This window comes from Macrotis lagotis, chromosome 2 (assembly GCF_037893015.1).
Source record: "Macrotis lagotis isolate mMagLag1 chromosome 2, bilby.v1.9.chrom.fasta, whole genome shotgun sequence".
NCBI classification, from domain to species: domain Eukaryota; kingdom Metazoa; phylum Chordata; class Mammalia; order Peramelemorphia; family Peramelidae; genus Macrotis; species Macrotis lagotis.
This window is the reverse complement of record NC_133659.1, coordinates 336,856,555-337,141,053: the sequence shown is the minus strand read 5'-3', so window position 1 is coordinate 337,141,053 and position 284,499 is coordinate 336,856,555. Positions and strand designations below refer to the sequence as shown.

Sequence of the window (284,499 nt, the reverse complement as noted above, 5' to 3'; positions counted from 1 at the left end):
CCTCACTGGAGGCACAGGAAGACCAGGGAATGCAGAACAAATGGGAATAACCACCATGTCCACAATGTTAGTAATAACAATACTCAGATCATTCCTGGGGGCAAGCCAATCACACATCTCTGGGCTATTTCTCTCTGCCTCCATCCAATAAGATGAAAATGAAGAGGCATCACTGGAAGAGGGTGGCCTTGGGGTCACCGTTTGGGAGGTGAGCCCCCGAGCTCTTCCGGTTCAGCCGGGGAGAAACATTCATTTGAATGTAGGGAAAGACTCCCTGGGAACAACTTAAGGAGTCTTGAAGCTCCTCTTGCATCATTTCTGTGAGTACCTCACTCCTCTTTAAGGTCCCTTCCAGCTCCAGAGCCCAGATGGGAGTTCATCTTTTGGTCCTGACCACCCCCAACCTTGAATCAAAGTTCAGAGTTCAGGGAAGCCTACCTGCAACTGCCTAGTTTATACCATTCTGATCAGCTCACTTCCCATGTCAATGGATGTGGCTCATAATGGCAGCAGAAGAGTCTTGGGGTATACTCACAGAAGCCCCCTCCTTCTCAGGCCTGCTCCCCTAGGTAGGAGAGGTGACTCCGGCCCCTGCTGGGAAGTCTGAGGCCCCCCCTGCTTTGCCGCTATGGCTGGCCATCTCACTGCCAGGGCCAGCCAGGCTTTCCTGGAATGGGCTTCAAGCGTTTCCTGTTTTGCAAGCCTCCCCGGGGAGCCCCTTCATGCTCATGGTTTGGGGCTTCCTTCGAAGTCCGTCCTTCCTGGCAAGGGGCAGGAGGTGAGTTTCCGTGAAGGCAGCTCTGACTGTCTGCCCAGACTCCTTCCCGCTGTAACTCCGGAAAAATTCATTCCAGACTCAGCATTGCTTCTGAGGCTCCTCCTTCCCCCAGTTGCTTCTCAAACAGATCCCCCTCACCTCTTCTAGGAAAGCCAACCAGACTTTTCAATCTCAGTCTATCTTCTCTGCCTTGCCTCCAGATGGGAAATTTCAATTTAGAAAGGGAAGGCAGAGTCAAAATGGCAGAGAAAGGCTGGGAACTCACCTGAGCTCTCCCCCAAATCTCTCCAAACATTTTTAAATGAGGCCATAAAACAATTCCTGGAGCAGTCGAACCCACAAAAGGACACGGTGATATAATTTTCCAGTCAATGACTACATAGAAGGTCAATAGGAAAGGTCTGTCACATCTGGGTGAGAGTAGAGCAGAGTCTAGCACAGGGTGGGACAGCCCATCCCCAGCCCTAGCCTCAACAATCCAGGAGCAGGTCTAGGGAACCACTGAAGCAGTAGTAGCAGCAGTAGCAGTAGCTGCTGCTGTTTCCAGAGTTCTCAATCCACAGAAGGTAAGGGGGGTGGGGTGTCAAACAACTGGTCAGAAGATTACAGGAGTCTCTTTGCCAACAGCAAGGCAGGACTCTGTTGCTCTGCCCACATTTGGATCTGTGTTGCCAATCCTGGATGGCAGTCCCAGGGTAAGGAGCACTAGCACACGAGAACTTGTGGCCTCAGGAGAGTGAGAATCCTCCCCATAGTTGGAAGGAAGAAAAGAATGTTTGTGGTGACACACAAGTAAGAAGAACAGGCTTATATCATACACCCTTGGAAGAACTAAAAACTTGCAGGTCCCTAGAAGTATCTCTGAAAACAGCAGGACAAAAGCCTTGAAGGTTGGATCAGGGCACCCTCTACCCTGGAAGTAGTTGCATTTTAATGAAGAGTTAAAAGGTCAAATAGTAGGCCGGGAAATGAGCAAACCACATGAAAACATTTTGACCATAGAAAGTGATCATGGTGACCGAGAAGATCAAACACATAACTCAAAAGGATAGCACAAAGGATAGCGCACATCCAAAACCTACAAGGAAATTAGGAATTGGTCTCAGGCCGTGGAAGAGCTCAAAAAGGATTCTGAAAATCAAGCACAGGAGGTAGAGGAACAGATGGGAAGAGAAATGAGAGTGATGGAAGAAAATCATGAAAAACAAGGCAACAGTTTGGTAAAGGAGACACAAAAAATAACTTAAATACATTTATTATTTTTCTATATCTAATATTAATATATTATCAAATTATTATTCTATAGCGAATATTATAAGACTATCTTAAAGACAAAGTAGACCAAATGCTTTAAAAGAGGTAACAAAAAAAACCCAATGAAGAGAACACCTTAAAAAGCAGAATTGACCAAATGGAGGTAATGAAGAACATAATCCCTTACAAATTAGAATTGAGCAAATGGAATTGAATGACTGTAAGAAATTAAGAAACAAGGGGCAGCTAGGTGGCATAGTGGATAAAGCACCAGCCCTGGAGTCAGGAGGACCTGGGTTCAAATCTGGTCTCAGACACTTAATAATTACCTAGCTCTGTGGCCTTGGGCAAGCCACTTAACCCCATTTGCCTTGCAAAAACCTAAAAAAAAAAAAAGAAATCAAGAAACAATAAAACAAAACCAAAAGAATGAAAAAATAGAAGTCAATGTGAAATATCTCAATGGAAAAATAACTGGCCTGGAAAATCAATCCAGGAGGGAAAATTTTAAAATTACTGGACTGCCTAAAATTCATGATCAGAAAAAGAGCATAGACATCACCTTTCAAGAATTATCAAGGGGGCAGCTAGGTGGTGCAGTGGATAGAGCACCAGCCCCAGAGTCAGGAGTACCTGAGTTCAAATGAGCTCAGACAATAATTACCTAGCTGTGTGGCCTTGGGCAAGCCATTTAACCCCATTTGCCTTGGAAAAAAAAAAGAATTATCAAGGAAACCTATTCTGATGCTCCAAAGCCACAGGGTAAAATAGAAACTGAAAGAATCCACCAATAGGGTAGCTAGGTGGTGCAGTGGATAGAGCACCAGCCCTGGAATCAGGAGTACCTGAGTTCAAATCCAGTCTCAAACACTTAATAATTTACTAGCCATGTGGCCTTGGGCAATCCATTTAACCCCATTTGCCTTGTGAAAACCTTAAAAAAAAGAATCCACCAATCACCTCCTGAAAGAGATTCCCAAATGAAAAGTCCCAGGAAAATTATAATCAAATTCCAGTGTTCCCAGATCAAGGAGAAAATAATGCAACAGAAAATATAATTCAAGTATCATGGAACTATAGTCAGAATAACACAAAATTTAAGTTTCTACAGAGGTTTTGGAATATAATATTCTGGAGGGCAAAGAAGTAGGATTACAACCAAGAGCCACCTATATAATGAGTACAATCCTTCAGGGGGAAAAGAATGGACATTCAATGAAATAGAAGACTTTTAAGCAGAGTTGAATAGAAAATTTGAATTTCAAATACAAGATTCAAAGAAGCATAAAAAGATGAGCAGGAAAGAGAAATCAGAAGAGACTCAATAAGATTAAACTATTTACATTCCTACTCGGGAAGATGATACTTGTAACTCATAAGAACTTTCTCATTATTAGGATAGTTGGAAGGAACACACATATACAAACACACACATCCATATAACATATGCACTCATATATGTATGAGTGGAATATGAGGGGATAACAAAAGAAATAAAATTAAGAGGTGAGATTCACTGGGAAAAAAGAAAAGAGAAAGATAGAATGGGGCAAATTATCTTATATAAAAGAGGCAAGAAAAAGTTTTTACAGTGGAGAAGAAGAGAGAGGAAGTGAGGAGGAGTGAGTGAATCTTACTCTCATCAGAATTGGCTTAAAGCTGTGAACTCATCCAACCTTTCTGGAGAGAAATTTGGAACTACACCCACAGGGCAACAAAAATATGCATCCCCTTTGATCCAGCAATACCACTACTGGGTCTATACCCTGAAGACAATATGAAAAAGGGTAAAAACATCACTTGTACAACAATATTCATAGCAGCCCTGTTTGTGGTGGCAAAGAATTGGAAATCAAGTAAATGTCCTTCAATTGGGGAACAGCTTAGCAAACTGTGGTATATGTATGTCATGGAACACTGTTGTTCTATTAGAAACCAGGAGGACAGAAATTCAGGGAAGCCTGGAGGGATTTGCATGAACTGATGCTGAATGAGATGAGAAGAACCAGAAAAACACTGTCCACCCTAACAGCAACATGGGGGCGATGATCAACCTTGATGGACTCGCTCATTCCATCAGTGCAACAATCAGGGACAATTTGGGGCTCTCTCCAATGGACAATACCATCTGTATCCAGATAAAGAACCATGGAGTTTGAACAAAGTTCAAGGACTATCCCCTTTAATTTAGGAAAAAACCCAGATATCTTATTATCTGATCTTGTTATTTCTTATACTTTTGGTTTCTTTCTTAAGGATCTGATTTCTCTCTCATCACACTCAAGCTGGATCAATGTACAACATGGAAACACAGTAAAGACTGACAAATTGCTTTCTCTGAGGAGGTGGGGGGAGGGAAGTAAGATTGAGGGAAAATTGCAAAACTCAAAGTAAATAAATAATAAAAAAATAAAAGAAATCTTACAAGTAAAAAAAGAATTGGCTCAAAGACGAAATAATAATAGACACTCAAGTAGGTATAAAATCTATCTTACCCTACAGAAAAGTAGGGGGGAAGGGGGAATCAGAGAAATGGGGGGAAGGGTAATAGAAGAGAGAACAAATTGTGGAAGTGTAGTCAGAAGTAAACCATTTTTGAGGAGGGACAGGGTGAGAAGAGAGAAAAAAAGGGGGAAACAATGGAGGGAAATACAGTTAGCAATTATAACTGAAAATTTTGAGGCATGTTTCTCTGATAAAGGTCTCATTTCTCAAGCACATAGAGAACAGAGTCAAATTTTTAAAAATAAGAACCATTTCTAAACAAATTATGGCATATGTATGTGATGGAACACTACTGTTCTATAAGAAATCATGAGGCAGGATTTTCAGAAAAACCTGAAAAGACTTGCATGGACTCATGCTGAGTGAGATGAACAGAACCATAAGAACATTATATACATTAACAACAACATGGGGTTATCATCAACCATGAAGGACCTGTTCACTTCAGCAGTACAATAATCAAAGACAATTTTAAAAGATTGTGATGGAAAATACTATCCATATCTAGAGAAGGAACTGTGGAATTTAAATGAAGACCAAAGTTTATTGTCTTCAACTTTTAAAGGTTGTCTTATGTATTATGCCATTTTTTTTCTCTCTAACGTTTTCTTCCATTTGGCTTTGATTCTTCTCCCACATCATGTTCAATATCGATCTATGTTTAGCATGATTAAATATAGAGCTTATATCGATTCCTTTCTGTCAGGGGAGAGGGGGTGGGGAGAGAGGCAGAAAAATTATAAATTTCAAAATCTTACAAAAAAATGACTGGTAAAAACTAGCATTGTATGAAGTTGGAAAAACAAATAAGATAAAAAAATATTTAAAAACTAAGCCATTCAATTGATAAATGATCAAAAGATATGAATAATTTTCAGATGTAGTAATCAAATTCATCTATGGCCACATTAAAAATGCTCTAAGTCACTATTGATTGTAGAAATACTAATTAAAACAATTCTGAAGCACAATCTTATAACTCTTAAATTGGATAATAGGACAGAAAAGGAGAATGATAAATGTTGGAAATGTGGGGAAAATGAGACATTAATGCACTGTTGGTGGAGTTGTGAACTGATGCAGCCATTCTGCAGAGCAATTTGGAATTCTGCCCACAGGGCTATAAAATCGTGTATGCCCTTTGAACCAGCAATACCACTGCTAGGTCTGTATCCAAAAAGAGATAAAAAAAAACAAAACGGAAAAGAATCTATATGTTCAAAAAGTTTTATAGCAGTTCTTTTCTAGAGGCAAGGAATTAGAAATCGAAAAAATGCCCATTAATTGAGGAATGGTTGAACAAATTGTGATAGGGGATTGTGATGGAATATCCTTGTGCTAAAAGAAATGGTGAGCAGGATGTTTTCAGAAAAGCCTAGAAAGAGTTATATGCGCTGATACAAAGTGACTTGTACTATGTACAAAGTAGCAATAATATTGCGAGATGATCAGCTGGGAATGACTCTCAGCAATACAGTCAGTCAAAACAGTACTGAAGGACTTATGATCATCCATCCGTAGAGAAGGACCTGATGGTTTCTGAATATAGACTGAAGCATATTTTTTTACTTTATTTTTCTTAATTTTTTTTATGTTTTCTTTCACAACATGACTAACATGGAAATATATTTTTAAAAAAAATTTAGGGGGCAGCTGGGTGGCACGGAGGTTAGAGCACCGGCCCTGGAGTCAGGAGTACCTGGGTTCAAATCTGACCTCACACACTTTATAATTACCTAGCTGTGTGGCCTTGGGCAAGCCACTTAACCCCATTTGCCTTGCAAAAAAAAAAAATAGCACAGCCAGGGACCAGAGGCAGAACAGCTGGGGACACAGAGCAGCGCTTGGGAGGCCCCAGGAACCCAGGTCAGACCAGAACTGGCAGCTTGTACAGTCCACACCAACCCAGGAATCTTCATCGTGATAATCCTATTAGGTGAGACACACACCCATCACATGAAACTTGAAGATGTTAGCACGGGAGAGCAATAGCGCCAATATTAAAATCCCCATTTTAGCTGAGGAAACTGAGATTAAGAGGGGAGAAATGATTGACTTAGAATATGACCCCACTTTACAGAGGAAGAAACTGAGGCCAGCGTAGTAGCAGAGTCAGGGTTTGAACTCAGACTACTTGGCTGACCCTGGCCCTTTCTATAAGGAGAGGGGGATAAATGTATTTTGATCCCTAAGGTTGGTGGTCTGACCCCCCCTACACCTCTGCAGTCATCTCTGAGCCCACTTGAGCTTCACCTTCTAGTGGTCTACCTGGATGCAGGCAGAGCCCCCAGAAGATATTCTCTCTCTCTCTCTCTCTCTCTCTCTCTCTCTCTCGTCACCACCCACCCAACTCTACCAACTAGTTTTTCTGGCAAGTTGGTGAACCACTGGGACTTTCCATCTCCTCTGCTGCTGTGCCCTCTGGGCCCCTAAGCATCAACAAGGTACTTGAACTTTACCATAGGCCTTCCAGGTTTGCTCTGAGGATGCTAGGGCCTTTCCACTTACCCTGCAGCTGACCCTCCTCTATGGACTGCTTCCCCTCATTAGCTCTTTTAGAGCAGAGACCCCTTTGATTTTTTTCCTTTGGATCTTCAAACATTCAGCATTGTACTGGACACATTTGTTGTTCAGTCATTTCAGTTGTGTCCAACTCTTTGTGACCCCATTTTGGATTTTCTTGGCAAAGATATTGGAATGGTTTGCCATTTCCTTCTCTAGCTCATTTTATAGATTAGGAAAGTGAGGCAGAGGGAAGTGACTTGCCCAGGGTCACACAGTCAGTAAGCATTGGAGGCCAGATTTGAACTCAGCAAGATGAGTCTTCTTGATTCTAGGCCTGGTGCTCTGAACACTATGGCACTCCCAGCTGTCCTGTACTCTAGGAAGCACTTTTCAATAAATATCATTTCCTTCCAAATCCATTCCTGCCTAAGCCAAAATGAACTTCCCCCATTCCCCTTACTAAGCCTCCCAAGTTGGCCATGCTCTGCAGGAGGAACATAGGACCCTAAATTTAGGATGAATGATTTGGAGATATTTTCTGATGTTTACTACACCTGCATGACCTTGAGTAAGTCAGGAATTGAGGTTCAGTCTTCCCCAGGCCTCAGTTTACTCATGTGTAATATGAGAGGGCTAGAATATCAGCTGGCATCTGAGGTTCCTTCCAGCTCTCAAATTCCTGATCCTAAAAACCATCTTGAACCAAACACTCCTTTTATAGTTGAGGAAACTGAGTCCAAGAGAGAGAGAGAGAGAGAGAGAGAGAGAGAGAAGTTGTTCAATGTCACACTGAAAGCATTAGAGCTCGGGTTCCAACCAGAGTCCTTGGAGCTGTCCCCCCAATATTCTGGCACTTTCCTCCCCTGCCCAAAGATAATGTCTAGGGCTCCCAGACTAAGAGGCCCTTGTCCTGTCATCAGGCCCACAACTCTCCCCCCCTTAGTCAAAACATCTCACTTACAGCCTGTCCCACATGACACCGTCCTGAGCCGCTGTCTTGGGCTGGGTCTGACTCCTGCTGAGCTTGGCAATTATCTATAAGACCAAAGGGAGAGAGAGAGAGAGAGAGAGAATCAATAGTGGCAGGTTCCAGATGCTGTTCTAACATGGCAGCTGGGGGCCATTAACCAATTTCTTGACTGCTGAGGTTCGGGCCCATCCACCCTCAGTGAAAGGCACCCTGGACTTCCCAGAATGACCCAGATCTGGTCTGATAGCTTCCTAAATAATTGAAAACTGTGTCACTGGTGGCCAGAAGCGAAATGGTCAGGATGAAGCTGGGTGGGTGGGGGTCTTGCCATCTATGAATACTTAAAAACTCAGCACTCCAAGTGATTCCACTGCTTATTTTCCAAACCTCAGTCCAAACCAGAGGTATGTTGGATCCTAGATTTAATACCTAGAGCTCCTAGAAAGTCGTACTCCCATTCTCAGAGCGCAAGGAAACCTGTATGTATAGTGGGAGAATGTGCAATGGCTAATAGAGCTGGGCTGCGGCTACCCAAATCATCAACAGGTGTCACCATCAGCCTGTGGCGATGGACTGACATATTGGGACTGTCCTTAATGGAAACACAGAATGGCAGAGTTGGGAACCCTCACCCTACCCCCTCATTTTACAAGTGCCATTCAGATAATAAGAGCCATGATTTGAACCTAAGCTTCCTGATTTAGTCTCTTAAAGTATGTGGTTCATTCCCCCTTGATAGTCTCACACATACTCTCACTCTAAGAAGAATCATGGCATTTCACAGAGACCAATGAGTCCATTCAAACCACACCTGATCAGATCTCTTCAGTAAGATCATCATCATCAGATTATCAACCAACTTGTGAGTGAAGACCTCCCTGAATGGAAAGATCACTACCTCCCTAGATAGAGAGCTCACTACTTCCTTGAACAGAGAGCTCACCACCACCCAAGACAGTGCATTCTCATTGGAGAGGTCAAGTTCCTCATAACCTTGAGCCTGAAGCAGTTTCTCTGTGACTTCCCTCCTTTTTGTTAGTTTTGTACTCCCAGGCCAAGCAGAATGGGCTGAACCCTTTTTCCCTGGGACAGTCCTTCACATAACTTCACTGAGTCTCCTGTTCTTTAGCTAGCTATCTTCCATGCCTTCAAATCCTCATGGATTAAGTTCTAAAGAAGGCAGGCAAGGTCTCTAGAACTATGGGAAACTGTCTCTAGAAGGCTTATTGAAGGATACCCATAGTAACCCTGTAGGAATCTTTTGGGTTAAGGAGAGGTAGAGGGAGGGCAGGTCAGAGGACCAGGGGATAGTTTGGAGGCAAAAGTCCAGACCAGAGGGGAGAAGGTCTCCTCCCATATAGGCAGGAAGCCAGCTCCCTCCTCCTTGCCTGGCTCATTCCTTCCCTTTGCCCAAAAAGGTGCCAGCTCTCATCTTTGCTATGGCTGTTGCTGGAAGCTGCCCAGGGGGCTGGCATGAGTGGGGGCAGCAGCTGTTCCCAAGCAACACCCCCTCCCAAAAATGTCTGAGAGACTTTTGGGGGTGGAGAAGCAGTAGCAGCTGTAGCTGGAGCCTGGTTACTAAGGGTGGGCTGGGATAGGGTGTCACCCAGTCGGAGTTGGCCTCCAAAGGGAGATCAGTTCCTATCTCTCCAGCAGCTTCCTCATCGACATTTTCAATGCCCACTCCCCTTGCCCCTACTTCCATCACCCAGTTTGCCTAGTACCTCTGAGTTTCACATTCATTCCTAACTTTCCTGGGTCCTAGAAGGTCCTGGAAAGTCCCAGAGAGTTCTTGGATGCTGAGTTTATCTTCAGTTCCTGCTCTGGCCTCATCATGATCAACCCAGCTCAGCTAATATGCTGCTTGCCCTGGCAAACCCAAGCTCACCCATAGATGGGCACATCATCAAAGGGGCCAGTCTATGGGGATCATGAGAGGACAGCATTCTGCCAGGCCTCCCAAACACAGGAATGGACTTTAGTCCCATCCCCTGCCCCCTCTTTTCAGGCCAATGGAGTTGTCCAAACCACAGACATGATTATGCCTCATTTCCCAGCAAATGCGGTCTGACAAAGATATAGGGTCTGACAAAGATGTGGGCTCAGCTCTCGGCCCCTCCCAGGCCACAGGCAGCCTGGTCTGTCTGTCCATTTATCCATCTGTCCAAAACTCACACCTCCACCCACCTTCTGGAGCAAATGGGGAGATCACCAGACTAAGTGACCAAGGAGAACTTCCCTTCACCATATGGGATCCTGAGGTCCTGGGAAAGCAGCTCTCATCCCAGAGATTGAGGGGATGGTCCCAGTCATCGGCTCAGGGCTTGGAGGGTCCCCAAAGAAGAAACCTGAGATCAGGGCAAAAATAGGAAATCCAGACCCATGAGAGGTAAGATCCGAAATCTACTCTGGAAAGTCTAAGAAGGGGACATGGGCCTCAAGGCAGATGACCAAAAAAAATAGCGACCCTTCCCTTCAATTTGGAGGTGGAATGGGAGCGAATTCCAAAGAAAGTAGAAAAAAAAAGTCCTCAGGCTCCCACGGCCTCAGAACCTCCCACTGGGGAGCTGGGAGGAGAAGCTCAGCGATGAAATTCTGACCATACAAACAAGTCCAGAGAGTCAAATCCAGGAGGTGGAAGAGGGGGAGAGCTGTCCATAGCGGGTCATGAAGGGCCTGAGCAGCTCCTCAACCAGCTGGGGGTGTCAAGCCTTGGGAAGCAGCCGGAAGGGAGAAAGCCAGAGAGAAGTCAGGCTCAGCCCAGAGGAATCATGGCAGCCACCAGGTTGCCGTGGGAGAGCGGGTTGTTGACAACAGCCAAGGACAACAGAGCGGGTTTTGCTGTTTTTAGCTATATTGGGGAAAGGGGGAGGATCAAAGAAGGGTTAGGATGATGGCTGGGGGCGGCTGGGATGATAACAGGCCATGGAGAGGAGGCAGAAATACTTGGCTCTGATTTCACTGCTAAAAAAAGCTTGTATTCGACCCTGCCGTTCGCCCTGCCTTTCGTCTTTTCTGTGTCTCTTCATGGCTAAACTTGTGGAAAAGTCGCTTCTGCTTCCTCGCCTCCCCCTCAGTGTCAGGCCCCAGCCTCTGGCTCCTCTCAGATTTCTGTGCCCGCCTCTCCCTATGCTGAAGACATTCTGGTGACCTCCCAAGGGCCAAACCCCGGCAGCTCGGCTCGACTGGCGGCTCGGCTGCCCCATTTCCTTTCTTCTCCCTTTCCTTTATCTCCAAAGACTGCTGGGACCCCATGGGCCTCTGGCCACCCCCTTCCCTTGGTTCTGGGCCACAGCCCTGTTTGACTCCTGCCCATCCTGGGCCCCATCTTTCTGGGGCTCATCTTCCTCCTAGCCCCTCTTCCTTCTCCCCATTCTCCCTTTGGCTTCATTGAGCACATTTGTGCAGAAGGCTCTCAAATCAAGATGGTGCCTGCCAAACATCTCCCACCTCAGTAGGTTCTTGGCTGCTCAGGGTTGTTGGGGTTCACACAATGGTCAGTTTCTGAGCTTTGAAGTTGCAGGGGACCCTGGAGGTCATCTGACCCAACCCCATCCTTTTATGGAACAGGGAACTGAGACTCGAGTAGTTACATGACTTAGATGGGGCAGTGGATACAGAGCTGGACCCAGAGTTTGAATTCCACCCATGTTGGAGGCGTACTAGCAGGAAAGGTCACTTAAGCTGTGAGCCTCATCTTTGCCATCTGTAAAATGGGGATAACAATATCCCCCCTTCAGTTTCTTTCTTCCCAAGAACCTTTCTCCCTAGCATAGACACACACCAGGTCCCTGCCTGGGCTGAGCATTGCCCAAATGAGGTCATACCAAGTCCTCTGTTTCCTAGAGGTCTGGGCCCTGAGGCCCAGGGATTTGCCCATTCTGCCCCTGTCCCAGAGCAAACAAAAATGGTGCAACATGCAGGAAGAACCAGGCCCCAAGAAAACCTAAGCTTCCCCAAACTGAGGCCTGTCTCCCTCCAACAGAAGATCCGGACCCCCCCCCTTTCCCCCAACTCACACCGCAGATGGTCCCCATCAGGGCGCGAAACAAACAAACGGAATATTTCATTCAGCTCGAGTTCTCAGCAGCCAGTCAACCCCGCTGCCAAGCGGCCCCGCCTTCACAGAGCCGTCAGCCTCGGGTGCGAGATGGGGGGAAGACACAGCCCCATTCCAGCTGCTCCTCCAGAAAAGGGGGTGGGGTGGGACCCTGCCAGGGGATAGTGGGCACCACTTCTATCTCTCCCCAGCCCAGTCTGGCACTACTGAGGAAGGCAGCCCTGGTACCACAACAAGAGGGTTCCCAAATCTGGCTCCCGGCAAGCCGAGGAAGAACTCAGATGACGATAAAATCCAATACCTCTGAGGGCTCGGAAAGCCTACTCAGCAGCTCTTAGGAAGTGACTCACCAGGACTTGCCCAGACCAAGAGCCAGCAGGACTCAGTTTCCCCCCTTGTCTCCTGCCTCATCACACCAAGTTCCAAACCCCTTCCTGCCAGGACCACCTCTCATCCAAGGGGCCTAGCAGGAAAATCACTAATTTCAGAGTCAATAGGGTCCTTGGAGACATCAAGTCCACTCCCCTGCCAAACCAAAAATCCCCAGCCTCTGTTTGCAGAGCTCCAGTGGCAGGAGACTCACTACCTTCAGAGGAAGTCCTTCCTGTTCATAGTATATGGTCCGCAAGACTCTCCTGCCCTAGGGCCTCAATCTGCCTTTCTGCCATATAGACCCCCTCCCCCTGCTCCTAGCCAAACAGAGATGGCTAAGCTCTCTTCCCTCAATAACCCTTTAGAAGACAGTAGCTGTGTCCTTCATTCCCTCTCCAGGAAGATGGCGCACTCACATAACATCTCTAAGGTGCAGTCAATGTCTTTCCTCAAAAATGGTGCCCAGGAGGCTCTGGTCTATCTGTCCTAATACCACCCCAGGTAACAGTAACAGCCAAGTCAGGGTCCCTGGTTTCCAGAGTAGAAAGGCCAGAAGTACAAAGTTTCACCCAAGTCACCATGAACTTCACCTTGACCATTGGCCTAGGCAAACTGGCGTCCATCCTTCCAATCAGTTGCGCAACCTGACTCATCCCCCCTCCCAACCCTCCCCTACAAGCATCCCCACTTAGCAGCCGAGAATGGAGGATGAGGATGGCGGGAAGAAAGAAAGAGGCCAATGAGACTCTGCTCTGCCCTCAGGGAGTTTTCAGTATGGATAGAACATCTGCTAGGAAAGGCTCCTTGAAGGAGGGAAGACTTCAGCAAAGATGAGAAAAGATGGCATTCCAGGTTAGGGTGCAGTCTAGACAAAGGCACAGAGATGGGAGATAGAACCCTACATCTAGGAGAGCTTTCAGTCACCAGAGTGGAAGTTGAGTCTGGGCCTTATATCTTCCCCATAGTAAATACAGTACCCTCAGTCAGGGATCAGAGAAAAGAAGCAGCCGGGGGCGGGGGGGGGCAATGATCTGGGTGGGTTGAGAGTTGGGGGGGACCAGTAGAATCCCAATGGGCTAGGAAGGGGTCATCCTGCCCCAGCCAGCCCCACCAGGGCTGATCTGGTCCCTAACAGGCCCAAAGCTCAGAGGATGGTCAGACGGAGGTTGAGAAATGCATCTCTTGAGGCTCTCTGGCTGATGTTCAGCAGTAAAGAGCCTTGAAGTAGTCTCTCCCGCAGGGGAGGGCCCCCTTCCCATCCCACCAGGGCATCTTGGGCTTGTGGTGCCCTCCGGCCTCACCTAACATCCCCTCATCTATTGAGTAGCTAGGTCCCTTCCCTGGCTGATTCAGGAACCACTTGGTGATGATAGAACGGTAAGATTTTTCCCAGAAAGGGGGGATGGGGCTCCGATTCTGCCAAGACGTTCCCCCCCTCTCCTCCTCAGTCCCTGCAGCTGCCAGGGGAGGGAGGGCAGGCTGGTCCATGAATATGCAAAAGCAGTAATTAGCTGAGAGTATTAAACAAATCAGCCCAGAAACAAAACAAGCAGAGGGAGGGAGACTCAGAGGGCTCCCAGGAGGCAGGAGATCCGATGTTTTCCCAACACAGGCCCAGGGGACTTCATAGCCTCCACAGGCCCCAAGAGCTGTCCCTGCAAGCCTGTGGAGGGCCCCAACAGCTTCTAGAGCCAGCCTCACCAGTCTCTTAGGCCCCCCCATGACCCCCAAATTTTATGATCCATGAGCTAGAGGAGACTGTGAGATCCATAGTGCACAACATCCTCATTTTATGGAATGGGCAACTGAGGTTCATGCTGTAAAAAATAGAAAGGACTTCCTCAGGAGACAATTCAATAATATCTCCCAGGTAGCAACCACCTAGACAAAGTATGAGATATTGGGAAGGCAGATAATTCCTGCCCTTGAGGGGGCTGGGGTGAGGAGGGACTGAACTTGTAGGAAAGAAACTTGGAACTTGAGGCAAAACACTGACAAAAGATGAGATACAGTACAAGACACTGCTAGGAAAGGCTCCTTGAAAGAGAGAAGACTTCAGTTCATCCTGGAAGGGAGTAATAGGCAAAGATGAGAAGGAATGGCATTCCAGGTTAGGGTACAGCCTGGACAAAGGCATGGAGATGGGAGATAGAATGTTACATCCAGGAGGGCTTTCAATCATCAGAGGCTTAGTCTGACCCTTATATCTTCCCCAACCAATGGCTCTGCACACAACAGACTCTGCTCCATCCAGTCTACCCTTCACTCAGAACTTCCTAAAGTGAGGTCAGACCCATAGTCAACTCCCCCTATTCAATAAACCCCATTGGCTCCCTATTACCTCCAGAATCAAATGCAAAAGACCCTCTGTTGGGCAGTCACAGTGGAGCTCTTTTCAGTCCAATTTCCAATTTTCTTATACCATAATCTCCCCATGTTTTCTTTTCTCTCTCTCCATTCTAGGGTATTTATTTTCTCTGACTTTCCCCCATGCCTCCTGGCTTCCTTCAAGACCCAGCTAAAATTCCACTTTTTGCAGGAAGATTTCCCTTCATTGATGATTAACATAGTTACCTGCAGGGAGTCTCCTCCATTAGAATGGAAACTCTGTAGAGCAGGGGCTCTCTATCTTCCTATCCTTGGCACTGAATTCAATGCCTAACATACAAGAGGCACTTAATAAATGCTTACAGCCTACCAGATTGCCTGATGTTAGGCCAAACCCCACCCATTTCTGAGCCTCAGTTTCCTCATCTGTAAAAAGGTACCTTGTTAGGATACCCAAGAAGAAAGTTTAAGAATTGATGCAAATAAGACAAGACACAAACCTATGTAAATGTTAACTATTATTATAATTAATACCATCTGAGCATGGACATAAGGGTGGCTTTTGGTGAAATCCTAAACCATCAATATGACTCTAGAGAAGTCATTTAGTTCATCTGTTGGATGGGACTGTGAGCAGGGGCCCAGTGAAGATCTGCAGATATAAAGGTAGAGACTCCATGGAAAGGGTGACCCCAAAGCTGGCTGATCTTATTGTCACATTGAAATCTGAGTGACCCTCAAATAGCCAATTTTCCAAGAGAAAGCACAAAAAATTAATGGTCCCTTGAAAGAATGTTCAATCTTGCTAATAATCAGAGATATGAATAAAATCCATCAGATTGGCAAAAAGAATTAAAACCAAGGAAGCATGATGCTGGTGGGGTTAGGCAAAAGCAGGTACATTCATTCCCTGCTTCGAAGATGGCAATCTTCTCTTTTGGCATCGTCTGTTAGGACACATCAAACGCTCTACGAAGCATCCTAATCTCTGACCCCATAATGACACTGTTGGGCAGAAGCCCTGAAAGTGTTCATCCAACCAAAGAGAGAGAGAGAACTCTCTGTTCCAAGGTTTTCACAACAGCATCATTATATGTAATTGCAGAAAACTAGAAGCGGCCTCATTGTCCAACACTGAGAGAACGATTGAATCAATTGTGGCACATTCATGTCATGGAATACCATAATGCAATTAAGACATGAGAAAGACAATGACCTGAGGAAAGACCTTATGAAGTGATGCCAAGCCCCCCCCCCCCCAAAAAAAGTGAAGAATGGAGTATACACTGCTGACAGATAAGAAGAAAAGTCAGTGAGAAACCATGCTTCTCCCTTTTTATGGAGGGTTGAGAAAAGTGACTCCGCCAGGGGCATGTAGCTAACAGATATCACCTGCAAGTCCCTTCCTGTTGGATCACCTGATCTTTTCCCTCCTAAACCCTCCCCCTCTTCCTGTTGAGAGTCCCCACATACACATCCGTCTGAGTATCCCAGCTTTCCATTCCCAGGGTCATCCTCGCCCCTTCTCCCTCCCTTACTCCTCACATTCAATTAGTTTTCAAGTATTATTGACTAATTCAGCCTCCAGTCTAATTCAGGTTCTTAACACCTCTTGCCTCAACTGCCAGCCTGGTCATGAAACTCCCTCACTCAAGAAATACCATGGCTCCCTCTTACCCTAGGCTGGAATCTAAAAGCCTTGGTTGGTTTGACTTTGAAAGTTCTTGCCTCCTTCCAAGTCCATTCTGCCCCTTCCAGGACTAACCTTTGGACCAGTCAAACCCACCTGCTTGGTCTTCACCTCGGAATCACTGTCTTCTTCCTCACCTCAGTTCCAGTTTCCCAAAGTAAAGCCTATCCTGATCCTGCCTCTGAGACAGCTGTGCAAAGTTTGGTCTTTTCATTTTCTAGGTTTATGTTGTGTCCCCACAATAGAATGGAAGTTCCCTGAGAGCTGGGGCTCTCTCCATGTTCTCAAGGTCTAGCTTGGTCTCAATCCTTAAGAAATTCTTGTTGATGCATTTGACTGGCCATGGACTAGATTATCCCCATGCCGAGGAAGAAAACAAACACACACACACACACACACACACACACACACACACACACACACACACTTCTGAAGCTGATGAACACTTCGTAAAAACGATCTCCTCTATTTCTTTCCCTTGATCCTAATTCCTTAGACCAAAAATGACTAATTTGTAAACATGTTTATCAAAATATGTAAGCACGATGCTAACCTGATTTTTCACTGCTGAGGGGAAGGGGAAGGGAGGGTGGAAGGAAATCTTGTAATTTAAAAATGTGCATGTGTCTATGGATGAAAAGAAAGAAATTAGTTTTAAAAAGAAGAAATTCTTGTTGGATGAATGATCATAAACATGACAGCTAATATTTAGAAAGGACCTACTGTGTTAGATACTGGCTAAGTTCCCCACACATTATCTCATGTGATCCTTACAACAACCCTAGAAGGTCAGTGCTGACATTATACCTATTTTACAGAAGAGGAAACTGAGGCAAACAGGGCCTCAGTGATTTGTCTGGGGTCACACAGCTAGTAAGTGTGTGAGGTACATTTTAAACTTAAGTCTTCCTGACTTCAGGCCTGGAGCTCTACCCTCTGACCCACCTAGCCACCCAATCTGCCCAGCATCCCTCACTGGGGTCTCCCATCCTCCAAAGTAGCCAGGGCTGCCTAAAAAATGTGACCCTGAGTGCTCCCTCTGGCAAGCAAGGCTGTGAAGTTTCAGGAAGACCTTTGAAAGGAGGAGAGCTTGCGAAGAAGGAGACATTTAGCAAATCTATCAAATCCAAGAGCTGACAAGGACTCCAGATCATGCCAGAAAAGCCTCTGCTGCTTCTCCCTCAAGGTGAGGCCCATGGTCTCTCACAGGAAGGCCAACCTTCCTAATGATGAAGACTTCCATTGGATTAAATGGGCTACCTCTCAGGGAGTGAGCTCCCCATCACTGAAAATCACATTAACTGGATGAAGGGGGAAAAAGAGAAGACATCAATAAAGGTACTAAACAATTAAAAATAAGGAAACTGAGGCAAACGGGTAAAGGGACTTGCCTAGGGTTACCCAGCTAGGAAGTGCCTGAGGTTGGACTGGAACTCAGGAATAGGAGTCTTCCTGACTTCACCTAGACCCATTCCTTCTGTAACAATTTAACAAATTCAATTCAATTCTATAAGCATTAATTTTGCACCTGTTTTTTGCCAGGCATTGGGCTGAGTACTACTACTGAGCCAGGGGAAGTCAGGACTGAAGGGACCTTGAAGACCAGATAGGACAAACCCCAGCCTGCCCCACCCTGTCCGACTGGCAGGGCAGGAGAAGACATCAACGAGGGGAAGGAAACACAAAGACTATATTGTCATTGTTGTTTTTAAGAAATAAAAGGTAGTAACATCAGTGGTAACTCCTAGCCCCACCCCAGGCTCTTGGGGCTTCTAGTTCGGCCCTGATCCCCCCCTCAGCCTAGAGCAGATGGGTCCTGGGGGGCGCCCCCAGTGGGGGTACCATGATGGGGAAGAGGAAGGGGACTCGTTACAGACTCTGGGCCTGGAAGGCTGGTTTCGTAATTAAACTCTGGGAGCTTCCCCTACCAGCCCCTGATTTGTCTCAACTCCCAGGAGCTGCAGGATCTGAAGGAGGGGAGATGAGGGAAAAGGAGAAAGAAGGAAAATAGAGAGAGAGAGAGAGACAGAGAGAGACAGAGAGAGACAGAGAGACAGAAAGAGACAGAGACGGAGAGAAGGGAAAGGGAAGGAGATAAGGTTAGAAGGAAGAGAAAGAAAAAAAGGGAGAGAAGAGGATCAGGGGAGGAAGAAAGGAGGGGGAGGAACTGAGGAAAGGCAGGTCCTCCCTAGAGGACATGGGGAGAACCCAGGTCAGAGCCAGGGGTGGCCCCAGCGGGCAGAGCTGGGTCAGAGAAAGGGGAAGCCAGAGAGGAGCCTGAATGCTGAGTCTGCAGGAAAAGCAGAGAGACCAGGTCATGACTCAACCAGGCCCCTCTACATTAGGTTTCCAAAAGAAGCTGAGCAGGAGAGGTTCTGGGACTCTAGAACAGATATAAGGCAGGAGTCCAGAGGTCTGAATTCTAGTCCTGCCTTTGACATTGGCCAGGCAGTCACACCCTTCTTCAGGCTTCCTCACATGCACAGAATGAAGTGATTGGAGGGGGTGACCCAGGAGAGCCCACAAGGGTCACATTTCCTCAATAAATCCACCGTTAGTAAGTGGTTACTCTTTGGCAGCCAGGGGCAGCTAGGCAGCACAATGGCTAGAGAGCTGAGCCTGGAGTCAGAAAGACTCACCTTCTGATTTCAAATCTGGCCTCATATATCTATGTGATCCTGGGTTAAGTCACTTAGCCCTGTTTGCCTCAGTTTCCTCATCTGTCAAATGAGCTAGAGAAGGCAGTGGCAAATCATGCCAGTGTCTCTGCCAAGAAAACCCCAAAAGGGATCATGAAATGTTGAACGCGACTGAACAACAGCTAACTAGCAGGAACTGTGCTAAGGGTTGAGAATATAAATACAAAAAAAGAAAGACAGTCCCTAGTCCGACTCCAGGGAGGGCCAGGTGGCAGACATCTTCCTTCTCAAGGGATAGTCTGTCTGGAAACTCACCTCCTCAGGGAAGCCTTCCTGGATTGGTGTTCCCAGTCTGGGAACACCAGCTCCCATCCAGAGGGCCCCCCCTTCCCTAAACCTTTCCCTTTCAGGGCAGCCCTGCCCCTTGAGCTGCCCAGCCCTCCCACACCCACAGCCCTGACTGCACATGCCTCAAGGCTGAGCTCACACACACACACACACACACACATACGCCTGGCAGAGTCTGGGCCCGGTGTACAGCCACACCCGGCCCGCTCCCCTGTCCTTCCAACAATGAGTCAAGGTCCTGGAGTGAGGCAGGCCTCGGCCTTGGGGTGATTATCTTCCCTTCCCTTTTAGCCCCAGATGGGGTATGAGATGGTCATGGAGACTGTGTGAGACAGGACCCTTTTCTTGACCCAGGAAGCTTTCTTAGATGAACCTCCAAAACTTCCCTCCACTCCCCATGGGTTCCAGGTCCCTTTCTCTACTGTCTCAACATCGGCGGAGTCTGGGCTCCCACAGATAGCTGTGAGCGGCTTCCCTCTCAGCCCCACTTCTCTCCTGGCACACCCTGGGGCAGACATCAGGGAGGGAGCCCCTCAGAAACATACCATATTTAAAACTCCATTGAAGAGTAAACACAAGATGGGAGAACAACTGGTTCCTTGGGAAGCACAGCAAGGGGGGTGAGATAAAGGGGGACAGCAAGGGGGTGGGGTGGGATGAAGGGGGAGCCAGACTTTCTGAACAGGCTAGGGATGTCCATAGCCATGCATCCTCCCGCCCCTTCTTCAGAGCCTGGGGTTGGCAAATGGTGCTTAAGCTTAATAAGGCTTGGAGAAGATGGCTGCCCATCTCCTTGGCCTCCTTTTAGGGACCTACAACCCCAAATTTTCATCTTGGGATCATGGGCGAGGGCCTGGTGGTTCCTCTGGTCTCCTTTCCTGGCCTAGAAGACTCCTTAAAGACTGAGAAGTCCCTCACCCCTTTAAAAAAACCACCTTCCAAAAAATGAAAAATAAAAAAATAATTAAAAAAAAAACCCATCTTCCAAACGTTGGACCCAACCCCTGAACTCCAAACACCTGGTCCTGGGGTTAGGCCAGCACCCTGAATCCCTGAGTCCAAAGTGAGAGCTGAGGTTAGACTTGGGCACCTTGGGGGAAGGGGTGGCAAAGCATCCATTACCATTCTTTCAGGGCCAGGAGGTCAGGGAGCTCCACAGATTTCTCCCTCTAACCAGACTTACCCAGGCCACATGAGAAGAAAGTCCTCTGGGAAATCCTCCATTAAACAGCTGCTGTGTACGGTGACCAAGGCTCAGGGCTCCTCTCCTTCTTATGGCTGATACTTGCCAGCTTGGAGTAAGGCTGAGGCTGGGACAGGGCCCCAGAGGTTTTCGGGGTGTGAGCACAAAGAGAGATGCCCCCCCCCCAATGCCGGTAGCAAGCGGTAGAGAGGGACTTCTTCTAGAGGCGTCTTACCTGGGCCGAATGCCAAAGGGAGGCAAGGCCAGGTGAGTCAATGCCTGGCCGCCTGAGGGTGGGGCTGCAGCTGAGCTGCTTTGGCTTTTCAGGAGGTGGGGCAGAGCCCAGTCCAAGCCCTGTCACCTGCCACCTCCCCCAAGTTACCTCTTGTGACTTAAAGACCTGAACCTTGATTGTTAATGTTTCTACTTCGACCCCTTATTGCCCATTTCCAACCAACAAAACCCCAGGGAGGTATACGTCCCTACAGGATTCCCCCCTCCCCCACCCAGGGGATCCCTAAGAACAAAGATAGCTCTATTCTTCAATTAGGTAGAGTGGGAAGCTTGGGTCTGAAGCCCTGGACTCACATCCTAATGTCCGTTCCTTTCCTTGGGACCTCAGGTTCCTCAGCTGTTCAATGAAGAGGCTAGACTAGTCACTGGGGTCTTCCCCAGCACTGAAGAGGGGGTGCCTTGTTCTTCCTCCCCCTGGAAGACTTGAGTCCCTGGGACTGGGCATGTGCATGTGGAGGGGGTGGTGGTTGCTCCCAGGCCCCAAACTGTGGGCAGGAGGAGATAGCAGAACATGGTCCAAGCACACAGACAGGTTTCTGGGGAGGGGGCCTTCCCTGTTCTCAGTTGGAACAGTCAGTCGAAGAGTCCTTGGCCCAGCTCGGACAACAATCAGGTCACAGCAGTGATGAGGAAAGCTACTCTTCACACTTGAGGAGGGGGGTGAACACTTTGGGGGGAAATTATGGACCCAGGAGGGGAAGGGACTTTGCCCAGTCGCTTGGGTCATCCTGGTCCTTCCTTTTCCCTCTTAGCTGATGGAGCTGCTTGGTTGGACATAGGTAGACACCTTGGGAGAGAGCAGGACCACAGAAGACAAAGAGATGACAAGCAAGTAAATGAGGTTGGGCACCAGGACAATGGCTTTGAAGAAGCCTGCTGTTCTGCCTGTGCCCTGAAGGCCAAGTTGCCAGTTTGTGCTTTTCCTGCAGACCCTGGTGCCCCACCTACCCAGCATTCATGTGACAGAAGGCACAAGGGGGCCAGATTGCCAGTGCCCTCTGTGATGCTGACACTGAAATCTGGGGCAACCTGATGGGCATGCACACAGGGCTGAGCCCCTGGGAGAGGCCTTCCCACCAGTCTGGCTGCCCGCCATCTGCCCATGAAGAGGCCTCAGAAAGGCTGAGGAGCAGGAGAGGCAGCAGTACTGATGATGGGGAATGCCTGCACTCGGAGTGGGCAGGATGTCCTCTGGGGTCTTGCCCACTCTAGTCCTATAATTTCAACTGCCCCAAGGATGGGTGGGAATCCTTCCATCTCAGGCTTGGGCCCATATCTCCTAGTTCTGTTTCCAGAACATCACATTTTCTCTTTCCCATCCAGTTCCAGAGGAGAGAAGCAATGCTACACCAGCTCAGGCTGGCCAAGCCTAGCTTCTACCTCAGACCCAGGAACCAAGCTAAAACAGCTTCTGGCCAAGAGCAACATGAGCAAGAAGGGACCTTAGAGAACAGCTGGGGGGACTCAAAGAGGGCAAGGTACTTATCCAAGGTCACCCAGCTAGTTAATAGCAGAGTCAAAATTTCTAGTACCAAAGCCTCCACATCTCTTCTCTTCTCAAGCCTTCAACCTACCTCCTTCAAGCTTGTCTCAGGAAAAAAGAAAGGAGAGAGAGAGAGACAGAAACAGAGACAGAGAGACAGACAGAGAGAGAGAGAGAGAGAGAGAAAAGAATAAATAGAAAATAGATTGGAGGGAAATACACAGCTAAAAAAAAACAAACTAGGGGCGGCTAGGTGGTGCAGTGGATAAAGCACCGGCCCTGGAGTCAGGAGTACCTGGGTTCAAATCTGATCTCAGACACTTAATAATTACCTAGCTGTGTGGCCTTGGGCAAGCCACTTAACCCCATTTGCCTTGCAAAAATCTACAAAAAAAACCCCAACCAAAACTGTGATTGTAAAAGGGAAATCACCACCCATAAAATGAAAGAGGAGAGCAAATGGATTAGAAAGCAGAATTCAAAAATATGTTCTTAACAAGAAACACACTTGAAACAGACACACACAGAGTTAAAATAAGGTCCTGGAGCAGAATTCATTTAAAAAGGCAGGGGTAGCAATCATGATATCAGGAAAGAATAGACCTAAATAAAAGAGATTATCAGAGAATCTATGTTTTGGTAATAGATATCACAGATAAAGAAGTAAAAGCAATCCCCTAGACACATATGTATCAAATGACATAGCATCCAAATTCTTAAAGGAAATCAAATGAATCACAGAAGGAAATATCAAAAGTATACTAGTTTAAACACACACACACACACACACACACACACACACACACACAAACAATAAATGAGAAAAAAAGTTAATGAGAAGAATAGAATTTAGAAAGGCTAGACATGATGGACTTCTGGAATGGAAATAAATCTTTTTCTCAGTTGTTTATAACACCTTCACTTAAACTGACTACATACTGGAGCTTAAAAACCTCACAAACAAATTTTAAAAAGCAGAAATATTTAATATACCATTTTTGGCCCATAATGCAATGAAAATTATATTCAATAAGGGGCTGTAGAAACATAGATGGAAATTAATTTAATCTTAAAGAATGGGTAGATCAAAGAACAAATTAATGAGACAAGACAACAAAATTTGTTTTTCTGTTAGGGGAACATGTGTATCTCTAAATACTTATAAAAATAGAGAAAGAGCAGATCAATGAATTGGATATGTCATTTAAAACCTAGAGGATGAACAAATGAAAAATTCCTACACACAAAAAGAAATCTTGAAAAGTCATAAGGAGAGATTAATAAAATGGAAATTAAAAATTCATTGAACTAAACCAAAGAGCTAGTTTTGTGAGAAAGTGAATAAAGTAGATAAACCATTGATCAGTTTGATTAAAAAAAGAAGAAAACCAAATTATCAGTATCAGAAATGAAAATAGCAAATGCACCACCAAATGAAGATGAAATTAAAGCAATTATTAGGAGTTTCTTGCCCAACTATATGTCAATAAAACTGAAAATCTTAGTAAAATGGAAGAAAAGAGGAAGTAAATTAGGTTAATATAAAAAAAATAAGACCAGAAAGATTAAGAGGTGAATTCTACCAAATATTTAAAGATTAATTCCAATGTTTATAAACTAGGAAAACTAAATAAAGGAGCTCTACCAAATTCCTTTTACGACAAAAAATGATTTTGATACCTAAACCAAGGAAAGCAAAAATAAAGAAAACTATGACCCAATTTCCCTAATGTTGATACCAAAATTTTAAATAAAATACTAGCAAATGTTACAAAGATCATAAGCAATGACCAGGTAGGATGTATACAGGAATGTAGGGATGTTTCAATATTAAGAAAATCAATAGCATAATTAACCTTAGAGTAACAAAAACAACAGTAACCATATGACTATCTTAACAGATGTTGAAACATTCATTCCTATTAAAGAAGGCATTAAGAATAAATGGTGGTTTTCTCAAAATAAGTAGTGTCTATCTAAAACCAAGAACATTATTTGAAATGGGGATAAATTAGAGGACTTCCCAATAAGATCAAAGGTTAAGGAAGGATATCTATTATCACCACTATTATTCAACATTGTACTTAAAATGCTAGTTATAACAATGACACAAAAATAAATTGAAGGAATAAGAACAGGAGGCAAAGCTATCACTCTTTACAGATGATTTGATGCTATATTTAGAGAATCCTAAAAAAGCAATTTACAAACTGGTTGAAACAGTTTACAATTTAAAAAACGTTGCAGAATATAAAATAAACTCACATAAATCATTTGCATTTCTATATATCACCAACAGAATAGGAAAGAGACTATCCATTTAAAATAACTGCAGATAACAAAATACTTGGGAGTCTACCTGCCAAGTCAAACCCAGGAACTAAATGATTACAATTACAAAATACTTTTTGCACAAATAAAAATGAATCTAAATAATTGCAGAAGAATTAATTGTTCATGGGTAGGTCAAGCCAATATAATAAAAATGATGATTGTAAATTAATTTACTTGTTCAGTGCTATACCAATCAAATTATCAAAGAATTATTTTGTAGCTTTAGAAAAAATAACAAAAGTCATTTGGAAGAACAAAACATCAAAAATATCAAGGGAATTGATGAAAAAAATGTGGAGGACGGTGGCCTGGTTGTACCAGATCTCAAACTATAATACAAAATGTAAATCATCAAAACAGTCTGGTACTGGCTAAGAAATAAGAGTGAAGGATCCCTGGAATAGATTAGGTATACAACACACAGTAGAAAATAACCGTAGTAATCTAAGGGTTGATAAACAAAAAGATTTCAAGTTTTGGCGACAAAGAACTCACTATTTGACAAAAATTACTGGGAAAATTGGAGAGCTTGGTAGAAACTAGTCAAAGACCAATGTGTCAAGCTGTTTACTAAGATAAGGTCAGGATGGTCACATGATTTAGACATAAAGGGTGATACTATAAACAAATTAGGGGAGCAAAGAATAGTTTACTTGTCAGATCTATAGATAAGGGAAGAATTTATGACACAACAAGAGATAGAGAAACTCACAGGAAGTAGAATAGATCATTTTGATCATAATATTTTAAAATTTTTACACAAATAAAACCAATGCATCCAAAATTAGAAAGAAAGCGAGAAACTAGGAAAGAATTTTTTGCAGAAAGTTTTTCTAATAAAAATATCATTTTTCAAATATCTTGAGGAAACTCAGTCAACTTTACAAAAAGAGCCAGTCCCCAATTGATAAATGATTAAAGAATTTAGGCAAGTAGCTTTCAAAGGAAACCAAAGGTATCTAAAGTTATATGAAAAACATGACATATTATATATGCCATAAAATATAGTCCTATTAGAGACATGCAAATGAAAACAACTGTAAGGTACTACCTCACTCTTATCAGATTGGCTAATATGTCAGAAAAGAAAGATGACAAGTATAGAAGGGGATGTACAAAAGTAGGAACATTAATGAATTGTTGGTGGGTCCAACCACTCTAGAGAGTAATTTGGAACTATGTCCAAAGGGTTATAGAACTTTGTTCCTATAGTATAGGTTATATACTATAGAGATTATGGTACCCTTTGATTCAACTCTACCGCTATTAGGAGGACACAGATGTACAAAAATACTTTTTTTGTTGTGGCAAAGAATTGGAAAACGAGGGGATGCCTAACAGCTAGAGAACGACTGACCAGATTGTGCTGTATGATTATAATGGAATAGTGTTACGCTCTAAGAAATGATGAACAAGCAGATTTCAGGAAAAAAAACCTGGGAACACATATGAATTAACACAAAGTGAATTGAGCAGAAGGAGAACAAGGTAAACAGTAATAGCAGTACTGTATGGTGATCAGCTATGAAAGACTTAGCTACTCTGACCAAGAAAATGATTCATCGAATTCATGATGGAAAATGCTAGCACCTCTGGAGAGAGAACTGATGGACTCAGGTCATGTAGATTGAAACAATTTTTCCTTTATTTTTCTTGTCTTTGTTGTTTAGTTATTTTCAGCCGTAATGGATTTTACAGATGAAGAAACTGAGGCAAACAGGGGTATTTTCCTACAGTCATACAACTGGTAAGTGTCTGAGGCCAGATTAGATGTCATAAGGATGAATATTCCTGATTCTAGGCTTGACACTCTTATTGATTTTACCATTTAGTGGCCCCCACCTTTTTTGGCAACATGGATAAAATAGACATATGTTTTGCAGGATTTCATATGTATAATTGATATCATGTTGCTTTTCTTCTCAATGGGTGAAGAAGTGGTGGGAAGGAGAAAATTCAAAACTCTTTCTTAAAAAGAAAGCCCCTACCCCAACTCCTGCCTTCTAACATCCTGGGATTGTGGACATCCATCCTTTTCACTCATTCAAGATTCCTCTTCCCATTCCTATGTCCATCCCTAGGGCCAATACCTAGTTCCTGACCACCTGGAGAATGGTGCTGAATGAGGCCGAGGTGAGGATACAGAGACTTCCAGGACCTAAATGCAGGGCAGAGACGGCCCTCATCATCCTGGTGCCAATGAGAGAACACTATCCTCCTGAGATGTCTTGGCTAGGAGCCAAGGGGAGACCAGTCCAGTTGAGTCACTGCCTATCTCTTGGCTCTAAAACAAACCCAGACTATCCTCATTTTATTTACTACCAACAATGACAGATGGGAGAATCCCTTGAAATTCAGGAGATTCTTAGCCATCTCTCAAACCCTTTTCCATAGCCTATGGATGTCCAAGTGAAAGAGTCATTGCGAATGTTCTTCCCGACACCAATGGTCCAGATGGTGTCTCCCCAACCCCCACCTCACTCCACCTTGCCAACAGTGACAGATGTGCTGAGTAGGGACTAAGGAAGATAGGAGTGAGCGAGGAATGCTATCTTCAGGTATTTGAAGAGCCTCCATGGGCAAAAGGGATAGACTGTTCTGAAAGATCCCAGACAGGGTGGGGAGTAAAGAGGGAGATTTAAATTTGAGTCATTCCAAAGTACAATGGCAGGCCTGAAGAACAAGGGGATCTCCTCCCTTCAAGCAGAGGTTGGATGGCATCTTGTCAGGATTCTTACATGGGGCGGGGGGAATGGATGGATGAATAGATGGCCTCTGGGGTCCCTTCCTGCTCTGATGACTGAGATTTTGTGATTCTTTTATTTTTGCCTAGTCCCCTGAGCCCAGGCCAAACCATCTCTATTTAGATATGTTGGAGACAGAAGGCAACTAAGTAGGCCCAGAAATGAGGGCCTCACATCTTCCACTTCTGGGAAACCCCCCCAACCCAGCAGAATCTATAGGGAGTGCAGGGTAAGAGGGTAGCCCACCATCAAATTTCAAATTCCTCCCATTCCCTGACCAGCACCCTACCCCCCACCACTCCACAAGCCCTTCCCCCTGGCTCTCAGAGGAAATGAAGCCCACCAGGGAGCAGGATAATTGGATGGGCTCCATGGGGAAAGGGGGCACCTCAGGTGCACCCTGGAGGACAGTGGGATTTGGATCAGGTGGCATCCTGGATGTGGGAGCATGGCAGGGGGCAGCAGAGGGAGTTGCCTCCAATGCTTTGGACAACTGGGTGAAAGAGAGATTAAAAGGGATCCATCTGGTATGTTTTACAAGAGAACAGATAAGTAGAAATGTGATCATTTCTGTTGGTTTGGGACACACACACGCACACGCACACACACACACACAAACGTCTCCCCCATCAGAATGGAAACTCCTTGAAGGCAGAGACTATTTCACAGAATCTAGATTTAGAGTCAGGAAGACCTGAGTTCAAATTCTGCCTCAAACTAGGAAATCACTTTGCCTGTCTGTCTCAGTTTCCTGAACTGTGAAATGAGGCTAATAAGAACATTTCACTTCCAGAGTTATAGTGATCTAAAGAGATAATGTCTGACAAAGTGCTTTGCAAACCTTAGGATGTGCTATCAAGACTAGATGTTTTAGGGGCAGCTAGGTGGCGCAGTGGATAAAGCACCGGCCCTGGAATCAGGAGTAGCTGGGTTCAAATCTGGTCTCAGACACTTAATAATGACCTAGCCGTGTGGCCTTGGGCAAGCCACTTAACCCCATTTGCCTTACAAAAAAAAAACTAAAAAAAAAAAAGACCAAGACTAGATATTTTGAATGTCTTAGTGTCATCTAGCATGATGTTGGGCCCACAGAAGGTGCTTAATATGGATTGGACTGATGAGAATCTCAAGAAAGGTGGGGGAGGGGCAGTGAGCTGCCTGGGGAAGTGGGGCATGAGAGGAGGCCAGGTGAGATTCAGCTAAATCCTTAAGGATGGGCTGGAGGAGGGACCGAGAGAGAGAGGCAAGGAGACTCATTAGCAGCCCAGTAGGTGAATCCAGGTGAGTGGGGACAGGATCTGGCCTAAGATGGAAGGGGGAGACAAGTTCCCCCCTCGGTCCTCATTAGCATCTCCCCCAAGCCCAGAACGACGTGCTGACGGGAAGTCTCGCCTCAGTCTCCCTGGGGTCTTGTTAGTCCCTTCTGCTGACGCCAGGGTGGGGGCATGGGCAGAGAGATGCAGCTGCAGAGGTCACCTCGAGGGCAGCCCCCAGGCCAGAGGGGGCTCCTCATCCCAGGCCCGTCCACCCCCAGACCCAGCCCAAATCTGCTCAGCCTGGCACAAGCCCAGAGATACTGGCCACCAACTTGGCTCAGGGCCCGGCTGGGCTGCTCCTCAGCCCCTGGCTTTCAGGATTATCAAGAACCCCACTGGGACCCACACTTTCTCCAGATGTGACACTTCTACCTGACCTGCTCCAGTATCCCTCAGGCTCATGACATGTTTCATCAGCAAGAAGACTCATCCTGAGTGAAGCGCTCAGGGCTGGGCCCGGTGACTTCCCTGTGACTCCTTTCTGCCCAGCCCCCCTCAGGCCCTGGATCCCTGTACCCCTCAGGCTGTGCATGGGCCCACCTGGCTTCCCCCAGGGAGCCAGTGAGTGGATTGGTTGGGGCCTAGGACATATGGCTTCCAAGATCCAGTCCTGCAGCAAATGAAATATTTGTCCAGAACTTATCCAGTGAACAGTACGTATTTAATAAATCAAAGCTTGATCCTTCTTTCCTTCCTGCTCCTCAGGAAATTCCTCTACAGGGTGCACTGCCTGCAGACCCCAGCCATGAGAGGCGACTGGTGCAACATTGACCACTGGTTTTACAGGAGACACGGGCCCTAGAGCAGGCAGGCTCTTTACTGGTGGCCTCACAGCAAGGAAGTGGCACGGAACCATGATCATGGAATTTCCTAGTGGATGCCCCTGATCCCAGATTTAGAGCTGGGAAGGACCTTAGAGAAGGGCACATGTCCAAGCTCTCATTGTGACCAACTGTGGGTGAGGTGTTGTGTGAAGAAAGGAAGACACCAACAGGAAAAGACAGACAGTCCCTGCCCTCAGATGTTTACAATCGAACTGGGGAAGACAAAACCGAAGGAAAAGATGAAAAGGAAGGCAGAGAGGGAAAGGCCCCAGGAGGCACCCAGGGTGGGGGCAGAGAGGAGAAACTAGAGAGCTCCCAAATGAGGGCAGCCAGTGGGAGATGGGCAGCGGCCCATCCTGGGCCCTCTCCTTCCCCGGAGGAGTTTAAGGCTCTGCCCTCCAGTCAGAGGGGCAGCAGGGCCCTGATGAAGCATGACAAGGGACAAGATAGAGTTGGATCTTGCCAAGATGAAGAGACTTCCCAATGAAGGGTTTACAGAGGAGGAAACTGAGGTCCAGAGAGGAGAAGCAGTTTGGTCTTGGGAAGACTGCCTAGTTGGTAGGGACTGACTCCAAAGTCTCTGAACCCCAATCTGAAGGGGCCTCATGGGACGGGATGGGGTGTCTCCCAGAGGCCCTAAAGAGGAAATCATTCTTTCCACTGTGACTCATTTGTCGTCTCTTAGAGACCATCCGGACACAAGTACTCACTTCCCTTAGGTCTCTGGGGCATGACCACCAGCTTTGAGGCACCCCTTGTCAGCACCCGCTCACCACAGGGACGAGTAGGGCCAGTGAGCCCGGAGTTACAAATCAGAGAAGTTGATTCAGGACACAGAAGGGCTGGGAGGGGAGAAAAAAGGACTGGCCCATAGGTCTTTGAAACATCACAAAAACCTCTCCAGATCCTCTGCAGACCCACACTGTGCTGCCCAGCCATCCCTCAAGGCCCAGCCTTCTCTATCTGAGAAGCAATAAAATCAAGTAGAGCCTCAGACCTGTCCTGGGTGTGAAGCTGGACTGTCCTTCAGGCTGCAGGCCTGGGCCCTGGGAAATAGGAGAAGAAAAGATGCCCCTTCTAGAGACCCATCCTTAACTAGGTGCCTGAGGGAAGATGCACATCAGATAGAGCATTCACCAACCCCAACTGGGATCTTGACCTTGACCTCTGGAAAAAGACAGAAGCCCCTAGCCAGAGCTTGGGGGGAGGGGTGGTGTGGAGATTGGGGACTCAGGATAGTGATTCCTGCCAGGGCAAGGGCTTGGGCAGGATCTGAGGGAAGGAACTTGCTACCCCCGCCCACCCCCTGGCCCCAGGGAGGGGAGTGGAAGGGAGGGGAGAGAGAGCCATGTGTACCAGGAGCCTCTTCCCAGAGAGGAAGAGAGCCCTATAATCTGCTCATCAGCCTGTCAGAGAGTCAATGGTCACCCCCAAACTGGTCCTTAAGCTATCACGGGCGTCAGGGTAGCCTCCCCGCCTCCTCCCCGCTAATCACAGGCTTCTACACTACAATTAACACCCGCTGCCTTCGCTAGCTCTCCACCAACTGTCTGTCACACGTGTGTGTGTGTGTGTGTGTGTGTGTGCATGTGTAAGATGAGGAAATTGTGTAAGAAGGACATGCATGCACACTAATCCACAAAGGATCATATGGACTCTCTGTCTCTATCTGTCTCTTTATCTCTAGGTCTTTGGATGACACAACCAAAGAAATCCCCTGAATGAAGGGAGGTGGTCCCCCACACTGCCTTCCCAATGATCCACTAATCTCATCCCCATACTGGGGGGGGGGTCCCTCCCACTGGATTCCCCCCCACAAAGAGAAAGACAGAGACCCCCAATGGAGAATGAAGGGGGGTCTCCTGAGCCCTCTGAGAAAGGGACCTTGTGAGATCATCCTGTCCATTCCTGTGCCTCCAGGAAGGTGTAGTCAGAAGAGGCCCTGCCCTGATTCTGATCTGTATCCCATACCCCTTTCTCATGGCCACAAGAAGGTTGCTCCTATTCTTTCATTAATAGAACTCCCAGGAAGGAAAGGACTCTCCTCAATCCATGTTCCCAAATTCTCCCAATTAGGAAATAATGTTTGCCCTTCCACCAAACTGGCAGGCAAGAAACAATCTCCCCACTATGAGAACTACTCAGAAAGAGACCAAGCAGATGGAGAAGCCACCTCCTTGGGAACCAAGCTCCCATCAGGACAAGGACCAACAGAAAGAAAAGTTTTACAATGAGAAACAGGCCGTTTTAGAAATAGATGCCTCACATCCAGTTCCATCCTCAACCCCCAATCAAGACAAAGGAAATTCAAGATTTGGGGCTCCTGAGATAATAAGATCTGAATCCTAGAACTCAACTCCATCCTCTGATCCTTCTCTCCACTCCCATAGTCATCACCCTAGCTCCATTCCTTGTCGCCTCCTGCCCAGACACTTGGAATCACCTCCTAACCTGCATCCAGACCCTCCTCTCTGCAATCCATTCTCCACTAAACTGCCAAATAGCTCTTCCTAAAGCTCAGCTTGGATCATGGAATGTTCACGTGGTTGGATTGGGGTGAGACACCAAGAAGAAATTCCCAGCTCTGATCTAGTTGGAAGGGACAGATGAGCAGAAGATGGGGAGCAGAAGGTTGAGGACCAATCTGCCCATCACCCCAGGGCCTGAGGTCGCTGGTCCCTTCTCCAAAGCTCTCCTTCCTTTCCCACCAGCTACACCTTCTGGCCCACCTTTAGATTGGAAGTTTCCAGAGGGCAGGGACGCTTCATCTGTATTTGTCCTTAGCTCAGGACCTGAGACAGGGAGGTGCTTTATCACCAATGTGTGCTGATCAGTGACTAGTGGACCCTAGGGACCCTGAGCCAACACCCATCATTCCCTCAAGAGTTTTTCCCAAGGCCAAAAACAACAACAGAGAAAATGGTTTCAAGAAAAAATCAGTTTCTGGACAACTGAGCTCACATTCACTCTTTTGTTCCCAGACTAATGGTTTGGGAGGATGTGATTTGCTGGGAAAAAACCAGAGCCACACGACTAGAGGTCTTTTTTCTAGGTTTCAAAGAACTCTTGAGAAGGGCAACAACCATCAATTAGACAAACAACAGTGGAGGCCAGGTGTGCCTGTAATTCTTCCCCAGCCTCCCACAGAGGAAGGCAGCTGAGGACCTTCAGGGTCCTCCCAAGACAGGACTGACTTACCCAGGAGAAGTCCTCAGTGGGCTTTCCAGGAACATGGACTGTGTGATCAAGGGCAGAGGCAGGGCTGGGGGCAGGTCTCAGAGCCCCAGAGTGATGGATTCTGTCCAGGAAGGGGTCTCCAGCTCCAGGCTGTGCTGGTCAGCTCTGACCGTCTGTGTAAGGGAAAGAGAAAAAACGATCAGCTGCTGAGAACCACCAGCACCCTTTAGCCCTATTGGGCTCCTCTTGATCCCCAGAGCCCCCAGCCATGAGGGCCAGTTTGGACCCATCTCTGCTATCTTCCCCATGGCTCTGACTCCCACAGAATACCCAGATCTGGGGGTTTGGCATGGAGAGAAAATATTTGATAGACCTTTCTATTCTCACCCCTTCCTTTTCTAACATTAGGCTTTTGTTGGAAGGGTTAGGGTTAGAAGGGGGTATGGGTTCCTGGAGTCAGGAAGACCTCAATTCGAATCTAGCCTGAGATACTAGTGGTGTGACCCTGAGCAAGTCACTTCACCCTGTTTGCCTTAGTTTCCTTATCTGTAAAATGGCAAACCATCGTTGCCAAGAAAACCCCACAAAGCAACTTCACTGGAGGAAATGGAGGCGACGCAGAGTGAGTGAGATGTCAGTGGAGGATTCGAGGCAAGCAGCCAGTAGGACTCAGCCCAGCAAATAAAGGGGAGATGGACTGAGCCCCACCCTCACCCATCATGCACCCCCAGGAGATGCCCAGAAATCAAAGGCTGCCAGCCTAGAGTTTTTTCTCTCCATGTTGGTCTCTCTCACCACCCCCACTTCTACCCCCATGGTCTTTGAGAGAGAATACTGGTGGAGGGGACAAGGCCAGGCTGGGTGGGGTGGAGGCTGTGGGAGGGTGATGAAAGCAGGCCATCTCCTCTCCCCACCCTCTACCCTTCTGGCCAACTAATGGGGAATTCTGAGCTCAGTCTTCAAATTAAAAATAGCTTCTCTCTTTTGTTGAGGCCAAAGAGGGCTGGGTGCACTGTCTGAACCCAGGGCCCAAGGCCCAAATCTGCCCTTCCCAGCTTCAGAGCAGAGCCCAACCCTTCCTTCCCTTCCAGGACCTGTCTCCAGCCTCCAAAGGAGCCCCCCAGAAGCTCTGCCTCAGTGTCTTCTCCCATCTTTCCCCTCACTCCCTGTCCAAACACAAGGAGAGTCCAGGAAGACTTGAGGTCAGAGGATAAGGCTGTTGCTTCTGGGTCAGGCGCCTGGGCCCAGGGCCCAATTGAGCAAACCTCTCCACCCCCAGAATTATAGGCTGAGAGATTTACAACTGGAAGGAGTTTGACAAGCCTAATTCAATCCCTTCATTTTACACAGGAGGAAACTGAGACCCAACTTGAACATGCCAGGGACACAGACATAGAGCTGAAGGAATCTGAGGACATCTCAAACCCCAAATTTTACAGATAGGGGAAATGAGGCAGAAAGGTTCAGTAATTTGTCCACGATCACACTGTACGTCTAAATTCAGATGTCTTTCCAATGCACCAAACTCTGGGCACCCCAAATTTCTAGAAAAGAGACCACCAAAAGGTCAACCTCTCCCTGCCTCCCATCCCCAAAGAAGTCCCAGAGGTATCCATTCTATTCTCCCAGAAGCTCTAAGTAGAGAAAGACGGATGGAGGAGAGGGTCCCAGCTTGCCCTGCTGACTATTTGCTGAATGCATCCCTTGGTCTCTCTTCCTCCTCAGTTTAGGCAGGAGCCCAGACAGGGGAGGCCACCTGGCTGAAGCCAGCCAACCAGTCAGAAACCCCATTTCCGGGGCAGGGTTCTGGGATAGGATCAGAGAAAAGAATCTGCCCCCCAGCACTCTGAGAACCACCAGGGAGGTGGGAAGGGAGCTGAGCTAAGCGCTGGGACCGAAACTCACCCCATTCCCAGAAAACAGGCCCCTATCCACCCGCCCCTGGCCATGTTGACATAGGCAGTGAGCTGCAGCTAGGGCAATATTGACTTTTCAGTGTTGTGTTCCATGACCCGGGACACCAGCCGAGATCACCTCCCTTTGGAAGCCCCTCCAGGCCCACCCACAGTCCCACACAGGCCCTCTGCCCTACCAAGCTCTCCCTTCTCTAGGGCCAAGAGCAGCCAAGTCATGATTTCCCTGACCAACCTGGAGGTAAGAGGAGGATCAGCACCAGCTAACCAATTCACAGGGAGAGAACTGGGGGGTCAGCCGTTAACAGTTGTCCAGGACCCCACAAATGTCAGAGAGACAGGACTTGAGTAAGCCCATCTCGGAGGTCCCAGGGGAGGGTGGTGTCTCCTCTAAGCTGCCTCCTAGAGAGCAGGTAGGAATGCTACAAGGGGGTGTGACAAAACCTCCTCCAACCCACATTCCTCATGACCTCAGGGAGGGGAAAGTCACCTGAGACAGATGCCCAATTCTCTCATGGAGCGGAAACGGAGGTTGCTGAGGGAAGACAAGGAAGCAGGAGGCTTTGGGATAGATGCAATGCCTCAGTCAAGTCACAGCCCATGGCGGGTCCAGCCAGTGACTTCTCATTTTACAGAGGAGGAAGTTGAGGCTTGAAAGGGAAGAATGGCTGGCCCGTGACCAAGTCAAAAAATAAACCAGAAGGTGAAAACAGGGCTGGGTCTACCCTCCTTCTAGCAGGTGAATAATTCCTCTGCCCATCCCCCTGCTCCAAGTAATGGGGAACAAGAGAGCCGGAGTTCCACATTTGTTCACTGGATGGCTCGGACCCATCCTGACCCCTTTGCCCTTACACCCCATTCTCACTATAAATTGACAGAACAAATTCAATGAAATATTCATTAAGCATTTATTGTCTCTAGGCCCCTGGGTTCAGGCCTGGCCTGTTTCCTCAACTCACCACTCATATTCCCATGGTAGGCCTTTGGAGGTACAATACCCAGTCTCCTTCTTTGGACTCTTATTAATCCTATTTAATTGTTCTTCTGTCATTAACTCACTTAAACCAAGACAGTTTTCTCCCTTCTCCAATAGTTGTATTTTTCTTGTTTTTATAATTTTATTTAAGGCATTGGGGGTTGAGTGACTTGCCCAAGGTCACACAGCCAGGCGATTATTAAGTATACATTTGAACTCAGGTCCTCCTGGTTCCAGGGCCAGGGCTCTCTCCACTGCGCCACCTAGCCACCCCACATCTATTTCATTGGGAGGGCAGGGCCAGCCATGATGGTTGTTACTCATTTGTTGGATGGTGTCTGATTCCAGGTGACGCCATGGATAGAGTCCATGGGGTTTTCCTGACCAAGATACTGGAGAGGTTTGCCACTGATTTCCTTCTCCAGTGTGTCCCTGCTTTTCAGATGAGGAACAGTTTAATCCAAATTCTGCAAACTGGAATAAACCATACACCCCACGCACTCCCCATACCTGCACCCACACACAGCTTTGGGAAGGGTTGACACAGGGTTGTTCTCTGCGAGACCCCCATTGGCTAGAATCCGAACCAGCTCCCCTAACTTCCAATTGTAGTAAATCAGATAAGTTGAGGAAAGAGGAAGTGGGGGGAGGGGGAAGGATCCTAGGGCTCGATTCTCAGACTCACCAGAGGGAGGATGGAGAAAAGCTCCTGAGCCCCTCCCCCAGCTCTCCAGGACAGGTGGGGCAAAGTCTGCAAAATCTACCTGCCAGGGAGTCTACTGACTTTCAGTCACCCAGATCAGCAAGCAAAAACTCCCCACAGTCAGCCCAGACACCTAGCTCTGGGCCCCCCAGGGCCTTAGAGGGAGAGATTCTCCACCGAAGACCTTGCCAGCTAGTAAGTGAAAATTCAGATTTGAACTCAGGGTCTCTTGAGCAATAGTCCTAACCATTCATAGGATCTTTTACAGAAGTGGCCCTCTCCACACCCAGGTTCCTGCTTGGCCTGCAGAAATGGTCCCCCCAGGAAGGGAGGTCTATGGGGCCCTGGAGGGCCAAGTTCAGAAATAGGGTATGGACAGAGGCTTCTCGCTGGAGAGCAGGGCAGAGGCCCCAAGCTTTAGAAGATCTAGGAGCTGGACCTGCTCTATGGGAGCTTGGGACCCCTGACCCTGCTGAAGCAGAGCCCCCACCCACCTGCCCTTGCCAGACCAGGGAGGGCAGGGAGTGAAGCTATTCCTGACCTTCAAAGTATCCAGTCCCTGACTTGCCATGAGATTGGAGTGAGTTTGAAGAAGAAAGGGGCCCCCCAGTCTAAGATGGAGGGTGTGGTGTGGTGGGGAAGGGGATTCTGCTGGAATCTCAGGGTCCACAGGTCCGCAAGGTCCCGCTCAGGAAGAGGGGCTAAGGGATCACTTTTGTTGGAATGGGGGCAGGGGAGAGGCCCTGTCTGGCTCACGCAAATCCAACTTCTTTCTTATGAACCAAAATAAATACTCAGATCCCAGGCCTGTAAACAGGAAATTGTGGTCACTGAGGCTGTGGCATCCAGAGCTCCCCCAATCCATCCCTGTTTGTAAGAGAGAAAAACCCAGGGCCAAAATTCCATCCATTCTGGAAGCCAATGTCCTTCGGGCTGGCCACAGGAATTCTGGGGCAGCCCAGCACTGGTTCGACAACCCCAGGAACGAATGCTGGCCCCGACTCATCCCAAAAGGAGCCTGGAACCAGGCCAGGACTGAGGGAGGGCCAAGCACAAGAGGGAAGTGCCAGGCCAGTACCCCCCATGGACACAGATGTCCTCAGGATCCTGGTTGGGGTTGACCCCTGAGCCTGGAGGCAGTGGTCAGAACCCGATGTCAACCCCGTCCAGGGGCAAAGGTGGGAACATAAAGATTCATAATTGCTGACCATCCATCCATTAGTTCCCTGGGTCCTCAGTGCCGGCTGGGGTCACCATGTTTAGAGGTGAGAAGTTGGGGCAGCTCCAATGGGACAGACCTGTCTGTGTGAGGGGGCTTTTGAGGCTGAGAGGGGCAGGAAAGGGCCCAGACCAGTTGGCAGGCCAGGCAATCTTTCTCTTCTCTGGCCTAGCTGTGGGACTTGGGACAGCCTGGGCCTAAGCTCCACCTTCATCTGTAGGCATTGCCTGAAACCCCCCTCTGTCCCCACAAGTAGTCTTCCAGATTCAAAGGTCTGGAGTCATTAAGGGCTTTCATAAATGGACTATGGCAATGGAAGGCAAAGTAGGGGGACCCAGTGAGGCCAAGCAGCCAGGGGGTGGGGACCCCCAGTTTGGCCACTGGCCAATGCTCTTCCTGCAGGGACCTGTGGGCCACCAGATGATATTTTCCCAACCGGATTAAATATTTACCAGTAGGAAGGGTTGGGCTGGGGGTACCCTGGGTCCCTTCTTGGACAGTGTCCTGACACTGCCAGGGAATAAAGCCAATACAGACTCAAGTCAAAGCCATCTCAAGTTACCATCACAAAAGGCCAGAGATTGGAGAGTGGGCACATGGGGGATGATGGGGGGAATGTGGGAGTCAGGACACTTCTGCAAGATGAGCTCAGTCACCCATACTCTAACCTCTTTGGGAGCTATTCTTAACTTGGGGTTCAAGGATCCCTAAGAGGTTGGCGTTGGAAAATGGAGGATTCTACCAATAACCTTAATGTGCAAAATCTACTCCCAGGATTTTTCTTATCGCAGTCCCCAAAGGTGGGGATAATGGAGCAGGCTTCGATAGAGGGGGTCATTGTCACAGTCATTAGTCAGGAATCCCCCACCCCATCAAGAGATCCCTTCTCCCTAACCCTGTCTCCAGTTTCCAATAAGCTAGAAGCCTTAGTTCCATTTCTCAGATGGAAGAACTAAGGTGGGAGCAGACAAGTGGCCCAGTGGTTAGAACACCAGCCCTGGAGTCAGGAGGATCTGAGTTCAAATTCGGCCTGAGACACTTAATGATTGCTTGGTTGTGTGGCCTTGGGCAAGTCACTTAACCCTGTTGCCTTAGATTAAAAAAAAAAAAGAAAAAAGTGACAGCAAAAAACTGCTCCCTCTATATAGGAAGAACTAAGGTGGACAGAAAAGGTAATCAGTCACAGGTGCCACAAAAATGGTTCTAACAGGCCCAAGCCTTGCCACACATTCCACTGGAACACAGACAGGACTACCCCCTCCTCCCCCATCCCCATATTGACATGGCCCATTTGTCTTCCTCCACTTGCTTTCCAGCAGGAAACTTGCTGGGATTTCAAACACAGAAAAGAGAGGCAGCCTCTGAGCCCCAAGAACTGAACCAGGCAGAGGGGTGCTCTTGATGGGAGGCCCAAAGCCCAGAGGCTGTGGCGGAACAGAGGCTTGGTGCAAAGGCCAGAGGATGGGATGCCCACATCCCTGGCCGGACTCTCCCAGAGAGGAATCAAAGGCTCTGCTCACCACAGCAAAGCCCAGACGTGGCCTCCAAGTCTGGCCGGGTCCCAGGGGCTGCCGCCCCAACCCAAGCCTGTGCCCTTTGCTCCACGCAGAGCCACACCTTCCCAGCAGACTAGAAGAGCCATGAGGGCAAAGCCTGCTTCCCTTGGGTGTGTTTCTACAGCCCAGAATCCCGTGTCCATCAGTCCAACCCACCCTGATGCTAGATCTCTACCTCAGGCTGCTGAGCAGGAGGCCCTGAATCATCCCTGTGGCCCAGCTTCTGACTAATCCTCGGGTAGAAATCTTATCTGCATTTCAGACGGGGGCTCTGGGAGGCCCTGGTCAGGGTATGCTCCTCCTTTGTCTCTTGGCGTGGACATCACCCACGTCCCCACGCTCCCAGAAGAGCCCCCGAGCCCTTCCCACGGTGACAATCCAGGCATGGCCCAGGGGCCCAGGGCCTCTTCCCATCCAGGAGCCGGCTTGCAGCTGAGCCGCCAGCAGACCTGTCCCCAGGGGCTTGGCAGACAGAGGACGAGCTCCCAGGCTGTTTATCAAGTCACGTCATCACCTCTCCTCTGGAAGATGTATGCCACCAGGCTGCCATCCCCAGGGCTACCAGCCAGTGTGCCCTATTGGAGTATTGGCGTCTATCAGAAGGGGTTGGGGAATACCAGCCCCTGGGCTAGCCAGGATGGACTTGCCGTTCTCAGCCACCATGAGCCAGCTTTACGGTCAGGGGAGGGCAGGCTACCTAAGCTATTATAAACAAGCACTAAGCACTGTGGGAGTTGGGGGGCAGGGGTTCTAGGCCTCAGTGGTCTCCAATGTTCCTTCCAGCTTTGAGTCCTTAAGTCTGGAGTCACCTGCATGGGGGGGTCTTGGGCTGGAGGGGAGCTGAAAAACAACTGGCCAAAGCGGCTTTACCCCACCCCCATTCCCATCCCCAAGGTGCCTGAAAGTCCGCCATCAAAGGTCCTTTCTTTCCTGTTCAGCCTGGCTGTTGCATCGCTCTTCATTTGAGACACATTTGGACCTCCCCTCACCCAAAAGCACTTTTTTATACCCTAAACCTGTGGTTACAGATGGCGATCGGTGGGCCCAGGCACAGAAGGAAAATCTCCCACTCTTACCCGGAGAGTGAGGTGTAGACCACTTTCCCTTCCCAGTCTCCAAGAAAGTAACCAAGTCCCTGCCCCCTCCCCGTGCCTCAGTTTCCCCATCTATAAAATAGGGGGCAGGTGGAATTGAAACCTAGTCTAGAATTTCCTTATTCTTGCCTGGGGGGGATCCACCCCTACATTTCCCCACCCACCCCCTTTCTCCCCCCAGGATTCTCTTAGTCAGCACTTTTGCTAGTACTGGGTGTGTGCTTCAAGAATGCAGGCTCTTGGGGACAGGAATGAGGTGAAAATGTGAACCCTGGAAGGGAAAGGAACTCACAGGGCTGCCAAGTTGCACTCTAGCTCCTGGGACCAGAGGGAGGGGGAGCCAGGACACCTCCAGTGCCCCAAGGACCCAGACACCACCACCCCTGGACCCACTCACACTTAGGCATGGGTGAGAGTGTTCCCTCTCCTCCCTCGCCCCCCAATTTCCTTGACATCCATCCTTAGGGGCCAAGATCTCTCTAGGCAGCCTGTGAGGGCCCAGGACCTGGGGTTATGGCCAGCCCAGCTCCTAAGCCCCCAACGAACCAGGCCTGTTCAGGAGGCTTTGTTCCCACGCCCCCCTTAGCCCGGCTGCCAGAAGAACCTCCATCATGATTGGGCAGTTTGCCAGCTCGAGCCCTCAGCAAGGCCCTGACTGCCTGACTGTCCTTCCCCCCCCAAAGGCCTGCCAGGCCCAGGGCCCAGTTCCTTACTGCTTGCAGGGTAAAGGGTGAGAGTACACAGCATCTGAAACTCAACTGGGAGGATCCAGACTGGATGCCTCCCTTAGTGACCCCAGGCCCTCTTCCCTCTTCCTTCTCCTTGGTGGAGAAGGCAGTACAGCAGGTGGCTTCCAACCCCATGACTGGCCAAAGTGTCTTTGTGAGACCAGTTCCCTCTGGGGCAGTGATGGGAGAAGCACGGGCAGGTTGGAAAGCGACGGTGCTCTTGCTATGACCCTCCTCAGGACTGTACCCCATGCTGTGCTGGATAGAGTCTCTGCTCAAGACCCCCTGCCCCCCAGAGCACAGGATAGACCTACACTCAGATCAAAGGCCCCTAGTTAAATAGACCCTCCTGATGGGATTTCAGAGAATCTTGGAAAAACTTGCATGAACTGATGCTGAGATGAGCAGAACCAGAAAAACATCGTCCACCCTAACAGCAACACGGGGTCGAGGATCAACCTTGATGGACTCACTCACTCCATCAGGGCAACAATCAGGGACAATTTTAGGGGATCTGTGATGGAGAATCCCATCTGTAGCCAGAAAAGGAACTGTGGAGTTTAAATGAAGACCAAAGACTATTACTGTCAATTTTTTAAAAAGTTGTCTTATTTCATACTACACAAATTCGCTATCCCTAATATTTTATTTCTTCCTCAAGGAGATTTTTTTTCTTTCAACACATTCAATTTTGATCAATGTATGGCATGGAAACACTGTAAAGACTATCAGACTTGCCTTCTGTGGGGGGGGGGGGGAGGGTGGAGGAAAAGTTGTAAAATTCAAAACCTTACCCAAAAATGACTGGTAGAAACTACTGTTCTATATAATTGGGAAACATACATACATGTATATATTATTACAGACCGTGGCCACCTACAGGGTCAGGTGTAGGCCCTCCTCTAGGCCAGATGCCGTCTTCCCTTCTACTGGTTGGCCTCCATTTGTTGCCTCACTAACTGAGGCTGTGAGAGGCTCCCCATGCCCCTCCTGAGGAGAGGGGTGGCTGTTTGAGTAAGCGCAGGATCCCCAGGTAGAAGAGATAGAGGAGATACCATGAAAATTAGATCCTGGCAAAAACCTTGACCAAACTTTAGGATTTAACCATCCAATTCGGAGCCCTACCCATCAGCTTACAAATGAGGGACCTCAGGTCCCTCCGGAGCCCCCCAAATCCCCCCTTACCACATGGAAGGGATGAGGTTGGAACTCAATTTTCGCCAAGTAGAGGGTCCCCCTCCCATCTTCCTCTGATCTAGGGGCCTCTGTTCAACGTTGGCTGAAGGAGGGGATGCGTGGATGGGAGGAGGGAGAGACACAGCGGTGACTGAGGCCCGGCCCTCCCCGGAAGAGAGGAAGCTTGGACATGTGGCGGGGATGGCTTGCCAGACTCTTCCCAGGCTGGTCTCCCAAGTCCAGATGCTTTCCTGGGGTGGGGGCGGGGGATCCTGTCCTGTGATCTGGCTGAGGTCAGAAGGGACAGTCGCTAACTGGGCAGGGAAGAGGGAGGGTGGGGGAGGTCTGTCCCCGCAGGCAGAGAGCCAGAAGTTTGAACATCCCCAAGTCTCTGCCGGAAGTTGCTGACTCAAATGGGGTTTTTCCCCCTGAAACTCAAATACTGTGACCATCGCTCCCACGGCATCTAGAGGAAACCTTTGGTGGCCTCCTCTCTCCCATGCCCACACTGCCCAGTCCTTCCTGTAGTCAGAACCCAGAGCAGGGAAGGCTCTTAGGGATCCCCTTGCCTGACCAGCTTCATTTTAGAGGGGTAAACTGAGGCCCCCAGCCTACCACAGAGACATGATTGATAAAAGTCTCTCAGTACCTTTACCCTGTCCCACACCACCCACCTTGGTCGCTACCATTGTCACCACTATCCACAGTGGCAAAGTGCTCTACAGGCATCGTCTCAGGGGAACAAATGCCAACAAAGATCTCAGGATGGGAAGGTGGGCTAATTGGAGACCTAAAAACCATCAGTCAGCCGCCTGCCCCCTCCACCCCTGCCCCCAGCCAAGCCACCCTACCCAGAAGATAAACAGTCATTAACTAGAGAGGGAAAGATGCCAGCCTAAACTGGGGGGGAGGAGGCCCAGTTACCCCAGTTCAGAGCTGGCTTGTCCAACCAGACCTAACTCCAATGCGGCTCGGGGGAGACAGGCACATATCTGGGTAGGGGGAGGGGAAGGAAGAGGCCTCGCCCATGTGGGTCTGGAAGGGACCAGTTATTGCAAAATCAGGATCCCCGAGTCCAAATCCACGTTCTGTTGCTGACTCACTGTGTGACCTCAGGCCAGTCCCTGCCCCTCTCTGGGCCTCAGTTTCCCCCTTTGTATAATAAGGGGCTTGGTTAAGCTTGTCTCGAAGATCCCACTGACTAAGGGAAGCTGCCTCCTTCCCCCTGAAAGTCCCTCCTGGGCCCCTCTTTTTCTGGTTCTTTCCCTTCTCAGGGTGAGATCTCTTTCCCAAGGCCCAAAAAAGGGGAACCCTGGGTTGGGCATCCTCCAGAGCTGATCTCCTGCCCTTCCTCCTACAACAAACGCAGCGTGGATGATGACAAGATTTAGGTGGAGGCAGAGGTTGGCTGCCAGCCTATACCTAAAACTTCCCCAATACTCAAGGAACAGAAACCCAAAGGTCCCCACCCTTGATCTGGGGGATCCTGGCCAAAGTCCCACTCCTCTCATTTGGTTGGAGAGACTGGCCTTCAGGTGCTTCTGGCTCGGCCTACCAACTTGAGAACAGGAGCTATTTTGGGGCCTACCTTCACCTGCCCAGCCCCCAATATCTGTGAGTGAGGGAGGAGGCAGCTGGGTCTTTGTGACTTTTAATGAATTCCCAAATGCTGATAATAGGCTGGGGGGGGGGATTGGGGAACAGCAGAAGGGAAGACTTGGGGAGCCCAGGAGGCTGCCATGATCATGGTTTTCAAGCTCTGGAAGGGTTCCCAAGCCCTTCCTTCAATCCAATCCAAGTGATCATTCGAGGAAGACAGCAAGGAGGACATCTGCCTGGTGAGAACCCTGGGCCAAAAGCTTTTTAAATGGAAGGGAAGACTTGGGCTGGAGAGGCCAGAGGGAGCCCAGAGGGTCTGGAGGAGGCTGGCCAGGCTGGCAGAGGGCCATGGGACCCGGCCTGGGGAAGACAACTAGAGACTGGGGCCATGGTTGGTTAAACCACAGGAGAAATAAATGACATCTGGCCTATCAAAAGGAGGGGGATCATCCCTGTCCAATTTGGCTCCAAAGGCAGCCCAAGGACAGGACAAATTTCAGTCAGACGTAAAGAGACCCTAACAATGAGACCTGCTCCCACAGGGCCTGGGCTGCCTCACAAGGTAGTGAGTTCCCTGTCCCAGCAGGTCTTCACTTGTCTGAGAACTTGTATTAGAAGATCCAATGGAGGGTTCCCATGTGGATTGGCCAGGAAGTCCCTGAGGGGTTCTGTGGCCAGGGGTTTCTAGGCCTAAGGAAAGCCTAGGGAAGGGAAGACAACACCCCGCTTGTGGCCAGGATGAGGGCAGCCACCGGCATTGGCTCTGGTCCACCCCCAGATCAGGTCAGTTTGTCTAGCCCGTCTTCAGGTCTCCATGTGGGATCCTTTCTCCCTTAGCTGGACGGTGTTGGCCTCCATCCCATCTAAGCCCTTTCGCAATATCCGAGAACAAGCCCAGAAAAGCTGCTCCTGCCCCCATCTTGGTGCCCTGTACTGGGGTGCTAGTTCCCCGGAACTACTGACTGGCCAAAACCCTGTCCCGCTCTGTGACTCAGTTTCCCCCATTTGTAAACGAGGTTAGATGGACTTCGATTTAAATGAATGAGTATTTATCAGCACCTACTGCGTTCATGCCCCTTTCTGTGTGAGGCAGCAAACATGTCCTCAGTCACTTACAGTCAATATGGATACCCAGCCCCAGGGTGCTGAGGGGGGCTACGAGCTGGGGAGCGGACACCAGGAAAGACTCTGAGCTGCTCTGAGGTGACTAGGGAAGGCTTTCTAGGCTTCTGGGAAAGGCCAAGCCAGAGGCTGCTCTGTGAAGCTATTAAAGGACCCCCTCATTTTATAGGCCAGATGCCCCCCGACTCCCCAGGACAGAGCCCTGTCTACTATCTCTCTCTCTCTCATACAACCTTCCAAGGAAGAGGGACTGAGCTGGATCCTGGGGAAGGATGCAGAGGAGTCTGTGCACACACGGGACATCTGTCCTAACCACCAGCAACAGCTGGAGCCAAGGAGAACGGGGAAAAGGGCCTAAGGGAAAGTGGGCAGTAGATGGGGGGGGGACTTCGAAGCAATTCTCAACTCATCAGCCAGGTCAGAGTAGAATCAGGTGTTCCCAACCCTGCCCTAGGAGGTTGGGAGTGGGGCGAAGGGACAGGGACCCCTGCCCTTCTGAGCTCTGAATCAACTCCCAGCCTAGCACAAGGCCTTTCGTACACAGTAGGTGCTTAATAGAGGCTGAGCTGAACCAAATGGATTTTATGGGGTTAGGTGACAAGGCAGAAGGAAACAAAGATGCAGGACATCTCCACGTTGTGTTCCATGGAAATATTAACCCTGCACCGCAGGCTGGCTCCCTCTTGCGGGGTGTGTGTGTGTGTGTGTGTGTGTGTGTGTGTGTGAGAGAGAGAGAGACAGACAGACAGACAGACAGACAGACAGAATGACAGAGACAGAGAGACAGAGACAGGCAGAGATGGAGAAGTGGCTCACAGGAGCTTGAGGGAAAAATCCAGTTGAGCCACATTCCCAAGCAGCACCTCAGTTCTGTCACCATGATGATGCTGTGTGACCTGGCCAAATCCCTTCCTTCCTTTGCCTCAGTTTTCTCCACTGTCAAGTGAAGGGGGTGACCTAACAGACCACTGACTTCCTTTGTGACTCCAATCCCTATGGCAAATCCTCATCAAATGACCCCACACCTCAATTCCCCAACACAAAGCACACGCAGGGCTCTGGGGGCTAGCAGGAAGGTCCTCCCAGGGTCTCACTCACAGCCCACTACTGGGGCAGAAGTCTCTTCTTCAGCAGGGTCAAGTCTAATGGCAAGCGCTCAGTCTCACCTCTTTCAGGGAAAGCATTACTGCCATTTTACTGAGGGGTAAACTGAGGACCCAGAGAAGGAAAGAATTTCTTCCAAAGAGAACCATCTGCAGCCTCAAATCCTATCCTGCTTCACTAGCTCTGAGACACCCTGGCCAAAGTGCTTCCTCCACCAGACCTCAGTTTTCCAATCTGTAAAATGAATGGCTTTGTGTAGAGAGTACACTATTCTTATTTGAAGATCAATACTGAAGGGTACCCTACAGTCACCAAAGCTCAGCACCCTGAGAGATGGTCTGGGACTCTCTCTGAACCCAGCCCAGCACCACCCTACCCACAGTCACCAGATCTCCGGTTTCCCAACTGAAAGGTGTGCCATGGAGGCAGGGGACAGGCCAGAATGGCTTCTTCCCTTTGAGTGCTCTTTCAGAGCCTATGGGGAAACAGGTGATTCTCCCCTAGGATGGCCCCGGAGCCCCACAAGGGGTTCTAGGATTGAGGATTCACCATGTGTTCCTCCACCTGGCCCCCATCCCCACTGACTTGTCAGGAAAACAAGTAAGTAGGGAGTCCAGATGGACAGAGCAGCCCCCTGCCCGCTCATGCCCAAACTATCCTTATGGAGCCCTGCCCCCTGTGGGCAGCATCAGGAGGGTGGCAGCATGATGCAGGCTCATCCACATGGCCCCTGCCTGCCTCCTTTCTGATTCAATATCTTCTGCCCCAGTCCATCCTCGGGGTGAAGAGCCAGGCTCACCAGGGGAGAGAGGTGGGTCTTACTGCCTCTCTACAGGCCTGGCCAGTGTCTCCAAAGAAGGTCCCAGCTCTCCATCTGCCTGCCCCTTGGATCACCAGAAAAAGCCACTCCAGGCCTCCAGTGCCAATCTGCCCCTGCCCTCCTGCTCTGAGCCCTGCTCGGGCACCGGCCTCTGATAGTCGAGGATAGAAGGACCCAGGAAGACATCTAGGCTGGCCTCGTGGGCCCCAAACTCCCTCAGCATTCTCATACTAGTTCAATCTACCCTCCTCTTCTTAAGGTCATCAGTGACAGGATATTAAGAGCAACTTGTCCAATCAGTTTTACAGATGAAGCAGTTCCAGAGAGGTCAAGGGACCTTCCCAAGGTCACAAAGATAGTGTTGACCTCCCTTCTCCCTTCTCCTTCACACTCGGGTCCCAATCACTGTAGCCTTGGCTTAAACGAGGATCTCTGGGAACCTCTGGGTGACAAACCCACTGGGAAAGGAGGAAGGGGGAGAGACCAGGGATCCAGAGGAGACAGGCTCCCTCTCCCCTGCCCCAAAGGTAATGCCAATCAGTGCTCACCTCCCTAAGGACAGTGCTCCAGGAAGGAAGCCACGTGGTTGCTCCTGGGGAGGGGAGAATTAAGGGCAAGGGAGAAGAGAGGAGGGCAGAGTGTTGGGATGGGAGGGGGGCAGTCCTACCCCTGGAGGGTGGCCCTGACAGACCCACTAGGGCTCCATTGTCTGTTGGAATTGTCTTAGCTGGAAATACTTCAGAAAAATAGCAAAGCCCACATCCTCAGGCCTGCCCCAGACGGAGAAAGACACGGCTGGGCATATGTGAGTTCGTTCATACATACATGCCCAGGGTCCCAGAGTCTGGCATACACATGCCCAAATACCAGGGTCACACTGGCAGATGGGCACACCAACACAACCCCCACCCACACACACAGTCATGTAATTCTGACCGGGTCCACAATCTAGTCCTGCCTGTTCCTCAGGGTCACCCACACAGTTTAGTCTGTCACTAGGAACCCCAACTCCTCCTCTTGCCCCCCCACCCCTACAGACTGAAGAGACAAAGGAGAAATCGTCCTGGGTATCAGTGTGTCAGGTGGCTCTGGCCCTCCCCAGGTGTGAATCTAGGGGAGAGAGGACAAGGGGTCCCCGGCTGGCCCCTCAGGGTTCAAGCAGTCCTGCAGAAAAACCTCCACCATTGTCCCCTCAGTTGCTTCTGATCCACTCTGGGGTCTGCCTGTGGACCCCAGAACAGCCCTAGGTCAGATAACCAGAATTTCAGAGTAGGACCTCAAGTCCGAGCAGACCTCTGAGGAACTCTTACTCTGACAGAAACAAGGGTCAACACCTTCACTGAAGGGGAACTCACTACCTGCACCCAAGGTCTCCTGGCTAGACCAGCTAGAAGCTCCCTGAGGGCAGGGTCTGGACCTGCTTGGCCACTCCTCCTCCTCCTCCCCTTTCCTAAGTCTTTCAGCCCTTGCACCCATTCCCTTCTGGGGCAGTGCCTTAGGCTGCTTTGGGGCCCATCCTTATGTTTCTCCCAATCCCATCACTTGTTCCCCTACCCAAAGGGTCGCTTCTAGTCCATCTTCCCAGTGGCATAGGACAGGAAGGATCCCAAAGCTTTAGGTAACTGTTAGCCCTTGGGGGACATCCCCTGGGGTGTAGGTGAGGGAATGTGAGAGAAGGATTCCATGTGCCCACCCCCCACCCAGCAGGGCCCGGGTCAGGAGCCTCTTTAGAGTTCCCAAGGGGGGAACTTTAGGACTAACCCACTAAAGGAGAAGGGGAGGGCTGGAGATATTTGCATATGCTTTGCATACAACCTCCAATGCTTTCCTGGCCTATTTCTCAGAAAATTCAGGTCAGGGCACTTCTGCCCCAGTCCACGCTCGGGGTGAGCTCAACACAGCACACCCCAAGAAAGTCTCTCAGCCTGGCCAGGGAAGTTGAGGCTTCACTTCTATACTCTCAAGAGCTCTCCTAACTCATCCCCAGATTAAGCTGGGACTTACTGATCCAGAACTGGGAGGGGGGTGTCTAGAGACCTTTCATTTTACAGATGGGGAAACTGAGGCAGGGAGCAAGCTGAGGTCACAGATCCATAGATCACTCTCAGCTCCTAAGTTCTGAGGAAGAAGTAGAACTCAGACTTTCCTGACTCCCAGATATAGCTTCTTCAGTCCATTTGCCATGTTCACACAAACTTAACCTCCCTCTGAACCTGCTCCCCAAGGGTAGAAAGGAGGGTGCTGATTGGGGAGTCCCAGGTCTTTTAGGGCCCCTTTTCACCCAGAGCCAAAGCCAGCAGCAGACCCCAGGCTCGGTGGCTCCTCAGCGGGGAGGAGGACCCAGAGGCAGCCCTCCCCCACCCAAGGAGGATTTGCATCATACAGGGTGGGGCAGATGGGCTGAGGGGAGGGGAGTCTAGGCTGTAGAACAACAGGTCTGAAGTCAGACTGATGGAAGAGATATTTTGGTGGGGGCTTTCCTCCCCTCCCCCTTCCACTTCTGAATATTTTGTCTTCCTCATTCCAGAAGCCCCTAAACAGATGTGCACGGCTGGGGGTTGGGGTGAATCAGATACCACAGCAGGGTCTCCCTTCCCCCCAAGCTGAGAAGCTTGTCCTTGCCATACTGGGGAGCACATCTGGAAAACACCTGCTTGAAAAGCCTGAGCCCCCACCCCCACAAGCGACAAGACAGTGGTACTCTGGCCTCTGGCCAGCAACAAGCTATTAAAAGACCAACTCTCCGGGTCTCAGTTTCCCCATTTGTAATATGAAGAGGTCAGACTTAAGGTCTTCTAATAAATAACCTCTTTCTTTGATCCTGCAGGGGAAGTTTCCTCTGATCTTGGGGAGCATCAAAGAACTCTCTCAAAATCTAAGGAGGTAATGAGGTCTCTGTCAGCAGAGGGTTTCAAGGGAAGGCCAGTTGCTTAGTGGAAGGATGCTGTCTGGGCTAGACTGGGAAGTGGGGAGTCTTCCTGGTGTGAGATAGAGAACTGGATCCTCTCCAATAGAAACCCCAAAGGGGGTCTTGGGGGAGCATCCCCCATAGTCTCTTGTCTCTCATATCTAGAATCACACATTCCTGGGCCAGGAATTCCTCAGCCCACCCACCTGCCTCCCCCCATCTTTCTGCAGGCTTCAATGGGAGGATGGGAAGTGGCTGCTTGGGCCAGGGGTGGGGGGAGAAAGAGGAGGGGGGCAGCAGCAGAGATGGACCCAGATGCAATGGGGGGGAGGGGGCAAGAGGAGATCTGGTGGGGGCCAGTCTTCCTTCTGGGAGCTGGGGTGGGGGGGTGGGGGGGAGACACAACCTAGGAGATTCATTTCTCCGTGATCTCAAAGCTCCAAATCTGGGACAGGTTAAAATTCAGACTTTGTTTTTGCTCAGGAGCCTTCTAGACCAGAGGGAAGCCAACACGAGAGGGAGAAAATAGATTTTCCTGCTCTAAGTTTCCAAACATAGGGAGGAGGAGAGAAAATGTACCTACCCCCCCATCAGAATTTGAAGGGAGGGGGAGGAAGACTATGGGGAGCCTAGGGTCAACCCATTGGAAGTGCAGCCCGCAGGTATGAAAGGTGGCAACGCCTGGGTTTCCCTATGGGTGGAAGGCCCAGAGCAGATTCCCGTGCCCCCTAGAGCTAGAAAAGTTCCACCTCTCCGAATTCTGCCCAGAAGTTAGCTCCCCTCCTTGGCTGGGCACCCCCTGGGCTAGCTCCCGGCTTAGCTAGCTTCCCTACTCCCAGGCCAGCCAGGAATAAGGCATTGGAAAGTTATCTCCAATAGAGGAAAGTGAGTTTCAGCCCCTGGGGCAGAGACGCCCCATCTTTGCATTTCTTTGTATTCCTAGGGTTTAGCAAAGCCAAGTCAGATAAATCCTGGGTGGGGCTGGGCTTGGAGTCCAGAAGAAGACAATTCAAATCCAGTCACAGTCACTGAATGACCCTGGATAAGTCACCTCAACTGTCACTCTATTTCCTCACCTGCTGAATGAGAAGGCTAACCCTTATCTCCCCGGAGATCAAATGAGTTAACTCTCCTCTCAAGTGACATCAGTATCATCTCCCTCATGGGCTTGTGGGTGCCAGAGATGAACATGAAATGGCTTGTGGTTTCTGAGCAAAGTCTGAATCTCCATCTTTTCTCTCTCTCTCTCTCTCTCTCTCTCTCTCTCTCTCTCTCTCTCTCTCTCTCTCTCGTGTCCTGACCCTGCCTTCTGGGGTCACAAACCAGGCCAGAGCCCCCTCCCCCACCTGAAGCGTTTCACCCAGCTTTCTCAGCATGCCCCTAGTCCCCCCCCCCCCAATTTTTAATAAGCCTCCCCCTGAACTGGTCCATTCAAGGGGCAAAGGAAGAGGTGGGGAGAGAAGGCAAACAGGGAGGACTTCCTGGAGAGAAGACCAGGGTTGGTAAATGGGGAGAAAAAGGGGGAAGAGTCCATGGGACTGGGTATCCTTTCCTGGGAAGGTGAGGAAATAAGGTGAGGAATCATTTAAGAATTAGGTGACTGGGGAGGCGGCTAGGTGGTGTAGTGGATAAAGCACAGGCCCTGGAGTCAGGACCTGAGTTCAAATGTGGCCTCAGAGAATTACCTAGCTTCGTGAGCTTGGGCAAGTCATTAACCCCATGGCCTTAAATAAAATTTTAAAAAAATTAAGTGCCTACTACAGGGATCCAAGAGCAAAAGTCAACCCCTGCCCCCAAGGAGCTAAAGCTCTGCTGGAAGGGGCTGAGGAAGGGTGAAGGCCTCCAAGGGGCAAGATGGGGACTGGAAGAGGCCTGGCAGCCCCAGCACCTTCATGGGGGGCTGCACCGCTCCAACCTTCATCTGCCAGTTTCTAATCCAAAGGCTGGGAAGGCGGCCCTGTCTCCAGTGAAGTCCCCCTGAACAGCCTGCCATCCCTCCCCTCTTTGCCAGAGGATTAATAATCAAGTCCTCAGAATGCAGCCCAAGATCTCTTTTTATAAGTGGGGAAACTGAGGTTAGACAAGGAAGAGAACAGACCAAGTTTATTCAGTGATGCAGCTGAGGCAGAGACAGGATGAGCAGTCTGTTTCCCCTGGACTTCCTGTTCAAGGCTACAGTGAGTTATCTGGAGGCCATGGGATAGAACAGCCTCCTGGGAGGGTGAAGCAAAGCAGGTTGGAGGTGGCGACCCTAAGGGCAAGAGGGCCTGAGAGAGGAGCCTCTCTCACATCCCACTTCTGGCTCCTGTGCCCTCTCCACTTTGGAAATCTCTGCCTCCCCCCAAAGCCTCCAAAGACCAGATGTGGAGAGGTCACCTTGGCCATGTTCCTGCCTAAGCTCCAGACCACTCTGATCAGACTCCCGGGCATCAAGCATCCCCCACTTCAGGGCCAGAGGTCTGAGTGCAAGGGCTCTCCAGGGGAGTAGCCCTGAAGGCCGACATCAGAACTCGTTTGTCCACTGCCGACACTGGCAAAGCCCCCAAGGCTGAGGAGCAGCCCTCCAGAGGAAGGCTCGGCCCGCCCAGGGGGAGGAGCTGGGGGCGGGGAGGGGGGTCCGTGGCGGAGGCCAGGACAGGCCAGGAGCCCAGGAGTGGCCAGAAGCCAAGGGGAACCGAAATGCGCGGGGCCCTGGAACTGAACTTGGCCAGTTGCTCGGCGCCTTCTGCCTCCCCAGCTGAACTTCCACTCTCCTTGCTCTTGCACAATCCACTCAAATCAGCGACCTTTGGAGTCAGGGCGGGGAGGGAGGTGAGGAGGGGAGGGGCCGTCCGCCCTGTCAAGCCCCTCTCCCCCATACCCCCAAGTGGCTGCCATTCTGGGGAAGCTGGGGGAAAGGGAAGGGCGGGGGGGCTGAGCTCAGCCGCCAAGTTGGAGGTAGAAAGCCCGAGGAGGCTGGCCAGTTGGGGGGCAGAGGCTGCCAGATGGACACCCCGGCAAAGGGCCAGTGGCCGCGGAGGGGCCGGGGCGGCTCCAAGGGCCTTAGCTCGGGTCCCTCTCTTCCCGGGGGAGCCCCTGGCCAGTCCCCTTTGTCTGCCCCCCTGCCCACTCAGCTTCCCTGTTCCCCAGGTCCCAGCCGGCAGCCCCCCCTCCCATAGCCCCAAGGCCAGAGCAGAGAGCGGATTGTTTACAAAGGGCAACCACGACCCCCTTGCCCCCCTCCAGCCCCCCACGGTCCCAGCCCACCCCCCGCAGCCCTGGGGCTGGGGCAAGTGGCCTTGGCTCCTGGACACCGGGGGAGGGCTCAGTACCTGCACTGCTCCCCACTGCTGGCTCCTCCGGCCAAGGGGCAGCCCGCCCCCCGCCTGCCAGCCCAGCGGCCCCGGCTCCCCCTGCGGGCCGTGCGCGGGCTAGGCTTGGCGGAGGAGTCCTGGGCGCTACCATGGAGATGGGTCTTTGTGTGGCCAGGGAAGGGGAGGGGCATCAGGGCCCCACGCCCACAGCCGGGGGAGGGGCTGCCCGGCCCCCCCCCCCCCGCCTCCCCCAGCCCAGCCACAGACCAGCTCCCAAAGCCTTTCCCTCCTCTTCCTCTGGGCGCTGGGCAGTGGCACTAGCCAGGGAGGGCGAGAGAGCCAGGGAAGGATGGGCAGGAGGACCTGGGGGGGGGAGGATGGGCTCCCCGAGAAGAGACCCCGTCGGTGGGAAGGAAGAGGTCCGGGGGGGGGCTCCCCAGGTGGTCCTGAGCCCCCCGGGGTTGAGGATCAGGAGGGCGGAGGGGGCAGCGGCTACCCCCGAGGTCCCCCCACTCTAGGAAGGGTGAAGGCTGGGGAGCCGTCCAGGAGCCTTTGTGTCCCCCATTCCTCCCTCCCTCCCTTTCCACCACCCTCAAGTCCCCCCCCCCATCTGCCCCAGGCCTGGGCGCCCAGCCGCTCGCTGCAGCGGGATCCCCCCGACACGCAGCCGCCCCGCATCCCCACACAGCCGTGTCACTGCCCGGATCCCAAACCCAGACGTGCCTCAGCAGGCCCCGAAAAGGAGGGAAGAGCAAGCCCCGAGCCTGCCCCGGGGCCCGCCCTTTCCCACGGGGAGGGGGCGCCCCGGGCCCCCGGGCAGCTCCCCGTTCCCAGCCCGGGGGGAGCCCGACTGCTCCAGCTGGCGGGGCCCTGGCGAGCCGCCCCCCCCCCCCCGGAGAGCGGGGCTCGGAGCCCGGGGAGCGCCCGCCCCCGCCCCCACCCCCAGCAGAGAGCGGGGACTCTGGACTTAGGCCTCGGGAGGCGGCCAGGCCCCGCCGGCCCCGACCCGCCCCCGACCCAGAAACTTTGCCAGCCGGGCCCGGCCCAAGTGCGGGGGCTCCGGGAGAAACTTCGGAGCCGCGTCCTGCCCCCTCCCCTCAGGCTGGGGCCCCTGCCAAGCCCCCCCCCAGCGAAACCACGTCGGCTCAGAAGCCCCGAAGCTCCATTCCCGGGGCCCCACACCAAGGGCCCCCCAAGAGCTCCCCCAAAGAGCACCGCGACTCCGCCGCGACCGGGGGCTCAGCACGGGCCGGCCGCTCCCACTGCTCCGACCCCCGGGAGCCCCCGACAGCGCCCCGGGGGCGCCAGCCAAAGGGAGCGCACCCCCTCACGGCGGCCGGAGCCCCCCGAAACCCAGCCCTCCTAGGATTGCGACCCCCCGATCTCCCCCCGCAGGCGCTCCCCGTCCTCTCGCGGGGCCTGCGGCCGCAGGCGCCGCCCCGGTCCCGAGGGCAGCTTCAGGGCCCGGCTCGGGGGGCCCCGGGACGCGCCCCCCCGGCGATCGGAGTGGGGGACCGGCTCCCCTCAACAGGTGGCGGCCCGGCCCCTTGCCTTACCCGAGCTGGAGGGGGCGGGGGCGGGGGCCGCGCGGCGCCCCGGCATGGCGGCCGGCCCGCGGGCCGGGGGCGCGGGGGGCTCCCCGAGGGCGGCCCCGCCGCCGCCGCCGCCGCGCTCCCGCCGCCGCTCGGGCTCCCGCCGCGGCCCCGCGCTGCTCCCGGGCCCGCCGCCGCCGCCGCCGCCGCCGCCGCCGCTCCGGCTCCCGCCGCTCCCGCTGCGCCCGCTCCTCCCGCTCCTCCGGCCTGCGCGGCTCCGGCTCCTCTCTCCTCCTCCTCCTCCTCCTCCTCCTCCTCCTGTGCCCACCTCCTCCTGCTCCGGCTCCTGGGCCCACCTCCCCCCACCTCCCCGGGGCCCCGCCCCGCCGGAGCCCCGCCCCGCCGGAGCCCCGCCCCTCGGCCGCCTGGCCCCCGGGGCTCCGCTACAACCTGGCCAGCGCCAGCCAAAACTGGGGGGGGGGGGGACCGGAAGCGGAAAGGTCGGCGCGAGGCGTGGGGGCGGAGACCAGCCGAGCTCGACCCCAGCCCCTCCACCCCTCCATCCCCCATCCCTCCTCCCCTCTCTCCTCTCCCTCTCTCCATCCCTCCACCCCGTCTCCCCTCTCTCCACCCCTCCTCTCCTCTCTCCATCCCTCCACCCCTCTATCCCTCCTCCCCTCCATCCCTCCTCCCCTCCATCTCTCCACCCCGGCATCCCTCCATCTCTCTATCCCTCCACCCCTTCCATCCCTTCACCCCTCCTCCCCTCCATCCCTCCTCCCCTCCACCCCTTCTCCCCTCTCCCCATCTCTCCATCCCTCCATCCCTCCTCCCCTCCATCCCCCATCCTCCATCCCTTCACCTCCCCCCACTCTGCTCCTGACCCCAGACTCTGACCCTGGGCTTCCCATGACCCCTTCCTGGGCACCTCGGAACCCCGACGCTGGGGCTTCTCCTTCCTGCCCTACCTTGTCAGCATTTCCCCTCGCTGTAACCCTTTGCCTGGCCCTTTCCCTTGCTGAGCCTCAGTTGCATCTTCTGTCTCTGGGGTCTTGATAATCCTTTGGCTCTCTCGCCTGAAGTGTGGGAAACAGCATGGGTCAGAGAAGGGAGACTAGGGGGCACCTGGAAGGTGAGAGGCTTAGAAAGATCAATTCTCCCCCCCCCATTCAAAGGCAGATTTATTCTTACAGGCTGGGCAAACTTGCCACCAATCAGAGTGATCCCCAAGCAAAAGGGATTGATTGCCTGTGGAACCTGAGAGGTGGTGAGTCACCCCCCCCCCCCCGGGGAATCCAAGCTGAGACTGGAGTCTTGTAAGGGATGGGGTGCTGGGGGGTCTAATTGCGGCCCCCATGACTTCTCAGGGCCCTTTCCATTCCAAATAGAGGGAGAGGGTGCCAAATAGAGAGGCAGGCACCATCACTGAACCTAGGTAGAAGGCTGTAAGTAATGAACTCCCCATCAAGGGAGGTATTCAAAATCACCAATGTTCTTGTACCCATAAGGGATGGACCAGATTTGAGTCGGATGGCTTCATTTAGGGGGACTGGAGATGACAAGGGAGGGGGGCTGCAGGTGGCATCAGGGAAAGGGAGGCTGGAGGAGGCATTAGGGGAGGGGGCTGATGGTGAAATCGGGGGAGGAGAACTGGCGGTGACATCCCGGGAGGGAGCCAGAGGTGACATCAGGGGAGCAGTCCCTGAGCTGGGGCCCAGAGAAGGGCAGGTTTTGGCCACTGCAGAAAGAGAAAGCCTTTGGATTCTCCCAGCCTCTCCCTGTCTCCTTCTATCTGCTGTTTGCACCCCTGGCTCACTCCCTGCTCTTCCACACATCCAGCCTTCCCAGGCCTTGCACAAGCACCAGGGGCATGGGGTGCTCCCTTCTCCCACCCCTCTGGCTGCCATCAGGGTCCTCCAAAGCCCAATGGCCTGGGGCTCCTGGGCCTCCCTCACTGCCAGCCTCTCCTCTTCATCTTCCCCTCCTCCAGGTGGGTGCCAGGAGAAGATGCCCCTCTGGTCTCCCTGACTCAGCCCTTCCTGCCTTTGCTGGGTGAGCTTGGAGCCTGCCTCCCCCAGCTCTGGGTCCCGCCTCTTCCCTGGCCCCATCCCAGTCTTCTGACCTTTGCCCAGAAGGGCTCGTCTCTGCCTCCAGCACCCTCCCTCCTCCAGCAGGTAGCTCTGGCAGACACTGGGTAACCTTGGGCCCACTCTGCCTCACTTCCTCATCTGTACAATGGGAAGACTAGCAGCTCCTTCCACCCGCCAGAGCCTTCTTGGACAGCGTTTAGCCAGGGTCTCCTCTCCACGTTAATAAAGGCTTCCTTCCTTGCTTCCCTCCCCTGCTGCCCTCCAGGAGTGCGGGGTTGCAGAAAGGGCTCTCCAGGCCTCTCCCTGTGTGAAGAACCCTGACTAGAGCCTTCCCCACTCCTGGAGCTGGGCCCACCCCACAGTGCCCTAGTCCATGGCCTCAAAGGTCCCTGCCGGTTTGAAGTGATGTTTCCTGGACCCTTTGCCTTGGGCTCAAGCCCCTCCCATTTCATCTCCCTGCTTCAAGTGGGAGCCATGAACTTGGATTCTTCTCTTCTCAGGCCTGGGGGGGGGGGGCAGCAAGGAAGTCTCTGCCAGTTGGGAAGCTGTGGCCAGTGGGAAGTGTCCTCAGTTTCATTATTTCTGCCCCTGGATCTTCTCTTGCCTGTTCCTTCTCCAAGTCTGGGCCCTCTACTCCCCTCTGGGGGACCCCAGTCCTCCCCTCTGGCTCTACCCCTACCTCTAGCTCAATGCAGTTGAGGTTCAAGATGCCTTGGGCCCCAAGCTCCCTGGCTCCCCGCTTCTCCTCTCCCTGGCTTCCCCACACACCTGATGCCAGCCTCCCAGAGCTCTCAGCTCACCCCACCCCAGACCCCAGGAGGGCCTTTATTTTTCAAGGACAAAGAGAAGCTTCAGATTCTGAAATGATGCAGGAGGGGAAGGGCCATGGGCATGGGCATCAAAGGCAACTCCAGGGCCCCAGCCAGCAGGCTCACGACCAATCAGGAGGCCCCCTGAGGAGCACCGGCTTTGGGGTGAGTCTGCTGGGGCCTTGAACTACTCAGTTACCTGTGGTAGAAGAGGGGAGAGAGAGGGGCACAACACGTCACGCCTAGAGTCCAGAGAATGATCAGGGCCTTTCTCTGGCCCTTCCATCCATGGCTCAGCCTTTCTACTCCTCCCTCAGTCCTCCTCTGAGCATGGCCTGCCAAGGCTTTCCTGGGCTCTTTCCTGGGCTCCTCCCTGGCCTGGCCTTCCTCAATGATCCCACAGAGCCAGGCACAGGAACATGTGTTAGATCCAACACATAGATGTGTGTGGTCACACACATAGACAGACTCCCTCATCCTCAAACTGCATTGGGGCCCAGGCTGAGGAAGTCTTGTCTACACAGCAGGGCTCACTGACGTGGGCAGGGAAGCCAATGGGTCGGGGCCTGCGGCCCTGGCTTATCCTTTGTAATCACAGGACATGCAGTTGGGAAGGCTTGGGCACATGTGTCCCTATATCTGTACAGATGTGCACACCAACCACACATGGCATACCCTCTCCAGCCCCCCCCCACCTCACACGTGTCATCTCTGAGGCTCTAGGCTGCCTGACAGGGAAGGGGGCCCAGGCTCTGAGGGGAAGGGCAGATGGGGCCAGATGCCTCAGCGGCCTCAAGTACCCCCCCAACCTGTAGGCACATGGGGTGCTAGCTGCCTGGCCCCTGGAACTGGACAGGAGAGGGTCTTGATTTATGGGGGGGACCAGAGACATGAGGGGTTGGGAAATCTCCAACCTCCAGGGACCTCCTGGCTGGGTTCAGGCCCCATCCTCCTTGGCCCCCCTCCAGTGGAGGTGACTCAGCCTCCCCCAGGGCCCAGTTTATGTCTATTAAGTGGCCAATCGATGGATGGAGCCTTTTCAGGAAAACGGAGCTAGAATCAATTCCAGCAGAGCAGCAGCTTTGGGTGCTTCCTGTGGTGACTCAGCCCCTAAGCCTGGCTTCTCTGGATGGGCCGAGAGCCATAAATGGGGCCGAGGGGGCAGAGTGCTTGGGAAATGGCCCCTGGTGGTCCTCGGAGGAGCCTGCCCTGGCCCCACCCCCAAGCCACTTGGAAGAAAATGGAGCCCTTCCCTCCCTCCCTCCCTCCCTCCCCTACTCACAACCCCCCCCCCCGGGGCTCCCCAGGCCCTCCTGGCCACCCAAGTGGGACTCCTCCCCAGCCACTCTCCAAGCTACCCCAGCATATGGGAAGGGACTGGGCCCGACACTAATGGGTTTGTCAGCCTAGAAGGAGAAACAGTCACCAGCCACAAACTTGGAGAGGGAAAGGCTTCTTGAAGAAAATGAGAGCAGAAAAAAGCAAGGAAAGTCAGGAGGCAGATGAGATGAGGAAGGGAAATGCCTGGAGGTGGGAGATGGGGGTGTGTGTGTCTGTGTTTGTGGGGAAGCCAAGGTGACTGTCGCCAGGAATACTTGAGCTAATGAGTTAATAAGATGGGAAAGGTGGGAGGCCACCAGGTTATGGAGGGTTTCAAAAACCTAGCTGGTTATTTTTCAAGGACAAAGAGAAGTTTCAGATTCTGAAATGATGCAAGAGGAGAAGGGCCATGGGCATGGGCATGGGCATCAAAGGCAACTCCAGGGCCTCCTTCCTGGAGGAGTCATTGGAGTTGCATGGGGATCTCTCATCTTGTGAACTGGTCAAACTTGAGGAAAATGAATTCAGCAATGGAGGAGGGGGGCCTGGAGTGGGGAGAGCCAGAAGGGGCCCCCAATGTCCCCTTGAATTCTGTGCTCTTGTTCTGAGGTGCCCAGGGTCTGGGAGCTCACTACCGAACAAGGCCCCTCACCCATTTTGAATCTGCTCTTCATTCAGCTCAAGGCAACAAAGATGGGGTGAGGGCTTCCCTGGAGGGGATGGGGGCTCAGTGATGGATTGGGCTGTTCAAACAGGGGGCCTTGGTCCCTAATCCAGATCCATCTAGTTGTTCCTAAACTGGACTTTCATTTATTTAGCCCTGCTCCCTACTGAATTTCCTGTTAGGGGGTCGACTCCTGGCAAGTGGGCTATTCAGGTATGTTGGGCTTTTTCTGTTTTGTTTTATTATTTTAATTAAAGCTTGTGGATTGCCCAGGAAATATCCATAGCAAGGATTGTAATGCAAAGTGTTCTATGAGAAGACCATCCAAGGCCCGAGTAGGGTAGGATCAAGGAGGAAGACTAAGAGTCCAGGCAGGGATTGAGGCAGGTGGGCAGTGGATAGGTCACCAGCTGTGGAGTCCAGAGGCCCTGAGGTCAAATTCAACTAAATAGGCTTACTGGTGGTATGACCCTGGGCAAGTCACTTAATCCTGATTGCCTCCCCCAAAAAAGTCAAGGCAGACTTCTTTCCTGGGGGGGGGGGGTGGAGTTAAAATCTCTGGGCCTCAGCTTCCTTCTCTGAAAAAGTGACCCTGAGGACTCTCCCAGGGCTAGTTCCGGAGGCCTATGTAGAATGAGAGGGAGGCTGCGCAGAGGATTGAGTAGACATGGCTGGCTTATTAAGAGAATGGTCTGGAAACACAGAGAAAGGGAAGCAGTGGTGGCAGGAGCTGGTTTGGATCAGCATAGACAGAAGAAGCCTCCTTTCCCTTCCTGGTTAGCATCCGGGTGGCTCAGGGGAATCCCATTGCTCCTACTTGGGCAGGAGCTTTTATGGACAGGATGAATCAGAGACGATCCACTTGGACCTCAGAATCATGTGGTCCTGTAACTGAGAGAAAATAGCGCAGACGGCTGCGCACCGATCACAGGTGGTTACGGGTTGGCAAGCGCCATGTTGGCCAAATATTGGCTGGAAGAAAGCCGCATGTTGAACCTGAACAACTGTGCTCACGTGTTTCAAGGGTTGTCGGGGGTGGGGAGAGAGTTGGGGGAAGTTATAGAGACACATACTGGCTTGATTTTGCAGCCAAAGATGTTCCAAATTCGTGTGAACTGCCTTAAGTGACTTGCCCAGGGTCACACAGCTCAGGAATCCTGACTTCAGACCCAGAATCTATCCACTGCAGCATCCCCAGAGAGAAACAGCCTGGAACACGGACATGCTGGGGGAGAGCGAAGGCTAGAGGGCTAAGGGACATCGGTGAGTGGGTCCAAGGCCCTGGAGTTGAAGGCAGAGGCTGGTGAGCCAAGAAAGACCCAACATCAGGGGCTGAACTCTGAGAGAGACTTGGAGATATTGTAGAGGCTGCTGGCCCAAGATCCAGACACGTGGTGTCAGGTTTTTTTTTTTTTTTTTTTTAAGGGAAAAGTGTTAAGTGACTTGCCCAAGATCACAGAGCTAGGTAATTAAATGTCTGTCACATTTGAACTCAGGTCTCCTGACTCCAGGGCCGGTGCTCTATCCACGGTGCCACCTAGCTGCCCCTCAGATACATGATGAGTGTCTCAGAGGAGAAGGGGAGCAGGGATCAGAAGTGGCGGGGGGGGGGCGGATGCAGCTTGCCTGCTCCCCTCCCAGTTTCATGTGTTGGAGCGTGAGAGTTCTATCCAGAGAAGGTGGGCAGAGGTGCAGTGTCTCCCAGGAGCCAGAAAAATAGGTTCGGGGACCAGGAGGGCTAGGAAGAAGATGCCAGGTTCCAGAGAGCCCAGTCAGAGGGCCAGGCAGAGATGGCTAAAGAGGGACGAGGGAAAGAGAGGAGGCAGCAAGAGGAGAGACTCCGGGCACTGAGATGAGTCAGGGAGAGAGTTCTCTGTCAGCCACTAGGAAAAGGGACACCAGGACAGGCCTAGATAGATACCTACTCCCTGTGTCCCTGGGGTCTACCATCGGTGCCTCGTCCCTTGTCTCGTGCCGAGACCCCATTTGCACACAAGGCCTCAGTTAGGCCCGGTCAAGCTGTGTCGGAGACTTCAGCCCTGTAAGGTACTGGCCCTGGGAGCCCCGGTGTCATCGCACAAAGCTGCTGGTGCCCAGTGGCCCAAAGGCCAACCAGTGTCATGGTGGCCAATGGCTTTAGAGAGCTGAGGCCTGGTTATCGTCCCATGGTGTGATAAAGGAGTGTGGGTGGGTATTTCTGGGCTCCCACTGCAGCACTGACTTGGGACACCAAGTGCTCAGTGTAAGGAAGCACCCCCCCCCCCATGCCCTTGTTCCTTATAGGATACTAGAAGTAGAACTGGAAGGGACCTGACAGACCAACTCTCCCACTTTGCAGGTGAAGAAACTGAGGCAGAGAGGGCTTAAGTAACTTGCCCAGTCAGCCAGCTGGCAAGTATCAAGGCAGGATTTGAATGTGGGTCCTCTTGTCTCCGAGTACTGTACTCTATCCACTCTGCTATGCTGCCTCTCACTTGGGGAAGCTCTGTCTTGGACTTGGTGTTTTTTTAATTAATTTTTATTAGATATTTTTACAATTCTCCCCCCCAATCTTACTTCCCCCCCCCCCCCAGAAAGCACTCTATCAGTCTTTACTTTGTTTCCATGTTGTACCTTGGTCCCATTGGGTGTGATGAGAGAGAAATCAGATCCTTAAAGAAGAGACAAGAGGTCTAAGAGGTCAAGATCAGACAATAAGATGTGTTTTTCATGGACTTGGTGTTTTTCTGGGACCATTCCCATCTATTCTTCCTCCCAGACTTCAAGGGGAATCAGGGGCCAGGAGAATGCTGTGCATGAGATGGGAAAAGTCTTGGGCTGCCTTTCCTGGCCTCATCCCCCCACCTGCAGGCCAGTGTGGAAAATGCAGCCTACTTGGGGCCTACTCAGGCTTTGGTCTCAGGGTTGGGGGGACCCTTCCTTCTAGGGCTCTCTGCAAACAAGCCTGTTCCCTAGGGTGACCCACCTGGGCCTTACAGGAGCAGAGGGGTGGGAGGTGGAGGCCAGGCCACCTGTGCCTTGCCTCCCTTGGGTGGAGCCTCTAGCAACAAGTGCCTTTCTCTTTGCTCTCCCATTTGGTGAGGGACCCTGAACCACCTGAGAAATGTCACTCAGCCATTTCTTTGATCCGGAAGTCCTGCTCCTGGACCCCTAGCCCAAGGAGATGGATGAACAAGGAGGACACAAGCACACAATATGAATAGCTGCTCTTTCTGTCTTAGCAAAGAACTAGACACGAGGGGGGGGGTTTGCCCTGCCCTTGGCCATGACTTGGCCATGACTGGCCCGATGAGGGCAAGTGAATGGAATGGGATGGAAGATTATCGCACCATTAGGAAGAGAAATCGGCAGAATCAGAGTAATGGAGGACTTCTATCAACAGATGCACTGAAGGGGAGAAAGAGCTAGGAACAATTTATACGAGGACATTAGGACAACCAACATTGAAAAACGCTCCCGTCTGTGCAATATATATATATATAGTTTTGTCCTTTAGTCTTTAAGATCAAGAGGTTGGATTTAAACTCGGGTCCTCCGGACTCTGGGGCCAATGCTCTGTCCACTGGACAACCCAGCCACCCCTAAACCCGAGTCTTAAGAAGCCTTCAAGTTATTTGTTGAGGCGCTTGGCTAGGAGCTTCTAACGCGGGAAGTGTGATGCATGACAAGCACATAAATTAAGGGGAGGCTGTGCCTAAGTCACCAGCCTCCAGAGCCATCTAGGTCCAGGGGCCAAACATGGATCAGGAGAACTGGAGACTCAATAGGCCCAGGGAGAGAGCACATGACCATCTCCTACCAGAGGCAGGGTGGCCCCAAAAGGCGGACAGAGACTCTCATTTCCAAATGTGACCTAGGTGGGAACTGGTCTGCAGACAAATTTATGAGGGGTTTTTCTCATAAAATTTACTGGGAGAGGTGAAAGGGACAGAAAAAAAATGCTTTTTACTTAGGGAAAATGGAGAAGAGCCAGGCAGACGAACCGCTCAGTGTGCGTCCATGCGTGACGACGCTGGCTCCCATGGGCCCTGAGCAGGAAGTCTCCCTTTGTATCCTCAGTTCTTGGCATAGTCGGCATTTAATAAATATTGATCACCTGACATTCCTCATCTCCACAATGACCTATTTGCTGTTCTCACACAACCTGTGCGCTTGGGCTGTCTCCCCAGACTGGAATGCTCCCTCTCCCCGCATCGCTTTGCCTGGCTGCCTTCAAAACCTTCTGCAGGAAGCCTTCCCCACTGAGGCAGCCTTCTGTTATTCAGGTTTCCTCTTTCAGTTGTCTGCCCCTTCATGACCCCATTTGGGATTTTCTTGGCAGAGATACTGGAGTAGTTCGCTGTTTCTTCAACTCATTTTACAGCTGAGGAAACTGAGGCAAACTGGGTTCCGTGACTTGCCCAGGGTCACATAGCCAGGTCGGATTTGAACTCAGGAAGGTGTCTTCCCGACTCCAGGAAGTCTGCATCCACTAGCTGCCCCATACAAACATACATATTTATACACCTCCCCCATTAGAAGCTCCTAGCCAAGTGCCTCAACAAAGAGCTTAATAAATGCTTCTTAAGACTCCATTAGGGGCAGCTGGGTGGCCCAGTGGATAGAGCACCGGCCCCCAAATCCAGCCTCTTGATATTGAGCTGTGACCCATTGCCTTGCAAAAACGAACACTTGGGGTCCGCAAATAGGATTCGTCTTCAAGCATCAGGCTGCCATCATGAGAGTGGGTTCATCAGCTCGGTGTCGAGGGGCAGAACAGAAGGTACCCACGGATGGAAGGCAGATTGGTGATCGCTAAACAAGCGAGCCGCCACACGCCCCCACCCGGGAGCCTCAGAAGAACTCTCGTGCAGACACAGGTCAGCCTGGAGACCCGAGGCGAGTCCCCTCTTCCACATACAGCCCCTCCAGGCAGACCCTGGTGTGCTCGTCCTCTCCTGGAAACGTGTGGCCGCAGCTTCCCACCCGAGTCCGACACCACGCAGGCCGCTCTGCCCCCTCATCCCTGGTCTTTCTCCCAAGGATTGGCTGACCGCCCCTTTCCGCCTCCCCACAGGCATTGTGTGCTATTGCTCCTTCTCCGGACCTTTCCTTCCCGTTTCAGTGTTCCTCCCAGACGACCTCCCAGGCCTCTATCCTGGTCAGCTCAGCTGCCCCTTAGCCCCCATTTCTATTATATACCTTGGGGTTCTTTGGGGGCTCCATTGCTGAATGAAGTGTTCATTCCTCCAGTCCTCAGCCCTGATGGCCAAGTCACTGGGGGGCTTGGCTAGCCCTTAAAAGGGAGCCTTTAGGGAGTGGCCCCTCTGGGGAATGCAGAGCACCCAGGGCAGCTCCTGGAGTGGAGAAGGTGGGAGAGCGAATGAAGCCAGGTCATCAGAAGTACAGCAAAGGCCAGCAGGAGCTCCTGGGGGGCACCCCACAGAACCAGAGAGCAGAACCTGGCAGAGGCAGGCTTCCCTGGCACCAGCTAGGAAGGGGAGAAGTTAACCTCTTAAGGGTTGTGGATCAAGCCCATCCATATTATTTTGGCCCCTCCTTCAGGTGACAGCCTCGAGAAGCACATCCCCAGATCTTGAGCTTCATTTTGGGGTAGGATGGGGTGAGGCTAAATGACAAATTCATCCTCCGTGGGCTGGCATGGCCAGAATACTTTGCAAGATCCCAGGGGCTTTTGCGGGTGCCATCAGTCAAATGCTGATGGTCCCTGTAGATCTGGCCTGGAGGCAGAATGAGCCAGAGAGGAGGCCTCAAAATCCCCCATGTTCATGTCTCATCTTGGCACAGCATACCTGCCAGACACCTAAGAGCCGACAGCCCTCTATTTGCATGCAGGCCCACCCATACTGCCAACCCTCCCTCGGGCACACCTCCCCCCACCCCATCTCTTCTCCAGACGCCCTTTGGGTCCTTCTCCAGGCCTGAAGGGTTTGGGAGGCAGGTGTTCTAGCTCGTTAACCAGGTAATCTGCCTTTCGTGTGGCCAGCCTCCCCCATCGTTGCCCAGCCAGAGAGGGCACAGTTCACCGTTTAAAACAATCTCCTTTACTAGTAGACAGATTGATGCTTCAGTTACCAAGGCCCACAGGAAGACTCCAGGAGCCAGCTGGAGGCTGGGCCCGGGCTCTCTGGTGAGATGGAAAAGCAGAGCCAGCTGCTTTTGCTGTGCCCCTGCTGGGCCTGGCCCTTGGCAAGAGGGGGTTAGTGGCAGGGCTGCGGTCAAAGGGGAATGGGCAATGGGGTCGGTTTGTGCTTGGCTGAAGCTCCCTGCTCTCAAACAGGATGAGGAAAGTCAAAGGCTTGGCCAGCACCAGGCCCCTGCCCTTCCCTGTGGCTCCAGCAGGAGTCTCCTCTGGGAGCCGAAGCAGAGCCCCAGGGAAAGGGCAGGGAGCGGTGCAGATGAAGGCGCCACGCTGGCAACAGTTAGGTGCCCTGCCCTAAACGAGGTAGGGTCAGCACAGCCTCTCCTGGAGGCTCCTGGAAGACATACATGTACATGGGCCACCTCCTTCTCCAGGGGCCTGAGACAGTTGTGATGAGGGAAAGGGAAAGAAGGGGCTGGAGGCCCAGGTTCCTACTCCCCAGCCCAGCTGCATGGGAGAACTGTCAGCACTCATTTCCCTCCTGCCCAGCCCAGCCTCCTGGGCCTCTCTCTCTCCTCTCCCAGCCCAGAGCTCAGAGAGGCCAGGGCCTTCCTACTGGCTGGGGCCAAGAAGGCTCGGCAGGCCTGGACAACCTCTTGCCCTCCTTTTCTCCCCAACGGGGGTCTCTGGAAGCCAGAAGAGCAGGATGATATCAGGGGTGTCGAAGGACAGACTGCAGGTCCTCTGGTAGGGAACCAATGACAGTGTCGATATACAGAGTCACCTGCTGCAGCGTCTCCTCCTTCACCGGGAGCCGGTGAGCCTGAGCCTGAATCTGGGGGAAGGGAAGGGATTTCGGAGGGGGTAGAAAAAATCCAGCTTTGTCTCCCCACTGAGCCCTAGGCCCCAGGCCTCCCAAAATAGGGAGGGAGCTGAGCAAAGGGCTGGCTGCTGAGGACACAGGGGACACCACAGACCTCAGCACAGTGGAGGACTACCTGAGGTGGCCAGAGGAGGGAGGGAGGGCCTGCTCTGGTATTGCCCCCTCCCCCTCAGGGCTACACACCTGATAGGTGGAAGGGAAGAGGGGGAAAGAGAAGGGATGGAGAAAACTGAGAGAGGAGGAAAGGAAGAAGAGGAAGAAAGCAAGGGAAAGGGGAAGAAAAAAGGAAAGAGGAGAGAAGGAAGGAGTAAAGAAAGGTAGGAAATGAAGGGAGGAGGGAAAGAGGAGGGAAGAAAAAGATGGAGGGAGAAGGAGGGAAGGAAGGATGGAGGAGGAAGAAAGGGAGAAAGAAAGGAAGGGGGAGGGAGGAAGGAAAGGAGGAGGGAAGGAAAGAGGAAGAAAGGGAGGGGGAAAGGAGGATGACAGGGGAGAAAGGAAGGAAGGGGGAAGGAGGGAAGAAAGAGGGAAGGAGGAAGGGTAAAAAAAGGGAGAGAGGAAGGAAGGAGAAAGAAAAGGAGAAAGGAAGAAAGGAACGGGGAAGGAAGAAGGAAAGAAGGAGCTCCCTCACAAGCTTTTCTCGAAGCTTCAGGATCATATCAACGATCTCCACTTCAGACTTGTCTTTCATCCAAGTCAAGATGTTCTGCAGAGAGAAGAGGGGAGGGTTGTGCCAGTCTCTGGCCCAGGCCTGGGTCTCACCCCTCCATTTGTTGCCCACAGCCCCTGGCCTGAACCTTGCCCCATCCAGTGGCCCATTCATTTTCTGACATCCCATCTAAACCCACTGCTTCTTCCTCATTTGTCCCCTGGACCAAGGAGAACAAGATCAATCCCTCTGAAGAGAGGCTTCTGCCCCCCCCCCCCCCCACCGCACTCCAGGAGAAACACCTGGTAGCCTTCACATGGTCCCTTCTTGGGTTAGGCCTCATTCTCACCATGCCAGTCCCTTCCCCTGAAGCTGGGGTTCCCCCCCCGGCTAAGGATTCTTTCCAGGGAGACTCTTCAGGTCTGGTCCCTAAGCCAGATCTGTGGGCCCACATGGAGAGCATGAGAGACCCCTGAGTACATGTTTCATGGCGCTCTGGCCTCAGCAGCACCTGTACTCCTCCCATGCCCTGGCCCCCTGTACCCCATCAACCCCAATGCTGGGCATTGCTACTGCCACGATGGTCTCTCTCATCTGCTCATCTATACCCACAGCCTCCTACTTGTTTCCTCTGACTAAAGGACACTTCCACTCGCTCCCTCCTCCACCGTCCTAGCTCCCTATTGCTTCTAGGGTCAGGCCTGGTTTGCATTTCTTAGCCCTCCACATCTGGTCCCAACAATCCTTGCAGCAGACATTCTCTGTGATTCTCTGCATTCTCTGTGACTCGTCCCATTGGCCAGCCTTCCTCCTCTCACCTCCCATGCTTGAGATGCCGTCTCCTTCCCTCCATTTCCCATTTCAGAGTCCCCCTCTTCAAGCCCCACTTTCTCCAAAGGCCCTGAGGCCTTCCCAGCAGGGGACCTGACTTGGAGCACATCACAATCCGGATCCACAGCATTCCCTCTCTGGGGTCTGGGTCCCCTCCATCCCATTCCATTTCCACTCACCGCCTCGCAGATCACCTCCAGATGCAGAGCCTCCAGTTTCTGGGTCATTTCCCTGTGCCGCTGACGGTACCAGCCATCAAAGTTGGGAGACTTGAAAAACCGTCTGCCCAAAGGAAGATGGCCACTTGGGGTCAGGCCCTGGAGACCCCATGGGCAGCCTAAGAACACCTCCAAGAACCAGAAGGAATCACCTTCCCATTATTCACATAGGCCAGAAGGCCTTAGCTCCCAGCACCAGGGTCCAGGGTAGTCATAAAGTCAGAGTGAGAAGGGCTTGCTTCATGGACTCTTCATGAAGAGTACAAGAAGCGGCCTTGCTCAAAGCCTGCTAGGAGGCACTCCCTCAGTGGAGAGGATGCCACATGCAGGGGCAGGGAGGCCCAGACTCAGACCCTGACACTGTCATTTACCAGTGGAGCAGGACAATCTATCCCCTGCCTACCTCTGTTTCCTCATCGGCAAAATGGAAATAGTGACCTCCACAGAGCTCCCCACCCACAGGCCTTTTGGGAGCCTTGAAGGAAGGGGCCCGACACAGTCATGGAGAGGGCCACTTTTAGAACCTTCTTCCAGGACCTGCAACCGGTCCCCTTCTAAGTGTCACCCCACTACCACCTCTGATTCTGTCCATGGGCCATGCAGGGGATGGTGCTGCCCTCCCCTCTGCCCCTTCCCTGAGCCTCCCCTGCCCCATAGTCTTGCTGCTTCACTACCTGTACAGGCCGAGCCAGTCACCCTTGAGGACACAGGTAAGCTGGGGGCCAGCATGTTCCAGGGTCTTCAGGAAATCATCTTGGCGGAAGGGGCGGATCTGGGGGGGTGTCTGCAGCAGAGAAGAGCTGTGAAGGCCAGGCCCAGGGGCCTCCTTGCAGGGTTTGGGCAGCCAAGAAGGCTGAGCTGGAGAGGACAAGACTGGGGCAGCCCAAGGCCTGGGTTCTCTGGCTGGCTCTGACTCACCTTCCAGGGTGTGATGGCACGCTGCAGGGGCATCAGGCTGGCCATGTAGTGCTCCTGAGGAGAAGAAAAGCCCTGGTCACAGGCAGGCCAAGGACCAGGGGCCCACCTCTCTCACTCCCTCCATTTACTCTGATGGGTGGTCTTTTCCATGACAAGGGGAGCTCCCTGAGCACAGGGGTGGCTTTGTAGCCCCCAAGCTTTGTCCAATTCCTGGCAAACACTGAGTGCTTAAACAGTGCTTGCTGCCTGGGCTCTCCAAGTCTCACCCTTCCCAGCCCCATCCTAGGCAGAACACCAGGGGCTGAACCACACCCAGCCCAGGTAGCCCAGCTCCTGAGCCCCAAAGGGCACTGTGGCTAGGGGTCCTCACCAGGGGGATGATAAAACTCTGGGTAAGTTCCAGGAGATGCCGCTGGACCAGGGCACTCTGCACCTCAGAAGGACGTTTCTTCTGGATGCCCTAGAGGAGAGTGGCAGGACACTGCTGTCAGCTCTCAGTCAAGAGTTAAGGCTGCTTGGGGTACAGGGGGACACTCACCTTCAACAGCTTCTTAATGAGTGTTTTATCCTTGTGCAGGTAGGTTTTGTAGGAGGTGTAGAGCCCTGGGGAAAGGAAAAGCCTGGTCAATGCTTCCTGGGCCTCACCTGGGCTGGTCTTGTCCCCTAGTGGCCTCCACCAGGAGTTCCTCCTCACCTGGTTTGGTGTCCAGGGTCTTCAACTTGGTGAGTTTCTTCATCTTGACTTGCTTGGGAAGGTCCCCTGAAAAACACAGGTCTGTTGTGCCAGGGCTGCCAGGGAGGGTCCAACCTGGCAGCTGGTCAGGGAGGGGGGATGTGCTCCAGTCCCATGGCTCCTCAGTTTAAGAGGCCTCTCTCCCTGGTCATGGGGGCAGATGTGATGGGAGAATCCTGGCCTCATTAGCCTTCAGATTCTCTTGGTTGCCTCAAGCCCCATGGAGAGGAAGACCAGGGGAAGCCTCCATCCCCTGGCCCCAGAGTTAGGCCAGTCCTCCAGCCCTCACCTCCTTCCTGAGTAATCTGCCTGAACTCTTGCTTTCTCATTCCCTCTCTTCACAGAGCTGGAGGCCTGGGGCCTGGCAGGGGCTGCCTTACCAGACATTTTGAGCTCCCCAATCCGGAGGATGTGTGGCCAATGCTGAAGTGTTTTGATAAAGAAAGGATTTGTGACTCCCAGGATAACATTTGGTCTAGAGAAAGAGAAGAGGGAGGACAGCTTCAGTCTGCGACTGCCTCACCCCATTCCCCAGTGACTCCCTGGGGCCAAGGGGCGGCAGGGCAGGAGTTGGGGTACTCACGGGGCCTGGGTCCGGGTAGTGTACTCCTTGAACTCGCTGTCATGGATGGTGAAGTACGGTCGGTAGTCACAGCAGAACTTGAGAGGTGCCAAACAGCTGTAGTGAGAAGGCCCTGTCAGTCATCAGTCAGGGTGATGGGCCCTGGAGGCCCCAGGACTTGGGGAAGCCAATGTCTGCCGTCCTCAGGGTTTCTGTGGCCACGTTTGGAGCTGATAGGAACCTCCCAATCCAGGCAGCCACTGTAGAGGTCAGGAGAGCAGGGCCCCACGTGGCGGAGTGGGTAGGCCTGGCCGCTGAGAAGGCGGCTCTGCAGCTCCTCTCGGCTACCAGCATATCTCTGTATGGTCGCTCTCCCAACCACAAGGATGGTGACAGTGACAGTACACAGGCCATTTCCAAAGGGCTTTCCCCATTTCGTTTCATTTGACCCTCTCTATGATACTGGGTAGGTACTGGAATTACACTCCATTTAGAGATAAGGACACTGACGCTCACGAGGGAAAAGAGGGAGCTCCCTGCACAGCCCCTGTGCCCCCCAGAACAGAGAGAAGAATGGATGGAGGCTCTCACATTTGAGGAGTGGGGGAGAAGACTGGCCAGGCCCACAAAGCCTGATCTCAGGGCATCACCTACCTGGTCAGGGCCAGTACCATCTCTGATGAGATGGTTGGGGATGGTGCCATGACAACAAGGGGCTCCCCCAGGAGCATCAGCTCCCACAGCAGTTGGATGTGAATCAGCACAGGTTGGAAACACCTGTCAGCAACAGAAGCAGAGAGGGATCAACAGCCAGGAAGCAGCAGCTTGACCCCGCAGCCTCCAGCTATACTCCACCAAGTGGGTCTGCCTCCAACATGCTTCCCCGAGCTTCAGCTTAAGCGTGTGTGCTCTTCTTTTTCTCTAACTTGGGACAATGGACTCACAAGGTCTGGGGAATCCAAAATCCCATCATCCTCCTGTCATAGTACCACAAAGCTGCTCCCTGGGCCAGGAGACAGCACAAGTGATGGGCACTGCCATCTAACCTCGCTCACCTACAGGATGACACTCTTGATTTCAGGAGTTCTTAACATGACAACTATTTTCATTGTAATTATTTCCTCCCAAACCTAAATGTGGGTAGAGTTTAGAGAGTAGCATCAGGAAGAAACTCAGGGACCAGCAGCCAAGCCTCCTTGACCTCTACAGCCTGGACTGTGGTAGGGAAAGCCCTGGCATGTCTAATCGTGAAATGGAGAGAGAGAACTATCTCCTCTGTAAAGAGAACCAGAACTGCAGGCACTGAGGCCTTTACCAGGAGCAGGAGAGGAGACAGCATCACCATCTGAACCGGTGGAGCCTAGATTCTCGTTAGCTAACCCCCAAAGCCAGGAGACAGGTCCACGGATGACCTCTGCACCCCCACCCCCCACCCCACACAGTGATCTTCTTTCCTCAGTTGTACTGTCCAGGGCAGGCCACCTGGGATTTAGGAATTTCCCAGGAAACTTTTCTTGGAACAAGGAGATAATAAGCACAACTAATAGGCACTCCCAGGAAAGATTACTGCCCCTCCTCTCTTTCTCTGCAATTCATAGCATTCTTCGTGGCCCAGCCCCAATCCAAGGTGGAGCTGTTCCTGAGCCCCCCGGGTGGCCTTCCCCCCCAAACCTCTTGTGCAGCTCTTTCCAAGGTCACTCATGACCTCCTCATTGCTAAGTCCAAGGAAGTCTTGCTGTCTTCAGCCTCTCTGATACCATTCATCAACGTCACCTTCAGGAAACTCTACTCTCCAATGGCATCTGTTGTTTTTACATCACAGCTAGTTTCAAATAGAAGACTCTGCTTTCATATGCTCCAATTAAAGCCTTCCTTTGTACCAAAGATCTTTTTAAAAAGTTCAAAGTCATTGACACTGTGATTGCTTTGAAGAGCACAGAAAACACACTCTACCCAGAGCACCTGGCCCTCCTCTTCTCCATCCAAAGGAGAAAGGCATATTTTCTTACGTCTTCTCATTGGATCCTCCTTTGGCCTCCTCATCTTACATCTGATCACTAAATGAATAGCTTCCCTAAGGGCGCCATCTCCTCCCATGGTAGAGGCCACAGCAGCGCCCATTCTACAGTATTTTTCAGACATACTTGTTTCTATTTATTTAAGGCAATGGAGTTAAGTGACTTGCCCAAGATCACACAGCTAGGTAATTCTTTTTTTTTTGGCAAGGCAGCAGGGTTAAGTGGCTTGCCCAAGGCCACACAGCTAGGTAATTATTAAGTGTCTGAGGCTGGATTTGAATTCAGGTACTCCTGACTCCAGGGCCAGTGGTCTATCCACTATGCGACCTAGTTGCCTCCATTCTACAATTTCAAAGTGCTTTACTCAGTTCTTTTTCTGGTGGCAAAGAATTGGAAAAGGAGATCTGCCCATTAATTGGGAAATGGCTGAACAAATGGTAGCATATGAATGTAATGGAGAATTGTTCTGTGAGAAATCATGAGCAGGTGGATTGCAGAAAAGCCTGGAAAGATTTGCAAGAACTGATGCTGAGGGAAGCGAAGAGAACCAGGAAAACACAGTGACAGTAACATTGTGCGATGATCAGCTATGAGAGACTTAGCTCCTTTTTTGCAGTTCAGTGAGCCCAGAGAATTCCAAAAGACTTGGGATGGAAAATGCCATCCTTATTCAGAGAAAGAAATGTGGAGTTTGAATGCAGACCAAAGCACTCCATTTTCACTTTTTCAAAATTTTTTTCTTTTCTCATTGTGGGAAGCTTTCTTTCCCTGACATCTAGATTAAATCTACCTTGCTTTCATCTCCCTCCACTCCTCCTCCTCCAATCCTATTCTGGCCCTGGGGACAAACCATAAAGTGGCGTCCTCTTCTCCAAAACTTGCAGGTAGCTACCATCCCCTTGGAGTCCTCTCTTGTTCACAGAGAGTCTCCGAGTTGGAGAGACCAGTGAGCCTACCAGACTAGGAGTCCCTCCCTGAAGTAGCCATTGAACTTCTGAATCACTAATGGTGGGAATGTTTCTTCTAAGCTCCAGTGGACATCTGCACCTCTTCCAATCAATCCCTTCAAAGTATCCTTGTGCAGACAACAAACCACGGGAAGAGGGGGTACTGCAAATCTCAGTGAATTTCTCAGACTCCTCCAAGTTGCCTCCAACAGTCTCTGGTCCTGGATGCCGCTCCTCCCTCTTTAACTTCATATTCGAAGGATGAATGGTTCACTACTTTGATAGGAATCTCAAAAGGGGAAACAGGTAGGGGGCAGCTAGGTGGTGCAGTGGATAGAGCACTGGCCCTGGAGTCAGGAGTACCTGAGTTCAAATCCGGCCTCAGACACTTACTAATTGCCTGTGTGACCTTGGGCAAGTCACTTAACCCTATTACCATAATTTTTTTTTAAAAAGAGGGAAACAAGAAACAGAAAAGCTGATGGATGGAGACACCCAGGAGAGAAAGGGGCTGCATAGAGACCTTCAAGAGGATGTCCTCACAACATCTCTGTGGCTTTGATGGTGGAATGGCAAGGTCTTGGTCCAGAAGGGAGTCCCAGGAAGCACATGCTGGAAGCAGATGCAGTGACCCAACCCTTTGAGCAGGTGTGGAGAGCCAGCCCTGGCCTGGGTCTTCCCTGGTGCTATGCATACCAACAAAAAGTATCTGGAAATATTGCTTCCCCCTTGTGTAAGTGGGGGTGAAACCAGGATTAGCCTCTAAGTGCAGATTCCAATGGAGTGGTCTCAGGCAGAGGAGGGCCCTGCTGAGAGCAGAGAGTGGTTGGATTGGTCATGTGCCCAGGAACAAGGTGATGCACTTTTTGTCAGTCTAAATAAAGCCCACCTCCATTTGGCAGATCACAAGTCTGGATGCTTGAGGGGGACCAAGGTCTCTTTTCAGTTTGTGGTGACATCAAATTCTGATGTTGGCAGGAGTGCATGTTGGGAGAATCTCTTCAAAGTAGCCTCTTCTGCACCACTGAGGCAAGTCAAGCTTCTGGTCTCTGGGTATGTAATCCCCAAATAGCATCTTCTCCAGTTCTCTCACTATCTTGGACACACTGCCGCCTGTCCAAGTCTTTCCTGAATGGAGTGGTTGGAACACACCAGAGTTCCACCTCAGTCCCTTTGAAGGCAAGCCCCTTCTCTGGAGTACTGGCTCCCCTGGGGCTATCTCAGGACCAGTGGTTTATCAGTATAAGCTTTAAGGTCACTCTGATCCCCTGATCTTTCCCCCAGATTTTACCTGTGCAGGTGCAGTTCTGAGCCCAAGGAGCCTCATCTCACTGGATCTGGCTCATGGTGTTGGTCCTAGGCTCTGCTATCCACCAAGCTTGACATCTCTTCTGGCTCAAGACTCATTTGGGTCTTCACCTCCACTCAAGGAAAAGGGCTGGATGGTTCAAGGTAGGTTCCTCTGGGCCACCCAAGAACCCCCTCCTGGGTGACATGAACCCCTTTATCACTGCTTTGGGAGGGGTCTGGCTATTCTCTTGATGAATTCTGGTCTTTCCATCTCCAACACAAGTCAAGTTGGGAAAAAAAAGCTCTTGAGTAGCCACTACATCTCTCCTCTAAGTTGCCTTGGCCTCTTATCAAAGGCCAATAGAGCCTATCTTGATGGAGCCAGATGGTCTCCCCCTTTAAAGATAAAATAGATGCTAGCATTTATTTTGGAAAGGGAGGTCAAGTTCATGAATTGAGATAGGGTTGGCAGGTTTGTCCTTGGCCAGTACCATCCAGATCTTTCAGAGGTCACCAACAGCCACTCAGCAAGGACCCCAATGACCCCAGATGTATGTCACAGATCTGGGGATATGAACTCAGGGCACGTCATGGCCAGACCATCTTCTTACTTAGAATGTCTGTGCCCTACAAATTATGTTCACCCTTCTCACTGCAGAGACCCTCCTCTTTGGAAGACAGTTGAGGGGTGGAAAAGCAGTTCAGCTTTCTCATCATTCCCTGCTGGAGAGGGAGAGGGAATGCTCCAGCTTGTCTGAGCATCCCACCTCCCACTTTTCCTCTACTCATAGGTCTACAATGGAACTTGTTACCTTCCCTCTCAAACCAGGTCCCTCCTGAGTCACCAAGCTAAACCCTCCAGTCTTTGGGGACATTTCCTAGTCCTCACACCCCTCCATCTGACCAGTCTGCTGCCTAGGCTGCATCCTTTCCTCCCCAGTCCTATGGGTGTCACACTTTGGCCACTCTTTCCTTCTTCCCTGGATAACTGATCCTTTCCCTAACTCACCTAATTCATTTCTCTAAGACTAATCTGTCCAGAGTCTGGCTTGCATCGATGACTGCTTTGCTTAAACGTTTCCCATGGCTTCATTCTAACCATAGGAATACAGATTACACGGCTTAGCTCAGCCCTCCTAGTCCCTTGTGATTTAGCCCATCCTCCCAACTGTTGTGGTGCCAAACTCACCATGATGACTTGCCTCGCCACCCTGGCATACCTTGGGCTTTCCCACTGCCATGTCTTGTTCATGGCTTTTTCATCATCCAGAAAGTGATCTCTTCACACTCCTGCCTACTGGGTTACACCTGCCTGTCCAGGACCACATCCAAAGCTACCTTCCCCCTAAAGTGTTCTGTGTTTCCCTAACTCCATATTCTGAGCCTCTGCAAAGCTCTGGCGGTTTGCTAGGTCCCTCCATCATTAGGCTGTGAGCTACTTTAGGAAAAGGGCTGAAATCCTAGTCCTCTCTACTCCCCACCCCATCCCATACACAGCAGGCACCATGCAAATGAGCACAAGTTTAATCAATGCTTACACGGATGATTGTTTTTCAGAACTCTTACCTGAAAAGATCCAGTTCATTAACACTGGAGAGAACTAATGGGGCAGGGAGCAGGTTCTGGATGGAAGAAAAAAAGCTGTGAGAGTTGGTTTTAGTCCCCAGGACTGTCATCAGCTCCAGTGAGAACCAGACAGTCTAGGCTAGGATATCAGCCCCTCTCCCCCTCCTTATCCTATTCTCCAGAGTCCAGGCAGCAAATGCTCCAGGCAGAAAGAGGGGGCAATCCTTGGCCAAGGGGCACAGAGTAGGGAAGGCCACTCTGGGTAGCATGCAGATGGGGCCTGAAGAATTGAGATCAAGGTTCACCATACAACTGGAAGAAACTGGGGGTACTCTTTGTGTAAGTGCGCGCGCGCGCGCACGCGCACACACACACACATGAGAGACATGGCTCTGGAGATGGGACCAAGGGGAGAGGACATTTGCCCATTAGGGGCTTCTTACCTCCTGGTTCCCCTGCTTTACAGGGCTCGACTCTAGCTTGTCTACACGGGATGGAATCCGTACCTGGAAGGGTCAGTGTCAGGGTTACAGCAGTTTTGTGTGCTGGCCCTCACTGGGCTCTCTGCCACTGGGACCACCTCAGTGAGGTGGCAGAATGCTCACTGCTTCAAGCCTGGTCCTGCCTCATGGAGGGAAAGGATGGCTCATGCAGCCAGTTCAGATGTGAACACAAGTCTTGTGTGGGAGGGGTCACTAGAGGTCATCCTTCAAGGGGTCACTCAGTCTTGGTTCAGACCCCTGGAAGGGGGTAACTAACTCAGTGAACAACTGTTAGCCTTTTGTCCACTAGATCTCTATGAACCTCCTTAGCTCTCCTACTCTCCTCTGCCTAGTCTGGACAGGATCTTTCCTTGCACTGACAAAAAAAACTCTTTCCCAATGAGGAAACACCCTTGGTCAATGCAGATGTGCGCCAACAGGCCAGCACTTTTGCCAGGCCCTATGCTTGTTCCTGGCGAGTCTGAGTTTCCTGGCTCAATCTGAGGATGATATGTCTAGGTCACAGACACTGCTGTCGGATGCAGGACCTGATCCGAGGCCAGTCTTTTGTGTCATCCCATTGACCCACAATGACCTTGTATTCCCTAAACCTCCCACGATTGTTCACAGGAACTTTTAGGACCAGAGTCCACTGGCCCCGGACTTGTGGAGTTTATTTTTTGCATCTAAATGTAGTTACCTCAAGACTCCCATTAACTTTGCCATTCCAATCTGATAAAGACCTTTTTGGAACCTAATCTGTAGGGTCTTAGAGTCCCTTCCCAACTATGGATCATTACTGTGGTCTTAAATACTGACATCATTCAAATTTTGCCTCAGTTTCCCCTTCTGTAAAATGGCAAGAGCAACAGCACCCATCTCCCTGGGATGTTGTGGGGGGAAAAATGCTTGTAAAGGGTTTTGTAAACTTTGAAGTATCATATCAATGCTAGTTATTATTATCAGTGGGCTTGGAATAAAGAGAAGTCCAGGTTTCGATCTTGTCTCTGACACTTACTAGACCATGGGCAAAGCCCAACTTTTCTGGGCCCCAATTTCCTAAGTGGTGACAGGGGGCTAGACTGTTGTGAAGATCAAATGTGAAAGTACTTTGAAAATCTTTGGTCATATTAACACTGTTTAGTATCATTTACCAATCTGATAAATACCCAAATAGACAATGATGTGGAGTCCCTGGGGTCCTCCCCTACAGACCTCACGCTGCGCCAGAGGCATTACCCAAATCAGATTAAAATGCAATTGAGAAAGGGTTCAGGGGCGGCTAAGTGGCACAGTGGATAGAGCACTGACCCTGGAGTCAGGAGTACTGAGTTCAAATCCAGCCTCAGATACATTACCTAGCTGTGTGGCCTTGGGCAAGTCACTTAAAAAAAAGTTCACAAACTAAAGAATCCCTAGAACCTTGGAATGTGAACATGTGAACATTCTAAGCCAGCACTGGGCTTGCAGAGATTCCCTTGTGTTTTGGTTTGATACCCCTGCTCCTTCCCTAAACTCTACTTGAGGATTTCCTCAACCAACTAGGCCTTTGACTACTTAAACAGGCCAATGGTCCTTCCCTCTGTTCCACAAGGGGAGCATGAGGGTCAGTCTCCTTCCTTCCTGAGGTTAGGCATGCTATGATGGCCTTATCCTGATCATCCACAGTGCTGGCTCATGCACAGCTTCTCATTACCTGCATAACGACTCCCATCACAGGCAGATTCAGAGTCTGTCCTGGCACAGGGCGAGGCCACTGGTCAATCTCGTTGCATACTGCCAACATATGTTAAGGAGGAGTTAGAAGTAGGTCTAAGCAACCAGGTTCGCTCTCCCTTGCCCTCCAATCAAAGAATAATCTCTGAGACATGAGCACCACCCATGCCAGTGGTGGGCATCTGGAGCCTGGGACATAAGAATGTAGGACTCTGTGGGTGGCAGTTTTAATTGTCTCCTGACTAGCAGGTACTACCTGGTTTCTTCACCTTCTTCACCTCCTGCCTGGGCACAGGAGGAAAGTTCACTCACTAAGAGAAGGCCCGGACCTTGTTTAATGCTTACACTGTGCCAGGCAGGACACCACCAAGGAAGAGCCTAGGGATCTAGCATCCAGGGCATCTCTTCCTTATACATATATCATCTTGACCCCTGACTGGGGGCAAGACCTGCTCAGGCCACTATTTGGGGGCTCACCTGCTTCCAAGCATGGGACCAGTTTCTCAAAGTACTCTGGCGCAATGAGATTCAGCAGTGACTGGAACAAATTCACATAAGGCAGGCGGGACACCAGCACCAGTGACTGAAAGGGATCCATGGGGAGGAAGGTGAGCAGGCATAGGGACTCCTTCAGGGATGTTTTCTGTTTGACATCACTGGTGTTCTTTCCCTCTCTTAGTAATTGAGCCCCAAACTACAGGCTACCATACTGCCCTACATTTGATAGCACTTGCATCATCCTGTCCTAGAGGAGCAGCGCAGACCAATGGACAGAGTGCCAGATTGAAAGTCAAAGACCTTGGCTCAAGGCCACTTCAGATACTTAGAAGCTGGGTGACTGTGGGCATATTATTTCATATATGTAGGCCAAGCTTCAGTTTCCCTCCTCTGTAACATGAAGGTCTAGAGTAGTGACTTCTCAGGTCTTCAAGTTTATGATTCAGTGACTGCTGTGTATGGATGGGGCCATTCTGCAGGCCGACATTCTGGGTCAGGCCTATTTGAAGCCTCATCCTGGTGGGAGGGCCATGTCTGAAACTGTAGAAGCTGCTAACGCCACAGTCCTCATGTGGGACAATCATGGAAAGAAAAAGGAGATGGAAATGACTGGAAGAATATGACCTGGGGGTGGCTAGGTGGTGCAGTGAATAGAGCACCAGCCTTGGAGTCAGGAGGACCTGGGTTCAAATCCGATCTCAGACACTTAATAATTACCTAGCCATGTGGCCTTGGGCAAGCCACTTAACCCCATTTCCTTAAAAAAAAATAACTCAAATTTATAATAGGATTCTGAGACTTTATAAAGTTTTTCTGACACCAATAAATTCTATGTATTTTTTCATGAAAAAAAAAAAGAATATGACCTGGGGCTGGTGGTCTGCCCTGCTGCCTGCACCCTAACGGCCCCACTACCATAACCCACTGTAACTTCCCAAGCATGATTTCAGAGGACCCCAAAGCAAGATTTGGCAGGCTCCTCAAATGCCCCTGACTGGATCTGTCCTCACACTTGAAGGGCAAGGAGTTGAAAGGGAGCTTTCGCCAACATCTGGGGCACTGGGAAGAGGAGCCTCTCCCAGCATCTCAGGGTTCACTCATCTCAGTTCACTCACTAAGAGAAGGCCCGGACCTTGTTTAATGCTTACACTGTGCCAGGCAGGACACCACCAAGGAAGAGCCTAGGGATCTAGCATACAGGGCATCTCTTCCTTATACATATATCATCTTGACCCCTGACTGGGGCTGGTGGTCTGCCCTGCTGCCTGCACCCTAACGGCCCCACTACCATAACCCACTGTAACTTCCCAAGCATGATTTCAGAGGACCCCAAAGCAAGATTTGGCAGGCTCCTCAAATGCCCCTGACTGGATCTGTCCTCACACTTGAAGGGCAAGGAGTTGAAAGGGAGCTCCACCTGGCTCTGTTTCTGTTCTAAGGTGCCCCTGAGACAAAGAGGGAGCTAGAGTTGACACTCAAGGACTCCCCCTGGACACGTGTTCTTACCTTCTGAAAGTAGCCTCTCTTCACAGCACTGTCCTTCACCTGCCTGAAGTACACGTAACCAAACAAGTGGGCAGCCTCTCTCTGGCAAAGACAGGCAGTCATTAGACAGAAATGCTAGGCCAGAGTCATTCTCTTGCCACCCACCGCCCCAAGGCTGTTACACCCTCTCCCAACAAGGAAAGGACTGGAGATGAGGAATGTGGTTAAAGTGTCTCCCCATTTCTTCCCCACAGCAATGTGTGGACAGGCTTGAGAAGAACACCAAAGAAAGAGGTGCAGGAGTACCTCCCAAGAGTCCTAACATATAGCTCTGGCTCTAGTGGAGCAGCATGCCAGGCTTAGGTAGGATGCCTAATCTGGCCCTACTGAGTGGGAAGCTGCAGAAAGGCAGGTACCACCTGGTTTCTTCACCTTCTTCACCTCCTGCCTTCCATAGGCCTCATACCCCCAAAGATGAAGTTCTTGCTGAATGATTGGAACAAAGGAGACTGGGAATTTGCCCTCTTGTTAACAGATCAAGCAAGGGTGACTGTGGGGGGAGGAGAGGAAGGGAACAGGAACTGTATCTTCACTGAGGTGAACCCCTTGGTCAGGGCCAGGGGAGACACATCCCCAGAGCCTGGAAGCAGTTGCTCTGGGGTCCCAGAGTTAAAGAGTCAGTCCACATAGCTCTCCCCAGCTGTGAGGCAGGCAGGGCAGAAGAAAGAGTAGAATGGGGACAACCTCTGGCCTACTGAGAGAAGGCTCAGTGCTACAGTCTGACCACAAAATGTCCCTTCCTGCTTCAAGGACTTGGCCTAGCGTAGAGCAGAAGCTGATGTGTGGCCAGGAAGGCAACTAATAGGTTGTGGGTGAGGCTCCGAAACCAGTTTAGCTGAGGGCCGCCAGCTCTAGCCACTCAGAAAGGACCCCTGCCCACTGGTCCATGTGAGAGTGGGATCAGCAGAGATCCCATCTCCAGGGGACCTTTTTGCCCTCTAACATATCCTCTCTGTGGTCCTTGGAGGGGCCCCAGTTGAACATGGCTCACTCACCTGCAGAGTGACAGGAGCCCCTTTGTTATAGCCATCATCGTCATCCATAGAGTCGGGGTTCCTCTGTCCTCCAGACTGACGCATACGGAAGCTAAACTGGGTGTCCCCAAGGCAGCCTAAAAGAAGTAAGGCCTGTCCCAGTTACCCACAGTATGTGGGTGGCCTCATGCCAAAGCCCTAGTGCTGAATCTAGCCCTCAGTCTCCAGGGCATAACATCACTATGATCTGGCAATAATGCCCACTGGTTTGAGGACAGCTCTAGCCAACTACTAAGCCCTAGAAGTCTGATGCTCATGGATTGCTCTAATTCCCAGGTGTCCTGGGGAGGAATCCTTGGCAAACTTGGTTTCAAGTTTAGGAAATGAGTGATATCCTCCAGACCTTGACCTCCCAAGCCCTTGCCCTCCTGGGCCTTCAGAACTGGCTTGTATTTTTGTGAAGAATCTGGATAAGGAATTTAAGAAAGGGGCCCAAGGGATCACATGATCACTTAGGACTGAGAGGTTCCAGGAAAAGCCTGGAGGTTTAAGCCACAAGGACACAGATCAGAGGATTTTCTTCGGGGTCCTTGAAGCTTCCAAGGTAGCCACAATCAGCAGGGTGGGGACCCCAGAGACCAGTCCAGAAGATGGCTCTTCCCTGAAAAAAGAACTGTGAGCCACAGTTCTTAGTGTGGGACCAGGCCAGAGGCCAGGGCTGGCTGACTTTGCTTGGGACAGAAGTTCAAAGCTATCCAGGGGTGGCTCACTCTCTGCCCACCAAGGAGCAGGTCAAGGAAGCAGCACTGAGTCCTGCCCTTCACAATCCTGGTCATGCCAGAACATGTATATGCTATGGAGGAATACCTAATCTGCCTCCCAGAGCTGTTGGATGGAAAACATATAAAACAAAAACTAGTTTTATGTTTCTCATTCATGGGAACCAAGACCCTCCTTGGGATCACGACTAACACTGGAATGAGGTAAGCCCCCTTAGGATGAGTCCTCTGTGCTGTCATCTTAGAAAACACACACACAGTGATTGCCCAGGCCCTATGGAGGGCAGACCCTTCCTCTGGGACATCCACACACTGTGACACAGGCACCTTGGTCCCTCTCTCCTCCCTTTTACATGCTCTGGGCCCTCCCTCATTATCCTGTCATCCCAGGAAAAGTAAAGTCACTTACCTGAGTAGGAGTCAGGAAAAGACAAGTAGCAGATGCTGGTTTTCTATAACAGACAGGAAAATACAATGAAATTTCAAGATGTCACTGTCTGAAGGGTGCTGTCAAGAGGGCAGGAGACCTACCTCCTTCTCTGTCAATCTGGAGTCATAAGGGTACACCAGCTGCAGAAGAAAACAAACAGAAATGCAATCAGGATGTTAACGGAAACTACAGTGCTTCCCTGGGACCTCTGCAAGGAGGGGATGTGTTCACAGGAGAAAGGGAGATTGTACATAGCACTCTCAACAATCTTCTAGGCTTCTCTATTCTATCCCTTCTCTGTCCCCCAGATTACAGCCGAATTAACCCGAGATCCTCATGGGAAACAAAGCTGCCACACTGACATTTGTCTGAGATCAGGATTGCTACTTCTTGTTTTATTTCAGTTGGCTCTACTTCAAATTGTTTCTAGCAAACAACTTATTGTAGGATTCTAGTTTTTAATCCATTCTGCTATCTGCTTCTGTTTTATGGGAGCATTTGGCCCATTCACATTCATGGTTATAATTACTCAGTCTTATTTCCTCCATCCTGTCCCCACCTTTGCTATTTGTACTTTTCTCTCTTTTTTCCACCCTATTTCTCCTCACCAGTGTTTTGCTTTTGATCACCACTTCCCTCAACGTGCCCTCCCTTCAATCAGCCCCTCTCCCTTTTCTTTCCCCCTTTCTCCTCTTTGTAGGGTAGAATAAATTTCTAAATTCAACTGAATGTATATATTATTCCTTCTTTGAGCCAAATCTGATGAGAGTAAAATTCAAACAATTCTCATTCCTCCCTACTTTCCCTCAACAGTAATAGATCTTCATGTGATGTAATTTACCTTATTCTGTTCCCCCCTTTCTTCTTTTCCCAGTACAATCCTTTATTTCATATCTTAATTCATTTTTTACATCATCACATCAAACCTCTAAGTATACTTTTTTTATTTTTTAGGTTTTTTTTGTAAGGGAAATGGGGTTAAGTGATTTGCCCAAGGTCACACAGCTGGGTAATTATTAAGTGTCTGAGTCCGAATTTGAACTCAGGTCCTCCTGACTCCACTGCACCACCTAGCCACCCCTCTAAGTATACTCCTAAAAGAGACAGTTCAAGAGTTACAAGTATCATCTTCCTATGGAGAGTTGTAAACAGTTTAATGTTATTGTATAACATTTTTTTCCTGTTTACTTTTTATGCATCTCTTAAGATTTATTTGAAGATCAAATTTTCTCTTCAGCTCTGGTCATTTCATCAGCAAAGTTTGAAAGTTTGCCCGTTTCAATGAACGTCCATCTTTTCCCCAGTTTGCTCAGTTTAAAAGAGTAGTTGACTCTTGGTTGTAATCCAAGCTCCTTTGCCTTCTGGAATATCATATTCCAGGGCCCACAATCCTTTAATATTGAAGCTGCTAAATTCTTTGAAATTCGGCCTGCAACTTCTTGGTAGTTGAATTGTTTCTTTCTGGCTGCCTGCAGTAGTTTCTCCTTGACCTCATACTGGAATTTGTCTACAACATTCCTTGGAGTTTTTATTTTGGGATCCCTTAACTATTATATCTTCTGGATCGTAAGATATCAGAACAGTTTTCCTTAATAATTTCTTGAAAGATGCAATCCAGGGGGGTGGCTAGGTGGCGCAGTAGATAGAGCACCGGTCCTGGAGTCAGGAGTACCTGGGTTCAAATCTGATCTCAGACACTTAATAATGACCTAGCTGTGTGGCCTTGGGCAAGCCACTTAATCCCATTTGCCTTGCAAAAAAAAAAAAATGCAATCCAGGCTTTTTTTTTTTTATGATGTCTTTCAGGTAATCCAGGATAGGCAAATGAGTCATTAGATTCCATTTGTCCAATTCTAAATTTTCAAGGAATTATTTTTTTCAGTTAGCTTTTGGACCTCCTTTTCCATTTGGTCAATTCAATTTTTTGAAAAAATTTATTTATTTTTGAATTTTATAATTTTTCCCCTAAACTCACTTCCCCCCCCCACAAAAGGCAGTCTGTTAGTCTACATTGTTTCCATGGTATACATTGATCTAAGTTGAATGTGATGAGAGAGAAATCATATCCTTAAGGAAGAAAAATGAAGTATAAGAGATAGCAAAATCACATAAGAAGATAACACTTTTTTTAAAAATTAAGGGTAATAGTCTTTAGTCTTTATTCAAACTCTACAATTCTTTCTCTGGATCCAGATGGTATTCTCCATTGCAGATACCCCATAATTGTGCGTGATTGTTACACTGATGGAATGAGCAAGTCCATCAAGGTTGATCATCACCCCCATGCTGCTGTTAGGGTGTACAATGTTCTTCTGGTTCTGCTCATTTCACTCAGCATCAGTTCATGCAGATCCTTCCAGGCTTCCCTGAATTCCCATCCCTCCTGATTTCTAATAGAACAGTAGTGTTCCATCACACACACATACCACAGTTTACTAAGCCATTCACCAATTGAAGGGTATTCACTCAATTTCCAATTATTTGCCACCACAAACAGGACTGCTATGAATATTTTTGTACAAGTGATGTTTTTACCCTTTTTCATAATGTCTTCAGGGTATAGACCCAGTAGTGGTATTGCTGGATCAAAGGTGATGCATATTTTTGTTGTCCTTTGGCTGTAATTCCAAATTGCTCTCCAGAAAGGTTGAATGAGTTCACAGCTCCACCAACAATGTATTAGTGTAAGGGTGGCTAGGTGGTGTAGTGGATAAAGCACTGGCCTTGGAGTCAGGAGTACCTGGGTTCAAATCCAGTCTCAGACACTTAATAATTACCTAGCTGTGTGGCCTTAGGCAAGCCACTTAACCCCATTTGCCTTGCAAAAAATCTAAAAAAAAAAAAAACCCCAAAATAATGTATCAGTGTGCCAGATTTCCCATATCCCTTCCAACATCGATCATTGTCCTTTCTGGTCATATTTGGCCAATTCAATTTGTAAAGGCGTCGTTCTCTTTTTACATTTATCCAATTTTATTTTTAGAGAATTGTTTTCTTTTTCAATTACCCAAGTGTAAAGGAGTTGTTTTCTTCTGTCAATTTTTGTGTTTTCTTTTCCAATTATGTTGACCCTCTTTTGCATATCTCTCATTTCTTTTCCCAATTTTTCTCCTTGATTTTAAACATTCTTTTTGATTTCTTCCAAGAGGACTTTTTAGGCTTGAAACCTCTGGGGCTTTTCATAGAAGCTGTTTTCCAATGTTGTCTTCTGAGATGATGTTTTGATCTTCCTTATCTCCATAGTAGCTTTCTATGGTTAGGGCTTTTTTCTGTTTCTTACTCATGTTTAGCTTCATTTGTAGTTTTTAAGGTTGAGCTGTGCACCTGGACCTCAGGGGGGCATTGTCCCAAACTTCTTGGGTGGGAGGTCAGAGGTCTGCTCACTATATGTCTGCATGCTGGCATTTCAGGTGCACTGGGGTACTAAAGCTGGTAATTTGCGTTCTATACTGGGTCTGGAGGTCTCTCAGTTGGTCTGGTGAACTAAAAACCTAGGGACCTTGGTTTGTGATCTTCACTATGACTAAGAGACTCCTGACACCTCTCCTCCCCATTCCACTACATCCCCCCCCCCCCCCCCCCCCGCCAATGTTGGGTCAATCTCCTCCTACACCTGAGGGAGACCCAGCTTTCCAGGATAGTGTAATCTGGAAAATGCTCCACTCAGTAATTTTGGGGTTCTGTCACTCCAGAATCCATTTAGAGGTTTGATAAACATTATTTCTGTATTAAGTTAGGCAGAACTCAGGGAAGTTCCTGGCTTCTCTCTGCCATATTGGCTCCATTCTCCCACACTGACATTTAAGGCTGCCCTGGTGCTGTTATTCTGACTCAGTTATGAGCCATTGTGCTCTCTGGTGAGGAGAATCATCCCCATATCTGAGAGGAAGAAACTGAGGCACAGGAAGGGGGAATACTAAATAATACCCAGAGTCCACAAGGCAGTTCATAGTGGCTAAAGAAAAAAGCCCTAATTCTGGAGATAAACAAAGTAAAAAAGATAAAATGAAGATTTTCCAGTAATGGATGGTCACAGGTACTTTGAGTGAAGAGGGGTATCCTGAAGCCCCAGGCTGTGACAAAGCAAAAATGTCAATCCTACTTCTAAAACAGAGAAGATTTCTGATCCAAGTCCCTCATGCCTCTGGTTTCTTATCTGTAGCATGTCATGCAGTCATCTGCAGCATGACTAGAGGAGGAAGGGCAGCTCTTACACAGCCACATGCCTCTTGGTGGCTGGGAAAGGCAGTAGTCAGCACATGAGGACTGGGCAGAGAAATGAGAATTAAAGACCAAAGAGAATGAGAAAGGCCTCTGTCACATATGAGGAGTGCTCCCCAAGAGAGCAGCTGGGATGGGGTGGGGGGGTGGGGGGAGACAACATGGACAACTGGAACTCTTGCTTTCACCAGCAAGAAAATCAGGAAGCTCCAAGAGGGAATGAAGGAGTTGATCAAGAGAGACTTGGGGGGTTATGGGATAAAGAAGCTCCCACACCTGGTATGGGCCCCTACCAATGTCCACTGTGAAGTTAATTTAGTTATGAGGCTAGGGGTTGAAGGAAGTACTATATTAAATTAAAATGTAACCCACCCCAACTCTCTTTTTGGTTTGGTTACCCTTTATTTGTGGTAAAATGATGATGCATGCAAAGCATTTTTCAAACCTTAAATTGTCATATAAATGTGATATTGTTTTTAGGATTCCAAACAAGGCCTCTTTTATAGCAGCATTTGATTCAAGGGTGGTGAATACAATCTTAAAATGTCCAATTTAGAATTATATCTCAGTGTAAGAATCTAGACACATCTGGAAATATTCAGTATGTTAAATATACATTAAAGAAGTATCAAATTATAGTCTACATCAGTGGTGTCTAACACAAACAGAAACAGATCCCTGCACTGTTTCAGAAAACCACAAATTCACATTTATATAAATTGTCTTATATTTTCATTTATTTTGTTGAACATTTTCCAATTACATTTTAATGTGGTTCCACAATACTGACAGGATCTCTAATTTGTTTTTAAATAGTTATTGATGTTTTCTGTTTCTTACAGGATCAATTCTCAGTATCTCTTTTCCCTCCCAAAGAGGCATCCAATATAATAAACGGTACTTTTAAGATCAATAAAAAAAAAAGAAAAAGAAAACAAAGGAGGGAAAAAAATCAGGGCAACTGATGAAAATTTTGAAAATGTCTAAAAACATGAGCCATGGACAACCCCTGGGAGCCTCCCCTCCACCAAGGGGTGGGTTAGGGGTGTGTTTTCTCATCTCTCATCATTCTGGGTCTAGTCCTGCTATTGCATAGTGACAGCAATATTGTATGAAGATACATTGTGAATGACTTAGCTATTTTCAGCAACAATGATTCGAGACATTTCTGAAGGATTTAGGATGAAAAATGCTATTTACTTTCAAAGAAAGAACCGATGGAAATGCTGAAGCAGACCTTTTTTTCCTATTATTCTTAGTTTTTTTAGCCTACAAATTCTTTAGCAACATGGATAATATGAAAGAAGTGTATAACTGAATATGTATAACCTTTATCAAAGAGCCTGCCTTCCCAAGGAGGGAAGGAGAGAATGTGAAACTAAAAGTTAAAAAATAACAATGTTAAAAATTTTTGCTTACATAAAATTGAGAAAAAATAAAAAATTTTTGGTTATATGTACTTTTGCTTTTTGCTATGTCGTTCTTTTTACTTATATTGTTCTAGTCATTAAAGAGAATTTTTTTGGCTCTACCTACTTCACTTTGTATTAGTTCATACAGATCTTTCCATGTTTCTCTATATTCATCACTCACATTTCTTACAGCATTCTGAGATTCTAATTTGTTGAGCCACTTCCCAAACAATGGACATCTACTTTGTTTCCAATTCTTTGCTCTCATAACCTTGGAAAATGGATACACTAACTGTTTCTTGGGGTAGCTAGATGGCTAAATGGATAGAGTTCTGGGCCTGGAATCAGGAAAACCTAAGTTCAATTCTGATCCCTGACACTTGCTAGTTGTGTAACCCTGGGCAAGTGACTTAACTCATTTGCCTTAATCCACTGGAGAAGGGAAGTGGCAAACTACTCCAGTATCTTTGCCAAGGAAACCCATGGATAGTATGGTCAAGAAGAGTCAGACACGCCTGAACAACACATTCTTGGTGGAGCTGTGAACTCCATGCATGAGTTCATTCAAAAAAAGCAATTTGGAATTATGTTCATCACCTGGAGAATGGCTAAACAGACTGTGAAATATTGTTGTGATGGAATATTATTGTATTGTAAGAAAAGACAAAGGGGATGGTTTTGGAGAAACATGGGAAGATTTATATGTACTGATTAAGAGGGAGGTGAAAAGTACAATAACAACATTATAAAGATAAAAAAAAACTTGCAAAGACCAACTATGATTCCATAGGACCAGTGACAAAATCTGCTGCCCACCTCTTATCAAAGCTGAATGACTAATCTGTAGGATAAGACTTATATTTCTGGTCATGCAAACTTGTGACTGTTTTGCTTTATGAAGTCTATTTCTTTTTTTAAGATAACTTTTTTTTAGGGTTTTTTTTTCCTAGCAAGGTAAATGGGGTTAAGTGGCTTGCCCAAGGCCACACAACTAGGTAATTACTTATTAAGTGTCTGAGGCCGGATTTGAACTCAGGGACTCCTGACTCCAGGGCCGGTCCTCTATCTACTGCGCCACCTAACCACCCCATGAAGTCTATTTCTTATAAGGTTTGTTGTTAATAATTCCAGTTGGGAAAGTACTTGAGAAGGAGAGAAAACAAACGCTTGGTAATCGAAAACACTGAGATAAGGTAGAAGTAGTATAAGAAAAGAAAGAAAAACCAGGGGTGATTCTCTGCCAGAAGCAGTCTAGGGAGAGGAAAGTGAACTGGGCAGCCCCTTCCACTTGTGGGGTATAGTTCTTCGAGGTCTAGAGACAGAGAACACGTCAGCCCTCTGAGTTACATAGGAAATCCATTCATCTTTGATTAATCTGGGTAAAAGAGGGTGAGGAGCAATGAAGGAACAGGGTGGGTCCTGCTGTCACCCAGGGCTCCAACCCTAACCTAAGAGGCTTAGGGCAGTCAAGAGTTCAGGGCTTGGGCTTTTCAGACTTGTCTGTCACCAAGCAGAAAACTGACCCTAAGATCATAAATTGTGACCCAGAAGGGACCTCGATCCCCTTCACTTTACACTAGGGGAGACAGAAGCTCAGAAAAGGGGAGACATCTGTTCAAGGACACCCAGACAAAGCAGCAGTTGGGATGCACATACTCCAATTCTGTCCAGTCCTCATCTCTGAATGAGTAAAACCAAGTACTGAGCACTGGTTAAGTGCTGGGGACCAAAGAGAAAAGCCAGACAGTTCCTGCTGTCAAGGCACTCTCCTTTTAATGGGGGAAGACTCACCAGAGAGGAGAATGAGGCTGCTTTGCATACAAGAAGGCCTGCAGATGTGCTCATTCTGAATGTACTTTCCAACTGACCCCAGGGGGCTGGTGACACTCAGTCAAGTTCAGGGTCAGGCACTCCACTTCTCTCCTCAGGGTTTTCTATCAGCTTCCGGGTTGGGGTCAAATAGCATCCCTGATAGTGAGAGGACTGACTGAACAGTAACCATACTCTGGGATGCAGGAGGTAGCACCTCACAGAGAGTGGAGGGTGAATGTAAATGTGTTTGCGAGTGCATGCTCCTCTTGCTCCTGTGCTGCTGCTGGGTCCCCAAGTCCTCTGCAGTCTAGGCTTGGCCCAGGTAGGGGGCCCCAAGTCTCTTCTGCCCCTTTCTTCTAGTCTTCTAGTCTTCTAGTCTTGACTCCTTGGGACTTTTCCTGGTTGATTTTCTTTTAAACTAGAAACATTCTGAGTCAATATATGGAGAATTGGAATGGATTTGTTGGCCATATGTGACTGGCATCACAGGATGTCATACTAAAGATAAAGCAGCCCAGAAGAGGGCAGCAGACTGGAGGGAGACTCAGAGGGCTGAGGACATATAACAGATTGGACATTTCTTGGGGTTAGGGAAAGGAAGTTACAGAAAGACATTATGAGGGGGAAATATTTGGGTGGTTATAGGGCTTAATGAAATTGTGGGAAGTAGCAAGACCTCAAGAGTTTTATGACCTTGATTTTTAATAGTCACATAAGGGACCAACCTTCAATACCCTGCTGCCTGAGGATGTAAAGGGCTCATCTCTACTTATCTAGGCCAGACTGATAGTACTGGATATTGAGTCCACAAAAAACCTGGGGTGGGTGGGTGGAAACAAAGGGAAGGTATAGGCAAAAAATGAAATGATTAAAAAAAAGCCAATGTGACAAACAGATACATGTTTATTATTAAGTGCTTCAGCATTCACTGGTTATACAAAAATGAAAAATGGCCCTATCTGGCCAATCCAATAGAGGGGGATAATGTGAGTATAACAATAAATGGGATAAAAAGTAGAACAGGACCCAGAAGGGGACCTGGGACAAACCAAGTCAGAACAAGTGCTCTGGGGGTAGGAGAAGGGAATTGATTTTCACCAGGCAAAAGGGGAGGGCTTCTGGGAGGTAGTAGCAAAGGAAAACAAGAGGGCAGGAGGGCAGTCTGATTTTGCTGGAACATAGAAGATGTGAGGGAAAATTATAGGTGATTGGACTGAAGGTTGAAGGGGAATCTTTTTTCCCCCTTAAAAGGTCTTAGTCATTTCATTTGAAATTTGTCTCTATCCTCTCTGCCCCTTTGGGTTTTGCCTCCAGAGATACACAAGTTCCAGCACTTAGAACAATGCTAGCTCCAGTAGGAACGCTATAGATGCTTGTTGGATGAAGTGTACTTGCCATTCCTCACGGTAACCCTTCCCATATGGAAGTTGAGTGTTCAGGTCCCCAAGTCTTCTCTTTTCCAGGCTTAACACCTGTACTCCAAAAACATGATTTCGGACTTCTCTCTGTCTTCCTTTGCTCGCTCAAACTGTCAAAGTACAATTTCTCAAAAACTATAATTCTGGTAAAAGATGAATTTCTTTAGAGAATAAGCAGTGTTCACATATCAGAAAGTAAGAAATTAAGAATCTAAGCTGTCTTTACAGACTCAGGAAGATGTGATGAGAATGCTTGGAGGCTTGGTCTGCTGGGAGTAGACAAGAGATCTGATAGGAGGAGGAGGACAGTCCTTTAAGCCCGAGTTTCGGGCAGAGATAGTGTGCAACTTTCACGGTTAGACCACAAATGAGATAGATGACTTTCCCTAGTCTCTGTTTCCTGGTCCAAAGGTTGGGGGTCGTTTCCTTAATGGTGGTAAGATCTTAAAGAATAAAATTTTAAATGTCTAGCCCATGTTTTCTGTCATTTTGTTTATATATATTTAGGATTTTTGCAGGACGATGGGGTCAAGTGGCTTGCCCAAGACCCCACAGCTAGGCCATTATTAAGTGTCTGAGGCCGCATTTGAACTCAGGTCCTCCTGACTCCAGGGCCGGGGCTTTAGGGTGCCAAAACCCAGGTTGGGAGTTTTTGTGGCAGTTTCCATGAGGCACTCTCAGCCACACAGTGTCTCAACCAATGAAAGACCATTCAGGAGTTTGTGGTCTCTGAGACAAACGCAGGTTCAAGAAGCTCCGGAGCCCTCGGGCCAGGGCCACGCAGAGCCTGCGGGTTCCAGCAGCTGAGGGCCAGCAGCCCGGGCTCCAGGGAGAGCCGAGGTCAACGCCGGCCACGGTCTGCCACAAGCCCCCGCCCACCCCGGGCCGCCCCTCCAGGGCCGCCCCCCCGGGCCTCCCCCCGGGCCTCCCCCCAGGCCGCCCCCGGGCCTCCCCCCGGCCGCCCCCCGGGCCTCACCCCCAGGGCCGCCTCCAGGGCCGCCCCCCGGGCCTCCCCCACGGCCGCCCCCCGGGCCTCACCCCCCAGGGCCGCCCCCCGGGCCTCCCCACGGCCGCCCCCCGGGCCTCACCCCCACGGCCGCCCCCCGGGCCTCCCCACGGCCGCTCCCCGGGCCTCACCTCCAGGGCCGCCCCCGGGCCTCACCCCCAGGGCCCCCCGCCCCCCGGGCCTCCCCACGGCCGCCCCCCGGGCCTCACCTCCAGGGCCGCCCCCCGGGCCTCCCCACGGCCGCCCCCCCCGGGCCTCCCCCCCCGGGCCTCACCTCCACGGCCGCCCCCCCCGGGCCTCCCCACCGGCCGGCCCCCCCCGGGCCTCACCCCCACGGCCGCCCCCCGGGCCTCCCCACGGCCGCTCCCCGGGCCTCACCTCCAGGGCCGCCCCCGGGCCTCCCCACGGCCGCCCCCGGGCCTCCCCACGGCCGCCCCCCGGGCCTCACCTCCAGGGCCGCCCCCCGGGCCTCCCCTCCAGGGCCGCCCCCCGGGCCTCCCCACGGCCGCCCCCCGGGCCTCCCCACGGCCGCCCCCCGGGCCTCACCTCCAGGGCCTGGCCCAGCTCCAGGTCGAAGGCCACCACGCACACGCACTCGAGCCAGGCGGAGAAGCGCGCCCAGGGCAGCGGCGGCCGGCGCAGCCGTCGGGGAGCGCTCGGGGCGGAGCCCGGGCTCTCGGAGGGGCCCAGGCCGGGCGGCGGGGGGCGCGGGGCGGCGCCCCACAGCGCATCCATGCCCGGGCCCGGGCCGCCTCCGGCTCCTCCTCCTCCTCCTCCTCCTCCGGGCGCCGCCGTGCGCCGTTGTCATGGAGACCGGGTGGCGGGGCCCGCCCCTCCCCAGGGCCCGCCGCGCCTGCGCAGCCCGAGCAGCAGCCCCGCCTCAGCCCGGGAGCGGCGCCCGTGCACAGCGCCCCCCGCGGTCGGAGGAGCGAGCTGCGCCTCGGGGACAGAGTCGCTTCCCGCCGGCTAGAGCGTCCCGGGCTCCGGGGAAGCACACTTCCGGTGACGTCACGGCCCGGGAGGCCCCGCCCCGGGCGGGCTTAGAGCCAATGGGGAGCGGGCGCTGGGGGAGGGGAAGAGCCTGGATGGGCGTGGCCCGGCCTCGGGGCGGGCCAGGAGCTGGGTTTCTTGGGGAGCTGGGGGGGGGGGCAGTCCATTCAGACTTGCCTTCCAGAAGCGCCCTCGGGGTGCCCCCGCCCAGGGTTTACTCAGGCTAATTCCGGGGTTGGGCTGAACCCCCAGGATGCTTGGGGGGGCAGATTGATGTGGGAGCAGTGCGTGGGGGAGGGGTGACCCCAGAGTCGGTGCACCCCTCGGTGGCAGCCGGGGTCCCGGGGGGCTGCGAGGGGGATTGGGGCGCCCACTGGGGAGTGTGGCCAGGGCCTTGTCCAGGCAGGCGGGGGAGGGAGCCCCCAGAGCCCAGGTGTGCAGGCCACTGCCCTGGCCGGGAGCTGGGGGTCCTCTGGCATCCGAGATGGGGGGGGGCAGAGGTCACAATTCTGTGTTTGGGAAGGGGGTGCCATAAAATCTTTTATACCAACTTCTCACCGAAGGGCACTACGATGCTTAGGTTGAGTCAAGCCAAGACTTCACCAAACCCTAACCCCCGAGACAGGAGGGACTGAAAATTAGGTTTATTTTTTTCAAAGAGTAAGCAGAGTTCCCCTACTGAAACTCCCTCCCCCCAGGAGGAAATAGGGAGTAAATTATAAAAGCAGGAATTTTCATAGGAGCTCATGATGACCAAGTGCCTTAAATGGGAAATAGGGCACAAAGATGATTAACTCATCAGCGTAACTTGGCTATTTTTTAAAAAGAAAGATTTTATTTCTTTTGAATTTTACAATTTTCCCCCATTCTTGCTTCCCTCCTCCCACCCCACCCCCCACAGCAGGCAGTCTATTAGTGTTTACATTGGTTCCATGTTATACATTGATCTCAGTTGAATGTGATGAGAGAGAACTCATAACCTTAAGGAAGAAAAATAAAGTATGAGATTAACTCTTTGTTAACATAAGACTTTTCTTGCATCATTCCTTCCTGAAATAGTTGACCCACATTCATTTGGGGTTCAAAAGATCTCATCTTCTGAAAATGCATCCTGCTGGAAGGGAAAGGTAGGTTTGTCCTTGCCTTATTGGTCTTATTTGAGAAGGAGTTGAGATGTAGGTGACCTCTTGACTCCAGGGCTGGTGCTGCTTCTCTGGTTTCTAATTAGGGGCATACTGCTTGTAACCTGGAGGAGACAAATCTTATGAAGAGATTAAACAGACTGGAACCAAAAATGAGGTACAGAAAATTTCAGATGGGGAAGAAGAATAAAAAAATCACTAGGCTCTGGGTATCTTTACCACTTTCAACACAGGTAGTATCAGCTTTATTTGTAACAGCTCACTGATAGCATGTGGACCAGTCATGGAAGGGATAGGGGAAATATATTTTTATTTCATATATTAAGGGAGTTCCAGTGTATAATTACTGGACTAGAACTCAACTGCCAAATAGAATGGTGGTGGTTCTGCCATTTTTTTTTCCTCACACAGAGAATGGATCAAAAACTCACTGGTTAGAAACAAGTTCCCTCATTATCAGGAAAAAATTACTTCAAAGGGAAGAGAAAATAACTCTTTTTTTTTTTTTTTTAACAAGGCAATGGGGTTAAGTGGCTTGCCCGAGGCCACACAGCTAGGTAATGATTAAGTGTCTGAGGTCAGATTTGAGCTCAGGGACTCCTGACTCCAGGGCTGGTGCTCTATCCACTGCGCCACCTAGCCACCCTAACATTATTTTTGAGTTAATGAGTTAATATGAATAGATTTTAGCAATTCATAATCAAAGCTTCATTTTTGCAAACACGTTTTCTAAATTCAAAGTATGAGGAAAAGATTTTAGGGGAAAATGGAGTAAGGATGGTTTTAGGATAAGTAGTTGCTGTGGTTTTTCAATAAATGAATATAAACTTCCCTTGCTGATTTTTCTTTTCTTTCTCCTGATCATTCTTTGTGCCAACTCTGAGCCGTGTGTTGGGCAGCAGGTAAAAGACATATCAGGGGCACCTAGGTGACGCAGCGGATAAAGCACCAGCCCTGGAGTCAGGAGTACCTGGGTTCAAATCTGGTCTCAGACACTTAATCATTACCTAGCTGTGTGGCTTCGGGCAAGCCACTTAACCCCATTTGCCTTGCAAAAACCTAAAAAAATAAAAAAAAATAAAAGGAATATCAGCCCCCCAAAGAAAGCAAGAACTCAAGAAGTAAATCAGAGGCATGGAATATATTGGAGATATTAGAATTCTTAACAGTGAAGAATTTTTCAAAGAGTTTTATGAATAATGGTGTCATCATCTTCCTCATTATACAATACCTAACCTTGAACTAACAGGGAAGGAAGTGCCCTGCCAGTCCACATTGGCTAAGATCACCAGCCCCACAAAGGCTCAAAGAAAAGGATGGTGAGATCAGACAGGGACCACCATGGAGAATTCTGCATAATTGACCTAAAGTTGTAGTCCTTGCCAGGCTACTTTCCAGTTTTTCCAAATTTTTGTTGCTTGATGAGTTCTTGCTCTAAAAGCTGGCATCTCTCATTTTCTGGATCAAATACAGAATTAACTCTTCATAACTTAGGTCCCCCTTCATGTATTCTTCCTATGTCTTCTTCTCACCCCTATCCATCCATCCAGTAACCTTGACCTCTTTGGCTGTTCCTCCAATAAGACCCTCCATCTCTTGGCTCTGGGCTTTTTCTCTGGCTAATCCCCCCTTCCCCCAATTCCTGGAGTTCTGTCCTTCATCTGCTAGTGATGGCTTCCCAGTCTTCCTCCACATCCTAACAAAAAGTCCATCTTTTCCAGGAAGTTTCTCCAACCCCTCTTCATTCTAAGCACTTTTCCTCTTTGAATGATTTCCTAATTTTTATGCAAGTACACTGATTGTCATCTCCCTGATTAGATTTTGAAGTCAGGGACTGACTTTTCCGTTTTTATATATATATTTTAATTTTTGCAAGGCAATGGGGTTAAGTGGCTTGCTTAAGACCACACAGCTAGGTAATGATTAAGTTTCTGAGGTCAGATTTGAACTCAGGTACTCCTGACTCCAGGGCCGGTACTCTATCCACTGTACCACCTAGCTGCCCCACACTGCACCACCTAGTTGCCCCCCCCTTTTTATATTCTTAACCCCTATCAGAGTGCCTGGTCTTTAATAGGTACTTAATAAATGGTTATTGATTAGTCATATGATTTTTGTTCTCGTTATTAATTTGGTCCATTATGTTGATAGTTTCCTGAATATTAAACCAATCTGCATTCCTGAAAAATCTAACCTGGTCATGTTTGTATCATCTTTGTGATTTATTGGTGGGTCTTCTTGCCAACATTTTATTTAATACTTTTATTTCAAAATTCATTAGGGATCTTGGTTCATGGTTTTTGGTCTTTGTTTTTACCTTCCTGACTTAGGTATCATGACCACATTCATATCATAGGAGGAATTTCTTAAGATCCTATTCCTACTGTGAGGAATGTAGGGTATTGTTGGTCTTCACAGGGTGGAGGTTGCCTAAGAAATATATTACAAAGGGGAATAACCCCAGCCAATCACAGAACTAAGAGAGCTCTTTTAACCCCAGCCATTCACAAAACTAGGAGAGATCTTCTAATCTCATCCAAAGATGAAGGGCTCAGGGGCAGCTAGGTGTTGTAGTGGATAAAGCACCAGCCCTGGAGTCAGGAGTACCTGGGTTCAAATCCAATCTCAGACACTTAATAATTAACTAGCTGTGTGGCCTTGGGCAAGCCACTTAACCCCATTTGCCTTGCAAAAACCTTAAAAAAAAAGATTAGGAAGAACTGTTCCCCAGCCAATCAAGGGTGACCAAGAGATTCTGACCTATCCCAACTGAGTTTGTACAATTAGGTTCATGAATATTACCCCCACATACCCCCTGTAATGTTTGGGGTTCATCAACATAACATGCATCATATGATGGGGGGGTCATATTAAAGACATATCATGGGATGGATGGACCTCTTAGACTGTTACTCAAATGATGAGAGCCTATGAAAATTCAGGTGAGAGGGGAGTTTCCAAAACTGTATAAATGTCCCTTGGTGTGCCTTACCTGCAAGAACCATGAATATAAAGTTCAGTTCTCTCAATACAGCAGATTTATTTTTCATATAGATAACACTACTTTTCAGATTGCTTCAGTAATGTTTGAATTATTTCAAATGTTTGATGGAATTAACTTTTAAGTTCAGTTTATCATGGTTTTGGTGCCTTTGGAAACTTATGTCCAGTCTCATTTTCTGAGGTCACATGCTCTTTCTCCTCCTGTTAATCTGAGTATTTCATAGTAAAAATATTTATTTGGATTGTAGGTTTTATTGACATATTACTGAGCAAAATAGTTTCTACTATTTTCTTTTATTCTTCATTTGTTGTGAATACACCTTTTAAAACTTTTCAAACTGGTAATTGGTTTTCTTCTGTTTCTCAAATTATCTATTGGTTTGTCTAGGGGTGTTTTGTTTTACTTTTTAAAATTAGATCTGGTCTCAGACACTTAATAATTACCTAGCTGTGTGGCCTTGGGCAAGCCACTTAACCCCATTTGCCTTGCAAAAACCTAAAAAAAAAATCAGCTCCTAGGTTTCTTTTTTTTTTGGGGGGGGGGGGAGAGCCTTTCCTAATCCCTTCAGTGCTAGTAACTTCTGAGATTCCTGATCTTGGGTTGTGTGCATGGGTATCTAGTATATACCTCTGGTTGTTTGCCTGTGATCTCTTCCATTCGAATGTGACAAGCAGATCTGCCTTTTTATCCCCAGTGTTTAGCACAGCACAGCATATAATAGAGAGGGCAGCTGGTTAGTATAGTGGATAGAGCACTGATCTTGGAGTCAGGAGGACCGGAATTCTAATCTAACCTCAGACACTTGACTCTTGTGACTTTGGGCAAGTTACTTAACCCTGATTGCCTCAAATCCAGGGCTATCTCCAGGTGTCATGATTCATATCAGGAGAAAATGAGGCTGGTGGCTTAGCACAGCTCTCCCACCCCCAACTCAAGTCCAATTTACATGCTTACATGCTTGAAAAATGAAGGACAAACATATAATAGGTATTTAAAATGTTTCTTGATTTTTGACTTAACTCAGTGGTTTGTTCACTTTTTCTTTGTTTTTAATTTTATAAAATGTGTCTTTGATTTTTGGGATTTTTCCATTTTGAATTTTAAATGAAGTTTTTTTTTTAGGTTGGATTTTTTTTTTTTTTGCAAGGCAATGGGGTTAAGTGGCTTGCCCAAGGCCACACAGCTAGGTCATTATTAAGTGTCTGAGGCCGGTTTTGAACCCAGGTACTCCTGACTCTAGGGCTGGTGCTTTATCCACTGCACCACCTAGCCCCCCAAATGAAGTTTTAAATTGCATTAATTCCTAGTTGCTGAAGTTGTATACCCCATCTGTTCATCTATTCTTTCTCTCTTTTGTTGAGGAAAGTATTTAAAGATATTGGTTTTCCCCTTAGAACTGTTTTTGTGGCTCCCCTCACATGGTGACTAATAGTTTGCTTCTTGGCCCAATCACCATAAGAGAGCTGGTCTTGATTGTCTGAACTTGCTGTGCTGGTGATTCTGCTGTGGTTTTCACACTTGACTGGAGATTGGATCTGAGTCCCTTCCCTGTGGCCAGAGTCAGAGCCACAAAGATCCTGTTCACTTCTGGTCCTGGTACCTAGAACTTCTTCTTGCCCTAGGTTGCCATCTGTAGGGGCAGGGCCTCTTCTCAGTCTACGTGAATCTATAACTGACTTTGGGGTGAGAGTAGTATCAGTTCTTACTTCCTGCCCAGCATTAGGGCTCTCCTTGCTGGTCCTTCTCTTGCTCTAGGGCCCAATTCAGTGTTCCAACCTGGAAGATTCTGCAGCGCCCTTGGGGCTATACTGTGTCCCTAGTGTCCTGTCTTCTGTGCTGAAAAAATGATTCCCTGTGTTGTCAGGACACAATCTGGTTCATTCTTCTAGATCTTTGGGGGATTGTTGTTTAAGGAACTGACTGGATTGCTTTGTTTATTTGCCCATCATGGCTGGTCTCCAGGGGAACTTCATTCTTGGAGAACTTCTCTCTGAAAAGCGCTGGGATGGCTTGTATTTCCTCCTCCCTTCCTCACCCCACCTTGAATTCTGTTTGGAAATGTCTGAATTGGATTTATTTTTCCATTTTCTTGGTAGATGTTTCATGGTTTTTGGTCTTCCTCTGCTATACAACAGGCAGGCTGACAGCCTGGCTGAAGCAGCATGTCCCCTTGAGAGACAGATGGGAGGCAGCATGTGCCTGCTAGGATAAACCACCCCCACCACCTTGACCACCCTCTGCCCTTCCAGTTCAGTGCCCCCTGCCCCTATCTTGAGAAGCCTCGCCTTGTGTAGAAGCACCTGGGAGCTACTGCTCAGGAGTTGCAGCCATAGGTAACAAGTGATGTCAGAAAATAACATATTATCACTGATGTCCTCAGTTCTGTCCTGTGGCTCAGCAGCAGAAACAGAGTGAAAATGATCTTATAGACAAGGCCTCTACCTCCTAAGGATCATGGAACCTTTTTCAACTTATTGGCAGCTGAAACCTTCCCTCCTTGGAATATGAGCTCCTTGGGTATAGGGGTCACCTTTTCCATTTGGAGTGCTTTACACATTGTAAGGGCTTAATAAATGCTTTATTCATTCATTCAACTCAAAGGAGCAAGGTCCTAATGAACATTTGAACTTAAGGCATATTTATACAAAGCATATAAAGAACAGAACTGGAATTCACCTCCCAGTGGAGGTAGAAAGGGCCTTCCTAGAGGGTCAGAGAGAGAGACTCCCAGTACTTCCAGTAGAAGTACTAGAGGTACAGGTAGACTTAGGGGTATTCATGAAGGCAGTGGTCCATGCCCCACCTTGGGGCCTGCTTTTTTTTTTTTGCAAGGCAATGGGGTTAAGTGACTTGCCCAAGGCCACACAGCTAGGTCATTATTAAGTGTCTGAGGCCAGATTTGAACCCAGGTACTCCTGACTCCAGGGCCGGTGCTCTATCCACTGCGCCACCTAGCCGCCCCTGGGGCCTGCTTCTTCAGATCTTGGCCAGTTCCCTGGCTGGATCTGAAATGTGCACCAATGCACTTGTGTCTTTATCCACTCCCAGCCTGGCAATCACCCTCCCACCCACTTTACTTGGCACCGCCAGATTGTCTTAGCTCCCAGGCTTTACTTGCATTGCACATCTGCTTTTGCATTTCCAATCAATACCTGGTTATGTGGGAGGCTTTACTATGTGACTCTTCTTCTCCTCTCTGTTCAGTATACATTTTAGACCTTTGACTTGGGAAAGTTCTTTTCTCTCAGTTCATCAGAGTGCCTGTTGCTGTGAAAAAGAGTCCCTGGGGGCGGCTAGGTGGCGCAGTGGATAGAGCACCGGCCCTGGAGTCAGGAGTACCTGGGTTCAAATCTGGCCTCAGACACTTAATAATGGCCTAGCTGTGTGGCCTTGGGCAAGCCACTTAACCCCATTGCCTTACAAAAAAGAAAAAAAAAAGAAAGAGTCCCTGTGGGCCTCAGTTTACTGCTCTGTAAAATGAGAGGGGCATGTGAGGTAGTCTACCCCTAGGATGGGATACACTCTTCTTTTTGGTCTGTTTTGACACAGCATTCGAGTGCCAATGATCAAATGATGCCCTTATAAATCACAGTCTCTACCAACATCTAGTCTCTTGGCTGTTAATAGAAAGGGTTGTGTACTTTAACTAGACAGCACACTGCTGACTATTGCATTGGATGCTTCTGAATGTTGACTTTGTCTCTTTTGTCATTGGTTATGTGTTCTTTTGACCTTGCTGCCTTCTCTGATTGTATTGCTTCATATAAGTCTGTTTCTCTGAATTCTTCATATTGCAGCACAGCAATAGTTCATTGCATTCATATGCTATGAATGATTCATCTAAACCTGTTGGGGACATTATTTATATAATACATGCTATAAACATTTTATATATCATATCCTATAAACATTCTCTACAAGCCTGAGACTTTTATGGCTGAGCGTAACTTTCTTAGAAGGGGTCATCCATGTGACACAGTGTATAGAACTTTGGGCCTGGAGCCTCATACACACTTACTAGCAGTATGATCCTGGGCAAGTCACTTCACCCTGTTTGCCTCAGTCTCCTCTTCTGTAAAATGAGCTGGAGAAGGAAATGGAAAACTCCTCCATTATCTAAGCCAGTGTGTGGGATAAAGTTTTGAGATTTCTTCAGTAAAATATTATAGATTGAATTTGGTTAACTATGTGCCCCTCCTCCCTTGACAAAGCAAACTTCTGGGATATTGTTGAAGAGTCAACTGACTTCATCTTATCTGTTGATGTCTGGAGAATCATTCAATTCCTGGGACTAAAGAGATAATCTGGTTTCTGTTTGAATTTTATGCTCTTTTCCCTAGATTAGTTTGCTTTCTTTGAATTCTATACCACTTTTCCTAGAGTAATTTTCGTGTTTAGATTGTTAGACCATATTCCTCATTAAAGAGGGTGGGTCAGTTGGGGGGGGGAATCAAGTTAAGATAAATGTGATTATTGGGCTTTTTGCTTTTGCCTCAATCTCTCTAATTGATTGTGGCCCATTTCTAGAGAAACAATAAAGCCTTCTCTTCATACCTTGAGAGATTTCCGAAATTTATTTAAGTGGCATTTGTCCCACACACCAGGAAAACTCAAGATGGAGTCACAAAGAGTGAGACATGATTGAAACAAATGAAAAACAACAAAAAACTTTGTTGGGCTTATCTGCCCAATAATGGAATCTCAGGAGTAAAAGTTAAGATTAAAGTCACACTCATTTTTCAGAAGAAACTGAAGGTTCATATGGCTATGTGACATACACAAGGTCTCTTATACAGAAAATAGTTCAATAAATACCCAGCTCCACTTGCAGCAAATTAACTGGAGCAGCCATCCCATAGCTTTCCCAGGAATTAAATTAGCATCCTTGCTAATTTAGTCATTGTGAGGGTAGGTTTTTTTAATTTGGATTATTCTGATTGTTAGTGATTTGAACATGTTTAAAGATGGCTGATTGTGGTTCTGTAATTCCCATTTCTTCTTTTTTTAACACTGTTTTTTCATATCCTTTGACCATTTGTTTAATGGGGAATAGCTCTTAATCTCATGAATTCATATTAACTTTCTAAGGATTTTGGATGTCATTTTTTTGCAGAATTTAATACATAAATGAATTGATCTTATTAATGCAAAAGAGTCTTGATTTTATATAGTGAAGATGGTCTGTTTTACTTTTTCTGACCTTTTATATAATTTTTGTTTCATAGATTTTTTTTTACCAGTTCACAGTTGTAAAAGATTTTTTATTGTGTAATAAGAAAATGTATATAATTTGTCCATTTGGAATTTACTATCATATACAATAACTAATTATTTTGACTTATTTTTTGCCAGGCCACATTCCAATTTTGTTAGTAGTTCACATCAAATAGAGTCTCTACCCAAGATGGTTGTGTTCTTGGTTTTATTGAACATGAGACTTCTGTGTGCATTTGTTTCCAGGTCTTGATTGTGTGCCTATTTCTCTGTTTACTTTTCCATTTTCCCTCCAGTACCAGATAGTTTCAATAATTATTGCTTTGTTGTAGAGTTTGGGATCTGGGGGACTCTCATTTATTTTTTCCATTACTCTCTTTGACATGCTTGACCTTTTCATTCCTTTCCATGGTACTCTACACACATTAATTGCTTAGTGTTTTTGAAGTGCAATTGAATTGAGTTATATCTTCGAAATAAATACAAATAAAATTTTCATATCCTTCCTCACCCTTCTCAGAATAAAGCCAGCTATCAGCACATTTAAATAGGGCAGAGAGAAAGGAAGTAGTGGGTCCCTTGGCGCCCCAATGACTGTGCTTTTATGCTGATCCAGTCATTACTGGCTCAAAGCCTAACTTTAGCCATTAAACAGAAATAAGCAGCTTTGGCTCTTAAAAGGGAGGGTTCAAGACTGTTTCAGTCCATGTTCCTTCTTTTTTTTTTTTTTTTTTGCAAGGCAAATGGGGTTAAGTGGCTTGTCCAAGGCCACACAGCTAGGTCATTATTATGAGACCGGATTTGAACCCAGGTACTCCTGACTCCAAGGCCGGTGCTTTATCCACTATGCCACCTAGCCGCCCCCATGTTCCTTCTAACCATGGGATAAAAGGAAATCTCTTAAGGAATGGCGAATGATCTAATCTTTTTTTTTTACTGATTTATTTTAATGCCTAATACATTTATTCAGGATCTATATATGTGTGTATATGTATATAAAACAAATTAATATTATAACACATTAGACTTTGTAGCCCCCCCAAATGAGAAGAGTAAGGAAGGTTGAAAAGGGTATGACAGTCAGGTAATAGTTAACTCTTCTCCCTTCTCTTGTCATTGGTATGGTAATCATCAATATGCTGATGGTTCTTGAGTCTGCTTCTCCAGCCCTAACCTCTCTCTGGACACCACAGTCTTGCATTTCTAACTAGTTATAGGACACCTTGGAACTGTTTTATAGACATTTTAAATGCAAGATGTTTAAAATAGAAATCATTTTCTTTTTCTCATAGTTCTCCTTTCTTCTGACTTTCCTAATAGTCAATCTTTTCAGTCACTTAAAATGATGCAACCTGGGGGGGCATCTTCGATTTCATCCTCTTTCTCACCTCATATATCCAATGAATATCCAAGTCCTATTGTTTCTGTTTTCATGACACCTCCTATGGATGCCCTTTTCTCCTTTAACATTGTGCTCTCATTACCCATATCTGAGCCTATGGGTAGGTTCTTTCCACTCTAGTTCATCTTTTAGCTGACCATTTCATCCCTGGCATTCAGACCATGACAGTGAATTCTTGGTGCTTTCAGGATTAACCCGAAAGCCCCATTTAGCCCTTTCCAATGTTTTTATACCTTTTATCCTCTTGTTTACTCTCATTTAGTGACAGATCTCTTTGCTCTCTTGCATCTGACAATGTTCCATTTTGAATATTTTCCCTGGTGATGTTCGATGCCTGGACTTCTCTCCTTACCAGCTCTGATTTCAGCCTTCCTATACTTCCTTCACATCTCAACCAAACTCCCACCCTTCTACACTGAGCCTTTCCTAAACCTCTTTAAATATAAGGCCTTTCCTCTCTGATGATTTCCTACTTTCCTCTATGTACCTATTGGTTGGTGTGTTGTCTCCCCATCAGAGTGTGAGCATCATGGGAACAGGGACTGATTTAACCTTTTCTTTGTATTCTCAGTGCTTAGCATAACTGGCAGATAGGAGGCACTGCATAGATGCTTGTTTACCAACTGAATGACTTTAGAGTTTGAAAGGCAGGGATGGGAGTTTCAACTGGATTTGGTGAGCAGTTGTAAGCCATCAAAGAAGTCTTAAAATTTCAAATCCAGTCTCAGATACTTAATAGTTACCTAGCTGTGTGCCCTTGGGCAAGTCACTTAACCCCATTGCCTTACAAAAATCTTAAAAAAAAAAGAAGGAAGAATGAAAGTGAAAAATAGCATGCTTCAGTCTGTGTCCAAACAATATCAGTTCTTTCTTTGGAGGTGGATAGTATGCTACATTATCTTGAATCATTGTGTTGCTGAGAATAGGTTATTCATAGTTCTAACAATATTGTTGGTACTGGATTAGACAATCTTTCCTTTTAGTCCTATTAGTCCTTCTCCTGGTTCTATTCACTTCACTGTGCATCAGTTCATTTAAGTTTTTCCAGTTTTTTTCTGTAGTCATCTTGCTCTTCATTTCTTAAAGCATAATAATATTCCATTATAATCATATACCATAGCTTGATTATTCCCCAATTGATGGGCATCCCTTCAATTTCCAATTCTTAGCCACTACAAAAAGAACTGCTCTAAGTATTTTTGTAGAAATGCATCCTTTTCATTAAAACAACTCCAAGGGACTCCCTCACAACTATTAGATTGATCAATGTGACTAAAAAAAATGATCAATATTGGCAGGGATGTGGGAAAACCGGGAACTGATGAATTATTAGTGGAGTTGTGAAGAGATTTAACCTTTCTAGAGCCCAAAGGGCAATAAAATTGTGCAGACCCTTTGATCCATTAATACCACTAATAGGTCTGTATCCAAAGAGATCACATAAAAGGGTAAAAAACTCACTTATGCAAAAATATTTATAGAGCTCTTTTCAAATATCAATAATCAAAGACAATTCTAAAAGACTGGTGATGGAAAATACCATCCAAATCCAGAGAAGGAACTTTGGAGTTTAAATGCAGACCAAAGATTACTATCTTCAGTTTTTTAAAAGTTGTCTTTAGGTATTATTTTTTCCCCTGTTTCAATTTAATTCTTCTTTCACAACATGATTAATATAGATTTACGTTTAGAATGGTTATATATGTAAAGCCTATGGTAGAATGCTTTCTGTCAGGAAAAAGGGGGAAGGAAAAAAAATGATTGCTGAAAATTACTGTTGTGGGGCAGCTAGGTGGTACAGTAGTTAAGAGCACTGGCCCTGGAGTCAGGAGTACCTGTATTCAAATCTAGCCTCAGACACTTAATAATTACCTTGCCGTGTGGCGTTGGGCAAGCCACTTAACCCCATTTGCCTTAAAAAAACCCTAAACCCCACCCCAAAATATTGTTTCATGTAGCTGGAAAAATAAATAAAATATTTATTTTAAAAAGACAAAAAGTACACAATAGAGAACAAAAGAAAATCTACAGGGAAGCAAAGTTGGGCAGCTTTTAAAACAATGTCTAGTATTACATAGACTTTCTTGAAATAGAAATTTATTATGTTATATTGTATCTTCTCTTATGTTCTGCTTTAGACATAAGAATTTTTTCTTTTCTCATTTATTTGTTTAAAATAAATTTTTAAAATTACAAAAAATCAAAGACCAGCTCCACATAAGATTCTTATTTAAACATCACATTTCCCTTAGAACAAGAGCAGAATGAATATCCCACTATCTTCCAGACCTCTTTACTCAGAGTCTCTCAGAATCTGATCTCATACATATACAACTTCCTATCAGTTTAGTTTGATAAAAGCTTTAGAGTACCTTATACAGAGAATCCAACACACATTCCAAAAGCTCCATCCAAAATAAAAATACAATTGTTAGCATTAGTTTTTCCCCAAAATAAATCAGTAAATATCCCTGATGAATATAGGTATTTTTCTTCTTTAACACAATACCACATTTCTTTAACTCCAAAGGTTTTACAATAGAGTTTAAAATCCCAAATCACTTTAACAATCTATTTTTTTTTTTAGGTTTTTGCAAGGCAATGGGGTTAAGTAGCTTGCCCAAGGCCACACGGCTAGGTAATTATTAAGTGTCTGAGAGCGGATTTGAACCCAGGTACTCCTGACTCCAGGGCTGATGCTTTATCCACTTTATCCGCCCCTAATAACCCTCTTTTAAAACCCTCACAGTGATTCCCCAAACTCCAATTCACAAACCTTAAATATAGTGAGAGTCATCACTCTTGGGTGGACAGAGCAGAGACATTCATTAAACATAATTTCCTTTCATTGAACATGTTACATATTGCACCTTGTGGCAGGGTCTCTTTCCCTTTAAAGTTTAAGCACTTTAAATCTCCTGCCCACCCCTCCCTTCCATGCGCAGGTGGGGTGCTACTCAGCTGAACTCAATTTAGAGTTGAAGTCTTAACAAGATGGTGGATGGGATCAAGACTGCCACATGTCCAACCTTGCACCCCCTTCCCCCAACCCAGGGAGGAAAATATGAATCTTTCCCAGACAGTCATAAGGATAAGAAATCTTCCCTTAATCTTTCCATTAAAAGATCTTTCTCTCTTAAACTCCACAAACTATAGCTTTTTCTCTAGCATTCCCCTTCCCTTTCCTCTTTAACTCTATACACCAGCACAGCTACCACTGGCTTAGTGAGGGAGGGGCTGACCTCCACGAGGGGAACACTAAAGACTTCCCCTTCCTCTTCCCCCTCCAACTTTCTGAAACTCCTGGGCCCAATTTCCAGCTCCCTCAGTTTAAAACTTAGAGTCCCCAGACCTAGATGTACCTAACACAGACACTTACACAAGACAGGACATAGTATACATACCCCTGCTGAACATTCAAAACTCACTCATACAGCACTGGATTCAGCTTCTTTGGCTTTCAGCTACCAAATATGTGACTTCCTTGCTCCCCCCCAGGCAACCTTCCCCCTTTTAAGATTTTGGGGAAATTCCTAGAGAGGGAATCCAAATCCCCCCCCCCCCCCCAATTTAGGGCACCCTATTATCCTCTGGCCTCTCCTTTGGAATAGATCTCCCACCAGTTCAAGGTGGTTCTAGCCACCAACACCACCCTAGAGATCTGCCCCTTACCAGACACTTTAGTCACTCTCAGCTCCAAACCTGGGACAATCTTCCCAGGAATCTCTGAGATATTTCCCCAGCAAAGAACACCAAGAAAGTGGGCTTGAAATTGAGCCATTTGCACACATTATTTTCTTATGTGCCTCTTGAAAAATACCAGGTAAAGAGATTTACACTAATATTGTAGTAGGTGAACCCCCAAACTGTTATAAGTGGCTATGAATACCTAGACCAGAGTGATTAAGATGCCTTTTTTAATTAAGATATCTTAACAAAATGGCACAGGTCTCAAGATGGGAGAGAGGGTCAAGAAATCCCTGTCTTTTATACAGTTTGAAAGGCTTTGTTCCTTCCCTCTCATGCCAATCATAGGCCGGAGTCACAAATCTAATGGATACAATGGTTCCTATACATCTCCCCACCCTGCTCGTTATACTAATGAGCCAGAACAGCTAGATCTCCTTGAGCATGTGCAAAGGAGAAGGTCTAGGCTCCAGGTGAACTTCAGAACAGGTGGGGCAGCTTTTGATCAAATGGAGGCTAAATCTTTTATCTTAACTTGGTACCTGCCCATAGGCAACAATGTAGCAGACCCTAGTCTTTGTAAGTAAACTAATGATATTCCCTTCACAGTCTTGGGGAACCCAAACACCCAGATATTCTTCACAAGGAATTTGCTGCTAGTGGATTCCTTTATGGCAGTCTAAGGACTAGCAAATGGAATAGAACTTGCAAATAGCAAATAGAATTTGGAAATAGAATAAAGCTGCTATATAAATAGAATTCTAACCCTGACTTCCCTTTGTGGTAATCTCTGTGACTATGGTCACATTCAAAAAGTAGAGGCTAAAGGACCTGGCTTAATGACACCTTCACTTAAGGCAGAGGACTTCTGCTTGAGGAATTCAGTAAGGAAACATTTAGGAAGAGCCTGCCATGTGCAAGGTATTGTGCAGGAGATACGGGCAAGACAGCCCTTGAGGAGCTTTCAGTCCAATAGAGGGGACAGTCTGCAAAAACTGTGTACAAATATACTATCTTAAGGATAGGTAGAAAATAATACCAGGGAACGTACTATGATTAAGAGGGATAAGGCATGACTTCTTGTACAAAGTATTATTTTAACATGCATATGAAGGAAGCCAGGAGAGCCAAGACATCAAGCATACCAGATTTGGAGAACAGCCAGAGAGAAGGTCCTGAACCCAGAGACAGGGGATGAGAGACCTTTGATCCAGGGTTTTGCTGGGTACTCTGGCAGCACCTCTGTGAGCAAATTTATTCTTGAGGTCTCTGATCAGTAGACAAGAGTCTCTCTGAAGGATAGTACAAGAGCCATCATTCCTATCTTACAAAAGAGGAACTAAGACACCAAGTGCCTTGCCTGTAGATATCTAAATAATTCTCCAAAACCCCTTAGGCAGAGTCCTAGACTCACAAAACTAGGTGACCCTTTGTAGTTCAAACTGAACTTTATAGAATGGAATGACATTGAGGATTATATTTCTCCTACCACTATCTGATTTAATAAGATGCAGAGAAAACTGGGCATGGGAGTGAAGAGATCAGTTGGAGACAAACTTTGTATAAATCTTGTTTGCATTGTAAAGGGAATCTTCCCTTCTTTATCATCGAATTTAGGCCACACCTGAGGGTCTGACCTTCAACCTGATTTGGGTTACATTGTTTTTTGGTGGGGCAGCCTGGGAGCACAGACCCTGGAAGACCATCCAAAAGAGACCCCTCCCCAAGAGGCAAAATCTCCAATGAGGGACTTGGGTCATTCCCATGGACTCTGGGAGAGAATTTAAGGAGAATGAGTGAGGGGCTTGAGTCTCTTTGACCTTCCAGTCTCCTTCTGAACCCTGGCCAGCTGGCCTGGCCAATTCAATCAGCAATCCACATGGTCTTCTCTTAATCTCTTTCTAACTTTTCTATCCCTTTCTTAATATACTGTAACACCCTTTAATAAATCTCTATTTTCTTTCCAAAACTTGCATTCCCAAGTCTGAGTTGTGATTATATGCGGGGCAGAACTGAACCCAAGAAACAAATCAGTGGCTATACTTATATGGAGACACCAATGAATTCTTGGCTTCTTTGAAACAGGAACTGGAGGATCATAGAATTAACACTTGAGCAAACCAGTTGAAGCAGGGAGACCAATGAAGAGTTTGTCACAGTAGTCCAAATGAAAGTGGTGATGACCTGAACTGAGGGTGGGCTAGGGTAGTGCCAGATGAGTATATAGAAAAGGATTGATGGGACCAACAGGGTGGTTTTTGTCACTAGGTTGGTTCAGTGAGATGAGTAAGAGAGGACAGTTGAAGAGAACCCCAAAATAGCAAACCTGGGTCAGAAGAGTGGATTTTGATCTGTATATATGGAGCTGAAATGCCTATGGATCATCTAGAGCCAAGAAACACCCAGGTTGAGATTTCCAAAGGGCAGATGGTATTGCAGGACCAAGGCCTTAAAGTAGGTCTTTCCATCAATTTTCTCTGCCCTTGAAGGTTTCTATCTTCTTGGGACTCCTTAGAGTGAGTTAGAGTGAACAATTTCTAAATTCTACCACCTCTTGTCAATATATCTAATTTTTTAGTGATCATCTGTGTCTGATAATTAGCCCAGCCTCCCATCCCTAGTACACACATGCACTGTGATCTCTCCTACCTTGTCATTGCTCACTGCTGCTTCCAAATCCTTTTGTTAGCTAGTCTGTTTTTTAAAGATACTTTGACTTTTATAACATCTTAATTTTAAAATATATCCTTCCTCTTCCCCAGTGAACCTTCCCTTGTTACAAAGTTTAAAAAAGAGAAATCAAGATGATTTTAATTGAATAAACTGATGATATTTAGCCTAGGGAAAGACTCAAGTGAGACATAATAGCTATCTTCAAGTATTTAAAACATTTTTTAAAAATTAAATTTTATTCAATTTTCAAGTTCTGAATTTTCTCCCTTGACCTCTCTCTACCTAAAAAAGGAAAAATAACAAGAATAAAAAAAACTCTAGTCTTAACAGTAATAAAAAAACCCTGTTTGTTCACAAAAAGAAAGAAAATATGCTTCAATTTGTGTTTATTAGTTCTTTCTAGATAATATGGATAACACGGTTCATTGAGTCCTTTGGAATTGTATCTATCAGATCCCAAGTCTTTCAAGATTGTTTATAATATTCGTGTTATTATTGGTATTTTTCTCCAAGTTCTGTTCATGTTTGCATCTATTCATATAAGATTTTCCAGGTTTCTCTGAAACCATCCCTTTCTTCATTTTTTATAGAACAAGTCTTTCATCACATTCATATACCATAACTTGTTCAACTTTCCCCAACTAATGGGTATCCTTTCAGTTTCCAATTATTTGCCACCTTGAAAAAAGTCACTACAAATATTTTTTTAACATATAAATCATTTTTTCTTTCTTTGATTTCTTTACCTGGTCCCATATTATTGTGTCAAAGGATGGGGCACAATTTAGTACATTTTTGGGTATAGTTCCAAATTGTTTTCTAGACTGTTGAACCTGTTCACAGTTCCAACAATAATGCATTAGTGTACCTACTTCTGTACAGACCCTTCAGCCTTTGTCAATTTTCTTTTTGTAATTTAGCCTAATTTGATGAACAATACCTCAGGGTTGATTTGGGTTACATTTCTATATTAATTATTTGGAACGTTTTCCCAGAATGCTGTTGATAATTTGAATTTCTTCCTCTGAAAACTGTCTATTCATCATATCTTTTGATCATTTATTATTTAGGAAATAGTTCCCATTCTTATAAATTTGACTGTTTTCTATACATCCTAGAAATGAAAGCCTTATCAAAGAAACTTGCTGTAGATTTCCCCCCAATTTTTGTGCTTCTCTTTTAATTTTAATTGCATTGATATTATTTCTTTTTTTTTTTTTAGGTTTTTTTGCAAGGCAAATGGTGTTAAGTGGCTTGCCCAAGGCCACACAGTTAGGTAAGTATTAAGTGTCTGAGACTGGATTTGAACCCAGGTACTCCTGACTCCAAGGCTGGTGCTTTATCCACTAAGCCACCTAGCCGCCCTGCATTGATATTATTTCTACAAAAACTTTTAAAATTTCATATAATCAAAATCATATATTTTATCCCCTGAGAACTTTCTTTTTTTTTTTTAAATTTTGCATTTTTTACAGTTTTCCCCCTATTCTTGTTTCCCTCCCACCACCCTCCACAGAGGGCAGTCTGTTAGTCTTTACATTGTTTCCATGGTCTACATTGATCTCAGTTGAATGTGATGAGAGAGAAGTCAGATCCTCTTTTTTATTAAAGATTTTATTTATTTTGAGTTTTACAATTTCCCTCCCAATCTTACTCCCCTCCCCCCACAGAAAGCAATTTGTCAGTTTCCATGTTGTACATTGATCCAAGTTGACTGTGATGAGAGAGAAATCAGATCCTTAAGGAAGAAACAAAAAGTATAAGAGGTAACAAGATCAGAAAATAAGATTTTTTTTCTAAATTAAAGGGAATAGTCCTTGAACTTCGACTCCACAGCTCCTTATCTGGATACAGATGGTATTCTCCATTGCAGACAGTCCAAAATTGTCCCCGATTGTTGTACTGATGGAATGAGCAAGTCCATCAAGGTTGATGTCACCCCTATGTTACTGCTAGGGTGCACAATGTTCCTCTGGTTCTGCTCATCTCACTCAGCATCAGTTCATGCAAATCCTTCCAGGCTTCCCTAAATTCCCACCCCTCTTGGTTTCTAATAGAACAATAGTGTTCCATCACATACATACACCACAATTTGTTCAGTTATTCCCCAGTTGATGGACATTCATTCAATTTCCTATTCTTTGCCACCACAGAGCTGCTGTGAATATTTTTGTACAAGTGATATTTTTATACATTACTAAGATATTCTTAAGAATAAACATAATACTCCCCCCCCAAATTTAGACCCTCCTGATCAATAAAGAGGAAATAAAAATGTGTTTCATTCTGTGTTCGGATACCATCAGCTCTGTCTTGGGTGGATCACATTCTTTATCATAAGTCCATCATAAAAGTCACTTCCATAACTGTTGCACAGTTGCTGATTTTTTTTTTTTTAGGTTTTTGCAAGGCAAATGGAGTTAAAGTGGCTTCCCCAAGGCCCCCAGCTAGGTCATCAAGTGTCTGAGGCCGGATCTGAAGCCGGGTCCTCCTGCCTCCGGGGCCCTGCTCTACGCCCCGCGCCCCCGGCCGCCCCCTTGCGCTTACTCTCAGCTACAAGGAACACATGTGGCATTGCACGATGGCGAGAGCGGCCTTCCTTGGGCCGGGAGAGCTCGGGTGCTTCCTCTGCTCCTCGCGCCTCCTCGGAGGCCGGGCCAGGACCCCGGGGCCCCGCCCGCCCGCGCCCGGCCCCGGCCCCGCCCCGGCCCCGCCCCGGCCCCGCCCCGGCCCCGGCCCCGCACCTGGTCTCCCTCCCTCCGCTCGGACTCGCTTCACCTTTCCCTTTAAGGATCGAGGGGCGGGGCCCTCCGGGGGCGGGGCCGGGGCGGGGCGTCCGCGCGCGCTCTCGGGAGCCCCGCCCCCGCCCCGCCCCGCCGCCGCCGCGGGCGCGCGCGTGTCAGGCGCCTCGGCCGCCGCCATTTTGGAGTGAGTCGGCCCGAACCTCGAACCCGCGGCGGAGCCCGGGAGCCTGCGGCGGCGGCGGCGGCGGGGCCCGGAGCGGCGGCCGAGGCGCAGGTAAGGGCGGGCGGCCGGGGCGGCCGCGGGGAGGGGCGTGGAGGAGGCCGGCCCCCCGCACCCCCTCCGCGGCCCGGCCCGGGCCCCGGCCCCCCGCCCCCCGCCGGACCCGGCGCTGTCACCTCCCCTGGGGCTGGCGCGGGCCCCGGAGCCGCCCCCCGCCCCGCCGGCCCCCCGCTGTCACTGCCCCCCCCCGCTGTCACTGCCCCCCGCCCCGCCGGCCCCCCGCTGTCACTGCCCCCCCCCGGCTGTCACTGCCCCCCACCCCGCCGGACCCCGCTGTCACTGCCCCCCGCCCCGCCGGCCCCCCGCTGTCACTGCCCCCCCCCGGCTGTCACTGCCCCCCCCCCGCTGTCACTGCCCCCCGCCCCGCCGGCCCCCCGCTGTCACTGCCCCCCCCCCGGCTGTCACTGCCCCCCACCCCGCCGGACCCCGCTGTCACTGCCCCCCGCCCCGCCGGCTCCCCGCTGTCACTGATCCCCCCCCGCTGTCACTGCCCCCCCCAGGCTGTCACTGCCCCCCGCCCCGCCGGCCCCCCGCTGTCACTGATCCCCCCCGCTGTCACTGCCCCCCCCCGGCTGTCACTGCCCCCCGCCCCGCCGGCCCCCCGCTGTCACTGCCCCCCCCGGCTGTCACTGCCCCCCCCCCCGCTGTCACTGCCCCCCGCCCCGCCGGCCCCCGCTGTCACTGTCCCCCCCGGCTGTCACTGCCCCCCGCCCCGCCGGCCCCCGCTGTCACTGCCCCCCCGGCTGTCACTGCCCCCCACCCCGCCGGTCCCCGCTGTCACTGACCCCCCCCCGCTGTCACTGCCCCCCACCCCGCCGAACCCCGCTGTCACTGCCCCCCTCCCCGCCGGCCCCCCGCTGTCACTGCCCCCCCGGCTGTCACTGCCCCCCGCCCCGCCGGACCCCGCTGTCACTGCCCCCCACCCCACCGGACCCCGCTGTCACTGATCCCCCCCGCTGTCACTGCCCCCCCGGCTGTCACTGCCCCCCGCCCCGCCGGCCCCCCGCTGTCACTGCCCCCCCCAGGCTGTCACTGCCCCCCCGCCCCGCCGGCCCCCCGCTGTCACTGCCCCCCGCCCCGCCGGCTCCCCGCTGTCACTGATCCCCCCCGCTGTCACTGCCCCCCCCGGCTGTCACTGCCCCCCGCCCCGCCGGCCCCCCGCTGTCACTGCCCCCCGCCCCGCCGGCTCCCCGCTGTCACTGCCCCCCGCCCCGCCGGCTCCCCTCTGTCACTGCCCCCCCCCGCTGTCACTGCCCCCCACAGCTGTCACTGCCCCCCCCGGCTGTCACTGCCCCCCGCCCCGCCGGCCCCCCGCTATCACTGCCCCCCCCAGGCTGTCACTGCCCCCCGCCCCGCCGGCCCCCTGCTGTCACTGCCCCCCCGGCTGTCACTGCCCCCCGCCCCGCCGGCTCCCCGCTGTCACTGACCCCCCCCCGCTGTCACTGCCCCCCCGGCTGTCACTGCCCCCCGCCCCGCCGGCCCCCGCTGTCACTGCCCCCCCGCCCCGCCGGCCCCCCTCTGTCATTGCCCCCCCGGCTGTCACTGCCCCCCCAACTTGTCACTGTCCCCCCAGCACTGTCCCCCCCAGGCTTGTCACTGTCCCCCCAGGTCTGTCACTGCCCCCCCAGGCTTGTCACTATCTCCTCCCAGCCTGTCACTGTCCCCCCCAAGCCTGTCACTGTGCCCCACTCCTGCCCCGGCCCTCCCAGGCCTGCAGCTCCACCCACTCCTCTCTCCCCTCCCAGGGCCCTGCCCCCTCCGTGTCCTCCCTGGTTGACCCTGCCCTTTGGCCCTCCCTGTCCAGCCTCCCTCTGCCTCTGCCCCCCCTCAGCTGCCGGCTTCTTAGGGGGCCTCCTGCCCCCCCCCCCCCCCCGCCGGGCTTGGTGTCACTGGTGAGTCACTGGCAGACTGGGGAGACAGCTGATGTCCTCGACTCCCGTCCGGGACCGGAGGGCTGTGGGGGGCAGCGTGGGGCACCGGGCTTCAGGGCCAGGCCATTGGAGGCTTCCCCGAGCTTGGCCGTGCGGCCGCCGGGCTGAGCCGGGGCTCCGCGGGCAGCGTCGGCACTGGAAGGAGCTGGAGAGGCGGTGGGAGAAGTGGGGCACCGGGGCACCGGGACTTTTCCAAAAGAGTGGAAGGAAAATGTCACATGGACAGGCAGGCCCTGGTTCGGCTTGGCGCCGCTCGCCCGGTTGGGCTCCATTGGCTGTTTTGTCTGAGGGCCATCTCGGCTTTTCCTACGTCCCCCTGTGCTTCTGGGGGGGGGGGGCTGGCCTGTTCCTGCTTGACTTTTGCAAGCCTTCACCCTCCTTCATCTTGCTTCTTGGAGCTTGCATCACGACTAGTAGAAAACAGATTGCGGAATTTCAATTTCAGTTTTCAATCTGCTGGTTACCAAATATAACTTCTGGCAGATGCCAGTTGGGAAACTAAATGAAAAGTCTTTGGTCAAAAGACTTTCCCTTTAGGTAGGAGCTGCTTGGACTGTCCTGGCCAGGGAGGCCCCATCCGGCTCTCGGGATTCTCAGATACTTGGGGGGTTCACCAGTGTCCATTTGGGAGAGGGGGATCAGTGACATCATTGGTTCAAGCTGTCTGGGGAAAAAATATCATTCGGGGCTCGCTGCCAGAGCAGTGAGTCCAAAGTCAGACCCACTTTGGTCTCTTTTCTGGGAGGCAGCCTAGAATTGAGGTGGAGGTGGTTGAACTGCTTGGGGGTGGTCCTCCCCTGAGCCAGGATCCTCTCATTGCTGGCTTGGAACCTGGCTCTTCTTTTCTTTTGGTTCCAGTTTGGGAGACTGCAGCATTTGGGTAGACATTTTGTCAAAGTTCTGTCCATTTACTTTTTTTTTTTTTTTTGCAAGGCAGTGGAGTTCAGCAACATGCCCAGGGTGATACAGCCAGATAATTTTTGGGTCAGTGCTCTATCCACTATGCCACCTAGCTGCTCCACATCTATTTACTTTTAGTTTTTAGATTTGTTGGGCTAAGAAGCTTCAGTTTCTTGTCTGTAATTTTCAAGAATAGCCTTCCTTTTCTTTGGGATCTTGAGGGCAGAAATGGCAAATTCTTCTTGGCCTTGCCTTGAACCTTCTTCCCTTGGTAGAAATGATTTGAAAGAAATTGGAGAGCTTAATTAGGAAATGCTAAAAGTGTTTTGGAATTGAATATATTATTGAAACTATATTTAATGTAGTTAATGTTGTGGCCATTTTCTGGTGATTCCATTTCAGCAATCTAAGAACCAGTGGATTTGGCAGGGTGATCAATGGCACTAGAGGATGTAGTACCTTAGATTGGTTGGTTTAAGGTAATGAAAATTTTAAATTATGTTTTTTTCTCTCACAAATTACTTTTATGAGATTTTTACTATAATATGAAAATAACTTCTATCTAATCTTTTTAATCTATTAAAATTTTCTCTGTTTCATATTCCTAGAATCCTAGAGATGTCATTTAGTAGAATATTATTATTCTTTTTTTGTTTTTTTTGCAAGGCAATGGGGTTAAGTGACTTGCCCAAGGTCACACAGCTAGGTCATTATTAAGTGTCCGAGGTCAAATTTGAACTCAGGTCATCCTGAGTCCAGGGCCGGTGTTCTATTCACTGTGCCACCTAACCACCCCAGAATATTATTATTCTTATATAGAAATGGAGAAACCGAGGCACAGAGCAACTATATAAATTGCTCCAGGTGACAGGCTTTTAATTGGGACCACCATTAATGATAGGCTCAGCAACCCAGATCTTCTGCTCTTCACCTTTTTCTCCTGTATTCATTCTGCCTTTCATTTTCAAGTATGAATTCTCATCTTGAGAATTTTTATTCCTAGAGAGAAATGACCAAAATTTCTGATCTGCTTGCCAGAATGTTATCTTATAAAGATTTGCTGAATTAAGGAATATTGAGGAGGATGAGGGTGAAACCATTTCTTTCCTTCTTTTTCTTGACAAAGAATTAGACCTGAAGTAAAATGCAAATAGTATAAATTCTGAAAAGTCCCTCCCTACCCCCCCCAAAAAAAAACCTCATCTGGGAAATCCCATCTCCTTATGCCTTTAAAAATGACTCTGGTGGGTCTCACTGACTTGATCTTGTTTGTTCTCTTACTTTACATTGTAACACTCCCTTGTCTGGAGAGGAATACAATGTACTGACTGGTAAAAGAGGAGTCTTGAGTCAGTTTACATTAAGTGAATGCTCTGAAGCCAGGCATCTTTGACTGGGCTGTTGAATTGCCTGGTGCTTCCATTGGTTCTCTTTTCTCACCAAATTATCTTGTCTCTTCTGAAGATTATCTTGCCAAACCTCAACTTTAGTTAAAGAGACCACTTGGAATGGGGTTCTGTGTTCTGAGGAGCATTCTCTGGAACAGAGGCCCAAGACAACAAAGCACTCCAACTTGGTTGATCTGAATCACCCAAGTATAGCTCTGTACAAGCCTTCTTCACCTTAGCACCCTTTTATCATGGGATGCACAGGCCTCCTGTGCTCATTTCCCATAGCCAGAGTGTGAGGGAGTACTTGTCTAGGCCTGACTGCCCTGGGGGGCTATTGACTGTGCCAGTCTTGATTGCTACTTGTGGAGCACTGGACTCTTGAGAAGGCTTGGAAAGGACCTTCTGGGGAACATCCGGAGATCAACTGATGTTCAAGTCTGTATGGTCTAGCCCATAACTAAAAAGATCTCCCCACTGTGATAGACCTGATAAGTGCTCCTCCAACTGCTGTTGAGGTGCTCTGGTTCTGAAGAAGTGTTTCCCAGCACCAGCCTCAGTTTACCTACATTGCACCTGACTCTGACTTCCAGAGTCAAACTGAACGAGTCCAATTGCTAGTTCTGCATAGTAGAACACAAGTCTCCTCTTTCCTCATTCTCTGTTCTCCACAGTCTTCTCATAACCAGATTGAATATCCTCATTTCTTTTCACCACATCTTATGGGCTCAAGAACCTTCACTGTACTAGTTAGCTTCCCCACAAGTCTTTAAACTTATCAGTGTTTTGCCAGAGAAGATCTTGGCAGAGTAAGACAGCAGGACTCTTATCTTTTTATTCCAGCATCTTTTCATGCAGTTCAAGAACAAATTATTAGCCATTTTGACTCTTGATTCAAACTGCAGGCCACTGACATGCCAATGTTTCTTTCAGAGAAACCAATGTCTACCTAGGCCTCCACCATCTTCTATTGGGGAAGCTGAATATTTTTTTGAGCCCAACTGTAAGAGTTATATTTATAACCTACTGAATTTTACCTGTTTCAATTCAGCCCTGAGATTTTAGCCTTATTAGGATCTAATTAGTGGTCTTTGAGTATAAGTATGCCACCTAAGACTTTATCCAAATCAGGAAAAAAAATGGGAGACATAAGAGAGCCAAGCAAAGATCCCCAAGTCTCTACCTTCCAAGTTGACATTGAACTTTTTTTTTTATCAATTGTAGTTTATCTTTTTAAATTTTTTTTAGGTTTTTGCAAGGCAAATGGGGTTAAGTGACTTGCCCAAAGCCACACAACTGGGTAATTATTAAGTGTCTGAGACCAGATTTGAACCCAGGTACTCCTGACTCCAGGGCTGGTACTTTATCCACTGTGCCACCTAGTCGCCCCTATGTAGTTTATTTTTAAAAGAAGAAAACTATACCATTCATAAAGAATAAGCTTGGTCCCATAGAAGAGATATGAGAAGACACCTGTTAGATTCTTTTCAGAGATGGGAAGTGGTCCAAATTACTTCTCTCTGAGTCTGGCTTTCCAGCCAAATCTAAATCTTTTTGTGACATTACCTGGGCTTTACCTCTTCAAATTGCCTACAAGAATGGCATGAGAAGCTCTGCCAAATGGTTTGCTAAAATCTAGGTGAGCAAAGTTTGTAGCATCCCCTGATCTAGCAATTTAAAAGGGAAATAAGGCCAGTTTGGCATGAACTGTTCTTGAAGAAACCAACTTTTCTCTTTGGGATCACTGCTTTTCTTTTTTTTTTTTAAGGTTTTTTTGCAAGGCAAATGGGGTTAAGTGACTCGCCCAAGGCCACACAGCTAGGTAATTATTAAGTGTCTGAGGTTGGATTTGAACTCAGGTACTCCAGACTCTAGGGCCGGTGCCCTATCCACTGTGCCACCTAACCCTGATTGCTGCTTTTCTAAGTGTTCACTGAGCATCTCTCTCTTGTTTTTGTACCAGACCTGTGATTTTTATTAGTATTAGTGAGTTCCCAGTGAGCAAATTCCCTCTGTTGATACAAGTTGTCAGCTCTCCTGAAACTTAGAAGTTTTTGAGTCACTTGGGGCCATTGAGAGGTTTAGTATATAGCTATGGTCCAACAGGCCATATGTGTCAAAGGCAGGATTTGAACCACATCATCCTCTCTTGCTCTCTCCCCAGTGGCATGCTGTTTTATTGCCCATCTCTAATGATCCTTCCTATCACTCTGTCAGATGTTCTGGCCAAGATCCCTGGCCTGTAGTTTACTGATTCTAATCACTGCCCTTTGCCCTTGAGACAGGATTTGCTGTTATCCACTCAAACATCATCCATGGTGGTTCAGTAATCCCATCCCTCAGTTCTTTCAGGGCACAGGGAGGTAATTTTTTCTGGGGCAGGGCTATTCCTTTTTTGTCTCTTTACTTCTTTTGAGGATGAAATTTGCATTAGCTATTTGAACTCTCACATTTATACTTCCAAGGAAATTTTCTTTGGCAGTGAAACTAGAAGCAAAATGAGCATCCCAGCCACCCCAAGCAGCAGTGCTGTCTCTTTTTTGATACTCCCTTTCACCCAACAGAGCTTTCTAAAAAATCCTATTCCCTTGTCCTTACCCTTGTTTTCCATTCCAAACTATAGCATTATTGACACATATTTTGGAGCATCATGCGAGGTTCTTCCATGTATCCTTTTGTTATCTGCCCTTGCTCCCTGGCTTCTGTCTCTAACCTAAAAAGAAATCATTGAATTTGGTGCACTTCCCTTTGGCTCCTAAGACAACTCCTGCTTTTGCTCTGCATTCAAATGTTTCTCTTCTTTATTTTGATTTCTTTTCCCATCTCTCCTGGGCTGACTTGTCTGGGGCATCCAGCCTAGCCTTCCTCTGGACCCTTTGCATTAGACTCTTCCACCCCTTGAGTATGTGGCAGACCAGGCTCAGCTTTCTTCTCCATCCCAAGTCTGAGTGGATGTGTTGCTTCCCTCTCCCCAGCAACCAGGAGTCTAGTTGAAAACTTTCTATGTGGCTTTTTCCATTTGGAAGGATGTCATTATCATTGAGGCATCTCTGTGAGTCCAGAGGTACTCGTGGGGCCTAGGACAGATGGTGCTGGGTGCTGGAGATACCAGGAACAACAGGGAAATTGACTCTGCCATTCAGAAGTCAACATGTACGTGCATTAGGAGATGTACAATAAGTGCAGGGTAATTCCACATGGGAGGCCCTGGGCAACTGGGGGGGTGAGGATCAGAAAAAGCCTCCTGGAAGTAGGAAGGAAGGCACAGAGGAGGGGGTGCAGCACAAGACCTTTTGGTCTGGAACAGGGAGATTGTAGGTTGTAGAGGGTTGGAAGGGCTTTCAATACCAAGTGGGAGAATTTGGATTTGATACTCATGCTCAGTGATACGAGTGTTCCCTCTGGTATTTTGTGAGGACAACAAATGAGCTTGAGAAGGATGCTTGCTTCTCAATTAAGAAATGCAAGAGACCAGAGGTTCTAGTTCCCTCCGATGCCTCCTGCCTGTGAGCTGTGAATCTTTCCTTAGGACATAAACCAACTGCCAACCTCCCCATAAGCACTGCAGTGATTTATCTGATCTGAGTGCAGTGGATGTGATGGGCTGCTCCAGCACAGAGGGATGATAGAAGACTCCTTCTGTCACTATTAGACCTTGCCTCAGGCCAGAGTTTATGTCCAGGGTTTTTGCTTTGACTGCAGGGAGATGTAGGGGAAAGGGTGCTCCTCTTGGAGTCCAGAAGGTCTGAATTTTAACCTGCCACAGAGATGTACTAGCTGTATGACCCTGGGCAAGTCAATGAATCTCTCGAGTTTCCATTTCCTCTTCTGTAAAATGGGGATGATGATGATGATGATGATGATGATGATAATAATAATAATAAATAATAGCTCCTATCTTGTAGGATTAACTCGAAGATCTAATGAGATAATGTGTGAGGTGCTTCACCAACCTTAAAGTGCCACATTGTTATTGTCATTATTTTTGTTTTTACTACAATTATTTTCAGGCAAGCATCAATCAGCCAAAATTAAATGCTTACTATGGGTTGTCAAGTAAGGCAGCAGAAAAAGTTCTAGACTTGAGTTCAAGCTTGTTTCAGACACTTCCTTAGTTGTGTGATGCTAGGCAAGTCACTTATTCTGTTTGCTCCAATTTCCTCATCAGTCAAATGAATTGGACAATGAAATGGCAAATCACTCCAATGTCTTTGCCAAGAAAACCACTGATTGGTCATGAAGAAGCAGACTGGACTGAAATGATTGAATGAGGATCTGCCTGGTGTTGTGCTAAACTCTGGGAATTCAAAGAAAGGCAGAAACAACCCTTACCCTCAAGGAGTTCCTATTCTAAGGGTGAGACAAATAGATCTAAGACAAACACAGAAGAGAAAGGAGGTCGGGTGAGAAGGGAAAGCATCAGCAGCCATCTGGGGAGACTAGGAAAGGCCTCCTGAGTCTGGAAGGAAGCCAGGAGCTCTAAGATAGAGGTGAGGGGGAAGAACATTGCATGAATGGGGGGCAGCTATTATAAAGGCTCAGAGGTAGGAGATTGAGTAATCTGAATAACAGCAGGTAAGCTGGAATAGGGAGAAAGGACAAGTTTATGAGCACTTCCAATGACAAGCAAAGTATTTTGTAGTTACTGATCCTGGAAGGACTAGGGAGTCAAAGAGCTCATTGTGGAAGTTGGGGTATGTGTGCTATGATCAGACTTACATATTAAGTATCTTCCTGGCAGTTACATTGGAGTACGGGAGAGATTCGAGGCAACAGGGAAACCAGGAGAGGCAATAAGGTGAACTATGGCATTCTCTGTGTGTGAGTTCTGAGGAGGGAATGGATTTACAAAGATCTTGGGAGTAGATTGGATGCATATGAGGGATGGGTGAGAGAGCAGTTGAGAATGACCCCAAAGCTGCCAGCCTCAGGGACTAGGTGAATGGTTACAGAAGGAAATGGAAGGTAGTAGCAGAGAGGGCTTGAGGGAAAAAGAGAACACATTCTTCTTACCCGGACTTCCACCTCATGATGTCTAAGAGGTGTTTGATGATATATGAGACTAGGAATGGATAAATAAATCTGGGCATCATCTGCATATAGATGAAAATGGAGTCCCTGGGAGCTGAGGAAGTCACCAAGTGAAATAGCCTAGTATTGAAAAAGGAGGCCTGTGGGGCCTTTGGAGGAAGGTTACTATTTGTGGGTGTTACATGGGTGAAGAACTAGCAATCAAGACTGAGGAGGAGAAGCATGAGAGCTGAATCACAAAAGTCCAGAGGCATCTAGAAGAAGGGAGGCAACAGTTGTCTTCTAGGGTCAGGAAGTCAGGAAACATCAGACTTATGGAAGTGTCCTGAATTTGACCATGGAGAGTTGAAGCTCTGGAGAGTGCAGTTTCAACTAGAAACATTGAGAAGAGAGTGAGAGAAAAAAGAGGAAATAAAGGATGATGGCTGTAGGGGATGGCCTCCCCATGCCTCCAATATATTTTGATTTTCCATATTAATGAGAGCTCTGGGGTAGCTCACCTGCACTGCAGGCAGCATGCTCTAGCCTGACTCTAGATTTTTTTATGACTCTGTCCATAGACTCTGATTCTGTCCTTCCCAGCTGTATGTCATTTGCAGATTTCACAGGCATACCAGTCATACTTTTTTTTTAAGGCATTAACAAAATATCTATCATCTCTGGACTAAGCACACAAACTGGGGTACTTCCCTTCAGGTCTCTTGCTGTGTTGTCTGTTCTAGTGTATGATGGGTGGACATCATTTTATGTGAATGAGGTATCTGAGATGCATCTCATCCCTCCAGACTGCCAGAATCACTCAACCCTGGATTGAGCTATCCAGATTTTGGGAAAGAGTGACTGAAAATGAAATTCTAGTCAACCTATATCTAGGCATCTGCCAGGAGCCCCAGGACTATGGAGCAGCTTGTCATCTGCTCTGTCCACCCCTTCCCCAAACTCTCATTTCTTGCTCTGGAAACAGCAATTAAATCAATCCTAGCATTGCTATGGGAAAGGATGTAATCAGTGATTCCTTCATCTCCCCATTGTACCTTGTTCCTGACCACAGTTTATAAGTGTTATCTCCTTTCATTGGAATGTAAATTCATAGAGAGTAGGGTTGATTTCACTTTTATGCCTGGGACAGAATCATCTATCCATCCATCCCCTGTCCATCCATCCTCCAATCCCCCATCTATCAGCCTATCCATTCATCTGCATGTCCATCCATTCATCCATCCATCCATCCATCCATCCATCCATCCATCCATCCATCCATCCATCCATCCATCCATCCATTCATCCATCTGTCTGTCCATCTATCCATCCATCCATCTATCCATCTATCCACCTATCCACTCATCCACCCAACCATCCATCCACCTATCCATTCATTCCCATGTCTCCTGGAAGACAATAGACTTCTCTGTGTCTGTGATTCAGTTCAAAACCACTGCTGCTCTTGCTTTGACCCTTGCTGGATGATCTTTCACTCAATGGTTCTAGATGCTCCCTCATTCTATTCATGGAGATTGCAGCTATTTCCTCTTCAGGACATCCAAAGCCCATTTCAGGAAGGTTCCCCCTACCACCCCGCCCCAGACTTGGTTTCTTGCTTCTCTTCCTTCTCTGTGTGACATTTTCCCACTTTTCAATTTCTTGACAAGGCTCAGTTTTTCCTCCATCTCAGATGCTTTTCTTCCCATTGAAACCCCACTTCCATTTTTTTTTCTTAGAAAGGAAAAACAACATTGTGCTAAGTGTTGGGCTAAGTGTTTTTTCCCCCTAATTTTAATGTTTTATTTTTCCCAATTACATATAAAAACAATTTTAACCTCTCCCCCCTGATTTTGAGTTCCATCTTCTTTTCCACTGTCCCTCTCCTCCCTCATTGAGAAGGTAAGCAATTTGATAAAGGTTATTATACATGTGCAGTCATGCAAAATTTATTTCCATATTAGTCATATTGAGAAAGAAATCAGGATAACCAAAAGGGGGTTTGTTTTTCATCTTTTACACAGGGAAAGGAAAAACAACAAAGAAGGAATAGGGCAGCTTTCTCAGGAGGGATCTATAATGTCAGCCAGTAAAAGGAAAAAAAGGCTCAGCTATCAAGTCTGTTTTCTTCTTCTGTTTTTCTCCACCAAGGGTAATATCTTTGGACTGAAAAGGACTGAACAAATATGACTAATAGCAAGTTGCTATCCAAGGTAAGAGATAATAAGAGAGCAGCTGTTACTGATGAATTCAAGTAACCTGTCCCAGAAGTATGACCTTCTTGGTACTTTTTGGAAGTGACTGTAGCCTCTCAGGGATTGTTGAAAGCCTGAAGAATGGAAGACCACTTATTATATGGATTGGAGGAATAAGGCAGATTGTTCCCATTGTTTTCAACAAGGGAATAAGACTCGAGGTCATTAAGCTTGATTTGGTTCTTGGCAACATTTAAATTATTTAAGGGATGACTTGTGAGCCTCTAGAAAAGAAAACAGTGCAACCTGGCTTCACTAAGAACTGCTTATGCCAGCCTAACCTCATTTCCTTTTGTTCAGATGATAGCTCAAGAGATACTCATGGTCAGTCTAGTTTTCTTGTTTTTTAGTGGAGTGTTAAAATCTGTCATGTTGTTCTAGTGAAGAAACTGTAAGGGATGTGAACTAAGTGATAATGTGGTAGATAATTCATAATAACTGAGGAACCAATCCAAGCTCTATGATTTATTAGCAAAACAGGCACAATAAATGGATCAACAGACCAAAGACCCATGACCCACTTAAACACAGTAACTGGCACAGTCATTCACAATCATTCTACCATATTGAACCTCAAAACTACCCTGGGGGGGGCAGCTAGGTGGCGTAGTGGATAAAGCACCGACCCTGGAGTCAGGAGGACCTGGGTTCAAATCCGGTCTCAGACACTTCATAATGACCTAGCTGTGTGGCCTTGGGCAAGCCACTTAACCCCATTGCCTTGCAAAAAACCTAAAAACAAAAACTACCCTGGGAGGTGGGTATTGCTGCTATTTTCCTTTTTATAGATTAGGAAACTGAGGCAAATAGAAATTTAAGATCACACAGCTAATAAATTTCTGAGATTGGAATATAACTTGAATTTCCTTGCATACATAGATAAAACACTGAGACTGATTTGAAACTGTTGAATGGACCTACAAAAAGTAGTTGTGAATTTTAAATGTCCATTGTAAGGCTGTATCCAGTAGAGGCTACCCTAGGGATTTGCTCATGACTCTGGTGCGTTTAACAGCTGTATCAATATATATTACATTTGAAGATTACACTGAGCTGGAGAGGGTAGCCACTTTGCTATGTGTGCCATCACAGGCTATATAAAATGTAGCCCTGGGCCAAGCACAAATCTCTAGAATATCTCCACTGGGATTTATTTCACAAGGGTCTTGACAATTTAGAGCGTTGGACCAGGGGCGGCTAGGTGGTGCAGTGAATAGAGCACCAGCCTTGGAGTCAGGAGTACCTGGGTTCAAATCTGACCTCAGACACTTAATTACCTAGCCGTGTGGCCTTGGGCAAGCCACTTAACCCCATTGCCTTGGAAAAAAAAATCTAAAAAAAAAAGAACATTGGACCAAATGGAGCAAAATAGAATTTTATAGACTATGTAAAGTATTTCAGTTAATTTCAGAAAATTTAATCTCACAAAGATAAGATCTGGGAGGGATGACTAGATAGCAGTGTCTCTTCCAGGAAATATGATAGCCCTGCTTTACTCTTCCTGGGTCAAAATTCAGCTGGAATCGTTCATTTGCAGGCACCTGTGGTTTTGAAATCCTATGTTCCCTCTCTGGAAAACATCCAGAGGGGATCAACCAAGATGAAGGGTAGAGTCAAGTTTATATCATGTGATGATCAGTGGAAGGAATGAGGGAAGAAGAGAGACCATGGGGTGGGGGGAAACATGAGTGTGTTCAAGTATTTGAAGAAAGCAGAGCAGATGTGTTTTATTAGAATCAGGAACAGTGGATGGATCAAGGCTAGTTGGGGTTGAAGGTTAGGAAAGGCTTCTTCAGAGGTAGACCTTCAAATAGAGCTTAGTTGGCCAATTGTCAGGGAGCTTGGCATGGGATTCTTTTTCAGTTAGGGGTTGGATTGGCTGCACCCCTGATTCCAGGTCATTCCAAGTAGAACATATTAGCATTGATCAATTTCTTGTGCTTCCTAATAGAAAAAAAACTTGAAGATAAGTTTTGATGAAGAAGAAATTAGGAAAGTAGGTTGTATTAGATAGGTTTGGGTAAGGTTTTTGAAGTGAAAGACACCAGGAACCTGACCTGGGTCACCTAATTTTAAATTTACTAACTGCCAAAATTCAAATAAATATATAAAATAAGAGGCAAAGTCTTACACGTCTCTCCCACACCCCTACCAGCCCTTAATAAAGCAGAGCAACAGCTTTTGAGCACAGTGTCCTCTTCTAGGCTGACCTTTACCTCCTTTGACCCTGTTTTCTAGAGTCTATAAATTTTTAAAATTATAAACTTAATGACCAGCAATAAAAATAAGTAAACTCATGAAACAAGGGGCTTAACCAGATGGCTTGAATCTCACCTTTCACAATTAAATTCCATTTAGCAAGCATTAATGACATACCTGTGCTGGGCCCTAGAGTACAAAAAGAGTCTGGACACAGCCCTCTCCACCCCTGGAGTTTACAAATTCTTGGGAAATGAGATCTTTGGATGGATCAATGAATAACCATATTATGTAAGGAAATCATTAATCATTAGGAAAGGCTTTTCAGAAGTATTGGTAAATGAGTTGAGGAGGATTCTAATTGGGAAAATGAGGGAGGGTATTCCACACACAAGGGACAGCCTGGGCTGAGACTTGGAGGCTGAGGAGAGAATGCTGAATTCTGGAAGCTGGCAGGACAGAAAGCATTGGAGGGGAAGTGATGGGAGGGAAGTCTTGGCTGCTCTAGGTGGCTGGGTTGGGGTTATGCTCTGAAAGAACTTGAAGTTCAGTAATTGAGTTGTTTCTTAGAATAATGGAGATCCAGTTGTACTAACAGTTCTGTGGAGAATAGATTGGAGAGGGGAGAGCCTGCAATCAGGGGAACAATCAGAAGGCATCAGAAAAGTCTAGGTGAGAGATGATGATGGCTAAACCTGGGTGCTGGCTGTATAGATGGAAAGAAGGGGAGGCTCCTGATGATTCAGTCAAATTCAGTTTGGTGTTCAAGGAAGGGCCTACTGAGTGCTAGGGGCAATACTGTGGGCTGGGAGAGTAATCCCAGGGAGTTTTTAATTTCCCTAATGGAGATTGATAATTAAATGCTGACTTCTGATTGACTAATGGGATTTGGGAGAGTCAGCTGGTGTGTGTGTAAGCCTGTGAACCTGGTGGGGAGTTTGGAAGAAGGAGAAGCTGGAACCATGGGGTCTGACAGATCTAGGGAGCAGTATGCCCAGGTGGCAGGATGGTGAAGCTGCCACTTTATTGTGTGTCCACTTCTGGGCCTGCCTGAGGGGATTCTATCCAGGTTCTTTTTTGTGCTATTTAGGAAGGCCTAGGGTTACCTGGAGGTGCTCACTGCAACCCCAGAGAAATGCATCCTAGTCTGCACACAGAACCCTCAATTTCACATGGTCCCCTGCCTACAAAAGTAGAAGTGATAGCAAAATGGAGAGGCCAATATCCAGGGGCCCCATTGTCCTGTACTTCTTGTGCAGTTTCCAAGAACATGTGAACTCTTTGTTCAGTTTCTTCTAAGGAAGTAATAATCTCCCTGGAGCCATCTCTGAATTCTAAAATACTTGCCTATGCAGAAGATCTGGGTTCTGGTACTGAGTTCTATGAATAGGGAGGGCACTTGCATGTCCGGAGTGGGATTGAGACCTGGAAGCAGGGAGATCTCAATTCCTATTTAGCTTTAGATACACACTAGTTTAAGTGACCCTGGGCTAGTTACATTGCCTTTTATTTCCTCATCTGTAAAACATGGTGATAACACTTGTCAAGCTTCTCAGTGTGGTTGTGAGAATCCAGTGAGATATTTTGAAGCATTTGCAAATCTAACTATATATAAACATCAATATAAGTAATAAATATATTTATTTTTATATTTATAAAACTATAACTGTCCTCATGTCTGATAGCCTCTCTGAATCTTGGTTTCCTCCTCATTGAGGAGGATAATTATACTTGTTCTTTACCTCCAAGCAACATTTGGAACAAAGCCTTTTGTAAATCCCAAAGCACTGTATAAATGTGATTTCTTATTCCTACCTTTATTATCATTCTACCTTATTAGAGATAAAGGCATTGGATATGATTATCCCATTACCTTAGGGTATCTTCTGAGGCAAAAAAAAAATGAAATTGTATTCTTGTAATTGGTTTTCCCTTAACTCTATCATCACTTTGAATTAGTTTTTGATTCTTGTTAGAGTTTGGCATAATAGAGTGTCACCTTCAAGCCATTCTGTCTATTGGACATTAAAAAAGTATTTGAAATTGTATTTGGACATGTCTGTCATTGCTGACTGAAATTCTTCCCATAAGATGAAAGTTTTTTTTTTTTATTAAAGTTTTCCTGAACTATTTCTTTTCCTCAAAGTACTTACCATTTTGTTTTGGGACTCTTTGATGTTATATTCTGCCATTTCCCTTTTCCATTTTCCTGACTATGAGCAAGAGCTGGTCTTCAAACAGAGATAAGGAGCTTTCAAAAAGCAAACACATTTTCCTGCCTGAACTATGTGACCAGATCAAAGTGGTCTCTGGATGATCTTCCCTTGGTGTGCTAGCTGGGGGCCTTTGAGTTTTTGGGGGACAGTTTGGTCCTTTGATGATGCATTCTTGGTTGTCTGTTTTAAAATTGATTAGATTTGGGGAAAGTGTGGCTTTTCTGACAGCAGAGGAAGGAAATCTGGTTTTCCCTTCTTGTCTTTTCAGTTCTGCAATTCTACAAGTACTTATTAAGAGCCCATTGTGTGGTAGATACTGTGGTTAGTACAGTGAATGCAAAAATAAAACAATGATTGTCCTGAAGAATTTCTGGTTTTGGAGGTGGGGGGAGTAATATGTATGTATGTGAAAATTATATAAAGATATGTCTGTCTACCAGGTGACTTCAGAGGAGGTAGGCCTGAGCACCTGGGGTGGATCAGATGGACTTTCTCTGGGAGTGGAGCTACCTCCATGGTAGACAGTAGCACCACCCTTGTGGCTGAGTCCTAGAAAGGCACCCCACAGACCCTGCATTCCACCTGCCCTGGCTGCAATGGTTCTTGACTGTGTTTTAGTCATCCTCATCTGGGTCAAGCCTTCTGCGTCGGAGTTTAGTTTGCATGCTTGCTGTATCTCAGTTTGAATTCACTTTGCATATAAAGTTTGAGGACATAGATGACCACATTTGACAGGGACAACTACTTTCATAGGATCAGGAGAAATCATTTGCCTCCTTTTTTAGGCAGGGACATATTTTTTTTTAAATGTATAACATTTCCCAGGAATTTTAGATCCCAGGGAAGGAGATTCCACATGCTTTCCAGAGACTCTTGGTGGAAAGAGCCAGAGGATTTGAGTGGCTCTTTCAGCTCTGATCCTGACAAACTGGGCCAACAGGCAAAACCTTACCTTTCCTAACTGTAAAATAGGCAGGGAACACATGCAAAAGACCAAACACTGATGGTTTAGAAGAAAGTGCTTTAAACCTTTGAGTGGGATCAAGCTATAGAAGCTTTCTAAATAACCCATTCAGAAAGCTTGGCTAGTCCACAGGTCATGACAAGCAGCATGTTGTGTGTCAGCCCTGAGCAGATCAAGTCAAAGTACAAGCAGCCAGGCAGCTCCCCAGGAGGTAGGGGTCCTTCCCTCCCCCCTCCCCCCCCCCCATGATATGAACCCAGAGCTATCTTGGGAACAGTGATGTTAGCTTCTTCGTGCAATGCTCCAGAGGAACAAATGGTTGAGTTATGCCTCTGGATTCACTTTGCTTGGCCAAGGCCTGCTTCCTAATGCCTGCAGGGTCCTAGGGCACCCTTGAAAGACTAAGGGGCTACCTCTCTTGCTACTGGCTCAAGTCTCCCTGCTGCATCCTGGATCCCCGCCCCTCCCAACCAATCATAATTAACCTACCACTTGTAAGCCCTAATACCAGCCAGCCTTTACAGAGGAAGAGTTATTATAAAACTACTAGAAGTTCAGACATGTTCCCTGAGCATCAGGGGCTCACTATACCCTGTATCCCCCCAAAACCTGGGCAGAGTGGGTTCAGACTTAGAGCAGCTTCTCTAGAGCATTGGTTCTGCCTGACAGTTTATGCAGGGCTTCTGGCAGATCCTGGCTGACTTTGTAGGTTCAGGCTCCAGACTGTTCTCATTTCATGCAAACACTCAGCAGGCCCTGTGCCTAGTGCTGGGGATACAAAAAGAGACAAAAGTCAGTCCCTGAATTTGAGCTAATCCTTCTCTGTCTGCTAGGCCAGGATGCCTTGTACTTTGTAGTTGTTCAATAGAGAGTTTGTCAGATCCAATGGAAGTGACCATTTATAACCCTGCCTTTAAAAGTGCTAATTTATCAGACTCTTTCTGAGAAGTGCTAGGGGGTATTGTGGTACACAGAGCACCTGAGTTCAAATCCAGCCTCAGACAGTTAGCTGGGTAACCCTGGGCAAGTCAATTCACCTTTATTTGCCTCAGTTTTATCAACTGTAAATGGGGAAACCTACTTCCTAAGGTGGTTATGAGAATCCAGTGGAGAGTCTGCCTGCTTCAGGCTCTCTTTATTCCAGTCTATCCACCATTGAGCTTTTCAGTGATTTTCCTTAAGTGTAGACCCAATCATTTCTTTTTTTTCCCTTCCCCCCCCCCCCCCCCCCCCCGGCTACCTGTCATCCCTGTTTGGCCTTCAATACTCTTTATAGCCTATGCTACTTCTACCTTTTTTCTTACTCTTCACCCCCTCCACATACTCTTCTATCCAGTGTCATTCACTGGTCTTCTGACTGACCCCCAAATAAGATATTTTCTCTCTCAGCTTTTTTCTCTTGGTTCTGGTTCTTCTATAGCTTTGAGACTTTTATACATCTGTAACTTGACTGGGCTCCTTTCTTCAGTTAACTAGATCTGTAAGGGTAAGACTTAGACTAGAGGCACATTAGGTTGAATTCATTATGGAGTATATTGTCAGAATACTGACCCATTTAGTTGACAAAGATGTCATGATTACACATGCCCCATTCATGTGGAGTCTGGAAGGGGCCAGAGTATGTGACCAGGAAGAACTCAACACTGGCCAGCCCTCCCTGGTGGGTCTATACTGCCCAGAGAACTTGATGTCTGTAGGGTTGTTAGACTGAGGCAAACAGAAGGGAGTTAGGAAATAGAGCAATACTAAGCTTGTACTAAGTGCTAGGTAATACAAAGATGAACTGGCAATGTACCTCTTGCCCTCATGGAGCTTCAGTGCTAAAGGGGATGACGTGGAGATAACCTAGAAGAGCATCCCAGCCAGATAAATAAGGTCAGGGTTGGCCTAGCAAAGCCCAGGGTGGTTCCACAAGCAGAATCCAATTGTGAGTGGGAGGAGCTGGAGGTGGTGACCTGACCTGCCACCAGTTGTGAGGAGGTCAGCTGAGGGAAGACACTGATTGGTAAAATTTTTTCTGGTCATAGACTTCATTAATTGGTTTCATCAGCCATTCCTCCTTGGGGGATGGTCCCCGCCTAATCCACCTACAACCACGTCCTTGACAACCACATCTTTTATGCTATCATATGTAACATGTTGCAGCCTTATCCATGTAGTACCCTTTTCTCTTGCCCTTTAGGTGATCTGTATTTTTGATTCATAGAATCAAAGAGTCTCAGAGTTTGAAGGGAGCTCAGAGGCCATGTAGTACAGCCTATAAGATCACAATACCCCTTCTGCAATATGCTGCCAGTGACTGGGCTCCTCTCAGTGACCTTGGTGAGATGGTGGCGAATAAGAGAAGTGCCTCAGCATGGGGGATGAGCAGATGCCCTGCTCTTCTAAAAAGGAAAACGAATGGAATAGGCCAGTGAGTTGGACTTCGATTCCTTGCCCGATTCTAGAATGTTTTATTAAAGGAATGATGAATGAACTCCTAATTCACAAAGTGGTCCTCACAGGTTTTTGGCCTCATCCTGAATAGGACTGCCCCAACAGGCTAACTAGCTGACTATTCCTGCAGACTCACACCCTCTGCTTGTGGAAGGGATGGAGAAAGAGAGATGAGCCTGTTGATTAGGGAGATTTTAAAGTGGGTCCAGTGATTGAACTCTAAGTAGAAGCATTTGCAACTCTTTTTCACTGTGGAAGGGTGGACTGTTCCAGGCTTCACCTTAGTCCCTAGGTGAGAAAGGTCTAGTTGGGCTGCTCATCAAAGCAAGGAGGGAGAGCTGACCCCCTGGATAACTGAGTCTGGGCCCACTATCTCCCTTGGATTGAGAGGTCAGTGAGCATGCCCGGCTGAATTGAACAGCCTAGAAATAAATAAGGATACTGGAAATGAAGCCCCCACTTGGGGTAAACAAACTTGGAGGTGTGACTGGAGATCAGGGTTTCTGTGCATTGGGGAGTAGTGGTCTGTAAGCTCAGCCTGAGACAGTGTGGGGGAATCTTGGGCTGCTCTAAGAGAAACTGAGTACTGAAGAGAGAGAGAGGGGAGGGGTAGTTAATAATTAGTAAATAGTTACTAAGCACCTGCCTCAGGCCAACACTGAGTCAAGACAAGACAGACAGACTTTGCTCTCAAGGAGCTTCCAGTCTAATGAGGAAGAAGACCCCATAAATGGAGGCTGAAAAGGGAGCAGGGTGGGGGGCTGCTGGAGAAATGAGTCAGAGAAGACCCAGAGAAGTGCAGCTGGGAGAGAAATGAGCTGTCTGAACTGAGTTCTCTTCAGAAGTGGAGGCTGAGCTCATCGCCCCAAACTCCAATCTGAGGGGCAGAGGGGTGGTGGGGCCCAAGGGTGAAGAGGTCTTACAGGGTGCTTATAAGGAGTTGCCTGGGGGAGAAGTCAGCAGAGAATCCCAAGGGGAGGGTACAGCCTGGTGAGAAATGAGGAATGTCCTATTGTCCTCTCTGGGTTCAGACTGTACCTGGAGTTTTATGTTCAGTTTGTGATGTCCCAGTGTCCAGAGAAGAGCAGTCATTAGGGGAAGCTGGGAGATATGGCCACTGACTTCAATGGCTCTTACATATCAGAAGAATTTGGATTATTTTTACTGGTCCCAGGGGACAGAATAGGAACAATGAGTGAAAGATGAAGCAAGGTGACTTTAGACTTGTTCCTAACAAGTAATGTGGAAATGTGGAATAGTGAGTCCTGGGGAAGATATCTCAAATGAGATATGTAAAGAATTCTAAATCTGAAAACAGAGAAATGTTGGCACTCTCTCCCTCCCTCCCTCCTTCTCTGACTCTTCCTTCCTCCTTCCCCCCTCTTCCCCCCTCCCTCTCTCCTTCTTTCTCTCTCTCTGCCTGTCTCTCCCTTCCCCCTTGCCCACCTCTTCCCTCTTTTTCTTAAGTTCCCTTTCCTTGAGTTCTTGAAGCAAGAGCTGGATGACCACTTTAGCTACATTATTGATGCTTTTTTAGGTGCTGGTTGACCAGAATGGTCTCTAAAGTTCTTTCGGCATCTGATATCCTGTGGTTTGATGAAGTGTTCATCCTTCCTTCACTTGAAGACCTCATAAGCCAGGTTGACCCTCTCACCTATCCCAAATTTGGAGTTGGACAATTATTCAGCACTTGATCTTTAGTATTCATTAGAAGTGGTCATTCCATCCATCCTGGGTAGGAGATGTATTTCATTTGTTAAAAATTGCTTATGCCAAATTTAATTTTTCCTCTGTTTTTCAGGGAAGAAAATTGGAGAGAAATCTTTCACTGAATGAATCCTCTCACAAAATCACCCAAATGTTCCTTTGCCTGAGGACAGGATTTCATCTTTGAAGCACGAAGTTTCTCCGGAAGGTATGAAAAGTTCCCTTAGACTTCCATGCTTGGCTGCTTCCTTGTATGTAGCTCATCATGCCAGCCCCCTGGCATGACAGACACATAGCAATCTGCTGCCTAAGAGTAGTGTGGTGCCTTTTGGTCACGTTGTGTTCGGTCCTGGGTAGGGCTGGCCATCTTTGAGAGGTGGTAGAGTGTAGTGGATGTGGTATTAGGAGATTTGGTTTGAACGTCTGCAAGCTGGGTCAACCTGGGCCTGGAGGCACTTCACTGTACTGAGTCCCAGATTCCTCAGATGTGTTCTGCCGATTGGGCTCATGGAACTGCTCAGACAAGAACACTTGGTAGGCCTGGAAATGCTTCAGGAGGAGGAATTAGGGCTCCTTACCTCATTCATGTTGTTTAGTTCAATTTGTGGGTTTGACTTGGTCTTTGAATTATGCTAATAAGCCTTTTGAAAACAGTGCTGGAAATGGAAATCTGTCTGTTGCATTTAAATTTTTCCAAGGGAACAAAATGATGAAGGTTCACACTACGGTCTCAGAAACTTGACCAATGTCTTTTTGAAGTGACCACAAATGACATGTTTTCTTGGCCCTCAGTATTCTGTCTGGCACAGTATGGAGCTTTCCTATGGGCCATGTGGAGGCCAAGTAAGCAGGATTCTCCTGTTGAAGATCTCTAATTGAGATCCTGGGAACTAGCATGTGGGGGGCACAGAAAGCTCAGGGAGAGCAGAGAATGCAGAGGCAAAGGGCAGTGACCTGGGTGTGGTGTGTGCAGAGAAGCTGACAGACTGCATGATGATGGAGTGTGCATTCTCTGTCCTTGGGCTACCATGGCTGTGGTTGGCACTAGGCTTGGAGATACAGACTTAAATTCTGACAGGATTCTTTTCCAAGATATGACCTGTCATTATTTTTGATAGAGCTGGGCAACTAAGTTACAAATTATATTGGTAGTGGAGATGAGGTGGAGGCAGTTTCTAGCTACTCAAGCTTCTAAGCAACTTGTATGTTGTTCTAGGGAGGCATTTGGAATCTCTTTTTTTTTTTCTCTTAATTTTTTTCTCCTCCCAAACAACCAATTCCCAGGAAGATAGAACCACTCAGTCAGTTAATCAGCATTCACTTATTATGATACATATACAAAGATGAAGCAAAAACAACCCCTGCCCTCAAGGAGCTTATGTTCTAATGAGAGAGACAACCTGTCCATAACTAGGTACTTGCAAGATACATAGAGAGTAGATGGAAGGGAATCTCAGAGAAGGAGGCACTGTTAGTATTTGGTGGCAGTGGGGGGCTGGTCTTGAAGGAAGGCATGTATTTTAAGAGGCAGAATGAAGGAGAGAACTTTGAGCCTAGAGGAAAGAGGTGGGAAGGATGAAGGCGAGGAGAGGAAGCTTCTGGACCCAAATTGGAGTGGGCTTGGCCATTGAAGAGCAAGTCATCACCTCTTTTTTGGCATAGACTGAATATCATTTGATCATTTGTGGCTTGCCCTTAGATTTCTTACTGGTGTAATGTATTTGGTACAGAACTGATTATGAGGGCCATGTTGTCCAGATAAGAATGCCCTCTCTTTGAGAATATAACACTAGAGCCAAAGATGTTAAAGAAATGCAATGTTGTGAAGTTGTGAACTGATTCAGCCTTTCTACAGAGCAATTTGGAATGATGCCCAAGGGCTACCACCACTTGGTCTGTAGCCCAAAGAGATTATAAAGAAGGGGAAAGGATCTACATGTACAAAGATATTAATAGCAGCTCTTTTCATGTGCCTAAGAATTGGAAATTGAGGGGATGCCCATCAACTGAGGAATGGCTGAGCAAGTTGTGGTGTAGGATTGTGATGGAGTGTTACTGTGCTGTGAGGAGCAGGAGGTTCTCAAAAAAAACCTGGAAAGTCTTATATGACCTGATAACAAAGGAAGTGAGCCAACCCAGGAGAACACTGTACACAGTAGCAGCAATGACTTTGATATTCCCAGTATTATCATGAACGAAGAAAATTCCAAAGGACTCCTGATGAGTTCTGATGAAAAATGCTCTGCACCTCCAGAGAAAGAACTGATGGAATCTGAATACAAATTAAAGCATTACTTTTTTACTTGATTTTTCTTGGCTTTTCCTCCTTTCTCTTTCTTTCACAACATGACTAATATGGAAATGTTTTGCATGATTGCACATAAACATCTATATCAAATTGTTGGTCTTTTCAAGGAGGGGAGGAAGAGAGAATTTGGAACTGAAAATTTTAAAAAAATGAATGCTAAAATTTGTTTTTACATGTAATTTTAAAAAATTAAAATGAATATATTCCTTTAATTGTAGTTGGAAGACTTTTTGTTTGTTCTATTCATGTTTCTTTAATGATTTTTCTTTTTTTTATAATATATATTTCCTAGTCATATAAGTTATTCTCCTGGTTCTGCTGACTTTGTTGTACATAAACACATAGCTTTTTTTTTTGTCTGATCTCTTTAGTGTCTCTCTCTCTCTCTATATATATATATATACCCTGATGATATCATGGGGTTAAAAAGGTTTGTATAATTTAGAGACTTTTTTTGGTTTCATTACCAATTGATTTCCAGAATGGTCTGGTCATTTTACTTCTCCATCAACAATACATTTAAAGGCTTATTTCTAACAAGTCCCCTAAATACAGAATGAATTATGGAAAGTTCTGGGGAAAAAAAAAACAAACAAATAGACCATGAACTGACTTTCTCCAAAGCACTAGTTTCCTGATTTTGTTGTTAGCAAGTAAACACACCCAGTAAAAGTATTTTTCTGGGGACTTTGGTGGTTCTGCTTTTCGTTGGCTTGGGGACTGTCACTGTGGGATGGTAGTGAGCCCAGGAAGGAGAACAGCGACTCCCCTGTAAATTCAGGTCCTTGAAAGTTGTATAAATCAGCTAGAACTTGAACCAAGGATTTTCTTATTCCAGCATCACATATATGCTTATCTGTATTTTCTGTTTGTTTATCTGCCCATGTGTTATATGTCCTTGTTAAAACATCAGCTCCTTGAAGTAGGAGGCTACTTCATAATTACCTTTCTGTAGTGGCTCTTGCCCCCAAGCACTGCTATTGGGAGGAGGCCTCAGAGTCCATCTGGTTCCTATTGTAGCTGACAGAGCATCCCCTTGCAGCACACTCATGTTCATAGCTATCACTCAGCCTTGGCTTAAAGACCTCTAAGGAGGGGGAGCTCATGTCACCTTAAGACAGCTCTCATGGAGAGGAAGTTGACTCTAGCATCAAATTGGACTCTCAACTTTCTTCTGGGGTCAAGAAAAACAAATCTATTCCCTTTTCTACACAACAAAACTTGATCATAGCTCTCCTATCTCCTTACTTCTTCTCAGAGAGATGGGGTTATGAGTAGGGGAGATATAAAGTCAAGGGAACACATTCAGTCAAAGAAAGAGAAAGAAGAGAGAAGACTTACTGAAATGGTTGACATACAGAGAGATGAGGGGGATACAAGAAAAGGAACAGAAAACAGAATGATGGGAGGATACCGAAAAAGAGATGAGATGACCAAGAGAGTTGAGGGACATAGAGATGGAGGAGTTAGAAAAAGATGTGGTGGGAATACACAGAGAGCCAAGGAGACACAGTAAAAACTGGTAAATACAGAGAAACAGAGAGGGGGATGGGAAATTTAGAAGGGTTATGACAGACCCAGGGAGACATATATGGGGACAGAGAGATGGATACAGAGAGAAAAGAGGGCTAAACAGAGAAGTGAGGGGAGAGAGAGAAGGTCATAGAAAAAAGAAATTGGGGATACAGAGAGATTAAGGACAGATGAGGAGGTCAGAGAAATGAGAGGACACAGCAGAGATTGTGACCCTTATATTTATCCATCTTAACTTTTTGTATTCTTCAGAGAGGAGAGGGGACGCGGGGGTAGAGGGGGTCATGGAGATGGGAACATAGGGCAAAGAGAATACGAAATAAAGAGATTGAGAAATACTGAGAGACTGGGTGACACAGAGAAAGACAACCCCACCAAAAGCCTTCTCTTTATGACAGGTGAGTAGAGTCAAGCAAGAGACTCTGAGATGTCTGTGTCTGAAAACAGAACCTTTTTGCACCTCTCATCTGGTATATTTTTGCTAAGAACTGGGTAGAGTAATTCAATATCACTTCCGAGACTCATGCATATATGTTCCTTATTTAGATCACAGTTGTTTTCCTTTGTCATTTAATCATTATGTAATTTGTTCTGGTTCTGCTCACTCACACTGCATCAGTTTGTAATAATGTTCCTAGGTCTCTCTGAATCACTCTTCATTTCTTACAGCACAGTAACATATGTTCATCTACTCTCCAGCTGATATTCACCCATTTTCCCCTCATTTACTACAGTAAAAAATGTTGGTAAAAATATTTTTGTGCATATAGATCCTTACTCTTTTTTTTTTAAGCTTTTGCAAGGCAAATGGGGTTAAGTGGCTTGCCCAAGGCCACACAGCTAGGTCATTATTAAGTGTCTGAGACCGCATTTGAACCCAGGGACTCCTGACTCCAGGGCTGGAGCTTTATCCACTGCACCACCTAGCTGCCCCTTATCCTTACCCTTTTTGATCTGGGATATCAGACCTTTATCAAAGAAATTTGCTGCAAAGATTTTTTTTTCAGTTAACTCTATCCTTTCAAATTCTTTTTCAACATAATGAAAAAGTACTAAGTTTATTCTACTCTTATGTTCATGGATTCCCATTTTCTTGCCAAAATTGAAACAGAATCCCCCTCCCCCATACCCAAGGGAGTTCTAACCATTGCACTCATGTGCAGAATAGTCCCTGCCAGGTCACTAAAGGAAAAAGATCTATAGCATTCAGAGATGTCACAATCTGGAGGATTTCTGATTTGGCAGGGATACCAATCCCATTTGCCAAGCAGGACCCTGATAACTTTTATGTGAAATGTTCAATACATTCAGCATAAAAAGAATCCTGTGCACAAAAATACCTCAGAGCCATCCAGGCTCTGGCTTTTAAATAAAGTTGCACACATCCCATCAGCTATCTGTCCTGCTAATTGCCTTTATTCTATCATTCCAATCTCCAGTTGCTAAGCCAGTTCATCTCTTTCTTTTTGGGGGTCCCTTTTCAGCTTTAGCTCCTCACTCTGATTCTTTTTTTAAATTAAATTTTAATTTTTTTCCAAATAGTGAAAACCTGCCTTCTCTTCCACACCCTCCTACACTCCACTCCATTTGAGAAATAAAGAAAAACAAAACCCTTGTTAGAAACACATAAAGCATGACAAATTTCCATATTGACCATGTCCAACCCCCCCCTCCAAAAAAAATCTCAATTTGTACTCGAGTCCATTGCTTCTCTATCTGGAAGTGGGTAGTATGTTTCATCATGAGTCCTCTGGAATTGTGGTTGATAATTGCATCTATCAAGAGTTCCTAATTTTTTCAAAGTAAATTGTCTTTGTGATAATGTTATTATGTAAATTGTTCTCCTGGTTCTGTTCACTTCATTGTGCATCAGTTCAGTCTTGGCAGATTTGTCTGAGACCATCCCCTTCACCTTTTCTTAACAATAGTATTCCATCAATCACATACTATAACTTGTTCTGCCATTCCTCAATTAATAACACTTTCTCAGTTTCCAATTCTTTGTCACTACAAAAAGCACTAAAAATATTTTGTACATCCTCAGTTTGTTTTATTTAGGACTAATCCTTCCCTTAATCTACCCTCCCTTTTATTCTACCCTTCCCCCTCCTCTTTCCCTCCATTGAGTGAAATGTACTTTTATAGCCAACTGCATGTATTTTCCCCTTTGATTAGCTTACATGATAGTTTCAATGTAACCCATTCTCTCTACCACATTCTCCTTGATTGTTTATACCCCCTGCTTATGTGAGATAAAATTTCCCTATCCTTTCTCTCTTCTCTCCCACCCCCCAGTACATACCTCTTCCCCTCCCTTTCTGTTCTTTTAAGATCATCAAACATAAGATCCTCTAACTGGACCTCTGCCTAGGATCTGTGGTGATGATAGGATTCTGACAGGACATGTATCATTTCTCCATTTTAGAATGTAAACAGCTTATTCTTGTTTAATCTCTTATGGCTATGCGCTTATGCTTACCTTGACTGTTGTCTCTAGTTTATTCAAGATCCATTTTCCTTCTATGGGATAATACTCAGTTTTTCTGAGTAAGTCATTCTTGGTTGTAGGCTAGATCTTTTGCTTTTCTGGAAGATTGCATTCTGAGACCTCTGTTCTTTTATATTGGTGGCTGTTGGTATTTGAATTCTTTCATTCTGACTGCTAGCACTGTTTTTTTTCTTTGACCTGGAGCCTCTGGACTTTGATTATGATGTTTCTGGTCATTTTAATTTGGAGATTCTTTCAGGAGGGACCTGATAGTTTCTTCTATATTTATGTCACCCTCTAGTTCTGAGAAATCTAGGCAGTTTTCTTTTATGATTTCTTAAACTGTGATGCTCTCTTTCCTCCCCTGCTTTGATCCAGTCATGGTTCACCAGTATACATCTGGGACCTCCATCTTGCCCCAGTGCCCAGTCTTTCCCAGACTACTAAAATGCTTCTGACCCATTTGGGCTAGAAAAGTGACTTACTGTGAGTAACTTTTTCTTGAATTTTCACACGAGCATTTGTTCTGGTGAATTGTTTAGATCTGTTTGAAGGAATACTAGAGGAGTTTGCACGGGAAGGGGATATACTCTATACTCTGCCATTTTGGCTTCTGGATAAGTCTTTGGTAGTTTGCTTAATATGGCATTGAATCTGTAAATTAATTTAGGTAGTGTTATCATTTTTATATTATCATGAGTCAATCATAAGCAATTAATCTCCCCAGTTGTCTTTTTTTTTTGTAAAGAGTGTTTTGTAATTGTATTCATAGAATTCTTATATGTATCTTTGTAGATAAATTCCAGCAATTATGTAGAGTTTTTTGGGGGGCCCACTTAATATTTTTAATTTTTATTAAAAATGGTGATTTCTAGATTCTCTCTATAAAAAGCAAGTGATATGATGATATGTTATACTTGTAATGTTATGCCATATTGTAAAAATGAAACAAGACAAAAGCAAAAAACATAAGGGAAATGAAAAAGAATGCTTCAGTTTGCATCTAGAGTTCAACAGTTGTCTCTCTGGAGATGGAGAATATTTTTCATCATGGTTTCTTTAGCATTGTCTTCAGTCAGATTGGTTTTGGTTAGAGCAGCTATGTCTTTCACATTTGAGTGTTGTTACAATATTGCTATTATTGTATACAATGTTCTCTTGGCTCTACTTACTTCACTTTGTATCAGTTCATATGAATTTATCTAGGTTTTTCTGAGAGCATCCTGCTCATCATTTCTTATAGCACAGCCATATTCTGCAATATATTCAGCAATTTTCAATTGATGGGCATCCCTTCTACTTCCAATTCTTTGCCACAAGAAGAGCTACTATGAAATATATTTGTGCATATAGGTCCCTTTCCCTTTTCTTTGATTTCTTTGGCATACAAACTTAGTAGTGGTATTAATGAGTCAGAGGGCATGAACAGTTTATAGACTTTTGGGCATAGTTTTAATTTTTATTTCTTTTTAGGTTTTTTCAAGGCAAATGGGGTTAAGTGGCTTGCCCAAGGCCACACAGCTAGGTCAATATTAAGTGTCTGAGACCATATTTGAACCCAGGTATTCCTGACTCCAGGGCCGGTACTTTATCCACTACACCACCTAGCCGCCCCTATTGGGCATGGTTTTAAATTGATTTCCAGAGTGGTTGGACCAGTTTACAATTCTATCTTCAGTTCATTAGGGTACCTTTTGTCCTATATCCCCTCTAGCCTTTGTCCTTTTCCTTTTTTTGTCATATTAGCCAATGTAATTGGTGTGAGATAGTGCCTTAAGAGTTGTTTTAATTTGTATTTCTCTAATCAGGAACAATTTAGAGCATTTTTTACTTAATAGTATTTTCTTTTTTCATGTATTGTATGTTATGTGTGTGTGTGTGTGTGTGTGTGTGTGTGTGTGTGTAGCAGATCTGACCATATCACTTCTCTGTTCAGTATTCTTCAGTCGCCTCCCCCCAGTTCCCTTCTCTTGTCTTCTCAACTTTCTTCGCCTTTAGTATAAAGCACAAGTTATTTGGTTTTGTTTGCAAAGTACTTCCCATTGTGACTCTAGTTTGTCTTTCTAGGCAGATCACATTAATCTGCTTTTCCTTGGATTGGTGTACTGGCTTCCAAAGGTGGAGACTATAGAGAAAACAGACAGATGAAAGACCCTAAGATGATGACTCTGGCTGGGAGAGCTTCTCCCACAGTTGAAGCACGAGCATCTTATTCTTTCTAGTTGTCTATTTCTGTTGGATAATAATTAAGGATCATGATATTTTTAACAATTTTGCTTGCTTATTTTTCTCACTTGGAGCAATTCCAAACCAAGGCATCTTGTTATCAAAAAATAGTGACTACTCTTCAGAGAAAGGAATCTAGGCCTGCCTACCCAACAGGATCTTGAGCTCCAGATTTTGTGTGAGCTAGGTTTATAAGACCATACTCTAGCTACCCTTTCTCCAGTTTGAGGGGTTGCCTTAGGCTGCAACAGCTTTCACCATCACAGTGGTTTTGGGAACCAGACTTTTTTAAGGGGCTCTTAGCTTTTTGTCCAATGTAAAATGGACTATTCAAATTGACATTCTAAAGGTTGGCCTTCCTCTGATTCGGTTGATAATCCTCTTTCCTTTTTTTTTAGGTGAGACAATCAGTGTTAGGTGACTTGTCCAGGGTCACACAGTAAGGGTCATATAAGTGAGACTGGATTTGAACTCAGGTCCTCTTGACTCCAGGGTCCATACTCTGTCTACTAAACCACCTAGTTGCCCCAACCCTCCCTACTTTTTGCCTTCTTTAATAAGCATCAGGAATACTTAATGATTATTCTAAAAAGTAAATAGAATTGAACTGTAACCAGTCAATTTCTAGGCTTCATTTAGGATTCTGATTCTCTCTTAGCAACAGTCTCCACCACTAGTAGAATGTTTTTTTTTTTAAAAGACTCTTGCCTGGAACTACATGGCACCAGTGCCAACATTTCTTTATGAAAAATCCCACCCGGGTGATGCTTAACATAACCTTAAAAACCAAGTAATGAAAGCAGGACTTGGGGGCCTTTACATCTGTCTGTTTGATAAAAAGGCTAGATGTTGGCAACACCTTGAGTCTCTAGCTAGATGCTGAAGGTCGTTCAGAGAATGTGAGAAGAATCCCTTGGACGTGTTGGTATCATTTCAGGTACTTTGGAAACAACTTCCCAATCACTGGGCCCAAGTGACTAAAAAGTCAATTAATCTGACTTGATTAGCAGTGCTTCCTTTTGTGGTTGTTAGAAGATCTTCACTCTTCCTAGTGCAAGCATGATGGGTAGCTTTAGCACCAAGCTGTTGGAATTTCTGGTTAGGGTAGAAAATGATCTGAGCTGCATTTTAAACTCTTAGGAACAGTAATGTAGAATGTAAAACCATAAAGAGGAGGATTGCCCATCTAGGGACTAGGGCTATAATGAGAGGTGAACAGAGTGCTTTGATGGGATGAACTTGATTCTCCTCACCAATTATTTTCAGATCCATCTCCTAGGTAACTAATGAATGTCAGTAGGCTAATTTGACAGATCTGACAGAAGGAGTGAAAGGATAGTCAGAGTTTTCTCAAGAGTATTCTGCATTCTAACAATCTAGTCAGATCTATAGGCAATGAAATAGGTCATTGGATGGATGCAGAACCCCGACCTTCAAGGGGCTGATCAGATTCTCTTGTTTAGCTATTTCATTGCTTAAAATAAGAAGACTATTGTTGTCTGGAACTTGGAAATCTTTTTGTTAGGTTATAGCACAACAAGACTCACTAATTTGTACTATTTGGAATAAAGGCGAATACACATTAGTGACTTTGAATCATAGAAAATTTGAAAGGAAATGTCAGTTTGTTTTAGTAGCTATAGTAGCTGGGAGTCCAAAGGTTTACACATAGAGAACCCATTCTGATGAATAGACACTAATATGTGAATCCTCAGAGATATAACTAAGTTCATCAAAAGGCCTTGGAAATAGTTTGTTACTTAATTAGTTAAAATGTTCCCTTTTGCAATTTTGCTTATAATCAGAATTTTCATAGCACATTTTTTCTCCAAAGCTGTTACAAGTCAACATTATACTAGTTTCTGTGTTAGAATTTTATCTTGTTTGTTATTTTTTAAAAGCAAGTTTGGAAAAGGATTTGAGCCACATTTTAAACTCTTAAGAACAGTAATGTGGAGTATAAAGCATAGCTGTGTGATACATGGACATCCTGATGAGAAACTTGTGCTCCTTAAAGTAGCTTTTGTTAACATGGGCCATTGTCCACAGAAAACTTTAAAACTTGTACTCTGTTGTGTTTCTAGTAAATTGAGCAAAGAGAAGAGACCTGTAACTCAGTGGGGTCAACTCAAATTCAGGGATGGGGGGTGGAGAGAGAGAGAGAGAGAGAGAGAGAGAGAGAGTAACTAAACCATACTTCAGGAACCCTGTGGAGTGCATATTGATTTGATTTTGAAATGCTATCTGTGCTCTCTTTCTTTTCTTTCTTTCTGTATATATGTTTGTTTAGTTTCTTAAATATTCCCCAGTTACAATTTAATCTGGTTCAGGCCAAACTTGCAATGAATTTGACACTTGTGGCATGATGGAGCCAACACTCACTCTTCCCTGGGTGATGCAGTCATCATGATGCCTGATCAGACCTGGCAAAATGTATGAGCAGCAATATTGATCAAGGAAAATGGGAGTCTTGATTTTAAGGGATTTTGTAAAAAAAAAAGTGAACTCAGCTCAACCTCTTGGACTTATTCAGTGGAATTCCCAGCTGCAGAAGGGAATGGTGGTGCGCAAACTGTTGGCTTCCATGTGTTGTGGGGAAGGTAGAGCAATGATCTGTTTTTTTTTTTTTTGCAGCCTTGAATGATGGCGGGTGTCATAGTTCACAGATCAGGAGGTGTTGTCTTTTCTATACCGTAGCCCCATAGATTTGGATTTAGAACTGGATATAGTAGTGCCAGTGTTGTTATTCCCCTTTTACAGTCGAGGAAACAGGTCCCAGAAATTTGATTGACTGACTTACCCTGAAACTAGTCCTTGCTGTGCTGGGAGCCCCCCCAAGCCAGTGAAGTATCTATGATGTCATAGAAAGAGGCCTCCAACTATGTCTTCAATCCAAATGGTACCTTTCAGTGATTGTGTCATTGTTTCCATTCAACAACTATTTATTTTTAAGAAATATTTTATAGCTACCTTTTTTTTTTGAATACAGCTTCTATTTCCCAATGGCCGAGTACACTTTTCTTTTTTTTTTCCCTCCCTTTACTTTCCCAGAAAGTCATCCTTTTTAGGAAAGAAAAAAATCAACATATAAAAAACCTGGGGCACAGTAGTTGTTAAAGAAATGTCTCTTGCTTTCCCTCCCCTGTTGATGGGCATCAGCTTTGTTCCCGGGTCTTTGCCATGACAAAAAAATAAGCTACTGTCAATCTTTTGGAACATTTCTTTTTATCATTGTTCTCCTTGTGGGTGATATACTTAACAGTAGAGACTCTGGGACAAAAGAGATGGACATTTTTGTCACTTTCTTAGCAAGATTTCAAATCGAGTCCTAGAATGGTTATACTGTTCATAGTTCTAATAACTTTAGCATGTCTTTGTTTTGACAGTTCTTTCAATGCTGGTTATTCAAATCTTTTGTCATCTTTGACAATTTTGTTGAATATTTTTAAGCACTTGCTTTGCATGGAGCACAACCTATTTTAACCCAGAAGGACCTAAAGGATGCTCAAACAATTACAAATATTTCTTCATTTTATTAGCATTTTGTTTCTCATCTTTTAATCATTTTTGTTGAATTGGAAGTAGGCAAAATTATGGACAGGAGTGATTCCCAGACTTAAAATGTTCTGGATTGAGACTAATGTGATACACTCCCTGTTTGCTCTTTTTAAACCCCTGAAACAAAGTGTCATGTTACATGTTGCTAATGTTGTCCTGATACTGGTTTAAGCTTGGAAATGAGAGACCACAGGAAGGTTGGAAATCTTAAGTTGTTTATTTCAGGCCTCAGCGAAAGGATCAGTGTATGTTCTTTCAGAAGCCTAGACTTGTGCTACATGAAATCTTACAGTTTCATTTGTATTTAAATGGGTGGTTTGTTTTTAACAGGAAGAAATTATTTTGTTTCATTTTTTGGTAATGATGGGCAAGGTAGTGATTTTCCTCAAATCTTGACTGGAAAATTATCAAATGGTCAGGTTACAATAAAACTCAGAGATGTATTTGGAATTTTCTATTCCTGTCAATTTTGGATGGATTAAAACAAAGTCTGTTTATTGAATTTATTCCCAAAGTGGAATGGTTTGTGTTCTAGATTGTATTCTAGATAAGGTTTGGAGGGGGCAGTTATGATGTGATTAAAATAGTTATAGATGAGAATGTGGAATAATCTTGTAAAGTTGGGAGTAATCTGAAATTTCTTTATCTTTGGAATTCATTATCTTTTAATCTTTGGAAAGCTCTGTGATTTCTGCCTTAATACAGATTGAAAATCTTCTATACCTTCTAATGCTGGTGAAAATTCTCTCTAGAGAAACTACTCACTGTGATGGAGGCCTACCCCCATCCTTTTTTTTCTTTTTAATCTTGGGGGTGCCATCAGGATTATCCATCTGCTGGCTGTCCTTTGCATTGAGGGTCATGACTGGATTTATTTCACCTCTCAGACAATGTGTAACTGCTAAAGACTCACAGGAATCCATGAGCAAATATGGAAACATCTTTAAGGGAATTCAATATTCATTACTGTCCTCCTGCAAGGTAAAGACATTGGAAACCTCTGTACCAATGGTCTTCATCTCCATTCACTTCAGAGCCGCCCCCGCTAAACAATTCAGGACAGTTGCAGAATTGCCAAGATTCAGATCTCAGGAAGATCTTGGTTTACGCCCTGCCTCTGTCCTATATAAGGCAGATGACCAGGGCATCCAGCTTTCCCTCTCACTTCATTCCTCTCTGTCCCCAGGGAACTAAGACTGTAGCTTTTAGAAATGAGCTGGAGAGATATCACAGGTCTGATCCAGAAAAAAACTATTTTCAGTAAGTCTTATATGCTTCTTCTTGAACACAAGTTGCCATCGTTAAAAGGTGGCTCATTATACATCTTTTCCTTTTCCTTTTGGATTATGTATAATTTTTGATATTTTGAGATTTTTAGTTTATCTATCAACTATAAGACATGACCTAAGAAATAATAGTTTGGGATCATTTAAAAGATTGAATTCCTCAAATTCAGGACTGATTCTAGTATCTTCCTCCTTAATTCTGGGCTCATTCCTTTTTCTTTTTAGCATTTCTTTTTTTTTTTAAAGATACACATATTAGTGGACTAATTCACTAGGTTCCTAAACCTAGGTAAATTTTTTTGCAAGGCAATGGGGTTAAGTGACTTGCCCAAGGCCACACAGCTAGGTAATTATTAAGTGTCTGAGGCTGGATTTAAACTCAGTCCTCCTGACTCCAGGGCTGGTGTTCTATCCACTGTACCACCTAGCTGCCCCAGTAAATTGTTTTTTTTTCCTATTGTAGATGACTAAACCATTTTCTTTTAACATTACTGTAGATTTCTCTGAGGAGATTGTATACTTCTGGGATTCAGTGAAATTGGGAATGCACAGAATGCTTTCACAGAATGACTTGAAGTAGGGACCCACTGTAGAATAAATGCCTTAATTTGAAAAGAATTCTCAGATGAAAAATTAAATCTCTCTGTAGAGAAAAAATGCTCTAAATCATTATTATTAGAGAAATGCAAATTAAAACAACTCTGAGGTACCACTTCACCCTTATCAGATTGATTATTTTCCTTTGGGGTCATATTGCCAATGTTGTAGGGGATATGGGAAAACTGGGACATTAATGCATTGTTGGTGGGGTTGTAAACTGATCCAGCCTTTCTAGAGAGCAATTTGGAATTACTCCCAAAGGAGAGTAAAATTGTGCATTCCCTTTAATCCAGCAATACCTCTACTAGGTCTGTATTCCAAAGAGATCCAAAAAAGGATAAAAGAAAACTCTTCATGTACAAAAAATATAGTAACTCTTTTCATAGTGGCAAAGAATTAGAAATTGAGGGGAAATGGATGAACAAGTTGTGGGGTATGAATGTAATGAAACAGGACTTCAGAATTGCCTGGAAAGATGTGCATGAACTGAATCAGAGTGAAGTGAGCAGAACCAGAAGAACATTATGCACCCTAACAGCAACATTGCATAATGATCAACTATGATGGACTTGCTCATCTCAACAGTACAATAATCAAAGACAATTCTAAAAGACTTGTGATGGAAAATACCATTCATATTCAGAGAAGGGACAGTGGAGTTTTAAATGCAGACCGAAGCTTTAAGTTGTCTTCTGTATTATGTTTTTTCCTCTAATTTTTATTTGAATCTTCTTTTTTTAAAAACATTTTTATTTATTAAGGCATTAGGGTTAAGTGACTTGCCCAATGTCACATAGCTAAGCAATTATGTGTCTGAGCTCAGATTTGAACTCAGGTCCTTCTGACTCCAGGGCTGGTGCTCTATCCACTGCACCACCTAGCTGCCCCATTTGAGTCTTCTTTTCACAACATGATTAATATAGATCTATGTTTAGCATGGTTAAACATGTATAGCTTATATTAGATTACTTTCTGTCAGAAGGGGAGAGGGAAGAGAGGGAGGGAGAAAAATGTGAAACTCAAAACCTTGCAAAAAATGATTGTTGAAAACTACTGTTGTTGCATGTGGTTGGAAAAATAAAGTGGAGAAGAATAAACTATAAAAACATCTGTAACTCTATCCAGTGACTGAATGGAATAGGAAAAAAGACATAGAAGTTATATTGAAATCACTGAAAAGGGTTTATTTTCAGATCTCCAAAAGAAAGAGTACATTTAGAGTCACACTCTTTCCCCCTCTGAATCTTCCTCTCCATTCAGCTTCCTTCCTTTTTATTAGCCTTCTGGCTTTTGGGCTGTTCCTTATTCCAGAGCAAGCCAGAAGATCTTGACTCTCCCTGTTGACTCTGCTACCTCTCCAGCCAGTCAAATTAGTTGAGCTAAAATTAGTTCAGGTAGCTACAGTTTCTCAGCTGGAAAAGGAGCGGGGCTATTTTGGCACCAGGAGCTTAGAGAAAGGTTTGGACCTGAGCCTGGAGATGATGCATTGAGCCAGATTGCTAGAGATCAGCTCTAGCTTTGGAGTTCTGGGATTAGGTCCTGAACATTCTAGGAGGAGGCCAGTTCCAAGGATGTGAGAGTTAGGTACTAAATTAACTATATGAATTAGTCACCACTTCAGAAATAGTCTTTAGTTGCTTATTTGAAGTTAGCTCCCTTCAGTTGGGGTGAATATCTAATACCTTAAGACTGAGATCCAAGGGTGGGGATCAGTTCTAAGGTGGTTTCCAAGCTTGAACATATAAATAAAGCTCAGGATAGGGAAGGGGTATGGTATAAAATGACTTCAAGTAGTTAAGCCAAGAAGCATTCATTAGGTGCCAACTGTGTGCCAGGTCTCAATTTTTTTTCAGTAAAATATGAAGCAAGGAAAGAGGAGAACACTGGGAGATTTGGGAACAGATAAAAACTTGTAGAGTGGGATGGAATAATGGTGTCAAAGGGTTGTCTTGGTGCAGAGAGGAGGACCTAGGTGGGATTATGTAATAATATATTTAATAGTGGAACCAGTCCTGCACAGTTTTGTGATTTTCTTCTAGTGAGAATAAGTATAAAATTATGGTGGGGCTAGTTATCCAAGGCTGGGGCTCAGTGGGACAAAATCAGCATTAAAGGGGCCAGTTGAGTGAAGGGGGGTGAATAGAGTTGAATTGGTTCATTATAGGATTAGAATGGGGAAAGGAAGAGGAGAGAGTTTGAACAGAGTCTGAGAGGAGGTCTGGAGGTCATAGGGAGGGAGATAGAGATTGTAAGACAAGAGAAATGTGGGAATGGCAACAGATTGTGGTTGGATAGAAGGATTTGAGTTCATGAAGATGGTGGCAGGATGAAGGGGTGACTAACTGTTGAATTAGCATCAAAGGAAGAGGAGATGATGGCAAGTGATAAGCTGAGGAATTGAGAAGGGAGAGTGTTCTGGAGAGTATCATTACATATGGTGAAGTTCCCTAAGAGGAGGACAGGAGTTGGGATGGAGGGAAAGACAGAGCTGGAGGGTGATAGACAACAGCTACCAGCATTTAGTTTGGGTGGGAAATATGGACTGAATGAAGAACTTCAAGGGAGGGAGAAGTTCTTGTCCCATGGACAAGACCATGGGGAGGATCCTGACTCCAGAGTACCTTTGAATTTTCATCTCTTGTCTAAGTCCCTTCACCTCCACTCAGAGACCTCTTACCTTCTCCCTGCCTCAGTCTGTCCACCCCTCAGCTGCCAAGGCAATCTTACTTCATAGACTTCCATGGCTCCCTAAAAGGGAAGCCCTTCACAACCTAGCCCCCTCCCACACTGTGAGGCAGCTAGGTGGTACAGTGGGTAGAATGCCGGGCCTCTGTCACCACCCAGCTGTGGGACTTTGGAGGAGTCACTTAACCTCTGTTTGCTTCAGTATAATAGTAAAATAGAGATAACAACAGTACCTCACTTAGCACAGTGCCAGGCAGACAGTAAGTCTCTATTAATGCCACCATCATCATCATTGTTATTACTATTATTACTACTACTACTACATACTCTATAATTCAGTGAACCTGGCCTTCTCCCTGGTCCTCCCACAGGACTCTCCACCATATATATATCTTGTTGGTATTAACATGGGACCTCTTTGGCATGGGGACTGTGTGTTTGCCCTTCTTTCCATCTCTACCACTTAGTAATCACTTCCTAAATGCATATGGACTTGACTTCCTTAATCCTTGTTGGGGTACTCTCTTTCCTATTGGTATTGATCATTTAACAAAGTGGGGCCTTCATACCTCACTAATAAGCAAGGCCTGGTGCAAGGTGCTGAGTCTGTAGCCAAGGGATCAGCAAATTCTTGAGTCCTTGGTGTTCTTAATGGCACAGCATAAAGGAGGGAATAGGAAAAAAGAATGAGTTAGCTTTGGTGAAGAGGAGGAGGATGCCTCCAAGGGCCTCTCCCTAAGTGGATTTCTCCATTCCTTTTATTTGAGGCTTCACTAGAGCAGAAGGTTCAGGTCGCAAAGACTTGGTGGAGAGAATCCAGTTGTGGGCAAGGAGGAGGGAGTGGAACCAGGCCATTTGGACCAACTGTAGAGCTAGCCCAACACAAAGTACCACTGTGGGCGGAGAGGCCCGTGCAACATTGCTGTTGGATTAGAGTCCCTCTGAGGGCCCTTTCTATATGAATGTTTTATGATTTTAGGTAGATGGTGTTGGAATTACATGACAGGGTCTTGCTTTTTCATGTTCCATGGTGAAGTCAATGTCAATGGACCCCAAGAAATGAACACTTCTGATACTTGTATGAAGATACTGCTCAGCCATTGATAGTGGGGTGTCAAAACTCAATTGAAATGGGGCCACTAAGCCTACCCTGCAGCATTATGACTTAAAAGCTTATAAATTGATATTGTCTCTGTTCTATGATATTTTTATTTATCTTGTTAACTTGGGAGTATTACTGCGGCCAGAGAACTGCATATTTGATCTCTCTGGTCCACAGTGACATACTTGCTAAGTACCAGGCCAGACTAGGTAGAACAATAATAATTCATTTGGAGAAATGTAAGAGAACTAATAAAAAGTAAAACTGAAGGGGGCCCATTATTGAATTACCTAATCTCAGAAAACATTATAAAGCAGTAATCATCCAAGCTTTTTGTTCCTGGATAAAAAATACAAAGGTAAGATCAGTACAACAGAGTAAACAAGTTTAGACCCACAGTATCCCAGGATTCTATAAGTACAATAACACAAGCTACTGGGGGGTAGGGGAAAGACATTCAATTTGAAAAGAATTGCCGGGAAAACCAGAGAACAGATGGATGGAAAATAGGCTGAGACCAGCTATTACATATCACAATAAGATCCTGATAGAGGAGACCTTAATGGTCAATGTCTCACCAGAAAAAAAAAATAGAGTTCTGTCTCATGTTCCACTGTCCACAATCCACATTTTATATGCGTCTTCTATTGGGGAAATCCATAACTAGTTGATCTCCCTTACCTCGGGTCCACTGCTTTATCCACAGCACCACCTAGCTGCCTCAATTATTGTGCTTTAAAAATGATAAATTAAAAGTTTAGGAAAATGAGAAAACTTAGGAAAGAATGTGGAGCAAATAAAGCCGAACTGTGCAAATAGTGTTTACTATAATAGTAAAAAGCAGCTAAACACTGATCGCAGTGACCAGCTTTGGCCCATTGAACAGATACTGAAACATTTTCCTTGGTAGAAAGGTTGATGGGTACAGAATATTGCATAATTTGGGGTTCTTCCCATCTCACAACTCCCACTGCTGATCAGCAAAGGAGCCTTGACCTCCATTTCTACCTGGGCTGCTTCTCCTGTCCTTAGATAATCTTGCTCCCTCCTCCCTACTACTGGGAGTTGATCCTTAGTCATGTTGACTGAGTCTGGATATCCAATTGACCTAACCCACTGCAGGTTGGCACATGAGAGCTCCAAAGATCCACCAGCCTTAGCAGAGACATATGCCACCATGCCCAGCTATACCTTCTAAGACACTTCTTTTTTTTTTGCAAGGCAAACAGGGTTAAGTGGCTTGCCCAAGGCCACACAGCTAGGTCATTATTAAGTGTCTGAGACCGGATTTGAACCCAGGTACTCCTGACTTCAAGGCCGGTGCTTTATCCACTACACCACCTAGCCGCCCCTTCTAAGACACTTCTGATTGAGCAGTTGTTTTTCTTTAATTGGAAGATTTATTGTATGTGTAAGAGGACTAGTATTGGGAAATGATTGTTGGGTCCAACAAAAAAGCACCATTAAAGCTAATTTTAACAGATGTTCACTTTAGGGAGAATTTCCCAGGATGCCTTTGGCCTGCTGGGACCCAGTTCTGCATTGTGTGCATTTGCACAAAAGGTTGAGTTATTGAGGCACCTGGTGCTTGAGTCGTTCTTCCATAGTGGACCACGAGGTGGCGCCACAGTGCACAGAGGCCTGCTCTTCATTCAAATTCCACCTGTCATTTACTAGCAGGGTTTCCTCACCTGTCAATTGGGGGCGATATATGGTCCCTCCCTGATAGGCCAGCCGCATAGTTTAGTTTTCTCTTGGCCAGGAGACCTCGTGCCATCTCAGTTTGATGGGGGCGAGGCTAGGGACACAGTCATCCGCAAGTGATGGCCATCTTGGGCCCAGGCATTCTCTTGTGTTCGAGGTGACTTTTGAGCAACAAAAGAGTGTTGAGCAAAGTGAGCTCCATTCTATCAGGTTGCTGGCTGAAGCAGTTTCTAGGTTTTTTTGGTCTCCTTGTTAGGTTGATTAATTTTCATTGGTTAAACCCTTTAGGAAAGGATGATAGTTTGTGAAAGTGTTTATTCTTTACTGAGAACAAGTAGTAATCCAGTATGACCAAAGAGTATACATGAAGGGTTCTAGGAAGAATGGAAAGGGAGTGGAAGTCAAATTGTGGAGGACTTGAATGCTGGAATATGAGGAATTTCTATTTTATCTTGGGGGCATTGTGGAGGTATTACAGGTGATGAGAGAGGCCTTCATGCTCAGTGAATGTGGTAAAATCCATTCTAGCCTCCTGCTTCCCAAAGTCTGGGATTTCATTAACTTCCATGCTGGGCAGGAGGAAGCAATGGAGCACCTGTACTTGGTACAATTTATGTTGGGAGTGTTTAATTTCCCAGAGATTTGATCTTTGAAGTTGACTGAGAAGAGGAAGAGGGGGACAATGAATAATTGAGGAGTCCTAACAAGTGGCTGAGAATTCCTTCAGGGCCCTTGCAAATCTACAGTCAGCTCTTTTTATATAAATGTATACAATGTATACAAATTATACAGTGATATAATGGAATAAATTATATGTGCTATGGAAATATGACATATATATAATAGAATACCAGAAAAAATATTTAAGTAAATATATATAAAGTATATATATTATAAAATTATAATAACCTATTATATATAATATGCTTATTTATATTTATATAAAAGTTAAATATAAGTCTGTTATTTTTGGTTTTTTTAGTTTTTTGCAAGGCAAATGGGGTTAAGTGGCTTGCCCAAGACGACACAGCTAGGTAATTATTAAGTGTCTGAGACTGGATTTGAACCTAGGTACTCCTGACTCCAAGGCCAGTGCTTTATCCACTATGCCACCTAGCCGCCCCTATATAAGTCTGTTATAATGTTAGATAAAAGAATATATATATATAATATATATATATATATATATATATAATATATATATCCACACACACACATATCCATATATATCCTTTCATTATAGAAAATATCTCAAATAGCATGGTTATTTTCTTCATTCTCTTTTTGTCTGTTTTTCTTAGTTTATTTTTTTTGAAAGGCAGTGAGATTAAGTGCCCAAAGCCACACAGCTAGGTAATTATTAAAGTGTCTGAGGCTGGATTTGAACTCAGGTCCTCCTGACTCCAGGGCTGCTGCTCTATCTACTGCATCACCTAGCTGCTCTGCTCTTAAGTTTATTCTTGTTTTGTTTTGTTTTTAGGTTTTTGCAAGGCAAATGGGGTTAAGTGGCTTGCCCAAGGCCACACAGCTAGGTAATTATTAAGTGTCTGAGACCGGTTTTGAACCCAGGTACTCCTGACTCCAAGGCCGGTGCTTTATCCACTACACCACCTAGCTGCCCCTCTTAAGTTTATTCTTCATCCTCTCTTGGTCTATTCCATTTTTTCAAGCTTTGGGTCATGAGACTCTAGGAGAATGCAAATTCTTTCTCAAAGTGAGTTTGTACAGAATTTTGTTATTCATAATAACAATAGTGTTAAAAACAACAGCACGACAACTTTCCATATCAATTTTTAGACTGAAAGAACATTTCTGGTTTTCCAAAGCACTTTCATCTATCATTAATTTTTATTTTCTCCTCTCTAGAGAAAAGTCTACTGGCATCTTTTGGAGTCTGGTGCCTCCATAGATTTTAGTAGCAATAAATTCTTGGAAATTTCTGCCTGTGGCAATACAATATTGGGTTTGAAAGCACTTATGTCCTCTTTGTTGTTTGGTCAATTCAGTCATGTCCGACCCTCTGATCTATCTGAGGTTTTCTTGGCAGAGAAACTGGCTTGCTTGGCCATTTCCTTCTCCAATTCATTTTACAGATGAAGAAATTGAGACAGGTGCAGTGACTTGCCCAGGGTTAGTTGCCCAGCTCCTCAGTGCCCCCTCTAGTTGCCACTATCAAACTTAAGGACTTGGCTTTCTCGCTTTACCCCAGGAGTTCTGCTCTCATGTTCCATTGTCCCTAGTCCTCATTAGGGAAACTGAGCCTGCAGGTTGTTCTCAGCAGGATTGGGCTTGGAACCCACACCTTTGAGGTCTGCAGGAGACTTGGTATCGATATGGTGAGAGGCTAGTGATGCTCCTCATTTTTGTGCACCCCAAAGCACTGTGAAATTGGCAAGTAAACTCAGTTTTCTTGAGGTTTGCCCAGATATTGGACAAACCATGGTATCTCAACTTGTTTTTGATCAGGATGGGACTTTGAATAATATTAATAGAGGGCAGGATTTTTGTGATCCTGGAAATACATTTGGTAATAGTTTTTATTCGGCACATGGATTTTTTTATTTGTTTTGCAAGCAATGGGGTCAAGTGACTTGCCCAAGGTCACAAGCTGGGTAATAAGTGTCTGAGGTGGGATTTGAACTCAGGTCCTCCTGACTCCAGGGCTGGTGCTCTATCCACTCCACCACCTAGCCACCCCTATATCTCATTTCTTGCAAAAGATCTTTCCTGATCCCATCCCCCAATCCCCAGTTGCAAGGACTTTCCCCCTCTAAAGCCACCTTCCATCTATTCTGTATAGATTGTCTGTGGGTCTAGATATGTACATGTCCTCTCCTTCATTAGAATGTAGGCTTATTGAGGGCAGGGTTGGGTTTTGTGCTTTTTCTTTGCATTCTCTGTGCTTAACACAATGTCTGGTTGTTTATAAATGCTCTTTAGTTGAGAACTGCCCATACATGCCATTCCAACAACAGAAGTGGTTCCCTTCACCTTGTAGGATCGAGAACTTCAAAGCACAACTCAGAGGCTAGTCAAGATGATTTCCTGATTTCCCTAGTTCTTGGCGAACAACTCCTCCTTGAAATGACTTTGTCTTTGTGCTTTATTTGGCCCCTCAAAGCTTGCAAATACCCAACTTCAGAATTTTCTTGGAGTACTGAAGCAATTCACAAGCTTTATTTTGGGTGGCACAACACATACAACACACACATACACACATATACACACTATATAAGCAGACAGAGGTTTGTCCTACAGGTAAGAAACTCACCTCAGCAGGGGAGAGGGAGGGAGGGAAGATGTCTTCAGGTGGCAAGATCATATACACTAAGAATGAGCTTGGTTGAAAATGGTAATTGGTGCCAGATGCAGGGGGAGGGGGATTCCTAATGAGATCCAGATGTGGCAGAATTCTCAAGGGTCCTTTATGGATAGCAAGCATGGGTGAAGCTCACAGGGTAGTTTATCAGGCCCACAAACTGATGGGAGGATCACCAAGGTGGTGGAGGGACAATGAATCAAGGCCTCTGCAGCAGGTCAGGAGTTTGTCCAGGCAAAAAGCTTTGAGTCTTCTGCTTGGCTTGTGGATGTTAGGACCATTTGGCCTAAGTGACTACATTTTGGAACCCCATCACATAATAGGATATCAAACTATAATCAGATCTCGATTATATCAAATAATATAACGTATATGATTTCTATGTTCTCTAGCATGCGTCTTGTATTCCTAAGTAGTATATAATCTCCTTGGGGAAGGGACAATTTTATCTTTTGTATTTGTGTGCTTAATACCTGCAAAAATGTCTTGAACTGAATAAATGTTAGTCAAATTTAATTGAACTGCCTTGTCTGGTTTGTGTTTCCTCCCGTGTCAGATGCCTTTGGAGGAGGTCTGGCTGGTTAGCTGCAAAACACTCCTACTGTGTCTCAAGTGTGGTGTTGAATTTTGAAGATACAGACACAAAAGCTATCTAGCCCTTCCACCAAGGAACTTATATTCTAACGGGAAGCCAACATATAGGAAAGAGTTTGGGTTTGAGAAGTCATAGAGATGACTGACTCACCTAAGCTGCCCTTTCCAAAATCAGTGGGAACATTGATGTGATTAAATTCCATTGGTCCCCTATTATTTTAGGACCAAGTATAAATTCTTCTGCACAGCCTGGTCCTTTCCTGTTTTTCCTCATCTTTTTTACATATGAATCCCCTTCATGAACTGTGGTCCAACTAATTAAGAGCCTCCTGAGTTAGAGATAACATTGGTAGGGGAAGGTGGAGAGATACATGGATGAGAGCAGAATAGATGACAAGATGTCTGGGTGAAGAGATTACTGGGATATGAAGCGTAGGTGGCTGGTTATAATGAGCCTTGTGAGTTTGGGTTCAGTCACTCACTGCCCCAGAGCAGCAGTGTGATCAAAACATGGCCTTGGGGTAGACCCTAGTCACTTAATGTGAACCCAGGCTTTGTGAGGGTTTGTGGAGGAAGTAGAAATGACATTCAGTCCTGAGTACTGGAAAGATTATTCTGGCAGTTATCTGAAGGATAGATTGGAGAGAGAAAACACCAGAGTTGGAAAAGTCTGTGAAGGAGGTTGCAGTGATAATGTAATGGACAAATGCTGAAGGCCTCTTTTAGAGTAGGGGCCTTGGCAATGGAGGGGGAGGAGCTGAGAGGGGTCAGAGATCAAATGAGGTAGGGAAAGTCAAGATTTTACTTATTTTTCAAGCCTTAGCAACTGGAAAAATGGTGGAATTATCCACAGCAGTGGGAAACTTAGTTGGAAGTTACCTGTATTGATCACTGAACTTAATTGAGTTACCTCAAGAGAAGAGGATCTAAGGCAGAGCCAATGAAAGACACTGAGGGCTAGAGGCTGACTACTAAGGGAAGACTTAGGAGAAAATCATGTCCCAGTCCTCTCATCAGAGACCATCCATGAGGGTATGGTCAGCAATGTTTCAGGGTGCAGAAGTCAAGGAGGTTGGGAACTGAAGGAAAAGTCAATTGGAGATCATTGATAACCTTGGACAGAAGGGTTTCAGTGGAGGGATGTGGAATGGAAACCAGATTGCAAAAAGCAGAGAAAACAGAGGCAGCAAATATAGGCAACCTTCTCTGAGTCTGGTGGTGAAAAGGGAGTAGAACTCTAAAGATAGCCTGATGAAGGGCCAGGTAGAAGGAATGAGGAAAACTTTAAAAGAAAGTTGTTACTCCACATTTTATTTTGATAAAATAAATGCTTGTTTTTCAGTCATGTCTTACTTTTTGTGACCTTATTTGGGATTTTCTTGGCAAAGATCCTCTGTTTGCCCTTTCCTTCTCTGGCTTATTTTATAGATATTTTATAGATAAGGAAACTAAGGCAAACCAGGAGAAGTGACTTGTCTGTGGTCACCAAGCTAGTATCTGAAACCAAATTTGAACTTAGTTCTTCCTGACTCTAGGTGCAGCACTCTACTGAGCCACCTAGCTGCCCCATACTTCTTAACAACTATCTAAGATGGATCTTTTTATTTTTTTAGGTTTTTAGGTTTTTTGCAAGGCAAATAGGGTTAAGTGGCTTGCCCAAGGCCATACCAGCTAGGTAATTATTAAGTGTCTAAGACAGGATTTGAACTCAGGTCCTCCTGACTCCAGGGCCAGTGATCTATCCACTGCGCCATCTAGCTGCCCCCTGAGTTTTGCATTTTTCTTTCCCTCCCTTTCCTCCTCCTTTCTAATCTAATATAGACTCTACATATGTAATTATGCCAAACATAGATTCACAACAATCTTGTGAAAGATGAAAGAAAAATTAAATCCAAAAGGAAGGAAAAAAACATGAGGGGGAAAAAATGACAAAATATATAAGACAACTTTTAAAAATTGAAGATAGTAAGCTTTGGTCTGCATTCAAATTCCAGTTTCCTGTCTGGATATGACTGATATTTTCTATCACATACCTTGTGGATTATTAATAGAAAGAATCTGTCTTTTTTCTCTACTTGGGACACTTTCTTGACTGCTAAATTTGATCAGTGCAGTCACCTCTCTGTATTTACTTTCTATTGTTGCAATCAGTGTGTGCTTTTTTCTTGGTGTTGCCTTCTTCTTTTTGTTTCTCTAAGGATCACCAATTCAGGTCTGGAAGTAATCCTAGTGATCCTTTAGTTCAACGGCCTCATTTGATAGATGAGGGAACCTTGGTCCAAGGCATCACATCACTGAGCTTGTTTCTAACTTTGTTCTTCTACTGCCATGCCCTCTCTTTCTATGATATCATTCAATCTGCTCTTCCCAAGTGGCTCTGATTTCTTCCTATTAATTGTCGTCTCTTATGATAAAATTAAATTCTTTATCTTTATGGACCATAACTTCTTCAGTCATTCCCCAGTGTTGGGCACATTGTTTTTGACATCATGGTATTACTGTAAATATTTTTGTATGAGGGGGCCTTATCTTGCAGTCAGTAAATTCTTTGGGGTGTAACCTCACTAGTGAAATCTCTGAGTAAAGGTCATGAAAAATTTTGGGCAGAAGGGACATTAATTGCAGTTTTTTTTTTCCCTGAAGGAAAGCTTTTAATGATTACAACAACATGGAAACATGAGGATGTTTGTAAGAAGTTGGTAAGAAATCAGTAGATACTAAGGGAGTGAGATGGTGCGGGTAGGGCAGTGGCACATGGTTGGTTGGTTGTTGTTGGGGTAATTAAGCTATTGAAGCAGCTAGGAGGAGACAGGGATCTAAGAGCACAAGGGGAGGAGCTAATATTGGATGAGACTCCAGCTTGGTAAGAGGGGTTTGGTAAAGATATTGATAGGTTTTGAGGTGGGAAGTGGGGAAATGAGGAAGCTTCTAATGAATAGTTTTAATCTCAGTAGAGTAGAAGGCAAGGTCATTTACCAAATATTGAGGGCCTGTGGGTGAGGAGTTAATCCAAGATAAACAAAAATACTACCATGCCACCATGAATACTATGAATATTGAGTTGCAGTTTGATAATTTATATTCCTATCTGACTCAGTGAGGCTAGTTTCATTTTCATCGGTTTGGAGTAGAAGTAGAGAAGTCAACTGTTGGGTGGAGAGGGTCCACCATCATACTTTAGAAAGCCAGGAACCAGAACATCAACCTGCTTTTGACTATAAAAGAATTTTTGTCCTCATACATTCGTGACCCTCTAAATTCATCTTTTGAACTTTTATTGTAGAAAATTGGCCACAAAATGATAAAAGTTTGGGTCAATCATTGTTTTAAGGGTGGGGTAAAGTCAGCCACTCTTAAAACCTCTTGATGGAGCTGGGGAGTGGTCCAACTTTTTTAGTGATTGATTTGGAATTAGGCAAGAAAAGTGACTCAAGTGCTTATTCCCTTTAGGCCATGCAGTGATTGGGACCCAAAGGATGTGCTGAAGTATTTAGGGCAGCTCCATAGACCCATACTTGGTCTATTATTTGGGAGAATGACTGGAAAATCAACTATGGTATCATGAATGGATGGGAATGCTATTGTGCATAAGGAAATGAAAAATATGAAGCGCTCAGAGAAACACAGTAGGATTTGTAGTATCAAAGTGAGCAGAACCAAGAGAACAATCAGTATAAGGACAAGAGTCACTGAGTAGCAAGTCATTCTTTGAGAAACTATGAACCCATAAAGGCTCCAGAGGGACCTTTCTTCTTCATGGAGAGAAGAGGAGGCCCTGGGGAGGAAATGCTTAGCATAGAATATTGTCTCTGGCATCAGCTCTGTCACCATGGGAGCTCATTTTAGATGAACTGTGCTGTTTTGTCACAAGGGAAAATTGGTTAGATATTGAAATGATTGTGAGGTAAAGATAAAAATATAAAAAAGAAATCACATGTATTTTTAAAGTTTTTAAATAAAATGTAGTTTTAAAAGTAATTACTTGTACTATAAGGGCTGCACTGAAGGGTTTTTTTTGGTTATCTTGGAATCTACCGGACTCTTGGACTCTAGGATTACAACACATGAAGGGATGTTTTTCCCAAGCTTAGAAAGCCCTTCTGGGAAGAGTAGCCCAGGTTCACAAATTACCCAGCTGATTCTCAATTCCTAAGAGCTGAGTTGCTCAGTCTTTGGTAATCTGAATGAAACTGAACTTTTGGTCCTGATGGACCAAAGGAACTAGATTAGGCTAGATGCAGTCGTTCTATCAGGTAAGAAAATTTGGGACTTTGAACTTCTTGGGCTAGGTTTCCTAGCTCTGAAGAAACAGCTGAGGCCAGCTGTCATAAGGGACCCTTGACTTGAGGGAAAACAAAGCAAGCACATTTGACAGAGCAAAGCCTTGTACTTGAGGAGACCCAGTGAGGTTGGTCAAGTTTCAGTGATTCAAGAAGAGACTTCTGAGCTCCTGGGGCTGTTTGGTGGTGCTGCCTTCTGGGCTTCCCATCCCCAGAAGGAGTAGATTGGGGGAATTCTGAGACTCCTCAAGGAGAACCAGGTTTTCATGTCACACAGGGAACCTGCTTGGATCTGAGGAGTTAAAAAGTGTTGAGAGAGAAGGTGGTTTGATCTTGAGGTAGAGAAGCTTCTTCTGCAGACCCATAGATATCTGTATTACATGATCTCAACTACCATGGGTTCAATCATCATCTTTCCACAGATTCCAAGGCCTATTTATCCAGCATTAGCCTCTCTCATTGCCATCCAACAAACTTTTGGATATCTTGACTTGGATGTGCCCTGGACATCGTAAACTCAACAGTCTAAAACAGAAGTCATTATCTTTCCTTTGCTAACTTGCCTATTCCTGTTGAGGGGACCGCTATCCTCCCAGTCATCTAGGTTCATTCTTAGGGATCATATTCCTTCCTCAGGGACACAGTAATCTTTTCTGTCTTCTCCCCATTCACACTGCTCCCACTTCATCTTATTCCCTCACGTCTGAACTGTCACATAGCCTTGGACTCCCTGTCTCAAATCTCTGCTTATTCTCTAGACAACCTCCTCAAGCACAGTTTTACTAGGTCACCCTCCTATTCAACCAGCTCCACTGGCTCCTTGTTACCTCCAGCATCAAATAGAAAATCCTCTGGTCAGCATTTGAAGCTGATCCTCACCTAGAACCTTCCTCCATTTTCAGGCTGCTGACAGTTTGCCCCCTCAAAGGCTCTGAGGATCCAGATGCCCCCTGTCCCCTGACCTCATGTCCCAGCTCTTCTGTTGCTCTTCCGGATGTTGTTTTCCTGTTAACTCTCCCCAGGCACTCTCCCCGCTTTGGTACCTGCCCTCTGAGATGATCTTACACTCACACTGTGATGATCACATTGTGCATGCACGTGTGTATGTGTACATGAACATGTGTATGTGTGCATAATGTTTGCCAAAACAGGTATTACGCCTGTGTCATGTGTGCATGTGTGCATAAGTATCTACATGTGCATTTCATCTTAGATTTTCTGTGTACGTACATATGTTTGCAAGTGTGTGTATTTTATGCATGTGCAAGCATGTGTACATGGGCACATGTATATGTATGGATGTATGTGCATGCAGGTCATGTTGTCAGGTCTTGTGTGTGTACCTGTGCATGCAAATGTGTTTTCTTCATGTATATGTGCACATAGAAGTGTGTGTGCTTCCCATGGATATATAGATGTGCGTGCTTGTGTGTGTCTGTGTGTGCATGCAGGTGTATTGTACCCATGCAGTGTACATCAAGTTGTGTTTGTAATGTGCAAATGCATACACACTGGCACACACGTGTCCATGTCCATGTTGTAGGCATGTCTACATGTTATGTGTACATACACGGAGTGTGTGTGTATTGTGTGTTGTGTGTGTTGTTGTCCCCATCATAATATGACTTCAGTGCATGAAGGGGTGGGGCTTTTTCCTCTCTTTGTATCCTCAGCTCTTAGCTCACCACCTGACCTAGAAAAAGTGTCAGAATGAAAGAAGGAATGACACACTTAGCCAAAGTCCTGGCCCAGGCACTGAGATACACTGGAATTAAAGCCAGCCAATCCCTACTCTCCAGGAGATCCTCTTCCAATGGGGAGACAGTACATGGGGAAGGTTTAGCTTTGAGTTAAATGGAAATATCCCACGGGAGCAGCAGCAGAGTTGAGGGTCCAACCTCAGTTTTCCTGCCATTTCCACTGATAAAAGCCCATCTACTTCTTATGCTGAACTGCTGGACAGGGTCAAGGACTCTGGTGACAGAACCTTCTTGTCTGGGTCCTCGCTCTCTGTGACTGCAGCCCCTAAGGGGCAGACCCCAGGTGTCTTGCTGCTTCAGCTAGGCTGGCTTGCCAGCCCTTGGTGTGGTAGTCGGTTGGCAGTTGAAGATGATGGCTTGACCTTTCTCCATAGGAGTTGCTTTCCTGGATGATAACGTTGAGGGCTGAACAGGGTCGATGGTCTGGGGTTTCTTGTGCTTATTTGCCTGACAGTTGCATTGGACCAGCAATTGGTAGGGGTGATAAGGAAGCCAAAGTCCCACTGGATTTCTCCCCTCAGTGCTAGTGGTGGGTATAGGCAGCTGTCCCAACAGGTTCTGGGCTGTCTATCTTTCATGACATTCATGTACCTCCATTTGTTTGGCCATCCTCAGTCAATGGACATCACCTTTGTCACCAGCCTCTTTTTCTCTCCTAATGAGGGCTGCTCTACAGTATATAGTTTTATTCATTCATTCTAAGATTCAACTGCCTGCAGCCTCACCACGGTTTTTGAACCTCTAGACTCACCTTTCCCCTGGAGATTTTATTGGCATCTCTAATTCAGCATGACCAAAAGTGGGGATCATTGCATGATGTTTGCCAAAACTTGCTCTTCCTAAAGTCCACTCTTTCTATTCCCCACCCAGGGTCTGTTTTCCACATTGGAAATCTAGAGATTCTCTATGATTCCTTCTTTCTTTCACCACTAATTTTCAGTCAGCTGGTCCTTGGCATTGATTTATTTGCATACCCTCTCCTCTAGTCTCCTACTTCTAGGCTTCATCACCCTCAACTTGACTCTTTCCAGAGTTGGCCCCCTTTCTATCATTCTTCAAACTACTGCCAGATGAGTCTGCCATTTCCCCAAGTGGGTTGGGTTTTTTCTCTACTGACCCGTCTTGTTGGATGGCCATAGGCTGTCCTAGTCCTTCTGGCTTACCTGGCTTTCTGCTTCCAAGACTTATCTCTGTGTTTCACAGTTTGTGTTCTTTGCTCATTACTCCCGCCAAACTCCCTCCTTGTGTGTGCTCACATTGCTCACCTGCCTGGAATGCCCTCTCTTTCCTCTGTCTTCTGTTCATCCTCCATGTGCCTCCTTCTCCACAAGACCTTTGCCCCTGACATCCCACATGCCCTGTCATACATTGATGTGTGGTATGATGTCTGGGAGTTTTCTGGCAGAACCTGGGTCTTTATTTTCTACCTGAAGGGAGGAACAATTTCTTGTCCAAACTTTGTATCTTCCATAGAAAAAGGTTGCCAAATTGGAGCTTAAAGTGCATTTTTTTCTCTGATTTCTAAAATCTCCTTTCCCTTCCTTTGTAACAGATTCTGATGAGGCTTCCTGAGTGATACCATTAGAATGACAGTGGCATCTAGGTAGACTCTGGCTAATTGATGCCCTTGCCACAAGTTCGAGACCCTGGCCCCTTTTCTGCATTTTACAATAAATTGCTGGCTCTTTACCTCAATACCACTAGCTCCTGAGCTTCCCATCTTCTCTCCATAGTTTAGAAGCCTTTGGTGACAGATGCTGTGTTGGGGTGGGGGGAGGGGAGGACAGGACCTGGGACTTAAGAGTGATGAGACTTTCCTCCCAGGCTTGGCTCTGTCAACTATTAGACCTTGTGATTAGGTTGTTTATAAAGGTTTGTAAAGGTCAGATCCAAAGAGTATTAGAAAATACTTTGGTAATGTTAAATGTGAGTCACCATCCATTATCTCCTTCACTCAGATGTCCTTATTCTTTTCTCTTCCCATTTTCCTTTCATCAATCCTTAGGCTATGATCCTGTCCATACTGCCCTGAGGCCCTTCTTTACTGGAGAGCCCAGGCTAGATCACCCTGCCTGACTAGTCTGTAAGTGCAAATGTGCCCCAAGGGCAGCTTGTATCAGTAAAGTGCCTCCCATGTAGCAGGTAGTTCAGAGGCATTGAAACGAAAAATCTGTTGACATAAGATTAGCAGGGTAAAATACTTAGGTAAAAGGAAAGAGATGCCCCCAAAGGCTTCCCCTACAGAAGGGGAGAAGAAGAGCCGACTAATATCCAAACTTCTTGCCTTGGTGATAGTGGAAGGGCTTTGTAAAGGATGGTATTTTTTTGTGTGCTAATTGTAAAGAGCCATGTCAGGCCTTCTTTCTTAGAGCCTGCTAGTCTAATACTTCCTCCCCTTCCTTCCCACTGCTGCTCCTCTGAATCCTTCCCTGGGAAGGTCTAGTTTCCTGGTTCTTGTAGTTGGACAGGTCCAAAGCCATCATCCCAACTGCTTATACCTGGGAACACTTTCTCCAGTAGTGAAAAGGATTGGATCTGAGGACCCTGAGTGGAATCTCCAACCTGTCTCTAGAGTCCCCTGCCTCCCCCTCCCCTAGTGTGACTCCGTCAGAAGTAAAAGTTCTGAACTCAGAAGATGAGAGAACACAAACTTGAAATTAGAATACCTGAGTCCTTGCTTTTTCACTTACAATATGATCTTGAAAAAATCACCTCACTTCTATGAACCTCAGTTTCCTCATCTGTAAAAAACAGCATCGTTGTTAATTCTGAAGTAAGATATAGATCTACCGAACATTGTTACCTTGGAGTGATGTCAGTGTAAACCACAGGTTTCAGTTCTGTGTAGTTTTTTATTTATTCTCATTTTGTACAAATAATTTTTTAATACATTAATAAAATATTCTTAAGAGTAAACAAAATACCCTCTCCCCCCAAAAAATATAGACTCACTTGAGCAATAAAGGGGAGAGAAAAAAATTAAATTAAAAAAATAATAGTAATAATTGTAGGTATGCCCAGGTGGCATAATGGATGGAGCACCAGCCCTGGAGCTGTGAGCACCTGAGCCCACATCTGGCCCCATACACCCGACAATCACCCAGCCGTGTGACATGCAAGCCACCCCAACCCCACTGCCCTGCAAAAACCAAAAAAAGAGAAAAAAAAAGACCCAAAATAAAATAAAATAGTAATAATAGTAGGGGTGGCTGGGTGGTGGACAGAGCATTGGCCCTTGAGCCAGGAGCACCCGGGTCCAAATTTGGCCTCAGACACCCAATGATCACCCTGCTATGAGGCCCCAGGCAGGCCACCCAGCCCCATTTGCCCTGCACCCCCCCAATGATAATAATAATAATAATAATAATAATAATAACAAATGTGCTTGAATTTTTGTTCCAAAACTGTCAGCTCTGTCATGGGTGGATCATATTCTTTATGATTAAGTCCATGGCAAAAGTTACTTCCATATTTTTCCACCATTGCCATTGCTGATCGCAACTCGCTCCTTTCTTATTTCTCCACTACCATGTACTATATTTTCTCTCTCCTCTCACTCTGACTCTGTTGTAGGGTAGCTGAGTGGCGCAGCAGACAGATCCCTGGTCCTGGGGCCAAGAGGCCCCAAGCCCCCCTACCACCCCTTAGGCCCAGCATCCACCTGGCCCTATGGTCCTGGACAGGCTATCCAATCCCAGCCCCTTGCAAGAAGTGAAAAAGAAAATGTGTTATATCTGACTATTCTCCCCCCATGGTCCATCCTCTCCTCCATCACTCACATCACCCCCCTTCCCCTTGTCCCCCCTTCTTACTCCAGATGCCTATACCCCATTGAGTATATATGCTATTTCCTCTCCTAGCCATCTCTGATGAGAGCAAAGATTCCCTCATTCCCCCTTGCCTTCCCCCCTTCCATGTCATTGCAATAGCTCATTGCAATAAAGAAAAATCTTATTATATGAAATATCTTGGCCTATTCCCCCTCTCCTTTTTCTTTCTCCCATTACATTTCCATTTTTTTCTATTGACTCCATTTTTACACCATATTTTATCTTCAAATTCAGCTTTCTCCTGTGCTTCAACTATAAAAGCTCCCTCTACCTGCTCTATTAACTGAGAAGGTTCATATGAGTATTATCAGTGTCATTTTTCTATGCAGGAATACATGTAGTTCATCATCAAGTCCCTCATATTTTCCCCATCTCCTCCAATCTCTATGCTTCACCTGAGTCCTGTATTTGAAGCTCAAACCTTCTGTTCAGCTCTGGCCATTCCAGCAGGAACATTTGAAATTCCATCTTTTTCCCTGGAAGAGGACATTCAGTTTTGCTGGGTAGTTGATTCTCGGTTACATTCTAAGCTCTTTTGTCTTCTGGTATATTATATTCCAAGCCCTACAAGCTTTTATTGTAGTTGCTGCTAAGTCCTGTGTGTTCCTGACTGCAGCTCCATGATATTTGAATTGTGTCCTTCTGGCTGCTTGTAATATTTTCTCTTTGACTTGGGAGTTCTGGAACTTGGCTATAATATTCCTAGGGGTTGGTTTTTTGGGATCTCTTTCTCAGGGGGATCGGTGGATTCTCTCCATTTCTATTTTGCCTTCTGCTTCTAGGATATCAGGGCAATTTTCCTGTAGTAATTCTTTGAAAATGATGTCAAGGCTCTTTTCCTGATCATGACTTTCAGGTATTCCAATAATTTTCAAATTATCTTTCCTAAGTCTGTTTTCCATATCAGTTTTTTTTCCTGTGAGATGTTTCACATTTTCTTCTAATTTTTCATTCTTTTGGTTTTGAAGTAATGAGTCCTGATTTCTCGTAAATTCATCAATCTCCCTGAATTCTTCTTTGTCTGAAGGATTTGTTTTCCTCGGAGAGCTTTCTTATCTCCTTTTCCATCTGGCCAATTTTGCTTTTTAAAGCATTCTTCTCCTCAATAACTTTTTGAACTGTTTTATCCATTTGACCTAAGCTGGTTTTTAGCATGCTATTTTCTTCAGCATTTTTTTGGATTTCCTTGACTAAGCTGCTGACTTTATTTTCATGTTTTTCCTGCATCTCTCTCATTTCTTTTCCCAGTTTTTCTTCTAACTCCCTCATTTGATTTTCTTTTTTTAAATTTATTTTTATTAAAGATATTATTTGAGTTTTACCATTTCCCCCCCAATCTTGCTTCCCTCCCCCCCACCCCCATGGAAAGCACTCTGTCAGTCTTTACTTTGTTTCCATGTTGTACCTTGATCCAAATTGAGTGTGATGAGAGAGAAATCATATCCTTAAAGAAGAGACAAGAAGTCTAAGAGGTAACAAGATCAGACAATAAGATATCTGTTTTTTTCTAAATTAAAGGGAATAGTCCTTGAACTTTGTTCAAACTCCACAGCTCTTTCTCTGGATACAGATGGTATTCTCCTTTGCAGACAGCCCAAAATTGTTCCCAATTGTTGGACTGATGGAATGAGCAAGTCCTTCAAGGTTGATCATCACCCCCATGTTACTGTTAGGGTGTACAGTGTTTTTCTGGTTCTGCTCATCTCACTCAGCATCAGTTCATGCAAATCCCTCCAGACCTCCCTGAAATCCCATCCCTCCTGGTTTCTAATAGAACAATAGTGTTCCATGACATACATATACCACAGTTTGCTAAGCCATTCCCCAGTTGAAGGACATTGACTTGATTTCCAATTCTTTGCCACCACAAACAGGGCTGCTATAAATATTTTTGTACAATTTTTCATCATGTCTTCAGGGTATAGACCCAGTAGTGGTATTGCTGGGTCAAAGGGTATGCACATTTTTTTTGCCCTTTGGGCATAGTTCCAAATAGCTCTCCAGAAGGGTTGGATGAGTTCACAGCTCCACCAACAGTGTAATAGTGTCCCAGATTTCCCACAACCCTTCCAACAATGATCATTATCCTTCCTGGTCATATTGGCCAATCTGAGAGGTGTGAGGTGGTATCTCAGAGAAGCTTTAATTTGCATTTCTCTAATAATTAATGATTTAGATCATTTTTTTCATATGGCTATGGATTATTTTGATCTCCTCCTCTGCAAATTGCCTTTGCATATCCTTTGACCATTTGTCAATTGGGGAATGGCTTTTTGTTTTTAAAATATGACTCAGTTCTCTGTATATTTTAGAAATGAGTCCTTTGTCAGAATCATTAGTTATAAAGATTGTTTCCCAATTTACTACATTTCTTTTGATCTTGGTTACATTGGTTTTATCTGTGCAAAAGCTTTTTAATTTAATGTAATCCAAATCATCTAATTGGTTTTTGGTGATGTTCTCCAACTCTTCCTTAGTCTTAAACTGCTCCCCTTTCCATAGATCTGACAGGTAGACTAGTCCCTGATCTTCTAATTTGCTTATAGTATTGTTTTTTATGTCTATGTCCTGTAACCATTTGGATCTTATCTTGGTAAAGGGTGTGAGGTGTTAGTCTAATCTAAGTTTCTTTCATACTAACTTCCAATTATCCCAGCAATTTTTATCAAAGAGGGAGTTTTTATCCCAATGGCTGGACTCTTTGGGTTTATCAAACAGCAGATTACTATAATCATCTCCTGCTTTTACACCTGGCCTATTCCACTGGTCCACCACTCTATTTCTTCACCAATACCAAACAGTTTTGATGACTGATGCTTTATAATATAATTTTAGATCAGGTAGGGCTAAGCCACCTTCTTTTGCACTGTTTTTTCATTAAGCTCCTGGCAATTCTTGAATTTTTATTTCTCCATATGAATTTACTTACAATTTTTTCTAACTCATTAAAGTAATTTTTTGGAATTTTGGTTGGTAGGGCACTAAACAGATAGTTTAGTTTTCCTCATTTGATTTTCAAAGTCTTTTTTGAGCTCTGTCATAGCCTGAGCCCAATTTCTGTTTTTCTTGGAGTCTTTAGATGCAGGAGCTTGTGCTTCCTCATCTTCAGACTGAGTGTTTTGATCCTTCTTGGGCTCACAGGCAAAATATTTCTCAGTGGTCTTCCTCTTGTTTCTCTGCTTGCTCATTTTCCCAGCCTTAGCCTGTTTTGGGGGTGCTCCCTGAGCTTTTGGGACACTCCCACAAGGGTCTCAGTGTGTGAGGCTCTGTCCTCCCTCCTGGTCTGTGAATGACCATAAGCACCTCCACCACCACCACGGGGCTGAGGTGGGGGGGGCCCTGCTGTTCTATGGGGGGGGCCTAGACTGTGATCAGGATCTGAATGTGTTCAGAGCCCCAGAGTCCTGTTCCAGGGGCAGAGCTCTGCACTCTCTCTCTTCACTCCCCTCCCTAGGTTCAATGGGCTCATGCCCTGGGGGCTCCTGCTTAGGGCTCTGCCTGCTTCTGTTTCCTGGATCTGGGCTGCTTGCTGTGTGCCCTGAGGGCTGTGCTTCCAGTGCTTGCTCTGGCAGAGCCACCCCCCACCATTCCCCCAATTTGTGTCGGGTGCTCCCTGGGGCGTAGGTCAGGAAACTACCGTGCTGCTGTGAACCACGGCTCCCAGTGCCCTGGGACTGCCTCCAGGAGGCTGAAGTTCTTTCATTCTGGTAGGCCATCCCTCTGGAGGGCCGCCCCTCCAACCCCAGGGAACCAGAGCCTTTCTGCTCTTTTCCAGGTTACCTTGAGTAGGAGAACTGCCTCACTGGGTCCCTCTGTGAGTTCTGTCTCTCCAAAATTTAGTTCTTAGTTTCGAAGATTTATGAGAGAGCGCCTAAGACACGATCCGTTCTTGTCATCATCTTGGCTCTGCCCCCCAGTTCTGTGTAGTTTATCTGGATTTGGAGCTTTGAGGGCTGAGTAGACACCTACTAGCTGTGGGACTTTGAGCAAGTGACTTTCTTCACCTGCCTATGCCTCAGTGTCCTCCTCTGTAAAAAAGGGCTTCTAATACTTAAGACTACCTACCTCACAGGGTTGTTGTGAGGAGAAGGATTTGTGTACCTAAGAATTGTAAGCAATTCTTCTTATTCTCATTAGCTTTTTGCTAATTTATTCATGGAATTTTGGGATTACAAAGGGCAAAGAAATAGATTGATAATACTGTAACCCTTTCATAAATGGGCCACAGGGAGTAGGGGGGCACAGTTCCCTTAACTAGCTTTAGCGACAAAACTGTGTGATTCCTTGAAGTATGGAGTGTCTTTCTTAGGGCGTTCGAAGGGTTTTGGCTCAAGTCAGTGCCTCTGCTTAGGATGACAAGGACAGTTCTTGTGGATGGTCCTCCCCACATTGGGGGACACATGATGGAACGATGTTACCTTAGCGGAAATGGTAGCAACTCTCCTTGGGCTCCAGAAGGACGGAGTAGGTGAGGGCTGGACTGGTTTTGGAGGTGACGAGAAGTGACGCCTCTTCTCTTGCCTTGCAGCTTGGTGAGTCCTTTCACCATGTTCTGGAAGTTTGATTTGAACACAACATCTCATGTTGATAAACTGCTGGACAAAGAGGATGTAACTCTACATGAGTTGATGGATGAAGATGACATCCTCCAGGAATGTAAAGCACAGAACCGCAAGCTTCTGGACTTCCTCTGCAAACAGCGGTGTATGGAGGAGCTGGTGAGCCTCATCACTCATGACCCACCCCTGGACATGGAAGAGAAGGTCCGCTTCAAGTATGTACCCCTGCTGCGGCCCTGGGGTCCCAGTCACTGGGCAGTCTCAGGAAGGTGATCTATCTGTAGATGAGGGCAGCTGGAACCTTGACAGCTCTCATTACACTGCTGACCTTGTCTATTTTCCTACAGCCTCAGACTGAGCCAACAGAACTGTTTCATAGAGTTTCTTTCTTATAATGCTAAAAAAAAATCTTCGAATCCCATGTGTATGCTTTTCTCCTCACTTTTCTAGGAAGTTTATATTTGATGTTATCTGAGAGTTCATGTTTTCTTTATGAATGAACATCTTTTGCCAAAGCAAAAATTTAGATTCTCTGGCCAAGTTTGGTCATATTGCTATTCAATTTCCCTAGAGTTAGAAATGCTGAGGCCCAGGTTCTGGGCTCTGGGCCTTAGGCTGCTGCAAGAGACTTGGAGCTCGCTCTCAAGATCAAGGAGTTGGGGCAGCTAGGTGGCTCAGTGGATAGAGCACCAGCCCTGGAGTCAGGAGTACCTGAGTTCAAATCCAACCTCAGACATTTGTGTGGCCTTGGGCAAGTCACTTAACCCCATTACCTTGCAAAAGCCTAAAAAAAAAAAAAGATCAAGGAGTCACAGTGGTAGCCAGGGCCCTGGTGACTGCAAAGAGCTCATTTAGAAACATAATAGTTGAAGAAAATTGGAAAGTTTGCAGTCAGCATTAATGCTTGTCTTGAAAGCTTTTTCCATAGATGTGTGACCTTATGTACGGTCATGCTTCTATTGTAGAAGCAATGGTGACATTTCTTAGTTGTGAAGATGAGATAAGGAAAAATGGAGGGATTTAAAAAGAGTTGTTGTTTTGGTGTAAAATGATCCAAATGCATATAAATTGCCTTCCTGGAAGACCTCAGAGCCCTGAGTCTTCATGTGAAGAAAGATTTGAGTGGGGAGGGAACAGACAATTTGGGGAAAGTAGGACCAAGCTAATCTGCTTTTATTAGGTTGAGTTTGAAATGTTGGTTGGCCCCTTGTGGAATAGCCAAATGAAAATAAATGTATTGCCTGCAACTTGAGATCATAGATGAGAGATGACTGTTGAAGCTGTAGGATGGGCCACCATCTTGGAGGAAGAGAATGTAGTGAGAAGAGCAAGTGGTCCAGGGCCAAGTCATGGGATACAGATGATTTAAGTACAGAAACAAGAGAAACTGAGAGAACCCTGCCCATAGGTGTGACTTTCACGCTTGGCCCTATCCTCCCGCTGTAGTTGTGTTGCTCATTCCTTTCCTCTCCCCTCACTGTGGTCTTGCTGATCTTCATGTAAGACATAGCTACCAGCTTCCTCTTCCACCAGCGGGCCTTTTGCCCCAGCAGGCCCCATGCCTAGACAACTTTCCTTCCTGCCATCTGCATTTCATTCGAGGCTCAGCCACATCTGGTGGAAGACTTTACTGATTCTCTTAGTGGTTAGTGCTCCCCGCCCCCCCCCCAGGCTCTGTGTCTGTCTCATATTCCCCCTGCAAGGGATTACCTCCCCCTGTTGTCAAACACTTTAAAGGCTCAAGAGATATGAATAAAAGCAAACCATCTTTGTTCTCAAGGAGGCTAGCAGTGGTTGGACAGATAATTAACCACTAACCAGTTACAAAAGCCATTTCCAACAGAGAAATTGGGTGGACTGGGATTGCCTTCCTCCAGCAGGTGGCACCTGAGCTGAGCTCTAAAAGACCATAGGGATTTGGCATCTCAGGCATGAGGACCAGAGGGAGAGAGAATGACTTGGGGTTTGGACTTACTGAATTGGGAATGCCAGCAGACAAACAGTTGGAAATGTCCAGTAGGCAGTTGGCACCTACAGTTTCAGGTCTGGAGCTCAGGAGAGACTAAAACTGGAGCTTTATGAATTGAGTCCCTGGGAGCAGGCAAGGCAAGGCCCTAGAAAAAGAGGCTCCTTCTTTGGGGACTACCATCACTGGTGCTCATGGCCAGGTCTGACCAAACTGACAGCTTTGGAATGTCAGCAGCACCTACCAACAGTCACTAGAAAACCATAGGGCCAGACTTGGTTTTTAAGTAGAACTTTGACTGGGTTTACTAGAACTTTTGGGGTGATATTTTATTTTATTTTATTTTATTTTTTTTATTATATTTATTATATTTATTTTTTTATTTTTTATTTTTATTTTTTTTAGGTTTTTGCAAGGCAAACGGGGTTAAGTAGCTTGCCCACAGCCACACAGCTAGGTAATTATTAAGTGTCTGAGGCAGGATTTGAACCCAGGTACTCCTGACTCCAGGGCTGGTGCTTTATCCACTATGCAACCTAGACGCCCTTGGGGTGTTGTTTAAAGAAAATTTTTATTTCTGTAGAAAGGAGAAAATAAATTTTCAGTATTTTTCTTGACTCCCAGGAATATTGCTTCTTGTTTGGGTCGTGTCTTCTAGTTTTTCAAATCTCCATCATGTAAATTCAAATAAAGAAGAAGCTTTTATTAAATTTGATTGATACACTGTTTTATGCAGTAAAAAATAGTGTCCTCTTTTTTTTTTTTAAGGTTTTTTTTTTGCAAGGCAATGGGGTTAAGTGGCTTGCCCAAGGCCACACGGCTAGGTAATTATTAAGTGTCTGAGACCAGATTTGAACACAGGTACTCCTGACTCCAGGGACGGTTTTCCACTGTGCCACCTAGCCGCTCCTACTGTGTCCTCTTGTAAAGGGTTTATGGGGAAAATTATACATAAGAATCCTAGGTGATAAAAAGTCTTTGAGATGCTATTCTCTATATTACTGATGGGAGCAGTGGTCAGTGGAAGCATGTGTGTGTTTACACACACACACACACACACACACACTATTTTCTTAGGCTAAAGGTAGAGAAGGAGGAAAAAGTAAAAAATGAATGAATTTTTGTTTTCTTAGCTTGCCTAGTCTTGCCAGGACTTATCATTTGAAGACTACTGAGATGTTAGCTAATGAAAATGTATTTTTTCATTGGTGAAACAATATTATTTACTTATATTCAAAATAAGCCTGTACTAAAGTATAGCATTTATTTTGTTCATTCCTCCTTTTTCCGTAATTGTAGGATCAGGAGAGAAATTAGTTTTAAGCTGCTGCTCTCAGAGAACTCTTATTGTGGCATACCAGAAAAGATTTTTCTAAAGTTGATTTCTAAAGTTGAACAGTGTTTTTAAAAACTAGCCTTTGACTGAAACTTTCAGTTAGCCCTGTCTGCTTCACCCAGTCCCTCAGCATGCCCAGGACACTGTGCCAGGGACTGCCTGGGCAGCACAGCCTGCCATCTGGAGCCCTCACCAGGGCTCTAGCCATGTGGAAGTCAATCTGCAGGGAGTATTGTGGTGAGAGAAGAGGAGAAAATTAGTGATGGGATGTTGGGAATAGGAACGAACAGATGTTGAAGGCCTTCGGAAAGCTATCATGTGTATCCTTGGACATGCCATCTCCCCCAGAAGACTGGGAGCTCTTCCAGGGCAGATACTCTGCTCAGGCTACTTCTCATATAACCTGACCCAAGCAGCCCATCAGTCAGCAAGCACTGAGTGCCCAGGCTAGGTAGAAGGGAGACAGACTCTGCCCTCAAGAAGCTTATTCTTTTCCAGAGGAGACTAAAAACTAAATCCAAAGAAAATGAAGAAAGGAGGTGAAGGCACCATCAGATGGGAGACCAAGAGAAGGAGGTTGGGGCTTCAGGAACACTCTCTCTTTGCAGTGGGCACAATGCCTTTGCTGATAGCTGTTAACTAGGGGATGACTTTTTATTTTAAAACCTAGAAAGAGGTGGTGCTCTTAGTTCTGAGATTGCAGAACAAGCTGGCAAGATTTTTAGAGTAGCCTGAAGAGAGAATCTCTACTGGGGTCTGAGGATCAGCTGTCTGAAGAGTCTGAAGATGTTCCATGCCAGGTTGTGATGCATTTAGGGGCACTGCTTCATAAGTGAAGTCAGCAGTGGGAACCGTGGCAGGAAGAAGACCAGATGCACAAAAGGAAAAGAAGCCTTGAAGTCGCTTTAGCTGCCCTGAAGGATGATAGGAAACTGTTATGCAGAACACCTGGCCTACAGGTGGCCTATGACTGCAGAGTGTGGCCTGGGCCATTTACCAGATGCTTTCAGTTCCATCATCTCCCTTGGTCCTCACAACAACCTCAGGAGCCACCCAATGGATATCATCCTTTTATCCTCATTTTAGTGATGATTAGTGGTATGCCTGGGGTCTGCCACTGTAACCCTGGTGTTTTGGGCATGAGGTTTGAGGCTCCTTATACTCTGCTTCCCACTGCCCTTCCTAGGTTTAGGAATCTGATTTTCTCCTTGTGTTCAAGGCCTCTTTTTTCTGCCACACTCTCTAGGTATAAGCCAAGCATTTGTTTCTTCTCTTCCTTGTACCCCACTCCATGCACTACAGACTGTCCATTTTCTTGGACTTTTTATTTTTTAACATTTATATAACATTAAGGTTTACATAGTACTTTTGCATGTATTAACTTCATTTATTTTCAGGGAAAAGAAAAGCTACAAATTCAGAAATAAAATGCCAGTGTAATTAGAAGTAGCTATTCAGTAAATCTCCCTAGTTCTAGTTTAGGTTACCCTGTCTTAAGTTTTTCTAGACATCTTCAGTTTTCTAGACCAAGCTGGACCATCTTGAAGGAACATAACAAACCAGAACGTGCTCTCTCAATGCACCCTTTTGTTTTGAGGCTACCTCATGGGCCTAGAATCCTCTCGGGCCAGTTTGGGGATTTGCCTGCCCCAGCGTGTTGAATTGGGCAAGTCCACTGCCTTCTCCTCTTTGTCTCACTCACAAAAAGCACAAAACCTACCAGTGTGAGGTTGGCGCCTGGCTATTCTGTCCACAGACCCGTGTTGTAGGTGACCGAGAGAATGTGTAGACATGTTGACTGGACTGCTGTGATTCCTGAAAATCAATGGTGAATGGGAGAAGGGCTGCAGAGGGAGATGGGTGAAGAGTGTGTGATCTGAAAGGATGTTGAGTGGGGAGTCTTGAAATGAGAGGCCAGGGGATTTGATTTCTATTTCTGGCAGTTTTATAGAAAACATTATTAAAGGGTAAGCACTTAGAAAGGGAAGCAATGATTATTAAGAGTCAATATGAATTAATCAAGAATAAATTATAGTGAAAAAATAAGCCAAATTCAAATTACTTGTTTGATAGGGTGACTCAAGTAGTAGACAGAGTGAATGGTTCAGATCTAGCCTCCTTGGAGGCAAGGCCTCTTTTAGTGTCTTACGATGTTCTTGGGGAGATTTATGGACTCTTAACTTTTTTTGTGTGTCATGGACTCGGCATTCAGGTGAAGCCTATTGGATCTTTTTTTCAGAAAAATATTTTTAAAAACATAAAATATTTTGGATCAAAAGGAAGTAAATTATATTGAAATAAAAATAAAATTTTTCCCATCCAAATTCATGGGCTCCCTGAAATCTATCCACAGAAGTTCTGGGGATGGGGAATTTGTGAAACCCAGGTTATGAATCCTTGAGTTAAGTGAATTCAGAGCTAGTTGAAGACCTGACTGAAAGAGTGATAATTAAATGGGATCGATGTCAGCCTGCTAGTAGAATACATTACACCAGAGTTGTGGGCCTTGTGCCCATGGTTGGAGATGGCTTGCTTATCATCAGATTCCTGAATGACAGATGGCTAGAAGGGCTTTCAAATAATTTTTGTCGTGATTTTGTCATTCAATAATATCCTGGCAGAATGGTGCAAAATCCAATCAAAAGCACGAAAAAACCAGGAATGAAGCCCAGTAAGTATAAGATGAGGGAGGCCTCGCTCAGCATGTCCTATTCAAGAGGCCCAGATTCTGGCAGACTGAAGACATTCAGTGAGTCAGCTCTGTGGCATGGAATCCAAATGAGAATGCAAATACCATGTTCAAGGGAGGCCTGGGCCGGGCCTGCTCTGCTCTGCCCGGCTGAGTTTTGTGTTCACTTCTGGACAACTTGTTTAATAAAGCTGGGATTTGTCCAGAAGAGGGCAGCTAGGCCTATGTTTCTTATGCAGGCTATTGAAAGGAGTGGGGTGCAGTGTTGGGTAAGGAAACCAAGAGCACTCTTTTCATGTGTCTGAAAGGCAGTCTTATGAAGACAGATGAGTGAAGTCACCAAGACTTAAGCTTGATCTGAGGTTAGATAAGCCTCCTCAATAAGCCATCCCAGAGCAGCCTGAGCTGCCTTGGAAACTTGGAGGCTTCTCCTCCCTGGTGGGCTCTGACTTACTGAGCCAGTGCTGGAACACTGGAGATGGCAATGGCCTTCATGTCCTCTCCCTAAGGTCCTTTCCAGCTCTGGGATTCTTTGATCTAATCAGAGCTTTAAAAACAAACAAACCAAAGAACAAACTGAACCACACCTAGAAAAGACCATCAAACTGTACCTAAGAAATTCAGCCTTCTCCTTCAGCAGCCACAGCAGTAACACCAGCTGGATGCCTGCTAGTTTTGGGAGGATCATACATCTCGAATCCAAGCTCTCCCCTCCCATTTGTCCAGTCATCCCCAAAGTAAGGTCCTTGAGTTACCTGAGATCCTAGCCTGCCTCTGGAGCTCCCAGTAAACTTGGGGACAGAGATGTGCCAACTGTGTTTGGGCTGCTCCCATTGGGAGGCTAGTGGGTGAGAACCCAGGAGATGATGGCCATCACCAAGGATTGTTCAAATCTGGGCCTAATGGCCTAATTGCATCTCCCCAGGAGACACACTGCTTGATTTGCTATCTCTGCATCTCTGCGGTACTATTTTATTTTTAGGTTTTTGCAAGGCAAATGGGGTTAAGTGGCTTGCCCAAGGCCACACGGCTAAGTAATTATTAAGTGTCTGAGACCAGATTTGAACCCAGGTACTCCTGACTCCAGGGCGGGTGCTTTATCCACTGTGCCACCTAGCCACCCCAGTACTCTTTTTCTTAAATAAAATTAATTCAACCTGAAAAACAAATTAAGTACTTGCTGTTTGTGAAGGTGGAAGATACTGGGGAATACCAAAAAAAAGGAAAGAAATTGGTCCTGCCCTTAGTGAACTTACATTCCACTGGGGGGGGGGGGCAAGAATCCAGTGAAATATCAATAAAGTAATTTGAAGAGTGAGAGGGCAAGCTTTAAACATGAGGGTCTTGGGAGGGGAGTGAGATTAGAAAGACTTCATGTAGATGAACTGGGATTTGAAGAGAACTAGGATTATACTAGCCAAAGGTGAGGAGGAAGAATGTTCCAGGCATAGTGGACCACTTGGGTAAAGATGGGAAGTGGGAGATTGAATCTGGTGTTCATGGAACAGCTAGTCTCAGGGGAGGAACTGAAAAGAGGTTGCAAAGGTTGCTGGGAGGCACGTTGTGACTAGCCAGCTGAGTCTATAGTTTACCCTCTAAGAAACAGGCAGCCAGGCCCTCATTTGTCAATGGGGGGAGTGACATGATCAGGTACTCTCTGTTTGGAACAGAAGGAAGGGAAGATTGTAGAAGTAGAGAATCTGATAGGGGACATTACTATAATAATCTAGGTGAGCCTGGATGAGGCTAAAGAGAAGGGTGCAGGCTCAAGAGACCACGAGGCCGAATGGACAAGCCCTGGAGACACAGAGTCAGAGGAAAGGAGAAGACAGACAACTTCTAAGATAGAAAATAAGGAAATATATAAACTCAAGGGCAGGAAACAATGGGCAGCACAAACTAAGCCACCAAGTAAATTAGTAGAGAAGAAAAAGAGAATGGGAGAGCCAATGAGAGGCCGAGGAGATGATCAGTGAGGTGAGACCAGAACCACAGAGAGAGAGAGAGAGAGATCGAGAGAAAAGAGGAGAGGATGTTACTGAAAAAAGGGGAAAACAGAGATCCTGAAGCAGAATCCCTGGCATGGAGGGGTATGTCAAGAGAAGACAAGGAAAGCCTCCAAGAAGGGAGTCTAGGTCAGAGAAGTCTAGGTTCTCGGTTTTTCTACCATGGATTGACTTCCTAAGGATCAGCTTAATTTTAAACAGCAAATTGTAAACTCACCTTTAGTTGCTCTGCCTTTTCAGATACCCCAACACAGCCTGTGAACTCCTGACCTCTGATGTGCCACAGATCAATGATAAACTGGGAGGTGATGAAACTTTACTGAATATCCTTTATGACTTCTTGGATCATGAGCCACCTCTCAACCCTCTACTGGCCAGCTTTTTCAGCAAGACTATCGGCAATCTTATTGCAAGGAAAACCGAACAGGTAAATTAGTACACTGACAGCCAAATTTTCTGTCTCTTACTACTGTGAATATTTATGGTCCATCAGTAAGGTCATAGCAATTGCCTAGAAATCAAACAGAGCCAACCTGAGTGTGTGTGCTGTACTGTAAATCGTTGTCTTCACCTTCCCTGAGACAGCACAGTCCTGTCTGCAAGTCCCAGGATGGGCAACATTATGAATATGGCCAAGCACACCAGGCCTGAATATTTAAGAAGGCTCTTCACTGAGCATTCCAACCAGCAGAAGGGAGGGCTCTGGGAAATAAGCAATAAAAGGGTCTTCTTTGAAACAAAATTTATCAACACCTGAGGCTCCTCATGACCACCCTTTGCTCACTGATTCCTCCTATGTTTTGACATTGATGAAATCAGACTCCTTCAGCTTCCAGTATACATAGAATTAGTGAAACACCCATCTTAGGATGTTCTTCAAATCATCACACGGTTAATTTAATTTTTCAAAATATTTACTTTTAATCTTGGATGATTGGCTAAAACTAGTAAGGAAAATGAAGAAATAACTGGTTTTCCAAAATATATAAAAATGTTTAAGGCTTTTCTAATGACCATTAGGCCTAATCTTTCAAGTTTCTCCTTGGAATCTCTAGCCTCTGGGCAGACTAGCTCAACTTGGTTTCTTTGACTCAAGCCTCAGTCTTACTCATGTTGGCTTCCAGTTGTCCTGCTACACTTTGCTTTATAACCAGCCCTTTCATCCTGAGTCCATTCTGGTAAGGAGGGCCTGGAGTCAGGAAGACCTGAGGTCGAGTCCCTCTTGGAGACTGACCAGCTGGGGCAGTTCACTTCCCCCCTCTTTGGGGTAACAAAACGAAGATGACAAGAGCAACTCTCTCCAAGACTGCTTGTGAGGATCAGATGAGATCAAACTTCAGAAATTCTTAGCTATGATAAGGAACTGGTTCTTGGAGGAGAGGAACTTCTCATCCAATTCAGATCATCCCATACTACTTGGGTAGTAGTTTTCTTCCTCTTCCACTGGAAAATTCTACTGTCTTGGCCCCAGGGAAAGGACACTCAAAACAGAGACATCACACTCAAATGGGAATGGGGATCTCTAGGCCGTACATAAGGATCTCTAAGGGTTTCATGATGACTTAGAAAACCATACATAGGGGTGGCTAGGTGGCATAGTGGATAATGAATCAGCCCTGGAGTCAAGAGGACCTGAGTTCAAATCCGGTCTCAGACACTTAATAATTACCTAGCTGTGTGGCCTTGGGCAAGCTACTTAACCCCGTTTGCCTTGCAAAAACCTAAAAAAAAAAAAAACCCTAAAAGAACCATACATATTTATGGATCTCTCTTTTAATTTAACACACCACATAACAAAATTAGATGGTTTCTAGCTGTCCTCAAAAGTGTCAGGGGTTGCATGTTGGACCACATTGTTTGACAAAGCTGATGTTGTTTCCATTGTTACTGTTATTTCCAAGATGTCAGCCCTGTTTCAAATTTTCTGTCCTGCTGTTGTAGTTCCTCTGCTGTCCCTTTTTCAGAATCTCTTTTCACCCCGTTTGGCAGATCACTTCTCCACTTGGCCCCTATTGATTCTTTTTTACCTAACCCACTGGGCTCCTCTCCAAGAGGGCTTTCAGTTCCTAGCCAGGGCTTTTGCACTTTAAAAACATGTAGGTATGTATACAGCATTCATACATGCATAAAAACACCTGTCCATCTATTCTTTCATTTGTTCATTTGTTTTTATCTCTTTTGAAATACTGCATTCTTTGAGAAGAATTGTGATTTTCCTATTTAGAATGTTCTAACCTAACATGGATTTAGCTCTTCCTTGCTTTTGTCACTCCTTTGGGCAAACGAGGCCCTCCCTTGGGAACTGCCCTCCTAGTGTCAAGCTTCTCCATAGAGGTAAGTCCTCTTTGGATCATAGACACAGTGCAGCCCAAGTCCTTGGACTGGACCAGGTCTGAGTTGACTTGAATTTCCATCCAGGGTAGCTAGCTCCAGCCTGTCCTACACTTTCAGAATCCATATTGACCAGCCTCAGACAGGGCATACTTCCAAACTATTTAATAAGCAGGATAGTTTCTGGACTCCAGAGAGCTCCTCTCTTTGCTAGAGGTAATTTTCTTTCCTCAGATAGGAATGAAAAAGTCCCCTGCCCTCTTCTTTCCTTTAGTCACAGCCCCAGCCAACATCAACATTTGCATACCAGATAATCTCAGTCCCAACTCCCTATAGCCCAGGTATTTTTGAGGGATTTTGCCCAAGACTTCAGGGACATTTCCTGTGGCACACCCCACTGTTGTTTTTCAAAAGAGATTAATTTGTGTTTTAGGTGATCACATTTCTGAAAAAGAAAGACCAGTTCATTAGCCTGGTACTCAAGCACATTGACACCTCTGCCATGATGGACCTGCTGCTTCGCTTGATAAGCTGTGTGGAGCCTGCATCTCTTCGGCAGGAAGTCTTGAATGTAAGTGGAGGCACTTCATCCTTCTCATCAGAAAAGCAAGGGCCATGAATCAATCCACCCAGATTAGCTGGGAAGGCTAGAATCAATTCCCAGGTCTTCTGGGCCACCAGCATGGGGAGGAATCACATTACCTTCAGTATCCCATCAAGTACAGTGATGGGCTCTGAGCCCATCACTGACAGTGAACTAGAGGAGCAGAGGAGAGGAGCAGAAGGACAGTGAATCACTCACCCTGCCCTAGCTGCCAGAGAACTGTCCCCCTCAATGTACTGGCATATCAGGCTGCCAAGAACCTCTGAGAAGCTACTGAGGCTATGCTGAAAAGAACCAGTGTGTTATATATTATCCTGTGAAACAAAAAAGGATAGAACTGTTCTGGGACTAACTTTTTTCTTTTTGGTTTGGTTTTTGCAAGGCAGTGAGTTAAGTGACTTGCCCAAGGTCACACAACTAGGTAATTTATTAAGTATCTAAGGTTAGATTTGGATTCAGGACCTCCTAACTCCAGGAGGAATGCTCTATCCACTGCACCATCTAGCTGACCCAGGGCCTAATTTTTTTTATATTTAATATTTATGCTGTTTCCTCTCCTAGCCATCTCTGATGAGAGCAAAGATTCCCTCATTCCCCCTTGCCTTCCCCCCCTTCCATATAATTGTGATAGCTCATTGTAATAAAGAAAAATCTTATTATATGAAATATCTTGGCCTATTCCCCCTCTCCTTTTTCTTTCTCCCATTACATTTCCCTTTTTTCTATTGACTCCATTTTTACACCGTATTTTATCTTCAAATTCAGCTTTCTCCTGTGCTTCAACTATAAAAGCTCCCTCTACCTGATCTATTAACTGAGAAGGTTCATATGAGTATTATCAGTGTCATTTTTCTTTTTTTTATTGACTCAAGATTTATTTATTTTTTATTTTTTATTTGTTTAGGTTTTTGCAAGGCAAATGGGGTTAAGTAGCTTGCCCAAGGCCACACAGCTAGGTAATTAATAAGTGTCTGAGACCAGATTTGAACCCAGGTACTCCTGACTCCAGGGCCAGTGCTTTATCCACTGCGCCACCTAGCCGCCCCCAGTGTCATTTTTCTATGCAGGAATACATGCAGTTCATTAAGTCCCTCATATTTTCCCCTTCTCCTCCACTCTCTATGCTTCACCTGAGTCCTGTATCTGAAGATCAAACCTTCTGTTCAGCTCTGGCCATTCCAACAGGAACAGTTGAAATTCCCCTGGTTCATTGAAAGTCCATCTTTTTTCCCTGGAAGAAGACATTCAGTTTTGCTGGGTAGTTGACTCTCGTTTGCATTCTAAGCTCTTTTGCCTTCTGGTATATTATATTCCAAGCCCTACAAGCTTTTATTGTAGTTGCTGCTAAGTCCTGTGTGATCCTGACTGCACGATATTTGAATTGTGTCCTTCTGGCTGCTTGTAGTATTTTCTCTTTGACTTGGGAGTTCTGGAACTTGGCTATAATATTCCTAGGGGTTGGTTTTTTGGGATCTCTTTCTCAGGGGGACTGGTGTATTCTCTCCATTTCTATTTTGCCCTCTGCTTCTAGGATATCAGGGCAATTTTCCTGTAGTAATTCTTTGAAAATGATGTCAAGGCTCTTTTCCTGATCATGACTTTCAGGTATTCCAATAATTTTTAAATTATCTTTCCTAAGTCTGTTTTTTCAACGAGATGTTTCACATTTTCTTCTAATTTTTCATTCTTTTGGTTTTGAAGTATTGAGTCCTGATTTTTAGTAAATTCATCAATCTCCCTGAGTTCTATTCTTTGTCTGAAGGATTTGTTTTCCTCAGAGAGCTTTCTTATTATCTCCTTTTCCATCTGGCCAATTTTGCTTTTTAAAGCATTCTTCTCCTCAATAACTTTTTGAACTATTTTATCCATTTGACCTAAGCTGGTTTTTAGCATGCTATTTTCTTCAGCATTTTTTTGGATTTCCTTGACTAAGCTGCTGACTTCATTTTCATGTTTTTCCTGCATCTCTCTCATTTCTTTTCCCAGTTTTTCTCCTAACTCCCTCATTTGATTTTCAAAGTCTTTTTTGAGCTCTGTCATAGCCTGAGCCCAATTTCTGTTTTTCTTGGAGTCTTTAGATGCAGGAGCTTGTGCTTCCTCATCTTCAGACTAAGTGTTTTGATCCTTCTTGAGCTCATATACAAAATATTTCTCAATGGTGTTCCTCTTGTTTCTCGGCTTGCTCATTTTCCCAGCCTAAGCCTGATTTTGGGGTGCTTCCTGAGCTTTTGGGACACTCCCACAAGAATCTCAGTGTGTGAGGCTCTGTCCTACCTCCTGGTCTTTTAATGACCATATGCGCCCCACTCTGCCATGGGGCTGAGGTGGAGGGGGCCCCTTCTGTTCTATGGGGGGCCTAGACTGCGATCCGGATCTGAATGTGTTCAGAGCCCCAGAGTCCTGTTCCAGGGGCAGAGCTCGGCAGTCTCTCTCTCTTCACTCCCCTCCCTAGGTTCAATGGGCTCATGCCCTGTGGGCTCTGCCTATTTCTGTTTCCTGGATCTGGGCTGAGGTGGCCACATGGCTTGCTGTGTGCCCTGAGGGCTGAGCTTCATGTGCTTGCTCTGACAAAGGTCCCTGCTGTTCCCCCAGGTTGTGCCTGGTGCTCCCCAGGCGTAGGTCAGGAAACTCCCCCGCTGCTGTGAGCCGGGGCTCCCAGCACCCTGGGGCTGCCTACGGGAGGCTGAAGTTCTTTCGCTCTGGCTTGGCGGGCCTCCCCTCCAACCCCGGGGAGCAGAGCCTTTCTGCTCTTTTCCAGGTTACTTTGAGTAGGAGAACTGCCTCACTGGGTCCCTCTGTAGGTTCTGTCTCTTGAAAATTTAGTTAGTCCTTAGTTTCGTAGATTTATGAGAGAGCGCCTAAGACACGATCTGCTCTTGTCGCCATCTTGGCTCTGCCCCCTGTTGTTCGGGGCTTAATGTTTTTAAAAGTGGTACACTGGTCTTTCCCTACAAAAAAAAAGCCTTCCAAAATCTAGCTCCCACTGATATTCTAGTCTTATTTCATCTTTTCTGCCCTTCATATACTAACAGTTTCTATGCTCTCTGCTCATATAATTTTAAAATTTCCACTCACTTCTGTTTGCTCTTATGATTCTATTAATTCTTGATTAATTGCTTTAAATATGTTATCTATTTGAAGATGTCTCTGAGTGTTTTATATATTTTCTTAACTATTGTTTCTGATAGATTTTTTCATTTACATTGCAGATTTTTTATTTATATTTTTATTGATTTATTTTTTAATATTCCTTTTTTTAGGTTTGTTTTTTTTTTGCAAGGCAATGGGATTAAGTGGCTTGCCGAAGACCACGCAGCTGGGTCATTATTAAGTGTCTGAGGCCGGATTTGAGCTCAGGTTCTCTTGACTCCAGGGCCAGTGCTCTATCCACTGTGCCACCTAGCTGCCCCTAATATTCCTTTTTTAAAAAAAAAATTCTGGCACCTCAGTGATACTGAGGTTGTAATACCTCTTTGCTCTCATTGCATAGTTTCTAATTTTCTGAATGTCTAGTTTCTGAACTAGAATTAGTGGAAACAAATGGCACTATACAAATAGAATCCATAGGACTCTGGCATGGAAGAACTTCAGATCTAAATCTCTAAAATACATTATAAAGTCTAACATTACAAGCAACAATTCTAATTTAAAAATTCACTAATATAATTTTGAAAAAGAACCAATGCAAACTCACATTATAAATATTACTAGAAATGATTAAGAGGAGATCTCACATGGGCAAAAGAAATCTACAAAATTTTCAGAAAGTTTGACACATAATTCTATGTTAATAAGTCTTGAGACTGAAAAAAAATCTAAAATGATACATTAACAAAACAAGAAGCAGCTTCAAATGTTTGAGAAACCATTTCAATAACAGGCTGCCCAGCAAGTAGCACCAAAATGAGACAGACTTACAGGAAAATGCAGCTAAATGCCACTCCAATGATTGCTCCAATATATAGATTTATTTCTAAATATGCAGAAATCTGTCAGTAATCAAGGAACAGACATTTATTAAATACTTTATGTTCTGGGAATTGTGACAAGTATTAGAGATATAAAGAAAGGCAAAAAAAAAAAAGGCCCTAAGGTATCCTATGTAAGGGGGAAGTGTGAGCCTAGTGGTGATGTCAGCTCAGGTGATTCAAAGAGAGGGGAGAGGGGGCAACTAGGTGGCACAGTGGATAGAGCACTGGCCCTGGAGTCAGGAGAGTACCTGTGTTCAAATCCGGCCTCAGACACTTAATAATTACCTAGCTGTGTGGCCTTGGGCAAGCCACTTAACCCCATTTGCCTTGCAAAAACCTTAAAAAGAGAGGGGTGGGGGGAGCCAAAGCATTCCAGGTGCCTGAGCAAGATGGAGAATCAGTATCCAAAAAAAGATGACATGAGAGGGTTGTTCCTAGTTCTCACTGTTCAATTGGCAAAAGTAGAAAGAATTTAAAGTTTTGTTGTTTTCATTAGCTTTGAGGAAAGAGTTTTTCCATTCCATTTGTAACAGGACTCTAACTGGCCAGAATTTTCTGGAGAGCAGTCTGTACTGACAATGAGTTTTGGGGTGGCTAGGTGGCGCAGTGGATAAAGCACCGGCCCTGGAGTCTGGAGTACCTTGGGTTCAAATTCGGTCTCATACACTTAATAATTACCTAACTGTGTGGCCTTGGGCAAGCCACTTAACCCCATTTGCCTTGAACAAACCTAAAAAAAAAAAAAGAGAGAGTTGAGGATTAATTTCATTAATTCCAACTCAAATTGGGACAATGAGTTTCACAAAACCTAATGTGACCTAGTACTGTCCATATCCTTACATATGGCACTAAAAGTTGATTTATTTGAAATATTAAAATGAAACAGGAAAGGTGAAAATCTCTGGGAATAGCATATATATTTGGAAAATAACTGAATAAATTATGGCACAATGAGAGCATTAGGATGCCATAAAATGAGAAATTTGAAAAATACACTAAAATTTTTTTTAAAAAGTTAGACTGGTGTAGAGTGATAGGATAGTCTGAGGGTCAGGCTGGCTTGGGGAAAGGGTTGGGTGTAACATTGTCAGATTTACATTTTCAGAAGATCTGTTTGACATTTGGGTGGAAGATGAATTGGAGTGGAGTCAGGGAGACCAGCTAACAGGCTGTTGAAATAGTGCTGTTGTGAGATGATGAGGGACTGCTGTAGGGTGACCATTTCAGGGTCAAAAAAGAGAAGGAGGTATGTGTGAGAGATGTCAGCAGTGACAGGACTCCACCATTACTTGGTCATGGGCCTGAGAGAGAGTGAGGCATCAAGGAAGCCTTGAGTGTGAACCTGGATGACAGAGAGTGGGAGGAGGAAGAGAGAAAGGAAGAAGAAGGGAGAGGAATTCTTCTGCGGATCTGTTGTGTTTAAGGTGTCTACGAGCCATATCTCAAAAAATCTACAGTGCCATTGGAGATGCAGGACTGATGATTGGGAGAGAGGTTAGGCCTGAACAGATAGATTTGAGAGCATAGAGATGGTCATTGACCATGGAGGCTGATATGATACAGGTTGAAGAGAAGAAGGCTCAGGATAGAGCCTGGGATCAGGGAGGAATAAGCAAATAAGTGTGCAGCAGTGAACATCCATTTGAGATTGATGTAGCTTAAGTTTGTAATGGTCCCAATTAGTAACATCAACATTGATCAGCACATAAATAAAAATGGAGGAGACTGATGGTAAGAGTAATCCAGTACTTGGTTTTGGCAAGGTATGGATCTCTCTCTATAGAACAAGGAAGTAAGGGACTCAAGGGTAGAAGATTGTAAAATTGACCTGAATAAATAATAGAGTAAAGATTTTGAGGTGGGGAAAGTAAAGCCAGAACAGGGAACATTGTCTGGAAAAGCAGAGAAAGTTACAGTAACTGAAGGCATAAGGAATAGTGAGAGATGGAAAGTCAAGAGGGTATGGGAAGATAGAGGAATTTTGGAGTAAATGTTCCTCCTTCATTTTGGAAGAAGACCACAACATCAGGGAAGTGAAGCCTTCACAAGCAAATGAATTGGATTTGAGTGAAGAGATGCTGTGTTAAGTCACCAGTCTCACTTCTCCAGAGCCTTCTGGGTCCAGTGGCCAGATTTGATTCAGGATGACTGGAGATGGCCCTGGATACGAGGCAAATGGGGTTAAATAACTTGCCCAAGGTCACACAGCTAGTAAGTGTCAGAGGCTAGATTTGAACACCCATCCTCCTGATTCCAAGGTCATTGATAATATCAAGGGTTTGACTATCCCTATGGTACAGTGGTGACCAGGGTCATTCTTCCACCTTTATACAGTCCCCACCCCCTACTTCCACTACTGACTCATTGTCTAGATGAACTTCCCAGTATAAACAGTCTCTTTTTGCCTGGAAAGTTGTAACTTAAGAATATACAATTCTCTCTATTTTTAGCTCTGAGCCCCCAGTTAGAGATAGTTCTCACAAAACACTTCATTGTTAAATCTCTGTATTTTCTCAAGGTAGTTTCCCCTTGCCAATTGCTTCCTCCAAACTGTATTTCCAGTAAATACACCCAGACTGGCAAATGTCTATGGTTAACACTGTTTATAAGGATAAAGTAAATGTTTGAAACAAGAAGGGTAAATAGATTTTCCCCTTACCAAGAGGAAAAAGACCTCAGGTTTCTACATCAGGGTCTAAAGGGAGAAAGGAAATGCAGAATTATTAGCTTGGGGTCTCTAATCCTGTGGGGGTCTAATCCTGTAGATTAGACTGCTCATCCTCATTTCTTATGATGGTTGTCTCAGCCTGGGATATGATTTTTTGTTTTTTTCATAAAGATTTTATTTATTTTGAGTTTTACAATTTTTCCCCTGATCTTACTTCCCTCCCTACATCCCCCACAGAAGGCAATTTGTCAATGTTGTACATTGATCCAAATTGAGTGTGATCAGAGAGAAATCATATCCTTAAGGAAGAAACATAAAGTATAAGAGATAGCAAGATCAGATAATAAGGTGTCAGTTTTTTTTTTTTTCTAAATTAAAGATAATAGTCTTTGGTCTTTGTTCAAACTCCACAGTTCTTTCTCTGGATACAGATGGGATTCTCCATCACAGACAACCCCAAATTGTCCCTGATTGTTGCACTGATGGAATGAGCGAGTTTATCAAGGTTGATCATCACCCCCATGTTGCTGTTAGGGGTGTATAGTGTTTCTCTGGTTCTGCTCATCTCACTCAGCATCAGTTCATGCAAATCCCTCCAGGCTTCCCTGAATTCCCATACCACAGTTTGCGAAGCCATTCCCCAATTGAAGGACATTTATTAATATATATATATATACCACAGATACCACAGTTTGCTAAGCCATTCCCCAATTGAAGGACATTTACTTGATTTCCAGTTCTTTGCCATTACAAACAGGGCTGCTATGAATATTTTTGTATAAGTGATGTTTTTACCCTTTTTCATCATCTCTTCAGGGTATAGGCCCAGTAGTGATATTGCTGGATCAAAGGGGATGCACATTTTTTGTTGCCCTTTGGGTGTAGTTCCAAATTGCTCTTCAGAAAGGTTGGATGAGTTCACAGCTCACCAACAATGTTTTAGTGTCTCAGATTTCCCACATCCCTTCCAACAATGATCATTGCCCTTTCTGGTCATATCGGCCAGTCTGAGAGGTATGAGGTGGTACCTCAGAGATGCTTTAATTTGCATTTCTCTAATAATTAATGATTTAGAGCAACTTTTCATATGACTATGGATCACTTTGATCTCTTCATCTGTAAATTGCCTTTGCATATTCTTTGACCATTTGTCAATTGGGGAATGGCTTTTTTTTTAATTTGACTCAGTTCTCTGTATATTTTAGAAAGGAGTCCTTTGTCAGAAACATTAGTTGTAAAGATTGTTTCCCAGTTTACTGCATTTGTTTTGATCTTGGTTACAGTGGTTTTGTCTGTGCAAAAGCTTTTTAATTTAATGTAATCAAAGTCATCTAGTTTGTTTTTGGTGATGTTCTCCATCTCTTCCTTAGTCATAAACTGCTCCCCTTTCCATAGATCTGACAGATAAACTATTCCTTGATCTCCTAGTTTGCTTATAGTATTGTTTTTTATGTCTAAATCCTGTATCCATTTGGATCTTATCTTGGTATAGGGTGGGAGGTGTTGGTCTAATCTAAGTTTCTTCCACACTAACTTCCAATTTTCCCAACAGTTTTTATCGAAGAGAGAGTTTTTATGCCAATCCCCAGCAATAGCTAGACTCTTTGGGTTTATCAAACAGCAGATTACTAGAATCATTTCCTGCTATCGCACCTAGTCTATTCCACTGGTCCACCACTCTGTTTCTTAGCCAATACCAGACAGTTTTCATGACTGATGTTTTATAATATAATTTTAGATCAGGTAGGGCTAAGCCACCTTCTTTTGCACTTTTGTTCATTAAATCTGGGATGTATTTTCTTTTTTGCAAGGAAAATGGGGTTAAGTAGCTTGCCCAAGGCCACACAGCTAGGTAGTTATTAAGTGTCTGAGATCAGATTTGAACCCAGGTACTCCTGACTCCAAGGCCGGTGCTTTATCCACTACGCCACCTAGCTGCCCCCTGGGATGTATTTTTTTAGAACCTTCCTTCCTCCACCTTCTTCTGGAAGCTGCATTTTTTTCTTTATTTCTATCTTCTGCGTGGAACAACCTTGAACCATCAGATTATTGAATTGTTCAGCTAGGCCAAGTTAGGTTCTCTTTTTAATGATTAAATCAAGGAATTTATTTGCAGTAGAAGTGATTGAAATTTTACAGATAGTTTTAACATCTCATTTTCAAGTAAACTATCCTGGTTCTACACTTAGGATAGGGTATTCCAATAGAGGGGTTTAAGTTATCAAAAAGAGAAAGGAATTTTACTTTATTGAAATAGCAGATTGACTGCTCATTGATGGAAGAACAAATGGTGGGAAAAACCAAAACAGCAAACTGAAACTTTTGCTTATGTATAGAAGTGAAAATATAAGAGTTTTGAAAAATAACTGTTTGTAATATTGATAGTACATTTCCATAAAATAAGAAATAGTTCATGACTGATTTGCTAAGTTTTTTTGTGATTAATCTAAAAAAAATTATAAAGATGTCTGAAATGGATGATTCCTCTTTTTTTTTTTTTACATACTACCATAGTACATGTCCATTGTCCTGATAACTTTACAGATGAGGAAATGGTAGAATTAGCAAAGTGACAAGGAAGAACACAAGAGTTTCAAAAGAGATTGATTTGAATATAAACTGATTGGGACAGATCTTTGGGAAAATTAATGATATCAAATATTTTTTGTAACCATCATCGTCTTTAAGCTAGCACCATCATTGTGTTAACATAAAATTCTGTTGGGAAAAGTATGCCCCTCCCAGACAATACTCAATTCCTTCTTTGTTCCTACTAGTATTTAGTGAATTGTTGTGATTCAAATTTTCTCTAATAAAAGATAAAATCAACTTCTCATGTTTTTAGATTCATTTTTCAAAATTAAGTTCTAATCAAACTTTTTAAAAAAACTATTTACTATGAAATGTTGGTCCTTGTTTTTAGTAAATTCACTCAAGTGGAATTTTTTTCAATACCAACTATTCTCAGATAAAGAGATTCTTTTCTATTTGTTCTGCTCCAGTGTTTTGAATTCATATGAGCTCTTTTACTTTTCTTGGATATCAGCCCTTTTAGCCTTGGTACATTTTAGTATGAAGTATCATTCTCCTTGATAGAAAAACAGAAATAAAATAAGATTCAAGAAAGCTCTGCTTTGTCTCTGGCCTCAATTATCATCATTCCATACATTTCATACTGAACTGTCATACCTCTTTCCCCCCAATATAACCTTTTAAAAATATCATTTTTTATAAGAGCTGGAGTAGCCCTGATATTGTTATTGGGCAATAATACTTACCAGCTGAATCAACCAATCAATGTGAACTAAATGTGATCCAGGGAAGAAACTTTACCAGTTGAATCCATCAAAGGCATTTCAACTAGGTTGGATAGAAACTCTGTCTGGATTGGTTGAGGAAATTGGTCAAGGAGTCAGTGTCTGTATTGGAAACTGAAGCCAAGGTAGACACTATGAGGAATGCCTACTTTGTTCTAGGCCCTGGGATGTTCCGTGCTGGATCCCTATCTTTAAAGAGCATCCATAAATTCTTACAAGGAAACAAGGACATGGATAAGTCTGTGATAAATGATAGAGAACAAATGCACATCAAGATAAAGAGTGGGAGATGAGAGGAGGCCGGCATTTTGACCTTGAGGCTGACCACTGTGAAGACAGATGGTGGCTACTGGGAGAAGTGACACCTAGTTGAACTGGGTTGTTACATCAGGTCCATGTTGGGAAGGACTCTTAAGAGCTAAACAGATGATTATATCTAATCTCGGAGGCAACAGGAAACTGGGACAGTTCATTGAGTAGGTGAATGATGTGTTCAGATCTGCTGTTAAGGAAAATCACTTTGACATTTATGTGGAACATAGATGGGAGTATAGAGAACTGAAGCAGGAAGGCTGATGAGGAAGCTGTTGCCATAATGTAGGTGGGATTTGAAGAGGGCCTCAACCATGGAGCTTGGAGGTGAGGGGTGTGGAGGAGGAATCTAGGAGGTCTAGAACCATAAGGGTAGTGGTGCCTCCAAAAGAAAGTCAGGGGTGTGATCTTAAGGGCAGGGCTTGTCCCAGTGCCTTCTTGTACTGTTTGACTCCAACTGACTTCTAGCCTTCTTTTCCATGACTCCTTTGTATGACTCCTTTCTCATGAGATGCTACCTGCTCCCTCATCAAGGCATTTGTACCAGATGTGTCCCACTTCTAGAATGTCCTTCTCCTCACTTCTCCCTCTTTGAAGGCACATCTTAAAGGCCACCCTCTCTGGGAAGCCACCTGTGCTACCTGCACTCTGATGGTCTTATACCTCTTGAATGTGGGCTTCCTGTGTTGGTGGGGCTTGTGTTGGACTTTGGGCTTTGTTTTTCCAGTACCCAACATTTTCATTTTTTTCCCATGACTCTCCTTGACACATTTGACTTTCCCAAACAAATTGGCCACCAAGCTTTACTGTCCATCTTCCACATCCTTGCCTTTTCACACGCTGTCCTTCATGCCTGAAATGGTATCCTTCCTTGACATTTTTAGTCTCCTTCAGGAATCAGCTCAGGTGCTGCCTCCTCTTGAAAATCCTTTCCTAACTCAAAATTTTTTAAAAAATGAATAATAATAAAACAAGAAAAATTATAAATATAATAAAATAATAAATAATAATAAAGAAGAAGCCTATCCTGTTATGTCTCCACCCACTCAGCCACATTGTCCTCTCCTCTCCTCTCCTCTCCTCTCCTCTCCTCTCCTCCCCTCTCCTCCCCTCTCCTCTCCTCTCCTCTCCTCCCCTCTCCTCTCCTCTCCTCCCCTCTCCTCCCATCCCCTCTCCTCTCCTCTCCTCTCCTCCCCTCCCCTCCCCTCTCCTCCCCTCTCCTCTCCTCTCCTCTCCTCCCCTCTCCTCTCCTCTCCTCCCCTCTCCTCCCCTCTCCTCCCCTCTTCTCCCCTCTCCTCCCCTCCCCTCCCCTCCCCTCATCTCACTCTGGGTCTCCTATCCCTGTCATCCCCGCACCCCCATGTTTCCATCTTCTCTTACTCTCTCCTCTTTCTCTGGGTCTTTTTGTCTTTCTCCTCTCTGTGTCTCTTTTCCCCTACCCTCTCTCTCCAGTTACCTTGTCATTATCTCTCTGTGTACATATAACCCCTAATGGAATACATTACATGTTCACAACCATAGAGTTGAAAGTGGGAAAGGAATTTAAAAGAAATCTAATTTTATTTTAAATTTTAGAAATGGAGCCTCAGAGATTAAGTGACTTGACTTATACAGTATGTAGTAGAGACAGGACTTGAACTTAGATTCTTTGTCTTCAATCCAGAACCTAGCCTCTCATGGAGGTTCTGGAGCTCAGGGCACTCTTTGTTGTTGGCACAAACATATGACTCAAGACCTTTTTCTTTCTTTTCAGTGGTTGAATGAAGAGAACATCATTGAGAGGCTTGTGGAACTGATTCACTCGAGCCAGGATGAAGATGTGAGTAGGAAGCCTGGGTCACTTGCCTCACCCCCCCCACCCAGAGAGAGCTGTGAGGATCTAGGGATCACCCACACTTGAGTTGTAGCTGTTGAGTAGTCCGATCTCTTTGAATAGATTATAGAGCAAGATGGTAGCAGGTCTGAAAAAAATGGGCATTCTCACATGCTCCTCTACTACTCAGTCTGTCTTTCTTGTACCACATTGCTTCTTGACTGGCCTGAATCCTGGGTTTTACTTCAGTGAGTGAAAGAGGCTCTGTTTTCCTATGAGAGGTGGTCTAAGGGGTCTTTCTGTAGTATTTGTCATTTTAGAGTATCTGTTGACAACTTTGAATAGGCAGACTCAAGAATTTGCTTCTTGTCCAGAGACTGGAGAATAGAAGTGGTGAGTCTGGGAGGCTGGGGGCATGGCAACTGCCTCACCACTTCATGTCTGTGACCTCCACTCCTGGCTCAAATAGTCATTTGAATCTTGCCTTCAGATCCTGATTCCTAGGATTTCATGAATGAGCAAGCCCAGGTGGTATTGGACTGTATTCTGAAGAGTGATGGAGCAGACTTACCCTGCAGATCTGAACTTAACTAAAAAAATGGGTCAGCTGCCACACTGATGGCAAATTCTTCAATTCGAAAAGGTTACAAACTAAGACCAAAGTGGAGGGAGTGTTGGTGCAAGATCTTCTGTTTGCAGATGATGGTGCCCTAAATGCAACAAAGTATGGATTGATTCTCTGCTGTTTGTGCTCATTTTGGCATAACAGTGAACACCAAGAAAATCCAGGTGTTCCATCAAGCAACACCACACTATCCATATGTGAAACCACCATTTATGTAAATGGAGAAGTTTTGAGTGCCATAGACAAGGTCTCTTACCTTGGGAGTGTTCTTTCCAAGGAGGTACACATTGACAATGAGGCTGACATTCACATTGCCAGAGTTAGCTCAGTATTTGGGAGGCTCCAAAAGTAAGTATGGGAGAGAAGAGATATTATATATATATATTAGCCTGACTACCAAACTGAAGGTCTACAGAGCTGTTGTACTGACCTCATTGCTATATGTGAAATCTGGACACTCTACCAGCACCATGTCAGAACACTGAATTGCTTCTATATAAATTGTCTTAGAAAGTTTCTGAAGACCACCTGGCAGGAGAAGATCCCAGACAGAGAGGTCCTTTCTCAGCTAAACTGCCTAGCATTCCAACGTTACTACAGAGAGCACAACTACGATGGGCTGAACACATTGTTAGAATGCCAGATGTACGCTTGCCCAAAAAACTATTTTATGGAGAACTTTCCCAGGGCAAGAGCTCACGAGGGGGTCAGAAGAAGCTGTACAGAGATACCCTGAAAGTCTCATTGAAAAGCTTTAGAAATGATTGTTCAGCTTGGGAGACCCTTCATAGGACCACCCCGCATGGCATGCCCTCATCACTGAGGAGGCTTCCCTCTATGAGGAAGGCAGAATGGAAGCAGCTCAAAGGGTAACCTGATGTCTGTAAGTTTAGAGTACCCAGCCTAGGTGTTCACATGGACTATTTGTGCTCAACCTGTGGTAGAGCATTTTGAGCTTGTATTGGTCTGATCAGTCACAATCAAACACTCTGTAATTTGTCTCAAATATAGTGATGCCGTTTTGGTCTTCTTTGATAACAAAGGACAAGAACCAACCAACTGAACCAACTAAAAATGAAAATCAATAAACATCCAGTAATAGACATTTGAAACATTATTAAAAAGAAAACCAGACCTGAAGATTTTATTTGCTTCTTGAACTCCTCATGCAACTGAAATGCAGGAAGAAAGAACGGATGCATTAAACATGAATAACAACAAACCACTGACATCTGAAAGACTAGTAAGAGACTGCAAAAGTACATATGGAGATTGGAAGGAAGACAGAAGTCAGGTGGAGGTAGTAATGGAGAGGAAGACCTAAGGCATTGTGTATAGAACCTTGCAATTCCCTGCCTTTTGGTGAATCTGTGTGTGTGTGTGTGTGTGTGTGTGTGTCTGTGTCTCTTGTGTCTATGTCTGTGGAACTGTATTACAAAATAGGTACATGACAGGGGAGTGGAGCAGAACAATAAAAGGGAGTATATTGTGCCTCAGTCAAATTGAGGACTAGTAATGAGGGAAAGGTGACTTGTGTGGAGTCTCAGGAACAGAAGAGCCTGCAGAGGACAGGGTGGAGGGGGGGTGGAGATTGAAAAGGGTCTAAAGGAAGAGGGAATCTGTAATTTGGTGGTGGAAGGGGGTTGTTTTGATGAATACCCCTATAGATAAAGAGAGATGTTCTATACAAGGAGGTTGCATTGTTCAGTGGATTTAGTATTTGAAAAGACTGCTTGTCCTACTTTGGGATGTGGGGGAGAGTTGAAACTCCTGGGGCATGTGGCACCTGGATGAGTGAGAAGGAATCAAATCAGGGAGGAGATTTTGAGACAAATGGGGAAAGAAGGTGGTGGGGGGAGGGGGAAGAAGGATATCAGTTTAGTGGGCTGCATAATCAGCTATGTGGATAGAAGGGTCAGTGGCCTCTTAGCTGAAAGAATTGGCATTTTCTAGGAGTGAGGTATAATGAAAAAGTGGAATCTGTAGGGCAAATGGCACAAGGCCATGGCAGAAACTGCCTAGAGGGGAGAGCAGAATAGATACCTTGGGAAGTTTGATTTTATGAGGAATACAGAGAATAGAGAGAGCCTGGGTAATTAAATGAGTCATGAACCAGAGATTGAGGGTCTAGAGTAGACAGAAAAAGAGATTGTGAAGAGGGTAAGAGAAATTCTCTTGGAAAGGAGTGCATAAAATAAAATTTTCAAAGCTAATAAACAGGACTATTTTTAGACAAAGAGATGGAGGAAAAATTACTTGACTGAGAAAAAGAGTGGCAGAAAGGCAGGAAAGAAAATGGAAGTAATAAATAAAATTGCAAAGAGAAAGGAGAAATGAGTAAGAAGAGGAAAACAGGGATGAAAAGAAAGTTGGTAGGAATTGGCCCATCTTAAAAAAAATACTTAAGCTAAAATGGAAATGATATAATACTCTGTTTACAACATAGCTTGGGAGAAAAATAATAGAGAGAAATGGAGGGAAATATAAATCTCATTGTTATAACTTAAACAGTAGAATGAATCAGTGACAGATTGGAGAAGAAAGCAAACCTTTTCTGGTGCTTTAAAGAGTTTTTAAACATTTAAATAGCAAAGAAACAAGAAAAATTGAGGACTTTGAAAAACAAAATTTACTATATATCTGGTGAATCCTAAAAAGTAGTAATTGCAATCATGCTATTTGAAAAAACAAAAACAAGCTTTCAAAGGGGGGGTGTGAACAAAGAAATGACGTCATGCTGAAACAAACAGCATAAACACCAAATCAAAATCAGTCATAACAGACAACACATCAAGATCAGCAATAAAAACATGTTTCAAATTTCCTAGTATTCAAATTCATAATGTTTGTCTTTCATTTTGAGGAAGACCATAACATCAGGGAGATGATGCCATGGCAAGCACGTGAATTGGATTTGAGTGAGGGAGAGCTGTGCTAAGTCACCTGCCTCACTTCCTCTTCCAGAGCCATCTGCGTGCAGTGGCCAGATATGAATCAGGATGAGTGGAGATGCTCCTAGATGCGAGGCAATCGGGGTGAGGTGACTTACCCAGGGTCACACAGCTAGAAAGTTTCAAGTAACTGAGATGGGGTTTGAACTCCTGTCCTCCTGACTCCAGGACCAGTGTTCTATCTACTGCACCACCTTAGCTGCCCTAAAGAAACATTGATTGAATTAAAAGAAGACAAAGATGGAAACACAATAAAGACAGGACAATAAAATATCCCTATCTCAGTCTTGGATAATTTTAATAGGAAGATAAAAGGAAAAATATGGAATTCAACAAGTTGCTGGAGAAACTGGAACTAAAAGACTTATGGAAACTTCTAAATGGGATTGCAAACAAGTATGCATATTTCTCAACACTATATGAGAAGTTTTATAAAAAAATGATCATTTATTAGGGCACAGATATATTTCAAGCAAATGTAAAAAAGGCAGAAATAGTAAATACATCCTTTATAAGTCATAGCAAAAGATAATCCTTGATTCAGGAACCATAAACAAAAGACAGGTACAATTGGAAACTAAACAATGAAATCTCAAATAATCAGTGGATCACAAAGTAAATCACAGAAAAACATTTGTAAAAGAAAATGGTAATGATGAAACAACAGATAAGATTTCTAGGGTGCGGTCAAAAGCAGTGCTCAGGTAGAAAAACAACATCCCTACGTATACACAGATGTAACGAAATAGAAAAAAGAGGGTTGGTAACTGAAAATGCATTTTTAAAAATTAGAAATTCAAAAAACCTAAAATAAACACAAAAGGGATATCTTTAGAAAAATTTTTTTTGGCAAGGCACTGGGGTTAAGTGACTTGCCCAAGGTCACACAGCTAGGTAGTTATTAAGTATCTGAGGACAGATTTGAACTCAGGTTCTCCTGACTCCAGGGCCAGTGCACATTAAAATCCATCTAATAAATAGATGCAGAAAAGCCTTTGACAAAATACAGCATTCATGCTGAAAAATCCAACAAAATGTAGGCAAAGATGAATTTTTTTAACATAAAAAGCATGTATATAAAGCCAAAACAAAATCATGTGCACGAGGATACACTAGAATCTTTTCCAATAAATATCAGAGTGAGGCCAGGATGCCTGCTCTTCCCATTATTATCTGATATCATGCTGGAAATGTAGTAATAACATTGATAAGAGAAAAATTAAAGACATAAAGATATGTAAAAGGGAGGTTAAAAACTTCTTATTTGGATGTGGTATTTTGTAACATCCTGGGGAATCAGCAAAAATATTGAGACAATTTAATTATTAGCTATTATTAAATTAGTAGCTCTAATAAAGTTACAGGCTACAAAACGAACCCTCAAAAATCAACAGCATTTCTACATAATAAGTCTCAAGAATAAAAGTAGAAAAGAAAGTCACACACAACTATAAAATGCATAACATATCTGGGGATTGATCCACCAAAGCACACGAAAGATTTGTATAGAGTCGGTTATAAAATGCTCATTAGAGAAATAAAGAGCTTAAATGTCCAAAGCCTGTTTACAGTATGCCAATATAATAAAAATACTACCAAAGTTAATTTACTCTTTCAGTGCTATACCAACCAAATTATCACAGGAATACTTTATAGAATTTGATATATGATAAAATTAATTTGCTAATACAAAAGATCCGGTATATCAAGGAAAATGATGAAAAAGAACAGGGATAAAGGGAGGAATAGCACTTCCAGACCTCAAATGCTATTATAAAGCAGCAGTCATCAAAAACCATCTAGTATTCACCAAAAAGGACAGCTCTAAGTGTATAGAATGCCGGACCTAGGGTCAGGAAGACTCATGTTCTTGAGTTTGAATCTGGCCTTAGACCCTTACTAGCTATGTGAGCTTGGGTAAGTCACTTAATTCTGTTTGCCTTAATTCCTCATTTGTAAAATGAGGTAAACCACTTCAGTATCTCTGTCAAGAAAACCCCAAATAGCATCATAAAGACTTGAGTATGATGGAAATGACTGAACAATTTTGGTTAAAAATTCTAGAGGTGGATCAGTGGGACAGACTAAACAAGAGAAAATTAGAAATAATAGCACTTAATAATATAGTGTTTGATAAAGTGGAAAATATAAATCATCTAGAAAAAAACCTTTATTTGATAAAAACAAACAAACCAATACAAAAACTCCTGGGAAAACTAGAATGCTATCTGGCATAAATTAGGCTTAGAACAACATCTTACACCATATATTACATAATACATTCTAATTGGATAAACAATCTTCATGTTAAAGATTAAAGATTATTTGAAAAATTGGAAAAGAAATAGATCATATACCTCCATACCTTTGGATAGGGAATATAGTTTTAACCAAAACAGACAGAGCTAATTACAAAAGATAAAACAGATAACTTTGCTTCCATAAACCCGAAGAGTTTCTGCCCAGACAAAATTAATATTCTTGATTAAGAAGAAAAATGGTCAAATAGGGGAAAAAAAATCTATGTATTTCATTTCTCTCATAAAGTATCCAAGATATTTGAGCAACAACTTCATTTATAAGATAAATAGCTATTCCTCAATAGATAAATGGTCAAAAGATATGAATAGTTTTCCTTCATTTTTAAAATCTTTTTTCTCTCTTTATTAATTTTTCCATTTATATGTAAAGACAGTTTTTTTTTAGGTTTTTGCAAGGCCGGTGCTGTAGCCACTGCACCACCTATTTGCCCCCTTTACTTTCCTTTCCTTTTTATTATGGTTTTTTTTTTGCAAGGCAATGGGGTTAAGTAGCTTGCCCAAGGTCACACAGCTAGGTAATTATTAAGTGTCTGAGACCAGATTTGAACCCAGGTACTCCTGACTCCAGGGCCAGTGCTTTATCCACTCAACCGCCTAGCTGCCCTAAGACAGTTTTCAACATTCATTTCTGTAAAGTTTTTTCTCTTCCACCCCATCACCTATCCTTAAAATAGCAATGAATCTGATTTAGATTTCACATGCATAATCATGTTACTCCATATTAGTCATGTTGTGAAAGAAGAATCAGAACAAAAGGGGAAAAAACCACAAAAAAAAAAACCAAATAAAAAAAGTGAAAATGGTTTGCTTTGGTCTTTTAGAATTGTCTTTGATTTTTCTGTTGTTGAGAAGAGCTAAATCTATTATAGCTGATTATCACAAAATGTTGCTGTTCTGGTTTAACTCACTTCACTCAGCATTAGTTCATGTGAGTGATGATGAATAGTTTTCAGGAACTGCCAAGTATCCATGGTCACATGAAAAATCTGCTCCAAATCACTAATAATAAGAAAAATGCAAATCAAACCACCCTGAAGTTGTACTTCACACACCCTGCAAATTGGCATAGATGACAAAACTTAACCACTGTTGATGTTGGAGAGGTAGTGGAATGCTAGGCGTATTAATACATTGTTAGTGGATCTATGAAAGGATGCAGCCTTTTGGAAAGCAGTGTGGCATTATGTAAATAAAATGACTAAAATATCCATATCCTTTGGATCATTACTGAACTTATTCCCCAAGAAAGCCATTGATAAGAAGAAAGTCCTCAAATACACTGGAACATAGCACTTTTTGAGGAAGCAAATAATTGGAAGCAAAGTAGATATTTGATTGGAGAATGGCTAAATAAATTGTGATAAATATTCCTATAATGTAAGAAATGTGTGAATGGTGAATATAGAGTAGGGTGATACAGAGTAAACAGAGCCAAGAAAACAATCTACACACTGACTACAATGATGTAATAATAAAAAAAAAAGACCCAGCAACAAGCTTAAAAGTAAATATAACAACATTTTAAATATCCAACAGAATTGGACCCAGTAAGAAGAGGGATGAGAAGGCCCCTCCAACCTACCTCTTAGTGGAAGGGAAGGTCCACAGGGATTAAACATGGCAGATTTGGGGCTTTTTTCAGTGCTTTAGCTAATTGTGTTGGTTTTTCTTCTTTTTTTTTGAGGTGTAGGGGACATCTTTAAAAATGCCATATAAATTTACTATATAGTACATATTTTATGGTATTATATATAGTATATATTTTATAGTATTATATATATATATACATATAGTATTATATAATATATCTCTGTGGGGGGGATATCTATGATGATGATATTAAAACCTAAAAACTTTTTTCTAGTATGGGAATACTTTTCTCAGATAAGCCTTGATCCATATTCCTAGGGAGAGGAAATTACAAGTAAAGAGTCTTCCATCATATTTTGATATACCTGGGACAAAGGAAGCTGCTCACCTTTTTTGGAATTCATTTTGTCATTTCATCTCCTCTAGAGAAGTAGCTTGGTACATGGTTCGAAATGTGAGTGGCACCTACTTTGTTTCTCATCCACAAAGTGGCATTTGGAATATAGTAGATAAAAAAAAGTATGTTGAAAGAAAATGGATCCTATCTACATTCCTGCTATTGTAAGGATCAAGTGAAGCTGTCCAGTTGGCCATCTGCAATGCTCAATAAGAAAGCTACTCTGACTTGGTGTAGAAAAGCCTTGATTCTGAAGCCAGTGGAGCAGTTTGTTTTTGTTTGACAGTGTATTATGAAAGAAGGAGCAGGAGGACCCTGTGGTCTCATCTCTCCTATGCTAGCTTCTTTATTCTCCTTGGGACTAATGTGGCGATTTCGTGTCATTTGTGATTTTTCTTAGAGACAATCAAATGCTTCTCAGACCCTCTGTGATATCATCCGACTCAGCAGAGACCAGAGCAATCAGACGCAAGAGGCTTCGGAGCCTGACCCCCTGCTCACAGCCCTGGAGTCGTGAGTACCTGCCATATGAGAATGCTAGCCATGTTGTCCTGTAATGACAGTTCAGTAGCAGCTTTGGTCTCTTTGCACTGTGGGTCAAGGCAGTCTTTTCCACCTAACATCCTCCCAGAATCAGCCAGGCCTTCCTGCTTTTGGTGGTGGTGGGGGGCGGCTTTGACATGGCCCATTGCTTTCCTTCTGATCTTAATGGGGACTCCCTTTCTTCTTCTTTCCCCTTAGAATAGAATGCCCAAGATGAATTTGATGCATTCTCCTTTTCCCTGACAGTAACTCAGGTATCTATTTAACAGACAGGGATGTGTGGAACGGCTTCTAAGCAACATGTTTGATGGAGACCTAACTGAAAACTGTTTAGTCAATGGCACTCAGATTTTACTAACGTTGTTGGAAACAAGGAGGTCTGGGTAAGTCCTTTCCTGAAAGAAGATGCATTTGTATGGCATCAGACCTTAACACTTGCCTCACACCTGAGAAGCTGGGGAGTCATTTTGCTTATTATACCATCATTAATTCAGTCAGGAAATCAATAAGTATTTATTTATTAAGGGTCTCCCATGTACCAGACATTGTACTTGGCAGTGGTAATACAAAGACCAAACCAAAGTGGTCCTGGTCTTTGAGGAACTGACATTCTAATGGGGGAGGCAACATTTACAAGTAGGAATTGCAAACTACAGATAGGGTCATATAGGAAAAGAGGCTTTAGCAGGTGGGGTATCAGGAAAGGCCCCATAGAACATGGCTCTTCAGCTGAGCTTCCAAGAAAACTAGAGATTTTAAAAGGTTAAAGATGAGGAAGACGTGTGTTCTAGGAAGGTGGGAGGGGGAATTGCTGAATGTGAAGAGCAGCCAGAAAATTCAGCTGGAGAATCCACAGTGGGAGAGGAGGGAGACTCAGTAAGGCTGGGAAATGAAGGGCTCTGAATGCCCAACTGAGCAAGAAAACAATACCCAAAGGGACCACAACCGAGGAAACAGAAAGAACCAGGGGGACGGTGCAGCATTTAAAAGAATAACCTTCCCCTCAAAGAAAAGATACAAGAAGGCACCTGCCTCTTCTAAGACTGTTCGGTCTGTCAAACTTGTCCACAACCTGTTTGGTTTTGCTGATTGCTTTGTTCTTGCTTGTTGTAAGGGGTGGCTCACTGGCAAAGAGGAATTCTAGGTAACATAAAAAATGAAAATATCCATAACATCTAATTTCATTTAAGATAAAACAATTCTAACAATTAAGGCCATCCAGAAATTGAGTGTGCTGCTCCTTCCAGGAATGGGTTCTCTGTTACGTGTAAGTGTTCAGACAGACAAGATGATCATTTGTTAGGAGTGTCATGGGAACTGGGAGAAACAGGGTCATGTGACCTTAGAGGTCCCTCCAAATCCTAAATTCTGTAAATCCTTGGAGAGAGAAAAAGTGGGGTTCTGACTACAGTTCCCCTCTCTAGACCTCCTTTTGAGGGGTACAAAAGGCAATTTTGTTAGGGTTCCACTAATTAAATACCAACTCCATCCTTGTCCCTTCCTCAAAATTTTACTTTTGGCAAGGTATTGTTGGTGTTTGAGATAGAAGAACGAGAGGTGTCTACCCTACTGGGATGATAACAACATGTCCACAGAAATATCAATTCAAGGTAATTTGTAGTAGAGAACTCCCCAAAGGGCAGGGACTGTCTTGCTTTTGTTTCTTGTCTATTTAAATGAACAAAGTCATCAATTCCTGCTTTGCTTTCGAATCATGGATCTTAAAGAAGTTAACACTGATGCCCTTCCTCTTGGGGTCAGGCTCACCAAGTCAACCTGGACAAGAGCCAGGGAAACAGTCAGGACAGCCCAATGTGAAGTAGTGTTTCGCCTGGCTTGTCTAGCAAACCTCCTTCACAGCAGCCTAGAAAGCACACCAGACTGCATTCTGATGGGAAGGCCAAGAAAAAGTCAGAGTGAGTCATTTCTCTAATCCAGAGCAGTTTAGAAAGACAGAGAGGTCTGCAGACCCTGAAGCAGGGGTCACTGGAGCTCAGCATGACAACATGGACATAGGATGAAGTATTCTTGGCCTTGGGGCTAATAAAGGAGTTAAGACAGAGCCTCAGAGCAGGAAGCTAGGCCTGAAAGAGGCATCAGAAGGACTTTGAACTTGTGCAATCTGGTGACTGTTGCCCATTATCCAGTTCTGGATCTCAAAATGCAGGGTGGAGAAAAGTGGTCTCTTGAGCACAGGGCCTAACTGAACTCTGAACAGAGAACAAGTTCCAGGAACTTAGCCATATAACTCTGAGCAGGAACAGAGCAGTGCTCTTAGTGACTTAGTGCTGACATAACCCTTCAGTGAGAATAAAAGGGAGCCAACAGTCCGTCATTCTGAAGATGCGGAACCTCCCAGCGGCCATTTATGGAAGGAGCCAGTAGACCCAAGTCTACTTTAGGAACTTGTAGGACTCCGACCAGGAGGGCAATGAAGAGCTGCAGAAGGTCATACAAAGACAGGAACTCCAGGAAGACATTCTTCCCTCCTCCCAGAAGTAAGCAGAGTCCACAACCAACATAAAGTGCAAAGTAAAAAAGGAGCCTGGAAGAATAAGCAAACAAAAAAACTTGATTAAAAAGGCTATAGCGATAAGAAAGCTCAGGTCCCAAACAGCAGATAATGCCTTGGAAAAACCCATAAGCAGCCTCCAAGTAAAAATGCAGATTAGATACAAGCCCAATAAGAATTCCTAAAAGAGCTAAGGAAATAAAATTTTCAAAAAAGAGAAAAATAAAATTTAAACCAAATAAGAATAATAGGGGTGGCTAGGTGGTGCAGTGGATAGAGCACCAGCCCTGGGGTCAGGAGTACCTGAGTTCAAATTCGGCCTCAGACACTTAATAATTAATTAGCTGTGGGGCCTTGGGGAAGCCACTTAACTCCATTGCCTTGCAAAAACGTTAAAAGATAATAATTATAATAGAAAACTCGGAAAAGAGAGCCATGCAAGAAATTTATGAAAGGAGAATTAACAACTTGATAAAAAAGGTACAGAGCTCTTGAAAATTAGAATTGAGGGGTGGCGAGGTGGCGCAGTGGATAGAGCACTGGCCCTGGAGTCAGGAGTACCTGAGTTCAAATCTAGCCTCAGACACATAATGATTACCTTGCTGTGTGGTCTTAGGGAAACCACTTAACCCCATTTCCTTGCAAAAAAACAAAACAAAACCTAAAATAAAAAATTAGAATCAGAATCGACCAAATGGATGGTAATGACTCCAGGAGAGTTAATGAATGATAAAACAAAAACACAAGTTTAATAGAATAATAGAAGAAAATATGAAATATTGGAAGAACAAGTAATCTGGAAAATAGATCAAGGAGAGATCATGTAAGAATCACATACACATCATATTTCAAGAAATTACAAAGAAAAACTGTCCAAATATCTTAGAACCAGAGGGCAAAGTAGCAATTGAAAGAATCTACTGGTCACCTCCTATAAGAAACCCCAAAATATGTGTGGCCTTGGGCAAGTGTGTGGCCTTGGGCAAGCCACTTAACCCCATTTGCCTTGTAAAAACCTAAAAAAAAAGAAACCCCAAAATAAAAACTACCTGGCATATTAAAATCAAAATCCAAAGTTCCCAAATCAGAGAGAAAATGTTGCAAATAGCTAATAAAGAAAGAATTCACAAAGGAAAATGCTTCAAAGGTTTAGTAGTTGAAGAAACATAAGGTTTATAATCTGACATTCCAGAAGGTAGAGGATCTAGGATTACAGTCAAGAATAACCTTCTGAGAGCAGCTAGGTGGTGAAGTGGATAGACCACTGGCCCTGGAGTCAAGATGACTTGAGTTCAAATCCAGCCTCAGACACTTAATAATTACTTGGCTGTGTGACCTTGGGCAAGTCATTTAACCCCCATTGCCTTGCACCCCCCCCCCCCAAAAAAAAAGGAATAACCTCCCCAGCAAAATTGGAGTACACATCCTAGGAGCAAACTATGGACATTAGATGAAACAGAGAACTTTTAAGCATTTTTGTTGAAGAGAGTTGAGTAGAAAAAGTGGCATTCATACACCTTAAGAGAAGGATAAAATGGTATACATGGGGAAGAAATTATAAGGGAAACAAGATTCAGCTTTTTTTTAGAGGGAGATTAATTAGAAAAAAGGTCTGGGTGTGATTCTCTTATGTCAATGATCTCAAAACAAGAATGGAAAGGTTGGGAAGATGAATTCACTGGAGGGGGGGTAATTGGGAAGGAAGAATGGGAGAGATTTTCTCACATGAATGGGGCATGCAAGGAAGCATTTTAAAAGTGGAGGAGGGGGGCGGCTAGGTGGTATAGTGGATAAAGCACTGGCCCTGGAGTCAAGAGTACCTGGGTTCAGATCCGGTCTCAGACACTTAATAATTACCTAGCTGTGTGGCCTTGGGCAAGCCACTTAACCCCGGTTGCCTTGCAAAAAAAACCTTAAAAAAAAAGTGGAGGTGGCAGGAGGAGGAGAGGGCCACTCTTGAAACTTACTTTTAACTGACATGGTTTAATCCAAAAGAATACATATACAAATGAAGTCAGGTACAGAAATTCATCTTTCCTCATTAAGAGAAAGGGTGTGGAGTAAGAAGAAAGGTAGATTGAGGAAAGTAAGGGTCTAAAGCAAAGCAGTCTCTTTAAAGAGGAACAAGATGGAAAAGAGAAAGACAATTAAAAGAGAATAGGATGGAGGGAAACACATAATTAACCGTCACAACCATGAAGATGAATGGAATGAGCTCACTCATATGCCAGGTTTGTCACCATGCTGCTAACTCAGCCTTGGATGCTCCAGCTCCTTCCCACCTCCCTCAGCTTCCTCTCCTCTCTGACTGGAGGATTAGAGGGGTGGGGGTGGGGCACTAAACTCCTCCCAAAGCTTTTCTTTAGAGTACAGAAGCTGGACTTTTTCAGCCCAGCTGAAAAAGATGTCCCCATGTTAGTACCCACTGGTGTCATTCCCTGCCCCCTCTCTGGTTTCGTTTTGCGTTTGTCTTCCTTCATTAAATTCTAAGCTCCTTCCTATATGTACAAAAATATTTACAGCATCTCTCTTTATGGTAGCAGAGAGTTGAAATCTGAGGGGATGCCCTGTCTCATTAAGGTTTTGAGATTTTCTAGGTATAATAAGCAGGTCCATGATTATGTAATTGAATGAGATTACTAATGGTATAGTTATGCAGGGATACTAAAACTGAATTATAAAATAAACACAGAAAGCAAAACAATTCCACAAACTATTACACAAATTGAAGGAATGATTTAGCAGACAGGGCTCCATTTGTCGGGTTATCATAAAGAAACAATTTTACACACAATCACACCAAGCCAGGGAAACACCAACTTCTGGATTTTTCTTGCTCAGGGAGTGCCGCTACACAACTTCCAAGAAGAGCTTGACTAGAAAAAGCTCTGGACAAAAGTGTCCTTTTCCACAGATGAGACTCAAAGTCTGCTTTCCTGTTTTAGGCCTAAATGTGTTTTTAAACAAAGGAAGCATTAAGCCATCTATTGCACAACTGTTACAGGTGGTGTTTATCTTCCTCTAGGGTCAGTCTAACCCTATAGGAAGAGAGACACCCATATTTGGCTCCACAATAGGTACATATTTCTGAAAGTAATAGTTAAGCAAGCGCCAGTCCTTGAAAAGTGGGCCAAGCCTCTCTAGGAGAGGACAGACCTATAGATCTTGTGGATGAGGTCAGCACAAGTTTAAATCCTCTTGAATGGGGAAGATCTTTCTATAGCTGTGGTTAACCCATTCATGCCCATCCATTGTGAAATGGTTAAACAAGATGTATATAATTGTGAGGGAATACTGTTGTGTTGTAAGAAATGTTGAAGGGGGATAGTTTCCAAAAAACCTATAAACTGATTCAAAGTGAAGTGAGCAGAACCAGAACACTGTACACAGTAACAGCGGTCTCATGACAGTGATCAACTAGCTCCCCTGATTAGTATAATGATCCACAGCAATTCCAATGAACTTCTGATAAAAAATGCAACCTCCAGAGAGAGAGAGAGCTGATGAATTCTCAGCACATATGGAAGCAGACTTTTTTCCACTTTTTTTATGTTTCCTGCCTTTTTTTTTTGACATGGCTAATATAGATATTTGTTTTGGATGGGTCTGCATAAATGTAAATGGTTTTGCTTTTCTTGCCCTCTTAATGGATGAAGAGGGAAATTTGAAAATAAAGTAAAATGGAATTTTTTTTACAAAAGATCCATCATCCTTGCAAGCAAATGTGATGCTCTCTTAACTTGGTGTCCCTATCAACGCTAGACTTTGGACAGAACATATGAGGCAGTTGACTAATAGGAAGGAGCCTGGTAGAGAACACAAGTCTAGCAGGTCCATGTTCAAGGCCAGAAGGTCGGGGAGCATAGGGGACACAGTCCAGTGCTCTGAATCCTGTAGATGGGACATCTTTGGCATCAGAAAAGAGGTAGAGAGGTTCCATTCTGGAACACAGAAGAGAAAAACAAGCCAGCACTAGCTTAAAGAGAGCTGGGCCACGTAGACTAGAGGGATAGCCAGGAGCAAAGAGGTCCTCAGCAATGACCCGGTAGGAGGGCTATGACCAGGATCTCAGGGTAGAGGGGGGCTTCTGACCCTCTCCTGGAAGTCTTGGAGAGTCCAGGCTGACCTTAAAGCTTTGGCAGATGAGGGTGTGGAAGAACCATCACTGACAGAGCTCTCACTGTCCAAAGTGTATGTCTGCTTCAGGGCCAGGGCAAATTCTGCATTCGACCCTCTGGAGAAGGACCCTAAATAAGAGCTTTTTTTGTAAAGAGGGCAAGAGAGCGGGAGCAGCCTGTGTCCTCGGACTCCTCCAGTGCTTCTCCCCATCAGGAAACCAAGCAGAAGGACAAGAAACTGAGGCTTTGACAAACTTCCCTTTCACTCGAACCCCGAAAAGTTGCCCCATGGAGGCCAAGGATGGAAGCCTTGCTTCCTTGCCAGAAAGGCTGAGAATTGCCCAGAATTGAGTCTGGCATGATCCTCTTTTGAGAAGAGAGATTAAGGAGGCATTTTGAGACTGAACAAGGGGAGCTAAGTGTATTCCTCTTTTCTGAAATCTGCAGGGTGGAGGGTCTGGTGGACTCCTTCTCTCAGGGACTTGAAAAGTCTTACACTGTCAATAGCAGCATATTGCATGGCATTGAACCATGGTTGAAGGACTTTCATCAGCTTCTTCTCAACCCTCCAAAGGTAAGTTCCCTTCTGCAGCTTGGGCTGGGCCACTCCCCCCCCCCCCCGGGATTTGCCTAGGTACCATTCCAGGAGTGGTGGGGAGCATGGGAACAGTGCAGAGACTAACGTCCGTGAGCCTTCTGTGGGGGAGAATTACCCAAGGGATTGGACACACTGGGGTGAAGGGCTCTCAGAGGATTCTTCTGGAGCCTCCATAGCCAATTCCCCTCAGTAATGTGGAAATTCAGAAGAGACAGAGAGGGCCTTTGCTTCAGGGACCCCAGAAGGAGAGGCTGGGGAGCCTTCTGTTTAGAAGTGACTGAAAAGACGTGCCCCAGAGGAGGAGTCCCCATTGAGACTGAAATGGAGAGATTTATGTTTTAATTAAAGAGGAGAGAGACTCTGAAACCTGCCTGTATACATTTTGAAGAGAGAGCCCTTTTCCTTCACTTCTTGTAGTGGGGTTTTCAAACATCTCACCTGTGCTAGATGCAATAGTTTGGGTCTAGCCTTCCCCCCTACCCCACCCCTGACTGCTGTGGGCTGGGAGTCACATCTGACAACAAAAGGCAGGGAAACATGATCTTGGATGTGGCCTCAGACATTAGATGTATGACCTCTCCATCTCAGCTGCCTCAATTTCCTCAACTGTAAAATGGGAATAACAATAGCACCTGCACTCAGGGTTGTTTTAAGAATCCATTGAGATGCTCTTTGTACAGTGCTCTACAGAGAGCCTGGAACAAAGGACGAGCTTCCTTGACGCTTGTCTCCAGCCCTCCAGATGCCATCCAGCCCATCTCCATTTCTCCCTTGGTAGGTGGGTGCTGATGAGGTGGAACAGCCCAGCTTGTGCTGGGTCTTCTCCAAAGACAGCAAGTTGTATTTTCCATTCCCCAGAGAATGTCCATCTTGACCACCATCGGTGTCCTGGAGGAGCCTCTGGGAAATGCTCGGCTTCATGGGGCACGACTGATTGCGGCCTTGCTGCACACCAACACACCCAGTATTAACCGAGAATTATGTCGGCTTAACACCATGGACTTGCTGCTAGTAAGTAAAATTTTGGTGCCCTGAACTTCCAGAGGGAGGCCCGGCTGTGCAGGAGCAGGAATGCCTTCCATTGCCTTCCTGCCAGATGGACACTGACTCCAGGATTCAGTGATCTGTCCCTCAATTTGAGGGATTAAAAACTGACTTCTCCTGCTCACCCTATTGCTCTGGGGTCACAGGGGGGGGGGGCGGGGAACAATCCTGATCCCTTTGTCATCCAGTGCTCCTTTCAGGACAGTTTTCCAGCCTAAACATCAACAAGTCCCTCCGACCATTCCTCCATTCCTCCCATAACTTGGTTTTGAGTCCCATTCATCATTCTGATCCTCCTTCTCTGGCACCCAGAACTGAACACAGAACTTCCAATAGGGACTGCCCAGGGCAGAGGAGAGTTGCAATACTGCTTCCCTCACATCAATTCAAGTCAACATTTAAGTCCCTGCTGTGTACAAAGCACTCTGCCCGGTGTGGGAGCCTTGTCCTCAAGGACCTTACATCCTCCTGCCTTTCAGGTGACTTCTGGTAATACAAGGAAAGATACTTCTAGCTTTCTCGTCCTCCATATCACAATGTTAAAACATCCAAGCCTTTTTCTCCTTCTGAATTCTCTCCCTTCCACCTTCTCCCCACCCACCAGAAAAAAGAAAACCAAAATTCTTTTAACAAATATACTCAATTCAACAAAACAGATTCCAAATATGCTTGTCTCATCTTCTGCACCCTGATCCCCTCTCCTATCTGTCAGAAGGTGGGACACAGACTTCATCCTCAATCCTTGGGAATCATGGTTAGTCAGTATGTTGATCAGAGTTCTCAAGTCTTTATTAATTTCCACTGAGGTACTTTTCATATGAAGATTTAGCTCTTCCATCCTGTCTTAATGAATGAGATTTTTTTTTAACTTGTCTGGTGTCATTCAATTTCATCTTCTTTGACTTGGCTGGTCCTTCTAGATAAGGATGCGTCACTTGCTTTGTGTTGTAGGTTCCTTGGGCAGTCAGCGAATGCCTAAGGACCCTTTTTAAGAATAAGGTTTTTAAATACATCAAGAAAAATTCATAGAATTGAAAGGGAAAGCAATTCTATTGATATGCAGTTATAAAAATATGTTTTTAAAAAGGTTAATGGACCTCAGATTAAAGAATCTTGATTTTAGGATATTTTTAGATCCTAATCCGATGCAAATGGAGCCTTGGATCAGTTCTCTAGAACTTCCTCCTAGGTTGGTGCCTGTGAGTAAGCCCTGTTGTCATGTTCAGATTCCCAAAGCTCTTTTCCTACAACTCCCCAGGAAACTGAGGAACAAAAAAAGACTCAGGATGAGTGGCCTGAACAAGGAACCACTTCTCACTCTCCTTCCTTGGATGGAGGAGTGCTTGCTTTGAGTTACTTCTACCCCCCACCCCCACCCCCACCCCAGTCTCCCTTTCCTGTCACTAACAATTGCCTCTGCTAGCTCTTAGAGAGCGCACTAAGATTTGCAAACAGCTTTATATGTGTGTTCTCACTGATAACCTTAACTCCTCTATGCCCCTTAGATGTACATAGTGGGAAAATGAAGCAAATAGCATTCTTGCTGAAATTTAGCTTCATTATGTGCCCTAGGGCCTGGGTTCCTGGTAGACAACCTTCATTCTCATAGCAACACTGCACTGGTAATTTTGGAGATGATATCAAAAGCCAGAATGAGAGGGTTCAGAATAGAATGAGAGGACAGGAAGGGGAGACAAGTGTGGACAGTTTTTCCAGGGGTTTAGCCACAAAGAAGATGAGAGGTGTAGGACAGTAGCTAGAGGGGGGTAGTGTGATCAAGTGAGGATTTTTTTTTAAAGAATGAGGGAGACATGGGTTGATGTGTTTATAGGCAGTAGAGCAGGAACCAGGAGACTGGGAAAGAATGAAGACAAGAAAAAAGTGGGGATAAAGGGTGGAGTTAGGGAAGCTTACACAGATGACCTCAGTTGGGGGATAAAGTATGAGACCTCAGCTCAGAGGATGAGGTTAGGTGCTTTGGGACAACCACTTAATGAGAGAGGGATAGAAGATTGACTTTTCTAGATTGAAAATCCAACTGAGATCTGTTAGCATAAATTTGTAGTGATCGATGGTTTTGCAATTTCCTCTAACTTCATTCAGCAGCATGTAAATTGGAGCACAGAAGGCCAATAGGAATAATGCAGAGTTGGGTTTTGTCAAGGTCAGGTTAAATTTGGAACTAGACTGAAGGAAAGTGTAGAGTTGGGTTGATTTACCAAGGAGTCAAACAGAGAAAGGAAGAAAGTGTGGTTAGTACAGAAATAATAAGAAAAGAAGCATAGGTGAAAGGGACGGGGACGGGGCACAGTGAGAAGGCCCAGGCAATGATGGAATCACCAAGGATTATGATCAGAAAAGGAAATTTCAGGGTTGCAAACATGTAAGTGGAGCATAAGTGGGTGATGACTGTGTCAAGGGTGTGTCCATCTTGATGGAGAGCAACAGGTTGGGGGAGCTGAGGAACTGTGGTATTTAGGAGTAGGCATGTTGTATGTTGTAGTGATGTGACTGGTGAAATTCCTTAGGGGGAGAGCAGGGAGGAGAGATGAACATCAGGTACCGAGCTCCTTGAGAAAGGAGGAACTATGTCCTGGCATGGATGGACAATAGCCAACAGGAATCACATTGGGCAATAAGCCTCTCAAAGGAGGAGAGCAAGTCTGAACTTGGCAAGGAGGGGTGAGGTGTAGTCTGGCTTCCCTCTAGGACTCAGGGCACAGAGGAACATGAAAGAAAGTGAAACTAGAAAATGAAAGGAGTAAGAAAAGAAGAGGCTGAAGATGGAAGAAAGTTTGACACTATCACTGGGAGGAAGGGGAGATTTTATAATATTTTTCCCAATTATATGTAAAAATGATTTTTAAAAATTTGAGTTCCAAATTCTCTCCTTCCCTCCCTTCCCCAAGTTCTCCCTGAGACATTTAACAATTTGATATAGGTGCAATTATACAGGTGATATTATACATGTGCAATAATGCAAAACATTTCCATATTAATCATGTTGTAAAGAGCTCCCCTACAAAAAAAAATCACACGCAAAAATAAAAGCAAAGAAAGGAAAAATATTATGCTTGATTCTGCATGCAGACTCATCAATTCTTTCTCTGGAATTTGATAGTATTTTCATCTTGAGTCCTTTGGAGTTGTCTAGATCATTGTACTGCTGAGAAAGAACTAAGTCATTCACAATTGAGTAAGTTCACTTAAAATATTGCTAATACTGTGTACAATGTTCTCAATTCACTTTGCATCAGTTCTTATAAGTCTTCTCAGTTTTTTCTGAAAGCATCTTGCTTGTTATTTCTTATAGAAAAAATAGTATACCATCACATTTATATATCACAACTTTTTTAGCCATCCCCCAATTGATGGGCATCTTCCTAATTTCCCATTCTTTGCCACCACAAAAAGAACTGCTATAAATACCTTTGTACAAATAGGTCCTTTTCCTTTTTTTTTTTTTTGTTTTTATTTTAGGTTTTTGCAAGATAAATGGGGTTAAGTGGCTTACCCAAGGCCACATAGCTAGGTAATTATTGCCTGAGGCTAGATTTGAACTCAGGTCCTCCTGACTCCAGGGCCAGTGCTCTATCTACTGTACCACCTAGCTGCCCCCTTTTCCTTTTATTTTTAAGATTATTTTAAAAATTATTTTTAAAAATCTCTTTGGGATATAAATCACTATAGTAGTCATATGACTGGATCAAAGTGTATGCACAATTTTATTGCCCTTTGGACATAGCTCTAAATTGCTCTCTGGAATGGTTAGATCAATTCACAACTCCACCAACAGTGAATTCATGTTCCAGTTTTCTCACAGTCTCTCTAACATTTACCATTTTTCATTTCTGTCACATTAACTAATCTGAAAGGTATAAGGTAGAGGATTCAGAGTTACTTTAATTGCATTTATGAGAGTATCAATGGTAGTTTAGGATATTTTTTCCATAAGATTAAAGGTAGCTTTAATTTCTTCATCTGAAAACTGTTCATATCCTTTGACCATTTATCAATTGGGAAATGACTATCTGGTCCCATTAAATGCCCCACTAGGGGTTAACAAAAAAAAAAAGGAAACAAAACACTTATGACAAATTGGCATGGTCAAGCAAAATAAATTCCTAGATTCATCATTTTCAAAAATGTGCATCTTATTCTGCATTTTAGTCCTTCGTCACTCTCTGTCAGGAAGTAGGTAGCTTTTCTTCATCACTGATCTGAATTCATGATTGTCCATTGCATTGATCAGAAAAAAGTCTTAAGACTTGGGCAGCTAAGTGGCACAGGGTCCTGGAGCCAGGAGGACCTGAGTTCAAATGTGGCCTCAGATACATAATAATTATCTAGTTGTGTAACCTTGGGCAAGTGACTTAACACCATTGCCTTAAATAAATAAAAAAAATTTAAAAAGGAAATCTTGAGACTTTCTTTAAAAATCTAATTTTTTTTAACCCATATAACTATACTTCATCTCCTTTCTTTCTCACCTCCACCCCCATGCCCCAAATGAGAATGGGGGGGGATGCCCTCTTACAAATCAGTATAGTCAAACAAGGCAAATTTCCATATTGGTTATGAAAAAAAAGATAGTTGTGTGTGTGTGTGTGTGTGTGTGTGTATGTGTGTGATTCTCTATTGCATTTCTCTTGAGAGTTACTAATTCTTTCAGAGTTCTTTGTATTTATAATAAAATTGTCATTGTGTAAATTATTCTCCTGATTCTGTTCACTTCACTCTGAGTCAGTAAATGTAGTTCTTCCCAGCTCTTCCATCATTTCCTGCTACACAGTAGTCTTTTTTTTTTTTAGGTTTTTGCAAGGCAAACGGGGTTAAGTGGCTTGCCCAAGGCCACACAGCTAGGTCATTATTAAGTGTCTGAGACTGGATTTGAACCCAGGTACTCCTGACTCCAAGGCTGGTGCTTTATCCACTATGCCACCTAGCTGCCCCACACAGTAGTCTTTCATCACATTTATATGCCATACTTTGTTCAACTGTTATTCAATCTTTGGGCACCACTCAGATTCTATTCCTTGATACCTCAAAAAGAATTAGTAGCATTTTTGTCCATCCTTAGTGACTTCTTTCCATATTAGCTCGTAAGCAATTTGCCCTTGGTTTATCCTTTATGATTGTTCATTTATGTTTCTTGACTTCCATGTTGAAGTTGAGAGTTTTCTGTAGCTCTGGTCTTTCCATCAGGAATGCTTAGAGGGGAAGGTCCATTGTTCCCCTGTTGTATTTGACTCGGTGTGCTGAGTCTGTTCTTCTTGGTTGCAAGTATATATTCTTTGCCTTTTGGAAAAGAGAATTCCAAAGTTCCCAAGGTAGGTTGTGGGGCAGCTAAACACTGTGTGGTCCTGACTGGGATTCCTGGGATTTCTCTCTCTTATTGATAATTTGACCTGGAAAATGACTCTCTGTATTTGTCTTGAATTTCCCCATCAGGATTTGATCTGGTGCATTGTCTAGATTTCTTTGGAGGAATGGGTGGAAAGGGGCCTGCTGTATTCCTTCTCCTTGGCCATCTTTTCTCCATTCTCCTTAAGTCTTTCAAAATTATTCATTTTTACACTGATAATGTTATGGTATAAATTATTCTCCTGGTTCTTATCATTGTCCTGTGCATCAATCCTTCATAGTTTTCCCAGGTTTCTCTGAAACCATCTTTATGTCTTATGGCCCAGTCACATTCCATTATGTTTAGGTGCCTTGGTTGCTTCAGCCATTCCCCAAATGATAGGCAGCACCTTAGTTTCCTTATAAATCTGCCTCTCTTCTTGTAGGACGTGGTAGTCTGTAGTCAGTAAGAGCACATGCTAAGAGTTGCCAATGTCAGGAGGCACCTGGGGGACCCTCCCTCTGAATGAAGGGCTCGGACTTTGTGTCCTTCCCAACTCTGCGTTACCATCATTAAGATACAGTCTAGAGGGGAGATAAAGGACATATGCTAACAGGCAATCCATTCTCAGACAAAATGATGGTGGGCTGAGGCCATCATACATAGGGAGGCTAGGAGGGACCTGTCCAAGAGGAGCCAGTGGAGGCCGGATCTGTATCTTCTCTACTTACAATGTCCTTGCCCTGGGTTCAGCAAACATTTCAAGGCATAGGGCCTTTCAAGGCAGATTCCTTTAAGTCAGATGTGATTATCCAGACACGAGCAAAGTCCACAAGCATTCAGCATGTGCCTGCTCAGGGCTAAGCCAGTGGGCCAAGCTCTGGGGATGGGGAGAAGGAGCCCAAGTCAAGCCCTGGCCTTGAGGAGCTCCCAGTATGTCAATGACCACTCACCAGTTCAGAGAGCTCATTTCAGAGAGAAGGCACTCATCCTGAGGAGACTGGGGAGAGTGAGAGCAGGAGGAAGAGTCAGGGAAAACAGGCAGAATCCAGAGCTTCATGGGTGAGGGACAGCTGGGAGGCCAGTGCCACTGGACTGCAGAGTACATATGGATGGGGGGGGGGGGAAGAAGATGGACAATCAGTCCTGAAGATAATAGGGAGCCATAGACAGTGACTAAAGAGAGGAGATGACATGGTCATGCTTAGGAAGCACAGCTGAGTGGAGGAAGGGCTGGAGTGGACAGAGACTTGAGGCAGGGAGGCCAACATAGTCTGTCCCTATAGTCCAGGCCTGAGGTGATGAAGGCCTGCATCAGACTGAAGACAGGGTCAGATGGAGAAGGGCCAGGATACCAGAGATGCTCGGAAGGTAGAAATGCCAGGATTGAGTCACTGCCTCACTGTGGAGTGGAATGAGAGTGAGGGGCTAAGTGACTGGGAGGGTGGGGGAGACAGTGAGGATGAGGGCATGTTTGCGGGGGAAGGTCAGGAAAGGTCCTGAGTTCAGTTTTGATTGGATTGCTGGGACATCCAGTTTTATCTGGGCATTTGAAAGGGCAATCCCGATGGTCAGGAGAGATGTCAGGACTAGACAGACAGATATGAGTCTCCTCTACCTGAGAGGTGGTGATCAGGAAAAATAGGGGGCCCAGAGTAGAGCCTTGGGGCACCCTCCCAAATGGTGAACATCCAGGAGAGTAGACAGAGGGACAAGGTAGGAAGGTAGGAGGAGAACCAGGATAGAGAAGAGGGCAAAATCACAGCAAGGTCACAAGGACTGTGCACTGGGAAGAGTGAAGACAGAAACAGTTGGTAAGGGTTGTCTATCCTGTAGTCCAGGGGTCCTCCCCAGTTTGAGGCCTCTTTAGGTCAGAGTGTCTAGCAAAGAGACCCTTTGAGCCCTTGAGGGACTCCAGGGGAGGGCTCTGGGGTGGGGGTGCACAGGCCTGGGCAGCTGCACACCCTTTCTGGTGGCCAGAGATGTCTAAGGGGCTGCTCTGGGCCTCTTTTTGCTCTAGGATTTGTTTTTTAAGTTCACCTGGAATAACTTTCTGCATTTCCAAGTGGAGCTGTGCATAGCAGCCATTCTCTCCCACTCAGTCCGGGACGGAGGATCAGCAGCCAAGGAGTTTGATTGCCAAGAGGAGATGCAGAAGGAGAATGGAAGTTTGGAAAAAAACGAGTTTTCAGAGGCCGGCTCTGGAAACGTAATGGTGACGCACGTAAGTCCAGCTGGAGGGACCGAGCCTCTTGCAGCATCCAGGGAGGCCTTCTTCAGACTGTAGGGACAGGCACAACAGATGCAAGCAAGCATAGCTCGGCTTGGTCCTCCAGCTTCTCCAGGGGATGGATGGGTGGGGGCTGCAGCAAAGCCCCTGCAACAAGTGGAAACCCTTCTTAGCTCCCCACCTCTGGTAGGAAAGACACTTTGGAGATCCAGGGGCCATTGCCTGTGAGGGAAAAAGAAGAGTCGGGCTTGCCTGCTGACCCTAATGGGGCTGGCACAGAAGGAACAGGCCAATCCACCCTGACATGACCTGGTGACCCACTTGAGCAAGAGCTCGACTGTTCATTAGCTCTGGCCTTTGCATCAGATTGGAAACCCTGGTGAAACTCACTGTCCTAGAGGGATTATGGGCCTGAGCTAAAGGTGAAGGTTGCAAAGCCTTCCCAGAAGTCACTGCTGCACTTTTTATCCTTCTCAGAAAAAGAACTAGATCCAGATCCTCGGGTTTGTTCAGAGAGGAACTGGGGGGGGGGGGGCATTTCAGACTGCCAGCTGATCTCCTGTCTCCTCCTCCAGTTGTTCCAGAAGTGTTGCTTGGTACAAAGGATCTTGGATGCCTGGGAAGCCAATGACCGAATCCAGTAAGGGTCTGCAGGGTCACCTGGGGACCCCAGGGGTGGAGGGAGACAGGGATGCCCCAGGCATTGGGAAGGTTGGTTCTCGCATCACTGCTGCCCACCTTAGCTCCACAGGCACTGAGCTGGAAGGATGTGGGGTTGCTGAGTTAGATTCATGAAAGGGCAGCATCCTCGCCCTGACAGAGTCCAGGAACTTAGAGTCTCAGTGGGAAATCAGTCTTTTTTTTAATGAGGGAATAGATCGGGTGTCAAAGGAGGTGGGAGGGAGAAGTTGTGGAGGCCTGGTGGTGGCTGGAAGGACACAAGCAGAGAGACAACTCCTGAGCAGAGGTAGTGGGGACTGGTCTTGCCTTTCCTGGATTGTCCTTTGCCTTTGGGACTTGAGTTTCTTCACGATTCTTTTCCAAGCTGCAGAAAAGGCTGGAGAGGAGATCCCCAGGAGATTCCAGGAAACCAAGAGTCCACTCTGGCAGTGACAATATAGGAGCAGCCCTCCCCAAGAGGGACAACCTATCTGCCTCAGTCCTTTGGGAAGCTGCAGAGGCCTTGCTGCCTGGGGCAGAGGGCTGTGTCTGGACCCCTGCCTCTGGGCAGTTGTGCTCCATCCAAGGGCTCCAACTCCTACCAGGGTTTCCCTCTAAATCTCCATAGGAGGGATGTGGGTCCCTCCCCCTGCCTACTCTTCCTAAGTTTGAGTAATGTACCTGCTAATAAGAACTAGCATTTCTAGAACATTCCAGTGTTTACAAAGACTTCCCATGGGATCTCATTGGAGCCCCACCACAACCCTGAGAGGGAGGTGATTCCCATTTTATTGATAAGGAAACTGAGGCAAACAGAGGTAAAGGAACTGCTCCTGGTCACCCTGCAGATTAGGATTCTGGCCAGGCCCAGTGCTCTGTCCACTACACCACCCAACTGCCTGCTTCCTTTTTTTTCACGGTTGCTCTTAAGAAATACCATCTTGGAGGAGGACAATAGCCCCCCTCTCTCCAGGCCCTGTGACTGGGGTTTGTGCTCAACTTCAGCTGCTTGAAGGGCAAATCTGAAATTCTGCCCTTTGGGATTGACTCTAGAACTCTCCTGGACCTAAATGGTCACTCCCCAAGTATTGATTGGAGTTTGGGGCTCTGCAACTCTCCTCTAGCCCTGCCCTCTTGGAGTTCGCCCTTTAGTAGAGGATGGAAGGCTAGGTACCCTAAGAAGCTTCCAGACAAAGTGCTCTCAGCTGGTCATGCTTCCAAGGCATGATTCCACTGAGTTCACAAATATTACAGAGACAAAAACAAGCCTCCCTGTCCTTGTCCCCCAAGAGCTAGGTTCTCCAAGAAGGATGCACCCCACCCAGACGAACCATTAGATGCTTATTGGAGGAGGCAGAGAGGATGGGAAAGGCTTTGTGGAAGGCAGACCCGAGGCCAGAGGCCAGTCCGGGAAAGGCGGGTGGCCTGGCCCTGGGGACTGAGGCCAGATCTGGGGAGGACCTGTAGGGGAAATGGCTCAAGTGATTCAGAAGGGAAATGTTGTATTTATTGTGGGGGAACTCTGAGGGTCCTTGAAGAATGACCAGAGGGGTTTCCTGGGAGGACAAGCCTGGCTCCCTTCATAGGATGGCATGGGGTGGAAGAGACCCAATGAGGCAGTGGTGCTATGGTCTCCCTGAGGGGGGAGGGGTGCCAGGATGTCCTGGACCTCGGAGGCCCTTGCCCTTGGTCTTCTCATTGCCAGAGCTGCTCTTCTGTGTTACTTTATCAGGGTCAAGTATTCTAAGCCTTAACTCTGGGGATGACTTTGTTTGTAGGGCCGAAGGTGGGATGAGGAGAGGAAATATGGGCCACCTCACCCGAATAGCCAATGCTGTCGTCCAGAACATGGACAAGGGCCCCATTCAGTCTCAGATCAGCTCGTTCATCAAAGGTATGGTTTTTCCTCTTTTTTCCTGCCTCTCTTAGCCTCTTTACTCCTGAAATGGTCACTCTTGGTGGCTTCCTCCCTCAGGAGCTTGCTACAGAACACTTGCATCGGTGGCTGCTTTTCCTCTTTTGGCCAACTTTGTCCTTTCCCAAGTCTTTTGTTCAAGACTCTCCCTCATCCATCTTGGGGTTCTGATGAGGATCCCTCTTAGAGCTTCTCCCCACCCTGGAATGATTATTCAGTCCAGGCCAAAGAACTCCCAGCCATGTGGAGCCAGCCCCCTTGATTCAAACCAAGACAGTAGCTAGAACCACCTGTGCCCATCAGCCTATGTCCTCATGAGTGAGAGCGAGGTTACTCAGCCAGCATTCCTGGACCAGACCCAAGGCTCAGACCTGCAGGGTCAGAGAGACCCAGGAAGCCCTCTCTGCCCCTCTTGGGAGAGCTAGTAGAGAGAGGGTGCCAAATGAGGGGGACAGTTTTGAAGGGCAACCCTGCGGCCTATAGAAAAGAAGGGGCAGGGCTTGGCCTTTGAAAGCCCACAATTACTTCCCTGCTGAAATAAAAACTAGAGAAAAATTTAGTCACCCTAAAAGGCCTGCAGACCTGACCCAGTGGACTGACTCACTGTGTGGCTGGGGGCTCTTTGGGGGAGGGGTTGCCTCAGTGCTCTGAGGTTCTCTGGTGCTGTGGTTGCTCAGGGAAACCCAATTGTTTCCTAGACCTGTGTCCTCTCCAGGAGGTGGACTGGGGTCAGCAAGGAAGAAAGCAAGGCCTCTTTCTTTTTTTTTTTGAATTATAAAGATTTTATTTATTTTGACTTTTACGATTTTCCCCCCATTCTTCCTTCCCTTCCCTCCCCCTCACAGAAGGCAGTTTGTTAGTCTTCACAATGTTTCCATGGTATACACTGATCTAAGTTGAATGTGATGAGAGAGAAATCATATCCTTAAGGAAGAAAAATAAAGTATGAGAAATATTAGAATTACATAGTAAGATAATGGAGGGTTTTTCCCCCCTAAATTAAAGGTAATAGTCCTTGGTCTTTTTTTTTTCAAATTGCACAGTTCCTTCTCTGAATCCAGATGGTATTTTCCATTGCAGATACCCCCAAATTGTGCCTGATTGTTGCACTGATGGAATGAGCAAGTCCATCAAGGTTGAACATCACCGCCCATGTTGCTGTTAGGGTGGACAGTTTTTCTGGTTCTGTTAATCTCACTCAGGATCAGTTCATGCAAATCCCTCCAGGCTTCCCTGAATTCTCATCCCTCCTGGTCTCTCTCTCTTTTTTTTTTTTTGCAAGTGAACTTTAATTTATTATTACTATTATTACAATAATTTTGTTATAAGTGTGAAGATAAATCCCCCTCCCCCCAAGAAGATGAGAAACCTCAAGAATAGTGAGAGAGAGAGGGAGGGAGGGAGGGAGGGAGAGAGAGAGAGAGAGAGAGAGAGAGAGAGAGAGAGAGAGAGAGAGAATGAATGTACTTCAGTCTGTGTTCAGACTCCAATGGTTGTATCTCTGGGGTGAGTTGCTTTCTTTATCATAAGTCCACCAGAGAAGTGCTTCTATATTTTCCCCATAGTTGCTATTACTAGCTGTACCTCCACTCTGTTCCTCCCCACTCTCATTTATTCTGTTCTCTCTCCTTTCATCCTGGCCCTGTCCAAAAGTGTGTTGAATCTGAGTACCCTCTCCCTCAATCTTCCCTCTCTTTTATCACCTATTCCCCCCTTCCCTCCCCCCATTCCTCCTTATCCCATCCCTTTCTTCTTATTTTTCTCTAGGGTAAGCTGGATTTCCTCACCCTATTAAGTGTGTATGTCATGTCCTCTCTGAGCCATTTCTGATGAGAATGAAGGCTCACTCATTCCCCTCTTGCCTTTCCCCTTTTCACTCCATTGAAAAAGCTTTTTCTTGACTCTTATGTGAAATCTCTCAGCTTCTTCTTCATCTCCTTTTCCTTCCTCCCAGTATCTTCCTTTATCACCCATTGATTCCATCTTTTTGCTATATTATACCATTATATTCAGCTCTTTCCTATATTCAGCTCCTTCCTATGTCCTGTCTATATATGCTCCTTCTAACAGCTCTTATAAATGAGAAAGTTCATATGAGTTATCAATATCTTCTTCCCGTGCAGGAATATAAACAGTTCAACATCATCAAGTTCCTCGTAGTCCCTCTCTTCACCAGAGTCCTGTACTTGGAGATCAAACTTTCTGTTCAGCTCTGGTTGTTTATATTAGCTCAACCTATCCATGAGCAGTTGATGTTTGCTCAGTTATTTAAATCTGATTTTATTTGTGTGAGAAGTGTTTTGTAATTGTTTTCATTGCACAGATTTTTTTTTTTTACAACAACAACAGAGGTCAGCCATGGACACAGACCTCCACCAATAAAAGCAGGATGTCCAAGTGCCAGATACTCAGTCTATGATGTTTCCTACATAACTCACAATTGTTCTAGACAGGCCATGTCAGAATCATTGTGGATGACTGCCTTTCTGGATAATGAATTTTTTAAAAATGGTGTGATTTAGAATAGATTCCCTACTAATAACTGGGGTACAGAGAACAATGAATGTGGGATCAAATGTATTCTCTTTATCAAAGGCCAATGCTATCCTACCTTAGCAGAATGAAGACTTGCTTCAAGTCATATTCATTTTTAAAAATAGCAGAAAATCAATGGCAAAAAAAAAGCTGCATTATTTGGGTTAAATCCATTTATGCCTAAACTAAGAACAAAGTAAATTAACTTTTCTAAAGCAAAAATAGTCACAAAATCATTAGTGATTGAAATAGTGTTCTAAAATGGTTAACTTTGCAAAGCTCTGTGATAGAAGCCATTCCTTAATTCAAACATCTGTGACCTAAATTGAACAACTATAACTCTTTGAAATTTAGAGCCTTGGAATCTGGCATGAAATGTGAAGCCCTTTCCTTTCCACAGCACACACAAACAAGATATGCTCAATTTACAAAAGAAATTTCAGCATACCTGGTGGTCACGTGGGCAGAACTGTAATTGTTTTAAAAGTTTCTGAGTCTGCCTTGGCCAATAGACTCCCAGGAATTTTATATTGTCTGAGGTTACTTTGAACAGATTTCTCTTTCTAGCTCTTTCGGCTGCATCTTGCTAGTCATATATAGAAAAGTTGAGGATTTATGAGAGTTTATTTTATATCCTACAACTTTGCTAAAGTTGCTAGTTGTTTTCCAATTTTTTTTGGATGATTTCTTGGGATTCTCTAGGTAGACCATCATGTCATCTGCAAAGAGTGAGAGTTTTGTCTCTTCCTTCCCAATTCTAATTCCTTCAATTCCTTTTTCTTCTCTAATTGCTGAAGCTAACATTTCTAATATGATATTGAATGGTAGTGGTGATAATGGACACGCTTGTTTCACCCCTGATCTTATTGGGAATGCCTCTAGCCTCTCCCTATTGAATATAATGCTTGTTGATGGTTTCAGATAGATACTGCTTATTATTCTAAGGACAGTCCATGTATTTCTCCACTCTCTAGTGTTTTTAGTAGGAATGGGTGTGCTGTATTTTGTCAAAAACTTTTTCAGCATCTATTGATATGATCATATGATTTCTGATAGGTTTGTTAGTGATATAATTAATTATACCAACAGTTTTCCTAATATTGAACCAACCCTGGATTCCTGAAATAAATTCTACTTGGTCATAATGTATTATCCTAGTGAAAACTTGTAATTGTTTTGCTAAGGTTTTATTTAAGATTTTTGCATCTATATTCGTCAGGGAGATAGGTCTGTAATTTTCTTTTTCTGTTTTAACTCTTCCTGGTTTAGGTATCAGCACCATATTGGTTTCATAGAAAGAGTTAGGCAGAGTTCTGTCTTCCCCTATTTTTCCAAAGAGTTTATATAGAAATGGAACCAGTTGTTCCTTGAATGTTTGGGAGAATTCACTTGTGAATCCATCAGGCCCTGGAGATTTTTCTTTAGGGAGTTCAATGATGGCTTGTTGAATGCTTTTTCTGAGATAGGGTTGTTTAGGTATTTAATCTCCTCTTCATTTAACCTGGGCAACTTATATTTTTGTAAATATTCATCCATTTCACTTAGATTATCAAATTTATTGGCATAGAGTTGGGCAAAATAATTCCTAATTATTACTTTAATTTCCTCCTCATTGGTGGTGAGTTCACTTTTTTCATTTATGATACTAGCAATTTGGTTTTCTTCTTTCTTTTTTTAATCAAATTGACCAGAGGTTGATCAATTTTATTGTTTTTTTCAGAAAAAACAACTCTTGGTTTTATTTATTAATTCAATAGTTTTTTGCTTTTGATTTTATTAATTTCTCCTTTAATTTTTAGAATTTCTAATTTGGTATTTAATTGGGAGGGGTTTAATTTGTTCTTTCTCTAATTGTTTTAGTTTTGTGTTTAGTTCATCAATTTCCTCTTTCTCTAATTTATTCATGTAAGCATTTAAAGATATAATATATCCCCTGACAGACTCCTAGAGTGTATCCCATAGGTTTTGGTATGTTTCATTATTGTCATTATTGAGGATGAAATAATTAATTATTTCTATAATTTGTTGCTTGATCCACTCATTCTTTAAAATGAGGTTATTCAGTTTCCAGTTAGTTCTGGGTCTATATCTCCCTGGCAAGGCCTCCTTCTTGAGCAGCTGTCTTTGCCACTGTGACCACAAATCATGGAACTCTCTTGGTTTTTGGGGGTCCCCACCCAGCAGCCCACGAGAGCTGAGATAAGCATACCCAGAGCCCATCCAGTTTGTCCAATGAAACAGGGCAGGGTGATTTCTGCCAATCTGGGGCAAGAAAGGGACAGTGCCCCAGTCACCACATAGTCCCTGGTAGGATGGGCAAGGGCTGGGTAAGCCTGGGAGGGCTGGTAGGTGATAATGAGTCTTGGAATGCCCTGGTGAGATAGGGGAGAAAAGCCTTGGATTAAGAGGCAGAGGGCCTGAGTTCAAGGCCTCTGTATCCACGCCAGTAAGAGTGCCAGGGTTCTCCCAAGGCTCTCCCTGGCTTGCCCCAAGGAAGCCTTCCCTGCTACTGGCAGCAGGCCTCCTGCCACCCAGACCCAGGAAGCTTTGTCGGGGTGGGGTGGGGGGTTCCTACATACCAGCTTTGGATTTGCTTTGAATCAATTCTGTCTTCCCGACTTTGGTCCCAAGTTTTAGGTCAAGGGCTCTGTTGCTCTCCTGACCATTTCCTTAACAATAAAAGGAGGAGGCCAGATCCTAGCAAAAATCGGGGCCCTCTTGTTCAAGGGGACAATGGGACACAGTGGCAGGAAGCCTGGGTTTTGAGACCAAAGTCCTGGTGAAATTCCAGCTCTACCACTTCTGCCCTGGGTGACCATTGCCTCTTTTTGTCCCCAACCTGAAAATGTGGGGCTGGGCCTCTGACTTCTGTGGGCCCTCCTGGCCCTGTAACCGTGAACCAGCATCTTAGGGTCCGGTATTTCACCTTAGCTCCAGGAGCTGTTCTGACCGTGGAGACCTCTCTTCCCTACAGAGCTTCCTGAGGACTGCCGAGGGCGATGGGAGAGCTTCGTGGAGGAGACGTTGCCAGAGACCAACCGGAGGAACACAGTCGATCTGGTGAGGAGGGCACCATGGGCCCTTCTAGGTTTGGGGTCCAACCTCAAGGTGTGGGACAAGGTTTGGGGAGACAGAGTCACAGGAACAGGAAGTAGAAGGGTCAGCATTTCACTTTTTTTTTCTGTTCATTAGTGGTCCTTGGTTTGACCCCAGTTTGACCCCTTGGTTTGACTCCTAATCCAGCTCAGGGGGAAGGTCAGCCCTTCTGTTTTGGACGTCAAGCCAAGGTCAAAGGCTTCTCCAGGAGGCCATTAGGGTTTGAGGGCCTGCCCAGGTGGTTGTGTTGGCCACCAGGGAGCTGAGGCTTGGAGGGTCTTTCCTGGGGACCATCCTCATCTGCAGGGACTTGAGCCATAGTTCCTTCAGGGTTCCCCCTCCCCTGCAGTCCCTGGAAGCAGGACAAGGGTGGTGAAGTTGACCCCTCCTCCCTGCTTGCCTACTCTGGGGCTGTTTTTTGTGTTCCAGGTGAGCACTCACCACCTCCACTCGTCCAGTGAAGATGAGGACATGGAAAGTGCTTTTCCTAATGAGTTGTCCCTGCAGCAGGTGAGTGTCACATCTGGTCCTGGAGCTCCCAGGCCCCAGAAAGGTGACACAGGGAGGCATGTTGGTATTCTCCCTCCTGACTGGGTCCTTGCCTTCTCCCCTAGGCCTTCTCTGAGTACCAGATTCAGCAGATGACAGCCAACTTTGTAGATCAGTTTGGCTTCAACGATGAAGAATTTGCAGACCAGGATGATAATATCAAGTGAGTTTGCTGCACTAGTTGGTGAGAAGAACCGGAATCGGGCTTCCTGGTCAGCCCCGGTCAGCCTCAACCCATCCCAGGAGAGCATGACTCAGCTCTTTTTGCTTAAAGTTCAGTTGGTTCTAAGCCCCTAATTCTTCTTCTCCTTTTTCCCACCCCCTGCCCCCCACAATCCTGTTGTAAATCTGTTTGGTTGGGCACAACAAGCACCCCCATGTTGGCCATGTCTAAAAGTCCCAGTTGCTCCCTGTCTGGAAGGCAGAGGCCGGCCTGGCATCACGAGCTATCTAAGATTGTGTTGGTCATTGTGCTGATCAGTGTTCCCGAGTCTTTCAGAGGAACTACATTGTTGTCATCCAGTTGAAGCTTCATGACCCCATTGGGGGCTTTCTTGGCAGAGATTCTGGAGGGGTTGGCCATTTCCTTCTCCAGCTCATTTGACAGATGAGGCAACTGAGGCAAACAGGGTCAGTGACTTGCCCAGGGTTGCACAGCCAGTGAGTGTCTGAGGCTGGATCTGAACTTGGAAAGATTAGTCTTCTGACTCCAGACCCAGCACCATGTGTATCTACCATGGTGCCTCCTAGCCACCCATCATTTACCTTGTTATCTTTGTCTAATTGTCCTCCCAGTTCTACTCACTTCCATAGAAGTCTCTCCAGGTTTTTCTGAAAGCCTCCCTTTCTTCATCAGCATGATAGCATCCCAGCCATTCCCCAGATGATGGACACTCTTCAGTGACTAATTCTTTGCCATCCCAAACAGAGCTGTCCAGCCCAAGCCCTTGTGGACATTCAAGTGACTCCCCAAGTAGCAAAAGGGCTCTCCAGGCTTCTAAGTGCCCTAGAAATGTTGATCTTTAGTAGCATGTTGACCTTTACTATCCTCCAGAAACCCTGAGATGGGCCCAACAGTCTTGCCTTGTGAGGCTTATGCATTTTGTGTTCCACAGTGGGATGTCACTGGACCCATCTGCAGATGAGGGCTGGAGACCCAGATGCTTTCCCTCTGGCCATTGCTGGGCCTGAGAGCTTGGATAGCTGTTCTAAATGCAGCTGGCATTCTTATGTGGCTGGAATTTCCCTTGTGGCCAAAGGCGCCAGCCTTTGCTTTATGGAATGAAGTTTCTGGGGGTAGTTGTGAACTTGGGAATGGACATGAACTGTACAGGAAGCTATTGAAGCTCATGGTCGGGTCTGGCTTAGGGATGTGCTGTTTGAGCCCAAGGTCATGGGGGGGGGGCAGGGAGGAGAGCTGCCAAACAGGCCTTTTTTATTTCTTTTAAATAAATTGCCTGGGAGGAGGAGTCTCCCTGTCTCTCCCCCTCCCATCAGCCAAAGGGACCTTTGGGAAGCTAAGGGTCAGCCCTTCTTTCCTGATGGCGCTTCTCCATTTGTCCCCACCCATTGTGGGGGGGGGGGGGGTTGCTGTGCAGGGAGATGTGTCTGAGCTTTCATGCCTGTCTTCGTTGCAGTGCCCCTTTTGACAGGATCGCCGAGATCAACTTCACCATTGATGCTGATGATGACAGTGTAAGTGGGCCCGGGGGTCGGGGGAGCCGGGTCTGTGGCTGGTGGTCTCCCCCCTGAGCCCCAATATGGGAATGGAGGCCTGGACACCAGCAGACCCAGTCTTTGGAGTTAGAGCCAGCCAAGGCCGGGAGAAGGGAAGGAACCAAGGAAGGTCCTGGGCAGCCCAGGACCACCCCCTCCAAGAGACTCTCCTGGCATCCTGCCCTTCCAGACTGCAGGGGCTTCCAGCACAGGGAGCGTTTTGGGAGCTAATGTCTGTGGAACTTTGTTTCAGCCCAATGCATCTCTGTTTGAAGCATGCTGCAATGACCGGATCCAGCCATTTGATGACAATGAGGAGGAGGACATCTGGGAAGAAAAGGAGATCAACTATGCAACTCAGGCCAAGTCCAGAACCAGGTAAAGGAGAGCCCCAAGCTCCCTCAGCTGCTTCCCGGGCCATTGGCCGCCTGCAGGTTGGGCCTGCTCTGGGTCTAGGCCTCTGGCCCTGGGCTGCAGTGGCCAGCCTGGACCTGGACCTCTCCCACTGCTATTCCTCTCCATCCCCACCTCCTTCTCACTGCCCCCTGGCTCCCTCTTTCTTTGCCTCCCCTTTGTCCTTCTCCTTCTCCTCCCCCTCTCCCCCCCTCCCTCCCCACATCCTCCCCTTTTTAAGTCCTCCTTCCTGCCTTTCCATCCCTAGTGGTTGACTTCCATGACCATTTGTTAAGCCCCCTTGTGTGAGACCCAAACAAGCAACCTCTGCCCTTAGGAGCTTATTGTCAAATGGGTCGGGGGGAGATGGAGGCAAGCAGGGACTCTGAGGAGGAAACTCCAAAGTTGAGGGTGGCATTTCAAGAGGTAGGGAGAACTGGGAAAGGGCCTCCTGAGCTTTCTTTGGAAGAAAGGCCTTTCCTGAAATGGGGGATTCCAATAGGTAATAGAAATGGGGGTGAGAGAAGCAGGTCCTAAGTAATGACATCTATGTAGATCTGGCAAGAGACAGATGAGAGTGGGGCTGTCAGCAGAAGGACCCTCTGCAGCCACAACAGGGCATCCTCCCCGGCATTCAGGGCAGGCCACCCCCTTCAGAGGCCACTCTAATATCTCTGGGGGTTCCTGCAAGCGCTAGACCTGTCATAGTCACAAAAATAGAAGGAGAAATGGTGAAGAACCAAGGGACCCCAGATCCGGGGACCAGTGGCCGAGCTCGGCTTAGTTCTTAGTGGAAGGGGGAGGATCTAACGAAGACCCAGTTCTTCTCTGAAGCATCCTCCTCTGGAGGAGAGAGACAGGTCAGAGAGATGCAGCATGATGGTGGGAGGGGGCTTGACCCCACCTATGTTATCAAATGGCCTTGACCTGGCCCCTGCCCTTCTGACTAAGGCATTTGGACAAAGTGAATCCTGATTCCTTCTGGCAGCCTGGGTAGCAGTGGGCTCTGGGCATTGGGAGGTGACCAAGAAGTGAGGCCGCAGCAGCTCTGGAGGCATCTCCTGAGCATTTTCTTCTAATTAAACTTTTGGGGACCCCTTCATTCTCTTCCTGCCTTTCTGACTGTTCTTTTTCTGGCTCCTTTGCTGGAGCCTGCCAACCAGAAGGGTCCCCCAGCCTCCCGCCATGACTGTGCTGAAGGTTCTCAAACCTACCCATTCTACTCCAGACTCTCTGCTGACCATCAGTCTTGCTGCCTCTGGACACCCACTGTTGTCCAGTCATTTCAGCTGGACCTGACTCTGGGACCCTGTTTGGGATTTCCTTGGCAAAGAGGCCGGACTGTGTGGGAGACGTCAGCACATCCACCACAGGCCTAGTCTGCAACAGCCCCCCTCCTCTCCTTCCCTTCTTCCTCCCTTTCCTCCCCCTCCTCTTCCTCCCACCTGGGAGTCTTCCTAGACTCCTCTGTCTGACACTGTCCAGTGGGCCCCCGAGGCCTCAGCCCCTCTGCCATGGCTGGAACACAGGGGCAGCCAGGTGTCTTACACACACACATACACACACACACACACAGGCATGTGCACACACACCCATACACACAATTTACATGAATGTGCACAGTTATACACATGATGCCCAAGGCTGCACACATCCACATGTGTTTACTCACAGACACACACATCTCTCCATAAACTCCAGGAGTAGATTCAAAAGGTTCTGTTGGGTTTGTGTGACCCTGGCTTTCTGGTGGCTCCATCTCTTTGACTTTGGACACTTCCTCTGGCCCCCCACCCCCTCCCCAGGCCAGGTACTGACCCCCTCCTCATCTCCACCTCCTGGCTTCCTTCAGGGTGAAGCCCCCACTACAACTCCACCTTCTCCAAGAAGCCTTCCTGGACCCCCTCCCTCGGTGAAGTCTTTCCTCTTGCTTTCCCTTTTGTGCCAATGGTGTTGCTCTCATTAGATAGTGAGCACCATGAGGGCAGGTGCTATCTTCCTCAGCCCCAAAGTGGGCCAGGAGGTTGGCTCACCTTCTGGAGCCTGAATTTTGGAAGGATTCTAATAAAATGGTGTGGGCAAAAAGTGGCAGCAAGGGTAGGCAAGGTCTTCCCCTTCCGTGTGATGACCACACTTGGGTTTGGCCCCTCTTTGCCAAGGCCTTGGGGGAGAGGAGGCTCAGGAGGAAGAGGGGGCCTTGGGGAAGACTGCTCAGATCAGAGAGTTCCAGAGGGAATCCCTGGAGTGAGATTTGGAGGAGATAACCATGACTGGTATCTCCTTGGATCTTCATCACAAGATTCTTGTTTTACTAATGAGGAAACCGAGGTAGGCAGAGATGAGGGAACTTGCAACTGCTAGACCAGGGTCACTTGGCTAGGAAAAGTCTGAGGCTTGACTGGACCTTGGGCTTCTCGGTGCTCTGCCCCTTGTGGCACCACCTCTAGAACCATCGCTGCCAGGCCGCCCCTTCCCCCCCACAGCCTCACGTAGGGGACCCTGAGGTCGCCTCGGCTTCCTGACCCTGGTGTCCAGGTGGTCCCAGTGTTGAGCCCCTGGCTGGGGGACTGGATGGGAGGACCTGGGTTCCAATTCGGACTCAGACCCTACCGGTCGAGGTGACCTTGGACAAGTTTCTAGTCTCCGCCGGGTCCTACAGCACTTGCCAGCATGGTGGGGGTCCAGGGAGGTAGAGTGCTCAGCTGTGGCTGGGAGGTGCCCCAGATCTGTGGGCCAGGTGAAGACAAAGCACAGCTTTTATGCTGAGACCCTCCACTTGACTCATTTGGTTCCGGGCACCAGCCAGACAGCTGCCCCCCCCCCCCCATTCGCCACTCTTGGGGTTGCTTGGTTTTGTTTTGTGGAATTATCCCCAACCCCCATCTGCCAAGTCCCACTCCCTCTTGCCGTGGGGGCCTTCCCTTAAGCTTAGAGGGAGATCGCCTGCCTCCCGCCACCTTATGCCTCAATCCTCGAGGGAAATAGCATAAGGGCTCAGAGACCGAGGCCAGTTTGGTGCCAGAGGTCTCCCACAGTTGGAGAGGGCTCCTGGCTCTGGGCTCCTGGAGCGTCTGGGACAATGGGCCCAGCCAGCCAAGCTCCTTTCCTTTCTGTGGCAGGTTTGGTGCTTCCCATACCTCAGAGTATTCCACTAAAAGTCATCTGGAGAATGGGGATCAGGAGGGCAGTGAGGACTCAGAGGACTCAGAGGACTCGGAGGAGGTGGCGGGCCAGGTCCGGCAGGCGGGCGGCACCCTTCCTGGGGAGAACAATACCACCACCTGCCGTGGCCTGCCGGATGAAGACCAGGCCCCCTCTGAAGGTGAGGGACCTCCTGGGGAAATTGCTGCCCTGTCATCACACTGAGGATGCCTAGTCATCCCAGTCCGGGCATGGCCCGCTTACAAGAGAGGCCTCCTGGCACGTTCCCCGCTGGTTTCTATCTGCTTCTACTTTGCACAGACCCCTTGTCCCAGAGCTCTCCAGGGCCCAAGAGGTTCCTCATGGTCTTGCTGCCAGGCCTCGACTTCACTTGGGCCCTTCAACATGTGTTCCCCACGTCCTTGCGTAGTCGGGGTTCAGTAACAGGAGCCCTGGGCCAGGAAAAGCTCTGGTACGGGGCCTGACCCCCTCTAGAGACCTGTCTGTGAACTGTGTCATCCTGATGGTCAGCCCAGGCTCCCAGGTACCATCCATTTGTGATGAGCAGGTCTGGCCCTCAGCTTGGGCCTCACATCTGGAGGAGATGCGGTCTTCCTCCCTTAGTGAGGACCCAGCTGTTGTCCGGTAACCATTGCTCTCTCCTCCCCCTCTGCCTCCTGCCTCCTGCTCCCCCCGGCTCCCTCCTCTCCCCTCCTCCGCAGGCTCTGGATGGACAGCAGTATTTGATGAGCCAGTAAATTCAAAGCCCCCTTCCTCAGGTGTGGCCATGGACATTGGTTCTCGTGTATGGGACGAAGCTGCTCCAGACGCATCTGCTTCAGAGGAGAAAGGCTGGGCAAAATTCACAGACTTTCAGCCGTTTTGCTGGTGAGCATCCTGGCAGCGAGGGCACCTTTGAGCTGGAAGCAGCCCCCAAGGGTCGGGGGCTGGGGAGGGGGCAGACACAGCACTTCCTTGCACCCCTTGTTCTCACGTCTTGGGCTTCTCTTTGAGACTGTTGATCCTAATTGGGCCAAGAATGTGTCTGGGAAGGTCAACAGGGCAACCCGCCCCGAGTCTTAGAGGCCTGGCTGCCCCGGCCACAGCCACGGCCATGCTCACCCCTGACCTCTTTTTCAGCTCAGAATCAGGTCCTCGATGCAGTTCTCCCGTGGACACAGGAAGCAGCGCCACTGAGCCAAAGCCCAAGCAGACGCAAGACAAGAGTGGTGAGTGACCGAGAGCTTGGGGGGGCCCATCTGGTAAGGAGTGAAGCTGAGGTGGGGCCAGCAGCACCAGCCCACAAAAGCAGCCTCACCCCTGCCCAAGTGAGCAGGTCAGCAGGAAAGACGACCCGTCCTGGCTGCCAAGGAGCTGGAGGCAGCCGGGCCTGGGGATGGACTGCACAGGAGATCCATGGCAGGGACGGTACAGATGAGGTCACAGTCTGAAAATAGTTGGGTTTTTTTTAAATTTGAAGCTTTTCTAAATATTCTGGTAACTTGTGGACCAAAGGAGGCCCCCCTAAGCCTGTCAGAGCAGGAATGTTCTCAGGGTCTCCCATCCATCGCTGCAGGAAGCCCCCTGGGGTAGGCAGGAGAAGGAGGGTGGTCTGTCCCAGAACAACACAGACTGCTCCCCTTCCTGTATCCTGGCTCTCCAGGCAAATAGAAACTTGAAAACCAAGTGTCCGTGGGCTAAGGGATGGATCCCAGGGCCTCCTGGGGTCAGAGCAGGGGACAAGAAAGGCCAAAATCGGGCGGCTAGGTGGTGCAGTGGATAGAGCACTGGCCCCGGAGTCAGGAGGACCTGAGTTCAAATGTGGCCTCAGACACTTAATAATGACCTAACCGTGTGGCCTTGTGCAAGTCACTCCTAACCCCATTGCCTTGTAAAAACTTAAAATAAAAGGCCAAAATCACTTGCATGTGGGAGGGAGTGATGCATATTGGTGGGACAACCTTGGCGCTCCAGATGCTCTGGTGCTCATAGGGCAGAGGGCAGATTGTAAGCCCGTGGATGTGCCAGTTCCAGTTGTTCCTGGGTTTTAGGCAAGTTTCAGAGAGTGGGTGGCAAGGAGCGTGGGTCTGCTTCCATACCTGGGGACCATTCTCCCAGGCTGGGGATACCTGTTGGCGGGGCTCCGCTCTCGCCAGTCTGAGTGCCCAGTTCTTCTCTTCCTTCACAGTCGGCCCAATCGCTCCTTGTGTCTGGAATGTGTGTGTGGTAAGGAAGGCCCCCCTGGTGGCTTCGGACAGCAGCTCCTCAGATAGCTCTGACAGTGCCGAGGAAGAAGACGAAGAGGAGAAGAAGAGTGGTATCATCACAGAAATGGTCAGCCCCGGATCTTCCCAAGAAGACCTCAAATTGACTGAGGACAGCAAGGAGGAGAAGGCCGTCTTGGGCAGGTGTGTGGGGGAGGTGGCTTGAAGAGGGGCTAGTTAGGGCTCTGGGGGGGAGGCTCCCCACGTCACCATCAGCCTTTTCCACCAAAAGGATCCTGGTCCAAGGGTCAGTTCTTCAGCTTGGCTGCTCCCCAAAGGTTCCTTTCCCACTCATCCTGCCAGAGCAACTGGAGCTTCTGGAGGGAGGCTCATGACATAGGAAGCTCTGGAAGAGGGGCTTGAAGCCCTCAGAAATGTTCCACCTGCCTCTCTTGAACACCTGCTGGGCCCCTAGCTCAGAAAAGCTGTCACTGTTGTGAAAAGGAAGACGGGGGCTGGGGGGGGGGACTTTTAGTTCCTCCTGAGTCTGATCTTGGGGAGTGGGGGAGACCAAGGTAAGACAGAACGGGGAGATGCACCAGGATGAGAAGTCCTTGGGGGGAGGGTGGAAGTAGGGGAAGGAGGCCTGGTCACAAAGGGGCAGAGAGGTCTGGTGGGTGCCCCCTTGGAGCCAAGTTTGAGAGCATCCCTAGGAAAAAGCAGCAGGAAGGGCAGCAAGGGGATCCCATATTGGAAGGGCTTAGCCTTTTTCTGTTTGGGGCCAAAGGGGCAGTGGAGAGTGGTAAGGGACATGGACCGTCTCAGAGGCTTGGAGATGCTGGGCAGTAGACAGGCTGGCTGCTGAGGTCCCCCTCTCTCTAGTCTGGGGCCACGATCTCATGCTCTGCACTCAATGCCTGGTCGATTGGTCCATTACATGGTTTCACCTGGCTTGAGGCATAGGAAGGACTGGTTGGCACGGTTGTGCCTGGGCCATTCAGGTGGGGAAGCTGAGTTAGCACTTCTTTCTTTTCTCTTCCTGTCTTCCTCTCCCTCTGGAGGTGGTCACTAACGGGACAGGAAGCTTAGAACCCCCACTTCCCAACCCCTGGCTTCCCTACCTGTGTGGCTGACCTCTTCGGACCACCCACTGCCCGGAGCAGGATTATGGCCTTCATCCTGTACATCTGACCAGTCCTTGTAGCCTCACTCTACAGAGTTGGTAGTGCTCCCACCTCCTCTGGATGGATGGGCCAGCCCCCCTCTCCTTGCATAGCCCTCCTGGCCCATTGGCTGCTCTCTTGAGGGAAGACAGAAGCCAGACCTTGGAGGGCCTGGAGGTCCAGCTTCCTTCACTGGTCCGTGCCTGAGGCCCGGGGAGAGCTTGTCTGACAAAGCACCAGCCATGGACCTAGCCCAAGGAAACAGCTTCTTACGAGATGGGGACCCTGAGCAGAGAGAAGGACTTCCCCCAGCCCACCCCAACTAATCTCTGTCTTGAAGCATTTGCTCCCCAGTGGGGAGAGGAAACAGGGAAGATGCACCTTCATTTGATTTGGAAAGAGCTATCTTTCTCTTCTCCACAGGGCAGGGCTTGGGCCTCCCTGCTGGACTCATGCCCCCAGGGGACCCGCAGGCCCCACCCTCCGCGTTGAAACTTGGCAGGGGGTCCGGGAAGGCCCTGGTCACAGCAATCCAGCAGGGGCTGGAGCCGGTAGAAGACAAGAGGACAGTTCCTTTGTCAGGACTTGTAGCCCTTCCTCTCTCCTTACTGTTCTGGTGAACCAGGCCAGACTGGACACTGCATGGTTGGGGTTCTCAAAGTGTCTGCGGAGAGGTCCCACTTCCAAATAGATGGTCTTCTTGGTTCCTGACCTTGCCTCTTAAAACTCCATTCAGGGCAGAAGCCAGTCTTCCTCTGGTCCTCTCACTGTTTTCTAGTGCCCCCTGTAGGGGCTGCCAGAGGAAGGGTGACCAGCGGCCCAGGGCCGCTTTGGTGCCCCCAAGATCCTCAAAGGCAACGTTCTAAGCACGTGAAAGCCCAGCTGACTGAGATGGGGATCCTTCGTGGGAGAGACAGCAGCGAGGACCCACCTGAGCCTTGCTGATGCTGAGATGGGGCAGGGTCGAGGACCTTGAAGGCTTCCCCAACAAAGGACCCAGACAAAGGTCTGGGCCGAATGAGATGGCACTCAGGTCCCTTCCAGCTCTGAGACCTTGATCCTGGGCTCAGGGACAAGTGGCTTATGGGGCGGAGGTTGTTTATTCACTTTCTACTTTGTGAATGAGGTCAAAAGTGGAAGGGCAAAGAATAAGCACTGAAGGAGCACCTAGGGTGTACCAGGCCCAAGGTTTCTCAGCCATAAGCTGGAGAGGCCAAATCACCCAGCTAGGAAGTCATCAGATTTGAACTCGACTCTTTCTGACTCTCCCGTGCCATCAGAGACCACTGGATGCTACTTCCCAGAGTAGAGGAGCATTTGAGTGTTTGTGCAGGGGAGCATCCCCCACCCCCAGGACCAAGATAGCAGGGAGGTGAGGGGAGGGGGCCAAATGGCCCCCCACCCTCAACCAGCCCCCATTCCCACACCCCCTCCACCAGCACCCGAGAAATCTTGTTTTCAAAAGTTTCTCTTCTTTAGTATGATAAAGAGGAGGGGGGCAGTGGCCGAGAGGGGAGAGTGCGACAGGGCGGGATGCAGTGTCCAGATCTGTGGCACCCAGAATTGTAATCCCCATACACAGGCATCTGGACGGCCAGGGAGGCTTCCAATCCCCGTTTCCTTTGGCAGATGGGAAGAAGCCCCCGGCAGGGTCAAACTCTAGATGGAGCTGGGGGCTGGCTCAACCGGAGACCAGAAACGCCGCAAGCTTTCTAGATGGACGTGTGGCCAGGTGCAGGGGACCTTGTGGAGCCATGTGCCAGACTTCAGCATTAGCAGTGGATAGTTAGGGTTTGGGTTCTGTCTTCTTTTTCCTGAGGATTCTTGTGGAAGTCCCACCTCCTCTTCCTTCCCGGCAGCCAGCCTGGCCAGAAGAAGGGGCAGCTCGGCTCTGTCCGCCAGCCGCTGTCTGGCCTTCACAGCCGGGGAGTGCCGGGCAGTGCCTCAGCTCCCGGCCCGGGCCATCATGGTCCTTGAGCATGATGATTCCGTGGGGCTTGCTTTGGGCTTTGCGGGGACACCGCTGCCCCTGCCCACCTTGGCCTTCTAGCAGCCCAGGAGCCATCAGATTTCTGGGTTCTCGTCAGGAAGTCAGTTCCTTTATCTTTTACCCCCAATCATCATTATTTACCTAGTTTCTGATCTGTGGCACTCACTTTATTTCCAATTCTTTATGGCCTTAAAAGACATACACCGTGAATGGTCCTGCGTGTCGGGGGCCTTGCCTCACTTCTTTCTTCCCTAGGGAACGTTCCAGGCGTTGGCCCCATGGAGCCAAGGGCCTGACATTTGGTCACTTTTCTTTTGGAGCATAGTTCCAAATTAAAACCACGTTTGTGTAAATGACACTGCCCAGCTGTGGCCCTGCTATGGACAGCACTGAGGATGAGAGGCCCAAGACCCTCCCTCCCTCTCCAGGCCATATTTGCCATAAGTCACTATGTCTCTCCTCCCTGGGACACCAGAAAGCTGTCCTTCATCTTGAGGTCTGTGGGAGCTGAGGCCAGAGCCACAGAGATGCTACCTGGTGGCCTTGATCGTAGAGCTCCACAGGTTCAGGCAGTCTCTTTAGGATAGTGGTGACCCTTGCCCACTGCGCCTGGGCTGGCTCCGGGAACCTTCTCACCAAAGGGACACTTGGAAGGTCTGCTTGTGTTGGTCGTGGGGCTGAAAGGCCTGGGCTCTTGGCCTCCCATTGTGGCCCCTGCCCTTTGCTCGGCCTCTGCTTCTTTATCTGGCCAGTTTTGCTTTTTAAAGCATTCTTCTCCTCAGTAACTTTTTGAACTGTTTTATCCATTTGACCTAAGCTGGTTTTTAGCATGCTATTTTCTTCAGCATTTTTTTGGATTTCCTTGACTAAGCTGCTGACTTCATTTTCATGTTTTTCCTGCATCTCTCTCATTTCTTTTCCCAGTTTTTCTTCTAACTCCCTCATTTGATTTTCAAAGTCTTTTTTGAGCTCTGTCATAGCCTGATCCCAGTTTCTGTTTTTTTTGGGAGTCTTTAGATGCAGGAGCTTGTGTTTCCTCATCTTCAGACTGAGTATATTGATCCTTCTTGGGATCATAGATAATATATTTCTCAATGGTCTTCCTCTTTTTTCTCTGCTTGCTCATTTTCCCAGCCTGGGCCTGGTTTGGGGGTGCTTCCTGAGCTTTTGGGGCACTCCCACAAGGGTCTCAGTGTGTGAGGCTCTGTCCTCCCTCCTGGTCTGTGAATAACCATATGTGCCCCCCTCTGCCACGGGGCTGAGGTGGGGGGGGGTTCTGCTGTTCTATGGGGGCCTAGACTGCGATCAGGATCTGAACGTGGTCAGAGCCCCAGAGTCCTGTTCCAGGGGCAGAGGACAGAGCTTGGCAGTCTCTCTCTCTTCACTCCCCTCCCTCAGTTCAATGGGCTCATGCCCTGGAGGCTCCTGCTTACCGGCTCCACCTGCTTCTGGACTGGGGAAAGATCAAGCTGCTCCCTGTGTACCCCGAGGGCTGGGCTCCAGGTGCTCTCTCTGGCAGAGGTCCCCCGCTGTTCCCCCACTTTGTGCTCGGTGCTCCCCGGGGTGCAGCTCAGGAGACTCCCCTGCTGCTGTGAGCTGCGGCTCCCAGTGCACTGGGGCTGCCTCCGGGAGGCTGAAGTTCTTTTCCTCTGGGGGGGCCACCCCTCCGATGGGCCGCCCCTCCGACCCCGGGGAGCAGAGCCTTTCTGCTCTTTTCCAGGTTACCTTGAGTTGGAGAACTGCCTCTCTGGGTCCCTTTGTGGGTTCTGTCTCTTGAAAGTTTAGAGTCCTTAGCTTATGAGTTTTATCAGAGAGCGCCTAAAACTCCTCTGCCTCTTTATCTTCTCTCCTCCTCCACCTCTTGTCCTGTCCCTTTCTCCCATTGTTGGCACTTCTAGGAAGGGAGTGCTTTGAGAGTGGTGATGACCCAGGCCCCCAGAACCCTGTGGGCCCCTTCTTGAGTCCCAGAGGGGGTGGGGAGAGGATGGGCTGCTAATCCCATCTGATTGTGGGAGTTAGGTTTGTTCCAGTCTCCGTGGTGGGCACTGGACTTCCAGGCCTGGAGCCCCCTCTGCTTATAACAGGGGCAGAGGAAGAGGTGGGTCCCCGGGGTCTTGAGGCCTCGCCAGGCACTTGTTTGCTTATGATTAGTAGCTCCCTCTGATTCCCCTCCTGAAAAATACAGGGTGAGGTTCCCTGTTTATTCTCCAGAGAACAGGTCTTGGGCTGAAGGGATTCACATGATACAATGCAGCTCCCAGGCTGCGCTGGGCCTCCAAGGACAGGGCTGGCCTGGCAGCTGCCCGACCTCTGGAGGGCCCAGAACCGAGGCTTAGGCTGGAGGAGCAGAGCTTAGTGGCCTCAGCCCCAAGAGTGGACATTCAGCCCCAGAGACCCTGGCCACCTGTCCTGGGCCATGGAGATGCTTTGGACAGTGCTGGCAGGAAAGGGCTGGCCCCATCCCTGAGGCTTCCACGGTTTAAGGACAGCTGCCCCCAGCCTGGGAGCACAGGCCTGGATGACCCCAGGCCCCTTCCAGGTGCTAGCCAGGCCTTTCTGGGCAACCTGTGTACTTGGAGAGGCCTCTGGCTCTCCTGCTGTGAGCAGTTGAATGAATCTCCCACCTGGGACTCCGGACCCAGAAGCCTCGCCTTGCTCCCCCCCCCCCCCCCCCCCCCCGTTTTGTCGGCCACATCTCCTGGGGCCCAAATCCTTATCGCCTGGCCTTCGGTCACAGCACTCAGGGTGGAAGGAAGGTCTGTGACTGGCTCTTCCTCTGTCCACAGCCCTGGGCCAGGCCTTGAGGTTGCCACTCGGGGTGTGCCAGCTACCCGACCGGGCAGCTGCAGAATCCTGTCTGATTGGGGCCCAAGCTCCCCAGAGCTTCCCCAGGAGCCCCCACTTAGCTCATTGAGCAGAGCCCTGTCAGACCAGAGATCCTGAAACCTCGGCTTCACCCCACCCTGGCCCAAGGCTGCCAGCCTTTGCCAGCCTGTAGTGTGGACAAGTCAGGCCTGGACCTGCAGGCATCCCTGCTCCCTTCCCCTCGGTGCCTGTGGGAATGTCATTGATGCTACTTCTAAGGACCAGGAAACATTTTGGTTGGAAGTGTTGCATGGAGTGATTGGTGGGCAAAGGTGAAGAGGTGGGCCTGGTGGGCAGCTGGTGCAAAGGCCGGGGTGGGGGAGGCGAGCTGGGAAGGGCTCCTGTTAAGGAAGCAGTGGTAGGAGAGGTCCGTTTGGCCCCAAGCTGCCCAGAGGAAGGCATGGGGATGAAATCGGCTTGCAGATCAGCAGCTTATTGGTTGGGTTTGGGGGGAGCTGGTTGGGCCTGTGGGAGAGGGAGCCTGGACCTGGTTTGGTTTCGCATTTTATTCAGTCGCTGCCCAGAGGAACGAGAAAGCGCCATCCCTAGTTTTGTCTCCAGGTCCCACCTTTCCCAGTCTTGCTGCTTTTTCCAACCCATCTACCTGTGGGTGAGGATCCACAGGAGAGGAGCTCAAGGCCCACCAGGAGCCCTCAAGGCTCCCCGAGGCCCCCACTGCTTTCCTCCTGGGCTGCCCTACAGCTTTCCAAGGACTTTCCCATCAAGTGTAGATCGTCTGAAGGGCCTGGGGGAAGGGGTGTAGACACCTCAATTTGGGGAACACTCACCTGGAAAGGCATTGTGGGAGGTCCTAGGGATCCAGGGTTGACTGCTAGGCTGAGTGCACTGCAGACATATTTATTGCATTTAATATACAGTTCTGTAGAATAATTATGTATGGGTGAGGAGGTGGGGGTGGGGAGATGGGGGAGAGAGACAAATTGCCAGTCTGGGGGTACAGCCTGAGGCCTGGGCTACGTGAGGGGGACTTGGAAGGTCCTGTGGAGGCAGTTTGAGAAGGGTTGGAGGGGCGGCTAGGTGGTGCAGTGGATAGAGCACCAGCCCTGGAGTCAGGAGGATCTGAGTTCAAATGTGACCTCAGACACTTAATAATTACTTAGGGCAAGCCACTTAACCCCATTGCCTTGCAAAAACCTTAAAAAAAAAAAAAGAGAGAAGGGTTAGAAATACCCCATGGGGGGTGTGGTTCTGTATCTGTTCTAGCAAATTCCGGAATGGAATCCAAGGGGAGGGGCAAGAACTGACTCTGGGGCTCCAGTGGGAGAGGGTGCCTAGGTGAGGAGGGCCCAGAGTGGTCACCCTGGACCTTGATCCTGAGACTTTTGACCCAGTGAGAACCCCACTGGGGACAGGGGGAAGGGGAGAAGCAGTCTGAGACCTGGAGAGTTGGGTTTGAACCCTGGCCCGGGGTGGGGGGGGGCAGGGTGTGCTGAGAGCTTTGGCCTTGCCCAGCTCAAGGAGTAGCCTCAGTAGCTCCTGCCTCCGGCACCGTAAGTCCTAGGGAGCCAGGTGAGATGGGTCCAGGAGAGCCAATGACGCTTCAGAAGTGAGAGTGAAGGAGAGAGAGATGGAGAGAAAGGCCGTGGCCAGGAGCAACCCTGGCTGCTTGGGGGTGGTGCAAATGGAGCTTCGCCCTCTCTTCCACAGGAGTGCCAAACCTCTGGTGATCCATAAGCTGCCCGTGTCGGAGAAGGAGTCCAGTGCCTCGCAGCCCTCCATAGAGCCCCCGAGCCCTGCTGCTGTCATTTCAGCTATGGGGGTCCCTGCTGCTGTGCCCGCAGAGGTGGTCCCCGCTGCTGTGCCCACGGAGGTGGCCCCTGCCGCTGTGCCCACGGAGGCGGCCCTTGCCACGGTGCCCGTGGAGAAGTCCCCCCAAGCTCTGTCTGTGGAGACGACCCCTGCAGTTGTGCCCACGGAGGTGGCCCCCGCAGCGGCGGCCCCCACAATGGCCCCTGCAGCCTTGCCCAAAGCTGCCTCCACCACCGTTCTCATAGCCACCGCCTCCGCGACAGTTACCACGATGGCTGCCGTGGCCCTGGAAACAGTGAGGAGAGATAGGTGAGTTGGGGAAGCTGGTGGTGGGCATGGGGGCCAGAGATCAGTTGCTGCCGCCAGGCCCCTGCTCTGCCCTAGGGGAGGGGGGCCCAGAGGCCTAACTGCCTGTGTTCTGTGACCCCCTCCCCTTGACTCATCACTCCTGTGGGGATTGGTCCCGTGGGGGGGGGGGGCTGCTGGAGGAGCCCAGGCTGGTGAAAGTTGGCCACCCAGAGCTTCCGGTCTAAAGGGGGGTTCCCTTGTCTCCCCCCTCCCCCCAGGAAAGAGGAGGCACCCCCTTCTCCAGAAGCCACGTTAAATGGCCCTGCTTGATGCTGCTGCCTCCTCAGGCCACGTCTCCCTGAGGCCGGGCTGCTTCCACTTAGGCAAGAAAACTACCTGGTGATGCAAATGGTCTGGTTTTTTATTTTAATTTTATTTTTTAATAAATGCTGCATTGGTAAAGCTGGTGGTCAGGACCAGTCAAACGACGGCCACAACGGAGCCCGCCCTTGGCACCCGCGGGGAAGGTCTCCCTCTGCATCGGCTCGGGGAGCCTCCCCCTGCCGCCCGCCACCCTTGGGCCTGCCCCCCCGCCTCCCGCTGTTGTCTCCTCTGTCTCCCCTGCACCCCGGGGCTGGGGTGGGCAGCCCCGGGGGTGGGGGCCCATAGCAATAAAGCCTTAGCGGCCAGAAGGAGGCCTGGCTTCCCAGGGTGGGGGGCCGGGCGGGAGGGAAGGAGACAACGGGGCCCCTCCCCGCCCCCCTCCCGGGGTCCTCCCGGCCCCCCGGCCTCCCACCCGCTGCTCGGCCCTCGGCAGATGCGGAGGGGCCGGGCCACGGAGGATGAAGAAGCCTGCCGGGAAGGGACCCCCACGGCCCCGGGAGTGGGCCCGCACGGCCGCGGCTGGACCTCGCGGACTTTGGGACGGAGCCGATGGGGAGCCTGGGCGCGGTTCGCCGGCCTCTTGTTTTTCATGGTTTTTAATGGATGCAGGAACAGCCACATTTTTGCACTTTGTATCCGCTGCAGCGTCGGAGCCCCAGATCTGGACTGTGCCCTTCACCAGTGTTGTGTCCCCCTCTTCTCCTGCCCCAGCTGGGCCCGGGCAGCCCCGGGGCTCGGCGATGCCGCTCCCGCCGGGGACCTCGGAGGGCACCCGAGCCAGAAGCCGCGGGGAAGCGTAGCCCCGCGGAGGAGGGGCCGCTGGGCACGAGCGGCGGCGGGGGGGGGGGCTGTCCGGCCATCCCCGGACCGCCGGGACCCCCCACCCCCCGGAGCCTGGCGCCGGGGAGCGGAGCGTCGCGGGGTGCGTCTGGGCTGAAGCAGAAAGCGCCTCTGCGGGTGCTGAGCTCCCCGTCCCCGGGCCTGGGCGCTGCAGCAGGGCCCGGGGAGGAGGGGGCAGGCTTGGAGAGGAGCCTCTCGGGTGCCCTGGCGGGGTGGCTGCGGGGGGCACCGGGTTCCACCTTCCCTCCCCCCCAGAACGTGTCTGTCCCTCCGCGGTCTTTGATTTGCTGACTTTAGGTGATCTTTCGAGTCATGGTAAACATATCAAATGTACGCTTTGTGGCCCGAGTGTCAATTGTCGCGTTCTTGTGTCGGGGGGGGGGGGGCCCGGGCGCCCCACGGGCACCTGCGTGGGAAAGCGCCCACAGGCTGGCAAGGGGCCGGGAGCGGCGGTTCCTCGCTGAGCCCCCCGCTCCCACCCCGTGGTGTGCCTGGCTCTCCCAGGCCGTCACCCGCCCTCCGCCCCTTCCTCTGCATCCTCCTGGGGCCACTTCCCTCAGCCATGGGGGGCTGCTTCCATGCTGCCCACCTCCCCTGCCCTCTTCTGTGCCCGCCTGGCATTGCAGGAGCCCTCCCCAGTAGCAGCCAGCCCTTTGTCGTATGGGCGCGGGGTGCCACCCACCACCTCCCCTCCCGAGGCGGTGGGGCCCCGGGGGCCTGGGGGGCTCAGAGAGCAGCCGGGCCTTTTCCTTCAATTCCATTAGTTCTCTCTTTATAGAATCCTTTGTTCTAGACACAATACATGGGGTGGGCCGGCCTGGGCCAGACACATTTACACGGAATCTACAGGAGTGCCGGGGGGCCGCCGGGGGGCGCCCGCCGCAGGCTCGGGCTATGTACAATGCACTCTGCGGCCCCAGGTGAGCGGCAGCCCCCTCCCCGGGAGTCTGGCACGGGGGAGGGGGCTGTCCGCACAGGCGGGGCCTCCTCAATAAATTACAGTCGGGGGGGAGGTGGAGAGAGGCCACACTGACCGTGGGCCTGCCCCCGAGGGCCCAGACCCATCACCGGCCTGGCCTCGAGGTGGGGGCAGAGACAGAGCTGGGGCCCGGGGCCCGGGGCCCGGCACATTCCGGCTCTAGGTCTTTGGGGGGGCGGGGGACTCACTGAGCAGGCCCTGCCCCGGGGCAAGGGTGAGGACACATGGGGACCGAGGGCCCCCCCAGAGTTTATGTACAAAGTCAAGTGCTGAGGCCGGGGTGGCGAGCCCCCACCCTGGTGCGGAATCCCAATACTGTCGGATGCCCCGGGGGCAGGGGGGCAGGGCCTGTAAACAAGGGCAGACTGGATGGCCCCGCCTCCCGGGCCCCCATAGTGGTTTGTAACGACTGGAAGCTCAAGTCCAACCCTGGAGGTCCCGGGCCGGGCCAGGAGCTCCAGGGGCCCCGGCGGGCTCAGGCGTCCGACAGGCAGCTCTGGAGCCGATCCACCCACTGCTGGGCCAGGTGGACGTCCTGGGCGCAGAAATTGTAGACCCGCCTCGTCGTCTTCACCTGAGCGGGGAGGGGGACGCCCATCAGCCTCGACACCCCCTGCCCCCCCCCCCCGCCCGCGCCCCCCGTCACGGCCATTCCCAAGCCAGGGCCTCACGTCAAAGAAGGCCTTCTCGTCCACGGTCTTGGGGGCGCCCATAGCGGGCGTCCCGGGAGTGACGGACTCCACTTCCGCCAGGTCGATGACCCCTTTGCACTCGGTGTCCACCCGGTGGTCATAGTAACGCAGCTGGAGGGGACGGACGGGGCAGAGAGGTGACTGGCTGCTTCTCGGCCCCCTCCCCTGCCCCCCAGCCCATCCCGCTGTCCCCGCCAGCCTTCCCCCTTGCCTGGTGCTTCGTCTTGTCCAGCACAAACCACCGCGCTTTCCAAGGCTTCATGAAGGCCCCCTTCTTGTAGAGGGTGCCCTCGTAGGACCTGTGCGGGCAGAGGGGAGGGCACACTTGTCTGGCAGCACAGAGGAGGGAGGGGGGGTGCTGGGCCTGGCCCTCCCGGGGCCCCTCTGTGGGGAGGCAGAGAAGGCTGTGAGCAAGGCCCAGTCTGAAGCCTGGGCCTGGGAGGGGGGCTGGGGGAGGCGCGAGGTGGGGGTGGTGGGAGACACCCTCCCTCCGGCCTCACCTGTTCTCGCTCTCGGCGGTTTGGAACTGGCTGTAGAGCGTGCTGGTGCTTCGGCGGGCAGCCTGCCGGCCGCTGGAGGGCGTGGAGCTGCTGCTCTGGTCACTGTCCAGGCTGAGGCTGAGGGTGGAGCCCACGGGCCCCTCCTGCAAGTAGACCCCGAGCGAGCGCCGGTGATGGGACACGCTGGACATCAGCAGGGAGCTGGGTGTGCCCTGGGGATGCGAGAAAGAGCGGGCCTCAGGGGGGGGGGCTGCCGCCTCGGTGCCCTCGCCCACCTCCCCCCTTGGGCCCTCCCCATACCCGCCCATCCGGCCGGGCCTCGCTGCGCTGGGCAGCCTTCACCCGGTCCCACGTGTCCTTCCAGCGCTCTGAGGGCCGGCCCAGCTCCGTTTCCAGCCGCTGCAGCTCCTGGGGGACAGAGGTCTCAGTTGGGGCAGGGGGAGGCCATGGAGATGGCTGCAAAAAACCTCAGGGTCCGAGGTACAGCAGGAGGGTCCCGAGACTGGGGTCAGGGGTTCCCATGTCAATGAGATGATGCCGCCAATCCCGACTGATCAGAGAAATGCCGCCCCCCACCCTGTGCCACGAAGACCAAGCGAATGATCCACGTGGGAGGGGGGTGGGAAAGATGGGGTCCTGATGCCCACCCCAACAGGGTCTATCTTCCAAAGAGGCTGAAGAAAAGGGAAAAGGACCAAGTTGGACAAAAATGCTCAGGGCAGCTTTTTGTGGCAGCAGTGCCAGGGGATGCCCATAAACTGGGGGCCAGCTGCAGCACCTGGGGGGGGGTAGGTCTAGTCTGGTTTCAAAGTGGAGGCAGCAGGAAGATGCCAGATAGGCCCAGTGAAACAAGGATCCCAAACCCCAGCCCCTCCAAAAAGCCAAGGGTCTCGGGGTGCCTCTGGGCAGACTCTTCCTTTGTCCTGTGAAAGTGTCCCACAAGATGCCACACGTATGGTGGGGACACAGGCCAGGTCAAGGGCTGGGGGAGGGGCTGGAGGGAGAATTTGAAACCCAAAAGTTAAAAATAAATGTTAAAAACAGAACCCTTAATTGGGTACCAGCTGTGAGAGAACACTACCAAGAGCCGGCTAAAGGCGGCCTTGGTCTGGGGGGCGTCCGGAGGGCCCAAGGACCTGGCCAGGAGGCCATCCAGGGATGCACCCACCCCCAGGAGTGTTGTGCACACAGACTGGACCAGAGGAGAGGTGGCGGGGGGGGGTGACCCTCCTGGCATCAGGCAGCAGGGTCGCAAGCTGCCTCAGAGACTGAAGGGCGGAGGAGAGGAAGGCTCGGGGGAAGGAGGACAGACGGTGCCAGGAGAAGGGGGCCAGATGCCAGGCGGAGCTCCAGGAATCTGTCTGTCTGTGCCTCAGTGGGACTGGACGTTCCCGACTCACAGATGGGGTGGGGGGCTGTTTAGAAAATGGAGCACACGTCCCCCCTAAATTGAGCTCTTGTGAAGGAATTTCTGACACTGGAGGGCCCCAGTAAGTCTTTGGGGGGGGGGAACCAAGGGGCGGGGCCCTTGACTCCTTCCTCTGGCCCCTCAGACAGACCCCCTCCAGTCTCTGGACCCCCTTCTCCTCCCCACCCCCACAGCACGGCCCACCCACAGAGGTGACTCGGGCAAGTTCAGGTGTGCTAGAAAGGTTCTGCGGCCACGGTCGGCTGCATGGGGAGGCTCCGCACAGGCGGGGAGCTCACTCCTCTCAGTCCCAGGCCATCTGAAGCCAAGGTGGCCCAGACCCTCCCCCGGCTTCCCTCTCCCCCCCCCCAGGCCTTTCTGCCAGGGTCATGTGCACCCCCCCCCCATCCTGGAGCAGGCCCCGCAGTCACATCTCGCCACTTTGGCCCCCAAAAGCTCTCCCCCCCAGAACGATATACCCCACTCCGTCTCCCCCATCCTCACTCACACAAGCACCAGCACATGGGAGCACTCAGTCCCCCCCCCTTCCAGACCCCCCTCAGTGCCCCCCAGACCCCTCCCTCCCTCATACCTGAAGCCAGCCTGGGGCCCCCAAGCCTCTTCTCCAGACTCCAGGACCCCTGGGCCCTTCCCCATCCTCCCGCCTCCTCTGGACACAGTCAGTCTAGGTCCTTCCTGAACTCGGGGGCCCACCAGTCCCTCAGGGGCTGCCCGCAGACTGGAGGCCAAGGGGACTCTCCCCCTCAGCCTGGTTGCTGGCGGTCACCTGCCGCTTCTGGGCCAAGTTCACCTTGTCAAATGCTGCAGAGCTGGGGTCCACTGACAGCTCCTACTCGTCTTTCCCAAGAGCTGCCACCTAGCGGGAACCTGCCCCATCTTTACTTGTCAGACCGCCGCCCCCCCTGGTCCCCGCAGACTCTGCAGACCCCAGGTTGGGGAGGGACCTGAGCCAGCAGGAAGCCAGACAGGAAAGCGGGGAGGGGAGGCAGGGAGGCCCCTTCTCCGCCCCGAGGGCTGGTACCAACTGGGCTGGTCTGGAAATCCCTTGGCCTTGGTCTATATGAGTCACTACTGTGCCTGTGGCTTGGGGGGCCTGAGGCAGGCCCCCCCCCAAGGACACTGCCTCCTGCCCACCTTCCAACCTGGGGAGCCCCCCTCCTCCACAGCCTGGGCTCTCCTTGCCAGCACACCCTGCACAAGCTTGGCACTCACCTACCGCGGCTCTGGCAGGCCCAGGTCATCCCCCACGGAAACCATCCTCTACCCGCCTCTTCCTAGGGCTCCCCGTGAACCCTCCTCTGACTGCTCCACAATGTGCCCCCTCAAACCAAAGGGATGCCCCCCTTGACTGAAGCTTCCCCTCAAAGAGCTCTCCTGAGGTGGCACCCCTTCTCCCAGCCTTCCTCCTCCTCAGCCTCATTCCCCATCCTTGGCCTCCCCCCCACAAGTGTCCCCTGTGGCCCCAGCCCCAGCCCCAGTCCCGTCACTTCATCCGTGCCCACTCCTCCCAGACGCTCTGCCCTGGAGTTGAGCCACACCGCCAAGGCCCCCAACCCGTCCTCCCCTGAAGCCCCCTTCTCCTCCAGCAACCGGCACGTCATGGATTTGGCTGTCTCTGCTTGGGACTCTGGGGTCACACCAGACCCTTCTCCCGGTTTCCTCTTCTCCCCCTCCCCTTCACAATTCTCGATGCCCACCTGGCATCTAAAGGCCTTTCCCCTGGAACCTCCATCCCTCCTCTTGGAAGCGCCCCCGGCTCCCCAGTTTGCTCCTCACGGCGGTCTGTGGGGATTCCCACCCACCGGTTCCAGCACAGGCCAAGGGAATGTGTCCTGACACCAGTCGACACCCTGCAGTCTGAATGGCACGGACAGGAGACTACCGGGAGGGTCCGGGGGGTCCAGCACTCACCTCCAGCAGGCGTGAGATGGCGTCGGGCTGGGCCCGCAGGCGGTTATCATAGCATGGCCAGATGACCCGTCGCCTGCTCTGGGGGGCGCCGCCATCGGGCCGCTCCTCCTCCAGGGGCTCGGGGGGCCCCTGGGCCAGCTCCCAGTCATAGGGGGGCCCCTCGGCCAGTGTCTCTCGGGTGTAGAAGTCCCACACCTTCAGGTTGGACACGTTGCTGTAGGGGCGAAGCACCTGAGGAGGAGAGGAGAGGAGGATGGGCCAGGGTCCCGGGCGGTGGCCCCCGGCTCTCCCCCAGGCGGCCGCAGCCCTTACCTCAGTGTCCTCGGGGGCGTACATGTAGTTGTAGAAGACCGGCGTCTTCTTGCTCAGTCTCTCCACGTACTCCCACACGGACTTACACGCCTGCTGGCTCTTCTTCTCACCCTTCTCCTCATACAGCAGGCCTGGGGAGGGGGAGGAGGGAGGTCAGCACCCCAGGCCCCGCCCACCCGGCAGCCCCCCCCCCCGGCAGCCCCCTACCCAGCTCAATGCGCTCGTAGTCCGAATCCAGGAGGAAAGTGCGGAAGCGGTGTGAGGCGTGGTGGTAGCTGAGGAACTTGAGGTAGAACTGGCTGAACTCAAACTCCATGGGGAACTGCGAGTGCACCTGGGGGCAGGGGGCAGGGGGGTCACAGGCAGGGCCACCCCCCAGCACCCAGGATGGGCACGGCCCAGCCCGGTTGTGGTCCCCGCAGCCTCCCTACCTGGTGCACGCAGTCTAAGAACTGCAGGAAGATGGGGGCGAAGCCGCTGCTCTGGCCCGCCAAGGTATGGGCCCCCCTGTGCGTGAAGCGATGTCCGAAGGACAGCCACTCCTTCTCCACCAGGAGCCGGAACCCCTCCAGGGTGCGGTAGTAAGGGTCCGAGAGCAGCTGCACTAAGGACACCACCTGCCCCCCACCCCCCCGCCCTCGTCAGCGCACCAGGCTCACACGACTGCACGTTCATGTGTCTATGCACACACATGTGGGCCCATGCCGCCCGCTCTGGACCACCAATCTGCCCTCCCACAAGCCCGGGGATCCCAGTCTAGATCCAGGGGGTCAGAGTGGCCCCCGGCGGCCCGGTCATGGTGCAGTCCCCCTCCACTGGTATCGTCTGCGCCTCAATCTCCAGGGCCTCGGCCCGGGTCTGGCCGTTCAAGCTTGCTGGACCAGATTGCTTCCTTGCTCCCCCACGGACGGGTACTCCCCTTTACCTGTGTGGTGATGTCCCAGCCATCTTCCAGGCTCACGAGGACAGAGGACCCCGAGTCCAGCAGCTCGACCACCAGCACAGACACCTGAAGCAGCTTGTGAATCTAGAGCGCGTGAGCAGAGATGTGAGCCGATGGAGCCACCCCCAGGCGGCCACGGCAGTGTCTGAACCCTGATGGGCCGGGTGAAGCCCACCCTTCCTGTCCTCAGGGGAGAGGTCTCCCTTGGCAGTATGGACAGAGCTCTGAGGTGTGCCCAACCCGAGGCCTCAGTCCACTCTAACTCTCCCTTCCCACCCTCCGTGCTGTGGAGTAGAGCCAATCGGTGTCCCCCTTAGCTGGACCCCAACCCAGCCCTGAGTCCCTCTGCTTCTGCAACTGGTCCCCCTTCTCGACTGCCCCATTTCCCTCAGGGCTGCAGCCCCTAGACACCCCAGGGTCAGGGGACACTGGAGCCGAAAGGGGTCTCTTGTCTCTCAAGGAGGGGGCACCCCATCCCTCACAGGTGATAAGAGGCGGAGTGTTTGAAGGTGGAGCTCCTGCCCCCCCAATCTCTCCTCTAAAATCTAGCCAGGTCAGACAGAGGGGCAGCGGCCAAAGGGCCCAATGCCACCCTGGGGGGTCCTGCCCCCAACGTGGCCCCTGTGGCCTGGCGGATGAAGGATCCCCACCTGCTGCCCATGACCACACAGTGACCTGGAAAGCCTCCCCTCCTCTATCCCCTCCCACTGAGCCTGCCCCCCCCATCCAAAGACTGTGTCCTTCAGGGCTCAGGGCCTCTCCCTGGGCAGCCCGGCCCCCCAGGGCTCCTTTCCCCTCCCCTCCCCACCTGCACACACACCAAGTGAGCGGTCAGGGGAGACGGGGCTGGCAGCTGGGGTAGAGGCCCCCACCCTGCTGACCTGGCTCAGCCACTCCGACTCCTCCAGGGACCGCAGGTAGGAGGTAGGGTTCTGCTCCCCTGCGGGGCAGCCGGGCACACAGGCCTTCAGAAGCTTCTTGAAGCTGGCCTTGACCTGCCTCACTTCAAACACCTCGATGGGCACCAGTTCCCACTGCTGCAGGGGGTCTGGCCTCACGCCCTGGGGTGGAGCAAAAAGGGAATGTGAGAGGCTGGGCGGGTGGTCGGAGCCCTCGGTCCCAACCCCTCCCCTGACACCCAGGTCACCTTGAGCTGGGCCTTGTCGCCGATGATATAGAGGGCTGCCCGCTGGGGACGCAGGAAGCCTGGCTCTGAGGGAGCCCCGTTGGGCTGGGGGGGCCCCAGCAGGTCCTTGCCTGCCAACCGAGAGCCCACGTCCACGCCCAGGCTGGCTCCACTGCTACGGCCACCGGCCCGAATGCTCCCCCATTTTCCTGTGGGGAGAGAGCAGGGGATGAGCGGCGACGGGGCTGGGGAGTCCAGCACTTACCTTCACAGAGCCTGGAGCCCCCGTCTCCCTTTGGAAGGGCTGCTACAACTACGTGGAGAATGCTGGCGGTGGGGACCCCCAAGGTTCAGAGTTAGTGCTGGGGCTGGAAGGGCGGTGAGCGAGTGTCTGCCGGCTGGCGCCTCAGAGGCCGCGGGGAGAGAGGGAGCGAGTTAATGGCCTGGGGCGGTAAGGGGGACACAGGCAGAGTTAGTGCCCGGGGCTTACGGTACCTCGGGGAGCGGTCCGTCTGGTGACCGACGCAGTCGTGGGGTTGGACAGAGTGGTGACCCTGGCTCTGGGACTGGGTGCTGCGGGGCACAGCACAAAGAGAAGACTCAGGTCCCCCCCGGGGCAGCCCACAAGTGAGGGACAAACCCCCGACTCGCCAGGAAGGCCCAAGGTGGCAGAGCCAGGGGCCAAACCCTGAGATCCCCCTGCAACGCTTCTCCCAGACGCTACTGATCCTTCCAGGAAGACCATGGATCGGGGAGCGAGCCTCAAACCCTCGCTTTGACCGTAAACTTCGAGGGCCAGGGGCTGCCGTCCTCTGGGCTCTCAGACTAATGCAGAATGACAGGTCTGACCAGCAGCAGGTGGAGGGGTTGGGGGGCCGGGCCAAGGGCTCCCAGGCCCTGGGGGTGTCCGCACAAAGGAGGCCCCGGAGGGTTTCAGGAGAGACTTGGCTGAGAGAGGAGGAGGAGTCAGAAGGTCTGAGGAGAGGAGTGGAAGGGGAAAAGCAGCAGGGGGGGCACCTGGCCCCACACCGAGATCTTCCCGGCAGTTCTGCCTGCCCTCTGCCAGGGGCTGCCCGGCCCCCTCCTCTGCTCCAAAGCCCCTCATTCCCCCCTTCAGGTCTCCAGAGCCCAGAACCACTGCTAACTTCATCTCCTGCTAAGTGGTCTCCCCTTCGGGACCCCTAGATGGATGACCTGCGGTCACTCCCTGGCCCAGGATCTTCCAAACCCGATGCCTTCTGGGCCCCTCCATGGTGGGAGGCCACAGCAGCCCCCGTTCCCTGCCTTCCTTCTAGCTCCCTCCTCTATACTGTCTAAACCACAGCCCACCTCAAGGCTAAAGCCAGACCAAAGCCCAGGCGGCAGCCCCCACAAGACCCGGCCGCAGGAGAGCCACCCCAGGTTAAGAAGAAAAGAAGCCCAGACATCTTCACAGACATCCATGAGGAGGCTACCCGGGGTCCCCTGCCGGGGGCTGGGGCGGCACTCACCATGACTCGCCATGTGCATGGATGAGAAGCCACTGAGGGTGTTGCGTCCAGAAGCTGCGTCGGCATGGCGGGGCATGGAGCTCACCACAGCCTGGAGGTATTTCTCTTGCTCCAGGCTGCTGGAGTCAGTCTGGGACTGACCTGGGGAGGGGGGAGGGAGGGCAGGTCAGTCTGAGCAATGCCCAGAGGCTGACAGGTTCCCACCCCTCCCAGGGATAGGCTCTCCCTTCAGACACAGGAGGTGGGCTGCTTGCCTTGGGGTCCCACAAGCCCAGTGAAGGAGCCATGGAGGTTGGGGGATGCCTGGAGGAAGAGGAAGAGGAGGAAGGGGGCTGAGAAGAGCCCCTGCCAGAGCCTGGACGGGACAGATGCTCACCTGGGGACGGCGCATTCTGAGCCTTGAAGAGGCCCACCACGCCTTTGCCGTGCAGCCCCCCGGACCGTAGCAACACCGCCTTTGAGCGGCTGCTCCGCCAGCACACAACAGGGAAACGGTTCTGGCGGTAACAGCGAGAGATGCGCTGCAGGGTATTATCCTGGATGCTCTGGGGTACAATCAGCAGCCCGGGGTAGCTGGAGGCCGATAAGAGACAAGGCTCAGAGACAGGGCACTCGTGGCTGGGCCAAGGCTCCACTAGCACAGCACTGCTCCTGGGGTGGCTCCAGGGGCTGGCACATTCTCCCTCCCCCCACATCCCCTCATTCTGCCTTGGGGGCCAAGCCTTCCTGTAGCCCCTTCAGGCCTGGCCAGGCCTCTTGGCTCCCCTCCAGCCTGACTACCTTCTCTGGGCTTCCTTGCCTACAAGGGGGGGCCCCCCAGGCTCAGACCGCTCAGCAGGCCCTGCAGGGGTCTGGCCAGAAGGCAAAAGGGAGCTTACTGCCTGTGTCTGAGCAGGAGGCAGCCAAGAGCACATTTGACTTCTGTGAATTGCTCACAACCTAGAGGTCAACCAACACCTCCAGATCTTCTTCCCCTGAAAAGCTGCTGTAGCTTCGTGGCACTCTGGTCCCGAGCTGGCCGGCCGACCTCACAGTGATGGCCGGGCCCCAGGTCCACCCCCTTATTTAGGATCCTCTACTCTCTCTTCCCAGTCTGGAATGGGCTCTGCTGTCTTTTCTCCTTGAGCCCCTGGCCTCCTACTCTGCTTCTACCTTCTCTGTGGTTCCTGCCTGTGGCCCAAACTGATGGGACCCTCTAGAGGTTTCTGCTGATGACATGAGGAGGAGGAGAAGGAAGGAAGGAAGGAAGGAAGGCCAGAAGTCTTTATGAAGATCCATGAGCACCAATCACTGAAACTCTACCATGCTGGCCTCCAAATAACCATAAAATAACCCCCCCAAATCCTGGAACAGCAGAACCAGCAAAAAGTTGGAGTGAAACAATCTTTTAGACCAAGAAACTGAGAAAAAAGGCAAGAACACAGTCCAGGACAGGAGGCCGACAGCAAACCCCACCTCAGCACAGGGTGGTGGCCCGGGTGAAGGCTGACCTTGGGACCCTCATGTACCTCAGCTGCAAGACCTTGTCACCTGCTTCAATGCAGACCTGGGGAGACAGATGGCTGCCACAGCCAGACCTCCATGGGCTTCAGCATGTCTCCAGAAAAAACACAGAAACACCCCCCCCCCCCAGCCTCGGCATATGTCAGACACCGGCCCTGGGACCCAGGCTCAGGAGGAGGTGAGCTGCCAGACCCCTAAAGCCTCCAGCCGGAGGACTAGGCACCCCTCATCCCAACTCCTTGGAGCAGCATTAGACCCCAGGGTCCCCTGTCCATGCAGCCCCAGGTAACAGCCAGGGCCTGTGGCCCCCCAGCACAAGAAGCTGAGACAGTGTCCTTTCCATCCCGAGAAAGCAAAGCTCAAATTTAAAAGAAAGTTAAAAAAAGATGAGCAAAACCTAATTAAAAAAGAATCCGACCATATAAAGTTATTACGGTGACAGGGAAGATCAAAACTCAAACTCAAAAGAAGACAACAAGATCAAAACATCTAAGGGCAAAACCCCAAAGAAAAATGGGATGTGGTCTCAAGCCTGGAAAGAATTCATGGAAGAGCTCAAAAAGGAGCCTAAAAATCAGGGGAGAACAAATGAGAGTAATAGAAGAGAATTATGAAAAGAGTCAAGACCTTGGAAAAAGAATTAAAAGGTACAATTGGCCAAATGGAAAAAGAGGTACAAAAGCTAACAGAGGAAAATAACTCTTTACAAGTTAGTGTGTAGAAGCTAATGACTCTATAGGACATCAAGAATCAATCAAATCCAAAAGAATGAAAAAAAAAATACAAGAAAACCTGAAATACCTCACTGGAAAAACAACTCCTGGAATATCCATAGGGAAGAGACAATGTCAGAATCATTGAGTTTCCTGAGAGTCATCATCCGAAGGACCTAGACAGTATCTTTCAATAAATTATCAAGGAACACTAGAACCAGAGGGCAAAATAGGCATTGAAAGAATCCACCAATCACCTCAGGAAAGAGATTCCCCAAATAAGATTCCAAAGAATAGTGCAGCCAAATTATAGAATGATCAGGTCAAGGAAAAAATATGGCAAATTGGCCAAAAAGAAACAATTCAAAGGGTGGGGGTGGGGAGAAAGACCAGGACTTAGCAGCTGCCATATTAGAGGATTGGAGATCATGGAACATGATATGCTGGAAGGCAAAGGAACTTGGACTACAAACAACAATCACCTACCTGGGGAAATTAAGCATAATACTCCGGGGGGGGGGGGGGGGGAATGGTCATTCAATGAAATATAAGGATTTCAAGTTTTCCTAAAGAGAAGGCCATGTGTGGTCCTTTTCCACACAAAAATGTGATGTTCAAAATCAAGACTCAAGAGAAGCCCAAAAAGGGAAAAGGGGAAACCAAGGCAAAAGGGATTGGCTAGAGTTGAACTGTTTACATGGGAAGGTGATACCTGTAATTCTTGAAGATTGTGCTACTAATAGTACTGCTAGAAGGAAGGTTACAAGGATGTACAAGGTGAAAATGAAGAAAGGACATAAAAATAAGTTGGGGATGAGAAAAAGCAGAATGCTGGGCAAAGAAGGAAGGGAGAGATAGAATGGGATAAATTATTTCACGAGAAGAGGCACCAAAAAACCTATTACAGTGGAGGGGAAAGGGTGAAAGGAGAAAGGACAAACAGGAGGAAAAATAGGCTGGAGGGAAATGCATAGTTAGCAATCATAGCTAAATGTGAATATAAAGCTCAAACAGAAGCAGATAGCAAAGGGGTTCAAAACCCAGAATCCTACAATATGGGGTTTACCAGAAGCAGAGACACACAGTAAAGGTGAAAGGCTTCAGCTGAAGTAAAAAAACGCAGGACTGGCAATCCTGATCTCAGACAAAACAAAGCCAAAAATCGGTTTCATTAACAGGGATGAGGAAGGAAACTGTATCTCGCTAAAAGGACCACAGACAATGAAGTAAAACCAGTCCTGAACACAGATGCATCACATGGCCCAACATCCACATACTCTACAGCATTACACGCTCATGACCAAACAAGAGGGAGAGAGCATCACGCTATGGGAAATAAACTTGATTAGTAAACAAAAAAGCTTTTGCACAAAAACCAATGCAACCAAGATTGGAAGGAAAGCCGAAAGCCGGGAAAGAATCTTTGTGCAACTGTCTCTGATATAGGCCTCATTTCTCAAGTATAGAGAGTGGAGTCAAATTTATAAGCATACAAGCCATTGCCCAACTGCTAGGGATTCAGTGGATATGAGCAGGCAGTTTTCAGATGAAGAAACCAAAGCTATTTGATCTAAACCACCCTCGATTAGAGAAATGCAAACTGAAACAACTGAGGTGCATCTCACACCTGCTGGACCGGCAACATGACAAAAGATGATGGAGAGGATGTGGGAAACCGAGACACTGATGCATTGCTGGTGGAGTTATGAACTGATCCAACCATTCTGGAGAGCAACTTGAAGCTGCCAGGCTGTTTGTACCCTGTGACCCAGCAATGCCAGGTCCATCCCCCAGAGAGATCATAAAAAGGGCAAAGGACCATATGTACAAAAGTACCATAGTGGCTCTTCATGTGGTAGCAAAGAATTAGAAATGGAGGGGGGGAAGAGCTGGGCAGGTTGTGGTGGATGGACATAATGGAGCGCTCTTGTTCTCTAGAAAACTATGATGGGCCAATTTCTGGAAAGATTTGGATGAACTGATGTAAAGTGGCATGAGAAGAACCAGGAAACCACCGTCCCCAGAATCCGCCACATGGTGTGATGACCAGCTCAGAGTCGGGCCCCGGGAAGGTCCAGGGCAAGTATGGAGGCCTTGGGAGAGGAAAGCCCTGGCCTCCAAAGGCAGAGTGACCTTCCCACTGCCTTTATTCTTGGTCGTGGTTTTTTTCCCCTTTGATCTGTCCTTTCTTTCACAGCTGTGACTGGGACAGAAATGTGTTCTACATGATGGCACGGGTCTACCTGATGTCAAACCGCGCCCTTTTAGGAAGAGTGGAGGAAAAGGACAAAACTGCGGAGCTCAGAATCTTGTAGAAATTAAAGCTAAAAATTGTGTTGATGACATTTGGTTGAGAAAAAACTAAAATACTATTAACAATTTTTTAAAAAGAACCTTGTGCTAACTGCTTTATAAAATTGCTCTCCGGGAGGTAGGCACTATTATAACGCCCATTTTGTAGCTGCAGAAAGTGAGGCAGACAGAGGTGAAAGACCCCAGAGCCAGACAGTATCAGGGGCTTCTCTCTCTGCACTGTGGCCCCACAACTCCACCTCAGAGGGAGCTGCAGCCATTATCACCGGACAGGACCACCCAAACTAGGCTGATGTCTCGCCGAACAGCCCTAACCTCCAAACTCCAGGGCATGGGCACAAGATAAGATAGCCATCCTTGCTGTGCTGCCCCCTCAGCCACTGCCCTATAACCATGTCTCTGCCAGGAGACCCTCTGAGTCAGCTAAACAAAGCAGGCCCCACACCTGGGGGTCTGCCAGATGCCTGACAGGATGGTGATCAATCCCTGGACTCTTTCCACAGGTCTCCATGGGACACTCAGGGCTCAGGCTGGGCCCCCTTGTCCCAGTGGCTGAGACCCAATGCCCCCTCCCCTGACATTCATCTCCTCCCTGCCCACCTCCCTTATGAGCACCCCAAGAGCTGGCTCCTGGTGCCTGCCCTTTCTGAGCCAATTTTCACCAGCATCACCTCCCAACTTCTAAGCCTGGGCCGGGGTGCCCAAAGCTCTTAGGTCCCAGGCTTCCCCTGTGGAGTTTTGGCAGTCCAGCTATTCCATTGGGCTGCAGAGGCCCACAGTTACCTGGCTGCTGATTTTGTTTCTGTTTCTTTCTCCTTCTTCTGCCCCCCACCCCCACCACAGCTTTGTTTTTGAGGGATCTCAGCCCAGGGATTCTGCAGTCAACTCTACACCAATGCCTCTCTGTAGTCTCCCTCTCCACCCCAACCTCTGCGCTGACCTCTAGGCTGAACCCGCGTTATCTCCACTGATGGATCCCTCTCACTCCTCCACACTCACTGCTGCCCACTTTGCCTTTGTGAACTCTTACACATCTGTCTCTTTCTTAGCCCAACCTGGGACCTGTCTGGTTCCAACCCTGGTCCCCTTCACCCTGGTGAACTCCCAGGAGGGCTTTGTTTATCTGAGGAGGGTGGCCCAGATGGTCCTCTCCCCAATCCCTGAGCCCCAGCAGCTGGCAAGGTAACTCACCTGCGGCAGATGGCATACATTCGGTTGACGGGCGTGACCCTGAAGGGCTCGGATTTGGCACGGCTCAGGCTGCTGCTCAGGGTGCCCAGGCCCAGGCGCTGGTAATCTCGGCAGCAGGCCCGCTCCACCAGACTGTTCATGGTCAGCCTATCCGAGGGCTTCAGCGCTGAGGCAGGCGTCAGAGTGCTGGGCTCCAGCTCCTCAGACACTGTGGGGCAGAGCAGAATGAGGAGCCAAAGTGGGCGAGCCGGGCCCGGGTCCAGCCGGGTGAGCCCAGAGGAGGGGACCCTTCCCTATGCCCTCTCCTGTCAGACCTGAGATCTCATCCTCCTGGTCCTCAGGGGGCACGGGCTGACCCCGCTGCTCCCAGTTGGGCGGATTGTACTTTTTCCGAGTGACATACTGGCGGCTGATGGTCTTTTTGGCATTCTTCACGAGATTCCGTGACAGGGTCCTGGGTGGAGGAGAAGCAAGGAGCTGTTGGCCACCAGGCGGACAGGGAAGGAGGGAGGGAGACCCCCAGAGCCCAGGGTCCTCAGACTGAAAGCTGGCGATCTACTGAAGTGGGGACCAGGGTACCTCAGTGAGGGGCTCTTCTCCTTGGTCGTGCGGGGCTGCCGGCCGGCCGTGTGGACAGAGCCAGCAGTGAAGGCAAATGTCCCCTTGATGTCTGGTGGATAGCGCAGCTTGTGCAGGTGTTTTCGGAAGACCTCAGCGCTCTCTGAGCCCACCTCCTCATCAAAGGCCATCTTTAGCAGCTGCGGACAGAGATACTCTCAGGGGTGTCTGAGACCCCTGAACCACAGGAGGACAAAGCCCAGACATGACAGGACCCAGGGCCCTTCTCTCCCTGTGGTGAGACTTGCTGACCAGGAGGTGGGTTTGACCAAAGAAAAAGCCATGAGGAGGAACTGGGGAAGCAGAACCAAGCAAACCCCGATAGAAGAAGGCGAACCCAGGAAAGACCCCAACGGCCCATAGTCCCCAGGGAAGGGAGGAAGTGTAGATACAGTGGGCGCCAGGGGCAGAACTGGAGGTCATCGCCTGGCCACCTTCCCAAGGAGCCATGGATTTGGGGGTGAAGGGCTTTCCTTCCCTCTTATGAGTTATGCCAAAAACAAGCAATGAAAACATTTTAAACCAACCAAGAAGACAAACTGCCTCCTTACGCCCCTGGCTCCCTTGAGCATCTGCTGTGCCTCCACTTCCCCTCCTGGCACCTGGCAGAGATGCCTGTCCAGGTCAGGAGGGTCCAGGGCCCCTCCCCAGTCGCTGACTGTGATGCCCCTGCATCCTCCTCCTCCCAGCATCACTCCCGGGCTCCACACTCACCTTACTTTCTGCCTCCCCCACCCCCCAGCCCCAGAGACTGTGTCTGGCTTCTAGAACCTCAGTGCCATCCTCATGCCTCCTCCTCTCTGTCTCTCCTACTCCTGTCCTCTCTCTGGGGCTCCCACGGCCACCACCTTGGCGGCTCAGCTCTTCTGGCCTGCGCCGGCCATGTGCAATCTGTCTGTCACTAAACTACCCAACCAGGCTCCCTAGCTACCAGCACCGATGTCCTGTTTGTCTTTAAGGTAGAGGGGGCTTTTGGCTATGTTGCTCCCCTCCCTTAGGATGTATTGCTGCTTGGATGACCAAGATGTGGAGCATTTCCACAGAAGAACAGTGGAAGGAACTGGGAGAAAACCTCTTCCAAAAGCCTAAAGTCTGTGTGGTAGAAAAAGGACCCAGGGGGCTGGATGGCAGCCCCAAAGGCCAGAGGGAGGCCACAGGGTGAGGGGGTATGGGGCCACTTCAGCTTAGCCACAGTGTGCCAGGGGCCACCACCTCCAGGGGACAGTGGAAGGACCGGGCAGCTTCTGAATAAGGGAAATGCTCCAACCGAGAGCAGCGCTGCGGCCCACTCACTGAGGCAGGGCTGGCAGAAAAGAAAACTGAGGGGGAACACAGATGCTGGGGGCACTATCCCTAGAAATGGGGGAGAGATAAGCTCAAAGGCAGAAGCACAAAATAGGTGGTGGAGAGGGAGAGGAGGGGGAGGGGAGAAGAGAGAAGGGGGAGAGGCAGGTTCAGCATCAGCTAAAGGGGCAAAGAAAGAAAGGAGGCCAGTCCACTAAGCCCATGGGCAGGTCTTTTTGAGGAGAGGGATCTCGAGCTTCCTGTTGGAGACCCTAGTTTTAACCACAGCCTCCCCCCGCACCCTCAGGAGCAGGTCTCCACTGGAGGACATGGGGCTTGGGACTCCACCAGTTCGGACCTGGAATGTACATGAGCGAAGCTGCAGCCCGTCCTGCAGGAACTGGTCCATGTGGGTCTGGACGCTGATCCGTTTCTCCTTGGTGAGCGAGGCCACGGGGAAGGACCTGACAACAACCTGCTCCCCCACTGGGGGGGTGCGGAGAGTCACAAGGGGTCCCGGAGAAGGGTTAGGGAGGGAGAGGAGTGGGAGGGGGGCCTCCACTCGAGGTGTGGCCGGGCCCTGGGGGCACATGGGGAAGGGTCCTCACCCAGGGGATCTGTGGGCATGCCAGTGAAGATGACCCGGTAGGTGGTGAGAAAGACAGCCCCCTCGGCAGGCAGGAGGGCCGGCCCCCCGATGCTGCCCCCGGAGCCCTCTTCACGGCCGTCGGGAAGAAGGTAGACTCGGAGGCCGTCCAGTACACACTGCTCTCCTGGAAGGAGGCTGGGCCGGAGTAGCTTGGGCTAGGGGATGGAGAGACGAGGGAGGGTTCAGGAGAGGGCTTGGCCCTACACCCCCACCCTGGTCCCCCAGCCCATGGATGGGCCTCACTTTCTGGATAGGAGGCAGCCTCTTGCTCTCGCGGTGCACAGCCTCCAGGGTCTCGATGTGCATCTGGACAATGTCTGGAGGAGGGAGGGTCCTCTTAGGTCCCTGGGGGTATAGTCTCCCCACCTCCCCACCAGTGCCTGCTGTGCCTACCTGGCACCATGACATGCAGCCCCTTGAGGTGTTCGCTGGTAACGCCGCTCTCGGTGCACACCTTGTCCACAAAGCGGTTGATGAAGCGCACCACGGCTCCCGCTACATCCGACGTCTCGGCGTCCTCGAAGCCGCTCTCTGTATCATAACTCTCGGCCATGCTGCCCGCCATGCTGTGCCCGGAGGAGGGGGGTGGGCATGGCGGTCCCCTCCCCCCGGCCCCCCTCCCCCCGGCCCCCCAGCCCCAACCTCGCTCCCACACACACCTGTTGGTGATCACACTGTTGCTAACGCTCTCCAGGTCACCCAGGCCGGCCCGCTCACGCAGCAGGCGGCTCTTGCTGCTGTCCAGGGGCAGCAGGAGGTAGCTCATGCGGTTGGCATAGTGGATGGCTTGGCTGAACACTGTGCTCTCCTCCTTCTGCACCAGCTCCTGCTGCTTGTCCCGGCCCAGTGTGGGCCACAGGCGCCGCTGCTCCGAGGCCACATCCAGAGCCGACCTCTCTTCCTCCTCCTCCTCCTCCTCCTCCTCCTTCTCCGGGGGGCCGACCTCCCCCTGCCACAGGAACCAGGACGTCTCAGAGAGGAGTTCCAAGGAGAGCGGTCTCTGGGGCCACATTTCCCCTCCACACACCCGGGGTCCCCCCAGGGGCAGCAGGGCCACGTCTCCCCCCACACACACCCAAGGCTCCCCAGGGTCAGCCTCCCTGGTCCCCACCTTAGGGAGGGGGCCGTCCTCCTCAGCAGGCTCCAGATAGAGAGCGCGGATGTGAGTCTGCACGTCCCCATAGAACATGGCCTCCCAGAACTGGGGGGTGCTCCACACCACGTGTTCCTGGACACAGCTATACGCAAACTGTGTCACCCCAGGGCTCAGTTTCTAGAGAGAGGGGCCCAGCCAAGGGTCACCACAAAGAAGCTTCACAAATGGGAGTAACAGAGGGAGGTCAGCAGAAGGGCAGACCTCGAGAATCATGCCCAGTCCCCCAAGATAGAAGAGAGCCAAGAGGACCCAGGTCCAAGTCTGCCCTGAACAGCAATCCCCTCACACCAAGTGGTGGGCAGCGAGCAGATGGCTACCTCCCCAGGTGGCCCTTCCTCCCATGGAAGGCATATCAGGGGGTGATTGGGAGGGGTGGGGTGGAGGAGGAAAGGACGGGGGAAACACCAAGGAAGTCTGGGAGGGTCAGGGCAGTCAGCCACTCACCCGACAGAAGGCGGTAACCAGAGGCAGCAGGGCAGCAGCGATGCCGTGCTCATCCAAAGAAGTGCAATCCTGGGGAGTGCAGAGGCGATGGTCATGCATGGCCCATGGCCCGGGGGGACCCAGAGGGACAGTGCTCGCTGGCCCCGCCCTGGCCATTCCCTCACCTGCAGGCAGCAGTTCATCATGCGCACCACAAAGTCAAACTGCTGGTGGTCTAAAACAGCGCGGTTCTGCTGGACGTGCAGATGCAGCTCCCGTGTCAGGCAGCGGCGGGCGGCTCGACCCTTCAGAGCCCGGAGCACAGCGGGCAGCAGCTGGAGGCAGGAGGTGATGAGGCCTGGCACTCCCTGGTGCCCTCTCAGGCCTGACCGGCCCCCTTCATCACCACCCTCCAGTCACCGCCCCCCCTTACCTTCTTGGCCTCCAACATTTTCCCTTCAAATACATAGGAGATGCAGTTTCGGACGACTTCAAGCCGCCGGGCACTGTTGGCGTGGACCACGCCGTTGCGCTCCACAATGGCAGCTGAGAAGCGAGTGGTGTCAGTGACATCTAGCTGCCCAGTCTGAACCCACACCCTCACCCCAGACCCAGCACAGGGGCCTCACCCATGGGGGGCCCCGAGGGCACGGTGGCCTTCTTCTCAGCCCGCACGGCAGGCGGTGCACCCTGCAGCTTGGCGGTGGCCTGGTCGATGATCCACTGGACAGTGCTCTCGTCCAGGCGTGGAAAGGGACGTGGAGCCCGCCTCAGGTGGCTGCCCTCCCCTGGCCTCTGAACTTTGTGCATTGAAACAGCGGGGTATGGGTTCTCCTGGCGGGAAGACAGGGCAAGGGTCAGCCCTGGGGTTGTCTCCTGAGGCCAGGCCGGGCCCCTCCCCCAACCACCTCCATAAGCCCTACATTCTTGTACAGCTGCTCTGCCAGCTCCTTCACATGGCGCAGGACACGGTGCGGCTGGTTCTCGTCAGCCCGCATCCTCTTCACCTCATTGGCCACCAGCTGAGGAGAGGGAGGAGAGCGGGAAGAAGGGGGGACCCAGTGGAGAGACAGCCCCCCACCAGTCCGTGGTGGCCCATACCTCATCAAACAGGTCGGTGGTCCGATAGGGGACGCCCCGTTCAGACACGAAGCCGGCAAAGGCCATGCCCTCCAGTACCTTCAGCAGAAAGTCGTCCTCCACCAGGCCCCGCTGGCCCAGGAATGCAGCCTGTGGGATGGGGCACAAGATTAGGAGCTCCGGCTGTGGCCCCAGGGGTCAGGGGTCGCTGGCCCGCAGGGCCCAGGGCTCACCTTGTGGAAGCGGATCACAGGTTCAGGGTGAATGCGCACAATGTGCAGACACCAGCGGTAGCCTTGGAGCAGCTGAGCAAAGAGACGCAGGAAGACTGCCCGGAGCTCCTTGTCCTATGGGGAACGAAGCCTGAACTTTGGCATGGGGACCCAGGGGCACCCTGTGTGGCCTCCCTTCCTCCCACTGTGCCCCCCACATTCTGAGGTACCTGCATTTTTAAGGATGAGGTGGAGGTGGCTGGGGGTGGGAAGGCCAGGTCGGCAAGTTCAAGCTCAGGGTCGAGGACCTGCAGAGACACACAGAGGGTCTGGAATGGGGGACCCTCCGCTGTATTTGGAACATGGTGGCAGATTCTGAGTGCCCAGGACCCCCTCTCCCCTGACCTGCCCTTGCTCCCAGTGGACCCCACTCACCATGCAGAGGGCGCTGTGGGTCTGGCTATGCAGAGGCTCTGGCAGGGGCGGGATGTGCACACACTCTGGGACGGTGACAGTCCCCCCATCCAAGTCAGCGATGATGACATCGAGCTGGGAGCAGAAGAAGCAGGGTCTGGGTTCAGGGAGACAGGCTTGGCCTGCAGCCCCACTGAGGGGAGCCCTGTGGGCTGGGAAGCCCAGGGGAGGGCACAGGCAGGAAAGGAGGACAATGGCTGGGGGGAAGAGCCAGCCGAGGGCCTCCAGATTACATTCTTCACCCTGGGGGGCTGCTGCTAGGGGCTCCCTTTGGGAGATGAGGAAGCCAAAGCAGGCAGGTGAAGTGGCTCAACCAGGATAGCACAGACAGCCACTGTCTGCGGCCAGACCCGGCACTGGCTACTGGGTTAGGAGGATGGAAGGCCGGGATGGCAGGTGGCGGGGAGGGGAGGGGGCTGTGATGCTCAAAATCTCCTCACCAGCTCCTGGGTCTCTGCCTGAAACAGGGAGTTGACGCCAATGATGAAAGGTGTGGGGGTGCTGAGGACCTCCAGGAGCTGAGCGGGCAGGATGGGCACGTAGGTGAAGCTGCAAAGGTTGGGAGGCATCAGAAGAGGTCCTGGAGCTGGGGGAGGTGGGAGAGGACCCCTCCCAGAGACGAGAGGGGAGGAAGCCAAGGATCTGGTACCTGTATCGGAGGGGGAAGAGGAGGGCGAGCAGGCCCCGGCAAGCATCGGTGAGCCGCTGGTAACTGCGCGACAGGAAGAGGATCTTGTGCTCAGTGAGGGCAGCACAAAACAAGGCCAACACATTGGTGATACCTGGGAGCAGAGGGGAGGCTCAGACCATGTCTCAGAAAGCCAGTCCACTCTGAGGGCCCCCCATGAACATGTGGACCCCAAGTGGGGAGAAATCCCCTGGTCTTCAGGGGCTGGGTGGGCTTTTCCTCAGTCTCCCTCTCTGGAGCATGCATCCTCCTCTGCCCCTGTGGCTGATCTACCCCATGGACCACTGTGATACCGTCTGTTCCTGGGCCTCACCCAGCTGGCGGAAGAGCATGGCCACGCTACAGCAGCTGACGGGCAGGGAGTCTGTGAGGGGCGTCTGGATCACCTGCCGGTCGCCGGCCCCCAGGGAGATGGTCCTCTGAAAAGAGCAATGGGTTCGGCCTTAGCTTCCAGGGTTCCCCTGGACTGGCACACTTCTCTGACCCCTCCCGATTCTAGCTTCTCTCCCAGGGCTTATGCCCTGTGGCTGCCATGGGCCAAGCCTAGCATTTCCTGCCCAGCCTGGAGAGAGGGACTGGAATCCCCCCCCAGGCTGTTTCAGGGGACGCGGGCAGGTACAGGGGCCCTGGGGCAGGGGGTTAGTGGTCCATACCGCTCCTTCCTCCATAGAGTCCGGCTGCGCAGGACAGACAGAGAGACACAGTTAGAGACACACGACCAATCAGATAATGGGGCAAGGAAAGAGCCACCCCAAACGGAAGGGCAGACAGAGGTGCCCAGGAACTGAGAGGACAGACAGACAGGTGCCCAGAGACTAAGAGGACAGAGAGAAGCCTGGAAGCAAAAGGGACAAAGACAGACCCAGGACATCAGAGGCCGGATGTGACCCCCAGCCAGGGAGGGGAGAGACTGACGGCGACGCTGCAGCAAAGAAGCAGGGAGGGGAGCCTCTCCTCCCGACCTCCCTGAGGCCGGGCCCACCTGGGAGCCCCCAGTGATGGGGATGGTACACGTAAGCAGATTGCCAATGACGTTCTCCAGGGACACGCTCAGGCCCTCCACATGGATCGTATAGATGAGACCGAGGCTGTTCTGCAGATAAGGAGGGGCCAGGAGCCAAGGTTAGGGGCGGGGGGGATGGGAATCTTTGACACATGGGGCCCGGGCCACCCTGACAGCCTCCCCGCTCACCCGGAACACGTCGGCATGGTCCAGCCGGGACACCAGCACCAGGGTCTTTGGGGCAAACAGCTGGGTGGGGGGAACGAGGGCTGATGGGGAAGGCCTCTCCCCAGCCTCCTCTTCCTCTCCACTGCATGTTGGTGCCTGGGGGCAGGAATGAGGGTGAGTCCAGGTTATTCCTTCCCCTCCTCCCTTGGCCACCAGGCCTCCGCTCCGACCCACTCCCTGACCCGCAACCACCCCAACTGAGGCCTGACCTGGGAGGGCTCCACTGGCTCCCAGAAGGTTAGGCAGGCACAGTAATGCCGCTCTGAGTTGATGTCAGTGAGGACGGCAATGAAGAAGGTTGGCGGGTTCCGCTCAGGGCACAGCTGCCACCCGCTCGGCTGGCAGAACTGGAAGGGAGGGAGGAATCAGCAGTCATCAGGCCCCCTGGGGGTCCCTGCCAGCTGCGGGTACAGGGTGCGGCAGCAGTACCCCCTCACCTCTCTGAGGACCTATGGAGACACTAAACAGAGCAGGGCCATGCCTGCAGACAGGCTCCAGCGTGGCCCTAATGAGGGGCTCCCTGCTGACAAGGGCATCAGCAAAGTGAAGGGAGCAGGAACTGGGCCCAAGCCTGGCCTCCCCACCCAGATCAGCCCACCCTGCTCCGACAGTCCCAGGCCTCAGATCCCGGGAAGCAGGCCCAGGGTTGGCCTCGGTGCCATGTCCTACAGAGTGAGGCCATGGCAGATGGGAATCTGGATGCCCCCTCAAGTCACAGCTCTGACTCAGGGGTGTGACCCCCCCCCCCACTTACCAGCTCAATTCCTTGGGGAAACGGGTTATCTTCCCAGTCTTTCTCCGGGAAACGCTGGAGGATCTGCCCATGGCCTTCCCCACTCCCTGTGGGCACAAGAGGCTGGAAATCAGAGGCACAGACCCATCTGGACCATCCTCTGCCCCTGGCCAGCCCGAGAAGCCCTCCCAGAGCCAAGGTCTCCATTGTCATGCCCCTTCTGTTCCTGCGGAGCCTCAAAAGGAACCAGCTGAGGAGGGCACTGATGGGTGAATGTGCCTGTGGCTGCTGGAGGGCCCCCTGGGAACATGAGAGAGGAGCTGTTCTCAGTACCCTGATACACACAGGCAACCGTGGTTGTTCAGCAGGAGGCTACAAAGGAAGACGAGAGACCCTGCACCAATGGGGAGCTCTGGAACACTTGGAGAGGCCTACGGCTTTGTACAACTGGGATCTGGGAGGGAGGAATCCCCATTTTACAGATGAGGAAACTGAGGGAGTGAATTGGGAGAGGCTCCCTGGAGAAGGTAGGATTTGAGAGGAGGGCAGAGTCAGGAGGGGTTGGTGTCCTGGGACTGAAGAATGGGTAGTGGGCAAGATGATGGAAGGAGACTGGAAAGGGAGGAGGGCACTGAATGAACACCAAAGAGCAGCCTGTGTGTTTGCTGCGGAAGGCCAGAGGGAGCCCCAGAAGCTTACTGATGGGGGGAGGGGGCAGAGCATGCAACACAGCTGGTCCCACTGGAGAATGGGGTGGGGAGAGACTGGAGGCAGGTAGAGGGAGCAAGGGCCCACCCCAAGTAACTGGGAGGAGGGTCATCCCCTTCACAGAAATGGGAAAGTGAGAAAGGAGCGAGGGCTGGGGCTATGGGGAGTCTAAGATGTCCCAGACACACCCGGTTCCAACCAACCAAGGGGCAGGTGGAGAGCCAAGACTGGCAGTGACCACACCGCGCCGCCTCGTCCACGCCACCCCTCAGGCCACAGGAGGCCTGGCTCAGCTCTTGGCACCTCCCCCGGGCAGCTCCCAAACCCACAATTTCCACCCAAAATAGTCACACGTGGAGCCAGCAAAGCAGAAGGCAGCCCCCTCTCAGGCCACCCAAGGACACCCGAGAAAAGCCCAGATCCTAAAACCTTTTCTCTTCTATGTGGGCATCAGGGGCCTGAGAAGGGCCAACAACAGGCCTCTGCCAGCCTTAGCCACCACTATTGCCTCCAGCCGTGGAGTGGTTCAGCTGTAGCCCTAACCCCGCCCCACTGCCTGAACTTCCCTAGGGCACTCGGGATGGCTCTGCCTGGCATCAGGAGCAGCGGGCAGGCATACACTAGGGAATGCTTTTCTGTCCCCAGATGTCCACATACGTCACCCGGGCTTGCCCAGGATGAGGGTGGTAGGCAGAAAGAGGCCAGCCCTCTTGAAGACTTTTCTCAAGAAGAGAGCTGGCAGAAGGAACGTGTTCCTCCTTTGCCCTAGAAGGAGAGCGCCCCATGCCCACCAAAGTCCAAAATTCCCTAGTGCCAAGCTGGGAGGAAGAGGGATAAGTCGGGGGCAGAGATACACTGGTTTCTTTGTAGCAGCAGCCAGGCTGGCTGGCATGCCAGGCAGAGGAAACCCTGCCCGAGCCAGCCACCGGGCATGGGCCACCCTCGGGCGTGTGGCTGGCTCAGTCAGAACCCAAGCTCAGACTCCAGTACAACAGTTCTTGCCATGCCCCAACGTCCTCCTGGAGAGCCCGGCCACCTCGGAGGGGTCCATGGGTCAGCTTCTGACAGAAGCAGTGGGCCCTAGAATCACGGGTCCCATCCCCCTAGCCCATATTATATCAAGTTGCCTTTTCTTTCAACCTAGCTGTATATGTGGGCTGGGGGGCACCTCCTGTACTGCTCTCCTCCACTCCACTGCTGTCCTGGGACAGCCCCGAGATGCAGACACATTTGGAGGATGGCCGAGGCCCAAAGGGTAGGGTCTGCCACCTGAAGACCCCCTGCAGCAGGTGGGCAGTGAGGATCCCCCATGGGTCCCAGCACGGGCAGAAAGTGGGAGAGGGCAGCCCCGGGCGCTGGCTCAGGAGGGAGGCCCTCGCCCACTGCCCCCCCCCCACCCCCCAGTCTCCGACCTGCTGTAGGCAGAGCAAAGTCAGCTTCCTGGGCCGCTCCCCAACACACCCTAAAAAAGGTGTCCTTGGGGAAAAGGAAGTCACAAAGAGGCTGAGGGACCGAAGCTGGGCGTCCTCTCCCACCCCTCAGGCCCCCCACTCTGGGTTCCTTCCAAGGCTCCCCCCCAACTCAACCCAATGGCTTCCCAGGATTCCTGGGCCATGCCCCAGAGGGGCCCCCACCCCATGGAGAAAAGCCAGTCCTCTTAAGATGGGGGGATCTAGAGGCCGGCTCCTGATAGCTGAGAAACCACCCCCCAAGAGAGAATCAGAGATTGCACTTCTGGGAAAATGCCCGGGCTGGAGGAGGGGACCCCGAGGCCACTGGGGCCTAGAGCTATCTGATGGGAACTCAGGCAAAGAAGACAGGATGGACTCTGGGCCTTGGACACTTCTGGGCTCTGTGACCCTGGGCCAGTCACTTCACTTGTCTGCCATCACGGACCTCCCAGAAGGAGGAGGGGCTCGGATGAGAGGAGGCACATCAAACCCTGCCTGGGCTCCCTGCTGACCGGGTGACCCTGGCCAGGCCACTCAGCACTCAGTGACGCCAGGCTGGTGAGGGAGAAGTAAAGCGTTCCTTCCACATGGAGTCACTGCGCACAGCCAGCCCTGGGGAGGGCAGAGCCCCTCCAGATGCCCAGAGGAACCGGGCCTGGTCGAGGTGACCAGCAGGCAGAGGGGCTGCCGGCACATCTTACGCATGCTGCCCGAGGAGGGGGCCACATTGGCCAGGACTGCAGACGGGAGCCCAGGGGCCCCGAGGCCTGACTATATAAGGGCAGCGAGGGCTCAGAAGGCTGATCTCAAAACCTCAGCTTCCTGCTCCCCTCTTCCTCCCTGTCTTACCACCAGCTGCCCAGGGAGGGGGGAGGAGGCTGCGGGCCCAGCCTCCCCCACAAGGCCCCTCATTGGGTGTCCAGGCGTGTCCGACCTGGCATGAGCCCAGCCACTCTCATGTACCAACGCCATCCGTGGGGAGTTCTTGGCAAAGTCCCGGAGGAGGTTGCCATTCCTTTCTCCAGGGAATGAGGCAAACGAAGTTCAGGGACTTGTCCAGGGTCCCACAGCTCTGTAGCATCTGAGTCTTCCCGACTCCAGGCCCGGCACCTCTCAGCTTCCTCCACCCATGACCATGAGAGGGGCCCCATAAGTGGGTCTGAGGGAAGCCTCGGGTGGACCCTCCACACCTCTGCTTCTAGCCTACGTGGCAGTCCTTTGCACCAATGGGCTCGGCGTGGAGTTCTGGAGCCACCCCAGCTCCTGCTCCTGTCATGGCCTGGGCAAGGCCTCCCTGAGCCCTGAGCCAGCCCAGGTGAGGGAGGCCAGAAGCCCCGGTGGAATAGCTCGGGGACCACCCAGGGTCAAACTTGTGGCATGGGAGGAGCCGAACTCAGGTCTGAGCCAGGAGAGGAGGCCAGAGTAGGAGGAGGCCGCCATCCTCTGGGCTGGCTGATAGTTCCCATGGCGCGTGGGGAGGGCTGCCCGGGAAGAGGCCCGAGCCCCAGGGAGCCCAGGCACGCTGAGGACAAAGTCTATGGCTAAGGTTTCCCTGAGCCTGCGGGCCCCTTGTGCAGTCCCTCCTGGGATCCAGGGAGACACCACCAACACCTCCAATTTACAGAGGAGGAACCTGAGGCAGACAGAGGGGAAGTGATTTGCTCAGGGTCACCCTGCTAGAAAGTGTCAGAGACTGACCGCTTCTCGGATGGGCCCTGCCAGACCCCCTTCTCCTGCCCAAGGCTCCATCCTCTCTCTAGGCCGATGCCCCCCACTCTCCCTGACCCTCAGTCCTACATCACTACTCATTGGGTAGGGTCACTTCAAGGTCCAGAGATGGCTCCATTCAACACAGCCCCAAGAGACCCATGTCACTTGGCAGGTCCCCACTCAGAGCCCCCCACTTGCCTTCCTGAGCTGTGTGCGCAGAGATGGGGCCTCTCCCCCCTTCCCCACACCCAGATGCCCCTGTCATGCCTCGCCAGGTCTCCCTGTGGGGCGGTAGCCCAGAGGATCTTCCCCAAGGGCTCTCTCTGGCCTCCCGTCATCACACCTTTGCACTCCCCAGGTCAGGAGGTCCTTTCCACCTCAACTCCCCCAGAGAGGTTTCTGCCCTTTTTTCGAGGCAGATGATGCCACCACTGCTCTGAAAAGCCCCTTTTCGCTGACCATAGGGGAGGCAGCTACCAGGTTGGAGAAGGGGCCAGCCATCCCCACCAGCTGTCACCCACAGGGCAGGCACCAGATGGTGAACATCACCACCATCTCTCCAGACAGCCCAGAACCCTGAACCCAAGAGTCTTGAGGACAGCCAGGCTCCCCAGTCTTCCTTAGGAAATGCGCCTGGGGTCTGCAATCCCAGGGGGTGAGGACCAGACAGATCAGCAGCGGATGAGAACTAGATGAAAGGAGAAGCTGGGACCCTCGGCTCTGCTGCTACCCTGAAGGCCCACTGATCTCTGCCCGGGGCCATGGCCCAAAGCACCTACGGAATGCCTCCTTCCCTCATGCCTGTCATCTGACCAGACAATTCTTCCTTCCACTGGATCTCAATCTCTGTCCTCTTGTATCTCTAGCAGTGGGCCACCTTCCAATTTGTAATCCACCCTGCTGAGGGCTGGGGGGGGGGGAGGACTGGAGATAATCGCCCCCCAGCCATGAGGGCCAAGCCCATCAGGGGTCCAGGGCAGTGGAGGCAGCAGAGTCGGTCCTGATGGCGGCAGCTGTCCCCCAACCAGCTCAGAAAACGCTAAGGGAACAGGGGCCTGGCTGGGCCCCCAGCTTGACCCACACCCCATCCCTGCCCAGGACTCTGTGGAGGTTCCTTTCTGAGGAAGGCTCCGGGGACACAGGACAGCAGAGGTTAGGGAAAGGCAGCAGCCAGCTGCTTCCTGGTTGTCCAAACCCACCCTCAGAGCCAAGCATGGGGAAAGCGAAGGCAAGGCGGGAGCACTGCTGCTGGCGAGCGGGGCCTGGGCCAGGCACGGAGGGGAGGGACGTGGATTCCCCATGAAGGCAGTGTGGGATGGACCCAGAAACTGGAAATCTCTGGGGGGGAGCAGGGTGGGGAGCTTTCCTTGGAGCAGCTCTTCACTTCCAGGGCAGCTCCAAGGCCGGAAAGAGAATGGGAACGGGCCACCAGCCAAAGGGCCGAGCCAGAGCCCCTCCCTGCCCAGCTGGACGCTCGAAGCTTGGCCCATCTGGCCCTGCAGAACGAGCTGAGGACACAGGGACCACCCAGGCCAGGCAGACTGGACCAGTTTCCCCTCCAAAGGGCCAATAATCTCCACCAAACCTCTCTTCTGATGGGAAGCCTCTTCCCTGCCTCTGGAGGAGGCCCACTCAAGGCAGCCTCCACCATGGACCGCCACTTGACAACTTCTCCTGTGGGTTCCAGGGTTTGCTTGTGGGGGCCTAACCTCTTCCCTCCTGTGGGAGCCTACCTTCTTTTGCCCTTCCACCACTCCTAGACACACGTCACCAGGCCCACTGCTCTTCTTCCCTTCCCCAAGCTCCAACAGAAGGCCTGCCTTCCATTTCCATATGGCCTGATCTTAAAGCCCTCCCTCATTCCAGATGCCATTCTCTGGCCCGAACTTCAGGGGGGGAGACCTTCCCACTGCTGTCTTGGGGGGCTGTGTGACAAGGAGGCCTCACAATGACAGTTCTTGCCAAGGCCCATCAAAGCCCCCGGCTCACTGATAGTTGGGCAGTGTGCTAGTTCCTCCTCCCCCACCTTGTGCATGCAATGGGGCCTATTTTCACCCCAAGTGCAAGACTGTTAATACTTCAGTTTACAGTGCACCCCCTCTCCTGGTGTCATCTAGTGTTTCTTCTAATCATTAATTCTAATGGATAGGAACGGGAAGGAAACAAGCCAGAACCAAGGCTAGATCCCAGGATTCTCCACTACAGGCCTATTTCTTCCACGTCACCTTGGACCACTGAGGACAACATGGGGGATCCTGACCGTTCATCCAGCCAGTTCTGAACCCAGCTAACTGTTCTACTGTCTCGTCCACAAATGCCATCAAACCCTTGGCTCAAATTGAGGTAGCTGATGTCTACGACAATCCCCTGAATCCCAGGTCTGCCCAGAGAGGTAGCTTCCTCCACCCAAGTTCCACTGGCCCAGCCCATTCCCTCCCCAAAGTTCCCCCCCCCCCCCCAACCCCAGCACAATCCAGTCTTTGGAAGCAGAGGATGTGAGAGTTAGAAAGAGAAGTGAGCCTGCCCCCCCCCCCCTTCCTTCCATAAAATCAAACTTGATTTCCCCGGAGCCTTCCCTCACTAGTCCCTGGGAGGAGATTGAATCTGCCCCTTCAGACATTTCAAGCCAGATTACATCTCTGCTAAGTGTCTCCATGAATTTCTCATCATCTTACAAGTCCCAGGCAGATAGCATCTCCTACCGGAAGCTTCCCTGCCTCTGCCCCCACGCCCTTCCCTGCCACTTTGTAATTGCTCCACATCCAACAGGTGCTCGGTAAATGAAGCGAGCCCCAGCCAGGCTCCCCTCCCCACCCTGGAGCTTGGCAATCAGAGATCAATGTGATCGGGCCAGGGCCCAGGACAGCCTCATCCCTCAGGGACCTCCCTCATGGGGCTCGGCCAGGTGCTCTCCCCAGCCCACCTCTGAGACACCCCCGGAAGGGAGGGGACCCCGGGGGCTCAGGCTCTGCCGGAAATATGCAGCCTGGCTTCCTGCCTGTCTCTCACTTCTCTCCCCTGGCCCCTGCAGTCTGTTCCCCACACCAAACCATTCCTCTCCTTGGCTAGACCCCTCCTTCCCCTCCCCACTCTGGCCACCTCGATGACCACACGGAGCTTCTCCCCGAGGACTGGGAGAGGGCAGGGAGACCCAGAGAGGCCATCTCTAGTCAGGCCTTCGTTTTATTGATGACGAAGAGCGGCCGACACAATCGGAACCCGGGGTTCGGCAGGCTGCAGCCCGGGGGGCCTGGTCTCGGCAGACCTGGGGAATTCAATCTGGGCTCCCCCCGACCCCCAGCAGGGTGCAGACGGGTGTCCCCAGCGCTTCATCTCAGGCCGGACAGTACGTGGGTGGGGCAGCTCCCAGCACCCCCGCAGAGAGACGACTGCTCTAACCAGTAGGACCATGAGTCACCGGGTGGGGTCCTGCGGACCGGGGCAGAGCTGGGCAGAGCTGGGCCAGCCCCCTCCAAGAGGCAGGTAGAGGAGCTGCCCTTCCCCTCCCAGCCAGCACGTGGAGCCGGATGTGAGGCCGCGTCACAGTCACACACACTCACAGAGTCATGCGGAGGCAGACACACACAGACGCACACATTCAACACACGTCTGGGAGGGCCCTGGCTTCTGTGGCCCCAGAGCAGAGCCGGGCCAGGCAGGGCCAGGCCAGGCAGGGCCGGGCCACGCAGGGCCCGGGCCTGCACTTCCCGGCCTCCATCCTCAGCCTCTCCCCTCGGAGCCCAGGCTGAAGCCAAGGAAAGGCCAAGGAAAATACAAACAACTACATCACGGTGCTGGCAGGCCCCCAGAGGCAGTGCCAGGCTCTGCTGCCCCTGCAGGCCCGGCTGGGGCCGGGGCAGAAGAGAGCCCGGCACGACAGCCTCTCCCTCCAGCTGCTGCACCGGGGGACCGGGCACTCCACCAGAGTGCCCCCCGAAGACCTGCCGGGGCGGGGGAGGATCCAGAACAGCCCCAACCTGCTCCCGAGAGAGGGCGGAAGCATGGGTGGGGACCACAGATGTGGCCCAGGAATGTGGCCCAGCTCATCCAAGGGCAGGGTTGAAACCAAGGCCAAGCCTTGGGCAGCAAAGGGTGCCTTGGCTGGGGTGGGGGGTGGGGAAGGCAGCTTCCCTTGCCACTGGGAATTGGGGAGATGGAATTTGGTCCAGTGAGCCCCTAGCTGTGCTAGTCTCAAAAAAGATCTCTCTCCCTAGAAAGGGACCCAATCACACTGGGAGTTACTCCAGGAAAGCGCACCATATGAAACCAACCCGCCCCCCCCAAAACACAGAGAGCTAAAGGTGCCCCCCACTCCCCAGCTGAAGCTGGGCGCCTGGGCCCACCAGTCTTAGCCGTCTGTCCAGAAACTTAGCCATAGAGTTAAAACAGGGCTGCCCCCGCTCCCCACCAGGCAGGAGGAGAAATCTCTCCTGGACCAGCCAGCCCAGAGCCAGAGCGCTGCCCCGGGCATCTGGAGCCAAGCCCACCCAAGCAGAGCCCAAAGGTTCGACTTCTTCTGCCTGCCCAGGTCTCTTCTCCCCTAAGCCCAGGGCCCCAAACCTGAGAAGAAGCCCAGGCTCTGCCCTCAGGGAGCACAAGACCCAGGAGTAGGGGAGACACGCAGGGGCGAGCTCCTGGGGGGCAGACGATGGGCACGCCGGCGCCCCAGTGACCAAGGCCAAGGCTGCAGCTTCTGGGGGTCAGATTGAATCTGCCCTTTGAGAGTGAGGATGGCTCCCGGGGGCTCTTTCATCCGTGCCCCCTCCAGTCCAAGGAGCCCTGCTCCTCTGCTGCCAAAGCAGGCCCTGGGCAGGAAGTAGGGGGAGGGTCTCTGCCTCGAGCACTGCAGAACCTGGAAGAGGGAGGTCACCAGCCCCCACGCCCGGGTCAGGGGTGGCAGCCCTGGACCAAACGCCTGTTCCCAGGGAGCCCGGCCCCTTCCCTCGCCTTCCTCCATCCATTTTTCGAGGCTGAAGTCAAGACCCACTTTCTCTGGGAAAACTTCCCAGGATGCTCCAACTCCCACACTCCCTCCTCTGACCTCCTCCGGCCCTTACGCTTGGGGACGTCCAAGGCCTGGCATCCACTCGCCCACCCTGACCACCTCTAGGAATGAAGTGGGCGGGAGCATCTCCCTATTATTCCACAGGTGGGGGCCAGGGGGAGGCATTCAAGGTCATGGGGGGGTAGAGGGGAAGCTGCACTCCCAACCCACCTCTCCCCAGTCCCAACGGCGGCTTCTCCAAGCTCCCCAGGGGCGGCCAGACTTCACCCGGGCACCCCCAAGGTCCTGCCAGTCCACTTAGAGGGGCAGCTGCGAATGCCTCCCCCCTTTCCCCAGAATGACCTCGTCTATGCTTTTTTATATATTTATCTGTCTGCATGTGCACCCCCCCTCCCTTCTTTTTTTCCAGAGGGCTCTGGGTTCAAGTGCTACCTCTGTCACAGGTTGGCTGGGCACATACCACCCTGGCAAAGGAGCTTCTCTCCAGGCCCTAGCCATCTCCCCGCCAACCACCCCCAGCAACTACATGGGGGTGCAGGGTGACATCATCTACGGTTAAGGGGAGCAGAGTAGCCGGTTTGGGAAATCAGGGTACCACTTGTAGGTGAGGCTTGTTTGGGGGTTCAGGGTAATACCTGCAGCTGAGAGGGACAGGATAGTTGGTTTGGGGGTACAGAGTGAAATCTTGAGCTGAGGGGCAAAGCAGCTGGTTTTGGGGCTCACAATGACTTCTGCAGCTGGTTTGAGGGTACAGAGGAACATCTGCACCTGAGAGGGGCGGGGCAGTTAGTTGTGGGGTACATGATGACATGTGCAACAGAGAGGAGCAGAGCAGCTGGCTTGGGGGGTGCATGGTGACATCTGCAGCTGAGAGGGACGAGCAGCTGGTTTGGGAGTACAGAGTGAAATCTGTAGCTGAGGGAGAAAGGCAGCTGGTTTGGGGGTGCAGGGTGACATCTGCAGTGGAGGGGGTAGGGTGGTTAGTTTGGGGTACAAGTGACCTGTGCAGCTGAGAGGGGCAGGGCGGCTAGTTTGGGGCTAGAGGGTGACATCTGCAGCTGAGAGGGCCAAGGTGGCTGGTTTGGGGGTACAAGTGACCCATGTAGCTGAGAGGGGCAGGGTGGCTGTTTTGGGGGTGCAGGGTGACATCTGCAGCTGAGGGGGGCATGGTGGCTGTTTTGGGGTGCAAATGACCCGTGCAGTTGAGAAGGGCAGGGCGGCTGTTTGGGGGCACAGGGTGACATCTGCAGCGGAGGGGGCAGGGTAGCTGGTTTGGGGGTACAGGTGACATCTGCAGCTGAGAGGGGTAGGGTGGCTGGTTTTGGGGTACAGGGTGACATCTGCAGCTGAGAGGGGCAAAGTGGCTGCTCTGGGGGTGCAAGTGACCCATGCAGCTGGGAGGGGCAGGGTGGCTGGTTTTGGGGTGCAGGGTGACATCTGCAGCTGGGAGGGGCAAAGTGGCTGCTCTGGGGGTGCAAGTGACCCATGCAGCTGGGAGGGGCAGGGTGGCTGGTTTTGGGGTGCAGGGTGACATCTGCGGTTGAGGGGCAGGGCGGCTGGTTTTGGGGTGCAGGGTGACATCTGCAGCTGGGAGGGGCAAAGTGGCTGCTCTGGGGGTGCAAGTGACCCATGCAGCTGGGAGGGGCAGGGCGGCCGGCTTGGGGGCGCAGGGCGACGTCCCGGCGGGGCGCGCGGGGGTGGAAGCCCGGGGGGCCCTGAACGCCGCGCCCGCCCCCGCCCCCCGCCCCGCGGCCCCCACTCACCGGCGCGCGGCCCGGGCCCGAAGGCCACCAGCACGAAGTAGTCGGCGAGCCGGGCCATGGCGGCGGGCGGACGGGCGAGGCGGCGGCTGCGCGCTCACGGCCCGGGCCCGGCCCCTCGGCCCCGGCCCCGGCCCCGGCCCCGGCCCCGGCCCCGGCCGCGCTCCCCGGCCCCGGCGGAGGATGAGGCTCCGGCGGCTCCTGCCGCCATCTTCCCCCGGTCCCTCCCTCCCGGCGTGCGAGCGCGCGCCCGCGGCAACGTCGGCGTGCCCTGCCGGGCACGCGCACGCGCACGCCCCCCGCCCCCTCGCCTCCGTCTCCCGCCGGCCCGGGAGCCAGTGGGGCGGCCGGGGCGGCCCGGGGGGGCGTGGCTGCGGGCGAGGACCCGGCCCTCCGGACCCGGGAGCCAATGGGTGGCCGGGGCGGCCCGGGGGGCGTGGTCCCGGCCGAGGACGCGCCCGCCCAGCCCGGGAGCCAATGGGGATGGCCGGGCCCGAGGGGGCGTGTCCAGGGCGGGGAGCCGCCCCTCCCGCCTCTTCTTCGGCAGCCCCTCCTCCTCCCGCTGGGCCCGGGGCTGCCGCGACCCTCTGCGCCCCTCCCCCACTCCCAGCTGGACCACCGCTCCGGCCGTGGACGGACACACAGACACGCACACGGACACGCAGACACGCACACGGACACGCAGACACATAGATACACACACACAGACACACACAGACACACATTCAGACACACAGATACATAGACACACACAGACACGCACACGGACACGCAGACACACACACAGACACACACAGACACACATTCAGACACACAGATACATAGACACACACAGACACGCACACGGACACGCAGACACACACACAGACACACAGACACATAGATACACACACACAGACACATTCAGACACACAGATACATAGACACACACAGACACGCACACGGACACGCAGACACACACACGGACACGCAGACACACAGGCAGACACATAGATACACACACACACACACACAGACACACATTCAGACACACAGATACATAGACACACACAGACACGCACACGGACACGCAGACACACACACGGACACACAGACACATAGATACACACACAGACACACATTCAGACACAGATACATAGACACACACAGACGCACACGGACATGCAGACACACACACGGACACGCAGACACATAGATACACACACAGACACACATTCAGACACAGATACATAGACACACACAGACACACACACACAGACACACATTCAGACACACAGACACATAGACACACACAGACACACATTCAGACACATAGACACACAAACACACACACAGACACACACAGACACACATTCAGACACACAGACACACACAGAGACACACATTCAGACACACAGACACACATTCAGACACAGACACACAGATACACACACACATTCAGACACACAGACACATAGACACACACAGAGACACACATTCAGACACACAGACACACAGACACACATTCAGACACACAGACACACAGACACACATTCAGACACATAGACACACAGACACACAGACACACATTCAGACACACAGACACATAGACACACACAGACACATTCAGACACACAGACACACAGACACACATTCAGACACACAGACACATAGACACACACAGACACACACACAGAGACACACATTCAGACACACAGACACACAGACACACACACAGAGACACACATTCAGACACACAGACACACAGACACACATTCAGACACACAGACACATAGACACACACAGACACACACACAGAGACACACATTCAGACACACAGACACACACACAGACACACACACACACAGACACACACACATAGACACACAGACACATAGACACATAGACACACACACAGACACACACACAGACACACAGACACATTCAGACACCCCTCCCTTCCCCCACCTTCAATCCCCCCCCACCCCGGTCCAGGACGGCAGCCTACCCCTTGGACCCCCACCTTCCATGACTGGGACACCATCCAACCTTCCGCAGTGTGGTCCCCTCCCTGGCTGGGCCTCAGATCCCTTTCTGAGGTCCCAGAGCTCCTCAGCAGCCTGAAAGAGGCCCCAGCCCACCCCCCAGATACCCCCAGTTTCTCCCTCCAAGGTCACCAGGGAGCAGAGGGCTGGGCCTCGGCCTCCTCCGCCTCAACCACCTCATCGACCAAGTTCTATGGGTCAGGGCCTGGCCTTGGGCCTGATAGCAGGTCCTGCCCTCCAGGAGCTTCCCTGCAGGGTTGTGCCCAGAGGGGAGGCCGCAGCTAAGGAGACTCCAGGCCATCTGAGGAGGCAGAGGGCAAACCTGCCCTGGGAGAAGGCCAGGGAGAGACAGCAAAAGAGAAAGCTAAGGAAGACTGGATCAATCTGCATTAAGGCAGAAAGAAACACTGAACATAGTTTCATGAATTTGATTGCTTGACTGAATATCTGTTCTTTTTTCCCATTAGGAGGAAAAATAAATAAATGCTTATTCATTCTTAAAAGAGGCAGTTAGGTGTCACAGTGGCTGGGAGGACCCGAGTTCAAATCCAACCTCCAACTACATGATGCTGGGCAAGTCATTTGATCCCATCTCCTCGTAAAGAAAAAATAAAAATAAACTTAAAAAAAAGATTTGTTAAGAGCATTTACTATGTACTAAGCACTGTGGATTTTTTAAAAGGCAAAAAAAAAAATCCATCCATTCTCAAGGAGCTTACATTCTAGTGAGGAGACAGCATGGAATGACTAGGTACTGCCTAGATATGATATCAGGGGAAAGCAGGCCAGTACCGGGCCTGGGGAGGTTGAGAGCTATGACTACCTCTTCTTTTCAATTTAAATATTTTTATTTATTTATTTTTCAACAACATACAATGGTAGTTTTCACCAATCATTGGTTTTTTGTTTTTGTTTTTTTAGGATTTTGCAAGGCAAATGGGGTTAAGTGGCTTGCCCAAGGTCACACAGCTAGGTAATTATGAAGTGTCTGAGGCCGGATTTGAACTCAGGTCCTCCTGACTCCAGGGCCGATGCTCTATCCACTGTGTCACCTAGCTGCCCCTCCTTCAGTCATTGTTTTTGCAAGGTTTTGAATTTTACATATTCCTCCCTCCCTTTCCTCCCCTCCCCTTGTCAGAAAGCAATCTAATATATTCCCTGCCTCTTCTCAAGGCACCCGTACTCCCAAGTCTCAAAACTGGCTCTTTGTGTCTTCAGCCTGGAGTTCCCCAAGAGAATCATTTAAAGCTTAGATGTTTGCTGCACTGAGGGCTACTATCTTCTCATGTTGCTGTTGAGGAAACTGGGGCAGATAGAAGTTAAGTGACTTGGGCAAGGTCACTCAACCAGTCAGTGAGTGGATTTGAATTCAAGTCTTCCTGACTCCAGGCTTAGTGCTCTGTCCACTGCACCACCTTGCCATCTGAAGCAGAGCAGCTAGCAGACTGCTATTTGTTTCTTCCACCCAAAGAGTATCAACAACCATTACAAACAAGCTCAGACCATCTGAGACTTCAACATGAAACAGCTCATAACCACCATTTCACTTTCTTTCACAGATACTCCTGGGAGTCACAGGGGCTGGAGCACCAGCAGGAATACTGGAGTGGTTTGCCATTTCTTTCTCCAAATTATTTTAGAGATGAAGAAATTGAGGCAAGCAGGGTGAAGTGACTTGTCCAGGGTCATATAGCTTGTAAGTGTCTAAGGCTGAATTTGAACTCATGGAAATGACTCTTCCTGATTCCAAACTCATCGCTCTATCCATCTGAGTCCTTAGCTGCAATTTTATGCAAAGGCAGAATTGACAAAAGTTGGCAACAAGAGGGGCGGCTAGGTGGCACAGTGGATAGAGCACCGGCCCTGGAGTCAGGAGGACCTGAGTTCAAATGCAGCCTCAGACACTTCATAATTACCCAGCTGTGTGGCCTTGGGCAAGTCACTTAACCCCATTGCCTTGCCAAAAACCTACAAAAAAAGTTAGCAACAAGAGATATTATGACGGTAGAAACAAGAGGATTTGATATTAGGGGTGAATATGGGTGCAAAGTTCAGGACAACCCCTACGTTGTGAGCCTGGGTTCCATGGAGGTACCCTCAATGCTATAGAGATAATCAGGAAAGGGGATATTCTGGGGAAAAGAGACTGAATCCTGTTTTGGACATATTGAATAGGAGGTGTCTAAGGGACATCTAGTTCAACATACCCAACAGTCAGAAGAGAGGTTAGGATTGGATATACAGATCTGAGAATCATCTGCAAAGAAATAATGATAATAACTAACATTTTCATAGCACTTACTATGTGGTGTTCACTGCATTTGGTCCTCATAACAACCCTGGGAGGGAGGTGATATTATCCCCGTTTACAGATGGGGAAACGGAGTTCATTGGTGCCTGTTTTTTCGACCATAATATCTCTTGTTGCCAACTTTTGTCAATTCTGCTTTTGTATAAAAAAGCAGCTAAGTGACTCTGATGTATAGAACGATGAGCTTGAAATCAGGAAGATATATTTCCATGAGTTCAAATTCAGTCTTAGACACTTACAAGCCATATAACCCTGGGCACACAGCTAGCAAATACTGAGGCCACTTTGGGACGCAGGAGTTTCCCCGACTCCTAAATTCATGGGAATAGATGAGATCCCTAATATCTCTCTGTGAAATTCAAAAAGATGGAACAAGTCAATGGGCTTTCATTCACCTCTGTGACAGGGTATAGGCAGTGAGCGTTTTTCATCCATTCAGTTTTTCCTGTGTGGATTGCTAGGTCTCTTCTGAGACGTCACAGATCTTCTTTCTTTGCATTGTTTGGGGGCTCCATGAAATCAATGTTGTGTCATCACCCAGGAAATGTTCATTGAATTGCTGACCAAGTGAAAGGGATAGAAGTAGACTGGATGAGAGAGTCTCTCCTGAGAAGGCAAGGGAAGAAAGACTATTCCCAGCACAATTCACACAAGTCCCCTGAGGAAGTCTACGTTCTGATTATACTGCTAATAT

General features: G+C 48.3%; 4 protein-coding genes and 1 long non-coding RNA gene across 26 annotated transcripts in view; 2 read left to right on the top strand and 3 right to left on the bottom strand.

Annotated features, from left to right (window-relative positions):
* Nucleotides 1-54,605, bottom strand: part of PLXNB2 (plexin B2) — a 92,861-nt gene extending 38,256 nt beyond the window's left edge. The window contains exons 1-3 of one of the 7 annotated variants that reach the window (XM_074227192.1): nt 54,572-54,605; nt 32,826-32,977; nt 8,004-8,077 (exon numbers count right to left, since the gene is read on the bottom strand). In XM_074227192.1, the coding sequence (XP_074083293.1) occupies nt 8,004-8,017 (14 nt within the window). In that variant the 5' untranslated portion in view covers nt 8,018-8,077; nt 32,826-32,977; nt 54,572-54,605. Of the gene's footprint in view, nt 1-8,003; nt 8,078-10,199; nt 11,917-20,632; nt 20,951-32,825; nt 32,978-34,952; nt 35,654-53,033; nt 53,166-54,571 lie in introns of those variants that run through there. The other 6 variants (XM_074227188.1, XM_074227189.1, XM_074227190.1 and 3 more) reach the window with 6 other exon arrangements.
* A 272-nt stretch (nt 54,606-54,877) lies between these two features.
* On the top strand, nt 54,878-60,982 carry LOC141515523 (uncharacterized). 2 transcript variants are annotated; one of them, XR_012476345.1, is made up of 4 exons: nt 54,878-55,814; nt 57,475-57,611; nt 59,585-59,643; nt 60,520-60,982. It is a non-coding gene; the product is annotated as an uncharacterized LOC141515523 (long non-coding RNA). The 2 variants fall into 2 exon arrangements; XR_012476344.1 differs by lacking the exon at nt 54,878-55,814 and having other exon boundaries at nt 56,218-57,611.
* A 4,476-nt stretch (nt 60,983-65,458) lies between these two features.
* DENND6B (DENN domain containing 6B) lies at nt 65,459-93,217 on the bottom strand. Of its 3 annotated transcripts, XM_074227186.1 has the most exons (20): nt 92,964-93,216; nt 82,650-82,688; nt 82,528-82,570; nt 81,361-81,476; nt 80,327-80,407; nt 78,800-78,905; nt 78,303-78,382; nt 76,568-76,630; nt 76,125-76,180; nt 70,958-71,080; nt 70,325-70,420; nt 70,122-70,216; nt 69,703-69,768; nt 69,547-69,611; nt 69,379-69,468; nt 69,009-69,062; nt 68,765-68,874; nt 68,052-68,154; nt 67,024-67,098; nt 65,459-66,347 (listed from the first exon to the last, which is right to left on the bottom strand). In XM_074227186.1, exons 1-20 carry the CDS (start codon nt 93,150-93,152, stop codon nt 66,225-66,227), a joined length of 1,773 nt encoding a protein of 590 aa, XP_074083287.1. In that variant the 5' UTR covers nt 93,153-93,216; the 3' UTR covers nt 65,459-66,224. The 3 variants fall into 3 exon arrangements, 2 of the variants coding, with proteins under 2 accessions (XP_074083287.1, XP_074083286.1); XM_074227185.1 differs by having other exon boundaries at nt 66,258-67,098; nt 92,964-93,217; XR_012476343.1 differs by having other exon boundaries at nt 66,324-66,347; nt 67,024-68,154; nt 92,964-93,217.
* A 20,236-nt stretch (nt 93,218-113,453) lies between these two features.
* PPP6R2 (protein phosphatase 6 regulatory subunit 2) lies at nt 113,454-244,424 on the top strand. Of its 12 annotated transcripts, XM_074227180.1 has the most exons (26): nt 116,787-116,863; nt 124,934-124,995; nt 134,390-134,492; nt 134,654-134,767; nt 172,361-172,606; nt 180,629-180,815; nt 183,153-183,290; nt 195,345-195,410; nt 203,689-203,801; nt 204,101-204,214; nt 210,909-211,035; nt 211,918-212,070; nt 219,468-219,671; nt 220,253-220,317; nt 222,116-222,231; nt 227,762-227,847; nt 228,313-228,393; nt 228,498-228,595; nt 230,070-230,127; nt 230,402-230,526; nt 233,661-233,863; nt 234,405-234,570; nt 234,823-234,911; nt 235,871-236,090; nt 243,573-243,983; nt 244,241-244,424. In XM_074227180.1, the coding sequence occupies exons 5-26, from the start codon at nt 172,380-172,382 to the stop codon at nt 244,290-244,292; spliced, it is 3,099 nt and encodes a 1,032-aa protein (XP_074083281.1). In that variant the 5' UTR covers nt 116,787-116,863; nt 124,934-124,995; nt 134,390-134,492; nt 134,654-134,767; nt 172,361-172,379; the 3' UTR covers nt 244,293-244,424. The 12 variants fall into 12 exon arrangements, with proteins under 12 accessions (XP_074083279.1, XP_074083278.1, XP_074083282.1 ...); XM_074227177.1 differs by lacking the exons at nt 116,787-116,863; nt 134,390-134,492 and adding an exon at nt 113,477-113,547 and having other exon boundaries at nt 124,807-124,995; XM_074227179.1 differs by lacking the exon at nt 134,390-134,492.
* A 1,292-nt stretch (nt 244,425-245,716) lies between these two features.
* On the bottom strand, nt 245,717-279,589 carry SBF1 (SET binding factor 1). Of its 2 annotated transcripts, XM_074227171.1 has the most exons (41): nt 279,474-279,589; nt 268,858-268,943; nt 268,313-268,450; nt 268,065-268,199; nt 267,855-267,965; nt 267,186-267,291; nt 266,834-266,966; nt 266,625-266,733; nt 266,146-266,259; nt 265,941-266,018; nt 265,732-265,845; nt 265,520-265,648; nt 265,342-265,440; nt 265,048-265,252; nt 264,852-264,964; nt 264,604-264,753; nt 264,440-264,508; nt 263,951-264,112; nt 263,499-263,788; nt 263,233-263,405; nt 263,083-263,156; nt 262,799-262,994; nt 262,549-262,676; nt 260,868-261,046; nt 260,603-260,742; nt 260,289-260,496; nt 254,945-255,141; nt 254,569-254,709; nt 253,574-253,651; nt 253,100-253,287; nt 252,834-253,013; nt 251,935-252,036; nt 251,441-251,626; nt 251,217-251,343; nt 251,010-251,140; nt 250,698-250,928; nt 247,658-247,765; nt 247,358-247,569; nt 247,069-247,156; nt 246,837-246,968; nt 245,717-246,739 (listed from the first exon to the last, which is right to left on the bottom strand). In XM_074227171.1, exons 1-41 carry the CDS (start codon nt 279,529-279,531, stop codon nt 246,641-246,643), a joined length of 5,697 nt encoding a protein of 1,898 aa, XP_074083272.1. In that variant the 5' UTR covers nt 279,532-279,589; the 3' UTR covers nt 245,717-246,640. The 2 variants fall into 2 exon arrangements, with proteins under 2 accessions (XP_074083272.1, XP_074083273.1); XM_074227172.1 differs by lacking the exon at nt 253,574-253,651.
* Nucleotides 279,590-284,499: the final 4,910 nt, after the last annotated feature.

Coding starts and splice junctions, on each gene's coding strand:
- DENND6B (XM_074227185.1), bottom strand. CDS start 93,152: ATGGATGCGCTGTGGGGCGCCGCCCCGCGCCCCCCGCCGCCCGGCCTG. Junction 82,689..92,963: donor AGCTGGGCCAGGCCCTGGAG/GTGAGGCCCGGG, acceptor TTTCTTCTGCAG/CTGGTGTACCCTTATGACTC. Junction 69,612..69,702: donor GACCCTGGACACCAAACCAG/GTGAGGAGGAAC, acceptor TCCTTTCCCCAG/GGCTCTACACCTCCTACAAA.
- PPP6R2 (XM_074227178.1), top strand. CDS start 172,380: ATGTTCTGGAAGTTTGATTTGAACACAACATCTCATGTTGATAAACTG. Junction 228,394..228,497: donor ATGAGTTGTCCCTGCAGCAG/GTGAGTGTCACA, acceptor CTTCTCCCCTAG/GCCTTCTCTGAGTACCAGAT. Junction 233,864..234,404: donor AGACCAGGCCCCCTCTGAAG/GTGAGGGACCTC, acceptor CCTCCTCCGCAG/GCTCTGGATGGACAGCAGTA.
- SBF1 (XM_074227171.1), bottom strand. CDS start 279,531: ATGGCCCGGCTCGCCGACTACTTCGTGCTGGTGGCCTTCGGGCCCGGG. Junction 265,441..265,519: donor CCACCGACCTGTTTGATGAG/GTATGGGCCACC, acceptor CCCTCTCCTCAG/CTGGTGGCCAATGAGGTGAA. Junction 253,014..253,099: donor GCGACAAGGCCCAGCTCAAG/GTGACCTGGGTG, acceptor GCTCCACCCCAG/GGCGTGAGGCCAGACCCCCT.